The 288,358-nt window shown below is 47.5% G+C and overlaps 2 protein-coding genes across 11 annotated transcripts in view; both read left to right on the top strand.

Annotated features, from left to right (window-relative positions):
* Positions 1 to 46,304: 46,304 nt before the first annotated feature.
* PTPN3 (protein tyrosine phosphatase non-receptor type 3) lies at positions 46,305 to 200,625 on the top strand. Of its 6 annotated transcripts, none has more exons than XM_084776069.1 (26): positions 46,305 to 46,516; positions 120,795 to 120,949; positions 125,883 to 125,990; positions 126,066 to 126,108; positions 128,567 to 128,645; positions 133,857 to 133,901; positions 137,527 to 137,579; positions 141,983 to 142,103; positions 143,271 to 143,358; positions 146,898 to 146,986; positions 151,407 to 151,470; positions 152,628 to 152,800; positions 155,991 to 156,125; positions 158,977 to 159,153; positions 166,556 to 166,742; positions 166,871 to 166,948; positions 168,505 to 168,561; positions 170,283 to 170,439; positions 174,130 to 174,290; positions 182,975 to 183,065; positions 183,333 to 183,394; positions 184,294 to 184,440; positions 192,055 to 192,183; positions 193,276 to 193,421; positions 193,897 to 194,032; positions 196,945 to 200,625. In XM_084776069.1, the coding sequence occupies exons 1-26, from the start codon at positions 46,468 to 46,470 to the stop codon at positions 197,020 to 197,022; spliced, it is 2,808 nt and encodes a 935-aa protein (XP_084632195.1). In that variant the 5' UTR covers positions 46,305 to 46,467; the 3' UTR covers positions 197,023 to 200,625. The 6 variants fall into 6 exon arrangements, with proteins under 6 accessions (XP_084632195.1, XP_084632198.1, XP_084632196.1 ...); XM_084776072.1 differs by lacking the exon at positions 46,305 to 46,516 and adding an exon at positions 84,872 to 85,150; XM_084776070.1 differs by lacking the exon at positions 46,305 to 46,516 and adding an exon at positions 85,212 to 85,647.
* Positions 200,626 to 255,264: 54,639 nt separating this feature from the next.
* The window catches only part of EPB41L4B (erythrocyte membrane protein band 4.1 like 4B), a 149,143-nt gene continuing 116,049 nt past the window's right edge, over positions 255,265 to 288,358 (top strand). For all 5 annotated transcript variants that reach the window (XM_084776109.1, XM_084776107.1, XM_084776108.1 and 2 more), the window contains exon 1: positions 255,265 to 255,646. In XM_084776109.1, the coding sequence (XP_084632235.1) occupies positions 255,341 to 255,646 (306 nt within the window). In that variant the 5' untranslated portion in view covers positions 255,265 to 255,340. The remainder of the gene's footprint in view (positions 255,647 to 288,358) is intronic.

Here is a 288,358-nt window from a genome sequence, read left to right as displayed (position 1 = left end):
AAGACAGAGGGAAGAAGAAGGCTGGACAGTGAAGGTAGAGAAGGGAGTGGTACAGCCATGAGCCAAGAAATTTCTGGAGTCACCAAAACTGCAAGAGGCAAGGCAAGCGCTGAGCAGTGGTGCTACACTCCTTTAATCCCAGAACTCAGGAAGCAGAGGCAGGCAGATCTCTGTGAGTGGGTGTGAAGCCAGCCTGGTCTACAGACCTAGTTACAGTACATCCAAAACAAAACAAACAAACAAGGCAAGATGGGATTCTACCTGCAAACATTCAGAGAGTGCCTGGCCCTGCTGATACCACAGTATCAGACCCAGGCCCATAAGAAAATAAATTTATATTTTCTTCAGCCACTATCAATCTGCCTAACATAATATGTGGAACTAGAGGATTGGGTACTTAGCTCAGTGGTAGAGCTCTTCCCTAGCAAGCACCCAGGTTTGGTCCTCAGCTCTTAGGAAAAAAAAAAAAAAAGGAACTGGGTAATTATAAAGAAAACAGATTTGCCCATTATGTTTTTGTTGTGGTTGAATAAAAATGGCCCCTATAGCTCCACAGGAAGTGTCACTATTAGGAGGTGTAGCCTTGTTGGAGCAGGTGTGGCCTTATTGAAGGAAGTGTGTCAAGAATGTCTCCTTTCTCTTTCTTCTGCCATCGAATCCAGATGCAGGGCTCTCAGCTCCTTCTTTAGCACCATGTCCACCGCATCAGCACCACATCCACCACCGCTTCAGCACCATGTCCACCAGTACGCCACCGTGCTTCCCAGCATCGCTGTAATGGGCTAACCCTCTGAAACTTTAAGCCAGCCCCAACTAACTGTTGTCCTTTGTAAGCATTACCATGGTCACGGTGTCTCTACACAGCTATAAAAACCCTTACTAAGACAGTTTTAAAGATTGGGAATTCTGGGGGCTAGAGAGATGGCTCAGAGGTTAAGAGCACTGACTGCTCTTCCGAAGGTCCTGAGTTCAGTTCCCAGCAACCACATGGTGGCTCACAACCATCTATAAGGTGATCTGATGCCCTCTTCTGGTATGCAGGTGCACATGTAGACAGGGCACTGTATACATAATAATAAATAAATCTTTTTTAAAAAATAAGATTGAGAATTCTGAAGTGGGGGCTGGGGTTGTTGGGTTAAGACTTTCCTTCTATGTGGGTTCATAAGCCCTTCATCACTATGATCAAACGTAAGATATAAACACCTTAAAGAAGTAAAAGTTTATTGGGCTCAGGGTTTCCAAATGTGACTGAGCTCCTCCACCACCCTGGGCCTGAGGTGAGTCAGGACCCTCATGATAGATGATGCATGGCAGAAGAGGGCTGCTCACTTTGCATGGACAGGAAACAGAGACAGACAGAAAAAGGGGTAGACATGCTCACAGTGGCCTTCTTCCTACAACTATGTGGGCCTCCACCTATTTGATGTTTCTACCACCTCCCCAAATAGTTCCACCAGCTGGGGACCAAGCCTTTGATGCGTGACCTGTAGAGACGCTTCCTAGTAAAAATCATAAACTACATTCCAACACCGCTGTCTTAGGTACTGTTATATAGCTGTGATTTGACACCATGACCAAGGCAACTCTTAGAAAAGAAAGCATCTAATTGGGGAACTTTCTCACAGTGTCAGAGAATTAGTGCATGACCAACATGGTGGGAAACAGACAGGCATAGTGATGGAGCAGTCGCTGAGAGCTTTGCTTCAGATCTGCAAGCAGCAGGCAGAAAAGACACATAGTGCCTGGCCCAGGCTTCTGAAACCCCAAAGCCCACACCCAGTGACACACTTCTTCCAACAAGGTTACATTTTCTAATCTTTCCCAAACAGTTCCACTAGCTGGGGACCAAGTGTTCAAATATATGAGCATATGGGGAAAGACATGGCAAGGCAGAGTAAATGTGCTAGCTCTCATCTCACTTTCTCTCTCTGTAAAGCCATTAACCCCATCACCAGGTCCTCATCCCTTGACCTAAATCCCAATTACTTCTTATATTAGTCAGTATTCTCTAGAGTAACCAGATGTATAGCATGAATATATATGGATTTATTAGAATGACTTACAGGCTGTGTGGTCCAGCTAATCTAACAATGACTATCTGTGAACGGAAATCCACGAATCCAGAAGTAGCTCCGTCCGTAAGGCTGGATGTCTCAGCTGGTCATCACTAGACTCTGGGATCTGAAAGAAGTAGGCTCTGATGCCAGTGAAGGGATGGGCTTGCTAGTACAGCGACAGCAAGCGGGCAAACAGCAAACACTTCCTTCTTCCATGTCCTTACATAGGCTGCCAGCAAAAGGCGTGGCCCAGATTAACCTGGATTAAAGATCTGAATTAAAGACATGACGTTCTGAGAATGACATTCTGAGAGACAGACACAAAGATGCGGGGGAGTGGAAAGTAGGTGACAATGGAGGTAGAGACAGGTGTCTTCTTACCTCAAATATCTAGATTAGAGGCAGAGCCTCTGACTTCAAAGTAAACAGAAGGTCCCTCACAAGTGTGCTCTCCATTTTAGGGTTTTAATCAATTCCATATGTAGTCAAGTTGACAGCCAAGCCTAGCCATCACATCTCTCAAACACAGATCTTCAGACAACATCAACATTTGACTTTGGAGAATAACTTTCTAATGCGTGGGCTTTGGTGACACATCCAAATTGGGGCACCTCAGGACCCCAATTTGTCATCCAAAATTAACTAAGCAGTCATACAAGGGAATGAAAAGAATTCCCACCCTTCTTATTTTTAAGGCATCAAAAGCCAATACAGTACACAAACGGATTTATCTAGGGCTTTAAATTTTAATGTGATGGGGAGACTAGAAAACAAACGTTAGAGTAAATTCCTTATTGAGTGATGGAAGGTTAAACAGGGCCCTGGGCTGTGAAGATCTTGAGAGAGGCTAGAGACAGAGAGAATGCCTTCGATGAAGGCTGTTTTCTTCAGTTATGAGGACTGCTTGTATTTTGTTCTTGGCATGTAGAATAAATGTCCCCAATTATTTCTTTTTTACTCTGGCCCAGACAATTACCATGAGTTCCCGAAAATTGTTTTCCTGTCCATGTGGAATGGACTCATCCCCAAATGAGGCAGGATAATCACCTGTGGCGTGCCAGTTTTCAGTCTTGTGTCTCTGCATCATCTATTTTCTTGCTTCCTGGGAGTTGCAGAAGGCAGTGCCAGCACTTTCTAGAGTCTGCATTTGGTCCCATATTGCTGGCTTTATGATACAGCTGTAATATCTGCAGGAAGGCTGATTCAAAGTAGGCGGCCATTTCACCATTAAGTTGCTTTTCCCCACGACAGTTAAAATTGTGTGTGGCTGAGGTCTCTAGTGGGTTGAACAGACTCCCCTGAAGTTCGTGTCTATCTGAAGCCTCAGAATGTGTCTTTATTTACAGATGTCATTAAAGGAAAGAGAAAGGTGAGATCATGCAGAGAGTGGGCTGTACAAGTAATGAGAGTGACATTCTAAATGACAGACCCAGATACACAAAAACAGGAGGGAATGCAGGTGACGATGGAGGCAGAGATGGGTGTGATGCTGCCATAAGCCAAGGAATTCTTGGAGCCAGGAGAACTGTGGAGGGAGGTTGTCGGCCTACAAAGGACATTCAGTGAACACCTGTTCAGTCCTGTTGTGAGTCTCAGGTAGATGGCTGAAACAACTCTACTTTGGTCTAAGACAGTGACAGAGACTCTTTGGAACTCAGGGCACTGTAGAGGCTCCAGGGAGTTCCAAGAGCGAGGTGGCTACCAGATGGCTGCATGGGTTTAAGTTTCCGGATTCTTCACAGTGAATCACAGCAAATGTGCTGGTGCCAGCCTGGTAGATTTTTGACAGGCATCACTGCCCACTTCCTTTGTAGTAGAATGTTAATCACCCTGACTTCTCTGGAATGTTTCCTTTTGAATAGCACTGCCTCCACATATGTGGTGGGGTTAGGGTGACGGGGTATCAACTGTGCAGGTCCCTTCACACGGGAGACTTTCAGCTAGAAAAACAGTGAGGTCACTTAGGTAACATGGGAAGCCTTTGCTTGGTACATGAAGACAAGCTAAGGATTTGTCCCAGAGACTGGGAGGTAAAGTGAGGTTCTTTAGAGAAGTCTCAATGTGTGGTGGCCTTATCCTTTGTGTGACATTAGGGGATGGGAAACAAGTGGGAAGGTTTTTTTGTTTTGCTTTGTTTTGTTTGTTTTTTGCTCTTTGTGGGGTTTTTGGTGTTTTTTTCTTTTTCTTTTTTTTTTGAATTTTTTAATTAATTTATTCATATTATATCTCAATGGTTATCCCATCCCTTGTATCCTCCCATTCCTCCCTCTCTCCCATTTTCCCCTTACTCCCCTCCCCTATGACTGTGACTGAGGGGGACTTCCTTACCCTTTATATGCTCATAAGGTGTCAAGTCTCTCTCTCTCTCTCTCTTTTTTTTTTTTTTTTTTTTTTTTTTTTTGGTTTTTCAAGACAAGGTTTCTCTGTGTAACAGCTCCGGATGTCCTGGAACTCTCTTTGTAGACCAGGCTGTCCTGGAACTCACAGAGATCTACCTGTATCTGCCTCCCGAGTGCTGGGATTAAAGGCGTGAGCCACCACCACCTGGCAGTTATTCTTGTTTTAAGCCAAATGTGTGAGGATGGGTTTTAGGTACCAGGTCCTAACTCTGGAGAATAAACAACAGAAGCTAGAGTTGGCACGTCCTTGCCAAATGGGAGAAGTTTCCTGAATAGCAAAGGAGTCACGGACAGAGAAGGAAGGGCCACATCGGAAATAGGGGTACCTGAAAAATGAGCAGGGACGAGGGCGAATATGCAGGGATAGATGTGTAGCCAAGTGGTTGCCTTAGGTTCAGTCCACATTGCCAAGTATTAGTAGAAATAGATCTTTCTACTCCCTGGGCAGGGGGCGGGCGGTGCTGTTTGCCATCAGCCCACAAAGGCAGGAAGAGCTGAAGGTAAAGCGCAGGGCTCAGAAGGACGTGAGCACAACAGGAGAACGACCACTTCAGGAACCACTTCAGGGAGATAGTTCAACTTTGCTCAGGGAGAACAAAGGCTACATAGTCCTTAGGGAAAGGGTGGGGTGCTTCCAGAATAGGTGTATATAATTGGTTGGAATTAGGCACTTTAATAATGCTGTGCAGAGCCGTTGGCTGCATGTTCCTATCATATGAGCAGGAACACAGTACCTAATTATCCTATAGGTGCAGGGAGTGGAGAGCTATTAGGGAGCTGTGTCAAGGGCCATATATTAAATGTGGTTAGGGGCATCTATGCCTAAAAACACTCCCCAGATGAAGTCAGGCAGAGAATAGACGGCCCTGATGGAGAGAGGGAGTCCTTCATCTAACAATGAGCTCAGAATGACTATCCATACTAGGAGGACTGCAGCCTCAAACAACAGGGTCCTTCCAACAATTAATAACACTCAGGGATGAAGCAATCCCACCAGAGGGCATGGAGGAAACCAGTGAGCCAGAGACCAGCCTAGGGACTTGCTACATCAGGATACTGTACTCTGCAGCCTCAAGGAGAGATCTTTGAGGAGCCCAAGAAGAGCCCTGGGAAGGAGAAATTAGCATGTGTTCTTGCATCACCAGAGGTCAAGAACTTAATTACAACCATAAGCACTCAGGAGGTATTCTGCCCCTGACCTCCCACCCCCACCCCACCCCCCTGGCCTTACCTACTTTAGGTTGCAGCCTAACTCTAGAAAAGCCTTCTGGACCGAGCAGAGGAGAACTGGAAAAGCCAGGAAGAAGTGAACAACTCAATGCCAGTGCCTTTCCTCACTGCTGCTCCCCTGCCTGAGGCTGGTCCACAGAATGTTAACAGAAACTTACGTGGCTGAAAGACTGACATTTTCAACTCAACCAGACCACACTTAACACCTGGAACATCAGACTATGTGTTATCTGAGAGTGACTGCAGAAGCTTTAGGAGCATCCAGGGTGAGGAAGGACCTGCCAGCGGGGACATTTAGAGGAGCGATGGAGAGAAGCCCAGTTATGCTCGCTCTCACGTGATGGCTTTTAGGTAGAAATGCATCTAAAAGGTTGGCCAGGATAAATGGCCCATGAGATGGGTCTTCAAACATAGACTGCATTATTCAGCTGCCTCGATAGCTTCAGGTGGAAAAGTTGACAGAATCTGAGCAGAGACTACACAAGTATGATTTCATCGTCTATGCTTATTAGTGGGCCGAAAGACAACAGACAACACTGAGAAATCCCAGGCCACCTGTGCATGCAACTTCCTTCAGCCAGCCAAGTTGCCTGCCCACTTCCTCTCAGTAGGCACTGAGGCCTCTGATTGGATGATGTTTAACCCTGACTGCCAATTTTATTGGATCTGGAATCAAGCAAAGAAATCTGATGAGCAGATGGAGACAATGAACTTGAAATGTCTGGTAAGCTTCTCCTACGCCTTGTTATCAGGTTTCTTTTATTATTACCATTATTATTATTATTATTATTATTATTATTATTATTATAGTATTATAAATGTTTGTGTGCATTGATGTTTTGCCTGTATGTGTGTCTGTGTGAGGGTATCAGATCCCTTGGAACTGGAGCTACAGAGAGCTGTGAGACACTATGTGGGTGCTGAGAATTGAACTTCGGTCCTCTGTTAGAGCAACAGGGCTCTTAACCACTGAGCCATCTCTCCATCCCATCAGGTTTCTTTAAATCACATCTCATACCAAACTCTGTCACCTGTACAGGTATCAATCACACAAATGTGTACTAGTAAAGTGCTCTAGGCATCAAGCAGCACAACTGTTTTTATTTCTAGAAGCTCTGACTCTAGATTAACCAGAGACGGTGCCACAATGGGTTCTGTCACCCTTGCTGTTCACAGAAAGCAGTCAGAATTGCATCCCTCTGTGGCACAACTCAGAACCACTTGGGGATAAAGTTTCGAGTGCCACCCCGAAAGCATAGCTATAGGACTTGCTACAGTGGTAAGTGTCCCTAAAACATGACAGTCTTAGTCTATCTAAACACCTGTGTGGTGGTTTGAGTGAAAATGGTCCCCATAGGTGCATAGGGAGTGGCACTAATTAGCAGGTTTGGCCATGTAGGAGGAAGTGTGTCACTGTAGGTGGGCTTTGAGGTCTCAGATGCTCAAGCCATGCCAGTGTGGCATTCTTTTCCTGCTGTCTGCGGATCCAGATACAGAAATCTCAATTCCTTCTCCAGCACCACGTCTGCCTGCACACCACCATGCTTCCTGCCATGACAATAATGGATGAAATCTCTGAACCTGTAAGCCAGCCACCATTAAATGTTTTCCTTTATAAGGAAGAAAGAAAGAAAGAGGACCTGTGACAGATGTAGAGGCCTAAGAGAACAGCTGCTTCATAGGAATGTGGCATCCTTTGGGAGTGATGAAAAAGTCCTGGAATTCAAGGCAGAAATTGTACATCACTGTAAAAATATTAAATGCCGGTGAGTTTTTCACGTTAAAATGATTGATGCTGTAATGTGAATTCGACTTCAGTAAAAAGAAACTTAAGAAATACGGTCAAGGAACTAGGAATATAATTCAGAACCAGAGTGCTTACTTAGCATGTGTGAAGTCCTAGACTCAACTCATAGCACAAGATCAAAGAGATAAAAGAAAAGAAACATGGCCGTCAAATGCCAAGTCTGTTTGGGTGTTGCTTGATACGTCTAAATGAAGAAGACCAATCAGTGAAAACAGACGTTGCGTCAGCCAAATTACAACCACAATTTATGCTGGTCTCAAATTAGAATAACCAGTGTGTTAATCAGTGTTCTATTGCTGTGAAGAGGCACCATGGCCGTCACAACGGCTCTTTCATTGGGGCTGGCTTACAGTTTCAGAGGTTCAGGCCATTACTGTCACAGCGGGAAGCAAGCAGGCAGCCATGGTGCTGGAGAAAGAGCTGAGAGTTCCACATCTTGATCCACACAGGCAGCAGGATGGAGAAAGAGCCATTGGGCCTGGCTTGGGCTTCTGAAACTTCAAAGCCCACCCTTGGCCCCCCGCCAGTGACACACTTTCTCCAACAAGGCCACACCTCCTAACAGTGCCACTTTCCAGTGACCAAGCATTCAAATCCATGAGCGTACAGGGGCCAATTCTTATTAAAACCACCGCAAACCAGTTCCAACTTTTGAAATATTTATTGACTTTATATGTATGGTTGTTTTGCCTGCATCTATGTCTGTTCACCCTATGAGCATAGCACCCATGGAGGCCAAAAGAGTGTGTCCAATCCTCTGAAACTACAGTTACGGATGACTGTGAGCCATCAGGAAGATGTTAGGAATCAAACCCGGGGCCTCTGCAAGAGCAGTAGGTGTTTTTAACCACTGAGCCATCTCTCCACGCCCCAACTTTTTAAAACTGAAAATGAATGTTGAGAATTTAAATTACAGTATAGTATATCCCTTTCTGGGGTCAAATACTTCTTTTTTTTCCCCCCCTCTCCTGAAAAACAATTAAAAAAACAAAAACCCATGTATCCTGACTGTAGCCCTCAGCAGCTCACAACCTTTCTAAGCTATCCACGCCCTCCTCCCCACAACAACTCTGACAGCTGCGGCTTCTGTTCACCAAGTGGCCGCAGGGAACGCCTTCCACCAAGCAAGAACACCACACAAAGCGAACACCACAAAGGATTTTGCGGTGCTGCTCTGAGAATCGCCCTATGACAGAGCCTTTCTCCTCTATAAGTCTCCTGTCAGCTGCCCACTCTTGGCTCTCCAGCTTTCTCCTCAAATTCTAGAACGCCAGGGACCATTCATTAATCCAAGAATGACCTCGCTTTCTGAAGTGTGTTCAACCATGAAAATTCAGTGGAAAAGCCAGAAGTCCTGTTTCACCATCATTTTCTATGGAGTAGCCTAACTCTCCAGTTCCCCACACTGAAGCTACACAACATAAGTTAGGCGTCTCTCCCTTTTCCACACATTTGAAAATAGTTTAGTTAGATCTGTCTCGAAGTATACGTGAATACACACTCTAAGACGGCTAATGTAGAGTAGAGCTCTAGCCTCTATCATTCTGATACATTGGGTTTTTTTTTATTTTATTTTTTATTTTATGTCAATGAGTGTTTGTCTGCATGTCTGTTTGTGTACTGTGTGCATGTGGCACTCCCAGAGGCCATAAGAGGACACTGGAGCCTCTGGAACCAGCACAGATGATTGTAAGGTGCCATGTGGGTCCTGGGACTTGAACCCAGGTCCTCTGAAAGAGTAGCTAGTGCTCTTAGCTGCTAAGCCATTTCTCATGCCCTTTCTAATAGTCTTATTTCCAATGACACAGTTGAAACCCCCCCCAAAATTGTAAGCATCACTCTTCACCATTTATTAGTATTCAGACCCCTGACAACAGAAAGTCTCTTTTCCACACCATCTAACTTTTCCATCGCCCTATATTTGGGGGTTTATTTTTAAACTCAAGAGTTGATAGCAACAAAATCCTCTAGTAAATGTGGCTTGAATGAGTGTGTCCCTCACTGTCAACATCTGTATACCCCAGTACTGCTCCCCAAGATCTTAGTATTTCTACATGCTCCTAAGATGATATATGAGAAGTTAAGGCAAAGCTCACCCAGAAACCTGTACAGGCCAGAACTGATCACAGAATACTCTTGAGTGACCTAGAAATTTCTAAGTAAACATTTCTTCATTAGTAAATGTTCTTGATAAATTCTTATGAACAAATTATTTTTCCGAATGTCCCCATGTACAAAAGGAATTGGTTGAGTGCTTAATCTTTTACAAGGATTACTACTACATCTCTAGTCTATCATTCTGTAATCCACCCTTGTCCTGCCCTGAAATTCAGAGACACTCATAAGTCAGGAGAGGCCATGTGAGTGTCTGATACTTGTAGAATCAAGTTCTGCATATTGCAAAATGGCTCTAGCAGAAGACCAGGAAGTGCTCTATTCTTTAAAGATGAATATAATTTTTCAACAGATGGAGGCATGTTTCCATGGTGCTTCCAAAGCCACTCATACTGACAATGAAGATTAACCATCACACCAGTGTGGTCCAGTGATCTCACACCAGCTTCAGTGTCACCTGTCCTCAGCAATGTCACATGACTATCAGACTCTTCCTCTTTCTTGAACCAAGATCCTTCTTTTCTTCTTTGTGAGTCAGCTTCTCTGTTCAGTCTATGGGGAATGAGTGAAGCTGCCTTTCCTGTCTCAATGAAAACATTCCCTTAGGCAAGCTTGTCATTATAACTGGGAGGCAGTGCACGTGGGGAAACCAAGAATTCCCCTCCTTTTCACTCTTAAGTTTTTACTGATTTTTCCTTCTCTATGGTGACAGTGAAGGGTTTTTGTTTGTTTGTTTTTTGCCTTCCATTTGACATTTCCTTAGAGGAATGCTTTCTGTTCAAGCTTCCCACAATATTGTAGATTTCTCATACGCCCCCCTCTCCTAGGAATGCCAGTTTATTTATCTCCAAGTCAATCCTGCCCCTCCTCAAGTCATCAGAACTCTGAAACCATCATAGCTTTAACTGTCAACATGACACAGCCCATAATCATATCAGAAGAAACTCTTAGAGAGGAATTGTCTAGACCCGGTTAGTCTATGGGCACATCTTTGGAGTGTTGATTGTTAATAGATGTAGGGCTGCCCAGCCCACTGTGGGCAGCACCATTCCCTGCCCAGGGGGTCCTGAGTGGTATGAGAGAGGAGAAAGCTAGCTAACAGCAAGCAGGTGGCATAGGTGCATTCATATCTCTTTGCTCTTGACCATGGATATGATAAGACCAGTTGTCTCACTCTTCTACTTCTGTGACTGCCCTGCAATGAACCTAGAACCTGGAACTGTAAACCTTTAACCCTTTCCTCCCTGTGTTGCTTTCTGTCAGGGTGTTATATCACAACAACAGCAATGACACTAGAATAGATGGAAAGCTCCAATTATGAGGTTTTGCCCTACCGAATCATTCATTCTTGCACACATGTGTTGATGAGTTTGTTTCACAACTACATACAGAGACACAACTATATGGCACTTATTGACTCAAATAACTCATGACTTCCACCACCAGGTGCCTACTGTTATATTTCATACATACCTGGTGCTCTATGTGACTCTGTTTTGTGTAAAATTGTATTAAAATAAACAAAGTCAGTAAAGACAATTCAAACTGTTCTCTGTGGAAGGCAGAAGACCACATTTTCAACACCAGCAAAACATCTGCAAGTCTCCTTTCTGTACCTCTCTTAACCTTCCCCAGGGATGCAAGTGTAGGTTAGAGAGTAATGTGCTTGCCTAGCATGCTCAAAGTCCTAGGTTCTACCCAATTGCTATGTAAACCAGATATGATAATACAAACTTATAATCCCAGCATTCAAGGGACAGAGGCAGGAGGACCCAAAGCTCTGTCAATTTAACTTTTTTTTAAATGTCTTTTCTGGGGTACTTTGGTTCACCATGACAAGTGTACCTGGCCTGTCAGGGAAGAAACTCCCACTTCTGTCTGAGGAGTAAAGTGGGTAGGAAAGGAAGGAAGGAAGGAAGAGAAAAGAAAGAAGGAGCCTATACACCTTTAGTATGAACTGTGACAAGCTTCCATGGGCACCAGACAGAGGCCAGAAAGTGTTACACACTGAAATGGGGAAAAGGAGGAGGAAGAAGATACCATGACATTGATCTCTTTCCTCTCGAGTATGTTCCTATATTTTATCACAGTGAAAGATACAGGGTGGCTTCTCAGTTTATATCTATTTACCAAGTAAATGAAAGAAGGATGAAGTGAGTAATTCAGAAAATAATCACACACAAAATAAAAAAGGGAAAGGACTCAATGCAACCTAGTCTTTAAAGTATTTATACAAAAGTCTGGGATTGGGAGGTGGGGGAAAGAAAGAAAGATGACTCAGTGGTTAAAAGCACCAGCTACTCTTCCAGAGAACCAAAGTTCAATTCCAAGCACCCACATGGAGACTCACAATCCTCTGTAACTCCAGTCTGGCCTGCACAGGCACAGCTTGCACATGATGCATAGACATGCATGCAGGCAAAACACCCATACGCATAAAACAATAGTAATTTAAAAGTATACATACTTAGTTATTAAAAGAACTAAATTGTCTTGTTATATGGATAAGTGTGTTTTATATATATATATATATATATATATATATATATATATATATATATATATGTCTATGTGCACATGGATGTCTATAGATGTATTTGTATCCAGAGAAAATAACTAGAGCAGCGGTTCTCAACTTGTGGTTCTCAACCCCCATAGGGGTCACATATCAATATCCTGTATATTAGATATTTACATTATGATTCACAAAAGTATCAAAATTATAGTTATAAAGTAGCAATGAAATCATTTTATGGCTGGGGGGTCAAGACAACATGAGGAACTGTATTAAAGGGATATTAGGAAGGCTAGAAGAATACATAAAAATCTTTGAACAAAGGACCAGAGCTAAGAAAGACTTCTTTTTATTTTTTTTTTTTTTTTATCTTCTGGTACCATGTGATATTTTTCCATGTATTTATCTAGCTTTTCACACACATGCAAAACACACTTCAAATAAGTCTCTATCTGCTTAGGCACATGAAGAAACAATGTTCTGTCAACCTCACACTGCTGTGCTGATTTTGAACGAGACAAAAACACATGGGATGCTCTCTACACAGTGAGTTCTATGCAAACACAGACTGCTAATACAACAATTCCTTCTGTTCAAGTAACAACCACGAGTCCTGTCTCCTCATCACATCTTGATTGGCAGGTGCTGGCAACGAAATGAGTATCCTGAGCCAGGAGCTCAGGACCTTTGGGGGAGGTCCAGCTAGAGGTTCAGAGGGCCAGGCTAGGTGAGTAAACTTCATGCAGGCTCAGTTTCCTCTTAAGACTGGGAAATCTACAGGCCTAAACAATCTCCACAATCCTGAGGGACTTTTTTTTTTCCTAACTGAAACATAGTAATTAGCTAAGCCAGAAGCAGAAATTTCTTCTTAAAAAAGAGAAAATGTCATTTAGAGTCACTCTCTGATTCCTCCCAAAAGTACATGACCTTCTTTCTGTTCAGTGGATTCTTTCTGCACGATTTCAGCTTGTCCAGTCTGGACCACTGCTTTCTGCAAGGCTCACCTGTAGATATACCTACCTGTTCCAGAATCTTCTTCCCAGGTAACAGGGAAAAGATGCAGAGCAAGTTTCTGTTCTGAGAACACAATTGACCAGTCCAATTTGGTCTGCAGTTTGTTTGTTTGTTTGTTTTTAAATATTTACTCAACAGCCACCAGGCGACTGGCACCATTTAGTCTGTGTATCAGATGGGCACAAGTAATGGTTTCTGCCTTGTGTCAGGAAAAGCAAATACCTTGTACACTATCTCTTTTGTGATGAGACGAACAGACACTGATGGAGCCATCGCTCTGTCGTCTCAGCCTCTTTTCTGTCACAGGATTACATAGCCAGAGCTCCAGGCTCTAACTTGAAGCCACCATTCTATTGAGTGTGGCTGTGGCTGAGCTATTCCAGAACATATTTTCTAGGTGAATGAAGCCTGAATTAGAAATCTGCGCAGAGACCATGTCAGGCATAACCTAGAAAGGAACCTTTCCAACAGGACCAGAACTCTGCCAGGCAGTTGCAGCAACAACACCAGCGCAGTCATCTCACCAGCTGGCAATAGCAGTAGCCATGGGAGACACTGACACCTTTCCACTGACCTCAGCATCCTGCCACGGTGTGCACAGTAGCAGATGGGTAGAGGCGTTGCCTTATGGGGTCCCAGAGGCAAAGAAATCAAGAAATCCCTCCCAAGCCTGGATGTAAGCTTCTAGGAAGAAGATTAGAGGTGGCAGGAAGGACTGAGGACGCCCTAAGACGTACCCCGGGGTTCCCAGGAGTGCCTCTATCCACCTCCAGACGAACGCTAAGATGTTTGATCTTAAATATGCAACTTGGGACTGAGTTTATTTTGTTTTGTTTCTATGGTTACCTCGTGTTGGGTCCCAAGAATGGAGTGGTATCTCTCATCTCTCAGCTTAAAGAGAGGGATGTTCGGGGAATGAGACGTTGAGAAGAAACACTCCTGAATGTCAAATGCACAATAGCAAGCCTGGAAGATGAGAGACAGACTCCTGATCCTGTTTCTGCTCTGCTAGGCTGGCCTCCCATCATCCTGCTTTGAGCATTCGCTTGAGGTGCTGCGGGAGAGCCTCCGATCACATCTTTGCACCAGAGTCCAGTGCATACGCAGTCTGAGGGATGACAGCAGCACTAGAGCATCAGACAGACGTCAACTACATCAGCCTAGAGAACTGGCACACAGACAACTCCTCGGCTACAAAGACTCACAAGACCGATTGTGCATGCTCACTACCCACGCACCTACTCTGCCACCCCCTGCCCCCCTCCCCCGCCCCCAAGCATCTGAGAGCACAGCCCCTTCACAAAGTGGCTCTGCCTGTGGGTCACTCTCCCTCCAAGTCCTGGGTTTTCTGTTGCAGTCATGTTCTTGCTTTAAAAATTGAACCAACCAAAGTTTGACAAAAATAACGCTTAAAATTAATCCGTGTTTTTTGTAGTGTTTGCTATAGGGGAAGAGCTCAGATCTCACAACAACCTAAGCCACCCTTGCCTGGCACGAGAAGCCACAGAGATACAGGAAAGCCAGCCCTACTTGGAAACCCTCCTAATAACTATGGAAATGTGTCAGATGCCCTAAAGCGGGGATGAGGGTTTAATTAACTACAGTGTCTGATGGTTCTGATTAGGGAACTGAAGACTCAGGAACTGGGTGCCATTCAAACCACGGCTTCTCCTCTTTCGAAGACTCAAGTGAGGGTCTCTTAGCTACAACAAACCAAAGGCTGTAATTACACAATGTCAGGACACAGCTAGGAGAGCTATTTTGGATTTCATATTTTCCTAGAGCTTTCTACAGCCTAGTAGATGAAGAGCCTCCCCACTTGAGTAGCGGCTGTGTATTTAAGGTATTGAGTCCCTGTAACACTCTATAACCATAATTACACTTTTCTAGGCAAACAGAGTCACCAGCCAAAATCCGCGGGGAGAGGGGGCAAAGGGGGCGGGTGCCTCATGCAGCTGTGTATTTTGTTGGAAACTGATAGCAGCTCCTAGCACGGACTGTGTGGTTTAAACAGCAGAAATTTATTCTTTCACAGAATCGAGGAGCTAGAAGTTCAAGATCAAAGCTGTGGCAATATTGGTTCCTTCTGAGCCCTGTGAGGGAAATCTGCCCCCATGTCCCTCTCCCAGCTCCTTGTGGATTCTTTTGGCTGTAGATACGTCACCCCTATCTCTGTGTTCACCTTTACAAGTTTTCTCCATATGTACTCATTTAAATGGCTCCTTCTTGCGGGCACGGTAATCTATGATTGAGGCTTACTCTAATGACCTCATCTTGACTTTACCATCTACAAAGATAGTGTTTCTAAGGTCATGGTCCCAGGGACTGAGAGTTAAAACTTCAATGTCATTTGAAGTAATGAGATTCAACCCACACTGCATTGGTCCTGATTAAATCTTAGGTGGATATTTCCTGTTGGAACTAGATGCTGAGGTAAGCCCTCCGTCAGTCCTCCCCTTGCTCCCATCTCGGTGAGCCTGCAAAGAGATGCTCAGCTTCCCCTGGCTTTAAAAGAACTAAACTGGGGGGGAAATTAACCTTAATTCATGCCCCACCACACCATGAGGATGTGTCAGAGATTTATTTAATTCATTAATAAAAGAAGCAGCAAGATATTATAAGCAGATCAAAGGAGACCCTCTTGAGCATGCATATCAGGAGACTCTGGAACGCTGAAGTGAATTCACAAATAAATGCCGAATAGTCAGAGCCACAATAACCAGCCTTATCCCCACTCGTCAAAATTCATTTATATTTCTATGAGCCAGGGTCATTTGCATTACTATCAGTTTCCAACAAAATACAGTTATTTTATTAAGATGTATTTTTTTTATTATGTATACAGTGTTCTGCTTGCATTTACACCTGCACACCAGAAGAGGGCACCAGATCTCATTATAGATGGTTGTGAGTCACCATGTGGTTGCTGGAAATTGAACTCAGGACCTTTGGAAGAACAGACAGTGCTCTTAACCTCTGAGCCATCTCTCCAGCCCCAAATTACCATTATTTAAAAAAAAAAGTGGGGATAAGCCAGGAGGGGACTCTGCATGGGCTTCCCAGATGCTTGGACTGCCTCCTCAGAGGCCGCTGACCAGAGAGGGGCTGGCCTCTCTGGTTTCAGAAACTATCAAGATGGTGCCTATGGGGCCTGTGGTGTTGCTCAGTATGTAAAAGTGCTTGCTACTTAGCCTGAGTTCAATCTCTATAATCCACAAGGTGGAAGAAGAAACTGACTCCTATAAGTTGTCATTTAGCCTCCACATATCTGCCACAGTGCACAGTGTGTGTGTGTGTGTGTGTGTGTGTGTGTGTGTGAGAGAGAGAGAAAGAGAGAGAGAGAGAGAGAGAGAGAGAGAGAGAGAAAGAGAGAGAGAGACAGAGACAGAGAGACAGAGACAGAGAGAGAGAGAGAGAGAGAGAGAGAGAGAGAGAGAGAGGAAGGAGAGGGAAAAACAAAGAAAGAGACTAAATAAGTAAACAAATTTTTAGAGAATAATCCCTCTGAGCTGGGTGTGCTGATATTTACCAGTAATCAAATTCTTTTTTTTTGGGGGGGGGGGCGGTTTCAAAGTTTGACTGTGTAGCCTTAGCTGTCTTGGACTCACTTTGTAGACCAGGCTGACCTCGAACTCACAGCCATCTGCCTGCCTCTGCTGGGATTAAAGTCATGCCCCACCACAATCGGGCTGTAATCAAATTCTTGAAAGGCTAAGGTCTAAGACCAGTGCTGTGGACCAACAAAGCAAGTTTCCATCTCAAGCAATAGTAGCAACGCAAAAGTGGTCCCTTCTGCACTCCACCCTGGCTGCTTCCAAGGCCCCAGATCTGGCTACTGCTTTCCTCCAGGGCTGTGAGGCTTTTCTTGTCACCCCTCTGAGGCCAGGCTTTCCTACCCTCTGCCCTACTGGTCTGCTGTTTAGTCTCTCTCTCTCTCTCTCTCTCTCTCTCTCTCTCCTCCCCATTCCCCGACTCCAGAGTCCACTCTTTTCTGTCCTTTGGGACATGTTTAGGACTTGGCTCAGTCCCAGCTGGGCATGTTACTAGGGCTATTTTGGGCCTAGAAGTTCACCAGCCTCAACAGCTACTTTTTTTTTCCCTGTCCTCTCTGGTGTGTCCACCACTGACTTTGATCCCTAAGCTCAAGACTGAGATCAGTGTCCTGGATTGTTCTCTTAGCGCCACTTATAGCTATCTGCTTCATTTTCTTAACCGCAAACCTCAGCGTGACCGGAAGGGTAAAGGACCATGATGACAACAGGACCTTCCACCTATGACATGTAACCGCCATCCCCTCCCTGCCCCCCCCCCCAGCATAAGACAATCCCTCCTTGGAAACTGCCCTCTCCCAATAGGCAATGACTAGTCTCTGTGGGAAAGTACCATTTCTTTCTTTCTTCACCCTCCCCCATTTATTTCTTTAATTTAAAACATGTTGAAGGGCTCAGGAATCCTGTGGGATGAGAAATGTCTGTGGCAACTACCTGACAGTGTAGCTTCTCCTGTCCCTCCCTGTCTCCTTGGCTCCTTGGCAGTTCCCTTTAGGAACTCAATCCTGCAAGGATAAGAAAATCAGAGAATATAATAAGGGCTCAAGTGTATTCACCAAGTTATACGGCCTTCATCTCTCAATGTCCCTCTGGCCTTGGTTTTTTTTCTAAACCCTACGAGGAGTGTGTTGGCCACAAATAGTCATGGCCTTTCTTTTAAGCGGCAACATTCTCAGGATTTCTGAACAAAGAGCAGAAGAATAGGTGCGTGGAGAAGCAGAAACCGGTCCATCGCTGTCCCCATCACTGTCCCCATCACTGTCCCCATCACCGGCCAGGCTTCACAAATGTGCGCTCACTCGGTGCAGATACAACAGAAAAATGAACCAGCTTTACAACTCAGCTGCAAAGGGCAGGAGAGGGCCAGAGAGGGTGGCTCTTTCTCTGCTGGGCTCTAGCACAAGTTCCAATGACATGGTAGGCAGGGACATACCCTGAGTGACCTGAGATTGCTTTCCCTCTGCATGCTGCCAGACTCCCGACATTGATAGCCCTGGGAAAGGCTGAAAACCCTGTTACTTTCTCTCCCAGGTCAGCATCATCCTTGGCTAGCCCTCTACATCTCACATAAGAGCCAGGATCTTATGTTCAGCAACTTGACAGCACCTAGCCCAGACAAGGTGCTCCCGACACTGCCCAGGCCATTGGTCAGCAAGGCACAGAAGCAGGGTCTTCTATCTCTTGACTAGATTACAATGTAGGACCCGTTTGATGTTGCTCAGTCCCTGGTTAAAGGGCAGAGCATCTCAGGGTCGTAGAGACCAGAAATACTGATGGAATGGTAACACCATACACACACACACACACACACACACACACACACACACACACACACACACACACACCACTTCCCACTGACACTCTTGCCCCTTCAATCCAAAGAAGACACAAACAATTCAAGCTTATATAGAATGCATTCATTGTGAGAGTTTGGGTAAATTAAATACTCCTAGACTCAACTTTTTCACCTGTAAAATGGGAATGAATGTTATTTAGAGGCCATAGTTGTTCTAAATATCCCCCAAATAACCCCAAATATCTCAGTTCCTTAGCACAATAGGAGCTAGTGATGCTCCCACTAAGTGGAAGTTGTCCCTTAGGTTTGCAGCTTCTATTATCCCACGCCTGTCTGCCAAGACCCAGGAGGAGAAAAGAGCATAGAGGGTCTCACACGGAAGGGTTGAGTTAGCCAGTACTCCACAGCTGTAGTCAACATAATAGCAACAATAATAGCACTGTGCTGAACTGCAAAGTAGCCCAGTAAAGAGAGTTCTGCTATGTGCCCAGAAAGAGGACCAAGTTTGTAAGAAGGTAGCCTGGCCCTTCCCATTATAGCATTGTTGGACAGAACAGGATGGGAAGTGTCCTTCGGCTCTCAGTTTTTGGCAGGCCGGAAAGTGGGCTTTGGCTCTGAGGAAGGAGAAGGAGGAAGAGGGTGGGTTCTTCAGCAGTACATGCCTAGAGATGGTACCACCCATAGTGATCTGGACCCTCATTAATCATTACTCAAGAAAATGTTCCTCGGGCCAGGCTTGGTGGAACATCCCTTTAATCCTAATACTTGAGAAGCAGAGGTGGATCTCTGGGAGTGTGAGGCCTGGATCTACTTACCAGGTTCCAGGACAGCCATGGCTACATAGTGAAACCTTGTCTCAAAAAAATTAAAAAGGAGTCGGCATCTTTAATCCCAGCACTTGAGAAGCAGAGGCTGGTGGATTGCTGTGAGTTCTAGGCCAGCCAGGTCTACAGAGTGAGTCCAGGACATCCAAAGCTATGCAGAGAAACCCTGTCTAGAATATCCAAAAGAAAGAAAGGAAGGAAGGAAAAAGAAGGAAGGAAGCCTCACAGACATTCCTACATTCCTGATCTAATGGAGGTATTTTTTAATTGAGGTTTTCTCTTTCCAGATGACCAGCTGTGTCTAGTTCATCAAAAACAAAAAACAAACAACAATAAAAAAAAAACAAAAACCTACTCACACCTACCCAGCGCACTTGCCTTAACTTGATCACCTCCTGAAAAACTTATCACGTTCTGAGATACTATGGGTAGTTTTTCCACATGTGACTATAGAAGGACCCACAGCCAGGTCCATAATAGTAATCTTGCGTTAAGTAAACAATTTTAAGAGTTGAAAATGCAGAAAAACAAAGGGAATGCAATGAAGCTGTAAGGAGGACCGGTAGATACTGTGGATAATTCTGGTCCCCGAGCTCTGCAGCTCCTCCAACTGTTGTGTCACTTGATTGATTACACAGCATCAGAAATTCCACTTGTTCATCCCTGACCACGCTCATCAGGAAAGTCTGTGTGGATTTCAGCATCGTCATTGTCAAGATTTTCGTGGCAGGAACGAATTTTCCAAACTTCTTACTAATGCTTGAAAACATCGGTTTGATCACAAATACTGTTGGTTGGTTTCCTTGAAACAGTGAGCTCATTTTGTTCATTTTAAGGAACATATTTGCCAAAGCCCTTCATCTGAGTAACCACAGTTGTCCTGTCAGCCAGCCATTCAACCAGAAATGGCTTCCACAAGAACAGCTCTCCACTTAAGACAGTAACTGCCAAACTGGTATAACCACTTTGGAACAATCTGGTGCTTTCTCAGAAAATTGGAAATAGCTCTACCTCAAGATCCAACTATACCACTTCTGGACATAGACCCAAAAGATGCATACATACAACAAGGACACTTGTTCAACAGTGTTCATAGCAGCTTTATTCATAGAGCCAGAACATGGAAACAACCTTGATGTCCCTCAGTAGAAGAATGGATAAAGAAATTGTGGCACATTTATGCAATGGAATACTACCCAGCTATTAAAAACAAGGAATCCTGAAATTTGCAGGCTAGTGATAGAACTAGAAAAAATTATTCTGAGTGAGGTAACCCAGACCCAGAAAGACACACATGCTATGTATACAGTCATAATTGGATTTCAGCCATATAGTACAGGATAAACATACTACAATTCACAGACCCATGGCCAAACATTAGGCAGAGCTCAGGGAATCTTGTGGAAGAGGCATAGGAAGGATTAAAGGAGCCAGAGGGGTCAAGAACACCAGAAGAAAACCTACAGAATCACCTAACCTGGGCCCATAGGGGTTCACAGAGACTGAACCGCCAAAGAACATCCATGGGATTGACCAAGGCTCACTACACATGTGTAACAGATGTGCAGCTAACCACTGGAGCAGCGTCTGACTCTGTTGGCTGCCTTGAGATCCCTTTCCTCTCACTGGGCTGCCTTGTCCAGCCTCTATAGAAGATGCACCTAGTCCTACTGCAACTTGATATGCTAAAGCGAGTTGATATCCTTAGGAGGCCTCCCCTTCTCTGAGGAGAAAAGGGGGGCTGGGGGGAGGAGAAGTGAGAGGAAGGGACTTGGAGGAGAGGAGGAACGGGAAGCTTCGATCAGGGTGTAAAATTAATTAATGAATTAATGAAATAAAATAAGAAAAAGAAATTTATTTTTCATCAGTGCCCACAGCACAGTGATGTATGTATTCAGCCTTTAACAGTTCTGAGGAAAAACAAACAAACAAACAGTTCTGAGGTGCAGCTTTGCTATGCCCAATAAACAAAAGCCTTCCTTTTCGAGTCACAAGATGATCATTTTGGTCACAATGGTCATATGCACTAGAGTATTGCATTTCTTTTTTTAGGTACTTATTAACGACGATCTGCACTCTTTAAGCTGTCAGTAAAGTGTTTCCCTTGCAAGTACAAAGACCTGAGTTCAATCACCAGAATCCACATAAAAAAATGACAAGCATAGAGACACAGTCTTATAATCCCACCACTGGCAATGCAGAGAGAGTTCCAAGCCTATGAGAGACCTGTCTCAAAAAATAAAACAAAAACTAAGCAAACAAGCAAACAGATAGCACCTTGGGAAACAACACCCAAGGTTGTCCTCTGGCCTCCTCGTGCCCGCATGCATACATGTTTGCACACTCCTGCATTATATGCACAGTCACATACACAAACATGTACACATACACATGCACACCCACAAAAACAACAGGAGGGTGTTTCCAGGCCAGGTTGCCACTGAAGTTCAGAGACATGAGCACGGACTTTGGGGTAGCTCCGAGATAGACGGGACATACTTGTACTGCCACTCAACAATGGTATGACAGTGAGCAGGTGCTAGGTCCATGAACACTGATTTGCCTCTATTTTTTTTTTTTTTGGTAAGTTCCTGATACAGAGCCTGTGAGCACCACCCCAGGTGATCTATGCAAAGTGTTACTATAGTGTGAACACACTAAAGGACAGCTATGGATACTGGTATGTCCATTTAAAGACCTTTGCCATCAAGTCCTAGTGGATTATTTTATCAGAATTCTGGACCTGGTTTGACTCTACATTATTATAAGAAGTTTTATCAAGACCCCTTCACTCTTCCATTTCTCCTCAACTTCCATTCAAGCTGAACTGTTCACAGCCCACACCCACTTCACGAGGCAAGGCACGCGGCCATTCTTTCTGAAGTATTAAGGTCATGTACTTCATTCCACTTAAATGCAATGCCAAGAAGAAGAAAAGCCCATAGAGACAGATTAGTAGTTCTGGGTGTCTGGGAGGAGGAGAATGAACAGTGACTGCTAATGGATATATAGGGAGGTTGTTTGTTTGTTGCTTGGTTGGTTGGTTGGTTGGTTGGTTGGTTGGTTGGTTTTGTGGTGGGGTGGGAATGTTGAAACATTCTGGATCTAGGTTAGATAGTAGTGGTGATTAAACAACCATGTGGAGATGCTAAACGTCACTCGGCTGTCCTCTCTGGATGGTGAGTTTTATAGCATGTCACTCAGTTTTAAAGGAGTGTTACAGGGCTGGGGGTAGCTCAGCTGATAAAGGCAAAGACTCAGAACCAAATGCCAAAAGTTTGATTCCCAGCACCCACATCAAAGCCAATGTCTCCAGCTTCCCTCCTGGGGCTGAGAAGATGGCTCAGTAGTTAAGAGAAACACTCTTAAGAAGAGAAAAGAGCAGTTAAGCTCTTGCAGAGAACCTGGGTTTGTTTCCTGGCATGCACATTGTGGTTGATGACCATCTATCCTCTGATTCCACAAGGTGGATGATGCCTTCTTCTGGCCTCTCTGGGCACCAGGCAAGCTCAAGGTGCCCAGACAAACATGCAAGCACAACACGCATACACATAAGATAACATAAATAAATCACTTTTTAAAACAAAATTTAAGAGTATGACAAACAAGCTGGGCATAGTGGCTCATGCAGGTGGATCTCTAAGTTTGAGACCAGTCTGGTTTACAGAACAAGTTTCAGGACAGCCAGGGCTTACCTAAAGAAACCCTGTCTCAAAAAAAAAATAATAATAATAATAATAATAATAATAATAACAAACAAAACAAGAGTATGGCAAACTGAGAATCACAGATGGCCATTTCAAACGCAGGGGAAACTTAAGAGAACGCAACAACCACACCAAAGAGTGTGTTTTTGGAAAAATGGAAAACTTATTTCAAAGTGCGCTTTACAACTTATAACTTGCAGCATGTAAACATCTTATTTACATCTCTAAAACTTGTCTGGCTTTTCTGTAACATGAGGAGAACATTGTAACAGTAGTGGGACTGTTTGGGGATTAAATGAAACCATAGGAGCAAACTAGTGTGCCCTTTTAATAGGTCCCACTTTCTAATTGACGTTACCATTCTATTATTATTGTTGTTGTTGTTGTTGTTGTTGTTGTTGTTGTTATTTTCCTATCTATTCCTTTTCTTATTTGATATTTATAGTACAGAGATGTTGAATGTCTTCTTGTTTTCATGAAGATAATCTTAGAGAACTCTCTAGAAGTACGGCTTGATGGAAAGTCTGCTTTTAGAGTACTGAGATGTCTACTATGCTTCCGCCATGAAACACACAAGGGGTACAATAACTGTAGAAAAGCTTGTGCTTGGAATTTGATCATCCTATCAGGCCAACTAGCTCCAGAAGCATTTGCTCAGGGCACCCTCTTGTGGTATCTTGAAGTAAGTGCTTCTGTTCTGCCAGCACCAGACATTACAGATCAAGGTGTGACTGATGCTCAGAGAGACTTGGAGTTCCGCCATCAGAATCTTCATCTTCTCTGCTCCCAGGAGGCTTATATGTGTGCTAAGCTGGAGAAATGCTTGATGAGCATACATAGGAGGCATCGCCACTGATTCCAGAACCATCTCTTGGGTGTCTGTCCTGAGAACTGTAAACCCTGCTATAAACTTTTCCACAAGTTGTTTACTTAAGACTTTATATAAACTACAATGAATCCCACACTTTCAAGAGATTTCTCTTATGCTCCTTACATTGTGAGTATTAGCTTTGCTAAAACGGGTGTGTCTGCTGTGATCCTAATATGAGTTTGTGCTTTGATGGACAGAAAGATGTCATAGTAACCAAGAGACAACAACCTCAGGCTCATTTTCCACTGGTAATGGAAAAGATCAAGAGTTTAGCTTGGCTGAGCATGGTGGCATGCACCTGTAATCTCAGCACTCAGGGAGACAGAGGCAGGTGGATTGCTGTGAGTTCGAGGCTAGCCTGGTCTACAAAGAGAGCCCAGGACAGTCAAAGCTACACAGAGAAACCCTATCTCAAAAATAAATAAATAAATAACAAAAAGCAAGCAAACAAACAAACAAACAAAAAACCTCCAGTAAACATCATACTGGGAGGAAAGGCTAGACATTTCAAAATTTTAGTCCATGGGTCTTGGTCCTGTGGCACCACAATTCAGCAAGACAAGAGGCCGTGGCAGGTGACAGGAAAGGCCTAGTCAGTACATCACACCCAGGAAGTGAAAAGAGAGACAGAGGCTGCTGAAATGGCTCAGCCAGGGAAAGGCCCTGTTGCTAAGTATGATGATCCAAATTTAACCCTCACAGCTACATGATGAAAGGAAAGAACTGATTCCTGAAAATTGTTCTCTGACCCAGACACACACACACACAGAGAGAGAGAGAGAGAGAGAGAGAGAGAGACAGACAGACAGACAGACAGACAGACAGACAGAGATAGAGACACAGAGACACACACAGAGAGAGACAGAGACAGAGAGAGTCAATCAATTGATGTAATAATTCTTCTGGAGAAAAAGAGAGACAAGCTCATCTCTCCATTTTTATAAAAGTGTAACAACAGAAGTTCAGCCCTGCAACACCCCAAATGTACAGAAATAAACCTAGATTGTACTACGAGCAATCCCAGCTGTGCCCACACAACAGCTACGGTCCAAAACAGAACCCAGAGTAACTGCCATCCCTGACAGTGCATGCCTGATTGCAGTGTTCGGGGGAAATCCAGTTGTCTCACAGCTGTCATTCCTCAGGGGAAAGACAGAGGCCTTTATTAAAACTGACACACCCCATAGGCTGGGGAGCTCACAGAGAGCTCCCCAGAACAGAGCTCCTCAGAGGAGTTCAGCAACCCCGAGAGCCAGGTAGAGAGGAGCAGTTGGGAGTCTGTGGGCCAAACGTCCCCGGGGTCAGCCAGCGACTCCTGCAACAGAGTGCGGCAATGTTTTTGGTCACTGCCCTGAAAAACCAAAGGCGGTGCACAAAACCAGAGACCAGCCAGACGTTATCCTTCTGGGGACCAGACAGAAGAAGAGATAAGATTATCCATTGCTATATATGTCCCTCCCCCAAAAGTGTACATGCTGTGTATTAGAAAACACATGTGTGAAGTCCTAAAACTAAGTGTGGGGAGAAAAGAAATGAAGGACACAGAGAATATTTTAGGATGCTGAAAACAGTCCTTAATCATACAGATTACATATAGAAGGTACGCAGGTCTATCAAAACCCACCAAATGCATCTGTAAATGGATGTGCTTTCATGTATACTTCAATTATTAGTTAGTTAGTTATCACCAAAGTATATCCATAGGGGTTTTTAATAAGAAAAAATTCCTTTGGAGGGCCATACGGTTGCTGCCAGTTGGCACTGCACCCTAGAATGTTTTGGCATCACCAGTGATGTCAGAGAAGCCTGTTGGTTGGGCTCTGGTGACAGTTTGAATCCTCAACAGTCATACTGGTGGCAGGGGCACAGAGCAGAGCCTCTGGGAATGCTGATTGAGAGGATATGCCTCTGAGCATCTGAAGAGAGGAGAGGCTGTAGTTGGCTCTTTTCCTGACCCTCAGAAAAGTCAGATGTGCCTTACAAAAAAACAAAAACAAAAACAAAAAGTAAAGGAGTTCTTCTAGAAGCTGTCAGAGATGAAAAGGAGAAACCTTTGGTAAGAGCTTAGCCTCTAGGGGTGGTGGGGGAGGGGCAGGGGCTCTGTGCTGGTGGCTAAAGTCTGCTAGAAGTGAGAACTCAGGCCTCACAGGCAGCAAAGGGCCTGGGACACAGGAGAGGTTCGTGGGTTTAGCATCCCTCTTGCAGAAACCAAATGGACTGGAGAACACCCTAAGTGTCCCCATCTCTGCTTTGTAAGAGCCTCCCTCTGGCCCTTTTTCTCTCCTGGCCATCCTCCAATACCTATGGCCAGGGGAGATTGGAAACATGGCCTCAGGATCAGTTTCCCTCTCCCTACACTCCCTTTAACAAGAAGGAAAGGGAGTCAGGAGAATTGAAATCTAGACGGTAACAAATTCCAAATGACATCCGAGTTCAAATTTCTCTCTCCTACTGTTTAGCCAGATCAAGGCCAACAAGTGCCTTACACTTGTTAGGCCTCCAATTCTTCAGCTGTTAAATGGGTACAGTGGCCCCTGGCTTGCAGGTTTGGATGGAGGGTTACGTAAGACAGTTCTACCACCTGAGGGATGCTCCAGAGGGAGTGAGCACTGCACCCTGTCAGGCAGAGCCTCGCTCTGGCCTTTGCTTTTGAGAAAGTGCACTTCTGGCACCCTGTTACTCTTTTTCTTGTCTGTGACTTAAGGAGCATGCAGAGTCAGCAATGATTTTATAGCTCCACAGCTGGAGGAGGCAGTGGGGCAGCTCACTATGGTAATGGTGCTCTCGACTTTCTAACCCACGTGTGTGTGTGTGTGTGTGTGTGTGTGTGTGTGTCTGTAAATTTGTGCAGATGTGCATGTGTGAGCGCCAGTCTGTATATACGCCAGAGGCTAACCTTAGGTGCTGTTCCTCAGGACTCTTTTTTTATTTGTTTGAGACGGGGGGGGGGGGGGGGGGGGGGCCGGGGGGCCCGCAGGATGCGGAAGGGGGTGTCTCTCTCCTGTTTGACCCTCACCAAATAAGCTAGGGACCTGCCCATCTCTGTCTCCCAGGCCTCAGAATTACAAGTGTGTACCACTATACCAGGCTTTTGTTGTTTGTTCACCAGCTGAGCCATTCCCCCCAGTCTCTCTACCACCCTCTTCGGGAGCGGTAACTATAGCAGGAACACAAGGCAACAGACTGCAATTCTCCCCACAACCAACACCCACCAGGTAACACTAGAGCAGTGACTGGCGCCACTTCCCCACCCAGAACCTTCTCACTGGGTAGCATGGTGAGGAGGGAAGATAAAAGATGGAGATTATCTCCCTAGATCCCAGCCAGTGGGCAGAGTACAGGTGAGGCGGGTCATTAGCCTGAGGCTTCCTCACGTGACCTCTCACCACCTAGCACTTCCGCTCCCATACCAGTTCCGCTCCACCCAAGGGCGGAGTTCATGAGCCAGATGGAGCTAAGTCTCTGGTTGCTACTTACTTCCTCTATGATTGGCTTTGTACTTAAAAAGCAGCTCAAGGGAGCTAGAGAGGGAACTCTGCGGTTGAGCAGTGGCTGTTCTTGAGGAGTTCAACTCCTAGAACCCGCTTGAGGGAAGGGAGTACCGACCTCTGAATACCAGCTTCGGGGGATCCAGTCCTCTCTCCTGAGCGCCTCGGGCACTGCACACAAGTGCTGCGCTTGCACACCACACACACGCGGCCAAAAGCCGCTCATATACATAGAATAGAAGTAACTGTAAAAGGCAGCCCCCATCTTCACCAAATGCCCTGAGATTCTGCGGGATCCCTGGCTGACCCCATCAGCTAACGCCATGGGAGAACTTGTCGAGAGCTGCTGCCAGGGAAAAGAGGGAAAGAGTCACCCAGGTGATAACTGCAGTCGCCACTTTTGTCTCTTAATGCAGGCATGACTGCGTGCCAGACCTCACAGTAGGCTGGACCTAGATCCTGCTGGCATCTCCCCTGGACTTGTTGCCCTGAAGATGCACTTTCTGGTCCCTACGGGTACTGCAATTGTTCTGCTTCATGGATGGATGGTGGGGCCTCACCAGACAGTTTCTATGAGCATGAGGGCAAGACCCTGAAGCCTAAGAAGAGCATCCTGCCCCAGGGTCTTCAGCCTCCCAGGTCAGGGTACAATTTTATGACAGTAGGACTGATGGATAGGCTCTTCTTGTTTGGAAGCAGATGCTTGTGCAGGGTCAAACTGCAGGTGCAGAAGGGGATGTGGCCAGGTGGTGGGACCGGCCACAAAGGCACAGTGATTACTACACAACGCAAATGCAGCAGAGTGCGGATTGGGAGGCCCCCTCTTAGCTGGTAGTGAATGCCGTGGGCCAAGAAGAAAGAGGAGAATCTGGGGCCTGAGATAGCCCAGGTCCTCGCAGGGTACACACATCAAATCAGTGGACAGGGAAGAGGAAAGAAAAAGAGCAGGCAGCCAGGCAGCGTGCCCAGGGAAATGGCTTAGGGAACACTGCACAGCTGGGCCTGGGGCTGGGGCATCCCTGAGGTCCAATCCAGGTCAATATAGCTGCCAGGCACTGGGGAACTCCTGGGCCGACAGACAATGCTGTCTGACAATGGGCTGCTGACAATGCTGACAATGCTGACAATGCTCAGCTGAGCAATTTTGCCCTCATGGTGCCTTTCCTTAGTTCACCACCAGAGGCCGGACAGTGGACCCAGCCTTGGCCTTTGGTTTCTCTGTGCTCACCCCATTCCTAGCAGCCAGGGGGACACAGGCGTCCTGCCTGTATACACTTTAGGTAAGTTAGGCACTAGCATCATGGCCCCAGTGCTTGTCCAGGGAAATAGAGACATTCCCCCAGCCTGTGACTTCCGCTTGGAGTCACATTAGAATTTGCCAAAGGCTTTTATGGAATATGTACCTTGACCTTAGAGACACCCAAGAACTGAGCAAGCCACAATCATTGCCTGCAGGAACACCTGGGCATCTCTTCCTGTCATCGGATTCATGCACCCTTTAAGTTAGCTGTCTCCTGGCAGTAGCCCCTTTTCTCTGGCAGCACCCTTGCCCCTCCCATCTTGAGCTCCATAGGCTTCCTAGGTAACCTAAAATATTCCTGGCATCTCCACCTGGCCTACGGCTGCGGCTGCGGCGGCTGCTGCTGCTGCTGCTGCGGGTTCTTGGGATCGCAACAGGATTATACAGACTGTTTGCTTAGTAGCCCCACACTTGGATGAGCCTCTGGGGGGGAGTAAGAGCTGATCTTCTATTGGACACTGCCACCTTCAGGGTAAAGAACAGCAGACAGGCTGAGGTATTGTTCCCAGAGTAAATAAGAAAGATGATCTAGCACAGAGAAGCATGGGGCCGCTGCTTAAGTGGTCACACAGAGATCATGCCCCTTGCTGTTGATTGACTAGCCACTAGCTACGGTGGTAACCCTTTACATTTCAATTGAAATGCATTAAAATTAAGTAAAATGTAGAGAGATGGCTCAACAGTTCAGCACACTTACTGTCTTGCAGAGAACCCAGTTTTGGTTCCCAGAATTCACATCAAACTCTGAACTGCTTATGGCTTCAGTCCTGGGAATCTACCACCCTCTTTTGGCCTCTGAAATTACCTCCATACATGTGTGGTGCATTTAAACTCCAGGCACACGCTTGAGACACACACTGTAATTTTTTTAATTTAAAAAAGTTACCACTTAAAAGTCTACAATTTAAATTCTACTTCCTAGTTGCAATGGCCCTGTTTTAAATACTCAGTGGCTACTATACAACTAGTAGACACCCTGTCTAGGTGCTCAAGTGCCATCTCCAGCAACCTCTCCCAAAGAGCCTTGAAGTCTGGTGATGGCCGTTCACGGTGCCTAGATAAGGAGTCAAGCCAATGTTTGGCTTAGAGGTCCACTCTGACCCTAACCTGTCCTTCATTTTCTGCCACCAGCTTGTTTTAGTCCCAGGAGTGCTGGAACCCTTCCCACTGAGATGCAAGTAAAGAATGACATAAGTACTAAGAGCGCGGTCCTTCGGGCTTACCACAAACACTGGATGCCCAGCAGGACACTTTCCACACTGAACCTTCCCAGTGTGGTACCCACAACAAAAGGACATTGCTGACTGGGACCAGAGCGTTTCGTCGCCTCCCCCCCATGCCGTCACCAACTTATCACCCGACACAGGTCTCTAGAAGCTTCTGGCATTTCAGAAATCAAGGAAAAAGGTCACGTTTGCTGAAAGCCCTAACCTCCTCTGGCTTCTCTACACTCAGAGCTTATATTAGAAGACCCCTCCTCCTCTAGTGAGCTCCCACGCGGCCCCTTGCTCTGCTTACCTTCTGCGAAAGCAGTCTGGCCGTCCCGGCCTGCTAACTGGTCTTCCGTGGAGGGACCGAGGCTTCAGTCACATCGACTTTCGGAGCCATACCCCACAGGGCTTTCCAGATGTGCCCTCCGTCTTCCCTATACATCTCTTGCCTTCAGTCTTCAGCCCAGAGGCCACACCCCGTTGCCTTGGTCTCTGCCGTCCTACACGTAGCTCCCGGACAGCCTGTTCTTTCTTCTGGCTGTGGGTAGGTCCTGCTCAGCCACTGCTTCTGCGACCCACAACCGAAGGCGGCGACGAAGAGGACCCATCACGTTCTCCACTCCTGGGCTGCTTCTGCCACAGCTGACCCATGATGATGTAGGAGTCAAGATGTCATATTGAGTACCCGGTCCCAGGTCCAGGCTGCAGAGGGTCCAAACCAGCATCTTCTCCTTCCCTTGCATGAAGTCAAGAAGCCAGGACCCTTTTTGTAGGTTTGCCTCCTCCATGTCAGACAGGATGTTTCTAATGGGCACACACTTCCTTCAGTAAACCCCTCAAAGGCATTTGAGGCCCTTCCCCTCCAATAGGGAAGTTGATGCTATCTTTTCCATTGGATCTACAAAGAGTGGGGACCAAGGACCTTCTTGCTGTTTGGTAACAATAAAAAAATAAATAAATAAATAAATAAATAAATAAATAAAAGGCTGAGACCTTGTGGGAAGAGGAGAATGAAAAAATGTGGAAGAAAAGTAGATGGGGAGAAAGAGAATTAAGACCATTTTTCTTGGATGTCACTCCATGTGGTCTATATTTGTAGCTATTGTGCTGCGGTTTTGTTTAACAAAGAGCCCATGTGACTTCTTGATTAAAAACAGGAAATGAAAGGCAAAGCTCACAAGAAGTCAAGCAAGAATACGGAAGTGTCTAAAATGGGCCTGTGTTCGATTTCACGGACAGCCAAGAAAATGAAGCCTGTCGCTCTAGAAGACTACCTCACAACAGTTCCACGGGCCAGAGTTGAAAAGGATGGTCACTTCCGGTAGTGGAAGCCTGCTATGTCAAGGAAATGAAAGGCTTGTGAATTTTCCCTCCTTTTGCCAATTGACAACATTTCACGTTTATAAGTGTCGTCAAAATATGAGGGACTGGAGTAACAGATGAGGGTCTCCCTCGCGGATAAAAAACAGACACAGGACACACAGCCTGCACTGCCTCCTCCATCCAGTTCCACAGGCCACAAGCGGGCAAGTCACTCCACAGCCATAACAGAGAAAAGATTTCTCTGTTATATCCAGGAGAGAAGCAGCTGTCCTTCCGTGTGCCCCCTCGCATCCCATCTCTCTCTAGAAAAGGCCAGAGAAAAGCCTTTGCTCCTTGGGAGAGGATCCTGGATTCTCACCCTAGCCTTTTGGAATATAAGAAGCCTCTGTCCAAGAGACCAACTCCGTCATAGGTTTTTGGAACCCGAGAGAGGTCTCCAAGGCATAGAGTGTAAATACTTGGGGTGAGTGGGAAATGAACAATCCCCTCCTCTTGATTTCTTAAGAGTTTCACCAGAGGTGTTAGTCTGGGTTTTAACTACTTGGTCCTCTTAGGGAGTTAACTGAAAGTTCTATTATCCTTAATGGGCCAAAGGAATAAGAAAAATGGGTAGGATGAAAAGCAACCTAAGCTTCAGGGGAAATCAAGGCAAACTGCCATCTGCTGGCCACGCAGGTCTGTGTCCCAGGAGTGTTAAGACACTAGATAAAATGAAAACCATCATATCAAAGTTGGCTAGGGAAAACAGAAGGAAAAGAGGCCAAGAAGAAGCACTAGAGCCAGATACCCACTGGTTTCCACCCTCTGGAGTCTCATGAAAACATTAAAAACTGAAACCTCTAATTTATACACAGAGGATCTAGCTCAGAACCAAGGTTTTCACTAAGTTGCAGAGAGTGTATAGCGACGCTTTTGCAGATGGAAATGCACATCCTAAACGATTCTCGGTGGGGAGGAAGAAAAGCCAGGAAAGTCAGCTCTGGCCACACAACTTTGACTCCAGAAATTCCACTTTGTGGAATCATGACAAAGATGAGGCATGAAGTCAAGAAAGGGACACAAGAGTCACATTAGCAGGACGGCTGAGATTGACAGACCCAAAAGCAAGATGCAAAGCAAGCAAGGCAGCGAAAATGGCAGAGCTGGAGTGACAGGCCTCTGGAACTGAGAATGAAGACCCTCGGAGGGGCAAGTGGGACCCTTCCCCACACTGAAGACTATGACCTTTGTTTCCTAGCTTTTTTTCTTTTCTCTGCAAGTTATAAAGCTGGAAACGGTGACAGTTTTTTTTTTTTCCTCTTCCCCAATTTTGCCAATTTGTGTCAATGTTTTGGCCTTGCAGTTTTCCTCTGACAGGGCATCCAATAGTGCACCTGGGAGAACAGGTGTGACTACACCTAAGCTCATGGGGCACTGTTGTATCGCACTAGATTGTTTTTAAGTGATCCTTCTATACCCTGATCTGGAATACTTTTCATTGTCCACTTAAAACTGCAAAACACAAGTCTTGCTCCAAAAGGAATAAGAGAATTTGGTTTGAGCCAAATATGAGTGGCCAGTGCCCAGAGACTCACGTGACAGTGAATGGAGAGCCTCTGTGGAAGAGGCTGCATCAGTGGTTGTACATATAGAGCCAAAAGTCATATATAAATGTGTTTTCCCAATACATTGGTGGGGACATTAGGGACACGGTCACAGAAGAGAAAGGCAACCTCTCTAACAGGACTGAGGTTTGGGGTTGGGGTTGAGGTTGGGGTTGGTAAGAGTTAGTGGTCAGACTCAGTGAAGACAGTCCAAACTTTTTCCCTAACAGTAACTAACAGTAACAGTGGTATTAGATCAGATAACACAGCCTGGTCACTAATGGCTCTGGGGGGACTGAAGTTAGCTAGAGGTCACTTTAGCACTTGAGCCACAACACTCACAGCATGGATTCCTTGGTTGGTCAATTGCTACAGAAACTTCTATCCAGGTGTAGTCTTTTCAGGAAAACATAGCTCACAGCATAGGGAAAGGTGTGGAGTCTGGGCAGTATTGTTGAGAAGAGCTTAAATTCAGCCAAGAAAAGCGCACACCCAGCTCAGGGGCAATGGGAGTATAAGGTACCATGGGGTTATGCTCAGGTACAGACAGCATCCGCTTGTGGTCAAGGGCTGAGCTGTCATAGGAACAAATGGAAGTATTTTCTTAGGGCCTCAGATTTTTTCACTCACCAAATATAATGAGTGTGGACTCTGTGTCAGGCACTGTGTGTGCTCTCCCGAACATTCGGTGCTGAGCAGAAATTGTTCTCCTGTGGGAGAGGGGTGAGGTGTTCCAGTCAGGCAGAAATACCTCGTTGAAAAACCAAGCTGGGTGTCCCAGAGACAGGGCTGCTGTTTTAAATGGGGTAATGAGGGAAGGCTTCTCTCTTAAGGGACAATGACTGAGCAGAGACCCAAAGGAAGAGGAGTGCCAATCAAGTGCTTTCGTGGCAAGCACCATTTTGTGTTCCATTTCCAATCTCTCTCCAGAGTCTCTATCACTTCATAGCACCCCAAACCCAACCCTAGCGCATTTTGAGTGATCTAGAGTAAGAAGACACCTTCGTAGCCTGCCACCTCAGTTTCTCTGCATTCCAAAACATATTGGGAAACAGAAATTGGTAAAGGAAAATGGATTTATTTACAGTTTGGTTACAAAATAGAAAGAGGCCAAGGCTTTCTCTCCTGCAGCGCCCTCTAGTGTGCATCACCTTTTAGACGTGCATAGAGGCGCATGTACACAGGCAGAGTGAGACTCAGAGGACCCTGCCAGATGCAAGGTTCTGGTGCCCAGTGCGTGCTCTCCACCAATTCCTGTTTATTTCCTCGGGGTTTGAGGGTACAGTGTTGCACCACCACAGAGCAGAGGTGTGGCTACCATCTCCCCTTCTCTACTGTAAACATACTGGCTGCTGTTTATTACATAGGACAGCCCAGTTCTGGGAATGTATCAGAGTGAAAAGTAGCCATCTGGAGAGGCATATTCCAGGCTCAACTCCTGCTTTTCTATTGCATGACCCCTCTGTAATGCTATCACTAAAGCAAGGAATAATTTAACCTATCCCACAGAAACAATGCATTTTAAAGATGTCATTGGTGTCTATATAGAAGTGTTAAATCTATATCTTATTCCTTTGATTTTTTTGAGACAAGAGTTTCTCTGTATAGCAATAACCCTGGCTGCCCTGGACACTCTTTGTAGACCAGGCTGGCCTTGAACTCACAGAGATCTGCCTGCCTCTGTGTCCCAAGTGCTGGGATTAAAGGCGTGCGCCAACACCACCCGGACCTCTTACTGTTATTATTGATTGCTACCGACTTGACAGTCAGCTCTTGTTTCTTGTTGAACTTGGAAAACTCTTTTCCTGCAAGTGTACTGAGTATAATGAATAAAGCTTTCATGTATTGAAGCTAGTGTAATGTTTTGATATAGGGACCGTGAAGTGATTGCCAAAACCAAGCTCATTGATATCAGGACCACGCCTTCCCTTGTGTGTCGGGGTGTGGGGGAGGGATAGCTCAGATCTTAGCACATTGCAAGTGTCCAGTAATTATCCCTAGCTGCAGTCATTCTCGGTACATTATCAGGTGTCTAGAGTTAATTCATCTTGCGACTGCTACTTATTGCCTGTGACCGGGATCTCTTTCTCACCCTGACTGAGTGTTATGTATCCTTCTACCACGTGTTCCTATGAATTGAACTTTTTTAGATTACACACATAACCACGTGTCCTAGTTTCCAGTTTCGGTGATGAAACATCCTGACAAAAATCAACTTGGAAAGAGTTTGTTTCTGCTCACAGCTCCAAGTTACCATCTGTTACTGCAGAGAATGTATATATTCATCCATCTATCCACCCATCCATCCAATAATCCATTTGATTAGTTAGCCACCCCGCCTACCACATGTTCATCCGTCCATGCATCTATCCGAATAGTCAATAGTCTATTCATTCAATAAATATTTGCTACTTTGTGCTAAGTGCTGTGCCTCTAAAGACAGAAGGACTTGGGCCTTGTTTTTAACCTCAATGAATTAGAGGTTTTAAAAAAAAAAGGTAAAGATGTGATGGCACACACACCTTTAATCCCAGTACTCAGGAGGCAGAGGCAGGCGGATCGCTGTGAGTTCAAGGCCAGCCTGGTCTACAATGGGAGTCCAGGACAGGAAGGAATATTACACAGAAAAACCCTGTCTTGAAAAAAGCAAAATAAAAATAAAAATAGAGAGAGAAACATCCAAACAATACCATTAAGTGTTAGAAGTGTCAGGGCAAATGTGTGATTCATTTAACAAGTCCCACAGAAAATAAAATAAAAATAGTGGTAGAGTGAGAGTGGGGTTCATAAATAAAGCTCTGAAGTAGAGGAATGACATGCACTGTGTAGAAAGTGCTGATAAGACAGTATCGGTGAGGCGTTAGGTCAAGGAGTAGCAAGGCATGGCACCATTGTCTTGTAGAGAACGGTAGGTCTTAGGTATTGCTAAGCAGAGTGGTAAGACTGAGGTCAGGAGTCAGCAAAACTCCAGACAACTCTGGTCAGAACAAGTGTTTGATAAAGGATTGTAATCAAAGAAATAGGAGCTAGCGAAGTGTGGCGGTGCACACCCTTTAATCTCAGAACTTGGGATGCAGAAGTAGCCAGATTTCTGTGAGTTCGAGGCCAGTCTGGTGTCCACAGAGGCAGAAGAAAGAGACAACCAGAGATCCAAGTTTGAAACCACAGGACAGACCTCCAGGATAGGAGGCCTAGGAAGACCCGCACAGCTGGGAAAATAAAGACCCCTACAAAGGTCTGTTCCCTCAACAGACATATGGTGAGTACCAGGTATTTTTGAGGTCTGGGGGATCCCAACTCAAGATAAGAAACCAGTGAAGACAGAGAAATGCAGTAACTTTAATATAGCGCATGAGCAGAGGGAAATTCAGAGTGGCCAGAGTCCACAGGAGAGGAGCTAACCAGGCACATATCATAGACAATCCAATGAAGGAAGGCTATGACAGAGTGGAGTCTTAAAGGCTGAGTCAGAGCCGGCTGGGTGAGCCCAGATGCTCTAAGGAGTGTCCGCATGTGTCCGGAAGCTGGCGCATCATGAGCAGTGGCAAGGAAGCAAGCAGCCAGGAGCATAAGAAGTTCTGTATTTCTGGGCTTCTGGTCAGGGATGAGGGAGAAGATTGGCTGCAGGTGATGGTGGGGCAGGGGGCAGGAGGGGGGTTACAAGAAAGCTACTGGGAAGCCTAGGGAAGCAAGGGCTTCACCCTGAGGGCCAACGAGAGCCACTGAAGTATTTGAAAAATGCGTGGCTGACAGGGAAGTGCCTTTAACTGAGAATCAAGTTGCTATGACTATGGAGACAAAACAAGGGGTTGGGCACCAAGTACGTGGTGGAACAGAATGAGGAAGAATAAGAAAAATAGGAGGAAGGCTCTGCCCGGAGAAGAGTAGGAAGTCAGAGGGAGCAGCAGCACGGTGATAAATGGTGACGAAGGCTAGAGCGAGGGCTCATCAGTTAGAAGCACTGGTTGCTCTTTAAAGAACACCTGGATTCGGGACCCAGCACCCATATGATACCTCATAGCCATCCTCAACTCCAGTTCTAGAGGATCCAGTGCATCTTCTGTCCTTGTGGTCTCCAGGCACACATGTGGGGCCGGTGCATACATGCAGACAAAGCATTCAAACACTAAATAAGTCAAGAAATCATGACTAGAGTATAAATCCACATTTATGAATGGGATAAGCGTTCTTCAGGGGCTTGAGAGATACATCAAGTGGTAAGGAGCACTTAGGGCCTGGATTTGGTTCCCAGCACCCACCTATCAGTTCACAACCATCTGTAGGTCCAATCCCAAGGAATCCAATGGCCTTTTCTGGCCTGCGTGGGCACCAAAGTGTGTGTGGTACACAGGGCATATAGGCAGATGAAATAGCCATACACATATAATTAAATAGATGAATAAGTAGTGGACTTAAGTCCACTAAAAATTGTCAAGAAACTAGAGAGATGGCTCAGTGGTTAAGAGCGCTTACTATTCTGGCAGAGGACCTAGATTCAGTTCTCAGCACCCACATAGCTGCTCGCAAACACCTGTAACTCCACTCCAAGAGGATCTGATGCCCTCTTCCGGCCACCTTGGGAACTGTACACACATACTGCATGTACATACAGCGAGGCAAAACACTCACACACAGAAAATAAAAGTATTTCTACAAAATCGTCAAGAGAACTTGGCTATAGTGGCACATAGCTTTAGTCCCCGCACTCAGGAGGGAGAGGCAGGAGGATATCTATGAGCTTAAGGATATCCTGGTCTACAGAGAGAATTCCAGGCCATCCTGGTCTAAGTAGTGTGTTTCAAGCCATCCTGGTTTAAATAGAGAGCTCCAGGGCAGCCTGGAACTACAACCACCTACATAGTAAGATAAATTTTTCAAGTAAAGAAGATGTAGGTTCAGTTTTCTTAGCCAATATATTTTATTATAAACTTATTAACCAAGCGTACATCACTTATAACCCAACTAACCTAAACAATAGGAAAAGAGGATTAAAGAATACAGTAACAAAACCGTAAGGATATCAGTTCCGAGGAACGATTCTCCTGGCGTAATCAGCAGGATTTCTTCTGCTAAAACCTGGAGTAACCAGAACCCAGAACCTCAGCAGGAGCCCAGAGCTCCGAAGCCTTCCCTCGAGCGGTTCTCTCTAGAAGTGTCTCGAAGTGGGAGCGATGAACAGCCAAAACTATCTCAAGTCTCTAAAAGGCCCTCCTCCAGTTCTAGGTTCATTTATATATCTCCTCCCAGAGTCTGTTCACGGATCTTTTCAGCTGGCAACAATCAAGTACCTGCATGAGGTGGTTTGTCTTCTAATGGATTAACCTCACCTGTTTTCTCGCAAGACCATTCCGATTCCGCACTTAGGACCATAACAAAAACAGATGTATCTCTCCTTCAAGAAGGGTCGAGAAGAACTATTTTACAATACATGTTACAGTTTAAAATGTGCTGTGCACACATGTGCATGGCTGCCCATACACTTAGAGAAGTCTAAAAGGAAAATGAAGATAAGCCCGAGGCAGCTTTTCCCCAATGTCGGGATCCCAGGCAGCATTTACTTTATTCTACACCTTTCTGCATTGCCTTTTTATTCTTCAGTTGGCATGCCCTATCTTCACAATCAGAAAAAAATCCGTAAAGCTATTTTCATTATGAAAAAAGGAAATCTAAGTCACAATGTAACTTGGTTGGTAAAATGCTTGCTTTTCCAAAGTAAGGACCTGACCTCAGTCCACAGAGCCCTAGTAAACAAAGCAGGCGTGGTGGCGCTGGGTTATAAGCCCCTCTTTTCTCGTGCTATTTTGTCTTCTTCTTCTTCTTCTTCTTCTTCTTCTTCTTCTTCTTCTTCTTCTTCTTCTTCTTCTTCTCCTTCTTCCTCTCATCCCTACATCCATGACCTCTCATTTCTTTCTAAGGACATATTTCTCAAAGTTTGCTGAATGTGTGCATTACTGGGAAACTCTGTTTCCTGCCTATTCTCAGGCCCCACTCACAGTTCTGGTTTCTTAGGTCAGTAGTGGGTTTCAAGAATGTGTATCCTCAGGGTGCTAGGTGATGTTTATCCTGCCCTGAAAATCATTGTCTCAGCCGACGTAAAAGTCTCTCATCATTCCTGCCACTGACGTGAGCTGAGGGAGATGTGAATATTGTCACACCCAACAGTCTCCTTTTCTCAAAGTCGCTAACCCCCAAAACTCAAAGCAGTCGTGTCAGTTCAGACCTCACACTCACGGTGGGATACAGAGAAGCTGTCTGTGCAGTTCAAGGTATAGACTACGGCTGAGGGACAGCCTCCCAAGCCTTTTACATTTGACTCACAAGTGCGGTGACTTTGTCTCACTATATATCATAACAATAATTACCACTATCAGCACATCGGTAACTGCCATGTGTTAAGGCCCTAAGTTTCAAACACCGTGCAAAATCGTTTATTAGCATTGTCTTCCTTAATGCAGTAATTCTCTGCAGCAAGTACTATCATTAGCTCCACTGTCTCACTGAGGAAACTGAGATTAAAGGAGGCTAAGTTCGGGGTCATGACCTTTGTAAACAATGAAGGCACTTGAAGCTAAACTGCTCTATGAATCCCATGTGTTTTCCCCCATTCATCTTCCTGATGCATCCTCCTCCTAAATGGCCCCTGTAACAATAATGACATGAAAATGGTAATAAATTATGAAAATATCAAAGATGGAAAATGAAAACGTGGGAGCAGCAAGATGGCTGCGCAGGTAAAGTCACCTGCTGCCAAGCCTGACAACTTGAGTCAGCTCCTGGGACCTACACACAAGTTGTCCTTTGACCTCTGACAGTTGGAAGCGGAAACATTTAGTACTCTCTGGTGGGATCTGGCACCATATAGATGTAGTAAATGCAAGCTGGCTCTGTAGGGGAAGCAGCTGCACTCTTCTAAGGTTGCCACATTTTACCTGCTTTTGTAAAATGTTAACTCAAGGTGGATTATGAACTTGTAGGTGTGGAGCTCGGGGCTAAAGTACTTGCTGCACTTCTTGGCACTCTATATTTAGACCTCAGCTCTGTAAAAAATAAAATAAAACAAAATGGTAGGTATGTAGGCTGTACTGAGGAAGCAATAAAAAACGCATGCACAAAAAAAATTACAAAATCATAGACAAAAGTTGATTAAAACAGGATATTAAGTTTATCTAATCTGAGGAAGACAGGAAAGAAAGAAAACCAAGGTCAACAGAAAGTAATAAAATAGTGGAATTAATTCAAATATATCAATAATTGCATTAAATGTAAAAAGTCTGAGGAGAGGGACCAGATGGGGGGAATTGCTTGCCACACAAACCTAATGACCTGAGTTCAATCCACAAGACACACATAAAAAGCCCTAAAAAGTGGTATACAGCAGTGTGCATCTGGAATCCCAGCAGTCCTCTGGGAAGATGGGAAGCAAAAATGGGAGAGACAGTCAGAAGTCCCCAGGCCAGATGGCCTGGAGCACACTGCTTAGCAAAAACAGCAAGAGACTCTGCCTCAAGAAGTGGAAAATGAGAATCAACTCCCAAAAGCTGCCCTTAGACTTCCATAAGGACCATGGGACATGTGCACACATATACACATATCCAAGTATACATAAAAACCCTTCTCAAGTTATATATAAGTGATGAATAAAAATATTTGGGTTTTTTCTCTCCTACCCCACCCTCCTCCATGTATTTGTTTTGTTGCTTTTTGTTTGTTTGTTTTTAGGCTCCAACTACATATTGTCTACAAGAACCATACTTTGAGGCTGGGGACTTGGCTCAGTGAATACAGGTGCTTGCTGTGTGTGTTAGTTACTCTTCTGTTGTTATGATAAAATGCCATTACCAAAAGCAGCATTTTAGAAGAAAGAGTTTATTTTGGCTTATAGTTCCAGAGAGAGAGAGTTCACAGTGGCAGGGACGGCATGGCAGCAGGCAGCACAAGCAGGAAGCTCGTGTGTGTGTGTGTGTGTGTGCGCGCGCGCGCGCGCGCACGCGCGCGCCTGGTATCCTTGGAAACCAGGAGACATCTGATCCCCTACTTCAGGAGTCACAGATGCTTGTGAGCTGCCATGTGGATGCTGGGAATTGAATCTGGGTCCTCTCCAAGAGCAGCCAGTGAGCCCAGCCATCTCACCAGCCCCTGGCTGATCACATTCTTATCCACACAGAGGAGAGCAAGAGAAGTGGGTCAAGGCTACACGCCTTCAAAGCTGCCTCCCAGTGACTGTACTTCCTCTAGCAAGGCTGCATCTCTTAAGGGCTCTATAACCAGACACCTGGAGACCAAACAACAAATACATGAGTCTGTGGGGGACATTTCTCATCCAAACCACCACACTGTGCAAGCCTAGTGACCCAAGTTCAGGTCCCCAGAACCAGGATAAGAGCCAGAAACAATACTGCAAGTTGCAGAGTCCCAGAACCCCCTACAGAGACACTGGAGGCAGAGACAGAAGGATAGTACTTGAAGGCTAGGGAGTCCGACTCAGAAAACAGCGAAGAGGCTGCCTCAGGAAAGGCAAGGACCAACACCCAAAAGTTGTCCTCTAACCTCCATACGAGCTCCGTGATGGACAGTTTTGTATCAGCTTGATACCAGCTGAAGTCATCAGAGAAGAGGGAGCCTCAGGTGAGAAAATGCAGTAGGCAATCCTGTAGGGCATTTTCTTAGTTAAATGCATTGTGGGAAGTCCTGTCCCTGGGCTGATGGCAGTGATTTCTATAAGAAAGCAGGCTGAGCAAGCCATGGGGAGCAAGCCAGTAAGCACTCCTCCATGGCCTCTCCATCAGCCCCTGCCTCCAGCTACCTGGACTATTTGAGTTCCTGTCCTGATGTGTGGACATATAAGCTAAACAAGCCCTTTCCTCCCTAACTGTTGGTCATGGTGTTTCATCACAGCCATAGAAACCCTAAGTAAGACAGGCACCATGACACATGCATGCCTATATCTACACACAAGAACATGGGCATGCATGTGTGCATGCGTGTGTGTGTGTGTGTGTGTGTGTGTGTGCGCGCGCGCGCGCGCGTGCTCACACACACACACACACACACTCCTCACTTTAAGCAGATATAATAAAACTAAGATAAGGAAATATACACCACAACAACCACTAATTAAAAGTTGACAAAGTAGACACCACAGCAAGGAATATTTATTGCCAGGTATAAAGACATTTATTATGTAGTAACAAAAAGTTCATTTGTATGGCTACACTAAGAAGACATTGTGGTTACATAAAACAAACTTTTAAAATATACGACACACACCAAAAAAAGAAAACCACAACCACGGTTGGAGTATTCAGGGTTTCCAGCTATTGGTAGAGGAAGTACCCAGAAAATTGAGAAGATACAATCAACCTTGTGCTGCGGAGAAAGCTGTTAGCAAAGTACTGTCATGCAAGCACAGGGACCTGAGTTCTATGCCCAGAACCCTTGTCAAAAGCCAAGCGTGCTGGTATGCTCTTTAACCCTAGCACTCAGGAGACAGAGGCAAGTCATCTCTGAGTTTGAGTCCAGCCTGGTCTACAGGATCACACAGAGAATTCCTGTCTTTAAAACCCAGAAAGAAAAAGAAAAGGGGGAGAGAGAGAGAGAGAGAGAGAGAGAGAGAGAGAGAGAGAGAGAGAAGAAAAAGAAGAAGAAGGAGGAGGAGGAGAAGGAGGAGGAGGAGAAGGAGGAGGAGGAGAGAGAGAGAAATAGGAGGTTAGACAAATGGCTCATCGTTGAGAACACCCACCGCCCTTGCAGAGAACCTGAGTTCAGTTCCCAGCATCCACATCCGCTCACAATAGCCTGAAACTCCAGCTTCAAAGGGATCCAGTGACCTCTGCAGGCACTTGAACCCAGTCACATACTTACATGGACAACACAACACATATTAAAAATAGAATAATCTTTAGAAAGAAAGAGAAAGCATGGAAGTAGTGGTGCAATCCTTTAATCCCAGCACTGGACAGACAGAGGCAGGGGGATATCTGAATTCAGTGCTAGTCTGTTCTACAGAGAAAGGTTCAGGACAGCTATAGCTGCATAAAGAAACTCTGTCTCTAAAAGTGAAGAAAGGAAGGGAAAGAAAGGGAAAGGAAGGGAAGGGAAGGGAAGGGAAGGGAAGGGAAGGGAAGGGAAGGGAAGGGAAGGGAAGGGAAGGGAAGGGAAAGAGGCAGACAGACAGATAACTCCTGGGAAACAGTACTCAGAAGTAAACAAGCAGCCTTGTATTCCTGCTGCCACAGCTGAGAGCCGCTCTCACCACTGCCCGCTTGGCCATGATGGTTCACCCTCAAATTGTGAACCAAAGTAATTCCTCCTCCCTTAAATTCCTTCTCATCACATGACTGATCAAAACAATGAGAAAAGTAAGTAATACACTTCTCGTTGGTGTTATACAGAAGCCAGACATTTCCCTACTTGTTAATAGGATAAGCACAGCCTTTAGTCTCAGCTTTTAGAAGGCAGAGGCAGACAGGTCTCTCAGTTCAAAGCCAGCTTAGTCTACATTGTGAATTTCAAGACAACTAAGTATACATAGAAAGATCTTGTCTCAAAAATTAAAAAAATCAACATAGCACTCGTGTCACTAATACAGACTTAACACACAGCTAGCTGTGTGACTTCAGGAAGCTGCTGTTCCCCTCCTTTGTAAAACCGTTTGATAAGGAACAACAACAACAAAAAAATACTATCAAATAGTTATATGCCTTTACCTTCTTTTTCATTAAGGAAAATACCACCTGTTTCTCTGGTTCTGCCTTTTCCTACCCATCACCCTTCACCCCAGCACACTATTGGACACTCTGTCTTCACCAGCTGTGCTATACAGATGAAGGAATAGTTCTAGTCATGTTGAAAGGGAAAGAGTATTACCAGGTTTGAAAATTTCAGAAAAGGATAAATAGAAAGGAAGAGGAGGAGGAAGGGGAGAACAGGGGAAAAAAGAGAAATAGAAAATAAAATGGGAAGGAATTGAGAATATTTATTTTTTAAACACTATACTATGTCAGTTTGAGAGATTTAGGATTTTAGTTAGACTAAGGGAAGAGTAAATGTGAGAAAGGCAAGTGAGGAGATGGATGATAAATATGTGAAAGATGGATAAACAGATAAGAATGGATGGGTAGCTAGATTAGATAAGAGAGATATACATACATACATACATACATACATACATACATACATACATACACAGGTAGATGGATGAATGGGTGGGTGGATGGATGGAAGAATGGATAGATGTGTAGATGGGTAGGTAGATGGATGGATAGATGGATGGATGGATGGATGGATGGATGGATGGGTAGGTAGGTGGATGGATGGATGGCTAGGTGAGCAGGTGGGTGGATGGATGGATGGGCAGGTGGGTAGGTGGGTGGACAGGTGGATGGATGGATGGGTAGCTGGGTAGGTGGGTGGACAGGTGGATGGATGGGTAGCTGGGTAGGTGGGTGGACAGGTGGATGGATGGATGGGTAGGTGGGTAGGTGAGTGGGCAGGTGGATGGATGGATGGTTGGTAGGTAGGTGAGAAGATGGATAGATGGATGGATAGAACAAATGGGAAGAAAGGGGGACAGGACATGACAGCATCCTGAAAGAAGGATCTGCTCTATCACGGATATATTTCTTTCAGGACTTTTCTTAGTTACAGGAATAAAAATTCAGATTATTTTTCATTGCTTACCACATAACAATGCCTAGGCAAGGCCACCGACTCAGGATTGTTTTATAAGTCACATGGGGATAGCCCATTTAGCCCTTATAAAGGGGAGAAGGTCTAGTGAGGTCCTGGGTACAAAATTGTAAATTTTTTAGTATGATGCTGCCCATTTAAAAGTTAGTTTGCATCATTTACTCAACATTCCAAATGACCAGTTCAATTCCTAGCATCTTCATGGTGGCTCATGTCTATTTGTAACTTCAATTCAAGGGGGTCTTATGCCCTCTTCTGGCCTCCTAGGGCACTGTAGGCACATGGTCCATGTACATACACACAGACAAAAAACAACAACAAAAAACACACCCATACACATAAAATGTTTAAAGTCTCTAAAATGTATGAAACGTGAGAAATAGATAAATGCTCAGTCGGTGTTTCTTTCTCAGCAATTGGTAGAGGAAATACACAGGAAATTAGAAAGGTTGCAATAGACCTTTAGCTGCAGAGAAAGTAAGTGGGAGGCCACAGCCCCACCCCCAACACCCATGTGAAAAGCCAGGACTTATGGCATAATCTTAGTTACTGGCCAAGGACTGTGGTGATTACTAACTAGAGCATCTGCTATTTAGCCTTACTGGCCACTTACTAGCTGTGTTTCCTTGAACAAGGCATGAACCTCTTTGGGTGTCAGTATTCTTACTTCTAAAATGGGCCATCCTCCAAACTCTGCCAAGACAGGGTAAACAAGTCCTCACTAGTTCCTGCCTCACAAATATGTCTGTCAGATATATTGGGCCAGAAGGCTGAAGAAGATGCTCCAATGTTATAGAGAGTTTTGGGTGACTATTCAGGTAGAAAACTGTCTCTGCCATTTTTTCATTTGGAAAGCTACTATCCTGCACTCCCAGCATACTCAGATAATCAAGTTTACTCCTTCTCAAGTCTCTGAGGGAGTTGAAGACCAGGTAGCTTAGTTTTACAATGAAGCTTAACTGTTTAGGGATTAAGATGCTTTTAGGTCTAGATAGCTGTTCTAAGTTGATAATGACAATATGTGATGGAGATTGATTTACATTCAGAAATTTAGATGCACCAAGATAGGAAAGATGTCTTGCTGTCAAATACAAATAGCCAAAACACTAAGGATGTAACAGTTACATAATTCCTGATTGTGTCCCGGTTCTTCTTGCCATAGGTAATCTATTGTATATATGTGTAATAATATAAATGTATATATACAAAAATAAAATAATTTTTAAAAATTAAAAAATAAAATAAAATAAATGGGCCATTCTGCCCTCTTTACAATGTTCTCAGGAAGCCAGGTGTGGTAATACATGTCTGTAACCCCAGCACTTGGGGAGGCAGAAGCAAGTGGATCCCTGTGAGTTCAAGGGGGTCTACAAAGAGTCCAGGACAGCATAGGCTACACAGAGAAACTCTGTCTCGAAAAGCAAACAAACAGATGTTATCAGGAAGATTAAACAAGAGAGCATATATGGTGCTTTATGTTAGATCACCCCTGTCTGGTGGCCTAGACCCCTAGCACTGCTCTTTTCTACTGAACTGTTCTTTCCTCAGGACTGGCAAGAAGCAGAGGTCACATGGCGCCGACCTCACTGGCTGCACTTAGCTCAGTAAAGCGCTCTCCCTCGAGCACAATCATCAGGGCGCAAGACAAATTTATTTGCATTGTGAAACAGTCTGTCTGCTATGCGACAACAAATTAAGCTCCGGGTGACTATTCCTGTAAAACATGTCCTACGCACAGCACTACTATTATGGGGTGGATAGACCTGGTGAAGAATCAATTAAAAACTCTGACACACAAGCTGGAGCCCTGAGACCTGTTTCACAGGTTTACCCAGAAGAAAATAATCCTTTAACATTTGGTGCTTGGAAGCCGATGGAGGCGAGACTTCTGAGCCGGCTCCCGGGGTTTGCAGGACGGACGGGAGCTTTTCTGAGGTGCCAGTTAAAGGATTACAGCTTTCTAATCATCAGCGGGCCAACAGCAGCATGGTGGAGCAAGAGGGGTTGCCGCCACGTGGGCCGCCTGAGGACAACCGTGAGTCCCCTTGAGAAGTGAAGGGAATGGGGGTAGTGTGTGTTCTTCGTTTGTTCCCATTTTGAAGGGGAAAGCCAATGCTGAGGAAGTAAAATCTAAGGGATATTAATTAATCTTGGAATCTCTGTTTTCATCATCGGGCGCTCTTGTGAAAAGGCAGAGCCAGGGCTCAAGAGCTGACTTTTAAAAAATAAAAGTTGCAGGACTGCATCCTGGAAGAGCCCCCACAAAAATTTTAAAAAGGAAGGCTAACAGTGGACTAGGAACTGTGTTCACTCTGTAACCACCAGCGCTATTTGCCACGTTGGTGGTAATTCAGACATCTGTGTGTCTGCGACGGCTCCTGTTTCTAAAGCTGAATAAACAGAGGAGAGTTTGAGGTTCAGGCAGGATCATTCCAGAAATGGCCTCGTCCATGCCCATCAGTGGGAGTCAAGAAGCCAATCAGGCCAGGGGAAGTGAAAGGTCAGCAGCGGCCACTGCGGAGGGTCAGAGACTACTGGGGTGGATTAGGGTAGAGTGGGGACTCTGCTAAGCCCTTACTCAGGAGCAGAGAGACAATGTCAGGAGAGACAGAGACAGCAAAGGAACCAGGCACAGGACAAGACAGGGCCTGCCCACTCCTGTGCTGAGCCGTGGTACAGTCGGGTATTTTCACAGGAAATGCTCTCATGGGTCAGGAATCCATTCAGTTCTTAGTAAAAGATGTTTTGTAGTTCTTTCCATTTTTAATATAAAAAGTTGAAGAAGGGGTAGAGAACTCCCTTCCTAGCCAAGAACAATTATTTCTCGCTATATTTCAAGACAGCTTTCTGATTCTGCTCTGCACGCACACGCACACACACATATATACAATATTATATATACATATATAAATTTTATATATATATAATTTATTTACTCCTCAGTGTTGGGATGGAACTTGGGGCCTCACGCATGCAAGGCCAGCCCTACATGTGCCACTGAGCCACACTCTCAGCTCTTTATTTGCTATTTAAATCTTTTTTAATATATATATATATTTGTTTTATGTGCATGAATGTGTTGCCTGCACGTATGTATGTGTACCTGTGTGCTTGATGCTTAAAGAAGCCAGAAGAAGGCGATAGATTGCCCTGGACCTGGAGTCATAGATGATTGTAAGCCTCCATGTGGGTGCTGGGAACTGAACTCGGGTCCTTTGGAAGAACAGCCAGTATTGTCAACCGCTGAGCCATCTCTCCATCCCTGCTATTTCAATCTTAAAGAGCCCTGTACTGCTTCAAAAATGTATTCCTGAAGAACAATATAAACCTGTGTCTATTAGCTTTCTTCATCTTTGAAAGGCTCAGAATACACAGGGGACTCAAAGTCTCAGAGTTTTGGTGAAGTTCGCAGGATGCAAAGAATCAGGCCAAGCTCACGCCCCTGCCCTGCCTCCCCTCTCCCCTCACCTCCCCTCTCTCCCCATCAAGTACACTTTGCAGCCTCGCAAGGCTTTCACCTAAGACTTCGTGTTTTCTTGAATTTTTTATTTATTTCTATTATTTTATATATATGAGTGTTTTGCCTACATGTGTGTATATGCCCCACACGCGTGCCCTGTGCCCTTGGAGTTCCAAAGAACGTTATCAGTGCCCTGGAACCAGAGCTACAGAGAGTCATGAACCAGCCCGATGTCTCTGCAAGAGCAACAACTGCTCCTGGTCCCTGAGCCATCTCTTTAGCCTCAGTTCATATTTCTCCAGTCATGTTTCTACTGTATAAAGCAACAAAAAGGAGCAATGTGTCACTGAAATATCTCATCTTTTCATTTGACAGAAGAATGTGACTCCCCAGAGAATTATGAGCTAAAGGCAAACCAATAGTAAAAGCTTAGGAGCATGGTAACTAACGCGTCCACAAAGGTCTTGCTTTCTCTTTGTTCAAAGGAGTAGGAGAGGTTGTCTCGGACAAACTTGCTCCCTCTTCCTACCTGGGTTATCTCTCAAATTCTAAAGCCTCCCCACAAAGGCTCCCCACCTCTTCCTCAAAGATCAAACTGTTGGTGAGCTGGGGAGATAGCCCCACTATTGAAGTGCTCGCCATGTAAGTAGTGAAGAACAGACCAGGTCTCCACAAAACACATTTTCTGTAAATTCTCATGGCAGTGCATGTTTTTAATCCCAGGGACGGCAAGGCTGAGACAGGCAGATTCCTGGGCTCAATGGGCAGCCAACGTAGCCTAAGTCCTGGCCAGTGAGAGACCTTGTCTCCAAAACAGAAAAGGAGATGGCTCCTGAGTTTGAACTATGGATTACACACACACACACACACACACACACACACACACACACACACACCTAGAGCCAATCCAATCCCACAAGCAATTATTGAACATCTTGTTTGTGAAGCCCCTTGTACCAGGTACTAGAGGTTGACACATGAATTCCCGATTCAATCCCAGTCCCCAAATATCTATACAATCTGTTACTACTAAAGACATCTCCTTAGTTTACTACGACATACATTCTCTTGAATATACTGTTGTGGGAACAGGGAAGAGAAGCAAATAGTCTGGTAGGTCTTTCATGACGTGGCTAGAGAATTACCCTCTGAGCCAGCAAGGCCAGGGATAGATATACATTATATCTCAAAGAATATAACATGGATGCTCAAACACACGTGGATGTACATGCACTCAAACTAGCCAAAAGATAAGGATAACCCAAATACCCACTGGTGGGTCGATGGATAAGTCAGATGTGAACTGTCGATGCAGAGGTACATCACTCGACCATTGAGAGAACAGGGCTCTGCGACCTGCAACCAAGTGGATGAACTTTGAAAACCTTAGGCTAAGCAACAGAGCCCAGACTCAAAAGTCTGAACAGCACATATGATTCCATGTATACGCAGTGTCCAGAACAGGTAAACTCATAGGCCGAACATAAATTACTTACTGCTGGGAGACAGACTGGGGGGCGGGGGAGGGGTGTTTCTTAGAACATGATTTCTTTTGAGGGTGATGAAACTCTCCAGAAACTAGACTGCAGTTATATTAACACTTTTTGCTGTGACAAAATAGTACTTGAGGGAGGAAAGGGTTTGCTGCCTTGGCTCACAGCTCTGGGGTCTAGCGCGTCATGGCTTGAAGGACATGGCGGCAAGACGGAGAACAATGGATGTTGACACGTAACTCAATTCTTTTTTATTCAGCCCTAGCCCCCAACCCACATTGAGGAGGGGTCTTCACAGCTCAGTTAGCTCAGACTAAAACTCCGTCACAAACAGATGCTGGTCCCCTAATGGATTCTAGACCCTCTCAGGGTGACAGAAAAGTACTGCAAATGAACTAAATGCCAGAGAATGGATTCATCTGACACTATGCTACCCACTTTAATGTCAACTTGGCACAAGCTAGAGTCATTGGAGAGGAGAAGGCCTCAACTGAAAAAAAAAATACCTCCCTAAGGCAAGCCTGGGGGTCATTTTTCTCATTGGTGATATGGTGGGCTGGTGGTCCTGGGTTCTATAAGAAAGTAGGTGGACGAAGCCATGAAGAGCAAGCCAGTTACTACTGTACTCTATGGCCTCTGCATCAGCACCAGCCTCCAGGTTGCTGCCTTTGTTGAAGTTCCTGTCCTGACTTCCTTTGATGATGAACAGAGAAGTGGAAGCCATAGCCAAGTAAACCTTTTCCTCCCTAAGTTGCTTTGGTCATGGTGTTTCATCACAGCAGCAGGAACCCTAAGACACATGGTTAGTTCTAGGATATATGAATTTTTATTCCAATTGGAAAGAAAAAAAGAAAAAAATGGGCAAAAGAGAGAGGGGTTCTAAAGAAGCTGTGGGGAGTGTGGATGCTAACTGCTAGCATCAAAAGAGGATCAGTTCTTTTCAAGCCAGAAAGACTTTGGGTTTGATCTTAGGGGCAGAGGAACAGCCAATAAAGTCCTTCAAGTAAGAGGATGACTTGGTCAGATCTGTGGTTTGCCCTGAACATTTGAGTAGAGGGCTGACAAGTAAGAAGACAGATTCATGGAAGCAATACATGAAGGCCGCTGGCCCAGTGACAGATCACAAAGAACACTCTAGATATAAAACCCCTGCCAGATCATTTTTCAGCTAAGTAACTAGAAACACCCTCTGCCAAATTCAAATTCAGAGATACTAGCTAGGGCGGAGGGGAAAAGAACTTTCCAAACTGATTTTTAAAACAGCATAAGCCCATCGTTTTGCACATCCTACCAGCTTTGGCATCCAAATTAACCTACTTCCTCTTCCTGTGTAGATTACTCATAAAAAAAAAAAAAAAAAAAAAAAAAAAAAAAAAAAAAAAAAAAGCGTGTCCCGGCACAAACACCTCACCAAAACAGCAAACCTATTTTTGATGAGAACAAACTGCAGTCAGAAAATAGGCTTGGCAGAAGAGCTCAGATGCAAAGTTAACATGTCAAGTTGGGTCGCATTTGCATATTGAAAATCATACACACTGGCTTTGTTAAAAATCACCAGTTAGAACTGAGCACCTATAATCCCAGCAGTCAGGAAAGCATAGGCAGGCAGATCTCTGTGAGTTCAAGGCCAGATTGGTCTGCAAAGTGAATCCAGGACAGCCAAAGCTACACAATAAATCCTGTCACAAAAGAAAAAAAAAATCACCAGTTAGAATAGTTGTTTATACAGAGTCAAAACTGAACAAGAGGCTGGAGAGAGGCTACAACTGTTAAGAGCCCTTGCTCCTTTCAGAAGACTGGGTTCCTGGCACCCACACTGAGCTACTCACAACTGCCTATAATTCCAGCCGTAGGGAATCTGACGCCCTCTTCTGGCCTCCGTGGTTACCTGCACACATATGTGCATACACACAGCAAAAGAGGTGCACATATAAATAAGTAAAATAATTTCTTTTATAATTTTCTGGATGAAGAGAGAGTAAAACTTTGATCTGCCCTCAATATGTCCTAATAGAATCAACTGAGTCAATGTGCAGGTGGAATCCAGACCCTAGTCTCATAATGGTGGTTTTGTCTACCAGCTTCCCCATATTGTGTGAGAAAAATCAACCACTCAAAGAGAAAACCAAGGCCCAATGGGTTTTTATGCATACTCAGTGACAAAACCTGAACTTCTAGGCACCTGGCTTCCAGTACCACAAAAATCTTTGCCAAAGCACATCCTCAGGCACAGACTCAGCCTCATTTGGAAAGTGAAAAGATGACAGAGCCATGAAGAGGAGGGAAGAGCATCTGCCACCCATGACATAGAGGAAAACACAGGGACCCGCCGTAACCACAGCTTACTGGCCACAGGTTTCCCATTAGCAGGGTCCTAAGGCTCCGTCTGTGTCTGCAGACTCAACGACCAGTCAAAAGTATTCAGGAAAAGTATGCAACTATACTGGCCACTAACAGACTTCCCCCTTGTATTAGTTTTGAAGCCACACCTCAGGGTGTTAACACAGCACTGGCCGTGTGTTAGGTATTCTATCTATGTGGTTGGAGTACAGAGGAGCACCGCATATGTCACATGCATGTACTAAAGCACTGTGTGTGAGGGACTTGAACACTCAGGAGCTGGGTGTCTGGACGGGTCCTGGAACCAATGCCCTGTCAATATGGAAGGTTGCCTGTGTGCTTAAAGAGCAAAAATGCAAGTGAGTTCTTGAACCCTTCTGACTGTGAATGTGCACTGTGAGCACATTCTGCCATCCTGTCAGCCCCAGGGCTCCTTTCAGGATGACCAGAGTGACGTTCCTAGTTCCCCTACCCCCCACCCCCCACCCCACCCCCACTCTGTCCTTTCTTCCTTGTAATTTTCAGTCAGGCCGTAGGAGGATTTTTTTTTTTCCTTTTCTTTTTCAAACCATTCAATAAACGAACCCTCCTGGGGTCCTCCATGTCCTAGGCTAGGGTTTGGGATACAGGGAGGAAGGTGGTCCAGGCTGGTCTCTAAAGATGCTCACAAGCTCCAGGCTGAACAGAGGATGTGGTGGGAGATAACCTGTCATGCACAATGGAACTAACAATTACAGGTCCCAACTTCTAAGGGCGAGAGGCTTACATGCATTATCTTTCGTTCTTACAAGAAAAAAAAAACCCGAGAGCATTATTGTTCCCATTTTAAAGATAAGGAAAAGTGAACGCTAAGCATAAGGAAGCTGTAGCATCCAGCCAAGCCCACCCAGCTAGGACTAGCAGAACAAAATACAAACCAAGGCTTTGAACAAGGTCACTGGGTTCCAGGGCCTCTGCCATTCTGTCAGGTCCAGGGCCCCTTTCAATATGACCAGAGTGAAGTTCCTGGTTCCCCTGCCCACCCACCCGTGTCCTTTCTTCCTTCCCTTCTTTTTAAACTGTAGTTTATTTTTAATCATGTGTATGGGTGGCGGTGGCAGGTGGAGGTTCTGCACACACGGCATGTATTTGCAGAGTCCAGAAGAGGCACTGGGTCGCTCCGAGCCTGAGTTCTCGGTGTTTGGGAGCCACTGGGCATGAGCGCTGGGAACTGGAGTCCTCTGAAAAAGAAGCATGCGCTGTTAACCACTAAGCTGTCACTCTAGCCTGTCATGGTCACTTTTCTCACCTTCCTCATTTGTCTTAGCCTTTTACTATACAGCAGAATCTAAAGTCTGGATTCATAACAAAATAGCCAGGTTTTAAACATACATGCCCAGTGGCAGGGTAGGGAACTGGGTAGTTACTTATAAGTAGCAGATATTCAGATACTAGTAGGGGTTGTATAGAGGAAGTATACAGAGTAGAAAATACCAGGTTTCATGACTTGACTTTGGCTTTCTTATATAAGACATAAAAAACAAAAGGTGGGGGGGGGGCGGATATTCATTCAACTTCATCACAATGGAAAACCTTTGTGTGTGCGTGTGAAAGAATGCTACAACACAGTAAAGAGTAAATCTACGGAGTCCAGAGGCACAACAGCCTACATTCATTAAAACAGTGGCTGGTGGGGAAACGGCTCAGAGGGAAAGTGTTTGCTATGCAAGTAGGAAGTTCTGGGTTCAGATGTCCCTAACCCATATAAAAAGCCAGCTATACTGGCACGTAGCTGTAACCCCAGGCATGGGGTGACAGAGATAGGATGATGCCTGGAGTTCGCTGGCCAGCCAATCTAGCTGAAGAGGTAAGCTCAAGAGAGACCCTGTTTGGAAAACTTAAGTGGAGGAGTTGAAGTGATGGCTGAGCAGTGATGAGCTCTTGCTACTCTCCCAAAAGTCCCAAGTTCTATTCCTAATTGCCACCCTGAGTGCCTCACATCTGCCTCTAACTCTAGCTCCAGGGGATCTGACACCCTCTTCTGTCTTCCATGGGTACCAATACTCACATAGCGTATACACTGAGAGACCCATACAGGAACAAGCAAAAAAAAAAAAAAATGTTAAGTAATAAAGTGGAGACCAACTAAGAAAGACTTAATATCAACCACATGCGCCCTCTCACCACAAACAAGTACACATACCCACACACATGGCAACTGTTCCATTAAAACAAACAGAAAATAACAACTGGTGCCAAAAGACATTAAAAAAATTGGAATCCTTGTACACCACATGTGAGAATATTAAATGATGCTGCTTCAATAAAACCCAGCACAGCAGTTCCTTTAAAAAGCCTTAACCAGGTAGCCAGGGATAATAAAGCACGCCTTGACTCCCAGCACTCGGGAGGCAGAGGTAAGTGGGTCTCCAAGATGGAGGCCAGCCTGGACTACATAAGGAGTTTAAGGACAGCCAGGCCTACACCTAGAAATTCTGTCTCAAAAAGCCAAACAAACAAACAAAACAAAACAAAAAACACCTAAAACTGGAATCACCATATGATCTAGTGACTACTTTTATCCCCCTAAAAATTTGCAAATGGAGACATGAAAGCACATTTGTGTTCCCCTGTTCTTAGCAGCATTGTTCACAATGGCGAAAACACATGAGCAACTCAGATGTGCAAGAGCAGCTAACCCAAGAAAGGATACTGGGTACACTCAACTGTCAGGTCCAAAGGACAGGAGGTTTATACAATGGAATAACCTTCAGACTCTCAAAGAAGGTGTACACACACACACACACACACACACACACACACACACACACACACACACACGATTGGGCATCTGGAGTAGAGGTTGGAGATGTGTTGGACAAGCACAGAATCTCAAAATTCAGGCTGAGGAGGGGAGAAGCAGGAAACAGGAAGTCTGAGGAGGGGAGACCGGAAGCCTGGTTTGTGTTGCCGGTTGCACAGCGCCTTGGGTGCACAGAACTGTGCATATAAACTGCTTATAAATGGCTGGAGTTGTACATTTCGTACAGTTTATGTTATGTTTCATATATTTTATCATAATGAAGTTTTTAAAATGTCACACAAACACATGCATCTACCAATCTTGAATTCCCTCCACCCCCGAAAAAAGGTGCTTTTAAAAACCCATCAAAGGGCCAGGCAGCGGTGGCACAAGCCTTTAATCCTAGCACTTGGGAGGCAGAGGCAGGCAGATCTCTGAGTTCCATGACACCCTGGTCTTCAGAGTGAGTTTCAGGAAAGCCAAGGCTACACAGAGAAACCCTGCCTCAGGAAAAAATAAAAAAAAAAACTCACTAAAGGGCTGGTGAGATGGCTCGGTAGGTCACCTTCTGCGGGGCTTACCCCACAAGCCTGGCAACCGAAGCTCAATCCCCGGACCTATGTAAAAGGCGGAAGGACAGAAGCAACGCCTCACAGTTGCCCTCTGACCTCCGCGTGCACACCTGTGCACACTCACAATAGCAAGTTAAACAAAAATGAATGTAAATAAATAATAAGTTAAACAAAAATAAAATAAGAACAGGCATGGCGGGACACACCTGTGATCCTACCGCGCCGCACATGAGCTGAAGGTAGAAGGATTGGAGTTCAAGGCCAACCTAAACTACGTCTCAAAAGAAAATGTTTTTAAACCTGACTTGAAGTTGTTTCATGAGTACAGAGCTTCAGCTGTGCAAAATGAAGAGCTTTACAGCCGGGTGTGTAATAATGAACTTTACAGGCTGGGTGTGTACTAATGAATTTAGACACAACTGACCTGCATAGTCACAGATGGTTAGGATGGCAGATTCTTTGCTCTGTGTTTTACAATTAAAACATTTTAAAGGCAAGGCTGGGTGTGGTGGCACATGCCTATAAATCCCAGCAACACTCAGGACACCGAGGCAACAGGATCATGAGCTCCAAACCAGACTGGGCTACGTTTTAAAAAAAAAAAAAATAAAGTGTGCCAGCAGCCTACCTGAAACTGGGGAAATGCCGACTGACAGCCAACAGGGATGAAGAAATCTCAGTGGTTGTCCAGGAAGTTAACTGGGGCATTCTCTGGGACGGTCACTCTCAGTCTCTAGCCACAAGGAACTAGAAGACAGGCAAAAGCAGACTGATGGCCCGCCCAGACTTTCTGATTTTGATGACCTGGGTAGGAGGAGCACTTTGGATTTCTAAGAAGCACAAGCTTCGGAACCCAGGGCTGCCGGCACGGCCAAGCTTGCCTGCCCTCCGGCCTCTTTACCCACTCAGAAAAATGCAATATCTATCCCAGGTAGGGTGCAGGGTACAGGTACAGGGCACTCAGGGAGCTAGGACTCTCCATACTAACAGACACCTACTAGAACCTACACGTCCTCCCCACAGTGAAGGAAGGCGGTGACTGACTGCGTCACCATCATTGTAAGCTTGACAGAGTTCTTTTTTTTTAATTAATTTATTCATATTACATCTTGATTGTTAGCCCTTCCCCTGTTTCCTCCCATTCCTCCCTCCCTCCCTCTTCCCCCCTTCTCCTCTCCCCTATGTCTGTGATTGAAGGAAACTTCCTCTCCCTATATATGCTCTTAGAATATCGAGTCTCTTCTTGGTAACTCCCTCTGAGTGCTGCCAGGCCTCCCTGTCCAGGGGACGTGGTCAGAAAAGGGGCACCAGAGTTCATGTGAGAGTCAGGTCTCACTCTCCACTCAACGGTGGAGAATATCCTGTTCGTCAGCTAGGTCTTGGTAGGGGTTTGAAGTTTACTGCCTATATTCTCCTTGGCTGGTACCTTAGTTTGAGGAGGACCCCAGGACCCAGATCTGCCTGTCATAAAGTTCTTCTTGTAGGTTTCCAGGACCATGTGGATCCTACTATTTCCCCATTCTTCCATGCTACTCTCGCCTAAAGTCTCAATAGGATGTCCTCTCCTCTGACCCACTTTCTTGGTAAGTAAAGTTTTTCATGGGACGTATCCCTTGGACTAGTGTTTTGATATAAGTGAGTATATACCATTTGTCTCTTTTTGCCCTACCACACAACAGGGACATATGCTCACCCATGTTCATAGCTGCTTTATACATAATAGCCAGAACATGGAAACAGCCTAAGTGTCCCTCAGTAGAAGAATGGACTAAGAAATTGTGGTACATTTACACTATGGAATACTACTCAGCTATTAAAAACAAGGAATTCCCGAAATTTGTGGACAAATGGATTGAACTAGAAATTATCATAATGAGTGAGTTAACCCAGAAGCTTGACAGATTTCTAAAGTCCAAAAGATCCTCAGCCAAAGGTGACTTAGAGAATTAATACATGAGGAAGTGGAACCAATCAGACCAACAGGATCAGAAAATATATCCTCTATTCTCACACTTAAGAGGAGAAGAAAGAGACTAGAAGGAAATCGTAGAGACTAACAAACACAACATGCACCAATCCTGAGCTCAGTTGCAACTGGAATTCACTCTAACACCTGGAGATCACATGTAAACTGTGGGCACCTGAATCCAAATGATGACTAAACCCAGCCCCAGACATGGTAGCCCACACCCATCAACTCAGCGTTCTAGAGGGAAGAGGGGCATGAGTTTGAGTGTTCTACTACACAAAGATACCCTGTCTCTAAAGAAAATAAAATAAAAAGAAATTTAGAATAGATCAGATCCATTCTTGCAGACGGCTCCTTCCCCAGCCAATGGCCCCCATAACTCTCCCTCCAAGCCCAGATGCCTAGTTCAAAGCCTCATATAAATGGAAGCACAGACTGAGTAGTCTGTGGCATGCACCCTCCTTGTTGTGATAGCAGTGGCTTGTCTTTCTTTGTCATCAAGTGTGGTATTCCACAGATAAGTGTCACACTGCTGTTGACAAACATCTGGGTTGTTCCCACTTAGCTTTTGTAAGTGATGCAAATATTTCTGTACGTACAGGCAGAAGAACATGTCTCGTGTCCATGCTGATTGGCATGGTTTGGACTTGATTTTAGTTAAGACCATCCAGTGCCTGAGAATTCAGGTCGTTCTATATACTTGCCAACACCTGACGGCATCATTGTTTGAATTACTGTAAATGACTTTAACGACATTGCTTAGCAAGCTTTTTGTTAGTTTGTACTTCTTTGCATCTTTAGATTCTGTTTTGAAAGCTGATGCTGACCCTCAAGTACGTGAATATTTTAGAATATTTTTAAAGATTCGTTTTATTTTTAATTGTGGGGGGCAGGGTATGTTCACTTGAGTGCAGGTCAGAAGGAAGCATGTGACCCCTCAAGTTGAGATTAAGGGTGATTTGTGACCCAAAGGTATGGGTTCTGGGAATGGCGCTCAGACATTCTGCAAGAGCAGCAAGTGTTCTTAACTGATGAGCCGTCTGTCCAGCCCCTCCCCTCAGAATCTTCATTACAGCAATCGCTTTTGTCTTTATCCCTATAATCTGACATGTAGTCTGTATATGTTCTGAAGGATCCAGTTCTTTCCTCCCTTCCCACCTCTCTCTTTTCCTGGAACCCCAATTGACTCAACCTCATTTAATGACATTCGACATTTTACTGATGAGCACTGCCACTGGCTTGCTATTAGAACATGTGGCTCATGAGTGAGACTGTGGCTGGACCCTCCAGTCGATTTCAGTGGTCTACCTGCTTTAATTACTTTAGGGTGTTTGCAGGGATGGGGACAGGGATTTTCTGGTGGTGACTCTTTAGGCTGGGTCTCAGTTTGCAGCTCTGTCTAGCCTGGAACTCACTATGCATACCAGATGTCCTCAAACTCACAGAGAGCCACCTGACTCTACCTCCCAAGTCCTGGGATTAAAGGCAGGCACCACGATAATCAGTTAGTTTGCTTTGCTTTGCTTTGCTTTGTTGGTTTTTGTTTGTTTGTTTGTTTGTTTCTTGTTTGTGTTTGGTTTGGTTTGGTTTGGTTTGGTTTGGTTTGGTTTGGTTTGGTTTGGTTTGAGACAGGGTCTTACTATGTAGCCAATGCTGTTCTGGAATTCTCTTTGTAGACCAAACTGGCCTCAAACTCACAGAGATCCACCGGCCTCGGCCTTCCAAGTTCTAGGATTAAAGGTATGCACCACCACACTCAGGTTTAGTTTGTTTGCTTTTAAAAACAAGTTTCTAACTGGTGGTGGTGCTCTTAACTACCCATCTTTAGCTTTTGTTGTCCTAAGTCTTTGCAGTCATATAAATTTTAGACTAAACACTTTTGGAGTTGCAGACGGTTGTGAGCTGTGTGATATGGCTGTTCAGAATCAAACTCAGGTCCTCTGGAAGATTAGTATATGCTCATAAGCACTGAGCCATCTCTCCAGCAGAGGGTAATTTTTTAGAACTAAAACTGTGGTACTCATGCAAAAAACATGGCCAAAAGCAACTATATAAGAATAAACTAGGTAGTTTTCTCACTTTGCACAGCAAATTGTCTCAAGGCTTTGCACCAACAGACATCATCCTCAATAAGGATTCTGACAATGGTGGTACAAGCTCACTTTTGCCTTTGAAGTATAGCCATTTAGTATAACATCTTGCTTGTATCCCTACCTGGGAAGGCAAGTGAAAGCCACAATTCAGGTGTGGACTTAGAGATGGACAAACCTGGTTAAAATATGAACTTGTTCTGATGCATGGGGAATGTGTCTCAATCAGACTCCTTAACATGTAAGACTTTCAGGGCTGGAGATGGCACGGTGGTTAAGAGCTCTGGATGCTCTTCCAGGGGACCCAAGTTCAATACTTAGCACCCATCTGGCAGTTCAGCACCATCTATAACTCCAGTTTCAGGGGGATCTGATGTCCTTTGAGGGCACTGTGCTTGCATGTAGGAAAATAACCACCCACATAAATAAACAAAGCTGTATATGTATACAGAGTGTGTGTGTGTGTGTGTGTGTGTGTGTGTGTGTGTCTTTCACAGGCTCTGGCTCCAGTAAGAATGGTGGTACCTACATCAAAGGTACATTGTGATGAGAACTGTTTGGAAAGCCAAAGTAGTGAAATACCTGGTGAGCATCAGGCTTTCAAGGGATGCTGTCTGTTATCATTGGACCAGGTAGGGTTGTCCCCTGAAAGAGTGGCTATGTAAGGCAGTAGATGCAGAGTGGAGAGGGATGCTTAGCTAAAGGTGGCTGGGCATGTGTGTGCCTACGTGTATGCACTCATATGTATACTAAGAGCTGTCAGTCCAGGCGCATGTACGGTGAAGTTACCATAAAAGAGCACAAGCTAGTGATGACAGTGGGGATTCCAGAATGACTCTGGGGACCGGCAAGATGGCTGCTCCAGTAAAAGTTCTTGCTGCCAAGTCTGACAACCTGAGTTTTATCCTCAGAACATCATATGATGGAAGGGAAGAACTTACCCCTGTGCCACGTAAGCACTGTGGTCACATGCAACAGAGAGAGAGAGAGAGAGAGAGAGAGAGAGAGAGAGAGAGAGAGAGAAGGAGAGACAGAGACAGAGAGTGACTAACAGACAGGGATGGAGAGTAAAATTAAAAGAAGAAAAGAAAGAGGAGGGTAGCGGCGCCTGGACCACCTGTCCCAATCCCAACCACAAGGGCACGCTGAATGGGCAGTGCTGTGCAGCACACACTTGTTCTCTCCCTTAAACCTGGGGGAAATTACACTGACTGCTATCTGTTAGGGCTGGAGCAATGTCCTGAGGGTCTTGGATCTATCTCTGGACACGAAGCCCTGAGGAGGGAAGGACAGCCTTACATCAGATGAGGTAGGAGTAACAGACCGTTTCATTTGCGAATTGAAAATAGTGACGTAAATCTATGGATAGACATTACCACAAGCCCTTTAATGAATGTAATTAAGTCATTTGATTTTCCCGGCAACCCCACGAGTAGATCCTCTTGTCAGCTCCATCCCTCCAGAGCCACACAGTCAACAGAGAGAACCCAAGAACCTTGCTCATTTTTGTGCTCTTTTTCATTCATCCTGGTCATAGCCCCATCCCTCCCCTCCTCTCGGTCCCACCCTTCCTCCCTCATCCTCTTCCCCTCCCCTTCCTCAGAAAAGAGGAGCCCTCGCCCTTCCCATCCGCCCCAGCTCCTCAAGTCACGTGAGGACTGAGTATGTCCTCTTCACCTGTGGCCTGGCAAGGAAGTCCCGCTAGGGGGAAGTAATCAGAAAACTGGCATCAGAGTCCATATCAGTATTGTGGGGTAGGGAGGCAGAGACTCCTAGTAACAGGGACCATATTGACTGCAGAGGACGCCCTCTAACTAGATGAGGAAGGAGAACACTAACCCACCCACAGAAACTTTGATTCAAAATTTACCCTGATTACACGAACTATGTACCATGTTCTTAACCCCTGGACCCCAAGGGGTGAATTTGAGCATGTAAGTATAGAAATGTCTTCATAAAGACACCGTGGCACCATGTCCACTTGGTGCTTTCAATATTTTCCACTTTCAGCCATAATAGACACTTCCGTGCATGTAATTTTTCTCTTCTGTTGAATCACTTCTTCACAACGACCTCCTGCAAGTGACACGACTCCGTCCCGGGTGATAAAACGCGTTACAGTCATTGCTACAGGTTGTGTTTGCCAAACAGGCGGCGCCGGTTTATAATGTCGTTACCAGGGTATGCGTTCGCCACTTTCACCACCACCATAAGGAGCAAATGAAGAATCATCTGTAGAAATAAACACCCAAGTCTCCAGTATTTAAATCTAATAGATGCACAGCTGGCAATCTGTTGCCTCTGGCGCAGTAATAGCCTTCCTGCTGACACTCTGAAAGTCTTTCTTTGTTCACGGCCTTTTAGTTCACCATATCTGCGTAGCTGGAGCTGAACTTTCATCCTCCGTCGTTCTAACCCCGGGCTTCAGTCTGTCTGGAACACGAGACAGGAGGGGCCCGGGCTTCTGACTTTGTAGCTACAGTGTGCGCTAAATGTGCAAGAAGCTGGCCATGGTGTTATTTTGTTTTCTTTTTCTGTTTTCACAAACTCAGAGGGACTTTAAAGATGGGCTAGCCATCCTCTTGGTCACTAAAAGAGACTGTCATATCTTTGTCTACAAAGTCCATGGGATTTCATTATAATGAAAACTCTAAATCAGCTGCTCTGGGGCAGGGGTGGGAGATCAGCCGCTCCAGGGTGGGGGCAGGGAGTCAAAGGGAGGGCCCAAGAATCTAGTAACTCCCTCTGGGGTGTTGCTGAGGGCAAAGTATCCTCTAGTCTTAGATAAGCCAGGCTGCAAACAGTGACCCTAGAACTCACTATTTCCAGATCTGCCATAGACAACCTCCAGGACCTCAATCTCAACTAGCTCTGTGCCTCAGTTTCTCCATCTGAGTTCCTCGATTTTCATTTCCATCTTGAAATTATTGAACCCATTCATTATTATCTCCACAAAACTCATTTAACAAGTCGTTCTTGGGTTCAGAGAGTGACTGCGGCCCCCATTTGACTGCTTCCCAGGCTAGATAGCATGCCTGCTTTGGTGGAAGTCTGATGGGAAAGACGGACGAAGCAAAGGTCTGCAAGCGAATGGAAAATGAATGTCACCCAGACCATGGGAAGTGATGGGGAACTTCCTCGAGAGAACTGTATTTCAGGTCAACACCTGAGAGATGATATGGGAGAGAGATGACTCTGGCCAGGGCAAGTAGAGAGTGAAAGACACGGCAGAAGGACCTGAGCACGAAAGAGACTGAGGCTCAGAAAGGACCAAAAGTGGTTCAAGAACACAGAGAAGAGCAGTGATGAGAAAAGCATGGAGATCTAGAGCTTTCCAAAGCACTGAGGACCTTGTGGGCCACAACGGTGTGTGTGTGTGTGTGTGTGTGTGTGTGTGTGTGTGTGTGTGTGTGTGTGTGAACTGGAACGTAGGAAGATCACTTCTGCTAGCATGCAGATTAGGCTGGAGAGCAGGAGACTGAACATGGCAGCATCAGGGGCAAGCCTTGCTAGAGGCAGAGCAAGAGACGGTGAAAAGGCTGGTCACAGATGGCAAGGATGGGAACGGGAAGAACCAAGACAGATGTGGGAGGCGAAATGGGCAGATCGGGCAAGGCAAGTGAAGAGCAACAACCAACAGAAGTCCTAGCGACTTACATCACGTGCACTCATGTCCTATTCATGTGCCTGTGGGCCCACTAGGCTCGCTCAGCTGGACTTGGTTCCAGGCTAGAGGTCAAGATCAGGCCTGCTCCAGGATTCCCCCATCCAGGGATTCAGGCAGCAGGCCAACAGCTACTTATAACATCTCTAGCTTGCTCGTCTTACCTCGGATGGCAGGAATGCAAGGCAGACACAGTGAGAGACCCTAGCAGTGTCATGAGAGCCTACTAGGAGACGTCGTCATGCGGCCATCCCCTTGCTCAAAGCAAGACCCATAGAGGAAGCGAGTCCAAGCAATGCAGACAGAAATAGGCTGAGTTGAAATGGCGGGGGACTGTCGGTACTGCATTGCAACAATCTGTTCTAGAACAGGAAGCCAGGCCAGCTCCAGGGAGGCACCACTGAAGTAAAGAACGCAGAAGAGAAAAGCCTTTCTAAAGGGAGGGTGGGGGAAATGAAGAGAACCTTCTAGAGCATTTGAGTGTACCGCCACTGAGATGTTCCAGTCGAGGTATCAAAAAGTCATCTGGAGAGATGGTCCCCAGGGCTCGGTAATGATGGGTTGAGATAGCCTTGGTGAGTCACCAGCATGAGGTTGGTCAGGAGAGGGGATGAGGTCACCCAGGGAGAATCTGCAGACTTAGAAATGAAACAGCCCTAGCACAGCACAGTCGACATTTCAAACTAAGGATCTTTCCAGGGGGTAGCGGGGAGGGAGTACCTGCCAAGGAGTCCAGGAATATTGTTCCTAGAAACTAAGGTTGGAGTATTTTAAGGGAGAGTAGTCAAGAGATTCAAGCACCAAAGCAAAGTCTGATGGTTCTGACAGAGACCAGTTTCAGAGGCTTGGGGTGATCAAAGGCTGGCTCCTGCCTGGGGGTGTGGACGTAACTCAGTGGTGGAGCACTGGCCAGGCATGTGCAATGAAGCTAGACTTTCAGACGACAAATGATAGGGGCCAGAGACATGGCTCAGCACCTACGAGCACGTAATGCTCTCTAGGAGATCCAAGTTTGATTCCCAGATCTAGTATCTTACATCCACCTGCAGGGAGAGCTTACAGGACACCTCTGACCAGTACCAAAGACACACACACACACACACACACACACACACAAACACACACACACACCTACCTTTTTCTTAAGATAGCAAATGTGGGAAACACCTTCAAAGAAACTGAACAGCCTGGCCCTGCCCTTGTAAGTAAGTTTCAGGGATGAAGGATGGATCTGTAATCCAGGATGATCACGTCTGCCATGGTGCAGATTAACCTTGATAGAATCTGAGGACACCAGGAAAAAAATGCTTGACCAAGCTATGGATGGCCAAATGCCTCTGGAGCTCCATTCAAGTACACATTTATTGGAGAGCAACACGTAAACCCCAAGTGCACTTCTGAGTGCAGCATCTTTGCAAGGTGGGCACACCTGTGTGAGAAGCTGCATACCCAAAAGTCCTCCATCTGCCCCCTGTGATCCCCTGAACCTCAAAAGTTTGGATCCAGAAAATTTCCTCTATAGGAAGTGTCCACACTCAGAACACACCCCACCCTTCACCCCTCACAGCTCCATTCACCCCCCAAGCCTGCTTCAGCTCACTAAGTCTTCTCTGGTTCATCTGTTCTTCCATCTGGTCATCGTCCTTTGAGTTAACTTGCTTGGAGGGTTGCTGTCCTCTGCTGTACACGGTGACAGGGGGAGAATGCAAAGGCAAGCGACACCAGGCTTTGAGCTTAAAAGACTAGACATGTCCAAGGGCAGTTGGCACACAGCGTGGTGACTGTAGTGACGGTGTGGTGCCGGGCTGGGGTGGAGAGGGTGTGTTCTGCCACAGTCAGGAGGCAACACTTAGGAAAATAATTGAAATTGTGTGGGCGAGAACAACAGGACTTCCAAGTCTGGTGGGATGGAAGAGAACTGGCCTTCTTTTTGTTACAGTATGGACTTCCGTGGACGAACTTGGTAGCTCACAGCTTATTTTAGGCATTTTTAAAAGAATTAAAAAATAAATAGAAAGCTGTAGCCCCTGCTTTTGAGAGAGGCCAACAAATCAGACCGACTGTGCTGCAGTTGAACAGCAGAGGGCGCCAAAGACTTGTGCTTGGAGTTAATATTACGTACCCCATCACTACCACCACCCCCACCTTAAAAAAAAAAAATTCCATTTCATGAAAAGTTCTCTGGAAAGAGGTAAGGAAGCACATGAAGCCCAAACAGGCTAAGGACATGGTGACAGTCATGCGGCTCTTCAGGAGCAGAGAGCTCCCGGTGCACCAGGCTCATTCAATCTACTCTGCACTGCTCTCAATTTTCCAAAAACCTCAATTCCTAAAATCCAGATGTTTCACACATATCTTTTTACATTTTCTTTCCCCCCCCCCCCCTTTTCTTGAAGAGGTGATGTAGAGAAAATGAGCCATGGTATAGAGGCATATTTAAGTATAAATATCTTATAAATAAAATAGGACTGGCCTTTCCTCCTGCCACTGAGTGAAGCTGATGGCTCAAAGCACGGGTGTCTCGGTTTGAATGTAAGTTCTGCCTCTCCCTGGTGTGATCACAGACACATTCTTTTCAAGTCTGTGGGTGCCTGACTGTAACATCTGGTAATGGTCACGTGGATACCTCCAAGACTGTCAGCAGAGCTGGGAGAACCGATGAAAACTTGTTCCAAACAGTCCCTGGCAAGGAGCATGGGGTCCATCAAGCTGTGTTCTTGCTGACAGCTCAGCCCCCATGGTCCTTGGTACCAAGTCCTAGCTAGCTCTGTCGTAAATGACACAAGTCCCTTCTCTGTTCCAACCCAGTCACCTCATTCTTCAAACAAGGCTCATGACATCATTGTTATCCCTACTACTTCTACTGCTGAAATGCATTGTTTCAGTTCAGCAAAACAGACATTTTCTGCTGTCTTAGTACATGCTTCAGGAACGGTGCTGGGTCCCAGAAAGAAATGGACAAGTGGAGCAGACTCAAATGCCCAGGAGTCTAGCAACTAAGGGCGCTGGATCAGCTCAAAGTCGTAACAAATTATCAAGGGCCATATTAGAAAGAAGCGCTTGTGCAGCAGACATGTCATTCCGGCTACTCTAGGGGCTGAGTCAGAGGGATCACATGTTCTAGGCCAGCCTCAACTGCTTAGTGAAACCTTATCTCAAAAAGGAGGGTGGGGATGGGGACGGGATGTTGCTCCGTGGTATTTACCTGGCATGCTCAGATCTCTGGGTTCAACCCCCAGGTCTGTAAATAAGATAGAAAAAGAAAGTGCTGGTAAGAACACAACTCAGAGGGTATTTTCTTTTTCACTGGAGTATGGGAAATCTGTGTTAAGGGACACAGAATTTGCCAGGTTTACCCTCCCTATGTCAGCAGAGGTAACACCTAGAATCAGAAATCCCAGAGGACCATGCAGGGCACATATCAGATAGAACTTTTACCTTAGGGCTCCCAGGCCCATGATGCCAGGCCCTTCTCTGTTTTCTCCCAGATGCCCCCTTACTGGGAGCCAGTGGGGTCTAGCTAAGTAGGCCAGTGGATTTAGGGCTCCTTGAAAAGAAAAGAAGCCAAAATTATGAAAGCTGGAAGGGGGGTGGGGGGGGCGTTACCCAACCGACACTGGTGGCTTAGAGGAGGAAGTACCCTACAGCTCCAGACCCGGTTTCACCCTACCTTGCCCACCAAGGGAGAGAAAATGGTACCCTAGTTCTTCCACTGCTCGGCTGAGTGCCCCTCCCCCATGCTCTCCCAGTATCCAGCCTCCCAGGAAGCCGTAGCTGGGTCCCTGCAAGTGGGTTCTGTGTCTGTGTTTTCTCTGTCTCCAGTTCCTGGCACTGAGCCTGGTGGTGAGGACCTCACTCAGTCAATGTTTGCTCAATTGAATTGAACTGAGCTGCTCTGTGCCCAGAGTTATTGACCTTTCCAGGCACTGTTTTTGTTTTCCTGTCTTTGCAGAAAGCACAGGGCACACTCAAAGTGGGTAATTGGAGAGTGTGTCATGGAGAGATTGCTGAGAGAAGGCCGGACAGGTTAAAGGAAATAAAGATGAGAAAGTATGCAGACATCTGCAGGCACGGGGAGCAGTTACCGCTCCCAGACTTAAAGGGGCAAAGGAAGGGGGCCCAGGGAAAAACCTGGCAGGCTGCAGACTTTGGGAGGAGTTGAGGACAGGATGCAGCCACCTGCCAAAAGACAGCCAGTGGGCGGGGCAAAGCAAAATCCATCCCCCACTCTCCCTTCTCCACTCTCCTGTATCTTGATGTTGCCTCTCAGTGGTTGGACCCAAACGTAAGCCAAAGAAACCCAGGGTAGAAGCCATAAGAGGGTTCAGAGCAAAGGCTCGGGCCACATGTGGATGGGTTCCTGTCCCATCTGCCTCTCCATCCTGATGCATACAGTATCATCTAAACACCATAAGTAAGTGAGTGGTAAGAGGACAGATAAACCAAATTAATTGTCAACTTTTTATATGGGAAGGCATTGTCCCAGAGAAGATGCAGGACAAACTGTCTCATTAAACTCATTAATTTAACAGGAGTGAAGTCAGGTTTTTACAACTAAAAGAGTTTACCAGTTAGTGCTGCCCCCGCTCCGTTCTGTACCCGTGTATCGATCAAGAACAACGTTATGCTGGAGAGAGGGGCAATGGCTGAGTGAGTACCCTCTTGCAGAGAACCGGAGTTCAGTTCCCATCCATCCATGGAGTAAATGCTCCATGGTTGCTCATGGAGGTGCAGGGGATCCACTCACTAGCCTCTGAGGACACCCACACTCATGTGTGTATACATAATAAAATAATAATAATAATAATAATAATAATAATAATAATAATAATAATAATAATAATAATAAACACTCAGGACTCCTGGGTGCTGTCCTTCCAAATCAGGGCTGTCATGTAGGTCTCTCAGAAGAGAGAATTACTCCCCTTTGTATCAGTCACCCCGTGTGTTAATGCTGAATAAGAAACCACTCCCCAAATTCAACATCACGAAACAACCATTTGTTTGCAGTTTAGTTGTGCTTCGTATCTTTCACCTTCCCCTGGGGCCTAGCGTCACCTGGGGTAATCTTTCTGCCATGGAAGTGAAACTACACATGATGAACACAACCACAGAAGACCATCCCAGTCCCCACTGGCACTCAGTCTTCTAACATGCCCACACTAGTCTCAAGGCCAAGCCCAAAGTCAAGCAGAAGGATGTCCACATGGCACAGAGCATGGTTATAGAGGACACAGGACAACGGACCCTTCCCTCATTCTTAAGGCTGAGCTCTAGTGGCATGGTCCTCTTAAGAGCAGATACCAATGCCTTCATTCTTCTCCTCCCCTCACATATAAACTCCATGAAGCCAAGGTCTTCCATGGATTCCCCGGGACCTAGAACAGCACATGGCATATTGCTATTTTCTTTTCTTTTTTTTTTTTTATTTTTTAAAATTTATGTACCTTGGCATAGGGGTGTCAGATCTTGGAGTTACAGACAGTTGTGAGCTGCCATGTGGGTGCTGGGAATTGAACCCGGGTCCTTTGGATGATCAGGCAGTGCTCTTAACCACTGAGCTATCTTTCCTGCCCCAACATATTGCTATTTTCTAATCAGTACTTGTTGAGTGAACAAATAAGTACATTCTTCATTGCCTCTTATTTCTTCCTTCCTCTTCCTTCTCTAAGATGACGTCTTAAATTAGGTGGCCCCTATGACTGTGAAATATGACAGCTTGGGCTCCATCCGGTGTGGAGGCCACTGCACAGTGCCAGGTAGAAGCGTGACCATTTCAAAAGTGTGCTTTCACATGTTGCGGCATGTTGAAGAGGAGTGGGGGAGGGGCGCGAGTAGGAGGAACTGGTAGATGAATTGGGAGGTCGTTTTCAAGAGGCCAAGGGTGAGACACACAGGTCTGAGAGCAGAAAGCAGGGTTCTAAAGGGGGCGAACAGTACTGTGTGATTTAAATGGGGAGAATGGCATCTTCCGGGGTGCAGAGGGGACAGTATTAGCACGTGGGGTTCGGAGTCTGGGCAAGTGGGGAAACAGCCAACAGGTAAAGGAACAACTTACATGGGACACCGGGCATGGTGGCACACGCCTTTAATCCCAGCACTTAGGAGGCAGAGGCAAGCGGATCGCTGTAAGTTCGAGGCCAGCCTGGACTACAAAGTTAGTCCAGGACAGCCAAGGCTATGCAGAGAAACACTGTCTTGAAAAACCAAAACAAACAAAACAAAACAAAAACAAAGACAACTTACATGGGACAAAATTTACCCATCGGTTTGAGACTTGTTGAGTTTGGGGTACACATGGGACATTCAGGCAGAGGGTCTTCTAGCAGACACCAAAACTTTACGTGTCCCTCAAAAGCAATTCTTCATCAACGTGGCCACAGACTTCATATCCACGAGCCTCACATGGAACACTCCTGTAGACAAACTCTCCCACAGCTGATAGATGGCAAGCAGGAACAGAAGCCAGGAACAGAAAATCAGAATGAGAGGCCGCCTCTGAAGGGGAATGCACCCCTGGCTTCCACACATTCAACCAACACGTGTGTGTAAATCTCTGCTCTGAGTGTAGACAGTGTGCTCGGGGCCAGAGGCTTGTAAGAGACCAAGAAAGGAGTCCTGTCCTCAAGGAGCTGGGTCTCAGTGGGAAAGGGGGTGAAATTTAAGTATTTCCCCCAAGAGCATCCAAGCTAGGGACCCTGGGTAAACATTGGGGGCAGGTGTCGAAAGTAGATCAGCCAATTATATCTGGAGAGAGTGTGGTAACATTAACAGGTATTAAAGAGTCAAGAGCTAAGAAAGTGTGGAGGGACAGTGAAAGACATTCTGGATATGGCACCTGGCTTGAGCCAGGACTAAGGAAAGTGGTGAATATATATTACGTTGGTATATGACAACAGTTCTCTTATATTTTTGGCTGTGAGCCATCTCTCTAGCCCGATGACAGCAGTTCTCAACCTGTGGGTCACGACCCTTCAGAGTCATACTAAAGATATCCTGCATATCAGATATTTATACTGCAATTTATAACAGTATCAAAATTAGTAATAGGAAATAATTTATGGTTAGAGAGTCACCACAACACAAGGAACTGCATTAAAGGGTTGCATTTTTAGGAAGGCTAAGAACCACTGGTATATGTGGAGGCCTGGTCCACAAGGACACGAAGATAGCCAAGGAAAGGAGATAGCAAGTGACACTCACCAAGAGAAAGATCCAGGCGTGTCTAGAGTCAGGTGTAGTCTCCCACACCTTTAATGCCAGCACTCAGGAGGCAGAGACACATGGATCTGTGTGAACTGAAGGCCAGCCTGGACTATATGGATCCCAAGACAGCCAGAGCTACATAGTAAGATCCTCTCTCGAAAATAAATAAATAAATAAATAAATAAAACAAACAAAACCACCAGACAGGTGTCAAGGATCCCCTTCCCTGAGGCATTTTTTTGGCAGAGATCTCAAAGATTTGGTTCTTGTAATGAATGCTAATTGGCTTCCTTAAATTAGCAAAATGGGGCCAGAGAGAAAGGCTTAATGGGTTAAGAGTTGCTCTGTTCTTGCCGAGCACCTGAGTTCAGTTCCCAGCACCCACTTCAGGTAGCTCACGACCACCTGTAACTCAGTTCCAGTGGGTCTGCTGCCCTCTTCTGGCCTCTGAGGGCAATTGCATTCGCATGCATATACCCTACATAGACCCATATACATAATTAAACATAAATACATAACTTAGGTGAGCTGTTTTCATTCTCTCCATAACATACTCACAGTGAAAGCATTTCTGATTCTGTGTGTGGCATTTGTAGTTCTACCAAAGGATCACATGCCTTAGTTTTTCCATCCTCACAGCACACAGGACACAGCTGCTTACTCACATCTATTTGGAAAATGAACCATCGGGACGCACAGGGAATCCCCAACAAACACCTATAGTGAAAGCCTTTCTTCAGAGAGCAGAGAGATCCGTGTAGCAATGTTTACTAAGCAGGGGTGTGCACCCTGCCCTCAGGAGTGAGATGAACAGGGCTGACTGCCACGCACCTTTCAGAGGTCTGTGGTGACTGGGCCGGTGCTTTCCAGATGCTCTCACTGATGGACCAGTTTCACCCAGGAGCTGCTTAGTAATCTAGTTTGTTACTCTCCTCCGGCCTGGGTGAAGATCAGGAGCTACCATGGCGAAGAGGTTTTCTGGGCGGCTCAAATGCAGTTTCTGGGAAATTGATTTCGTGCGGTGCTTACACTGTCTGCCTCGGCATTGCCCAGATGTCTTCATGGCAATGCAGCTGCCTGGGCCCACTGAGACCTTCCAAACCAGCCTCAGCCTCCTGTGGTCCATACTTTAAACAAGCCTCCAAGGTCCATTGGCTCATTTACTTAACAAACATTTCTTTGGGTCTAGCTACATGATGGATACCAACCCAGGCGAGGGGATGTACTAGTGACTACAACCAATACCGTATCTCCATTAAAGAAACATGGTTTGTCTCAGCTCTTTCAGGTGGAGTTTGAGAACCATTGCTTTAAGATAATAAGGGGAAGCACTTGGGAGGCAGAGGCAGGTGGATCGCTGTGAGTTTGAGGCCAGCCTGGTCTACAAAGTGAGTCCAGGGCAGGCAAAGCTACACAGAGAAACCCTGTCTCAAAAAACCAAAAAAACAAAACAAAATAAAAAAATAAAAAATAAAAAAAACCCAAGCCAGGGTTAGGGTTAGGGTTAGGGTTAGGGCATCTGTGTAGCAGCTCACAGCTGTCTGTAACTCTGGGATCTGCTACCTTCACACAGACATACATGCAGGCAAAATACCAATACACATAAAATTAATTAATTATTAAAAGTTTTTGTTTTTGTTTTTGTTTTAAATAATAAGGGGTGTCACCAAAGAAGGGCGGCAGAGGTGAGGGAGTTAATGGAAGAGAGAACCACAAAACACAATTTGGTTGAAAGTTTTATAATGGTATCTAATACATTGTATGCCTATTTTAAACATTAAATTAATAACAAGGGGCTATCGTAGGGCTATAGGAGGCAGTGCTGAGGTGGGGTTAGGTGAGCAGTTTGCCTGTGGAAGAAGTCAGGGATTGGGTAAAGCCACAGGGATTCCCCTGCCCCGACTGCCTGAGTTATATGTTGCTGGCAACAAAAGCCCTTCAAAATACAGTGCCTGGAAGCGCCGCTGACTTCTTTTTCATTTCTTATGGTTCAGTGTGTAGGCAGGCAGCTCTAGAAATCTGCTTTAGGCTGCATGACTGGGCCCCTCCTGACAGAGAAGTTAATCCTGGCATTCTTTTGGTGTTGAGGGTGGGTGGAGCTCAGGGCTCATACACATTGGCTAAGCACATGAGCAGCCACGCAGGCGCTGTCAGCTCCATTCTAGGCTTCTTCCGTGGGTAATGGTCTCAAACAAGCAGACATCCTTGAGTCTCTACCTGCTGAAAAGACTGGTGTCCCACTGGTCAAATCAAGATGGGAGCTACGGAAACGCGACACTGGAAGGGAGTCACAGCGGTGTGGAACACCAGGGAGTCACTTCTTTGGCTGTCACCGCAGTGTGTCAGTTACTCTGGCAGGCTCCTGATTCAGGGATTCTCCCTTATGCCCCCTGCCTGTCCTATTTGGGATCGAGTATAAATTACCACAAGAAGGAATCCATTTGATGTGCTAAGCCTCCCCTGGCTCCTGGGGATGTAAGATTCACCACTGGGCTGTTGTCAAGGAGCCATTAAAGCTCCCATAGGGCCATCAGGAAATCCTGCAGTGCTATAGGCACCCTGAGTTAAGACAGGCTCCCGTGTCTTCTGTGCGTTTGCTATGTGCTGGTGCCCTTATGGAGATGTCTTTGTGCTGCTGGTCTGGAACCGGAAATAAGGTCTCAGGGTTGGCAAGAAGCAACGCTTTACCTGCTGAGCCACCTCTCTGCTCCTCTTCTAGACATCTGTATGTGCCCAAGTGTCTTTATTTACTATGCAATGCTGTGAATGCAGCTTTGTGTCCTCTGATGTTCGCCTCAACTGTACCACCAGAAATGTCCCATGCAGTTACAACCCCTGCCAAGTCCCCAAGGTACACACTTGGTTCCTATCTCCAGCTATTATTATCAGCCAGGCTATCATGACTCATTTCAGTATAGAGGTCTTGACCTGCACTTGGATTTTGTTTTCTTTTAGTTTGGTTTTTTGTTTTTTGTTTTGTTTGTTTTGGTTTGTTTTGGTTTGGTTTTTCAAGACAGGGTCTCTCTGTGTTAGCCTTGGCTGTCCTGGACTCACTTTGTAGACCAGGCTGGCCTCGAACCCACAGCGATCCGCCTGCCTCTGCCTCCCGAGTGCTGGGATTAAAGGCACGTGCCACCACGCTCGGCCCACTTGGATTTTTTTTAAAATCCCTTTAAATGCATTGAGTCCATGGTTTTTTCCCCCCTTACATGCCAAGATGTTCAAGATGGCTTCAATGTTTCTCAGTGACTAGCTGAGGAGACAGTTGTCTCCCACACAGATGAGTACTTCCCTCTGCCCCAGTGCAAACGCTGGCCAGCCAGAGCCAAGCCTTTCAGAATGAGCCTGTTTCCTCTTGTTTGGTTTCCTCTTAGTTGACAGTCCTCATCTGTCCCCGCTTCCCATACGGGTCCACAGGACAGCCTGGCTGGCTTGGCTTTTCCCAGATTTTACCACAACTGGAGAAAGCTGTACATGTTCCCACGGTCACCTCTTCATCCAAACTATGGAAACTGGCCTTTTCTTTTCTCATAAATGGCATGGGCTGTGTTAGGGTCAGGAACTCAACATAAACTACAAAGAGTGACCTCAACCCAGGGAACTTGAGAAACATCTAGATAACACTGTTAGGAAATCATTCCCTCACATGAACTGGCATTTGAAATATGTACTGGTTTTATGTATATTTTTAATAGCACTCAAGCTAGTGTAATGGGAAATACTGTACTAGCTTTCATAAGCCAACAGAACTAGCTTAGGGATGAAGACGTAGCACAGTTGGGAAAATACCGTCCTGCATTGGGCAGGTCCCTAACACTGCATAAATCAAGCATGGTGTGGCATACCTGTGATGCCAGAATGTGGAAAGTGGGGGCAGGAATATAAGAACTCCAAGATCTTCCTTAGCTACATGTGTTTGAGAACTGCCTGAAAGTTATGATATTCCATCTCAAAAACAAACACACAAACAAGCTTGGTTTGGCTCAAGTATGTCAATATTGGTATTCTGGAGCTGTGAGCATAGTGGCTGTGAGTTCAGTGGCTGTGTGTGTGTGTAGTTCACTGACTGTGACATAGTTCAGTGACAGTGAGAATAGTCCAGTGGCTGTGAGCACACTCCAGTGGCTGTGAGCATGGTCCAGTGATTGTGACATAGTCCAGTGGCTGTGAGCATATCTCAGTGACAGTAAGAATAGTCCAGTGGCTGTGAACATGGTCCAGTGATTGTGACATAGTCCAGTGGCTGTGAGCATATAGTTCAGTGGTTATGGACACAGTTCATTGGCTGTGGGCCCACTTTTTTTGGCTACAGACACAGTTCAGTGGCTGTGGACATAGTTCAGTGGCTATAGACATAGTTCAGTGGCTGTGGACATAGTTTACTGGCTGTGGACATAGTTCAGTGGCTGTGGGCATGCTTCAGTGGCTGTGCGCATGCTTCAGTGGCTGTGGGCATAGTTCAGTAGCAGAGAACTTATTTAATATGCCAAGACCAATCATTTAGTCTCCAGCATCAAACAAAGTAAGGTAAATAGGCTGCAGAGAGACGGCCCAGTGGTTAAGAGCAAGAACTGCTCTTCCAGGGAACCTAACATTCATGTCAGATAGCTCATAACCACTTGTAACTCCTTAGTTCTTCTGGCCTTCAAAGGTGCCTGCACTTATTTATACACACACACACACACACACACACACACACACACACACACACACACAGTTAAAATAAAAGAGAGAGCTCACAGTTGGGATGACAGATTGGCACCGTGGTACATAATGTGTTAATGTGTGACTCTGGGGAATATAAATGCAAGAGGAGGGGGTCCTTCCACCTGCCTGTGCAAAGAAAGCTGAGTACTACAGACTGTGTAAGAGCTGAGAGAGACCTAAGGTTGCCCAAATGTGTTTATTCAATGGTGTGAAGATGAAACACTGTCACAGGAGCTGACAGAGTTGGGCAGCTTCCTGTGGTTGAGACTGTAGTTGATTCTAGATTGCAATGAAATTGAAGCCATGAGACACGAAAAGATTTTACCCTCTCATTATTGCCTGGTAATTTCGATGGGGATTTTTACCAGCTGTGTTATTGTCTGTCCTTCTGCCTAAATGTGGAGGTTAGGGGCCCCAGAGCTGGTTTGAAAACGGCTCACTCAGCAAAACAGGGAGACGAAAGGGTGTGGCCTTCACCTGCAGGTGACTCTGTTGTGGAGAAGTGGGTGGGGACGGTAAAGTTCTGACTCTTTTGGCTGTTTCAAGAAGGCAAGGTGTTGAGAGCGCATCCCGGACACCCAATCTGTATTTATGCTGTCTTTCAGGGGACAATACCAGATGTATTTCATCCTATTTTCTCTACATCACTTCAATCTAGCCAATGATTGCTCATTTATCAAGCTGGCAAGCCAAGTTCTAAAAGAATTTAGACACAACAGAACTCTTTTTGTTCATGGGGGACAAGCAAACATGAGTTGCCATGTGGGTGCTGGGAACCAAACCTGGTTTCTCTGCAAAAGCAGTAAGCACTCTTAATGGCAAATCCATCTCTGCAGCCTCAAGGAAGGAAGGGTTTATTTCGGTACAGTCCACCACGGCAGGGAAGGCATATGGAGCACCTGGTGACACTGCATCTGCAGCCAGGAGACAGAGAGTGGGGAATACGGGTGCTCAACTTGCTTCTTTTTTTTTTTTTTGCTCTGAAATCCCAGACCACTGGATTGTGACGCCCACACTGAGGGAGGGTCTTCCTGCTTAATTAACCCAGTCTAGAAATTTTCCTACAGGCATGCCCAAGGTGTGTGTGTGTCCTGGGTGATTCTACACAATCAGGACCACATCACAGAGGCAAGCAGGGCTCTGTGAGTTCAAGGCCAGCCTGGTCTATACACACATAGAAACCCTGTCTCAAAAAACAAAACAAAACAAAACAAATGAAAGACCACATCACAAAGTATGGACCCTTCTGGAAAAACAAAACTAAAGTGAAGAACAGCCATATTGGGGAGAACTTTCAGGGGCCTTTCCAGAAGTCTTCCAAAGGGCAAATGTGCATTAATAGTAAAATGAAGATCAATGTGTGATGTGAAGCAGAAAAAAAAGCATCCTGAACACCTTATGTGGCACGAGGTTAGTGGACTCCTGGCAAGTGGTGGCCATCCGGGAGGAAGGCCGCTTGGAGACAAGCTTAAAATCCAGTGTGATTCCGGCAGGCAGGCTTCAGGGTCTGAGTCCTTTCAGAAGGATGCTGTGGTTGCCTTTCATTCCACAAAGGGAAGCAACCAATACGCATGTGCCACTGCTTTGGGCTGGTGTGGCCAAGGCTGACCAACGTGGTGGCATCAGGGACCTGAGAGAAGCTCAAGAAGGGTGCGATGGTTTAAGTTTGGTTTGTTCCCTCCAAAACTTGTGTTGAGACTTGATTCACTATGTGGTGATGCTGAGAAGGGGTGGGGTCTAAAAACGGACACCTTTCTCACAGGATTGGGTTAGTCATTGCCCAATTAGGACAGATTATTCATTAGTGCTATGTGCCTGTAGTCCTAGATGGCACCCAGAAGCCTGAGGCAAGAGATCGAGAACATTCTAGGCTGTTCCAGAGGCAGTACCAGGCTAGTTTGAGACTTTGTTACAAAACAAAAGGAAACAAGAACTGGGCTGTGGTGGCACAGACCTTTAGTCCCAGCACTCGGCAGGCAGAAGCAGGTGGATCTCTGAGTTCGGGGCCAGCCTGGTCTACAGAGTGAGTTGCAGGACAGCCTCTCCTAGTTTGTCTCTTTCTCTTAAGTGCCCACTTCTCACTTTCACCTGGAGCAATGCGAAGCCTTCACAGGATGATCAGATGCGGCTGCCCAGTCTAGGTTTTGCCAGCCTCTAGAACCATAAGCCCAAACCAAGTATCGCTTTATAAATTATTCAGACTTAAGTTTTCTGTGGCAGCAACAGAAGACAAAGATAAAGAAACGGGATGGTGACTTTTTTTTTTTTTTTTAATGTGGCTGCTGGAGAACTGCATTATGGGAGGCAGGCAAAGTTAGGAGTGAAGAGGGGCAGTGTGTGTGCATTGTGCAAGCCCTCTGTGGCTTCTGCACTGCCTGGACGTCTTGGCAGGGAATCCCAGAAGCCTTGTCAAGCTGCATCCCTTAAGTGAAGATGATGTACCCTGAGAGCCCTGCTGTCCCCCCCCACGGAACGCGAGCCCTTTAACTTCACATGTGACTCGTGTTTACAAAGGCATGGCTCGACTGCCTGTTTGTACCATGATGCAATGGATGTGTGTCCCATGGAAAAAATGAAAAAGCCATCGCAGCAGGACGCCAGGGCGCAGTTGAGGAAATCCTGTGATGTGTCATCCGTGCAACGCTAGAAGGTCACCAGAGCACTGGGAGGCCCAGCAGCAACTCTGTTCTTGAAATGTCATCAGGAGGTGGAGCGCAATGTCCCGGCACAGATCAAGTTTCTGGTGTCTCGGGGATGAACTGGAAACCCAAGCAAGCTGAGTTCCCAGGCAATGTCTTTGCCTAGATGTGAGTTCCCACAGAGGCCTGGGCACGGAAGCTCTCCCACTGGTTTCTCCCGTGACGGTGCTGCACCAGCTATGTGAGGAAAGCCTCATCCCTGACCCCGGGGTGACTGTGGCCATTTTTCTTTCTCTTTTATCCTCATCCAAAGCTCTGTTTCCTGTTCCACCCTTCAACCATGTGAGTTTCCAATGGGAGTTAAGAGTGCTTGAGGCAGGGCACCCTTCCAGCACCCTCTCGATTACTGTGCCCTGATGTAGCCAGGGCCTTAATGTGTCAAATACCCAGCGCTTTCTCTTGGGCAGTGGAAACAAAAAGCAAAATATTTTTTGGGGAAAAAAAAAAGTAGGCATTCATCCATGACTGCTTTCCCTGGAGATACAATGCCTCTGTTGTTAAATAGACTAGCATTCACATGGTACAAAATTCATAAGACACCAACATGTTTAGGGGAAAAGGGTAACTAGCCACGCCTCCTTCACTGACTCATTTGGTTTCCCCTAGGAAGGCAATGACCTCTCTGGGTTCAGTTTTCTGTGTATCCTACACACTAATACGTTGGTTGTAAGGTCTACTCCCCTTAACAAACATCATCCCTGTGATTACTACCCTCCTTACTCCCTCCTCTCCTGTCACAGGATTAGCTGCTATTGGCCTCAGGAGAGGGAGTCAAGGCCAAGGCCAGAGGACCTGACATCTGGAAGTCTTTGTCTGTAGGGGATACCCTCCCTCCATCTCCCCTTCTTTCCCCTCTGCCCTTCTGTCTGGTAAGGACAGGAACCTCAGAGTATCGCTGGGACACCTGAGAAACCATTCTTTCTGGAAGGTTCTAGAAGGGCATAGTACCCATTGCAGGAGAGGTCTTTGCTTAAACATGGCAACCGTAGCTCAGGATCAGAGCTTCCTTCCTCTGGCTTCTCGTTGTCTCTGTTTCCAGTGCCTCAATGCATTGGGTTTCCAGAGCAGGACCCCAAAGTCCTTCGACTTACACTTTTGCTCTCCCAAACAGTGGCAAATTCTATTATGGTGTGGTTCTGTCAGCTCTAAGGTGCATCCCTGAGGGCCTGCTCAGGGATACTTGAAGGTTCAAGCATTCTGAGAGACATGGTCAATGGTGTCTTTCTGTATATAAACAGTTTAGCTGACCTTCCAGTCAGGGACAGGTGCTGCATGGTTTTTCATCCCCTTACTTGAATCTGCCAGCCCTGTCAAGTAGACTGGGAACAGCATTTACCTTTGCATGTGTCGACAGGTACATTTAGCAGCCAGGAAGGTGGCCATCTCTGACAGGAGGGCCGAGCCCTTCCTCGGGCTGGTGGAGAAGGCTCTGGTGTCAGCCCCCCAATGCCCTCTTAACTTGTTTTCTGCCCCTTTCGCCAAGGCCTCCTTCTTGTATATCTGCTCCCCCAAGGGCCTTAGTTTTGTTTTTCTTTGTTTTTGTTTTGAGACAGAGTTTCTCTGTGTAGCCCTGGCTGTCCTGGACTCACTTTGTAGACCAGGCTAGCCTCGAACTCACAGCAATCCGCCTGCCTCTGCCTCCCGAGTGCTGGTATTAAAGCCGTGCGCCATCACGCCCAGCTTCCCCAAGGGCCTTAGGACTGGCTGTGTCCCCTGTCAGAGACTCTGTTCTAAAGTCTTTGTGGCTAGCTCCTCCTCTCCTTTGGGTCTTGGCTTAAGTGATTTAGCTTCTCGGTTCTGTATGAGTTTGCTGTCTCCAGAAAAGCCTTAAACCACAGGGAGGCAGAAGATGACTTCAGATTTTTGTTTTCATTTTGGTTTTTGACACAGAGTCTCGCTGTGCATTCCTGTTGGCCTAGAACTCACTGTGTAGACCAGGATGGCCTCGAGCTCACACAGATTGCCCGGCTTCTGCCTTCTGAGGGCAGGGATTAACAGGATGTACCGCTGTGCCGGACAGTTTGACTTCCCAGTCTCCTACCTCTCCCTTCAAGTGCTGGGATTACAGGCCCGTATCAGGTTGTTGCCATGCCTACTTTTGTGCAGTGCTGAGAAAACAGTGGTTCTCACCCTTCCTAAGGCTGAGGTCCTTTAATACAGTTCCTTATGTTGTAGTGACCCCACCGCCACCAGAAAATTATTTTGATTGTTCCTTACTTCATAACTGCTATTTTGCTACTGCCATGAATCGTAACAGAAATATTTGAGATGCCCTCCCCTCTGTCCCACTTTCTTGGTAATTGGGCATATCCAGGGGAAGGAGGTTCCCCCCTCAGTCACAGTCATAGGGGAGGGGAGTAAGGGGAAAATGGGAGGGAGGGAGGAATGGGAGGATACAAGGGATGGGATAACAATTGAGATGTAATATGAGTAAATTAGTAAAATATATTAAAATAAATAAATAAATATTTGAGATGCAGGATATCTGATACTTGACCCTGTGACCCACAGGTTGAGACTCACTGGAATACAGGCTCCTGCATGGTAAGCAAGCCCTCTATTGGCTGAGCCACACCAAGGCTTGCTTCCTACTTATGCTACATCCCTGAATTAGAGTAGTCTCCCACAAGAGAGGGAGGGCTGTATGTTCTGCCTACTGCTGCTGGTGCTTCCCAGACACATAGAGCAGTGCCTGACACACAGTTGGTGCCTAATTCATAGCTGACAAAAATGCTCTAGGCTTGAGGGACCCTGGACTTAATTAACATTTCTTAACTGTTAACTGGCCACATCCTCCTCTCTCTTTTCTTGGGTCAGGGACCTGCCACCCACTGCCACCACAGGGGAAAGGCCTGCTTGGTCCTCCAGGAAAACAGTTTCTTCTCACATTCTGTAATCTCTCTTTCCAGCATTTCTCTCTTGCCAGCTTTAACACTTGCTACATCTTTTTAACCCCTGACAATCGAAGAAACCAGGCTTACTGTAAAAACGAGAGCCTGTGAACCCTGAGGACACCCTCACACACCTAAGATACCTTCTGTAGCTGTGCTTCTGCTCCTAAACACAATGGTACGACCTAGCCACCATCCCCAGGCTTGTGCGGCTCGTGTTCAATCACTCTGACCCACGCAGTGGCAGCCTTCCATGGTTCAACCCGGGTGATTTTAGTCTCTGTGGAGGCCGTCCTATGCACAATGCTCTCAGCCTCACTCTTTCCACGTGCTCCATCAGCGCCACTTACCCGTCGTGCCCTCTCTGTTCTGGAACCCCTCGTGAGCTTGCATTAACAGCACAAATAATTCATAAGCATTAGCAAGTCAGCGGGGAGCCCTGCCACTCAATCACTGTCCAGATTTCCCGATGCGAATGACTGATGGTCTGCGGGGCTTTTTCCAGGAAACGCTTCCCACTAATCCTCCCAAGCAATTGCTGCCACGCAGTATTGAGCACTGGACACTCGACATAAACGCTGTCTTCCTGGGGCTGCTCCTACTGTGCTCCTCATCCATCGATCTGGTCCTTTATTAGTGGTGAGCATTTAGCCCGCTGCATCTCTTCCTTTGTCATGTTTGGAGGCTTTTTGATTTCTGGGCCAGCACCACTAAGACAAAGAGCAAAGTAATTTTTTTTTTTTTTTGCCCAATAGTAAAAGGGCTGCTCCTGGGACCAGCAGGATTGTTAACTCTACATTTCCTCACGGATGACGCCTGAGGGGATCTATGGACCATGTGTCTCCACTGAATTGTGACCCTGCGCCCCATATGTCTGTCCAGGGACACCATCTATCTACATAAATCTCCTTGGGCCTGGATGCATTCTCCAGGGCTCAGTGCAGCCCTATTCACTCATAAGCGGGGCCTCATCTGCTTTAGAGCTGGCTAAATCCAACCATGAAGATTACGTGTCCATCCAAAAGCCCCATTCACACAAGATTGGGCGTGTAGACTATAAGATCACCTGTCATCGCGGCTAATAGCGTCAGAACAATTGAGCTGCGCCAGATTAAAAGGCTGGACTTGAATGTTTTGGCCCCAAGAACAAAACAGTAACAGGAGACTAGACCGTTAAAAGTAATCTGCAGTCCACAGAACACATCAAAGGAGAGGGAAAGCCTGGTACACAAAAGATAGAATAAAATGACAGCCCCCTCTGCTCGTCAATCAATGCCCAGCTCCTTTACACCGGGGCAGCAGACCATAAAACCTGAGACCCAGCCACGAGGTCAATGGGCTTGGCTTCAAATCCTCCCCAGTGTGTCACCAGCTGTGAACCCACCCGTCACCAGCTGTTTCTGTGAAGCCAAACAAGCTGGGCAGAGCACTGTATGCATAATAAGTAAATAAATCTTAAAACAAAATGCAAACAAAAACCACCTACTGTGAGGATTAAAAGAAAGAAGCCATGGAAAACATTGGCTACATGTGAACTTAATCCCAGCTGTTTAGATATACAGGAGGCAATTTTAATTTGATGTTTTGTGTATTTACTTATTTATTTATTTACTTGAGGGCAGATTTTTCTTTGGTGTTGTTGTTGATTTTGTTTTTGTTTTTTGAGACAGGGTCTCTCCACATAGCCCTGGCAGTCCTAAACTTGCTTTGTAGACTAAGCTGGCCTAAGACTCACAGAGATCCGCCTGCCTCTGCTTACAGTGCTAGGATTAAAGATGTGTGTCAGATCGGGCGTTGTGCCTCACGCCTTTAATCCCAGCACTTGGGAGGCAGAGGCAGGCGGATCACTGTGAGTTCGAGGCCAGCCTGGTCTACAAAGTGAGTCCAGGACAGCCAAGGCTACACAGAGAAACCCTGTCTCAAAAAACCAAAACAACAACAATAACAACAACAAAATAAAACCAATACCTAAAGATGTGTGTCAGTATACGCAGGCCTTTATGTCTTTGCTATCACAAACACAGCTTCAAGACACTGACTTTATTTATCTTGGTGCTTCGAGACAGGGTTTCTCTGTGTAGCCCTGGCTGTCCTGGATTCACTTTGTAGACCAGGCTGGCCTCGAACTCACAGCCATCCTCTTGCCTCTGCCTCCGAGTGTTGGATTAATTGACTTTGAAAACTAAAGCATAGAGAAGCTGGGCATGGTGACTGCCTGTCTTTAACCCCAGGAGGTGGAGTCAGGCAGATCCCAGAGTTCAAGGCCAGCCTGGTCTACAGAGTGAGTTCTACAGAGTGGCTACAGAGTAGCCAAAGCTACACAGAGAAAGTTTGTCTCAAAAAACCACAAAACAACACCACTAGGAGTTAGACGATAAACTGGGGGTGGGGGGGTGGTAGAGGGGATCACCTCCAACACTCCCAAAACATTGTTGGTTTTGTTATTATTATATTGTTTGTTTTGTTTTTCAATGTAAGGTTTCTCTGTTTAACAGCTCTGGCTGTCCTGGAACTAGCTTTGTAGCCCAGGCTGGCCTCTGGCTCACAGAGATCTGCCTGCTTCTGCCTTCCAGGGACTAACGGCCTCCGCTGCTATGTCTGGCTTCAAAACTCTATTGTTTACATTCTTGGTGAGTGTGCCCATATCACCTTCTCACAACATATTGTTTTTAGCTTTTTCATTCACTATTGTTTTTCTGTTGCATCATACTTTTAAAAATGCTTAAATTATATTTATTTAGTGTGTGTAGGTGTGTGCGCGCACATGTGGAGGTCGGAGGACAACTTGCAGCAATCAGTTCTCTTCCACCCTGTGGGGCTTGGTGATTGACTGAACCCAGGTCATAAAGCTTGGCTGCAAGTGCCCTTACCCACTGAACCATATCAAGGACCAGGAGAAATTTAACTGGAATAATTATTTTATCCAATGTATCGGAACACAACCAATGATTACCCTCTCCCTCTGAACATCCACTTTGTTTCCAGTTGAGGAAGTATGTGTTCTTTTATTATGTTCCTGGTTCTATTACAGTCATTTGAAATACACAATTAAAAAATAATCTTCTCGGGCTTTGGGGGAAAGCGCCTTTAATCCCAGCACTCAAGAGGCAGAGGCAGGCAGGTCTCTGAGTTTGAGGCCAGCCCAGTCTTCAGAGAGAGAGAGTTCCAGGACAACCAGGGTTACACAGAGAAACTCTGTCTCAAAAACCAAAAAATCTTTAGGGCTTTTCACTGAGGTGCATAGCTATTTCCTAGCTCAAATCTGAGACCACTGGTTTGTTTTTTTGTTTTGTTTTGTTTTGTTTTGAGACAGGGTTTCTCTGTGTAGCCCTGGCTGTCCTGGACTACCCTTTGTAGATCAGACTGGCCTCGAACTCACATCGATTCACCTGCCTCTGCCTCCCAAGTGCTGGGAGTAAAGGCGTGCATCACCACGCCCGGCTAGCTGAGACCACTGTTAAACAACGATGAGCAGAGAAAAGGTAACGGTTTATTCCAGCAGACTTCAAACTGTACAGATCTAAGAGTTCCCAAGTCTCTCATCTTAGCAGTCCAAAAGTGTTAAGAGGATGAAGGAAAACTGAGATAGGCACTTCAGAAATGAATTCTGGGGCAGGGCTTTTAATTCACCGGTAGATTCGTGCTTACTGTGTGCAATGCCCTGGATTCAAGCCTCAACAAGGGGGGAAAATGTTTAAAGTGGACTGAATAAATTCACGTTCTTTTTTTTTTTTTTCTCCAATCCCCACACTCCCCCGGATCCAAGCGTAGGCATTTGTATTATTTAGGGCACAGAGAGCGCAAGGCTCCGGTAGCAGATCACACAGCAGCTGGTAGAGGACAGTGTGTGCCGTCAGCTGACTCTGAATTCCAGGTCTTCCCACCATGCTTGGGGGAGGAAGGTTACTCAGCACTCCCTGCCGGGAAGAAGAAGGCTGAGTCTGGCATGGCCAGGTGGGACTCAGTGGGCAGCCTCGCCAACCACTCCAGGGGGCTCTTCCTTCCGGACGCTGGGCTCCCCAGGCTCCGAGCATGCCCAGTGCTCTCCCTGCCCGTCCGAACAGTGCTGCCCTGGCGCCGTAGCTCCAGGTTTTGCGTGCGATCCTAGGCGGGGCCAGGACAGTGCAACCCTTGGGACTCCGAGTTCTGTCGGAATTCCCCGGACGCAGAGCTCTGGCGGCGCCCTCAGCGGTCCACCACCTGGGGACCCAGGTCGGGATCTGAGCTAGATCTCTTGGTGGCATGGGAACAAAAGGTTCTCGGTACATCTGGCACCCAGGTCCGATCACAGGATCCTAACTGTCTCTCCATTCTTTTGTTAATATATTCATCCAACAAAACGTTTTTAGTTCTTACTGGGTGCCAAGAGTTGTTTAGAGGTTGGGTCTCGAGAGGCGGAGCTACCGAGCTGACACTGAAGGGAGGTGCTCCTTAAGGGGGGGGGGATCTAGGTCAAGAGAGACAGACTGTAACGGACCCCCATCTGCCCCCTCCGCTTTCCTTCCCGTTTCATAGGCACAAAGCTAGTACTCGTTTCTTGCTCCTGCTTTTCCGTCCCAGGAAAGCTTCCTCGTTTAGCTGCGTGACTGAATGGTATTTGTCACCTGATCTGGCCGTTCCACCAGCTCTCACTCGGCCACCCCCTAGCCTTCTTGCCTGGCTCCTTTCTCCTGTTCTTAAGAATTTATCACCTCATGCACTGCGTTGTTTGCGGACCTGTTGTTTATTGCGAGAGCCTCCTTTCCCAAGTCCCAACAAGAGACAGAATTTTTGTCTATATATTAAGTGTGAAGAACGTAAGTAACTGTTGAATGGATAAGTGACACATATTTGGAACGAGAGGAGTAGACTAGAGGTCAGGGCTAGTTCAGATAGGTAGCCAAAAGAGTCTCTCCTACGAAAGGTACAGGTACAGGTGTACGGTGAGAGGGCGCAGGGTACCAGCAAAACTGAGGGAAAAAAAGAACGCCCTACCCAGAGGGAAAGGCAGTGGAAACGTCCCGAGGCGGGTCAAGTTCAGAGGGTGTGATGGAAAGGAAGGTGCAGTTGGAGCGCAGGAAGGCAGGTGTGGGAGGAGGCGGAAGAGGCCGGCAGGAACGCCCGCCAGTTAGGGGCCATGCAAGCTTTGGGAAGGACTAACCAGCCTGGCTTCCCGGGACCAGCAAAGGAGCACCGAGACTCCCAACTCAGCCACGAAGCCGCCGTGCAAGGCTCGTCGTGATCTCAAAGATTCGCTGAGCGCCCAGGTCCTTTGCCATTCCTAGGCATGCAATCCCGGAAAGCCAAGCACACAGTAGGTGTTCAATAAATGTTTAAGGCTTGAAGGGCTGCGTACGTGAGCCAGGGGACTCGGAGGTCTGCGAGAGTTCGGCAGGTGGCCCACGGAGGCGCCCCCCAAGGCCTGCCCCTGGCCCCGGTCCCCCCGCCCCGCGCGCGGGCCCGTCGCGGCCACAGCCCGGCCGGCGGGAGCCGCCCGCGGGCTGCACTGGGCATGCTCAGACGGCGGCCAGGTCGCGGCGCGAGCGAGCTTCCGCGCCGCCCGCCCGCGCGACCTACCTGGGCGCCCCGCGCCCCCGGATGCTGCAGGTATGGGCGGTCGTGACCTCTGCGGGGCGGACCGGGGTGCGGGCTGCCGCGATCGCGGACACGCGGGGCGGCACCCCACCCCCCACCCGACCGGTGGCGCGGCGGACACGCGGGAGGACTAGCGGGAGGTCTAGCAGTCCAAAGGTCCCCGCGCCACGTCGGGCATGGGGGCGCTCAGGCCCGAATCACCTGGCGGGGCGGGGGCGGGGCGGGGGCGGCGCAGGGCTGGGCGTTCAGGACGAGGCAGCGCGGGCGTGGGCGTGCGCTCCAGTCTGGCGGAGTCTTGGGCCCCGCGCCGCGGTGTCCGCAGCTCAGCCGAGGGGGCGCACGGTTGCCGGGATCCAGCCCTCCGCGGCCCCAGAGGCTTACCGCGCACCCCCCACCCCAGGGCGAATTCGCCTCCAGATTGCAAAGATGGCATTTCTTGGGCCTGGCACGAACTCCGGGGCCAAACCAATCCGCCCCGTTCCGTAAGCGACCGGGGTGGTTTCTCTGTTAACTTGCGGAGACACTGCTGCGCAGTACGAGGAGAGAGAGCGCCCGGAAACCCCCGCCCCTGCTTGCTGCCACCCAAACTTATTATGAACTTGAGAGTTGCCTTTAAAAAATTCATAGGAAGTTAAGACAACTTGACACCTGGTTGTTCCGTGAAGGTGTAGGGAGCTTGTGGTTGAGAAACGCGAGACCTAGGTTCAAATTGGTCACCTGGTTGGCCAACTGATGACCCTGGCCGAGTCTTTTAGCCTCTCTGATTCTCCACTTCCTCCCCTGCACGCAGGCAGTAATAATGCCCACCTCGCCTGGTTGGTGGTTGGATTAAGTAGGATAAATGATGTGGAGGTGTTTGGCTCCATGCCCAGCACAAAGCAAGCGAGCAGTTGGCGTGATGTGATTTTAATTCAGTTAGAGACCCTCGTGGTTCCCATTTCGTCAGGAAGTTAGAATTAGGCAAGCATTTTCTAGGCCTGTGTTTGTGCCCAGGAGGATGTCTGCTGAGACTTTGAGAAAGCAACTCAACAGAGCGGTGGTGAGCAGAGAGCCTCTTGTTTAAGGGCAGTATGTGAGTTCAGAAACCCCAGAAGTTGACACTTGGGCCCCACATACAGAAAGAACTGTTTTTGCAGGATGATCCGTCTTGTGAATGAAAGCCTGGTTGGGAAAAAGATGCCTATGCTACGAAGCTCCCGGGTCTAAGCTAACGTTCTTGGGTAGGGTCTGTCGGCTTCTCACAGTGGGTTGCTCATTCTTTGTGGTGGGTGCTCCTTGTGCGTTATGGAGACTGCAGAACACCCCCCAGCTGCTGCCCCCTCCCAACTGTGCCAACGAGGACCGCCTCCATGTATTGTCTGGGCTGAAGTGCCCCCTACCTCCCTCTTTGAGGAGAATCAACTGAGATAACCCCTGCTTTCTGTCTAGCCTGGGCTATCTGAGAACCTAATCTGGGGCTTTTTATTATAATACCGAATCTTTGCAGTCACCTTGTACAGCTGTACAGGGTATACGGGGCATCTCGTTTGGGTTCTCCTAGAGGCCGGTGCCGCTCCCATTTTATAGAGGAGGAAACTAAAGCTCTGAGCCGGCAACTGTACAGTCCCGGGCATGACTGAGATGGTGGAGACCAAGGGTTCTGGTTCTTGGGGAAGGGCTTTTTCTCCTGGATAAGACTGGCATGTGTGGTGTACAAAGACCTCTTCATCGATGTCTTTCCTGATGATTAAGTTAAGGTCTAGACAATACGTATTAGAAACTGGAAGCCTTCCTGAGAGTGACTAGTTGAAAATTAACAACGGTAAGCTATTATCTGACAGAGAGCAGGCTATTCTCGTTACAGATTCGAGCATATGAGCACGCCCATAAATCCCGGCATACAGTTAATGGAATATCAATCTGCCGCCAAGAATTAGAATAGAGTAAAATGTGCCTAATACTCTATATTGATCTGGGTTGTCTCTGGTGATTTGTCCCCTCTATAAAGACTAGCGTATGCAGATTAGGCATGCGTGGCAGGCTGGAGGGTACCTAGGCACTTGGAGTAGCTGATGCGTGCCCTCGAGCTAATGTTTCCCGTGTGGCGGGTGCAGGCCTGTGGGAAGACAAGCATGGTGAATAAGTCAAGGGATGCCCCCCACCCTCACCCCAACCTGGAATCCAGGGTGTCTGGAATCACTTGCCTGCAGCTCAGGCCAGATCTGTGATGATGGGCCGTAGTGTGGCTCTGGATTCCCAGCGGAACTAGGAGAGAAATCCACGATCTCAGCTTGAAGCCCTCATTTTTTTTACCTGGTCTCATAGCAAAGGCTTTTATTATGCTTGTTGAGGTCTCAACTCAGTCATAGCCACATCTTATCGCAGGAAGACATTGAGGTTCTAGGCTGGTCAATGGTCTCAGTCCTAGGATGGTAATTGCTCTCAGTTTTTGTTGGCTGCCACCTGGAAGTTTAATTGCGGTGCTGTGCCTGACTCCCTACCCACAACACACACACACACATATGTGAGCTAGCAAAGATGGAGCAAGACCAGAAGCAAGAGGGACTCACTGTGGCCTTCTAAGCTGCATACAGGTCTGTGAGTGCAAGGGTCACTGTTTCTAGAATAGGTATAGCCTGCAGGAGGGAGCCAGAGGAACGGCACACCCTCTTTCATTCCAATTCCCAGGGAAGGGACCGGGGATTTGCGGTCCCCGCTCTTGACCATAATCGCAGGGCTTACCTTCCTGTACTACACAGTTCTTGGAAAGCAAAGCTTAGCCCCTTTCCTCTCCTCCGGCCCTGAGAGACAGGGCTAGCTAGAGAGTGCTGGTGGTATTCTGCATACCCTACCCTGGCTGACCTGGTGGGTGTGTGGGCCAGTCCTCAGATTGCAGGTAAGAGGGGACTGGGCCACGTCCTCATAGCCTTTGCCTGGGCCTAGTGACCGCAGGCTCTGATCTTACAGAGGTCTCCTGTCTTTTGGCAGAGCAGACTCTGTGAAGCTCTTCATAGGCCCCTGGCTGAAATCTGGTCTGGCCATGACTTTTTTTTTTTTAAACATCTATGTATTTATTATATATACAGTGCTCTGCCCACATGTATGCCTGGACAATAGATCTCATTACAGATGCTTATAATCCACCATGTGGTTGCTGGGAATTGAACTCAGGACCTTTGGAAGAACAGACAGTGCTCTTAACCTTTAAGCCATCTCTCTGGCCCCTGGCCATGACTTTTTAAGATCCAGAAGTCTTGCATCTGTAAGAGTTTTTTTCTCCTTGAGCCAGCACCTGAAGCCATCTCTACCTCTAAGTTACTTGCTTATCCCAAGGCCCTTCTAAGTGCAGATCAATAGCAAATGCAGATTCTTTTTTTCTTTTCTTTTCTTTTTTCTTTTTTTTTTTTTAAGTCTATACTTTGTGTCACGTCCTAATACCCCAGAGTTGAAAGATGAACTGGACTGCAAAAGTGCAGAGTGGAGACTCAACATACATGTATGCATGTCTCCAGCTACCTACCTATCTCATAACTTTTTTAAAAGAGGAGCAAGTTAGACGTAGGTGTTGCTAAGGGTACCGGCCATGCATCACCCAAAGTGTGCTTTCTCGTCTCTGTGACCAGCTAACTGACAAAAGCAGCTTAAGGACAAAGGGTTTATTTTGGCTCCTGGAGTATAGTTCATTGTGTCAGGAAAGTCAAGACTTTGGTTATCAGGTCACGTTGGGTCCACAGTAAGAAAACAGAGTGGTGACAGATGGCCGCTGATGCTCTGCTCACTTCCTCCCTTTTTTTTTTCTTTCTTCTTCCTGGTTTTTTGAGACAGGGTTTCCCTGTGTAGCCTTGGCTGTCCTAGACTCACTTTGTAGACCAGCCTGGCCTCGAACTCACAGCGAGGTCTGGAGTTCTGCCTGCCTCTGCCTCCCGAGTGCTGGAATCAAAGGCGTGCACCACCACCACCACCTGGTCCTGGCCGCCAGGCAATGCACAGGGAAGGGTATGCCTTAGCACTTGCATTCAGCCTCCAGGAAGGCTGGCATTCAGAATAACTAGGATGCTCTCTATTTGCTGAGCAAGGCAGACCTCAGCTAAATGTTGGAGTACCTTGTACCACAGATGCCTCTGGGTGTCCCTTATCCCAAATTAATATGGTCTTTACTGGCCCCCCAGGTGTGACAGCTCCAGTGCTTAATCCTCACAGCCACCCTCTGGCCATTCTGTCTCCCCAAGAGTGCTACTTGGAAGGCAGGTGGGCGCTGAGCTACCCTGCATGAGTCCCACAGTGGGTGATAACCTCCCACTGCCCTAGTCAATAGAAAGCACCTGCTGGGCAGCTGTCAAATCAGAGATTGCAGGGAGGAGGAGTCCTGGTGGCCCTGGGCTTTTCTCCCTGAAGCTGTTTCCTTTTGGGGTCCTTTTGGAGTCAACAGGTATCTGCTGACAAGATTTTCTGAACCAAAGGCTGGGCTGCGTCCTGTGAAAAGAATGTAGGCACAGGCACTCCGTAAGAGGAGGCCCCAGAGGTGTTTGGCTATTGAGAGAGTGGAATTTCCGAGGCAGTTTGATGGTTTATGTGGAAAGTTAGGACACAGGCTGTGGAACTGGCCTAGTGCTGGACACCGCAAGCCCTGATAAACTGTTGCTATGCACATGCTTTAAGGAACATGCACGCAGCTTGGCTGTCGTAAGGGATCTTCAATGCTGAGTCTCTGGTCTGAAGCACGGGGTCCCTCCCTGCCTCTAAGACTCAGTAACTCCTTCCACCAGGTGCATTTCATAGACGCCTTGAACACACAAGCCTCAGAGGCAGCTGTCACTTTCCCCAAAGGTCCTCCTCGCAGCAGGGTGAAGACTTGAACCCGCGTCTGTCTCTAGACTGATGACTCGTCTGTAAAAGTGAAGACCATCACAGAACTTAACTTCTCTCAAATGAGCTTGTGATCCTCTTAAAGTTTGGGACAGGAGAAGTCCCTTCCCTCTGGTACTGCAGTCCTGGAGCCACTGGTGAGTGGCTGCCTTGAGGAGGCCTGCTCCCAAGTTTAAGGCTATGGTGGGTTTCTTTCCTCAGGACTGAAGGAAGGCAGGATTCAGGCTTTTGCTGGCCGGGTGCGATGTTTATGAGTGGAGAAGACGTGGGCGTGGGGTGGAGTCCTGGCCTCTGTCCCCGCCTCCCTTAGATGAGTCAGCTTTGAGGGCCAGACTAGAGAGGCAACAGCTCCCTGGCAGCCGTCCCTTGCCCACTGTAGGCACGTGGCGTGACTCTTCTTCTTACCCGCCACATGCCCTCCCTGTGTCTGGTGGGCACATGCTTGCACGTGGTGGTAGAACGTCACGGGGGCAGGAGAACACACACAGATGGTGCTTCTCCAAGAGGCAGCTGTCACCACCGCCACGGTGGCCTCCACATGGCCTGTCACCTGTCCAGTCTATTGCTCCTAGAGTAAGGACAGATCCAAGCTCAGCTCCTCCTTTGGCCCCATCCACCTACTCTGGCCCTGAGCTTCCAGCCCTGCCTTGTGGTCCTGCAACCTGTCACTTACAGATTTGCAAATGGCTTCCTTCTGCCCAGGACTGAGCTGACCTGGGGCTTAAGCTTGGAATGCTCAGGCCACCACAGCCTTGCCTTAATAGCCTTTTTTTTTTTTTTTAAACAGATGGTTATGAGCCACCATGTGGTTGCTGGGAATTGAACTCAGGACCTCTGGAAGAGCAGGCGGCACTCTTAACCACTGAGCCATTTCTCCAGCCCCTTAATAGCCCTTTTTACACTGGCGATTTTGTGGCGATCAGCCCAGTTTGTATTAGTACCTGTCTCCACATCTGTGTGGGGAACGCTGCTGCAAAACAGGCTAAGCTCGCTATCCTTCCCTCTTTCTCTTCCTCCCTTTCCCCTCCCCCCCCCTTTTCTCTAAGTTGCTTTTAACATTATTCTGACCTAGTCGGACATCCAGAAAAGCTTCAAGAACACCACGAGGAACTCCTATGTTCTCTTAACCCAGATCTCCCAGCCCCCACTACCATTGTAACCCACTTACCATATCCTTCAGTGCGTATTGTTTTTCCTCAAGTCATTTGAGGATCATTGATAGGTTCTTCCCCCTAATGTTTCCTGAAAGCAACCACATCCTTTGACATAACTGTAGTACACAATTGATTTTACTTTTTAGCTAGAGCACAAAACAAAACAAAACAAAACAAAAACCCACAGGTTCACAGCCTTTCCTTTCCATACCCTTGCACTTTGCTCGTGTTACCCCTACCCTGCTGCCACCTTCCCGGTGCCCTGTCCCTTCTTCCGGTGGAGCCTTCCCTTTCTACAGATAGTGCCTCTTTGCTTTCATATTTTCAAATGTGTGTGCATGCACGCTTGTGAGTGTGCGTGTGTGTGGAGAAAGACTTACATACGAGAAAAGAAGACTATTCACTTGTACAAATTTTACTTTTTTGCTTCTGAGATGGGGTCTTTTGGAGGCCCAACTAACCTCAGTCTTTTTTTTGAGGGGTTATTTATTTATTTATTTTTATTTTATTATTATTATTTTTTTTTTTTTTGGTTTTTTTTTTTTTTTCCGAGACAGGATCTCTTTGTGTTAGTCTTGGCTGTGCAGGACTCGCTTTGTAGACCAGGCTGGCCTCGAACTCACAGCGATCCGCCTGCCTCTGCCTCCTGAGAGCTGGGATTAAAGGCGTGGCCCAGCTCTAACCTCAGTCTTACACACAGTTGAGCATTACATGTGTGAGCCACCACGTACAGTTTTTTGTGCTGTTAAAACCTAGAGCTTCACTCTTGCTAGACAAGCATTCTACCAAGGGGTCCTCAACCCTATGCCCCTGGAACTTGTAGACTCACAAAATTAATGGGTGTGGTGCTGCTGCCACTTGCCTCAGTAATGGCCTTTGTGGAGCGAGCAAAGCCTGTGCTTGAGTGCGACATGTTCCTGTTATCACGTCTCCCTGTCAGAGTGCTCTAAAGGAGAACAGCCCTCTAGCTTGCCCGTGACCTTGGCATTTTTGCTGTGCTTGGGTCAGTCATTTGGTCACAGGTCCTTCCACTTGGGCCTTTCTATTTTGACTCACGATTGCGTCCCTAGAGCCCGGCACAGTGCCTGGACAGTCCCGGGTGCTCAGTAAACACTTGATGAGTGCGGAGGGCAGTTACACAGTGGTGGAAAGCGAAGCGAGTTTCCTGGCTTTCTGCATCCCCAACCCTTGCCTTGCCGAGGGATGTTCGCGTTATTTGTTGCAATCTTGCTATAAATAGGTTTGAATCCTGCTATTTTTATCATAGCCTTACCCCCCAAAAGGATGCAGTGGTGATCCTGCTGTTGTTGGCACGGATACACAAGCAACCTCAATGATGGCTTGTTGACGGGTATATTGGAGAGACCAGGGAAGAGTTGATGAGGAAGGAGACTTACTCTTGAGGTTCCCCTACCCCCAAAGAGTCCTCTCCAACTGCACCTTTGACTTCCTGGTCTCGGGGCTCAAGCATCTCATCCAGAAAGAACATTTTGAGAGTGAAAGGGCATATTGTTAGCAATTACAGCGGATTGGCAGGCCTCAGCTGGAGCTACTGTAGGTACCTAAGTGTATGTGTGCAGTTTGCCCAGGCGTGACTTTGAGGTTGAAGTCAGCCCAGCCCAGCAAACCTCCCTGCACTAGAATTCCTCCATCTGGCCAAAGACAAACCCATCAATGCCCTTGGCATTGCTCAGGGGCCTTACGTGTCCCCTTTGGTCCTACACCTCTGTGCTCACTCTATTCCTGGATGTGCCCTAACCTTGCCTTTGCTCTTTCCTGCCTGGAGCCTCACTGCAGGCTCAGGTTGGATGGAGGAGCAGGGCAGGTGTATGACACAAATGCCTCCCCACCTACCCTAAGCGAATTCCAAAGGCATTCCAAGGCTAGATGTGTAAGCGTGGCAGAGCGGGGGGCCACACTCTCCCTAGATCAGGGTTTGTCCCCCCAACCACTCACAGGGTTCCCCTATGTACCCCTCCTCCCCCACCCCCTGGCTTCAGCTCTGTGATCAGATCCATGGGTAGAACCATGCAAGCAGGTGGCATTGCGGGCCTAGTCACAAGCGACTGGGTATTTCATGTCCAGTAGGTACAAGGCAGAGGCATTTCTCTTACTCCGCAAATACATACGTTGCCTTTGGGGCAGTTTTCTTGTTCTTTTATACAGAAGCTGTTAGGCTGTGTTTGTTTTTTGGTGTGTGTGTGTGTGTGTGTGTGTGTGTTTAAGATTTTATTTATTTATTTTAAGTATATGAGTGCTCTATCTGCATGTAAACCTGCATCCCAGAAGAGGACATTAGAGGGTACAGATGGTTGTGAGCCACCATGTGGTTGCTGGGAATTGAAGTCAGGCCCTCTGGAAGAGCAAACATATATGGCTATACAAATGTTCCATTGACTTTCCATAGTCAGTGGTTGTGTTTCTGAGACCCAGAAGCCCCTGGGTCGGGCCACATTCTCTGAGCTGTATTTGTCTGCCTCAGATCTTCGGTGGGCCGGAAGATTTTCCTTGCTACCGGCAATGGGAACCACAGATTCAGAGACTGTCCTTTGATGAGGTAGGCGAGGAGGTGGTTGAAGATAGTAGCTCTGTCCTGATAGCCAGCTGACTCTCCCTTGTGGTCCTTCTCTGCTCTGATTGGTTCACACCCCAGCCTTGACCTCTGCATTCGTTCTCTGCAGGACTCCCTCCCTTCTCCAGTCACCCCATCACCTCTGCCTGTGATCCTGTACTGCTGGAGGCATTTGTAGGAACCTCCTCAACGTTCCCTGCTTTTCCTCATCTTCCGGCTCTTCTCTCCTGCTTTCCGTCCTCCAGTCTGAGGAAAATGAATGTTTCTGGTGTGGACTTAGGCCTTTTTTCACTCGGATTACCACCTGAAGGAGAAAAGACCCCCACCCTCTTCCTGCCAGGTCTCTGCCCAACTTCTCTCCTTACCACCAAGCACCCCAGAGGGACAGACAACAGACACTGCGAAAGAGTGGCACTCACCACTCATGACCCAGATTTGCCATTCAAATCCAGTTCAGGTTTGTGGTGTTTTTCGTTTTGTTTGTGCATACGTGCGTGCGTGTGTTGTCACTATAATGAAGGAAAGGCCTCATTAAAAAAAAAAAAAAGGTGTGTAAAATAGTAGAACTTAAAATTCACCCTTGAGGAGCTGGAGAGATGGCTCAGTGGTTAAGAGCACTGTCGGGTTCTTCCAGAGGTCCTGAGTTCAATTCCCAGCAACCACATGGTGGCTCACAACCATCTGTAATGGGATTTGATGCTCTCTTCTGTGATACACGCAAAGAGAACAGTCATATAAATAAAAATATTTTTTTAAAAATTCACCCTTGAAGCATTTGTGTCCTGGTCAGGGGCATTAAATGACTATGTGCGCTTGCACTGTTGCACAGTGGTCACTGCCCTCCACAGGACTACACATTTCACATTTGGGAATAGACAACCGTAAAAATGGCAGCCCCCTGTCTTCCTCCCTTTGCAGCTCCTACAACTGCCGCCCTAACTTCTGTCTCTGGATTTGACTGCTCGGAAGTACTTCAGCACTGTTTCTTTAATGCTGAGTGGCTGATGACACTTAGCATCAGTGAAGTCAAGCCAGGCATGATGACATGCGTCTTTGATTTTAACACTGCAAAGGCAGAGGCAGGTTGTTTTGCTAGTTCAAAGCCAGCCTGCTCTATATAGTGAGTCACAGACCAAGAAAGGCTACCTGATGAGATTCTATCTCAAAAATAAATAAATACAAAGTTTCCCAGTGTTTAAGAGCTCCAAAGTCACTTCTCCCTGGTCCCCATATGTGCCCTGGGCAGGTCCTGCCTATTACACCTCAGAGATTCTTTCTCCACCCCACTCTTCATCCACGCCTTTCTCACACCAGCTTTCCCCCAACGCTTCCCCTTTGTTTTCTCCCTTTGCCAACAGTCCCCTAGACGACTCCTTACTCCCCAAAAAAAGCATGTGGGCCAAGCTCATTCTCTGGCTGTGTATGAACTGGTGACATCTGTCCTTGCCTTCTGCCATTTTCCCTCAGGACCTTAAACCATGGCTCCTGGCTGGGTTTCCCCAGGTTCTGTGTTTTAGTGGAGATGCCCATTCTTTTGGGCTCTTTGTTTCCAGAAGGTTCCCAGAACATGCTGAGATGTGGTCTACAGACCACCAGCAGTGGACAAGTGGACGCCAGGACACACCTGTGCTCGTACGGTGTTGTAGGCCTATTTTCAGGCTATTTGCAAAAGTTCGTGTGTTGGTGGGGGTGTGTGGTGTTGATGTCAAGTGTCTTTCTCAATCACTTCCTACTTTATTGAGTTGTTGAAGTTGTGATGATGTAACTGTTTTTTTCTCTTAGCTTATGTCTTAAACCTGCCTATAACACAAATAATTGAGACGTTTTTACATTTGTTTAAAAATATGCTTCACAAAACAATCTTGAGCAGCTTAAGTCTGTTCTTGACCATCTATGTTATTTTGTCTTACTCCCAGCAAACATCCCAGCGATTCTTTGACTCTGTAGCTTTCCTCAGCTCCAGCTCTTTCCTTTTGATCTTCCTTGGACCTCTACCTATGGCTCAATCCCCTCCTTCCTCCTCTAACTCCTCCTCTGGCTGGTAGGAAGTCCAACCCTTTTCTCCCCCCTGCTCAGCTACTGACTGTCAGCTGCTTTATTCGCTTATCAGGGAACAATTGGGGAGCAGTGTTTACACAACATTGAGACAGAAATCAGAATTTAAACTACATAATAACCTTATGCCCACATAGCCTGCTCATTGAATCCTGAAATTGACCTCTTATGGCTAGGCTGGGGTGGTAGTTTGCATGAAAACGACCCTCATGGACTCATTTACTTGATTGCTTGGTTCCCAGTTGGTGGACTTGTTTGGGAAAGATTAAGGATTGTTACAGAAGTGTGTCTTTGGGCAGGCTTTGAGGCTCTCAAGGACTCCTAAGATTTCTAGTTGCGCATGCGCACTCTCTCTACCTGGTGGTTGTGGATCAAGATGTGAGCTTTTAGCTGTTACTCTATTTCCATATCATGGACTCTAGCCCTCTGAATCATAAGCTAAATGAAGTGTTTTCTTTTATAATTGGCCTTGGTGGTGATGTTTTATCACAATAATAGAAGCCAGCTGGTGCTAAGGATGCCTGTCTCTGCTTCCTGTGTGCTGGAGTTACAAGTGTTCACTCTGCCTGTCTAGATCTTTATATGAGTGTAGGGATTTAATTCCAGTCCTTATAAGACAAGCGCTTTAACCTCTGGGCCTTCTCCCCAGCCCTTGCAAGGATCCTTAAGTTTTATGTTGTAATCTTAATCTTTCCATCTTTTATAAAGTTGGTTTTAAATTGCTGTAATCAGGAAGGCAGATTCCTTGCCATGTGTGATAAATAAAAGAAAAATTTCAAAGACTTAATTTTTTAAGTTATAGGTCTCAGGCATGCAAGGTGTGCTGATGGAGACTTTTGTTTGTTTGTTTGCTTGTTTGGGTTTGGTTTGGTTTTTGAGACAGGGTTTCTCTGTGTAGCCTTGGCTGTCCTGGACTCTCTTTGTAGACCTGTGAGTTCAGGGTGACCTTGAAGTCACAGCTATCTGGGAGCCTCTGCCTCCCGAGTGCTGGGGTTATAGGCATGTACCACCTCGACCTTCCTCCTCCCCTAGTGGAGCCTCTTTGAAAGGGGATCCCTCTGTGGTGATTTCTGGACCTAAGCACCCTCTTACTCATCCATCCACACACCTTGCATGCTTCTAAGGCTATTGGTGGAAGGAGCAGGAGTGCCCCAATGCCTCCTGGGAAGAGATGAATGTGGGAACCAAATTCCAGGTGGGAAGAGTGCTTGGCAGGAGTGCCCTTCTGGGGAAGATGATGTCACTTGTGGAAGAGAGAGAGAGAGAGACCTGACACTAGGTCTTCTGGGGGGCCCTTCAGACTTGTCTTCCAAGCTTCAAAAGTCTGTCTATTTGAGAAGCCAGCTGTGGGGAGCCAGATGTTCTGGCAGTTTGTGGGAGCCAGGGAGTGGGGGGCTTCTGGAGGGCTGCAGGTTGTGGGAGGTTGAGCTGGCAGCAGATGGGGATCTGTGCACCCTTAGAGTCAGACAGGGCCTTTGGGAGAGTGGAAAGTTCCAAGTAGGGACCTTGGGGTTGTTGGATGGGGAAATGAAATGAATAACAGAGAGAGGGGTTCCCCAAACTTCACTACGTTCCTGACCCCCCCCCCCCCCCCCCCGTCCTTGAAGGGTTTTGTCACCTGGCCTCCTTAGCTTGCTGAACAACGCTCGCTCTCCTCTTCCAAGTTGATTGCCCCCGCTGAAATGCATGTGTCTGTCCTCAGTGCCAGCTTTCACTCAGCAGAGTAGGATGTGCTCAGGTGCACTGCTCAGCACTGTGCCAGTTGTGAGCCTGGGATGGCAGGCTCTTCCCTTGACCCCAGCCGAGTCCCTAACAGTTGTTCACTGTTCTGAACCCCTACCTCATGAGGTCATACGAAGGCCCCTGATGGCACAGTGGGACATGTTGACTACTCTGGCATTGCTACTGGTTGTCAGTTTCTGCTTGTTGTGTGAAATTTGTCTCTGGTTTGAGCTGGTGGCCTTAAGGATGGAGGAAGCTGAGCAAGTCTGTGCTTGCTGCCTGAGGAGAGGGTGGTGACAACGGCAGAGATGGCAGCTGGCAAACAGAAAGGAGGGAGCTGGCATCAATCACAGCAGCGCCTCTTCCACTGCAGCAAGAGTGCGGCAGGGGTGGATTTGCCAGGCATGGGGAGATGGACCCAAACGCCTTTTGTTTTGTTTTGTTTTTTGTGTTTTCCAGATGGGCTTTCTCTGGGTAGCTGGTCTTGAACTCACAGAGATCCACCTGCCTCTGCCTCCTGAGTGCTGGGATTAAAGGCGTGCGCCACCACTGCCCAGCTAAGCCTTCATTTCTAACAGGCACCTTCTGATCCTAAGCTGTTGGTGAGAGACCACACTTACTTGATGGTAGTGAGAATCGTTGAGAAAGTACAGTAGCTCCTAGTGTGCTGTGGATGTTTGTGACTGATTACACCTAGGTGTGCTAGCCTGTAAATTAAGCACAGTAAGGAATTAAGAACTAAGCTGGGCAGTGGTGGCCCACACCTTTAATCCCAGCACTCGGGAGGCAGAGGCAGGTGGATGTCTATGAATTCGAGGCCAGCCTATGTAATGAGACATTGTCTCAAAATAAACAAATTAAAATAGAGAGCTATGCTAGGGTTGGGGAGGTGGTAGTTCAGTTGGTAGAGTAAGTTTGCATGTCCAAAGCTCTGCATTCTAGCACCAAGAATCCAGCATAAATGGAGGATGGGGCCACAGACAGTAAGGTCAAGGTCAAGGTCACTGTCAGTTTTGCAGCCAGTTTGAGGCCAGTCCCTCCCTCCTGCACCCCCCCCCCCAAAACCCCACTGAAGAGTTATATAAAACTTATGAATTGAGAGTTTAAGGTATCTAGCTTGGCAGTGGCCCTGGGGTACCGGGTTCCTATGATCTCTGGCACAGCATACCCACCAAAACAACCCTTATGACTTGTTTACTTCTAGAACTTTCCATGTTGTGTTTTCAAAGCTCCTTAATTCTGGGTAACCGGAACTATAGAAAGCCATATCCATCCATGCTGTACACTCAGCCTTGCCCTCAGCTCCTTAGTGGGGCAGATGGACCCGGAGATCTGTTGTGTGTGGCAGGTACCATAGCAGTAGGATTGTAAATGATGTTGGCTCAGTGCAGTTAGAGCCCTAGGGAGCTTTTGAGATTTCGGGATAGCGATGTTGTTGGTCGCCTCACAGTTAAATTTTCCTTAGAAGGTGCTGCTGTCTGCCCCACTGAGCTGTGGTCAGTGGTAAAGATGCTTGAGGCACCAAAACGAGCTAATTCAATACAAGTTAAAGTATATAATTGCAGGCCTATTGACATCCGCTCTGAGAGGGTTCATTGGCTGGGTTTCCTTGGGACCAGTGGATCCGCCATGGGGGGTGGGGGTGGGGCACAGGGAAGTGCGCTCGCTGAGAGTGGAGAAAGGAAAGGGGGCGGGGCAGGGGGGAGGCGACTAAAATGTCTGAATAATATAGTGAAGAGCTTCTTTGGGAGAGGAAGCTCCCCACCTCACCCCAGGCCAGAGAGTTCAGAGTAGAGGGCAGGGTAAGCCAGCCACGCTCTACAGCAAGTAGGGACTGAGGGATGCTGTGAGAACCTGGAGGGCAGGCTCTGTTGTGGTTTAAAAAAGAACCCCAGCCTCTTGTCCTAGCTCTGAAACCCAACAGCCAGCCCCCGTAGGGGGGAGAGGGGGCGCACACGACACGACAGCCCAGAAGCCAGTGGCACAGTTCCCTCTCTTTTAGCACTCAGTGATCATCCTGTCCTTGACTAGCGGGGCCTGAGGTAGCCCAGTATTCACTTCCCTAAGCACCTTCCAGAAAACCCTCACAGAGGAGAGCCTCATTAATGTCTGAGGCATTGTAGAGCAGGCCACGTGCAGAGTTCGTGAGGGAAGGATGTATCTGTGCAGTGCGGATGTCAGACCATCAGCAGGTCTAAGAAACTGGGGTGTGGCATCAGTAGGCTCTCCAGTGAAAGCACTGGGAATATCAAATACTAGAGGCCTCCAAGGGATCAGGGCTGGGACTGTGGGACCAGACCAGGGCCAGGAATTCTCTGGCGCAGGCAGAGGGTCTACAGAGGGGGTGGAATTACTGTGGTGAAGCCGGAAGTGCATGACAGAGCCCAAAGCGAATTTTCTTTTCTGCTGCTTGGAAGACAGGACCCAAGCTTAGGATCAAGTCTTCCATGTCTGGGCCTTAGGATGCTGCCCTCAGCAGCTCTCCCCCAGACTTCAGGAGTGGCTGCTGGTACCAGAACCACCTCTGCAGTTGCTGTCCCTGAGGAGGAAGGGAATCTCTGCAGGGCTCCAGCATCTGCTGCAGGCCTAGGGCTGGCTGTGCGCGAGGGGGCCTGGCTGAAGCGGAGCCAGCTCTGGTCTGCAGGAGGCCTGGAACAGGCCAGAGCCACCCCTCCTGAAGAGGAAGTTAGGCAGGTTGCAGAATGGGAGGGAGGTGGGAGGTGTCAGGCAGGGGGAAGAGGATTAAGGTTTTAATCCCTGGGACCCGTAAAGCCTCAGGTGGCTGCATTTCTTTCAAAATTCTCTCTGCTTGATTTTCCTTAAATTCGTCTTAGCTTCTTACAGAAAATCACCATAGATGTGGCTTTTGAAAACCTAATACTTTCATTGTTTTTCATGCTATAAAATTTCTCTTCCTGGTTTCCCAGCAGTCATTTCGAGACAGGGTCTCACGTAGCCCAGGATAACCCAAAATTCACTGTGTAGCCGGAGATGACTTTGAACTCTGGACCCTTGTGCCTCTCTGTTTGCTGAATGCTGGGATTACTGGCTTGTGCCCTGGCCACCATTACTACCATCATGCCTGGTTCATACTGTGACATTTTCATGACTGTCTTGTGGCTATTTGTACCACACCTTAAGCGGTCCCAAAAGTTGGCAGTTAGCCTCTTCATCTTTAATTTTCAGTGTGCTCAATGTCACCAGGAGGAAGAACTTGGAAGCTATAACCTTTCCCGTGTCTGATTGTTTCCTGGCAGTAGGTTCCTGGGACTCATTTCCTGTAACCACCTTCTGCCTTCAGTGGAATGTGTTAAGTCTGACCGCCCTCTCACAGTGTGGGCACAAGCCCCGCGTGGGTGAGATGGCCGCTTACTCATTCACACGTGTGTCTCACAAACATCTATTACGGGTGGAGATTCCGTCTCCCCGGCCTAAGTCAGTTGCCACAACATCTTGAGCCTGACTGACAGAGATAGGAGTGTTGGACTACATGTGATGGGAGTCTCTGCCCTCCTTGTCCTTGTCACACCTCGGGTCCCAGACAGCCTGAAGGTCCAAAAGTAAGTGTGGGTGCCTCTGTGGCCACACCTGTACACATGGGGCCGTCTAGATAGCCTCTGATGTTTAGTGGGATCGGATAGATGTGAATACGCTGTCCTCTCTTTCATCCACTTATGTGCTCAGGAGAAAAATTAAGCAGGGTTCTGGGCTTAAGGAATGATGTGAAAAGCCAAATTAATAAGGACAATTTGAGTAGACACCTGAAGGAAGAGAGAGAGAGACAAGTGAAAACGTAAAGATGGGTGTCACAAGGAGAGAGAGCAGCAAGTACGAACCCCTAAGGTCGAATAAGCTTGGCTGGCACAAGCTGGGAACAGTCAAGGGACCTGTGGATAGGCAGGACAAACATGGTGGAGGTGAACAGAAGTGGCCTTAGCCAGATCATGCAAGGCCCTTGGGTAGCTAAGGGAGATCTGGAAGCTGGGGTGCCCACCCCCAACCCTTTGAAATGAGTCAGAGCAATAACATGGTTCTTCCCTGCATATCTGTGGGTGAACACCTGGAGACACACTATGCTTGCTACTGGGAAAGGCCCTGGGAGTTGAAGCCCAGGCTGGGGATGGGGTGGGGTAGAGGGGTGTTCAGTTCCTCATTCGTGTGATGGGTCCCCAAGACAGGTAGCTGGTAAGAGTATGCTGAGCTTCCCAGGGCTGGGACCCTCCATCCTGTCATTGCTTAGGGGTGTTTATTTGATAATAGTGTCATTTTAGGCTTGCCAGTGGGTGTGTGCAAACACCATGATCTGTTCATACATATTTAGTCTTTAGTCTGTGTAGTCGATCAGGTTTAACTTCCTTGCCAGGAAGCAGCCCACTGCCTGCTGTGAGTGGTCCCGCAGCAGTCGGGAGCAGCAGGTGGAGGGAGGGGCTATGCATGCCCTGGGATGGTTTTTCTACTCACCAATGGCTTATCCACAATGAATTGCTGATTGGGGGCTGGGCTGGTTGCCTGTGCCACAAGGCTGATCTTTTACAGGCCCATGTCTTAATTCTGCTTCATATCCTATCCAAAAAAAAAAAAAAAAAAAATCAACTCAGAGTATGTTGATGACCTAAGTACAAAAGCTGAAGCCGCAAAACCTCTTAGGGAAAGCTGTAGGGATCATCATCTTCAGTGCCTTGGACTTAGCACTGGGTTCTTGGCATGTGGTGATACCAAAAGCCCAAACCACAAAGGAAAAAGAAGCGCATTGAGTTGCACCAGAGCTAAAATTTTGGTGCATCAAGTAAGTGATAGCAGCCTCTAGAGCGGGAGAAAATGTTTCAGAATCATAAGCTTGTAAGTTTAATAATGGGAACTTATTCCTAAAATGGAGGCTAGAGAGATGAAGGCTCAGTGGTCAAGAGCACTTACTGCTCTTCCAGAGGACCCGGGAGTTCTGTTCTCAATGCCCATATTAGAAGCAGCTCAGGACAGCCAGGGGCATACCCTCCTTGGCTTCTATGAGCACTGCAATCATAAACTCACAGAAGAAAAATAAATAAATAAATAAACTCACAGAAGATATATACGTTTAAAAATAAAGCCTTAGCCAGGCGTGGTGGCCCACACATTTAATCCCAGCACTCAGGAGGCAGAGGCAGTTGGATCTCTGCGAGTACAAGGCCAGCCTGGTCTACAAAGTGAGTCTAGGGCAGCCAAGACTGTGTTATACAGAGGAACCCTGTCTTGAAAAACAACAACAACAATAATAACAATAATACCTGTCTTGAAAACATGAATAATAATAATAATAATAATAATAATAATAATAATATAATAACAACTATCTCTAAAGTTCATCACCCCAGATCTTGACAAATTCATCTTAGTAATGGGTGGAGGACTTGAATGGACAGTTCTTTAAAGATGGATGACCAATAAGCATGCATGACGGGACTCACTCACTGTTGTTAGTTATTATGGCTGGGAAAATCCAGGCCATGAAATACCACTGTAGGAGAGAATGGTCATAAGCAGGAGAAAATGGCGGAGCCCCCACGTGTTAGCAGGAAGATAGCCACATCGCTGGTGGAAATGTGGAGTGGGTTAGCCTCTGTAGGGAAGAGAATTCAGCAGGTCTTGTCTCTTATGGTTACCATTACTATGATAAACACCATGAGCAAAAAGCAACTTGGGAAGGAAAGGGCTTATTACATTTCCACACTGTAACCGATCCTTGAAGGAAGCCAGGACAAGAACTCAAAACAGGACAGGAACCTAGAGGCAGGAACTGATGCAGAGGCCAGTAAGGGTTGCTACTTACTGCCTTGCTCCCCAAGGCTTACTCAGCCTGATTGATTAATCAGTTGATTGGTTGGTTGGTTGATTGATTACTTTTTTTCTCTTTCAAGTTTCAAGGGTTTCTCTGTGTAGCCTTGGCTGTCCTGGACTCAACTTTGTAGACCAGGCTGGCCTCCAACTTGGAGAGATCCGCCAGCCTCTGCCTCCAGAGTGCTGGGATTAAAGGTGTGCTCCATCACCACTATTATTCCTTAATAGACCCCAACCCAGAGATGGCAATACCCACAATGGGCTGGGCCCTCCTCCTTCAATCACTAATTATGAAAATGCCCTACAGACTTACCTACAACAAGATCTATGCAGGCACTTTCTCAATTGAGGCTTGCTTTCTCCTCTCTGATTACTCTAGCTTGTATAAAGTTGACATAAAACTAGCCAGTACATCTTGGGAAGGGTAGTGGGTGTGTGTAAACACCATGGTCTGTTCATACATATTAGTCTTTAGTTCCCATACGACGCAGCAGTCTGTCCTTAGGCATTGACAGAGCAAAACAACCATGGGATTTGTTGTTGTTGTTTTAAGACAGGGTTTCTCTGGGTAGCCCTGGCTGTCCTGGAACTCTCTCTATAGACCAGGCTGCTGCCCTTGAACTCAGAGGTCCACCTGCCTCTGCCTCCCAAGTGCTGGGATTAAAGGCACGCGCCACCATGCCCGGTTTCAAATGGATTCGTGCATACTCAAGTTGATTGCATCACTAGGCACAACTGGCAGAAACTGAACCCAAATGAATGAATGCCTGTGGAAAAATGCACTGAGCTAAAGAAACTGAATGTTGGGTAGTCGTGACAGGGAGAGAAGTTGTGACGCACGTTAAAACATAGAAGACCTCAAAAGAACATGCTGAAGGGTATTAAGCCAGACTCAAAAGGAGGCATTTCATGATTCCGTTGTGGCCAGGTTAGCTTTTTTGTAAGCGTCGCACAAAGTCAAGTGGAAGAGGCTTCTCAGTTCAGAAACTGTCTCCATCAGACTGGCCGTTAAGCCAATCAGTGGGGCATTTTCTTGACTGCTAGAGGGCCCAGCCCACCTTGGGATATACCATATCTGGGCAGGTCTTCCTGGTGTGTGTAAAAGTGGGCTGAGCACGCGGTGAGGAACAAGCCAGAGAGCAGCACATTCCTCCATGGTCTCCTTCCCTTGCCTTGGCTTCCTTTGCATTGACTGTAACTTGTAAGCCTAATAAGTGCTTTCCTCCTCAAGGTGATTTCAGTCAGGGTTTTTATCACATTAGAAAGCAAGTTAGAACACACTTAGATAAAAGATCAAACCTCAGTAAATTCACAGAGACTGAAGGTAGAGAGGTTGCTCGGAGAGGGGTATTACTTAATGGGTACAGAGTTTCTGTTGGGATTGATGGAATTTTCTGGAAATAGTTGATGGTTCTACATTGTGTATGAATATAATTAATGTCACAGAATTGTACTTAAAAAGTGATTAAAATACTCAGTTCTAGACCATTTATATTTTGAAGAGCACTGTTTATTTATTTATTTATTTATTTATTTATTTAGGTTTTTTGAGACAGGGTTTCTCTATGTATCCTTGGCTGTCCTGGATTCCCTTTGTAGACCAGGCTGGCCTTGAACTCACAGCGATCCACCTGCCTCTGCCTCCCAAGTGCTGGGATTAAAGGCTTGCGCTACTACGCCCAGCCTAAGAGCACTATTTAAAAATAAGGTCAATGTTAACATCTCGTGCCTAGGGAAAGCTTGGTTCTGTCAGGAGCCCCTGGGATGGACTGTGATGGGAGATACCGCAGAGAAACAGGGGCTACGTCTGTGTCTGGGATGGACCTGGGATGTGCTGTGAGGTGGAGATACCTCAGAGACACACAGGCTCGCCAGTTCTTCTGATACAGATCATCAGTAAGATATTATATCTCACTGGCATGCGTGGCATTCAGGATGTCTCCCTACCTCCCTGTGTCCATCTAGTCCACTGGAACCATCGCTCAGCCTGGTAAAAAGACAGAAATCGGTCAACTTGGGTGGTTTTTCCCAAATTGCCCTCAATAGCCTGTTCACCGGTCTTGCTGGTGGTGTTTTGTTTGTGTTGTTTTGTTTTTTAGTTTTTCGAGACAGAGCTTCTCTGTGTAGCCTTGGTTGTTTGTTTTTCTTCCTGGTGTTTTGCCTGAGCTTTGGTCTAGCCTCTTCCTGGTCAGCTTACACCTACTCAACTTTTATGGTTTCACTCTAAAACACATCTCTTCTGGGCCCTGCGGCCAGGAAGTTAGTTAGCGCGCCTGTCCTGGTCACCTGCTCCTTCTCTCCGGTTTTCTGTGTTTCCTTTTGAAATCTGAGCTCCACCAATGAGGAGTCAGTTGAGTGTCCAGCCTTGGTCATGCACACCCACTGGGAGTGCTGGAGGCCAGTGGTGTGTTGGGAAGTAGCTGAACACACGTAGGCCGGTGATCTTGAGTGCAAACTGGCATCCTGTAAAGTGCACGTTACAGCTTCGTGAACCCCAGGAATACAAGCTGGCTGGTTGCTTTGCTTCAGGCATGCTCCCCAGAGGGTGTCCTTGGAGATCGCCTGTATTATTGCCTTCTTCCCCTCCAGGGTCAGCTGTCACCCAATGCTCAGAGCCATCTTCCTTTGGCACAACCCAGTAGATTCTGCTTGGGGCTGACACTCACCCACTGTGTTTTAGATTCTGAGGATCTAGGTCCCTAACATACTCATGGTGTCTCCCTTGGGTATAGACCCCACAAAGACTATCTTTATTAGAGTCTCTGTTTGGAATCGTTAGGTGTACCTGCAGATGTGATGAGAGAGCTAAGGTCTGGCTGAGTTCAAGTTTACAGAGTTCAGGCTGCTGTGAGAACCTCCCTGGGATCATAGGATAGGAGGGGCCCAAGGTCAAACCCAGGATCTGGCCTGAGGCACTAGGCGGCTTATTCCTGCTCTGAGGAAGCTAATAATTAACCCTGGGGTGGCCCACACCTTTTACAAAACCAAGGAAATCATTTGCTGTGTTTTCTTAATTCCAAAAAGGCACTGACATGGCCTTACCTTCACAGAAAAAGGACTGTGCGTTGGATGTTGTTTCTTTACGTTTTCTGGCACACCTGTTAAAAAGCACTGTGCCTGTCACCTTACAGTAGAAGAACACGGGTAGTAAACAGCCATATCATTCCCCGAGTTTCTAATGTTGCAGAGTTAATTGGGGAGAAAGGCAGCTTTTCTGGACCATTTCCTTCATAAGAGGAAATTCACCTACATGTGAGCCTTGGGGAGTGCTTATACAGATTATCTCCAAAGAGGAAGAATGGACCTGTAGTTGGTAAATTACAGAGACGGGGTGATTAAGTACGGGGCCTTGTTTTACCCGCAGTGAATCACCTGTAATTCACCTCCTGCCCAGTGGCATGGGTCAGGAGACTGGGAGCTGGCGAGTGTAATGCTGGAGCTGAGCCGGGGAGCCATATGACTGTGGGAGCTGACCGTGATGGGACATGCTTTCCTGATCTAATCTACTGGCCTGTGCAACGGATCAGTGCCTTCCAAAGCCGAGATGATAATGGAAAAGTGCTTGGAAACGTCCGATGCCCTGTGGGACCTTCTCTTGTTCCTCCCTCCCACAGCAATCCCAGCTGTGGATTACAGGGGAGGCAGCTGAGACCAAGGAAGTGCGCCGTCGGCCCAGGATGCTGTTAAGTCTTCTAGAATGGGCTGTTATTCAGGACACCAGGCGCTCCTGGCCATTAACGCATGTTGGGGCTCAGTCCAAATAAATGCAGCAATACCAGCAAAATATATTTTTGCGTGTATTTTGTTTTTGTTTTTTGTTTTTTGTTTTATTGAGACAAGGTTTCTCTGTGTAATAGCCCCTGGCTGTCCTGGAACTCTCTTTATAGACCAGGCTGGCCTTGAACTCAGAGATCCACCTGCCTCTGCCTCCTGAGTGCTGGGTTTAAAGGTGTGTGCCACCACATCTGGCTACATTTTTTTTTTCTTAAGAGTTTTTAAACGTTTGTTTTTATTAGTACTAGGAACAGGGGCACATTTCTGCATTTTGTGCATGTTTAGTTTGTAGAACATGGTGTTTTGAATGTTCATATACATTTCTTTCAGTTAGTCCCAAATACCAGCATTCTGCACACTAACACTACATTTTAAGTCCTTTTTTAAAAAAGAAGGATTTTATTTATTTATTTATTTATTTTTAAGAAGGATTTTATTAATCTGCCCTCATTTTATCATGAGACAAAACCCCAGGAAGCTGGATAGGCGCCATGAAAGTTACATCTCTTTCTCAGTGTCTAGAGGCACTGGCAGCTGACATGGTAACGGTGCCTAGTCTAACCCAAGATGACCTGTAGGATTGAACCTCCCAAGCAGAGGGCTTTAGGGCTGGACTGAACCTCTGAGGGCTCTTGCCTAGGAAACCCATGAAAGAAAAGATAGCTGGTGAAAAGCCCCTCAGCCTGATACTCACAAATGGAAGGATGCTGGGCAGTAGGGGCGGAGGTAGCAAGCAAGGATAGGGTGGGAGCATTTTCCTGCATTTCCTTGAGATAAACCCGTGGTGAAGGCTGCTCATGGGAGTGAGTATTGGTTTTCTCTGGCCAGGCTGTCCCTGGCTTCAGACTTCTTGGCAGGGACAGAGGCTGGCAGGACAGTCCACTGTGAGATTCCAGCCTCTTGGCTGGGATGCACCACGATTAGCACATCTCAAACCTTTCAAAGTGACTTTAGCTGTTTTCTTTAGTGAAGGCTTCTGTTGCTTGTTTGGCTGTAAAGGGGTGGGGGCCGGAGCCGAAGACAGAAACATCAGAGGCTAACACCCAACCGGGTGTGGCCATGGCTGAGGGCAAATATTAACACAGTATTTTTGTAAAGTTGATGCAACTTGATTCATGTCCCTGTAGAGTAAATTTATTCCATCCTGTTTTTTCCAGTCTGTTCCGAGCTTGGTGGGACTATCCACAAGCAGGCTTGAGGAGAGAGGTTGGTCGCTTAATTTTAGGTAGAAAGTGCTAAGAATTGAACGCACCTCACTGTCAATTTTTATGCCTTACATAATGCTTTGCTCCTTCCTCGTACTGTCTCCCCCCCCCCCCCCCCCCCGCAGCTCTTGATCTGATGGACTCTTTAAAATTTCCAAGAATGAAGTCTCTGTTTAGAATAATTTCCATGGAAATCTGTGTAAGGAGACAAACTCTGAACAGTGGTACAGTTGAGTATGGCTTCCATAAACAGAAGTCATGATAGAATTTTGGTCCCCAAAGCTTAAAGCTCATTTATCAACCCCCTGCCCCTCGCCCCAGCAACTTTCTCAACACGAGTGTCAGTGAGTTTCTCTACTTGATTACCTCTAGTGATGGGTGTTGGTCAACTAAGAGTTGCCCACACTCCGGACCCAGGTTCCTCGGAGCTCCCCCAACCTTTCATGGGGAGCTCAGGGTTGTCCACGTTTTTTTTTGCGCAGCCTTCTCCTTAAACTCTGTTTCCTTCTCTGTCTTTTGTTGTTTGTTGCTGTGTGGATGCGGGCCCACTGCGTGTTTGTGGGAGTCGGAGGATAAACATGGGTGTCGATACTTGCATTCTCCTGAGTTTGAGATCATGGTCTCTGTATTTCACGTTCATGCACTGTATTCCAGGTTAACTGGCCTGTGAACCTCTGGGAATCCTCCTGTCTCTTCCTCGTGTCTTGCACAGGAGCTCTGGGAGCTTACACAGAAGGTGCCAGCTCGCCTTAGCACGGCATCTGAACACAAGGTCTCACACTTCCGTAGGAGGAGATTTGCCCACTGAGCTGTTTCCTGGGCCCTGAAACCTGTGTATTTCACCAGTTTAACCATTGGGTTAAAAAGAATCAGTCCACAAAAGTCACTAATTTGGATACATAATTCTCTGTAAGGCTCAAAACTTGCCCTGGAAAGCAGGAAAATGTGCTTTTTTCTAGAGAAACCTTAGAAAAAAGTAAGCTGTTGCTGAGGTTACTCTGTCCAGTAGTAAGGGATTAAACTGGAGTTCCCACCGTCCTACTGCCCAATGCTATACCTCTCACTAAATCCTGATTCCTCTTTTGTGTTACTGCCTGTAAAAGAACCTGGCCTCATCTTCCACTAAGATACCAGATCTCCCTCAGGCTCCTCCCTCGCCTCAGAGCGCCTAAACCTCCCAGAACTTCCCCTCCTTAGACCTTTCACTTTGCTCCTGCCACTGTGGAGTCTTTGCTGGTCCTACCACCCTAGAAGGTTCCTATCTCCAAGGCTTGTGTCCTGCCCTCTAGGGCTCCAAATCCCATGGAAGCTAGGCTCCCAGCACCTCTCTGCCTTTCCCTCACCGGACTGCCACTTCCTGGCTTGGCCTGGGGCCCGAGTAAATGAATATTGAGTGAGTAAATGGTCCGGAACTCCTTTGCTAAAGTAATAACAAAGGAAGCCAAAAGTAATTATAAACAAGATCTACAGGTCTTGGGGAAGGGAGCAGGGGGACAACACTGTGATTACTTGAAGTTACTTAAAGGCTGTTAGGAGACACCCTGTCTCAAACTTGAGCGAGTTCTAGAAGAATCTCTTTCCACAGCAAGTCCTGGTCAGAATCAGCCATGCCTGGAGCTTGTGCTTGTCTTACTTGTCCTGTTTGTCCCAGCAGAAAGGTTTGTGGCTCTTAGGATTCACTGAGGTGACAGCGAACAGGGCAAATTCACCAGTGACTGTTGGGTGACCTGCTGCGTGGGCAAGGCCCAGCCCAGCCTTCACCATGTGTGCCTCCAAGGGCGGCTGTGTCTCCCAAGAAACAACCCTGAGAGGAGAGATGGGTCCTGTGAACTGTCAAGATGTGGCTTCAACAGGATGACATCTTCCCAAACATTAAAAGAACGAATAAAATCTTCTTTTCAACAGTCTCTCCAACAGATAGTGTCAGTCTGGGAGAAGAATCTCCTAAGGAAGTTTTAGGGCCTAGGGAGTTTTGGCTGCCTTTGCCCGTTATGGTACCTCAGGGAAAAAGGGGAGTGACCATGCTCCCATGCTGGGCCTGGCTTCCTCTTGCTTGAGGCAGACCTGTGGGGAGGTAGCTAAGGCCCTCAGGGCTGGGGACCTGTTTCTCTTTACACTAATAAAGTTTATAGGCAACCAGCCTCTCCAGTAGCTTGCTTTCTGACCTGCGCTCTGAGGAGCTGAAGCGACTTCCTACCTCCCAGTATCCAGGATAACGTTTTTTTGTTTGTTTGTTTATTTGTTTTTGTTTTTTTCTGAGACAGGGTTTCTCTATGTAACCTTGACTGTCCTGGACTCACTTATGTAGACCAGGCTGGCCTTGAACTCACAGCAATCCACCTGCCTCTGCCTTCCAAGTGCTGGGATTAAAGTGCGCCACCACCACCAGGCCTGGATAACGTTTTTTTGTTGTTGTTGTTGTTTGTTTTGTTTTGTTTTTTAAATTTTGTTAGTTTTGAAAGTGTCATGATGCCTGACCTATAAATAAAACCTAAAAATAGACCCGAGGCTCTAGAATCAGAAAACTATTTTGACATTTTGAAGCTGTCTGAGATCAAGGATGCTAATTACGGGCCTTGGTTTGAATCGAACTACGTTTTTTCTAGCACAGCTTTGGGGAGGAGGTCTTCTGTGGGAGGTCCCCTCTCTGAACAAATGAAAGGATTTAGGGAACACAGTGAGTTGAGTCTACAGTTATGCTGGGAGCATGAGGATTGTTGGTGCAAGATAAGTTGAGTAGAGAATTGTGTGGAAGTCAAGACTTAACTGCCAACGCTTAAGTATACTTCCAAAGAACAAAAGCTATTGATTAAGTGCTTTTGTAAATGCATATATAAAACGTTTTAGGTTCCCCCCCCCCCACCATTTGTGATTATCATATTGGTTAAGCAGATTTGAAAGCTTTAAAAGTATTATTTTAAAAGTTATCCTTTCTTGGTTTATAAGCTTAAGAGAGTTTTTGGAAAATTAATTTAGCAAGAAATATGAAGATGCCTTGTTTTAATGAGCAGACTTGTTTTCCTAATTTAGTAGGTTTGAGTATGTGTGTGTGGGGTGTGTGTACCTGTGGTGCGGGTATGTGTGCCCGTGTAGGCTCTAGGTTGGTGTTGGGAGGCTTTCCCAATCACTCTCCCTCATCTCTGCCTCCTGAATGCTGGGGTTACTCACGGCCCGCCATGCCTGCCCAGCATGTATGTACATGGCGCTTGGGAACCAGATTCCTACCCTCACCCTCTGGCTGTGAGCAGTTTACAAACTGAGACATGCCCACCCACCCCCCACCCCCCACCCCCAGTTTACAGCCCCCAGTACTGACTTTGTACATTGACAACTAAAGTTAACGGCAAATTAGTATATTAACCATTGCATTGTTATGCAGTGTCGTATTTAAGGAATCAGGAAAGCCAAGAAAATGAAAGGACAGTGCATAATATTGATCAGTTTACAAAAATCACAGCCATGAGAAAAAAGGTTAGATTCTGTGTGCTGCTTTATAATTGTGCTACCAGCTGCACATAATTGAAATTGATCAAACGAAACCGTGTTGATGGATGTGTTTTCCCACGTATGCAGGCATTTCACAAGCAAAAGTGAAACCACTCATTTTTAATTCATTTGGCTGGATTGAACTTCAAAACATTTGGCAAGCCTAATAAATCATACTCGGTGTAGGCATCTCTGTCTCTTTGCTCCCTTCTTAGGGAAATGCGGGCTGCCTCTTGCACACCCTGCGCATGTGTCCTGGTCTTTATTCTCAGGTGTTATGGAGTGATAAGAATTTGGGGTCTGGACGATGCCAGCTACTTTGAGGGAACAAGCCAAGACATGTGGTTACCTGATAGCAAAGTGACGGAGGACTTTTTTTCTGTCTGTTTTTATGTCGGTGCTAATGCTAGCACTGATGTATAGACTGGAGAGTCTGTCACTCCATCAACAATGATTTATGTAGCTCTGGGAAGCAACTTGTAGCATAGGCTTGGAAACTGACGTAGCACTCTGGCCCCCAAGACCCTGGATATAGGCACAGATGGGCAGAACCAGAACCACTCGTGGAAATGGCGGTTGACAGTGTTCCAGTGTGTGGCTCTTCGGTTGCCTGTTTTTGGGTAGGGGGTCTTCTCTGTGACATTAAAATAAGGCGTGGTTTCAGATTACGTACTGGGGGAAAGACAGAATTGGAATAGCCCGTAAAATTTTAATACAAGCTGTAAGATACATGTTTGATCGGGGTTTGCTTTCTTGAGTGCAGTAGTTTCACTGTGCTTATGAAATACTCCTTGGTCTTAGGGGACTCATGCTAAAATATTTAGAAGTAAAGTGATAATCAAACCTGTAGCATGTGCTTGAAAACACACCTTGGGTTCTGTACACGTGTACATGTGTGTGCATGCACAGAGGGGGTGTGTGTGTCACACGCATGTGCAGGTGACCACCTGCCTCTGCTTTAGGAGTATTGGGACTAAGGGACACATCATCACGCTGTTTTCCTCTTAGTTTTTAAGGTGTGTGTGTGTGTGTGTGTGTGTGTGTGTGTGTGTGTAAATGTACATGTGAGTATGGATGCCCACAGAGGCCGGAGTTTGATGGTAGATGTTTTCCATCATCAAGCTCCATTTTATTTACTGATACCTTCTCTCACTCAACCAGGAGTTGGTGGAATCTGTTAGTCCAGAAACCCAGCTTGCCCCAGGGACGCCCCATTTCCTCCCTCTCTGAGCACTGAGATTTGCCTAGTTTTTATCTGGGTGCTGGGATCTGAACTCTCAAACTTCAGTCCTCGCACTAGATAATGTGTGTGGATAAAATGCCTTATCTACAGGATCATCTCCCAACCCCTGTAAAGTTTTATTTGTAGAAAGGCTTTCCCACTTCCTTTAGAATTTAAGGGCACCTTAGCCTGGTTCCCAAAACAGAGGGCCTGGGGGCATTGTACCTCAGGTGGAGGCAGTGGTTGAAGAACTGGTTTGTTTTCTTGTGGAAGAACCATTAAAGCATGTGAGTGAGTGACGTGATTGTTAAGGACCCGACTGAGTATTCTGTGTAAGTAATCATGGATGGGCCTTGCCACTAGAACCAACCCAGATAATCCAGGGGGAGCGCGCATGTGCGCTCGCGCGCTCTCTCTCCCTCTGTGTCTCTCTGTCTCTCTGTCTCTCTCTCTCTCTCTCTCTCTCTCTCTCTCTCTCTCTCTCTCTCTCTCTCTCTCTCTCTCTCTCTCTCTCTCTCTCCACCCCACCCCAGGACTACATAAATACAAAAGGTAGCCCAACTTCCCTGTATTAAAAGAAAAGAAAGGCGGAGGGGGGGAAGGAGGGGAGACAATACTGATACTCTCTCAGCAGTCAAATAAAGCATCTTCATTCCATCTGTTAAATATTGGTGATTGATAAGAATTGCTATTGATTTGGTGCACCATTGCGTCACGTGACTGATGGTACGTTGTGTTCCTTTCTGTGCTAGAAACTCTCCAGCAGATCCATCATCTGTTGATACTCAAAATTAGAAAGAAGGAAGGAAGAGGGAGGAAGAAAGCTTTCCTCAGCCCAGTAGGGAAGAAGGGCCAGGAAAAAAGAAGCTGAGCTGCAGAGAGGTTCTTATGTACCCTGAGAGTGATTGCACGGTAAACAAGAGCAGAGCCAACTATGTCATCCTGAGTCACAGGCTTGGAGGGTAGGTGCTTTCCTCGGTGGCCACTAGATGGCACTATTGGCAAGGTCAGCCTGAATGTGATTACCTGACTATGTTATACTAGCACGGCCCACCCAGAATATTCACATTTGTTTATAAATCCAGACTGTTTTCTTTAAAAAGATCTGGGTGTGGTGGGGGTATGCCTGTAATCTTGGCATCTGGTAGGTGGAGGTAGGGGCACCAAGACTTTCAAGTCTATCTTCCACTACGCAGCAGCTTCTAGGCCAGCCTAGGCTGCAGAAGACTCTGGCTCAATGAAATTGAATTAATATTTGTTTATCTTTTTCTGAAAGTCTGAAGACCTTAAGCTTCTGCTCTCCTTGCCTCCAAGGTGGATCTTGTGTGTTTATGGGGCCCCATGCAATCTACACAGGCATTCTGCCCACTGAGCGACATCCCTAGGCCCTGAAACATTCATTCTTGAATCAAAGGCCTAATTCCCTTGTTTTTTTTAACCCAGAGGCATATAACATCTGTAGTAGCGATTGCCTTTGAACACCAGTGAATTGCTTTAAAAGGGGATAACGTTGCGGAAATGAAACCTTTTCACGTCTGTAAGAGGTTTGACATCAAGGTAGCCCTACAAAATCTGGACTCTCAGCACCAAGTTTACATCAGAAACTTATCTTTACTAAAAAGCCTTGGATCCTGGCATGGTGGCATATACCTGTAATTCTAGCATTTGGGAGGCGGAGGCAGGAGGATCACACCCAACTGCAGCTGTGTAGTAAATTGAACGCCAGCTTTGACTACATGACACTCCATCTCAGTGGCAATAAGCAAACAATGCCCTTTGCCGACTGTCTAGTCTGTCCCCTGCAGTGTGCGAGGCACCTTATGTATTCCATCTCTAACTTTGCAGTACTTGCTGAGCCCCAGCTGGGTGCATAATGAGATCATGCTTTGTCTGTTGTGCGTTTCCCGAATATCGTCTCTGATTAAGAGCGGAATCGGAGTGGAAGCTGTAGCCAGTGTTCCAGCTACCCCACAGCTCTCTGATTGGAAACACTGTACAAACAGGCGGCTCGCCTCCCATGATGTCAGTGGTAACACCTGCAGCAGTGATGTCTGTGGTTGCTGAGGCCAGTGTGTTCCTGTTTGGGTTTTGGCTTTGTTTAGAATTAAGAGGCTTATAAAGGAAGCCATAGAAACCCCCGAGTTCCCCAATTGCTGCGGTACAGGAAACAGGGCAATTAGTCAGCATCCACTGTCCAGCCAGATTGCTTAAGATACAATTTCAAGACAGTCTGGAAACACCTCCCGGCTTGATAATATGTAGTTTAGCGCCAGCATCAAGTAAACACTTATCGAGAGGTTTGCTTTAGGGACAATCTCAGGAAGAACATTCTGCAGTTTTCATAAAATATCTTTTAATGACACTGCCCCTAGGTCCCAAGGCCTTCATGTGACAATCAGGGAGGAGGGGAAAGTCTCTCTGAGTATACTCTATGAGCATGCTTGGAAGCGTCATCAACCATGGTTCAATTTTCAGTGCTAGGATCCCCATAAGGGGTTGCCTGGGAGAAACAGCACTTTGTAAAACCTTGCCTGTGGTTGGCATATTGGCTCATGTTGCTTTTATTCCCTGTTGGTTTTCTGTCCAGGGTCTGTGTGGGGGATAGCTTATCTGTTCTGCAGACCTAGCTGTGTTCTAAGGCCAGCTGCGTGAAAAGCCACTGTCTGGGATGTGAGGGCGATCTAGCTGCCACATCTGTCACCTCATTGGTCAACAGGGTTGATCTGGCTGATCTGGCTAGCCAGGCAGATGTCCTCTTCCTCCCTCACTGCTCCTGTCTGTCCCTCCTGAAGCGCTGGGCACTTGGTGGAATAGGAGACCTTCCCCGAATAGAGGAGGACCTGTCTTCAGTCAAGAACCTGCTAGAAACTCCAAACCAGCTCTCAGGGTCCATTTGTAGGAGAACATAAGGTAGCCAAGCTTCTAAGACCCCAGACAGATCCAAATGAGGTGCTGCATGTGGCAGCCTGCCTTCCTAAATAAAATTAAATTTTAAAAATGAAGAAGAAAAGCCCTTGGCCCCCAGTCTGCCCTTTGAGGGGCTCCCAGAGGACCAGGGAGCTGAGCTCCCATGGGCAGTAGGACCAACGAAAGCAACATTTTCAAGAAGCAAGCAACAGAATTGACATTTTTAGTTGCATATGTGATAAAGCATTCAGGAACACATTTGTTGTCTTTTGATAACTTTTGTATTACTCAGAAAATGCATCCCTGATTCCAGTGACATTTTTATTGAAAAGGGCATGGTGGAGGTGGCAGGTGGGTGGAAATTTCTGTGATTGAATAGCTTTTTTTTTCACTGCCAGTCCCAGGAATTTATTATTATTATTATTATTATTATTATTATTATTATTATTATTATTATTATTATTATTATTATTATTTGAGATTTCTTGTCCCTAACTAGCTACAGAACTTGACCTAGAGGACCTTAAACTTATTGATATGGACTCGATGCATACCTTCTGTCATCTTCCAGAACTTGGTCTGTGGTCACTGCTGTCCTAGAGGTGTGATTTTTTAGTGTCTGGTCTGCTCTGCCCTCCTTTCGACGGCTGAGTGACACACATCTGTCTTCCTACTTCCCAGGCTTTTGCCTGGCCCTGCCCTGGTATTTAGTGTTATCTTTCTGCGTGTCTGTGCCTTTTTCCTCCAGACAGGCCCTGGATGGATAACTTGATCCTCACATGGAAGACTTAGACACACAGACAGGTGCTCAGATCCCACTGCACTTTGGTCCAGTCCTGGACTGACAGACGTCTCCGCTCTACCCACCCTCCCTCACCCACCCTTCTGTCCTGCCTGTTCTAGTCAGCCCCGGTTTGCCTGTCACATTCTAATATTGTTCTGGTTTGGTTTGGTTTTTCAAGACAGGGTTTCTCTGTGTAGCCCTGGCTGTCCTGGAACACTCTTTGTAGTGTGAGGCTGGCCTGGAACAAACAGAGATCCACCTGCCTCTGCCTCCCAAAGGCTGGGATTAAAGGCGTACACCACCACCTGGCTCTAATATTGTTGGGTTTTTTTCCCCCCCAGACCTCTCTGACATCATTTTCTGTTTCATTCTTCCACGCATTTATTGGTTTACTCGAGAACTTCATGGATTGCCCATCAGGCCATCAGAAGTGCCCATCAGAAGTACAGTGAGCAAGAGCAGACCTTATTCCTACCCACTTGGAGTTTGGTGCATAGTAGGACATGTGGCTAGAAACACACACTGTGAGTTCTAAGTGCAGGCTTAGAGTGAGCACAATTGAGTGTATCAAACTCTGTAAGGCTGCCTGGGAGACCCAGGAAGGCTTCCCAGAGGGGTGGTACTTGTGCAGAGCACCAAGAGTGAGGAGGAGAACAGAAGGAGAGCAGGAAGCACAGCATAAGCCAGGGTGGGGGTGGGTGGGGGGCTGGGGGGCGGCATGCACTCACAACCTTCATCTGTGTTTGCTCTTACCCTCCTTAGTCCCATCTTCTCCCTTCTCCTGTGGAGTTACGCTGCCTACAGTCTCTGTTAAGGCTGACACCCTCAGCATAGCCACAGAGATGCTGTGGTCATATGCTCGGTTGCAAATCTCTCAGTTCTTTTTTATTCTGCCATTCCACTGTTGAGCTCGCTAGCAAAAGCCAGTTTCCTTACTCTTCCAAAACTCAGTGTCCAGATCTTAAATTGTCCTCTATTACAGTAGATCTGACTGCCTTAGAAGGCACTTTGTGGACCAGGCTGGCTTCAAACTCACAGAAACCCAGGTGTCTCTGTGGGCACCACCACCGCCGCCTGTCCTGATGCTTCCTTATAAAGCATCTCAAGGGCCTGGGGAGGTGTGAGGACCAGAGTCTGGATCCCCTGCACCTATATGGAAAGCCAGACGCAGCAGCGCACATCTGTAATCCCAGCAGTGGGGAAGCTGACACAGGAGGATCATGGGACATCAGCTGGGCCAGCTGGTCTACCTGAATCAACAATGTCTGGCTTCAATGAGAGACCCTCCTCAAAGTTAATTAACTAATTTAAAGATAGAGGGCTGGTGTTGATGAGACACCAACAGCACAGCAGGTAAAGGCATCTGCCCTCAAGCCTGACAACCTTAGTTCAACCCCTGGGACCTCCGTGTTAGAAAGAGAGACCTGTCTCCTGCAAGTTGTCCTCTGGTCTCCAAGTGCTCCCTATGGCGCGCGCGCACACACACACACACACACACACACACACACACACACACACACTTTTAAAATGTAAAAAACAAAATGGAGAGTGACTAAGGAAGTCACTTAGCATCAGTCTCTGTTGACCTCTGGCTCCCACTTGCAGGCATCAGCACACACATACATACATCCAGAAGCATTCTGGACCACCTAGAACATCCACTAGTCATCTTCTCCCAGCGTTATTAGTTTTGCCCATTTTTAAACTTTCCATACCCGCAATTGTGCTATAGGTAATGTGTTGTGTCTGGCCTATTTTACACAAAGTACCATTAAAGAAAACCCTGTGTTGCACACGGCAGGAATTCATCTTTCCGCTTGGGTTTGTACAGGCACATGGCCTGAGCGTGTGATAGTTTATCTGTCCTACAGCAGATGGAAATTTAGGGTCTCTTCCCATTTGGCTGTATTAGGAGGGACCCTGTGCAAATATTTCTGTGAATAAAATGTGCCATTGTTGTTTTGTTAGGAGCATACCTAGGAATCAGATTGTCACAATCACAGAGCTTGTGTGTGTTCAGCTGGGTGGAGATAGTCCCCAACCGTTTCCCAAAGTCGTCGTTTAATTTATGGTCCCTGCAGCAGCTCAGAGAGTTTGGACAGCTGCGAGACTTCACTCTCACATCATAGTCCTGCAGCAGGCATGTGGGACTTTGTTTTGTGACTTTACTTTGCATTTCCTTGACAAGTGATTCATTTCGTCCCATTTTTCTCAAAAGATAATATTTTACTTTTTTAAAAAAATTATTGGTATACACTTGTGTCTGAGTATGGGTATATATGCAATGCCCTCAGAGGCCAGAACAGGGCAGGGCGTTGGATCCTCTGGAGCTAGGGTTAACAAGCAGGTGTGAGCTGCCTCATGGGCATGCTGGGAATAAAACTTTGTTCATCTATGAGAGCTGAATGTGTTCTAAACTGCTGAACTATCTCTCAGCAAAATGCAATAAATCTGTTTTTTTAAAAAAGGTTTTTTACAAAGAAGTAGTTCTCTCTCTCTCTCTCTCTCTCTCTCTCTCTCTCTCTCTCTCTCTCTCTCTTTTAAGATTTATTTGTATTTTATGTATACGAGTACTTTATCTCCATGTATGCCAGAAGAGGGCATCAGATCATACTATAGATGGTTGTGAGTTACCATGTGGCTGCCGGGAATTGAACTCAGGCCCTCTGGAAGAGCAACCAGTGCTGTTAACCACAGAGCCATCTCTCCAGCCCTGATGTAGAAGCCCTTAACGTTAATATAATAAACTTATGACCAGCTTTCTCTAGTTTTATATCGTATTTATTTCATGCTTAGTTTTGCAAAACATACAGATACCTAAGGTAGGAATTATGCTCTGGGGAATTAGAAGGTACAGCCTTGGAGATAATAGGAAAAAGAGATAAATGTATTTCCTTGACCTAACACGGCATTCCATCTTGGAGCCATAGACGTTGCTTAGCAGTGGTTCTCAGCCTTTCTCGTGCTGCGACCCTTTAATACAGCGTCTCATGGCATGACGCCCAACCAACTACTTCATACTATAATTTTGTTACTCTTATGAATCATAACGTAAATATGTGTTTTCCGGTGGTCTTAGGCGACCCCTGCGAAGGGGTCGTTTGATCCCCAAAGGGGCCTCGACCCACAGGTAGAGATGATTAGACCAACCACTGGATTGGAGCGTGTTAGAAGCCGGAAGTGAAGTGCAAAGATTGTTACCCTCTCTCCTCCCACCTGCAGGTCCCGCAGCTGATGCTGTGCAGATCCAAGCCGACCCATGTGGGGAGCTGGTAGGACCTGATCTCGTGCTTTTGAAAGCACTGACATGTTATCTTTCATTACAGGCTACTCAGCGGTCGTTATGACCTCCCGGTTACGTGCGTTGGGTGGAAGAATCAATAATATACGGACCTCCGAGTTACCCAAAGAGAAAACGCGATCCGAGCTCATCTGCAGCATACGCTTTTTAGATGGCTTGGTACAGACCTTTAAAGTTAATGTAAGTTCTTCTTCTTCTTTTTTTTTTTTCCCCCTAAATCCTCTTAAACAGTTTTGAGCTCTTGGTTTACAAAATGGGGGGGGGGGGGGAGGATTAGCTGAACAATGAAAGCTTGAGATGTGAACCTGCTGGTATCTTCCAATGTTGATGTGTTTGGGATGTTGTCCCTTTACCATCCCACCTCTACCGCCCATTTACTTACCCAGGCAGAGCTGGTCCTTGGATGACTGTGTTCTGTACATGATTTATTCGAGCCCATGTGACTTTGTGTTTATAAAAATAGTAAAAATTACTAGGATAAAAGCGTCCTACTAAAAACTGTGAACCCCTTGAGGACAGGACGGGTGTCCTGGCCCAGGGCTGGGCACACAGCTGTGCTCTGTGCGATAGCCAGCCTTGTGGATGGCAGGACTCCTAAAGGCCCTGGCTCCTGCTCAGAGCCCTTGATCTCAGCTCCTCACGTAAGCAGCTATGAGAGGCAAGTACAGCAGCTGCCTCAGCTGGCTCCGTACCCAGCCGCTACCTATGCCCAGGACTTCTCTGTGTGACTCTCAGTCCTAATGGCATCCACTCCAGCCCCAAGTCACCTGTGCCCCAGTTTTTAAAGTGTGTGCAGAGGAGAAAAGTGGTAGAAGAAATGGGACTGGATACAGTGGTAAATGCCTGTGATTCAGCACTTGGGAGGTGCTCTCAGGAGGAGCACAAGTTCGAGGCTAACCTGGGCCTCAAACAAGCAAACAAAGGGAATGGGGGGAGAGAGGTGACCAGAAAAGGCCATAACAGGTAAACCTGAATGACAACCCACGGACCCCTGCGGTATCTGTCACTGGTCCCCCACCCCTCATTTTCTTCTCCTTTGACAAGGACTCACTCTGTAGTCCGGCCTGGCCTGAGCTCCCTATGCAGACTAGGCTGGCCTAGAAATCAGAGAGATCTGTCTGCTTCTGCTCCCTAAAAGCTGGGCTTAAAGACTTACACTACCACCCTTGCGAGTTTTACTCAATCACACACTCATACTCCCCGCCCTCCCGCCCTTACTACCACTAAGTGATTTTGGTGCAGGCAAACGGCAATTTTCAGCACTTCCAATCCAGAGCCAGGGGAGCCGCCCCATACTGTAGATGTGAGAATGTCCTCATCAGTACACAGGACTCAGGTCCTGCAAATAATGGCGGTGACCAGTGGAGACTTATTTCCGGCCTTCCTTCCCGCTGCCCTGGTCTCTTCTTCAGCCATGCTTTGCTCGTCTGAAGATGGGAAGCATTACTTATTGTATCAGAAAAGCTCAAAAAGCCAGGCATGGTGTTGCACGCCTTTAATCCCAGTACTCAGGGAGGCAGAAGCAGGCGGATCTCTGTGAGTTCGAGGCCAGCCTGGTCTATAAAGCGAGTCTAGGATAGCCAAGGCTACACAAGAGAAACCCTGTCTCAAACAACAACAATAAAGAAAGCTCAAAAAAGGACAAGTGAATAAAGGTGCTTGCCACCAAGCCTGACAAGCCTTGGGACCCATGTGGCAGAACACTGGTCCATCTGTTACAGCGTGAGGCCTGAAGGAGAAGAAAGAGCCAGAGATAAGTGAGGTCAGAGAACTCCCAAGGCAGGGATGGGGTGGGAGGCCAGCTCGAGCCTCCTAGGTCATCCTGGGCAAGCTGGGTTCTACACTGGGCCATGTAGCGAGCACTGGGATAGAGGCCTGACGCAGCCTGACTGGAGGGTCGCTTTGTCTTCAGCAGCCAGGGAGGCAACGGGCTGAGAGAATACAACAGCAGTCCCTGGGGGAGGTGCTGGTGGTGGGCAGAGCAATCTTGGGAGCTTGGCTAGAAAAGGAGGCATCTGGAAGATGGAGCCAGCAGGAAGTGCAGGCAGGGCTCTCTGCTGTGCTTTGCTGCTCTGGGTTCCAATCTTTGTAGTTCCAATCTTGCACTTTGTGTTTGTTTGTTTGTTTGTTTGTTTGTTTGTTTGTTTGTTTTGGAGATACAGTCTCATTGTATATCTATCCCTTCTGGCCTGGCACCCAATATGTAGTCCAGGCTGCTCTCAAACGCACAGAGATCCACCTGCCTCTACCTTTGGTGTGTTGGGACAAAAGGTGTGTGCCACCATACCTGGCCTTGGTGCTGTTTTAATTCTTTTGGGAACTAGAAGAATAGAGCAGAACTGACACCCAACTGTTCGGATTCTGCAGTTCAGAGGTGAGAGACTCAGTCCAGCAAGAGCGCAGGGCTTTGGTGTTGTGCAGCTGCACAGCTACCGGTTGATGGTGTAGGTGTGCCAGGCATGGCGTCTCTCAGTGCCTGGTTCTCAGTGGCAAGGCAGATGCTGAGCAGCAGCAAAGTGAGTGTGGTAGTGTATCTTTGCAAGTGTTCGATAAATTCGTTACTGATGATGTAATAAAATCAAAGTTACATAGATGATAGCTCAAAGCGTATAAGTAAGGTGAGACGATAGCTCTGGAGCGTTGGGAGACCGTCTAGTGGGGAGATGGTCAGTGGGTAAAGAGCTTGCTGTGCAAGCCTGAGGGGTTCAGATCTCAGCTCTAATGCTACATGGTGGCTGTAACCTTGCACTAGAGTTTGGCGTAGGAGGCAGAGATAGCACCCCTGGGGTTCACTGACCAGCCAGTATGGCTGAAACTGTAAGCTTCAGGTTTGGTGAGCAACCCTTTCCCCCGAAATGAGGTAAGAAGTGATTGAAGATATTTCAGCATCAACCTTTAGCCTACACAGACACTTCCAGGGTGAGTGTATTCATAATTGTGCAACACACACACACACACACACACACACACACACACACACACACACGAGTATCTTGGGGGAGTGGGGGAGCTGAACTATGGAGGATGGTGACAGGTCCAGAGGCCTTCAGGATAGACAGGTGGTGCATTCTGGAAGTAGGCAAGGCCCATAACAACAGACCAAATCCCACGAAGTCACGTGGAGGAAGTTGCTGCAGGAGTGTCCCCACATTACCTTATCCTCCCCGCCCTGGTCTCTGCGACCCACTTTCCACACTTTACCTGCCCTCAGAAGCTCACAGGAGGAGCCTCTTCTATACCTGTCTATTTTTGACTTGCATTGTCCTGAGTTAAACGGGTTGGCCTCAAAGCATTCCTGGGAGGTCGACCTCTTAAAACAGAATCTGAAGTCTCCCGGGTGCTCCATTGCCGCTTTTGTGTGTACGTCTCGCCCCACCCGCGGCCACCTTCTGTTCGTGCCATCAGCTTCAAACTGGGTGGGCCCACTAGATAGATGGGAGGGGGGCGGTGACACTCCACCTAAACACAGAGGGGTTCCTCATCCCTGTCCCCAGGTGGACCCCACTGTTCATACTGTCCTCGAAGAAATCTGTCCCCTGTGGCTTGACCAGTTCAAAGCACTTGACAGCGTTTGACACTCCATGTTAGTCACCACCTCTACAGCCACACAAGGGAAGAGGTGCTTGCTGTGGCGCCGTCCCAGGGCCCACATCAGGCTGTCCCATAAACACCGGTGGGGGCCGCCCAGTCCCACTCTGGAGAGAAGTGTGGTTGAGTGTCCCCGCCGGCTTCTCACTTCAGATGACGGGAAGCAACAGGGCAGATAATCCCACAGGGGGACTCAGGCCAAGTCACTTTAAGGGTGTTTTGGATGGCATTGAAGTATTTTTAGCTGTTAGTGGAGAGTTTTCCTCCCTGCACACCCCTTGGGTTCCTCCAGGGAAAGGAGCTGCCGCCGGGGCCCCCAGCAGCCAACAGGAGCTGACCTGGGATTAGCGTTTGCTGGGGGTAATCCGCGGCAGGTCATGGCGTGTTTGCTGGGTAATGTGTGAGTTTTCCAACTTAGAAGTCACCGGAGAACCTCAGCTGAGGGATGGAAGCAATTTAAGAAAGCTAAGTTAGTTAGGTTCACAGTGCAATGCGTGTGTGTTTGTGTGTGTGTGTGTGTGTGTGTGTGTGTGTGTGTGTGTGTGTGTCTGTGTCTGTGTGTCTGTGTGTGTGTGTGTGTTTTCATGCATGTGGAGGCCGGAAGACAACCTGGCCATCATAGAGTCTTTCATGTGTTGTCCAGGTGGCTGACAGGTGAAACAGAGTCCTATATTGGGTGTCTTCCTTCATTACTCTTTACCTTATTTTTATTTTTTCAACGTTCTGTCTGTCTATCTGTCTATCTATCTATCATCTATTTATTTATTTATCCATCTATCACTTATCTATATAATCCTTTTTTTTTTTTTTAGACAGCATCTCACTGTGTAGCCCTGGCTGGTCTGGAACTGGCTATGTGGGCCAGGCTGGCCTTGAATTCACAGAGATCCAGAGTGCAGGGATTGAAAATGTTAACCACCACTAAGATTTTTTTTCTTTAATATGTCTCTGTGTTAATAGTGAACATGCAATCAGAGGCCAGAAGAGGGCTTAAACCACCCTCCCGTCCCCCCATAGCTGCTGCTATAGGTGCTGTGGGCTGCTTAGCTTGGGTACTAGGATACCACTGAGTCCTCTCTCCAGCCCCTGCCTTAGTGTTTTAAGACATGATCTCACTAAACCTGGGCCTTCCATATTTGGCTAGACTGCTTGGCCAGCAAGTTTCAGGGATATGTCTTCCCTCCCCTGCCCCCTCCCACATGGGCTGTGGAGATTCGAACTCAGATCTTCACCTTTGCATGGCAAGCACACTACTGACTTATTTTTTTTCCTCTAAATTCCTACACTTTCCTTAAATTCAGAGTGTCTCAAATTGTACTTACATAGTTTGCCTTCACCCTACTTCTGTATCCCTCCTTGCAGCCTTGTAACTTGAAATTTATTAATGCTTTTTGTCACTGTGGGAAGTGTATATTCATAACATCTCCGATGATTTTAGTTTCTCTTTGCCCACTGTTAAAAAAAAAAATCACTTCTAGTTCTTGGTTCATGTTAACACTTTCTCCACTTGATATTTGTCATCTAGAAACAAGATTTGGGCCAGTCGCTTCTGGATATGGCATATGGCCACCTGGGAGTGACGGAGAAGGAATACTTCGGCTTGCAACATGGCGATGACCCAGTGGACTCCCCTGTAAGTTTCCACACTTAAGATGTGCTGCTTGCCTGCTTGGCTTGGTTTCATAGCTTGTGTTTTCTCACTCAACAGAGATGGCTTGAAGCAAGCAAACCCCTCAGGAAGCAGCTGAAAGGTGGGTATGTTCTCACTTCGGGTGCTCACTGGGTGTGTGGCAAACTGTCTTCTCCTCATGGGTGGGGGAGGGGCAGTGTCAGGAAGAGATGCTTCAGAGCACCCTTAGGGATCCCAGGTATGCAGAAGGGAGAGAGGAGAGAAAGGAGGCAGCTCAGAACTGTAAGGGAGCAAGTAGATAAAGGATGCTCTAAGCCCAGAATAATACTTAGTTGGTAAAAGTGCTGTCTGTACAAGCTTTAGGACCCTAGTTCAGATCCCAGCACCGATAAAAAAAAAGCTGGGCACTGTGATGCATGCCTGTAATCCCAGTGCTGGAGAGGCTAACTGAGGCAGAGGAATTCCTAGACTTTGCTGCCCAGAGCGTCTAGCCAAATGATGAGCTCCAGGTTCAGTAAGAGACACAGGAGCAGTGGAGAACAACACCTGACGTCAACCTGTGGCCTCCACTTGTACACGTGCACACCTTCACAGACACACACAAGCACACACCTGAAGGGAGACAGACATAAACCCCTGCTCTTTCCAATGGCATAAATACCAGCTCATCCATCGTGAGCAGCCCCCTGGGTCGCTCTCAGCTTTCAGTAGACAGCTACTGCAGCCATGCTCAGCCTACCTTCTGGCCAGCCCTTCTCAGCCTGGCTTCCCTCGTGCCTCTCTTTGGCCCTGACAGGTACTGGTGGCCTGGATTAACTTTCGGTCTCCTCTCTCTGTAGCAGATGCTTTTCTCCTTGTCCCTGAGTTCAATTCCTGCCATTCCTCAGGGTATCTCCTGTTAGCTGAAGGGAAGTGCTAACTCTCCCCTTCCCTCTCAGTTCTGTCCCTTTGTGGCTGAGCGTTCTTGCTGTCATCTCACAGTCAGGCTCTCAGGACTGCAAGGTAGGGGACCCTCACTGAATTCCTCTCTGTACCCTTCATGATTCTTGACACACAGGAGGTGGCCAGTCACGTGAGGTATAAGTCGCTGTTGTCTCTCATTCTCTCTCTGGCTCGTTCCTGCAGCAAACACATTCCCACTGTGCTGAGCCTGGGAAATGCAGTTCAAACCAGATTTGAATCCTGCTCTCCTGGTCAAGTGTAGAAGTAGAAAAGAAGAATTCTATGATAGTGTGTACACACACACACACACACACACACACACACACACACACACACACACGTGTGCCCTGAGTCCACAGAAGAAATGAGAAAGACAAAGCGACCAGCAAATGATGAAAGAGAAACAGTGAACGGAAAAACTGTCCTAATTGCCAGCCACTGGCGGCAGCTAGGTGTGTTTACAGAGGCACCCACCCACCCACCATCACAGACTCTTTTAGAACCAGCCCCCCAGGTGACAAAGGAAGGAACTAAGGGATTGGGGGGAGGGGCTGCAATTTGGAGCGGTAGGACCAAGGCAGAAGGCGAGATGAGAAGAAGGATCAGCCGGCTTGGCAGACAGACCACAGACGGACTTGGATTTCAGAGAGCCCGAAAGTACTACGCGAGCCAGTGGACAGGACCTGGGCATATTTACCAAGTGCTGGACACAGGGTGACATCAACAATTTCTCCCCATGTCCTGGCAACACGGTCTGACCTAACCCTAACCCATCTGATCTTCTCGCAGACACACGGCTCGTTTGTGGTTTGGGTTTTTTTTTTTTTTTTAATCCACACAAGCAAACTGGCCCTCGGTGTTGATGCGTACGTTGCATCTGAGTGTCATGTAGCATAGCACTCAAGACCACATGCTCTGCGCTGAAGCTGTAAAAATACAGTTTTGCAGTTTAAAAATAAAAAAAATCAAGTAAAAAACGTTAGTGCTTACCGAGAATGTTCTGGTCTTGTTGGCTGCCTCGTCCCCAGGGCCGTCTGCAGCCCTGTACCTGTAAGAACCGTTAGCCCGCAGGTCACCATGTGGTGTGTTTAGGATCTAGGTGCTACCTGGAGATGCTGAGAAACCATAAGTCACCGCGTAAATGTGAGCTGCTGAAGTGCTTTGTGAATTTTATTTGTAGATGATGGTTTAAGGCTTAAAACTTTTTTTTTTCTTCAAGGCAGGGTTTCTCTGTGTAGTCCTGGCTGTCCTGGACTCACTTAGTAGACCAGGCTGGCCTCGAACTCATGGAGATCTGCCTGCCTCTGCCTTTCTGAATACTGGGATTAAAGGTGTGGGCCACCACGCCCGACTCAAGACTTAAACATTCTTAATAGAGATATCATTGTTTGAGCAGGGCCCTAAGGCAAACGTACAGCCGGAAGTAGGTGGTACCACAGTCGAGGCTGATGCTATGTAAATACCTCTGGTGTGTGTGGAGACTTCTAAGCAGTTATCTTTAAGCACTCTGGATTTGAACCTGGGGCTTTTAATAATGGAAGGCACTCCCTTAACAGGAGAGTAGCAACTGTTATGCATTGACCTTTTTTTTTTTTAAATAAGGGAAAAACCTAATTTGTTTTTGAAAAATGTTGTAGGCGGTTTCCCCTGTACCCTGCATTTTCGAGTAAGATATTTTATACCTGATCCCAACACACTGCAGCAGGAACAAACCAGGTAACAATCTTTTCCTCTTGTTCTTTGACTAGTATTTACGAATTAGTTGCCGCCAAAAACAAACAAACAAAAAAAAATGGGCTCTCTGTTTTCAGGCTATGAACAAGTAACTGATTTGGGTATGAATTCCCCAACCATCACATCCAAGTGAAAACGGGGGGTGCAGAAATTGAAATTTTGATCGGCAGGTTTGTTTTTAGTTTGTGGCATCTATCCCTCAGCCCCAGTCTGGTCTAATTTCTAGCACGTGCGCAGGCACTCTCTCTCTCTCTCTCTCTCCCTGCCTCTATCTGGTAAGCACTGTGAACAGTATGCAGTCTGAGGGGCTGCGATGAAGTCTCCAGAGGGTGAGGCTGAGTTCTGGCTGGACCCAGCTTGCTGCCTGGGTGAGTCAGCAGGTGCAGGAAGTTTGTGAGGCAGATAAGGGAAGGAGGGGACAGGACGCGAGCTGTTTACCCCGAAGGGCAGCACAGGCTGCGCTGGCTCTGGTTGGTCCTGAAAAGTGGGTTTTCTAAGTGGGGAGATGGGTGTGGGTGTGTAGGATGGGGAGGGTGCAGTGAGAAAGCACCTTCGGGATGGGAGGCTGGGCCAGCCCCTCCCCCTGCCTTATGGCCATGCTGAGCCTTTGGTTATGTGTCTCTTTGTTGTCCTTAAGCAGGGAAACTCTTCCCTGGGAAGAAGCAGAAGCTGTTCTGCATTATTGAATCCCACTTTATGACAGAAAGTGCCACCAAAGAGATACCATTAGCTCAGAGAATCCTCTCTCAGTTCTTCTTTCTTCTTTTTTAATGCCAATTACACAGTCATGTTTTAGCTTTTAATCTGTTTAAGGGCCAGTGGTTGGTTCATTACTCTGACTTTCCTTCTTGTGTGTGTGTGTGTGTGTGTGTGTGTGTGTGTGTGTGTGTGTGCGCGCTGCTGTCCCCCACAGAGACAGGCCTTGGGGCTGGACTGTGCTTATCGCTGTGGTAAATGTGAAGTCTGTGTAAAGGAGGCCTGGGTGGCTCATTGGGGAACCGCAGTGAGGCAACATGCTGCTTAGAATCAGTGTGGCTCTTCCTCTACCCCCTCCCCAATCCCCACCCCGCCCCTCACCGCACCCCACATTAATCTTTACTCTGGTGGACTAGGGGGACACTGGTGAGATGCTCAACCCAGCACTCCATGTCACAAGATAACTGACACCAAACTGGTGACATCGTCTGTAAGGATGTGTTTTAAACTGCCTTACCAAGAGCAGAACAATATGGAATAGCTGATTCTGACTGAGGAGTGGGAGCCAGACACACTGGGACACACCTCTGACTGTTACTGGGGAGGCAGAGGTAAGAGAATCTCTTGAGCGCAGGAGTTTGAGACCAGCTTAGGCAACATAACAGGCCCCCATTTAAAAAAAAAAAACCCTTGAAGAATTTATAAGTGTACATGTCGAGATTTCCTTTTTTAAGTGACCATTGTGGCCCAATGAGTTGGTTTTACTCAGCTTGAAAAGTTGCAGCTCATGCACTGTGAACTGTCACCGTCCACTTTATCTCATCCCTGGGATGCTGGAACTCCAGGTGTGTGACACCCTGTGCGCATGCTCAAGCTTCCAAGTGGAAAGGCTTGAAGGTCAGCTAATCTCATGGTCCCCTTCAGTGCCCTCCATGGCTGTCAGCTTCTACACTCCCTCAGAAAGAAGCCTTGGGCTTGTGGAGTGAGGCTTCCTGCCTCCAAGGAGCATCCAGGGAAACGTAGGGTGGAGAGATGCCTAGTGGAGAAGTGAGGCCATCTTCAAATTCCCAGAGTGGCTGCAGGGATGGAGAGCAAACAGGGCTACAATGGGGAGCAGACTTTAGCTGGATGTGAGTAATAGACCAGCATTTGTCTTACCTAAGTAACAAGTCTGCCTCTCTTACTCTACTAAGTCACTGGTTCTGACCTGACATCCACGCCCACTCCTATTCCTGGTGCCCACGTCCCACCTTAGGGTGCACAGTGTACAACCCACACCGCTGTTTGCTCCTGAACGGCGGGGTACTAGCAGGAACCAGGACAGCATGGCACTCAATAGCTGCTGAGCTTTGGGGACTGTGCAATCTATTGCTTAGCGCTGGGCTTGGATTTCTCCATTGATTGACACATGGGGTTGATTTCTGTTTGTTTGTTTGTTTGCTTGCTTGCTTTTTTAAAAAAGATTTATTTATTAATTTTTATGTACACAGTGCTCTGCCTGCATGTACATCTGCACAGGCAGAGGAGGCCATCAGATCACATTACAGATGGTTGTGAGCCACCACGTGGTTGCTGGGAATTGAACTCATGACCTCTGGAAGAGCAGACAGTGCTCTTAACCGCTGAGCCATCTCTCCAGCCCCCTTGCTTGCTTTTTATATATGAAGTCTTTACCTATATTCCTGGCACACACGATCGTCTCATGATCTAGGATTGCGACTTGTCCAAAGAGGACTTTCCTTTTCAGGAAATTTGGCTCCCAAGAATCAAAGAAGGAATGTAGCGATGATGCTATTGATTGTCTTGTTTCTTATCTAGGAAAGGGGACAAGTCATTTTTCCCCCCAAAAGCTGAGGTCTGTTCCACTTTAACCTACATTACTGTGATAGAGTAACCTGACTAAAAGTGAGAGGTGCGAGGGGGGGGGGGGAAGGTCTCTCTCAGCTCACAGATCCAGGTTAAAGTCCATCACTGTGAGAAACTGAAGGGAAAAATGTGAGGCAGTTGGTCACGGTCACATCCACAGTCAGGAACATACATACTTGCATGTGGTCAGCTCAGTTTCCTCACTCTTACGCAGTTTCTGAGCCTCTGCCTAGGAAATGGTGTCACCCACCACGGGCTGGGGCCTCTCATGTCAGTTTGACTTAGTTAAGGCTATCCCCATAGACTTGCCCATAGGCCAACCCGATATAGACAATACCTCATTGAGCCTTTCTTCCTAGATGATTCTGGCTGTGTTCATCTTGACAGCTAGCCATCACAGGATCTAGTGGGATACACACATCCTCAAAGGGGGGGGGTCAAACGTTTCTAAAGTTAGATGTGCCAAGTTTCTCCCATTGATGCTTTTCCTTTATTCTCAAGGGTACTTAAATGTCTGTTTATTGTGAGCCTCCACAACTGCTGTTCCTGATAAATTTAGATCATTCTAAGCAGCGTCCCACTTGCTGACAATCTCTAATTACAATTAGAGCTCCCTGAAGAAAATGACAAAGCCTCCCTAAGTTTGGGGTGCACCCTGTGACTCTTATTTCCACGCATGTGGGGTTGATTCGGATTTGCTCGCCAAAGGACCAGGTGGCATTTGGTGAAGGACCTCTGCATGTGTGTGCTCTCACTCATGCCCTTCAGTGGAAGCCCAGGTTTTATCAGTAGATCATCTATAACTCCGCCCCCTCTCCTTCCTCCCAGTATTCTTCCAGGAGGAGAGAACACTTAATTCTGGTTGAATGTTAGCTTGGATAAACATAGAAACCAACTGAAAGAATTGGTTATGTTCTCTTGGGTGGAAAAAAAAAAAACTATCTCGCTACTGAATGGCCATGAGTTAGCACAAGTGTTTTTTATTGCTTCTTTATTGCTGTGACCAAATACTTAAACAAGAAGCCACTTAAGGGAGGAAAGGCTTGTGTTGGCTCACAGTTCTGGAGGCTACAGTCCATTGCGGTAGAAGGCATGGCTGTGGGGGTGTGAGGCATCTCATCACATTGTACCCACGGTCGGGAGGCACAGATGCGTACTGGTATTCAGCTCACTTCCTCCTTTTACTCAGTCTGGGATCTCAGTCCGTGGGCTTGTGCCTCCCAGATTCAGGATGGGTCTTCCATCTTCAGTTAAACTTTCTGGAAATGCCATCAGATACACCCAAGAGGTCTTGTTGCCACGGCGATTCTAAATCTGGTCAAGTGGACAGAAAGGTTAGCCACTCGTACGCCTTTGTGATTAATAACATCTCTCAGTGCCCAGTGTTCCACACAACACAGAGTAGTGATGGTTGTATCAGAGTTATAACGTAGGTCCTCAGCTTAGCAATGAGGGATGTGTAGCCCACGGAGACTGTTCTCGTAGCATCTATGCCCAGGGTAAAGGAAGACAAGATGATCCATATAACCTCAGAGCCTCGTTTTCCCAGATTGGCAATTCTGACTCGAGAGAGTTCGTTGAGACGTACAATCTCTTAGGCCTGCCTAATTTTGTAGTGTGACTTTTTTTTTTTTAATTTGCAAGTTCCTTCTCATAAAAATTTTAATAGGTTAAAATAGAGATGGCGGACCAACCTCACAGATTCACTTGGAGGCTGAAATGAGGAAGAAAGTGTTAGAGCATCAGGCACCCAGCCCCAGCCTGCAGAGAGAGCTTGCAGTTGCATCCAGGTCTAAACCCAGCCAGCTCCCTGACCTTTCTCAGCCCCGAGGAATATGAGACTGGTTTGTCTAAATCGCCAGAGCGAGCTCTCTCCCGCCCCCTGGCACTTCTGCGCTGTCTGTATTAGCTTTCAAGAGGTCTCCCTTTGTCATCTTTGGCCAGACCCTGGAATGTCAATCCCGCTTGAATCTGGGTTTTAAAAAAAGAGTGGGAGGTAAGAGCCAAGCGTCACATGTATGCCGCGTCCCTAAATATAAATGCCTCCACGGTGCTTCCTGGCCTTAGCCAGAGCTGTTGACGGTGGCCTCCTTTTCCCACAGCGAAGATGCAGCTTGCAGGGCAGAGGGGCCTGCATGCTTTGCCCTGGGGACAGCTCTGGGCTTTCAGAGCTAACTCGGCTGCTTGCAGGTCCTGGCAGCTGGGCTTCTAAGACTTTTTTGCTCCAGCACCCATAGTTTTTAGGCTATAGCAAAAAGCCCAGCTGGGTGTGTTGCCAAGGTGTGATCTTCACAGGCCTACCTCCTCTTAGCAGTTTCACACACACAAATGGGGCTGTGAGGTGCCCGTGAGGGGTTTAGAACAGTGGCCCGTGAGTGTGCGTGAGTGGCTTGTACAGAAAGAACGCTGTGGGTCCCCGGGCCTAGTTGAAGGCTCATGCAGCAGGCAGCTGGGGCACCCTTGGCTCCTACCTCATCCATCCCATCAGCCCTCCCTAGCACAGGGTATCTAGGCAGTTTGCAAATAGGTAAAATGGTGTTTGCATATATTCTATTTTTCAAATGTGCGTTTTTGCTGTTGCTTGCTTATTGCGTTTTCGAGCATTTGTTAACGAACACCTTTGTCTCCTAGGCATTTGTATTTCTTACAACTGAAGATGGATGTTTGTGAAGGAAGGTAATAAGAATTCTGTATTCTTCTTTTCCTGTCAGTCTAGCGAGATTCCTGGTTTAATCTAATGAGCATGCATTCCTGACACCAGTGCTCAGTTTAGACAAGGCCTGTACGTTAGGCTGTTTTCAACTCCCATCTTGGTTTGCAGAGGCTAACGGTGAAGGAATTTCACTCCACTTTACTACAGTTGTCTTACAAAGCACACAGCAATCTTTCTGGTAAAGACCTGGGGGATTCTCAAGGGGAAAGGAAGAGTCTGAGTGTAAAATAGGCTCAGTTCAAATAGACATAGGTGCAAGTAAGAGTGCAAGTAAGAGCCCCTTCTGAGCCCGCGGTCCTTGTGGGTGATGACTCTTCTCTGTGGTAGGAGTTGTATTCACACTGGAGCATCTGCTTGGGAGCCATCATTCTGGGTGTGACCAGACCACTCAGTGCTTGGAAGGTGTCTGAGAGCGGCCAGAGAGGGAATTAAAATTCCAAGCCCACAGAACCCTGCCTTCCAAATCCTAATAGTATCTTTCTTTAAAAAAAAAAAAAGTTTGCTCATTATTAGATATAGAATGAGTTTGTGTGTGCATGTGTACATGTATGCACAACAGTACATGTGTGGGGAGTTGGCTCTCCTTCCACTTTTACTTGGATTGTAAGGATTGAACTTGGGTCACCAGGCATGCAAGTGCTCTTACCTGCTGAGCCATTTTGTCTGCCGACCCCTTAACATTCTCTTGACTTATGGAAAAACAAAAACAAACAAACAACAACCACCAAAAAAAAAAAAAAAGGGCAGCAGGAAAAGAGCGCCATCCACTTCAATTCTCCCCATCCCCGCTTCCTGCTGTGAGTTTGGTTCTACTGCAGAGGTCTACTGGCCTGCTGCATCACAAGGAGGCTGGCATGACGCGTGGCATGAGACAGGAGCCCATGAAGCAAGTGAGACCCATATGGGCAGTGGGGAATACCCAGTTGGCCCAGGATTTCAGGAGCTCTGCTGCAGCCGCCCATGGCCTAGAAAAGTCTCTGTGGGGTTCTGGGGTAAGCCAAATTTAGGGTTGGTGGAGACAAGAGAAATCGGATTTCCCTGGACAGTGAGAAGGTCTTCCCATCCCCCACCCCAGCTGGAAGCCATATGTGGTTGACTTGTAGGAAAACAGAGAGAGAGAGAGAGAGAGAGAGAGAAAGAGAGAGAGAGAGAGTGAGAGTGTGTCTTTTCATGCCCAGTGGAGGCATGTCTTTCATGCCCACCAGATGGAAGAGAGCAGCTGCAGGGCCTTAAAGCAGGCCACAGGCTGCTATAAGAGCTATGTCTGCAGAGATGGTGGCCGTGTGCACTAGGAGAGCTTGGAAGAGACCAGGGCTTCCATCTGCTGCAAGCTTGCCAGCCAGAGACAGGAGCCTCCTTGAAGGGGCCAGCAGACCGTTGACTGTCAGTGGTCACAGATATGGGATCTTCCTGAATTCTCTGCATCCTTTCCCCAATCCCTCCTCCAGCACAGGCTATGAACAGTGCTCGAGGCTCCTCTTTTCTGAGGTAGCCTCATTACTTCAGGAGAGGTCCATGTTGCAATGCCCGCCTCCCCTCTTGGGCTGTTCTTGGCAGTCATGGAATTCTGTTCCGTGGCACCCTTACATGCAGACATCTTGTTTTTCATTAATACTGCTCTAGCACCCATTATAGGCAGCCTGTGCTGGCCACCAGGCCGGGGTCTCCCCTTCAGCCTTTCCATACGTCAAGCACCAGTGCTACATTGGCCTCCTTATTTTGTTTTTCCAAACAAGATACCCTTTGGAATTTCCAGATAAGTTAGTAGGAATCTACACCTTGGAGTAGACACCCAGAGTGCCTTGTTGGGTCTCCAGGTGGGTCTCCAGGTGGTTCTCCAGGTGGGTCTCCAGGTGGATCTCCAGGTGGGTCTCCAGGTGGGTCTCCAGGTGGATCTCCAGGTGGGTCTCCAGGGGGATCTCCAGGGGGATCTCCAGGTGGATCTCCAGGTGGGTCTCCAGGTGGGTCTCCAGGTGGCCCTCACCACCTGCTCTCAAGCTCATCGCAGGTGTGGATCAAACCATCTGTGGCCAAAGATGTTGTCGTGCGGTTAGCAGTTTCCTTGCTGTGTCAAGTCTTCTGACTTGTTTGAATAGTCACTGGTAGCCAGCACTGCGGGACCATCCCTTCTCTGCAGAGACAGCTCATCCAGAGCATTCCCTTCCCTTCACACATAGAGGCCCGAACCGCGGAGAAAAAGAAATAAGCCCAGGAGCACGTGGCATGCCAAGAGGAGAATGCAGGCCACCATAGTTCTACACTGTGTATTTTGAACACCAGTCATTCTTTGGAAAGTGTCTTCAGTCTCCATAGGCTCTTTCCATCCAGTCTGAGCCTCCATGGTCCCTTCAGCTAGCTGTCCGTCTTCTAGCAAAGGCACAGACCAGATGTTAAGTGAAGTTCATTACTAGGAGAGTGACGTCAGGCACTTATCACGTGTCTGTCCCTCTGCTCTCCTGAAAATGCTGGGGCTCAAAATGTATCCATGCCGAGCAAACCCTAGGACACATCCATAGACGCGGAGAGACACGCATGCATCTGCGGGGACACACAGTTACCCGTGGGGTCAGGGCCCTTCAGATAGGGAGTGCTGCCTCCATGTGCACCTTCAGAAGCAGAGGGGGCCCAGCAGACAGACAGGGAGACTGCTGGGGGAACAACTAGATTAGACTGGCAAATGGGATGACTCACACGTGGGAACTGCACGGGCTGCCATGGAAACTGCATGTTCTCTCAACTTGCCTCGGGGCTGGAAGACACTTTTAAAATCTCCCCAGTGTTAAAATCTCCCAGTGTGGCTGGGAAGGCTGGCTCCCTTTCCCAGTCACTGGCCCTAGCTTTTCCCAGCCCATCCTTCTTTCTGTTCAGCAGGGGTCCTTGTTCCATACCTGTTCAGGCAGAACAGTCAGGTTTGAATGGGAAGAAGAGAGCAATAAAGACAGGTAGCGTCACTGAGAACAGGCGTTTGCCAGGACAGTGGGGTGAGCTGGAAGCGAGGACAGTTGCGTGCCAAGTCTGGCTTTCTAGTGGGTGGCAGACGGCAGAGAGGCAGGCAGATGTTTGAACCCTGCCAGCCTCAGCAAGGCTTAGGAACAGTCAGTAGTTAGTGCCCTAAGCAATTTAACTACGAAATTGCAAATGTTAAAATACACAATACCTGGCTTTCCCCTCTTCTGTTTTTCCATTTGATAAGGTGTCACGATTCCAGGAAGGAGGTACCTAAGAATCCTAGAGTCTCTCGGGACTCGAGGAGGTAGTCAGAGCCCTACGAAAAGTCTCAGGTCTGCATATTTATCTCAGATTCCCTTTTCTCAGTTTTCCTTTTACAATATGAGTGTGCTGTCCTCTTGCTTCCTGGTATTTGTGATGGTTATAATTTTAAACCAAAAATTAAATTTTTTTTTTAATCTTCAAAAAACTCTAATGTTTTCCATGTGCCATTCGAGATCGGTTTGTGTTGTGGTTGCCTTAAAGATTCGAGTTGTTGGTCGTTTAACATTTAATGGAGAACAGGGAGCCATGGGTTATCTGTGATTTGTGAGTGTCTGCAGTTCATCTGACTCAGCTAATCCTTATTTCTCCTGACAGGTTAACCTGCCCTCTCAACTCAGCGGTGGTTCTAGCATCCTATGCAGTACAATGTAAGTCCTGAGGGAAGTTGGTGGCCGGCTCATTCCAGCTAGCATATGGAGAAAGCCACTGGCTGCTTTCTTTGAGGAAGTCTCTTAGACCCCAGGATGCCTGGCACGGAGCACATCTCTTGCTGTCCTAATGGTAGAACTTTTAACCTGAGCTACACTCTCTCTTGCTTGGGGTATCAGATGGACAGTGCTGCTGGGGGAGGGAGTGCTGTGGCATTTCCCTCCCAGGGAGCTATGAAATAGTAGGCAGCTACAACCGGCTTTTTCCAGAGCCTCTGCCCAGGTATTTGGATCTGGTCTCCATACAAACCCCAGTGGAACAATATTCATAGCCCTCACCTCCTCTGCAAATGAAACCAAGACCTGGCCAGGTTCAGGAATTTGCTGGAAGGTGCTCCTGCTGCTGGTTTGATGCCTGTCTAAAATGCTACTGAGAGCCTCTGAATTTGTATTCGGAGCTTCAGTGTAGCTCGTGGTTTATATAGTGGTCTATATATCATGAGTTCAAAGTCATCCTCAGCTCCACCAGCCTAGACTACATGAGACCCTCCTTTAAAAAAATGTGTGTGTAAGATAATTTGAATATTTTATTTAGCCCATTTAAAAATATTATTTTAATATATAGTCAGCATAAAAAAATGAATGAGCTATTCTTGTCGGGACTGTTTTGTTTTGTTTTGCTTTGCTTTCTATCTAAGTCTTGGAAATCCAGTCTTGGTTGAACAAGCCATACTTAACTACAGGTGCCACAGTGGATAGAAAGTCCAGGTAGGTAGAGTTTTCCACCAAGGCTGTCCTAAACAACAGAAGGAATCTCTTCGTTTTGTCGGCAAAACTTCATTAAGTATATTCAATGTCAGATCCCATGAATGGTGAAATATCACATTGCCATTCGTTAGCTGGGTGGTGGCAGCACAGAACACCGTGTGGCGCTTGTGTGTAGTCACATGGTATAGCATGAAACTGAGGAGAGACCCCATCCCCCAACACACTCACACACACACACACACACACACACACACACACACACACACACACACACACCTTTCCAGAAGCCCCAGCCGACAGCATGGCAGGTAGCTAAGAAAGCAAGAAGGTCAGGCCTCAGAGCAGGTGCAGGCCAAATTATCCATCTTACTAGGATCACAGAAACATAATGGCAAGGGAGGAAAGAAGGAAGGAAGGAAGGAAGGAAGGAAGGAGGGAGGGAGGGAAGGAAGGAAGGAAGGAAGGAAAACAGACTACTGAGGAACCCCTTAGCGACAAGGACAGGAATAGGGAGGTGAAAAACAAGGCTTGCTCCTGCCTGCTGCATGGAACCAGACAGAGGGGGAAAGCAGATATTGGGTGACCCGATGGTGTTGAGCATACAGTAAGCCTCCTCACTGTAAGGTACATACAGCATCAGCTCCGTCTCACCAGCCTCCTCATGACAGGAAGCTCGAAAGAGGCTGCCCTCTCCGTGTTACCTCTAGGACAGACCAGCATGGGGAATGTCAGTGTATGCCTTTCCCTGAGAAGCCATGACCAGGAAACGATACCAACAACAGACCAAAAACACTTTACCCAAGTCCAGCTTAGTGGACCCCGGGGCCTATACATAAAAAGAGTGGTGGCTGACTCAGAAAGCGCTGCATCACCAGAGCCCCACCGTACATGGAGGATGCCTTCTCCAAAGCTGCATGGATGGAGCCGCCCTTCAGCTAACATTTCACCTACTGTGTACTATAGCAGCTTCTGAGACCAGGAAGAGCTGGGGCGGGAGAGAACGAGTGCAAGCAAAGGGCTGATGACCCCTCCTCACTCCATCTGGGAGGGGAGGTTAATAGGCCCTGTCTTGTGAGGCTCTGGACCATCGTCATGGCTGCTGTGATTAAGGTGGTGTCAACCGTGTGGTGACCCACAGCCAGACTCAGCATGTCCTCATCAATCTCTAGACCTGTGGCTCCCATTTCTTCTGGGCTGATCAGTAACAGGCAGGGACTTATCTCACACTGAAGCCAAGGGCTAGCTGTTCACAGCTAGAGAGAACATCAGGGCTGAGGGAGAGGAGAGAACTGCGCTCAGTTTAACCTCACCCTGTTCATTTGTCCCTGGGACGTCACCTGGCTGAACCTCAGCTTTCCCACCTGCAAATGGGAAGCGTCCCCGGGGCTTGTGCGATATGGCCGCTTCAGATTAAACAGTGTGCTCGAAGGTGGCCCTTAGCCAGAAATTCCTTAAAGCCGAGCCAACACCAACTGAGTCAGTGAGAACAGGGATGGCAGTCATGTTGTCTGGGTCTTGGCTTCTCCTCTTGTCTGCATGACTTGACCTTCCAGGCCTCACACGGCAAGCAGGACTGGAAGTGTCTGTTCCACGTTGCAGGACTGTAGGGAAGAGAGCATGAAGCACCGCATGAAGACCTTCTAGCGTAGTCTTAACTCTTAGTGTCGTTTCAAGATGGTCCAGAAGAAAGCTGTGACTATTGGGTGGGCAAGATGACTCCTTGCATAAAAGCTCTGGCGGCCAAGCCCGCCGGCCTGAGCTCCGGCAAGGAACCAACAGTGGAAGCAGAGACCCGACTCCCGAAAGGTGTCGTCTGAACTCCACGTATACCATAGAAAATAAAAACTTAAGTTTAAAAGTTGTGCCCATGAAAAACAATATGGTAGAGTTAGAGAAAAATTAAAGACCTACGTTTAAGACATCCTGTGGAGCTGGGCGTGGTGGCGCACACCTTTAATCACAGCACTCAAGAGGCAGAGGCAGGCAGATCAGTGTGAGTTGGAGGCCATCCTGGTCTACACAGTGGGTTGTCAGACCCGGTTTGAGGTATAAGCTCTTTGCTTTCCTCTAGTCTTGATAAATAAATACACGTGTATTTGCATCCTCTGCATACATTTCTTATAGGATTAACTCAGGTTGTTCCAAGACGGCTGTCAAGTATTTAAGTCCTATCTGTTTTTGCTAACCGGAGCAATTTCTTACTAAAGACTTCGAGCCCAGTGGCTGAAGGTTGCTGCTGGCCAGTCAAGGGTCTTTGAGGCACAGGGAAAGGTGTGGGAAGGACGTAGTCTGTGATGCTTTCTGAGCCGCCGCCACAAGTAGGCTCTGTACTAGCCTTGGGATGAAGGAAGCAATCTTGTCCTACTGGGGATGCTGGCTTTAGGAGAAGAGCGCACAGTGTGCCCTGACCTGCTTGGGGAGGGGAAGGGAGCCTAGAAAAGTATCAGAGGACTGAATCCCAAGAAGAGGCTCCAAGGTCAAGTTAGAAAAATAGGAGGTGGAAGACTTGCCTGTTGGGCCAGATTGGTCACTTGACACATGAGTACCTGGCTGGGAGTTTGGGGCATGTGCTCAGCAGGTAGATGAGACAGTCCCTGGGGCGTGAGTGTACGCATGCAAGCCTTTGGTTCTTTCTTCTTGTCTGTTTAATAAGAGTCACCCGTGGATTTTTTTTTTCTGGGCCAGGGTGGGGTGGGGCAGGGCGGGGAATAGGGGGCATTTGTTCAAGCCCTTTGGTGACATGATGTCATTGGCGCCACTTTCAGCCCAGTCCCCCCAGGGCTTTTTGCAAATGTGTATGCATGTGGCTGTTAACTGTTTCCCCCTAGTGGTTATCCCAGAGCTCTGCACGGGGTAGCAGCGTTTGTTAGATTTCCAGTGGAAAAACTACCCTGCAAGGAAGGTTCGCTGGTCCTATGTTGGTCAAAAAGTTTGGCTATGGCTTTGATAAAGCGAGAAGCTTATAGTTTGGTCCTGTCGAATGGAAGCTGGGTTAGGGCGACTAGGTAACAAGACAGATGAGCAAATAGATGCTTCAGATGGCCTTATATGAGTCAACGAAACCAACAGGAAAATTAAAGAGGTCTCTGCCTTTAGGCTTGGGGAAAGCATCTGCAGCACCTTGTGGGCCTTTCAGGACATCAAGAGAAGACTTGGCAGCTCACTGGATGGACAGGCAGGGGTAATAGGTGCTAGCATAGATCCCTAACCTCCTAGGTCTTTACTCTGCTAAAAGTAGCCTGTGTTGGGGGCGGGGTCCCTTTTCCCTGCGTCTCAGCTTCTTCCTCTTTAATGTTAACTGCAATGCAGCTGTGTTAGTGCTCCCTCGCTGGGTGCCCTGTAAGAACATCCCAGCAGTATCTTTCTCAGCACACCGTTGTGAGCTGAGCCACCTCCTCCCTTCACCTGCCACCCTTGCACTTACATGGAATTTAGCCCTAAGCAGGAGAGAGAGAGAGGTTCAGATTAGAAGCGTGGAATTGGAAACTAATGAGGCATTGATTCACCTGGCTGGAAGCTTATCAGAAATCGTTCTCACAGAAGGTGTTTCCTGGGATGTTATCGACGGGTTGTTGATGCAGACCACACTGAAGAGGCAGGGCTAATTATGGTTTTCCCTCATTGTGTCTTAATAGCTCATTTTGGAGACTTTAATCCTTCCATACATCATCCAGGCTATCTTGCCGACAGCCAGTTCATACCAGATCAGAACGACGACTTTTTAAGCAAGGTGGAGTCGCTCCATGAACAGCACAGGTGCGGGGACTGGCAGGGCCAGTTGTGTGGGGGGGGAGCAGGGTAGGATGGAGGGGCTATGGAACTCAGGCTGGGTATTTATCATCACTTTGTGTTTAATGCTTCCTTGTCTTCCAATGTTTTTTGTTTTTGTTTGTTTGTTTGTTTTGAACCTTTAAGATGGAATGGTGGCAAGTACATGTTTAGCATTGCTTGCGGGGGGTTTTTTGTGCAGCATAAAAAAATGTGAGGGCGATAGCTGGCACATTCCTCCTTCGAAATGTCATGGACATTAGTTAATTCCTCAAGGAAATGCCCATTCTCAGTTTGGTTGGTTGGCCTACAAGCTGACTGAGCCAGGCATAGCTTTTAGCTATCTACCCTCTTTAATAAAACAAGCCCTTCCCTCAGGTGTTGTTGAGTGGAGAGGCAGGTACACTGGAGAGCTGATGGGATGGGTGGTCCTGGGTCCTGGGCCCTGGGCCCTGGGCCCTAACTGCCGCTTGTCCTCCACATTGGGAGTCGCCCTGGCACCAGCTTTGCCTCTAACAGATACTTCCCACTCATCACTGTGGCAGCTGTTCTGTTCCCATTAACTGGGGACCATGCTGACCCAGACCAGCTCCCCAGAGACCATCTCATTTCTTAGGAAGGCCATAAAAACAAAGGGCAAGCTACCAGCGTACCTTCTTAGAGGGAGCTGCCAGCCCTCTCTCCCGGAATTGCTCCTGGGACAGAAGTCAGCATCCTAAAATAGCACAAGGGCCACTGGCGTCTGAAGCATGAGGCCACTGTTGAGAGAATAGGGAGGCAAAAAAACGATGAAAGATCACCTATTAATTGAGCGACCTGGCACAGTGAGGGCAGGCGTTTTGAGAGGCGAGAGATAGTTTCCACTGTCTGAAGACCTCTCTGAGAGCGCACTAAGTGGGGGAGTGTTTCTTCGTAAAAGCCTAAGGGGTCTAGAGGAGGTCAGGTTCCATGGACAAGAAGGAAAACCTGCTTCATTAGAATTTAAAGTTGGAGTGCTTAGGGAGACTGGGCCAAAGCATTTAGTAGCTTTTAATAATTGTTACAGAGAGCTATTCCAACACTTTCCAGGTAGTTTTAATTTTTTTTTTTTAAAAAGCTCGAGTGAATCTCCTCCACCTATTGGGTGAGCTTTGCATTTTCTCTTTTCTTCTGCAGTGGGCTAAAGCAGTCAGAAGCTGAATCTTGCTACATCAACATAGCTCGGACCCTTGAATTCTACGGAGTGGAGCTTCATGGCGGCAGAGTATGTACCCTTTAGCTCAGAAAACTACTGTCTAGTTTTACTTATGTAAGCTTGAAAAGGTCCTTGGGGGATTGTTTCTCTCCCAGTGTAACAAATAAGACCCTTTAAAAGAAACTTGGGGGCTGGAGAACTGGCTCAGCGTTTAAGAGCACTTGTGCTTGCAGAGGACCTGGGTTCGATTCCCAGAACACACATGGCAGCTCACAACCTAGTCGGGAACCAGGCACGCATGGGGTACGCAGACATACATGCAGGCACAACATTCATGCACACAAAATAATTAATAAAACAAATCTAAAATAAATTAGTTTTAAAAAAAGAGAGAGAGAGATACTTGGAAAGTTTTTTTGAGTGTCTGAGTCCTAGCTGTCATTCAGTTGATTGCTTTGTTCACACTTGTGAGGGATCAGGGCACAGGAGACTTACAAGCTTTCCAACACCATTCCATGTTATGGCTTAATCTAAATGGGCAAAATCCATTTTTTTCTGTCTTTTAAAATGATGGTTTGGGGCTGAGGGTGTCTCTTGTCCAGCATTCATAAAGCCCTGGGTTCAATTCCCAGCCCCACCTAAGCTGGGGTTGCTGGTGTCTACCCATGATCCCTGCATTCGAGAGGGAGAGGCAAGAGGGTCAAAAGTTCAAGGTCATCCTCAGCTATATAGTCATATTGAGGCAGCCGGGGCCTCCAGCTTAACAGTGCAGGGGAGGTGTTCATTGCCCTGTATGCATAGCATTGTATTTTGCTCATGTTTAATCACTCATCACCCTCTCTAGACTCTCCTCTGGACCCCCTTCTTCCCCACAAATGCCCCCCTCCTTCTGCAGTCACATGATTTTATGACTCCATTTTAAAGTGGCAATTTACTGAGCCAAGCTCCCTGCTGCATCTTAAGCATTATTCGAGCTGCTTACTCAAACACGGTAACATGTGTATGTTTGTGTATGGTGTGTGTAAGTTATGTGTATGTATGTTTGTGTGTGTGCATATGTAGGAGTACGTAGGCATAGCTAGATGCAAGATGTATGCACGCCTATGGAAGCCAGAAGTTGGTGTTGGGGTCTTCTTAGTCACTCTCCACCTTTATCTTTTAAAAGAGCATCGGTCGCTGAACCCGATATCCACTGTCTGGCTGCCCAGTGAGCATCAGGGATCCACCGTCCCCACTCCTCAGTGCTGGGGTTACCATCGTACACGACCAGGCCTGGGTGCCAGGGAGGTTGAGGCAAGGAGAATATAATTTTGAGGCCAGCCTGGGCTACATAGTGAGTTCTAAGACAGCCTGGTATACATATGGAGACCGTATCTCAAAAGAGAAAGAATTCACTTGGTGGTTAAAAGTACACATTGCTCTCGTAGAGGGTCAGTGTTTGATTCCCAACACCCGTATGTTGCCTCACAGCCATGCACAGCTCTAGTTCCTGGGGATCCGATACCCTTTTCTGACCTCTGCAGGCCTCAAGAACAAACAGGATGCTTCACACGTGTGCAGGTAAAACCCTGGCACATAATATAAAATGAATAAATCAATTACACACACACACACACATACACACACACACAGGACCATTCTGGGTTTTGAGGCAGATCAGCTGAGATCCAACCTCAGTTCCTCCAGGTATTAGAGGGATTGCTGATAGATGCCTGCATCCCCGACACTGAGGAGGCGGTACTGAGTGGACACTCCCATATCAGAGCAGCTTGGTACCACACAGAGCAGTTTTCAGTAGAGTTCTACCACTCAGTAACTCCCCAGTCTCGGCTCCTTCACAACGTCATGGTCTTCCCATGGGGCTCCCTGGTATCAGACGCCTGAGGGTGGCACATAGCTTTTCAGTGCCTCCAACCAGGAAAGTCACATCACTTATGCCCAGAGCGTAGGGCAGGGGACCAGAACTGGTCACGTGATCTGCTCTTCTGCGAAGGAAGCTGAGATGTGGGAATTTATTAAATGGCTAACTAGGATAAACTATAATTGTCTTGGTAAATGTGTACACCGAAAGACAATAGATCCGGCGTGATCCGGTTTTTAGCCCACCGAGCCATTCATTCAGTGTCATTTATCAATGTAATTCCTTTTCCTGTTACCGTGGTGGGTGTCACACCTGCAGCAGCCTTGTTCTTCGCCACTCCGTATGGCTTTGCCTACATGTGTGATTTTAGCCTGGCGTCTGGTGTGGATACTCAGGACTTCCTCTGTACCCACACCATTTCCTGTCCAGCTCTTGTACCTCCCCTTGTCCCTTTGATACTCGCAAACGGCGAGCCTACCTCATCATTTGTTACACAGGCCATGTACCAGTTCCTGAGCCCGCGTGCTGTACACAGCTCTGTTCTGGGTGCTTCCCGTTTTCGGTACTACGAGCCTGATGTCAGCCTTTGAGGTGGATCCCATAATTTTTAGGATGCAAAGAGAGGAATGAAGGCCCTCCTGAGCTCCAGCCAACACAGCCACCCTGTGAGTGGCAGGGCAGAGGTTCACCCTCACTTGTAACTGGCTCTGCCCCATATCTGACTAAAAAACAGAAATACGTGTCCCTTTGAATGTAATTTGCTTATGCTCAAATGGATTTAAAACCGCTTTAATTCTTTGTGCTTTCCTTCTGTGTCTGTATAATAGATGGCAGTGCCAAGCACACAAGCCCTCAGCCAGTGTAGTTGCACTGGATTTATAAGCAACATTTATTTCTTAATTGGATTTAGAATCGTGTCTACATGTGTAATTTTTCTTTTATCATTTCATAATAGCTAAAGCCTCTTCAGTAATTGAAGTTGAGATTTGTACAGGGCTGTTCAGGGAAGAGGTCTGTTTGAGTCTCATGTGGCTCTCAAACGCTGATGGTTGGAAATTCAGAAGTGTTTATATAGGACTCTGTGGAGTGTGTAATCTTATCTGGTAACCTCCTAAACCAGGGGCCAGGAATCATGACATGCTGTGGGGTGTGCGTGTGCATGTGTGTCTGTGCTTATGACAGGCTGTGTGTTGTGTGTTCATGCTGTGTGTGCTTGTTTATGACATGTTCTGTGTTCATGGTATGCTGTGTGTGCTTATGACATGTATGTTTGTTTATAACATGCTGTGTGTGTGCTTATGACAGGCTATGTTGTGTGTTCATGCTGTGTGTTTGTTTATTACATGTTCTGTGTTCATGGTATGCTGTGTGTGTGCTTATGACATGTTGTATGTTTATGACATGTTGTGTGTGTGTGTGCTTATGACATGCTGTGTGTGTGCTTATGACATGCTGTGTGTGTGCTTATGACATGCTGTGTGTGTGCTTATGACATGCTGTGTGTGTGCGCTCATGATATGTGTGTTTGTTTATGGGGTGTGTGTGTGTGTTTTCACTTTAGAGCTAGGTACCAACTACTTGCTCTTAACTGGCTGCCAAGTGGGGACGTTTCCGTGCTTGGAGGCGCTTCCCCCTCCTGAGCGGATATATACCGCTATTTATAAAAGCGTGGGTGCTTTAAAGTTAGCAGAGTATAAGCATGGCTGTAGCACACGGTGAACCTGGACTCTTCCTTTTCCCTCACCAGGATCTGCACAATTTAGATCTAATGATCGGAATTGCTTCTGCGGGCATTGCAGTGTACCGAAAATACATTTGCACAAGTTTCTACCCTTGGTAAGTGCAAACACTTGAAATTGTCTGAATCATGCTTTTAAAATATGCCAAGCAAAAGTAATGCTAGCTCTAATTTTAAACTTTTATTTCTGAAGAATGGCTAGAGCTCCCCCACCCCCAAGTTGTAAACCCTGAACTCTGAATTTGATCCAGATTTGGCACGTGGGAAGGTTAACCTAGGTTTTCATTAACTTCCCTCCTCTAGTCGTCTTGTGGTTGGGGTAGTTGGTGGATATTGATACAAGGCTGATCTTGGCATCGAGAAATCCCTTGTATGTGTGTGCGATCAGTTCTAGACTCTGGAAACCCTGAACCTGTAAATAGTAGCAAGGGGTGTGTGTGTGTGTGTGTGTGTGTGTGTGTGTGTGTGTTTTCCCTTCAGCATACATACCTGTGGAAAAGTATAATCTACAAATTAAGTCCTCTAAAAGATTTAAAACAGTACATAATAAAATCAAACAATTATCCCAGTATTCTATAATGAAAATTACCTGGCTGTGGCCTCTGCCTCTCGAAAGAGGCCAGATGGTAGTATTTTTAAACTGTGGTTGACTCCAGGCCTTTGACTCTATAGGAAACAAGAGCAGAGATGGGGAAGGGAGAGTGGGCTGTCTTTTCTAGATGACTTTGAGTTTACCGTACCAGGCAACAGGGAGCTTTCTTAAGGGAAATATTATGCTACCTAAGTGATACCCTGTCATAAATGACAGCATGAGTGTGTGCAAGGCAGGGGTGGGGGCATGTTTTCTTAGTTTTTAAAAGATTTATTTATTTATTATTTACACAATATTCTGCCCACATGTATGCCTTCATGCCAGAAAAGGGCACCAGATCCCATTATAGATGGTTGTGAGCCACCATGTGGTTGCTGGGAATTGAACTCAAGACCTTTGGAAGAACAGACAGTGCTCTTAACCTCTGAGCCATCTTTCCATGCCAGCACGCCAGATTTGACATTAGGTTTATACATGTTCCTCAGTTTGACTGCCTAGAACCTTCGCAAACTGAGATGCGAGGATGGTCATCACAGCATTGTTTATGATGGGAGGTAGTGGGGGACCCTATAAATAAAAGTCTAAGGGCATTAACCGTGAGTAGCGGCTGTCATATGACTGAGTGTTGGCGGTATCCACGTCGTGTTGCTGTGTATTTCACTTACCGCGTTTAAGCCTTGAGTAAGACATTCTTATCCCTGGCTTCACAGCAGAGGCAGCCGTAGAACAAGGGCCTTTGTAAAAGCTGTCAGTCTCATGCTGCTAATAATGGTGCAGTTGAAATTCGCATCCAGTTTGTCACTCCAGGACCTGTGTTTCATCCTACCACTAATAGTTGTATTTGTGGGGAAATGCTTAAATGGCGTACACATTTAGAGACACTGGTTTCTCAGCTGATTTTAAGTGCATTTAATTTTCAACCAAGTGTGCCATGGTCCTCAGTTTTGTCATAGGGTCAGTGTGACAGGTGATAAGAGCGTCTTGAGCTCCCCACTGGAAGCAGGAAACCCGAGCCATGGCTTAGCTAGCTGGGGTGTGGCCTGCTAGGGACAAAGGACCAGGCAGTGGGCATGGGCCTGGCTCTCCTCCAGTACTGCAGGCCAGATGCCACCGGAGTCCAGCTCCGTCTGTGGCTGAATCTGCGAAGGTCCGTGAGCAGGGTCTACATATCTCACTTAGAGGCAGATTTGGCTCCTTTAAGGATACTTCAGCTTGGAAGCCAAAAACTTAGCACAGCCCATCTGTAAACGGAAGCATTTGGGGCAGGACCCACCCACAGGGACTTTTGACAGCCATCCAGTTCCCCGGGAGCTCGCTCTGCTAACCTCGGTTACCCTTCAGCTTCACACCAGCTCCCTGTTGCCAGTGCTATATTAATTTTCATAACACTACAACACAAAAAGTGATAGAAACAACTTGAGGGAAGCAAAGTTGGCTCATCATTCAGAGGATCCAGCATGCCATGCAGGTAAAGTACTTGAGTGGCTCCGTGCTGGGCAGTAGGAGCTTGCCAGGAATGGCCTTTCTACCTCTTGGTGGGTCAAAAAAACCAAAAGAGCCCAGGTTGAGGCCCACAGGGCCCACTGCCACTGACCCACTCCTGATAGCTAGGCCTTATTTCCCAAAGGCTCCACAACTTCCTAAAACCGTATCATCAGCTAGGGGGTGAATTGTTCAAACACACGAGCACTTCAGACTAACTACAACCAGTGGGGCAGTCATCACTGGAGAGTAACCAGGTCACAGAGCAGGTGCAGAAGGACCCAGAGCCTACAGGAATGACTCTAAAGAGGATAGGCTTTGGCCTCGGGGAGTACATTCTAGAAAGAAGGTACAGAGTGTGCATATCTCCAGGAAGAACACAGTGGTCAGTCCAGGGTAGATGGTTGATTAAGGCTAGAGCACGCACAGTGTGCCTTGGCCAGTCACTAGAGTGACCTGACCATGGAGAGCCTCACAGAACACTGGAGTAGACTTAATCCTTGATGAGCTGATGAGAACTAGTTTCTCCTGCGTGCAGTGGTCACCAGGATGTGGCTGTGTGCATCATCTGGTGCCTGTCTCCTTTGGTAGATTATGAATGTCCCGATGGCAGTACCCACTGTCTTGTTCTCTCTGTCCCTGGGACCTGGCCCAGGACTTGGTCCCTCTAGACAGACACTCAGTGCATTTCCTATTTCCTTGTGACTGCCACTGAAGGGCCTTCAGCCTGGAAATGGTGTCTCCCTTCTTCAGGTTTGCACTAGCAACTAATACAGGCTAGGAGAGAGTTGGCAGCACCGAGGCAGAACACTGACCCAGCGGGCCTAGTGGGGGATACCCCACCCCCAGGAAGCAATTAGCACGCAAGCAGTCTGTGCCCAACAAGACCAGGGTGGGAACTCATAAACTTATGAGTGTGTTCCCAGACTCCTGAGAAATGGGGATTCCTGTGTCTGTCCCTCAATACAGACTGTATGGAGGAGACCTGCCTGGCTCAGGGTGTAACCTGTTCCAGGATGGCCACCTCAAAGAACTGAACCTTACAGAGTAGCCTGTAGTCACTCCCAGAATTCACTTGTCAAGTAGGCTTATCTGCCAGCAGATTATTTATAATAGGTTTTAATATATAATGCAAGTGTTTTCTCTGTCTGTCTGTCTGTCTGTCTGTCTGTCTGTCTGTCTGTCTGTCTCTCTCTCTCTCTCTCTCTCTCTCTCTCTCTCTGTGTGTGTGTGTGTGTGTGTGTGTGTGGTGTACATGCGTGTGGCTGATCCCCTGAGGACATGCCGGATGACTGCCCTTTCACTTTACTTGTTCTACCTTTCTGTTCTAGAACTATGTCAAAGTCTTGATATGGTCCTAGAGAACAGTAGACTTCCTTTCTTCCTCCAAATACTGTGTGGATTATAGACACTTGTCATAGTGAATAGAGTCTGTTTAAATGGTGAGCTAGTACTGAGCTTGTGGGTACACATCTGCGGTCCCAACACTGGGGGGGGGGGGCAGCGAGGTTAGTCTCTGAGGTCACTGGCCAGCCTCACTTCATGTACTTGGTGAGCTCCAAGTCAAACCAGAGACCTTGTCTCAAAGAATAAGCTGGACAGCACCCGAGGAAGGGCACCCAAGGTTGACCTGTGGCCTCTACATATGCCCCCACATGAACACACACACACACACACACACACACACACACACGTGTCATTTATTTACCAGTTTTAATGAAGTGAACCAACACTGAGAGCCCGTGGTGTTTCAAGAATCATGTAAGAATTTGACACGCTTACTCCATCTAAATTGTCATAGGACCGTGCTGAGAGAGGCTGTGACAGGCCACCACTCAGCAGATAACATAGGGTCCAAGATTATGGGCTCTGAAGGCCGAGCCCCAAGCACAGAGCCTGGCTTCCAGCAGCGACTCCTCTTCTGGGTACTGGGTGCAGGATAACTACGCAGTGTTTGGGACTGTTGCAAGACTCAGTAGAAGCCGAGCTTGTAAAGCCCATGGCAGTGGCCTGGCATATGAAAATATACTTGGTGATGGCTGGTGACTTTCTTCCTGTATTATGCACATGTGGCTGGCTGTTAAGTAACAGAGCTGGGGTATAACCCAGATCTGTCCTCCCTCTGCTCCACACTGCCCTCCGCTGGCTGTCTTTGCCCCCGCGTAGGCATCAGCTCCTGCAGGGAGGGCTTCAGTGTCACAAAGAGACTTAACAGCAAAGAGTGCGCATGGCCCATGCTCCTAGTTATTTAAAAGCTGCCTCACAATCCAGAGGCCCCGTGGAGCTCCTTGAGTTTGGCCGAGGCACACTCCCAGCAGCTCGCGTCCAGTCGGATCACAAAATAGAGGACCCATGTCCGGCTGAGCCCCGATGTCTTTGTTCGCTTTGCATCCTGTTTTATTTTTTGTGCTATGTGTGGTTTTGTTTTGCTTTGCTTTTTACAGGGTGAACATACTCAAAATTTCTTTCAAAAGGAAAAAGTTCTTCCTACACCAGCGGCAAAAACAGGTGAGTTCTACCCACGCTTGCTGTGTTGGCTGCATTTGTTGAGGCTTCCCCCCGTGCTCGGTTCCTCAGAGATTGCTTCCTGTGTCTTAGGATGGAAAGACCGTGACCATTAGGTCTTCAGACCCTGTGGTCCTCTCCGTGGGTCAGTCTCTGTAGGTCCAGCTCCTAACTCCTCTGCTGAGCCGCTGGGCAGTTAATTTCACCTCCTCTAGCCCCCACTTTACTTTGTTTCTAGAAGCTCAAGTAATGGCCGCTTGTCAGGGAGCTGTATGAGTAAAGGTCCAAGCGCCCGGCAGCGCCTACTGCCGCGTAGCAGGAAGCATCCATGCGGCTTGAGCTCTGAGAGTGACCGCTTGTTAGGGGTGAGCAGAGTCCTAGACGACTCTGTTTGTTTGGACACTCAGTGAGAAAGCCAAGGCTCTCACAGCCTCAGAGTGAGGGAGCTGGAATTGGAACCGAGGCGCCTGCCCTTTCCACACCACGCCCTGTCTTGTTATGCCGCATAGTTGTCACTGGCTGTCACTGTGTCCACTTCCCAACTGTGCAAAGAGGATTTGCCCTCAGACTGGCCCCGCACTGAGAGTGGACCCTTAGAAACGGGATCACTAAAGCTCTGAGTACCAAGGCCTGGAATCCTGGATGCCTGCCTGCCCCCAGCCCCCACCCCTAGTACAAGGAGATCAGGGTGTGTATTCCAAAATGCGTGTGGAATCAGAAAACCTAAAGAAAAACAGGTCGCCCGAAGGCGAAGCCAAGGGTGAGGATTTGAATTCACCCTGCAGCAAGAGAAGGAGAATCCATCCCCAGGATTTTTAACATCTCTGCTATCTGCTTGGTGGAAGAGCTGTCCCTAAGGCTGGGCTTTAATTTTATCAGCTGGGAGCTCTAGATAAGCCCCCTCTTGAACTATAAGCAGCTTTGAAACAAGAGTGTTTGTGAAGGACCCCACATGGCGAGGAGACCTAGATTCAGGCCGTTTTTATTTTCACACCTACGGTGGGTTGACAGTCCTGCTCCAAAATAGCCCTGGGACACTGGGGTGTGTCGAGGGAGGTTTCTGGAAGCCTGCTCCCTCCCTCCTTCACATCTTCCCTGGTTACTGTGCCTTTTATCATCCTCTATCTTTAAAGTGAAATTTCTGCTGTTCTTCCCCCTAGGCGGAATCCAGGGAACATATTGTGGCCTTCAACATGCTAAATTACCGATCTTGCAAAAACTTGTGGAAATCCTGTGTTGAGCACCATTCATTCTTTCAGGCAAAAAAATTACTACCTCAGGAAAAGACTGTTCTGTCTCAGTACTGGACTCTAGGGTCCAGGAACCCCAAAAAGTGAGTATACTTCACGGGGCCCATCTATGCTGAACTGAGATATTAATGTGTGCTGGTCACTACCTGGTCATGGCAGAGAGGGAAGTCCCAGGCTGGACCCCGGGTTTTAGATTCCTGAATGGTGGCTGAGTCTCTCCAGGGGAAGCTGAGCCCTTTGTACACCTTCTCAGGTATGCCTCATATTCCCAGCATTAGTTTCTGCTCTCTACGACCCTGTCTGAGTTCTCAGACAGCCAGAATTGGCAACTGCCACCACAACCTGTCCAATAAAGGACACTGAGTGTCATTCGGCTTTTCACAGCCAGAGGCCACTAAGCCAGCCCCTCCCCCACAACATTAGTTCATAAAGCCCCCCATAAAAATGAACAAAGGGTTCCAGAGTCAGGTGGCATTGGAATATATTACCAGTAATAGCTATAAAACAATAATTATAATCGATAATTACCTAGTATTTGTAAAAGGAACATAATTATATTTAATTCTTACAATGAACCTAAGAGGAATGCTGTCCTCTTAGGTTCTCCCATGCTACCTGCAGGAATAATATTCAAAATATTACTGATAAGAACAGTAAAATTAACTTGCACCTGTGTGTGTCACGTATACATTAGGTCTCTAAATAAAGGAACTGTGGGACTTACATTTTTGTTTCATTTATTCTAAGCCAGCTTTGTGTAAGCGGCGGCAGAAACTTTTTATCAAGTTGTTAGAATTTCTAAATCATTTGCTGGTTTTTTTCAGAACTGTGATTGATTGATTGTCCTTAATGTGGCCTTTTCTGAATGAGGCTCAAGTATGAGCTATTATTTGATGTGAAATTTGATAAGAATGTTCTATGGCTTTCCCATTACATGTTGTCTTTAGGTAACATCATGATTTAGTCAGGGGCAAATTGCCTCTGGTGGGGTGGTATTGTTTCTTATGAGCCAAGAGCAAGCGTATCTTTAAGGTGTTTAGCTCTTAAATCCTGTCTAGTATTTGTATGCATTCCATATTCTACTACGAGTAGGCCACAAGAATACTATACTGGGGGCACTTGGGGAGCTGCCTTGCCGCATGACGTCACATGGAAACTGAATCCTCTTCCTCCATGGTGGCCCCTCTAGGCAGCCAGAGACCCAAGTGTAGTGCAACTTAGCTACCAGCAATAGTGGCGCTGTCTACAGAGGGCTCACCCAGCTGCTGTCAGGACTGACAGCCCACATAGCTACAGTTGGTGAGGCCATGCCTCTTTGCTGGACACTCACTGGGTCATGCCATTCCGGGGGACTTCCCTGATGGGAGTAATGCTGAGCACTCTAGGCCTGGCCTGGCCTCCCTCACCAGGCACCTCAGGAACCTAGGCAGCAGCAGCCATAGCAGATCAGTGGCCCCTGCAGTGAGAGTTCTAGGAGTGTGCTTAGAGCCGGGATGGAGTCACCTTAGGTGTGGAAGGCAGTAGGGGGTGCAAGTCATCAGTTTCGTATTGGTACCATCTTTCAGTATACTGTTAATTTTGATATTAATATGTATGTGTGTGTGTGTATACACACATATATACATATATAAATTTATTTTCTTTCGAAATTTGACTCTTAAATTGTTCTTTTTTTGTTGTCTGTGTGTTTTTTTACATTAACTTATTTATGTGTAGGGGTGGGGTGGGGAAAACACATGAATGCTGTGGTGCACATGTGGAGGTCCAAGGACAGCTCCTGGGAGTCAGTTCCTTTCTTCTGTCGTCTGGGTCTCAGAGGTTGAGTTCAAGTCCTCAGACATGGTAGCAAGCACCTTTACCTGCTGAGCCATGTCACCAGCCCTTGCCCCAGCCATTCATTTCACAGATGAGGAAACCACGGTCCAGCCCAGCCCTAGAGAGACATCAGTGGGTCTGCGGGTTGGGCCCTCTGGTAGGTTCCATAAAAGATGAATGCGTTCATTATCTTCCAGGGACAATGGAACAGTTTCAAATTCTATAAATAACCAACCTGTGACACGTGCTCTAGGGATCTGCCATATTAAGCCTTGGAGTCATGCTGCCTGCTTCTCTTACTTTAATTTACAGTGGTCATGTGGCTTCTGATACAAGTGACCTGGAAGAGAAAAGGTCCCCTAATGATGCTGCAGTGAACACCAGACCAGAGTGTCAGTGGCATTCATTACTGTAAACTAGTACCTGAATTTCATTTTAGTGTCTTCTCACTCTTCTTTCTCAGGTACTGCCCAGTGCCCTCAAAATCGGTGGGGACAGCAGGGAGACCCTGGCTGTTCTGTCACAGAAGCCAGCAGACCACCAGGCACATGTCTTTGTTCTGTTGTTTCTGTCAGTTGGGCTTAGGCCATAAGGAGATACATGGAATATTGAAGACATTAGAGCATGGTGTTCATGGAAAGGCCAGGACTATTACTGCTAACCAGACTTCAAACAGCTTACTAAGTCCACCTATTCCTCAGGACTTCAGTTCCCTGACTATAAATAAAACCCAGAAATATCCCTCAGATAGCACATTCAAAGACTATGACTTGAAGCTGTTCTAAGTACGCCCTCAGCTTTGCTGTCACAGAGTTCCCAGTGGTGTACAGCCATCGCATCTGCTGCCCAGGGTGACAGAGAACATCTTGAAGGATGGCTGTTCTTTTGCTCATGCCAGTGGGAGGGAGGCTGGTCTGTGCTATCCTGGCATTCCTTCTAACCTTGTAGCTTTGGTGATAGGCTAGAGACAGTTCAGCTATTTAAAGCAGTAGAAACGCAGAAGCATTTTCACCAAAGTGTTGTACCCTAAGCTATAGCCATAGCCTAAAGAAAACCCAGACCAAGAAAGGAAGTGCAGGGCCAACGGGATGGTTCAGTGGTTCAAGGCACTTGCTGCCAAGCCTGACGACCTGAGTTCGATCCCCAGCCCGACATGGTGAAAAGACAAAACTGATTCCTGCACGACGTTTACTGAACTCTACAAATAGACCATGGCGCGCACCCACACCCACACCCACACACATACACACACAAAATAAGTAAATCTAATCTTTAAAACTTCTAAAGGGCACTCTGGGAGCTGATTGCCTCCATTCCTCGTAGTCCAGCCACTGCCATTGTGCTGCTAAGTAACCGCCTTCAGAGAAGGCACTGGGGAGGCCGTATTTCACGGAGGCTGCGCTTGCTTTCTTCTTGGACGCTTCAGTGTGGAAAGTGACCGTGCATCTGCTTTTTCAGGTCTATAAATAACCAATATTGCAAAAAGGTGATTGGAGGGATGGTGTGGAACCCAGCCATGAGGAGGTCCTTATCAGTGGAGCGGCTAGAAACCAAGAGCCTGCCTTCCCGGTCCCCGCCCATCACTCCCAACTGGTAAGTCTCCTGTTATGCCATACACCAGCAGGTGCCTTCTCTCACTTAAAAACACAAAGTCAGCTTTAAGTTCTTCAACAGAGATGGCCTACAGTCAGACTTCCCTTGTGTGTCCCACATGTCGCCCAAGGAACCAGTCCCCTGATAATGCTAAGGTGACCTAAAAATAAATAAATAAATTCACTTAGATAATTGTATCTCTTTGTGGAATACATTGTGCTAGTCTAATACATGTATAGTATTCAAGTCAAGGTAGCTGGCATTTCCATCAGACAAATAGCATTTCTTTGTGTTGAGAACTTAAAAACCCTCCGAGTAGCTGGGCGTGATGGTAGATACAGGTAAGCTTAGCATTCAGGAGCCTGAGGCAAGAGAATCAAGAGTTCAAGGCCAGCCTGGACTACGTGGACCTGATCCTAATGACTAAATAAATAGTCCTTTCTACTGGCAGTTTTGAAATATTTAAGTGATTATTGTATATCCTAGTTACCCTTCTGTGCTAGAATATCAGATCCCTCCTATCTAACTACACTCTTGAAGTGCCCCTTTTTAAAAATTAATTAATTTGGGGCTGAAGAGATGGCTCAGAGGTTAAGAGCACTGGCTGGTCTTCCAAAGGGCCTGAGTTCAATTCCCAGCAACCACATGGTGGCTCACTTCCATCTATAATGAGTTCTGGTGCCCTCTTCTGGCCAGCAGGAGTACATGCAGACAGAACAGTGTATACAAAATAAATAAATCTTTAAAACCAACTAACTAACTAAATAAATAAAATAATAATAATCAGGCCAGGGCCTGAGGGCAAAGCACAGTGGTAAAGCACAAATACAACACGTGCAAGCGCTGGTTTCATTCTACAACACTGCAAAATAAATAAATAATAGCATCTGGAAGCTGAGGCTGCTAAAATACCCGCCTTAGAACCGTAGCATATGGTAGCGCCTTTAAGCTCTGAGAAGTCCCCACGGTAAAGAAGTTAAAAGGATGAAGGATGAAAAGAGGCGAGACCCTCAGGGTTCTAAGTTTCCCACCAATGGAATAATGTGTGAATGCTTCTTCATAAGCAGATTTCAGAAAATGCTCGAGTGAAATTTTCTATTGGTCACTTTAATAGTCCACAAAAGATAGCAGCCATTCTGGTGAATGTCTCCTAATGGCTGAGCACCAGCAAGAGGAGAAGTGACGTCGGGGAAGATTGTGTCCTGCCTCCGTAGGCTTAGCATTGCAGCTTCCAAGACAGGTGGACCCAGACATTCCCAGCTAGGATCTATGGGATTGTGGGATATAGGGAGAGAGACCTGCTAGGAAAGAACCTTCCACAGGGGGCCACATGTCCTGCGATGATGATAATGACATGTGTGAGGTAAAGCACCACCTTAATGCGCATCAACTCTGCCAAGCAGAGAGAGCCCTGGTGAGCTCCAGGAAATGGCAAGGTTGGATGTCACCCCATCGCCACTGGCTTGGCTCTCTTGATGCTAATTGTAGGTCTTCTCCCAGGAGTCACAGGAGCCATCTTTCTTCCACAGTGGACACACACTATTGATTGTGCAGCAGCAGGGGCATTGCAAGTCCCTGAGAGTCCCAAAGAGAAGTAGCTGACAAAAGGAAGCTGGGAATGCTGTAGGAGCAGAGAGCCTGACTAAGGTCATGTGATACAGGACCTGACAGCCAGGCGCAGTCCTGTCTCATTTGACTCATTCTCAGGGGCTGTGAGCACACTGAGGTCCAGAGAGGTGATGGGACTTATCCACGATCACCTGACTACTGCTAATTATGGAAAGCAGGGCAGCATGCCAATGCCCATCACAGTACAGGCATGGGATAAGCATCCCTGGTCTGTACATGTCTGTGTAAAGTGTCTGCTGTGCAAATAGGAGGACCTGAGTGTAGATGCTAGCACACACAATTAAAAAGTAAGGCATGGACTTGGATGCCTGTAATCCCTGGGCTGGGAGGCAGAGATTGGAGGATCCCAGGGGCTGACTAGCCAGCTTGGCTGGGTTGATAAGCCTGCACACACACACACACACACACACACACACGCACACGCACACGCACACGCACACACATACTCACAATCACACACACGCCGCACAGGCCCACGATTTGTTTGGTTGGTTTGGTGTTTTGTTTTTGTTTTTGAGACAGGGTTTCTCTGTGTAGCAGCCCTGGCTGTCCTAGAACTCACTCTGTAGACCAGGCTGGCTCAAATTCACAGATATACAGCTGTCTCTCCTTCCTGAGTGCTGGGATTAAAGGCATGCACCCTACTTTTTAAAGTCATGTATTCCTCTCGGATCAAGAGAAATTCAGTGAGAAGTAACACACTTTGCCTGCTAAACCTGTTAGGGTACATTGTTGAAACACTGAGGAAAAACCAGGAGGGTTTGTTATGCCTTGAGCCTTCTAGAAGAGTAACTCACCCTTAACCAATATTCACTGACAAACGGCATGAGGCAGTTTAGTTCTTCCTATTTCTAATGGGGAGACTATGGTTCTGGCGGCCAATCCACCTCCCCGAATGTGTCAGAGACCTGAGTCGACCCAGCTGAATTCTACTGAGTAAGAACGACCTTACTGGCTGTGACTTATATTTGGTTTTATATTTTTTGTTTTCATTTTGTTGTGGTGTTGTGTTGTGTTTGAGACAGGATCTCATTAATTCCCCCAACTGGCCCTTAACACTGAATCCTCCCTCCTGCTGGAGTTACAGGTGTGTACCCCCATTCCTGGCTCCAGTCAGGGCATCCATGGGGAGTCCCCATCACAAGGTCACACAGCCACCACTGAGTCAAACCTCTGTGTGAAAATTGGTATCAGCACTCTGCCGCTCTTCTCCCCTTTGTAGGCGAAGTCCTCGGCTCCGGCACGAAATCCGCAAGCCCCGCCATTCCTCCGTGGACAACCTGGCCAACGAGATGACGTACATCACGGAAACCGAAGATGTCTTCTATACCTACAAGGGATCCCTGTCCCCCAAAGACAGTGACTCCGAAGTCTCCCAGAACCACAGCCCACACCAAGAGTAAGCATCACATATTCTCCCATCTTTCTGTCTGCTTTGGGCTCTTGAGGAATTTGCTCAGTCTGGGGTGTCAGTTGAGAGGCGAGAGGAGCTGGTACCTGCAGCAGGCTCTCGAAGGTGCTCTCTGGAGATGGGAACACAAATCCAAATGCCCGTGTATACAGGAGACCACCTGTGTGCTGGAGCTGTGCTGTAGGTCTTGTACAGCCCTGCCCAGGGCACAAGCAGAGCCCGGTGTAGGCTATTTCTGTGTTGCCCAAGTAACAGACTCGAGGGCACGCTTGCCGTGACTCCTCTGCGTCACTTAAGCTCGACATCCCTGTGACCTTAGTCATCAGGACCACACCAGCAACTGGGAGCCTTCTCAGAACAACACTGCCTTTGGATTTTGTTTCCTTTTCATTTTAAATTAATAATGTAAAGCAGGAAACCAAACAAAACAGTGCTCTACCAAAATGGCTCCACAGGTAAAGGCACTTATTGGCAAGTCGGTTGTTGACCTGCATCTGATACCCATATGGTGGAAAGGCAGAACCAGCTTCTCCCAGTGCATTCCACGTGTGCCCCCACATGCACACACTAATTAAAAATTTTTAAGTATGCTTTTTTTTTTTTTTGTCAAATGTTTGTCGAGGACAGTTTCTTCTCAAAGTGGCAGTCTTTCGATGCTGCTTGAGACGGGTGAAGCGGTGTGCTTCTTCCTACTGTGGCTTGCAGTCTGGGAACATTGATCATCTGGTCTTTCACTGTCCCGTGAAGCACTCACTTGCAGCAGGCTGCCTGGGGCCTGGGCTTGCCTCTGACATGCTGTGTGGCTGAAGATGATCGTGAACTCTTGATCTTCCTGTCTTCACCTCCCAAATGCCAGGATCACGGACATGTGTCACCACACCCAGTTTACATCCACTCTTCCTAGAGTGACGTTCCCCTCATTGGTCAAAGGTGGGGGCGGGGGAAGTACGTTTGGTCTGAATGGCAGACCTGAGACTTTTGGTTAGTTACTCAGTAACAGCTGGTTATCAAAGAGCTTAGAGCTCTCAACTGTTAGACTCAAATGCATTTGCTTACCCCAACCCAAGCATCTCGTCCTGTCTCTTCTCCTCATTCCTCGCCTTTAGTATACAATTCTATCATATCTGTGTGTTTGGGGATAAACTGTCTCAAGTCATATTTTGAAGCAGATAAGACATAGATCATAAACTGATGCCTTTAAGTTAAATCATGATAGGAAGGATTAGGCATTAAGAGGTCAATCTTAGCCATTGGATGTTCAAACGTTAAGACCCAAATAACGGCCAAAACCAAGAAAGGTGATGTCTCCCTAGTGGAGGATCAGCAAGCAGGCACTTCAGTCTCTCTGTACATGTTTACTGTCGACACTTTGAGACTTCAGGCATTGAGTATACTCTGCGTGTATGTTAGGCATTCACAGGTGAACTACTGGTCTCCCCACTTCCATGCAGGAGGTCCCTGCTCACAACAAACGTCTTCAGATGATCAGCACTTTTGTTTTGTTGGTTTTTTTGAGACAGGGTTTCCCTGCGTAGCCTTGCCTGTCCTGTGCTCACTTTGTAGACGAGGCTGACCTCGAACTCACAGAGAACTGCCTGCCTCTGCCTCCCTAAGTGGTGGGATTACAGTTGTGTGCCACTGCACCTAGCTAAGGTTTTATTTTATTTTATCTTATTTATGATGATCTGCATTTTTAACATCTCGGCTTAAGCGATCCCTGTGATTATTTCTTTGTGACCTGCACTCCAGGATCCTTTTGTGGACGCAATCACTGCCGATCCATGCAGCTTTCAGCCTGCCTCAGTGTTGTGGAGGCCACAGTGTTGTGGAGGCTGCAGTGTTGTGGGGGCCGCAGTAGACATGTGTGGGTTTCACTGCGTGAACCTGTGGTTTTACATACTTTGAGCAGATGTAGAAAAGCAAATCGGGAGTACAGAAGAGGAACTGGTCTGAGTCCTCCAGGGCCCCCAGACTCTGTTACTTTGACACGAGGAGAAAAGAGGCCTTAGGGAACCCCATCCCAGCACTTGGGGGAGCCCACACATGTTCTCACTATGGAGGGGAACTCAAGATCTTCTAGATCTTCGCCCGCCAGGACAGAAGCCACCCACCACAGGCAGCTGCTTAGATTTAAGCCAACTGAAATAAGATGTGTGTCCCACAACTAGGATGTGCACACGCAGTTCCATGGGTACTGCCCGTTCCTGTCATGCTAGCTTGCTGTTGGGATGGCTCTGCCATTCACTGAAAATAGAGCAAACCCCCAGGAGTCAAGTTTAGGCTACTCAGCTGGCTCACCAGTGAAGTACCTGCCACCTGTCACCTGTACAGAGGTAGGGGAGGTAGGGAGCCTCTGGGAGCCTTTGTGTTTCTGTACTTCTTGTGACTAAGGTCATGACCAAGTACAAGACCGTTGTATATTATCCGGTGACATGGGGACATTTAAAAGAGCTTTATTCCTCCTGAGTTCACCATTGTACTTTAGACATCCTTCCTGGTTGTAGAGAAGGAACTACAAAACGGAATTTGATAAGGCTTCCTTTTTTAGGTGCCTCCAGGCCTGCTGGGTCAGTACTGTGTCATCAGCCTTTACTGTCACAGTCAGGTTCTGTGGCTTTTGAGAACAGTCACTGTTGGGAAAGGCATGACCCCGCTGTCCTACAGCCACAAGGGGTGTTAGCATGCTAGGCTTCCTGGTTAGGTCTGCATGCCACCACCCACAACGGGCTGCTAACATTTGAACTCTTGAGAATGAAGTACAGTTTAAAATCTGCTTTGTTGATTTATGTGATTTTTCTGCCCTGTTCATTTCTTCACCTTGCGCACTGATTCTCCGAAATGCCTTCATGAGACCTTCCTTTTAAAGGGACTGCCCAGGGCACTTCTCCATTTGGAGCCCAAGATTAGGAGAAACGGACGATGGTATCGCAAGAGTGCTCTTGACAGTGCAGAGTGTCCTGTGGCTAGGCTTTGCAAGTGATGGATGGTTGGAAAACCAAAACCCGGGTCCCCTCCATGGCGTCAAGGACCCCTCCTCACTGGAGGGAAACCACTCTCTCCTTGTCTTTCTGAAGCCTTAACACCCAGGTGTGGAGCTGGCTTTATTCCCCAAGCAAGAGATACATACAGGCTGGTCTGAACTTAATTGAGAAGAAACTCTGCCGGTAACGTTGTATTTACAAAATGTTTAAGAAGAGTTTGATATGTTTTCTACAGCAGATTTGTGCTAAGACTCTAAAAGAAGCCTTCTGTCAAAGAATGAGAGGAGCGAGCTCACAGACAGCGAGGAGGGCTCTTTTGAAAAAGAATTAAGTGTTCTTCTGTGCTCATTCAAAAAAGAGAAGAAAGAGAAAGAGAGAAAAGAAAGCATAGCCCCCTCCCTCACCCCACCCCGCCCACCCCCAGTAGCACAGGGAAGGAACATCGTCCCGGCAGATGAGTCACTTGCTGGTTTGTTCCATATTTATAGCAGAGCCACAGTTTATGATTATAGTTTTGAAGCCTTGGCAGTGTGCTTTGTGCCAGGCAGGCTGTGCGCTTTTGTTATTCCCAGCACTGTTCTCTCCCCCTCCTCGCTTCCAGGGGAAGTTCACATTCTTGCGGAGAAGTAGCTTTCCTTCACAGCAAAAACAAAAACCCAAATTCCCCAACCCTTTGCACCCGGATAAAAGGGAGGAGGTGTGTGCTAAGGAAGAGCTCGCCTTCAGAGCCGACGCTGGGGGAAAGCAAAGGTAGTGGCGGCCCAGGCTTGGATCCTATAGACTGTTTGGTGTTTCTCTGTCATAGTTGTTTTGGTGGGTCACCAGTATGGTGCCCCAGAGCCTCACTTCCTGTCATAGTGACTTACTGGCTGTACTTTGCCTCTTTCCTGAAGGCCTGCCCTCTTCTGTAGGACATATGGCAGCTCTCACATCCATTTTAAAGCATATGCTTCGGAAGGGACCTTGGGCAGGTCTTCTCCATCTAAAACCACAATGGAAGAATTCCTGTGGTCCATCTTCTGCCACCCTGGGGTCTGCGAACCCTGCCAGCAACAGGGATCCGTGCTGTGTGGCAGTCTGTTATGCTGTTACACACTCAAGTTGTTGGTACAGTTGACCCTCTCTGCCCACATGTTCTGCATCCACAGCCTTAATCAGCTACACATCCAGTGTCATGAAGCCTGTCCTGGTCACTGGGTCGGAACTAAACGTGTGCCGATTGTAGTTTTTTCTCATAAGGACATTTGTTTGTGCGACATCGGCACTGAATTAGGTATTGTAAGTAAGCTAAAGATGACTTTTAAAAACACAGGAGAGTGGGCATAAATAAAATGAGCATATTAGAATATTTTCTATAAAAGACTTAAACATCTGCAATGGATGGTGTCCTGGAACTGTTCCTCAAGGGACACTGAAGGACATTCGTGGTTTTCTCAAATTGTACTATACGTTTATTTTATTTTTATTTTATTTTCATTTTGAGGTAGGGTTTTTCTGTGTAGCCTTGACTCTCCTGGACTCACTTTGTCATACATTGTGATGCTGGCCTGGCATGCAGGCTCCAGGCTCCGCCTCTTAGAACACGTGCCACGTTGTCTTCCAGTTCTCCTGGTGTCCCTGCCTGCTTTTCTTTAAGTTAAGCAGTCTGGTTCTTCTTGCCACCTTCTGCCGTTTTCCTCCTCTGCCACTGCTCTCTGGCAACACGCGAGCCCCTTACCAGAGGACAGTGCAATACCGGATGTGGGAGAGGATCTGCTACCATCCAACGTTCTCTTCAGGGCCAGCCATGGACAGGGTCTTATTACGTATAGGTGGGGTGGTGGTGATAGCCATATCCCTGAGCCACAGGCTCTTGAACACCCACAAGAGCCTGGAACCTTCCAACCTAGTCTGTGCTCTGGATCTTTGTATTGGTGACCTGGCTCTCATGTGCCTTGGGGAAGGGCCGGTGTCTCAGAGCCACCCAGTTTGCACCTGCTGGGAACCTCAGTCTTCCTGGGTCCTATTTTTCCTTCTGCGTTCTCATTCATGTAGTTGGTCCTGATGTGCACCCCACCCCCAGGCATCTCTTGAATCCGAGAAAACATCGCACACGAGTCTTACATGGGAAATGGTGCTGTTTCTCATCTCTCCAGCACTGCAGCTCTTTGGAAAATTTGCTTCTCTCATAACCTTGGTTACTGATGCATGTTATATCCATAATCCTCAAATGCCCGACAGTCTGTCTCTGTCCCCCAGGGACTGGGGTGTCCCTATCCCACTCTGCCTGCTGTTTCCCAGAGGATAGAGACAAGTCTCTTGTGTTGCCTGCCTCCTGTTCAGAGATGGCTTATCGCTTCTTTCCCCACACCCCTTCCTCAGTAGGCTCTGTAAATCCCTCAACCCATGGGGCCGGGCCTCTCCTCCCTACATCTTGGATCCCCGGCAGTTCCACAGGGAGCCCTGACCAGACCAGAGAGGAAGCTGTGCCGTTCTGACACCTTCTGTCTTGGCATCCTAGCACTCTGCCCGGCCAACTCTTGCAGTTCTTCCTTGAGTCTCTCCCTCCATCCACCTTGAACACCAAGCAGAGTGGCTCTGTGCACCGCAGGAATGAGCCTTCTGTGTGGAGTTTAGCTGTTCAAAACACCGGCCACTTGTTCATTAAACTACTAATAATCTCTCCACCTCTACTTAGAAGATTGGTTGGGGTGTGGGCTGTCTTAAGATATGTCAGTGTTTGTAGCAGCTACTGCTTACTCTTTTAAAATAGAACTAAAAGGTTTTTAGACTTATTATATCTTATGCATATGAGTGTTTCACCTGCATCTATCTGTGTGCACCGTGCATGTGCCGGATGCTCATGGAGTACATAATAGAGCATCGGATCCCTTGGAGCTGAAGCTGTGGGTGGCTGTGGACCACCATGTGGGTGCTGAGAACCAAAGCAAGTCCCTTGCAGGGGCAGCAGGTGCTCTTATCTGCGGAGCGTCTCTCGAGCTCTGTGTTCCCTAGATCAGAGGATTTGGTTTGGTTTTGTGTTTTGTGTTTTGTGTTTGTTTTGGTTTTGGTTTTGGGGGGTTTTGATTTTGCTTTGTTTTGTTTTGTCGAGACAGGGTTTCTCTGTATGTAGCCCTGGCTGTCCTGTACTTGCTTTGTAGACCAGGCTGGCCTCAAACTCATAAAAGATCTGCATGCCTCTTGTTTTGTTTTGGGTTTTTTGTTTGTTTGTTTGTTTGTTTGTTTGTTTTTGGTCTTAGTTTGGGGGTTTTTTGTGGGGGTTTTTTTTTGGTTGTTTGTTTTGTTTTGTTTTTTTGAGGCAGAGTCTCTCTGCATAGCTGTGGCTCTCCTAGTACTTACTTATGTAGATCTGTCTGGCTCTTAGACCAGAGTTTTGTGTTTAGAAGAGAAAAACACATTGAAATCTTGTGAAATAAAACTCAGAAACTAAAATTTTAAAACCTACATAAACAGGATACTCATTGATACCGTTTCGTTGAAAGTAGTTTTTATTCACTAGGGAGATGAGAACCAGTAAACCTCCAGCCAGATGCAGCCCTTACTCGGATCTGTTTCCACATTGGTCTCCCGCTGAATAGTTTGTTCAAATAAATTAAGACTCTGAATCATTGTGTGTGAATAGGTGCCGATTTTATATTTAGAGCAGGCTAATTTAGGCTGGGGGTGTAGCTCAGTGCTTGCCTACCCTATGAGAGGCCCTGGGCTCTCAACACTGAGGAAAAAAAAAGAAAAAGAAAAAGAAAACAATTCAACCAACCCCCAAGTTTAACTTGCTAGGAAACAGAAGTATCACTTAAAGAGCCCTCTATAGGCAAGGGCGTGGAATAGAGGCTTAGTGAAAGGCAGCAGCGGAGGTGGGGATGTTAGCAATATCATCCAGGTGGAGAAGCCATCATGGGGGCGGAGGGCGGGGGGCCCTTTGCAGGCTGCAGTACCAGGTACAACACTTACTAATATACGACCCCTGCCTGTAGATTACTCTTTAATGATGCTCTGTTCCCTGGCAAGATCAAATGACTGGGTTCCTAGCTGAGTCCCAGTTACTTAAGGAGCTGAGGCAGAAAAATCTCTTGAGTCAGCCTAGGCAGTGGCTCCCATGTTAAAAAGTAAGATGTTAAACCAGAGTAGTCCTGCACATTTCCCCAGCGGCCTTCAAAGCAGCTGCAGGGAGAGCTGGTCTCGAGGGTCATCGGTGGCCATCGGTCCTCGCTGCCCTTGACCCCTAAGGCAGATGTGATTATATTTAGCCTAGTCCATGGGTAGCCCGAGGACTTTTGCAGAAGTGCTAGGTTCCAGGACGCCGTGGAAATCTCAAGATGCAGCCAGCCTCCCCAACAGGCAGTGATATTTATTCTGATAGTATTGATCGACTCATTAAAACATCTCCCCCTTCCCCTCCCACAATGAAGGAGTTTGTCCGAAAACAACCCAGCCCAGAGCTGCCTGACCCAGAAGTCATCCAGTTCTGTGTCTCCGTCTTCAAACGCTCCAGGCTCCTGCTCCCCAGATGGAGTGGACCAGCAGTTCTTAGAAGACTACCATAAGGTGACCAAAGGGGGCTCCATCGAGGATGCCAGCCAGTACTACTGTGATAAGGTGAGGGCCTTTCCGGCTCCTGCCACGCTTGCTTGTGTGGCTCGGTGACCCACTCTCATGGGCAGGCAAATGAGTCACTGTGACTGCTGAGGGAAGTGGCGTGAACGACACTGTCACTTGTCTTCCAGAATGATGATGGTGACGGCTACCTAGTCCTGATCCGCATCACACCGGATGAAGACGGGAGATTTGGATTTAATCTTAAGGTATGCCGTGAGTATGTTACTACTTCCTTAGGTTATATGCAGTCTTTAGGTGGCTTTTGAATTTCAGTCAGAAATCTGCTGCGTACCTACCTACACTGCATTAGCAAAACAAAACAGCAAAAGTTGCTTGAGGCTAGAGAGGTAGCTCAGCCAATGAGGTTGTTGCCATGTAAACATGAGGCCCTGCTTTCAGGCCCCAGAGTCTGCCTAACATCAGTGGGGGGGGGGGGACTGGGGTTGAGGGGGGAGGCGCTCCTTAATCCCAGTGCTGCTGCGGAGCCAGAAGCAGATAGACCCCTGGGTTTACTGGCCTACCTAGCAGAATCAGCTAGTCTGGGCAGGTAAAAGACCCTCTCTCAAGAGTATGAGACCCCGAGGTTGACCTGTGGCCTCCAATCATACACACACATGTGTGCATGCATACACCTGTACACACATGTGTGCACACTCACTCAAAACTACTCGGGCCAAAGAGCTGGGTCTTTTCTATGGTTGCACAACTAACTGCCTTATAGTAAGTGTCTGCTGTGGGCCTGACATTTGCGACACTGTGCTCCGGTCATGCCATCTTAGTGAGGCCTGGGGACAAATGTCTGTAGCTCCACCACTTCAGGGGCTGACAGAGGAGGACTGTGAGTTTGAAGCCAGCCTAGACTGCAGATCAAGTCCATGGCAATGGAGACCTTATCTCAAAAGAAATGAAGAAATAAAGAAAGCGTCCGACAGTTGTCAGACGCATCTTTCAAATGGACCCTGAGGCTCAGAAAGTTGAGTGTGTAGGTTGGTGATCTAATGCAGCCCACAGCCTACCCAGGAGGACTTATTTAGAGAACCCTACAGCCCTGCTAAGCTGATAAGCGTAGGCAGCTAGCTCTTCGGGTTGCTGGGCCTCTGTGTCTAATGGGTTCCTCTAGGCCGTGGCAGCAAGCTGCCACCACAGACCAGCACCCATCTGTCTGTGTACATAGCATTATTGAGACAGGTGCTACACCCATTCTATTACAGCTTTAGGGAGTCAGTGGTGACGTCATGGGCCTGCCTCAGGGCCCTCTTTCCCACACAGCTTAAATAGCTATTGAGGAAACATCTCCCTCACCCCCACTTTCACCTCCTCACTCCCTCACCCACCCCCCGACTCCTGGTCTAGAATGTATCAGGAACATCACCCTTGCCGGCACATCATACCTGCCCCGTTCCGCCCTGCAGCCCTCTCAGGCTTTCTCTGCTCACATGGGGACCATTTACAGTGCGCATGGCGCTTCCTTTGTGTCTCTTTTGGAGAAGCAAACAGTTCTTTTCCAGGAAACGTTGGGTCCTCCCTGGTTATCCTCAGTTCATGTGATGCTTCTCAGCAGAGTTCCAGCCAACCTCCTGGGTAAAGAGGGGTCAGCAGTGTGCTCTGTAGTTCCAAAAGGGGTCCCCAGCCCCGTGATTGGTCCCCCTATAAAACCTTCCTGAACTATAAGACTCACATTCATTGTGCCTACCTATCTTTGTTGGCAAAACTACTCAAGTGCTTTATTTTTAATTTGGTTCGCTTTAAAAAACATTTACAGGGAGGAGTGGATCAGAAGATGCCTCTTGTGGTCTCAAGGATAAACCCAGAGTCACCTGTAAGTAAGCATGTCCATGTTACTCGCCGTGTTTTCATTCCACTACGTCAAACACGTTTGTTTCTACGCCCCGTTCCTGGGTGTCGTTGGGATTTGGTTTTGGTTTGATGAGTTGGATGGTTGGCTGATAGGCGGCTTGCTTGGTTAGATCAGGAGCAACTTGTGTTTGGTAACACAGACACTGACAGATGGAGACAAAGAGTGGGGGACACCCCCCACCCATTAACTGCCACCGTGCTGTGCAGTATTGTCCCTGTAGCTGCAGCACTGTCTCACTCGGGGCCTTATTCTGTATGCAGAACCTCAGGCCCAGCCCAGACCTGTAGTCCTACACACCCTGGATCTGTTTGTAATAGCATCCTTGGATGGTCTGTGTGCACACTTAACTTTGGGAAGTGTACTACTCAAGTGAAGGAAGCTGAGGCAGGGTTTGTGTTCTGCATTCTACCAGTAGAGATCCTTTGCCTTTTTCTGAGGGTTTTTTTTAACCATTTTCTTTCTTTCTTTTTTTTTTGGCATGGGGGGAGCGGGGGACATGGGTGTTGGGATAGGGTTTCTCTGTGTAGCCCTGGCTGTCCTGGAACTCACTCTGTAAGCCAGATTGGCCTGAAACTCACAGAGATCTGCCTGAGTACTGAGTACTAGGATTAAAGGTGTGTGTGCTACCACCGCCCAGCTTTTCTGTTTTTTCTTGCTGTGTATGTATTTAAAGAGTAGCGTGATGCACTGGGAAGCCTATACAGAAGGGCCAGGTGAATGTGCCCCGCCATCTTCCCCGGTTTCTGTGTGGTGGTTTGCTTTCCGCAAAACACTGCAACATGAACAAGTCACTGTGCCTTCTCAGAGAGGACCGCGTGGGCAGAGGGCTCACTCCTCAGTCCTTCTCAGACAGCTTACCACTGGGGCCTGACAAGATGACTCCATGGACAACACTCATGCCGCTCAGGCGTGAGGACTAGAGTTCGCCTCCCCAACACCCACATAAAAAAGTCAGGGGACAGGTGTGACGGCCACCTGTATTCCTACTGTGTGGGAGGCAGATGGGATTCCCCAATGTAAGGTGGATAGCTAGACTAGGTTTATGGGCAAGCTTCAGGCTGAGTGTGAGACCCTGCCTTTGTAGATACGCTAGAAAACAATCGTAGAAGACATGACCACACACACAGACATGCTCACACACACATACACAAGTGTGCGCACACAGATACACAGGGGGGTTTTGTTTTGTTTTTAAATGCTGTTTACCAGTTGTTTTTTGTTTATGGTTTCTGGGGGTGAGGGAGACTAGCTTTCCCACAACAGTTTGTTCATCACCTTGCTGTGCAGAGGCTTCTGCCCGTGCTATTGGGCTGACAGTGATATATTTCTCCTTTATAAGAGAGATAAATGCTCATTCATAGCTAGCTAAGCATTTCCAGACAGTATATCCAATAAAAAGGTTGGCATCATCAAGAGAGTCATTCTAATCAGCAAGGTGGGCTCCTGTGGAGAACGGGCCTCAGTAAAGGTAGCTTGCCTGTTCTGAAGTGCCTCATAGCTTACGTTCTGAGCAGCTACTGTGGCCACCTAGCAGCAGCTCTACAGATGATGACAGTGATGCCCAGGGGAGAGGAGGTAAATTTGATCGCAGTCTCAGGTGTCTGGGATCAGGGAGAGGCGGCCTTCTTCGTCCCCTTGAGGCCGGTGCTATGGTAACTGAGAAAGTCGCTTGCCTCCACCAGGCGGATACCTGCATGCCCAAGTTGAATGAAGGGGATCAGATCGTGCTGATCAATGGCCGGGACATCTCAGAGCACACTCATGACCAGGTGGTGATGTTCATCAAAGCAAGCCGGGAGTCCCACTCGAGAGAACTGGCCCTGGTGATCAGGAGGAAAGGTAACAGGCTCCTGGGGGCGGAGCCACGGGGGACACCAGAGAGGAGCAACAACGTCTTGTCTACCAGTTGCTTTGTGTTTTGGTTTTCTGGGACAGCTCCCACACTGTAGCCGAGGCTGTACTTCAGCGTGCAGCAATCACTTCTGTTTCGGCTTCCCAGATGCTCCGGTTATAAGCTTGAGATCCTGTCCTGGGCTGCTTGCTGTGTTTTCTACAGTGGTAGTCAGCATGTGAAAATGAAGGATTAAAAAAAAATTTTTTTTTTTTTAACGACTAGGATGTCTGGCTTGTCACTGCCAGAAACCAAAAGAATATGAAGGTCTGTCTGCAAGGGCCCTGACTGCTCCTGGCTAGGCCTCTGTGGAGAGGCAGCCCCAGAACCCCCTAATTCTCCCAGCCGCAGCCCAACTAGCTCACATTCCACTGTTAGCTTGCGTAGCTCAGAGACAACTGCTTAGGTCCTACCTTACTTTGTCAGGGAGGCAGTTAGGATCAAAGGGCAGGGGCCTGACCCCACCCCCTACACTGAGAGGAAGTTCCCTGTTAACCAGTGTTCCTCCCAGATAATGTAACATGAGCATAGGTTGCCTGCTCTCTTCCTCAGGGGCTCTTGTGCAGATTAAATGACGTACTTAGAGCACTGGGCATAACTGTAGATAGGTGAAGAAAGGGCTGTTCAGTACCATTACTATGACTATTACTGTTTTAATATTCTGAGCCAAACGCCTCCCAGTAGGGACAGTGAGAGAATGGAGAAAAGACAGACACACAGACACATGTACACTGGGAAGCTGGGGTCAGGTGGGCTGTGTGCATTCTGATGGATAGCACCCACTACTTCCACAGCCTAGAAGCTGGGTATGTTTATTGTGCGCAGCAAGATGGGAGCAGTTGGCTAGTCTCTGGGAGGTCTCTGAGGCCAGCAGTCTCTGGTTGTAAGCTTCTGGGAGGAAGAAGCTGCAGTTGCTCGTTTTTGCACACACTGGCCAGTCATCCACAAATACTCAGACTTGAACCGCGGGAAGGCTTTGTCATTTCTGATGTCCCATGGGTCCAAGGAACTGGTCCATGATGTGCCGGTGCCCGTGAGAATCGCATCACTCAAGACTTCATCTGCTCTTTAGAAATTCACTTGAGGCTTCCTCAGCTCTCCACGCTTTGTTGTTGTTGCTGTTGTTACATTTTTCCATCCACTTTATTTTTGTATGTTTGTGTGTGTGAGTACTGTGTGTGCGTGCACTTTGAGGCCAGAGGACGAGCAAGGAGTCAGTTCTCTCCTTCTACCATGCGGGTCCTTGAACTCAAACTCCGGTTGTCAGGCTTGGTGGCAAGCATGCCTACCCATTGAGCCATCTTGCTGGTCCTGACGTAGCTTTAAGTACTAACCTGAATGGAGATCTGGCTTTAGTGTAGGCACAGTGCCCTGATCTCTCTTCTGATTAGGACTCCTTTCCTGAGCCAGCCAGCTCAACCTCACCTTTTTTGGGAGACCTTAGGACAGCTCTCCAGCTCCTGTCCATCCCTGTCCTGACACCCCATCCTACAAATCGCCCCAGCCTGCTAGAACAATACGAGGACTCAGCGGGGAAGCATGTGTTGTGCCGACTGCTTTTATGGCGGCATCCGTTTAGCCCTCGTGATTGTCCAGAGTATCGGGATCCTTGACCCCATGTAGAAAAATCAGGAAACAAAGCCACAGAGTGGGCAAAGCAGTTTCATCTCTGCCATGTGGCTGTTGCAGCCACACATCAGTAAGGAGCCAAAGGTCCGGTCCACCCTCTATGACACCCTGGATGTCCAGGCCCACAGGGAAGGCCACCTCTGTTGGCCACAAGGGACTGGTACCTGCTGGAGGGAAGGAAAACCTCGCATGGACTGTTAGGGACCACCTGCTCTCAAGCAACTATAATAATGATGTTTTCATAGCATAAACATCTGAGAAGTATGAATTGATTTAAGGAAAAATAAGTCAGCTAATTTAACACGAAGGGTTGCAAATAGGACAGATAGACACCATATAACACAAGAAAAACTGATTTCCTGTGGCCAGTGACTGTCAGGCAAAGATGTGGACTGCATTCCCATGAACTACCCAGACAGGCTGGGTGACTTTTGGACACGCTGGAATGGAAGGCTCAACAGCTGATTCAGAAGTCTGAGGATTCAGTTCAACTATACAGGGAAATTCGAAGCTTTGTAGTTACTTTCTCCTTTCTTTCCTCTTGTCCTGAAAGTAGGGAGCCATTGAAAGTCAATGAGGGTGTCATTTCCCTTCCTAAGTTACACGAGAAATTGAGAAATGATCCTAATGTTTCAAATTTAGGAAGAGGAAGTAAGGGTTGGTAGTGGCATCTGGGGTGCAGTATTGTATAAGGCAGAGAAGGGGAGGGGTGCCTGGAAAGATGGCAGAGTGGGAACTGGAATTCAGATCTCTAGCACCAGTGTGAAAAACAGGGTGCATTATCCCAGTGTATGGGAGGCAGAGACGGGTCCCCTAGAACAAGCAGCTAACTTGACTAGCCAGTTAGTCCTAGAATCTAGGACCAGGTGACAGACTGCCTCAGCAGTATATAAGACGGAAAATGATAGAGAAAGGCACCTGGCGTCAAGCTTTGGACTCTATGCACACATGTGTGTGTTACACACACACACACACACACACACACACACACACACACACACACACACACACACGGGACCATGGGCCTCTGTTTTTCCCCATAGAGTTTGGCATGAAGGGAGGAGTTGAACTTGAAGTGGCGGGGGCTGGTGTACAGGGAAGTTAGCCTAATCACTTGGCAGAATTGATCTCAATTTTAAAACTAAGCTGAGGGGAAGCAGCAGCACAGTGGGACAGTGAGCTACAGCTCAGCTGGGAAAGGCTCCCACCACCAAGCCCTGACGATCTCAGTTCAAGCCCCAGGACTGACATAGGCAGGAGAGAAGCAACTCTGTTGTCCCTGACGTCCACACATGCACTCACGCACATAAACAAATGCACACGAAATGATAAACAGAAATGTAATTTAAAATTTTTTGTAGAAAGAGCCAGACAGTGGTGTGCACACCTTTAATTCCAGGACTTAGGAGGCAGAGGCAGGTGGATCTCTGAGTTTGAGGCCAGCCGGGTCTACAGAATGAGTTCCAGGACAGCCAAAGCTACACAAAGAAACCCCGTCTCAAAAAAGATAGATGATAAACAGGCAGACAAGCAGAGAGACAGGAAGGAAGGAAGGAAGGAAGGAAGCAAGGAAGGAAGGAAGGAAGAATTTTTGTACAAAGAAACTAAACTCTAGGGAATAGCAGTATCACAGGACAGCTTGGCTTCTCCCCATGTACCTAGAAGACCGCCCATGTTAAAGATGCCAGGTGTGATCCAGAGAACAAACTGTCTATATGTCTGTCTTTCTTCCTTTGAGGCTCCAGGAACTGAACTTCAAGCCTCACACATGCTAAGCAATCTCTCTACCACTAAGCTGTATTCCCAGCCCATCAACTCTTTCTTCAACAGCGTTCACTCCCATGCCTCACCTGTAGCCTCCCAGGGTCACTCACCTAGAAGTGGCATTGGGTACAAGTGATGCCCATGTACTTGACCACTTAATGAGCCAAGTGGACCATCACATGCGGTGCCCTGGGCTGATAATCAAAGGGCTCGGCCCAATGCCCTGTCTATTCTGTCTGTTCCAGCTGTGCGCTCACTGGCGGAGATCAGGTCAGAAGATGAGCTGAGTCAGCTTTTCCCAGAAGCCATGTTTCCTGCATATCCTGAGGGTGGGGACAGTCTGGAGGGATCCATGGAGCTACTAAAGAAAGGTCTGGAAAGCGGTACAGTGCTGATCCAGTTTGAGGTAAGGGGCTCCCAGGGCCTGAGTCTCCTCCATCCAGCTCCTCTCACTCACCATGTTCCTCGGCTGCAGCTGAGCAGCAGGCAGCAGAGTTGGAACATGGTCCTGTCTCTTTGGCCAAGGTGGCTCTGGCTCACAGGCCTCAGACAGCAGAGTCTCAGTGAGGAGGACCATAGCAAAACTTCAAGGACTAGTGGGGCTGCCTCTCAGGCTCAGAGTGATGAAACATCAGGTGAAGGATCAGGACTTCTTCCAGGCGTTCAGCTCTCCCACTCTCTTCCAGCGATGGTCTGTAGGCAGGGACTGCCTGAGGATGGGGGACGCTGAACCTGAGGGGCTGCCAGCCGGAGCTCAGAACTCCACAAGGGGAAAAGAAATGGTGCCATCCGCAGTGTCAGCACTCCACTGCCAACTAGGGAATTTAGAGAGTCGGGATCATCTGACAAGGACACAGTGTCTGGCCTCCAGAGGCTACCAGGCCATAGGAATGTAAAGTCTGTCCTGTTTTCTCCGGAAGGACAGATCTATGGTACAGGGGGTAATACCTCTGTCTGCTACAGCACCCCAAGAGGCCTTTCACACCACCCCTAAAGCAGAAGAGACCCTGCTTTTAAGTCAGTTTATCGGCCACTAACCAGATGAAAATAGAATGTGTTCCTCTTCTGTGCACATTTGAAGGTAGAAGAAAGCAGTTGTGCGTGCTATGAACAGATAAAGGTATGGTGCCTCGGTATGTTGGGCCCTTAGGCAGAGGGGTCGCAAGTTCGATCCCAGCCTCCAACATACAGAGTAAGACCTTGTCTTTGAAAGGGGCACGAGTCAGAGAGAATAAAAGAAAGAATAAGGAAGAATCTAGTGAAAAGTAACTGGGTCACGGTTTTAACAATGTCATGCGTGGTCTAGGCTCACAGTGTAAGCGTAAGAGCTCCAGTGGGAACCAGAAAGAGATCAACCTCACATCTGTTTATTAGAAAAGCGCTGGAAAGGAAAGGTGGGCATTTGTCAAACGCGTTTGACTGCAGAGTGACTCAGGATGAAAAGGAATGCAAAGCAGAAAGCCTCAAGCAAAAGGCTTACCTTGTGGTAGGCTAGGACCCAGAATGTAAAATACGCTGGAACAGTGTGAACGCAACAGAAACTCCATGAGAGAAAAGGCAGAGGAGGTTGGATTCTCCCCTTTTACCCGCCACCAATAGAAGAAGATTCTCAATTTTTCAATTAACTGGTTGTCTGGACAGATAACATAAATGTTTGCATCTTGGGGCAGCGATATTTGGATAAGAAACAGTCTCACGAACACTCCAGAATAATTGAAACAAGGATTCAAATCCAGGCTCAGACTGCACAGTTTTCTCCTTTTGGTGCTGGGGATGCTGTGAACTGGGCAAGGCATGGGCGGATTATTTGTTGATTCTGCCAGTGTGTCTGAGGTACCTTGGGAGCATGAGGAGAGATGGAGAAGGAAACGTCTAGCCATGAGGAGCGTGTTCTCTAATTTTGGTATATTTAGGGGGCCCTATCGTAAGACCAAACAAAAGAGGGTAAGATTTTGTAAGAGTATGTGTTCAGCTGGGAAGCCACAAGGAGGCACTGTGGGCCCTCCTTGGGAGCTCTTGAACCGTGCTCTTTCCCTGAAGCCACCTCTCTGCGCTCTTGGCTCAACTTTGGTCTGCTTTTTACATATGGGGAGGGGGGCCTCCATCAGATTCTCCTTGCAATGATTTCATTGGCTTCTAAAAGTCTTCTAAGAGTATTTCTTAAAGGATGAGCCTGTAGCCACTTGTATGGAAATCACTTGGGGAGCCGTGGGGCTAGGCCACAGCTACTAGACATTGGTTCTTTAACAAGGTCGCCTAAGGGTTAGTATATTGGGGATGTTAGTTTATTATTATTATTATTATTGGTGCATGATGTTGGAAGTGGGCTTGTGCCATGGCATGCGTGGAGAGGTCAGAGCTCAGCCTTCTAAAGTCATTTCTTTTCTTATATGTGAGTTTGGGAGATTGAGCTCACGTTGCCAAACTTTCACATCAAGCACTCGAACCAATGAGCTGCCTCTCCAGCCCTCACTCGAGGCTTTGATGCATCAGTTGATCCCAGAAATGGCATCAGGTCCACTGTGCCTCTCCCAGCCCTCTGTCAATTGGATGGTACCTATAGAACTTATACATTTGGGGCTTACACGCCAGTCTGGCACATTTGTTTCATGGTCTAGGAGGCTCCTGGTGTAAATAATGACTTTCTGGGTTCTAAGGTACTGACTACGTAAAGTCAGGTCTTGCTCTCCTGGTGTCCCTCACTGGACCTCAAGGAGCCCTAGGCTCCCAAGAGCATCTTGGGAAACCACCGTCCCAGGATGGGAGGGTTCCCTTTAACACTACATGAGCAGAGAGACCCAAGGGAAACCAGACCAGCAAGAAGCTACCAGGATAGAGCTTTGGTGAGCCCTGCTGTGCCAAGGGCATCACCTTCTATAATTCTCACAAAGCCCTTGTTAGGTGTCGTTTCATCCATTAGCACACAGGACGGAGGAGTCGGGCAGACTGTGTATGTGTTCCAAGGGCTCATAGCAGAAGTCGCAGAGCCTGACTGTAGCCCAGGCAAGGCACCAATACCCCAGCTTGTTCTTCTAGCCACCCCATAGACAGGCTTAAGAAACTGAGATGTTCGTGGCCTGTGAAGATGTTATTACAGACATACACATCAATGCTATCTGGGATGCAATCTAGCCACATGGAGCCAGACAGACTTTAAATTCTGGCTCTGCCCCTCACCCCCATCTCTTAACCTCTGTGGCTCTTGTCTCCTCCCCATGTGTAAATTGGATGTCTCCTGAATTGATTGTAAGGAATGGATGAGATAAATGCTTAATGCGTTATCTGGCCTGTGATAAGAACACTATAAAAATTAATAGCTGTTATTATCTATAAACCAAGAGAGGCTTCAAGAGCATGCCCCGCCTGCATAAGGTATCATCACTTGGCACTGAGCTTGGAGCCCTAGGCTGTCAATTCCAGAGTCGTCTGGGGCCTCCCATCCTCCTCTACTGTGACAAGTGGGCTGCTCACCTAGTGGACAGGTGCAGATTAAAGATCCTGGTCCCCAGCAGGCATCCACGCTGCCTCCTCCATAACACAGAACACCTGCCCTGGGGTTGTGGTCTGTACACAGATCCCTGCCCCCCACCCTCACTCTTGTAAGGCTTATTCTAAACATTTTTTTTTCCACTAGGGCAATTCCTTCCTCCTTTTCTGTGTCTTTCAGTAAACAGAAGACATTTGGTCCTCCGATGTGACAGAATAACAGTGCGTTTGTAAAGCGCTTCACAGTCTACTGAGTGTGTCTCACGTGTTGCCTGTATTAACTCTCACAGTTTCTGTGAACTAGATGTGGCAGCAGTTATTAGAATCAGTCTTTATATTCTCTCAGTACCAAATACTGAGCCTGGGATGCCTGCCACACTCAGCATGCACTCTGCCGCTGAGCCACAACCGCAGCCCCAGATCGCTCTTAGAAATGGATACAAGGAGGCTCAGTGACATTAAGTAACTCATCCAGTGCCCACACTTTGCCAGGGATAGACCTAGAGTTAGAACCACAGTGAAAAGGAAAAGCCCGAGCTAGAGAGATGGCTCAGCTGTTAGGAGTTCATACTGCTCTTCCGGAAGACCCAAGTGCACTTCCGGCACCCATATTGGGTGGCTTAGAACTTCCTGTAACTCTAGTTCCAAGGGATCTGACTCTCCCTCTTCTAGCCTCTGCATGTATGCAGAACACACACACACACACACACACACATACACACACACACACACACACACACACACACACACACACACACACACACTAAAATGAATCTAAAAGCAAATAAAACCCTAAAAAACTGAAATATACCTGGGTGGGTATTGGACACCTATAGTCCAAAATACTCGGGATGCTGAGGCAAGAGGGTCATCACTTAAACCCACGAACTTTAAGACCACCCTGGGCAAGTGTAGCAAGACCTTCACACACACACACACACACACACACACACACACACACACACACACACACACACATCCAGTCACTGTCAGTGGCTCACACTCTTCTTGGGCGTTAATCAACTCTTTCTCACCCTGCGTCTTTCCTGCCTACTGTGCGTTACAGCCTCTTGAAGACTTGTGGAGTTGAGTTGATTTAAAACAAACATTGCAAGGGAATAGCTTCTTCCCTGGATGAATGGACAGGGGATGGGTGGGTGGACAAATGGTGGAGGTAAATGGATGGATGGACAGATGGGTGGGCGGATGGATAGGGGGTGACAGGGGATAGAGAGCAGTATTCACAAAAGACCACTGAGGGTCTTTTCTGCTGCACCTAACTTGATATATCACCTCACATTATCCATCTTTACCAAACCCAGAAGTCATCTCTTTCTGGGCCCTGTTTCTTAATTGATGCCTACATTGACACTCAAGAAACTGCCCATCAGGGTCAAAACAAGTGACGCACCGGCTCCTGTGATAATTCAGAATTTGCATCTGGAAGGATAGAGGTAGCCGAACAATAAATGCTTCAACAGATTGAGATCAGTGCATGTGGCAATTAGTAAGGACAATTGTACCTTCAAATTTAGATCTGATTTCTGGAAAGAGCGCATTTTTAAAAATTAGTTCCTGTCAGGTGTGGTGGCACGTACCTATAATTAGGAGGCTGAAGCAGGATGGAGAATTCTAGGCCAGTCTAAGTTACATACCTAATGCTTATAATCGCAGGCCTCAGGAAGCTGAGGCAGGAGGATTGCCGTGAGTTCAAAGACAACCTTTGGAAAAACAAAAAACCAAAAAACAAAACAAAGACAACCTTTGGCCACAGAGTAAGACCTTACCTCAAAAAAGAAAACAAAAAAACTACTAAGTATTTTTTTCTTTTAAAAATGTATTATTGGGGCCGGGCATAGTGGTGCACGCCTTTAATCCCAGCACTCAGGAGCAGAGGCAGGCAGATCACTGTGAGTTCGAAGCCAGCCTGGTCTACAAATCGAGTCCAGGATGGCCAAGATAATATAGAGAAACCCTGTCTTGGGGGAAGAACAAAAAAACAAAACAAACAAACAAAACACAAGATGTCAGCCACATATGCCTGGGAACATGCATTCATGGCCCCATTAAGGATCCCAGAGTCACGGGCACCTGTTCCTTTGCAGCACACCTGCATGGAAAGGTCAGCAGAAGCCCCGGCGGTGCCTTCTAGACAGTGCGTTTTGACCTCTGGCTGGGTCAGGTACAGAGGAAAAGGGATGTCCTCACTGTGGGTGAGCTGCCCCTGCAGGGTGAACCAGATCATACCAGGACAACCCTGTCTTGGCACCATTCTGAGAATAGGCTCTCCTTAGCTTAATTATATGGCACCATGTCCAAGAAAGTTTGACTTGTCATGCTTTAGTCATGTGGCCGACACCTTTGGTTTTATTTGTTTTTGTGCAGTACTGGGGATTAAGCCTGAGGTGTTGTAAATACTAGGCAAATGCTCTGCCATGGAGCTACATCCCCAACCCATTCATTCATTCATTCATTCATTCATTCATCTATTCATTCATATTTTTCTTTCAGATTTATCTTGTATTATTGAGTGTTTTTCTGTATGATGTCTGTGCATCACATACATGCCTGGTACCTGTGGAGGTCAGAAGAGGCCCAGGAGTCAGATGCCCTGGAACTGGAGTTACAAATGATTATGACCTAGGAATGGAACCCCGATCCTCTGCAGGAGCAACAAGTGCTCCAACCACTGAGCCATCTCTCTAGCCCCCACTTATTTGTTCTTTGAGAAAGGATCTCACTAAGTTTTGTGGTCTGGCCTTGAGCTCACTGTGTAACCCAGGCCTTGAACTTGGCATGGTCTTCTTGCCTTAGCCTTCCAGCCAACAAGGGTTGCAGCCCATGACCCCAGGCTTGGCATTAGCTTCTGCCCTTTTGTAACATACCAGCTCCTAACACTGCAGCAGTTGGTTTGGTTGTTTTAAGTTGTTTTTCCCCCAAGACAGGGTTTCTCTGTGTAGACTTGGCTGTCCTGGACTTGCTTTGTAGACCAAGGTGGCCTCGAACTCACAGGAGATCCGCCTGCCTTTGCCTCCCGCATGCTGGGATTACAGGCGTGCGCCACCGTGCCTGGCTCTGTTCAGCTCTTCTGAAGCATCGTAGGTCAATAGTTGAGTTCTTGGAGAGTTGGTGAATTCAAAACATCCAGTAGATGTGTAAGGTACCCATACAGTACCATTCTTACAATCCTGACTCTCCGTGTTAACTCTCCTCTGATATGTTCTGTGTCTAATAAAAAGACAGATCGAACAGATGCCAGTTTATAAAACAGCACAGTACACAGCAATACAGCTGGTGGTGGGCGTCCAGCCTCCCCACTCAAAATGCAAAGAAATCTTAAGTGAGGGTGCTGGCTGCAGCTTTGTGACCTAACCGGGCTCCATTCCTGCAGGATAGTTCGGCTATATGCAAATATGCTCGGCTGCTGTAATTCTGTTCTCAGATGTTTGTCAGAGGGGGAATATAGAACGGGCTAATAGCAAAGTAGACTGAAAATTAAAATAAATTATAATAATTAAATTACTGAGCCGTTGAAAATCATCGGTGTGGAGAATATCTTACAATATGGGAAACAGACACCGTTTGATAATGAGGATGGAACAGGCTTCAGAATTGCAGCAGTGTTTCCCAGAGAACTGGCTGTGAGATGCCGACATCTTTTGCTTTACATTAACTTAAGAGATGTTTGGCTGGTCAGAAGAAAAGAGGTGTGTGATGCGTCATAGGCCTTGTCTTGTTAAGAGATTTGTAGAACACAGAGTTAGAGAAATTTGATACTGAAATATCTTTCTGAGGAATATTGTGTTCTTTTTGTTGCTGTGTCAAATGCTCAAGAGAAACCATTGAAAGGAGGATGGATTTGTTTGAGCTCATGGTTTCAGTTGCCTGGCTCCATGGCTTGTAGACCTATGGTGAGGCAGGGCATGTGAAGCAGAGATGCTCTGCTCACAGCAGCCGGGAAGCAGAAAGGAGATCCCACAATAGACAGCCTCCTTTTTGCCTTCCATTCCATCCTGGTCCTGTGGGGGTGGTGGCACCTATACTCAGTGTCGCTCTATCCCCAAGGTAGTCATCCCTGCAAAGAGCATCCCATATTCAGAGGTTCCCTTATCTAATCTAAGTGTCTCTCGGCCCAGTTGACATTCAAGACTAACTCTCACAAATACCTGTTGTTTTAAGATACATTATTTCTATTGACTGTAACATGAGAAATACCAGCATGTACCTTGGTCTCATTTTTTGATGTTAAGAAAGTAATATTGGAGCCAGGCAGTAGTGGCGCACGCCTTTAATCCCAGCACTCGGGAGGCAGAGGCAGGCTCATCTCTGGTCTACAGAGTGAGTTCTAGGACAGCCAAGGCTACACAGAAGAAACAAACAAACAAACAAAAAAGAAAGAAAGAAGTAACAGTGGGGCTAGAGAAATGGCTCAGTGGATAAGAGCACTTGCTGCTCTTCTAGAAGATTCAGTTTGATACCCAGCACATCTACGTTAAGGATCAGAACTGTCTGTCACTCTAGTTCCAGGGGACCCTGGACCCTCTTCCAGTTTCTGTGGACACCAGACAGGCATGGTGCCCAAACACACATCCAGGCTGTATATATGTGCATTGTCTATGTTTACATATATACTTATGTATTTTACATGAAGGCAAATAATAAGCTTGGGAAAATATGTGGAAAGACCACTTTAGAGTTGTAAAATGACTAGTGGTTGTTGTTGGTTTTCCTTAATACCAGTCTGAATTTCCCAAATTTGCGGTAATACCCCCTTCCAACATTGAGAAGGGGGAGAAAGGTTTACATTTCTGGAGAGTTAATAAGAAGCCCTTGTGCGAAGGCCTTGGTGACAACTGTGAAACTGTGGAAACAGCTGTGTAGAAATGAGAAGGGGGGTGTGGCCAGCTCCTGCAGATCCGAGCCCGGCTTCTTACTTTCCATCTTGGGCCAAGCAATCAACCCCCAGCTGCCACTTACAAAATCCTACTAGGACCTCCAGTTCAGTGAAAAAACCGCGTCAGCTACTCTATCAGCGTATCCTGTCTGTGCATAGAAGGCGTTATTTTAATCCCCAGTGGTAAATGTATGTGCAGAGAAATGTCTCTTTAAATAAAGTTCCTGTACCCGGATCAGTGAGTGGCTGTGGGAGTGTATTCCCGAAATGATGAATGAAGTATTCTTGCTCTTAAGCAATAGGTGTGTTTCATTCCATTGTACTGGGGGGAAATGTAGTTTAGACTAATTCAGGTGAGCCGGACTTTCCCTCTATCCCCCACACCTGTCAAGGAGTTGTCATAAAAATTAGGTTTTAGTTACCTGAATCCATTGTCTGTGACTCAGCCCCTGCCTGACTTCCTTCCCCTGCAGATCCCCAAGTTCGATTATAGATAAGAATTTAGTTGTTTTGTTCTACCAAGATGGAGTTTGTAGCTGAGGTTTTCTTTTGCAGTGTAACACAGAGTCTCTTCACAATGTTAAGGTTGGGAGAGTCTTGTATGAGGACCATTGCCATTAAGATATCCTCTCAGGGATTTGGGGATTTTTTTTAAAAATAGCAACGGGGTTTTGGTTGTTGTTGTTTTAATTTCTTTATTTGTCTAATAGCAACTTTACAGAAAGAAGCCAGGCTTAGCCGTCACATTTGCAAAGCTGCCTCAGAATTTGGATAAAAACCGATACAAAGATGTGTTGCCTTGTGAGTATCCAGCCCGATGCCTCCTTCCCCCTACATGAGATAATGCTTCCCTTTTAAAACAGATTGCCTGGGATTCTGGACTGGTTTCTAGTGTCTGTAAACACCACTGTCTTTATTGCTGCCGTCTCATACTCAGAACGGTGGGGGAATAGTGTTTATGCTAATGAGGCAAGAGCTACAGACTGGGGCTGGGAACTGAACCCTTGTTTACTTGGGAATGATAAAAATAGCATTCAGAATAACGGTACATTTTTCTCTCTCCCACAGATGACACCACCCGGGTATTATTGCAGGGAAATGAAGATTATATTAATGCGAGTTATGTGAATGTAAGCCGGGGGTAAAAAAAAAAAAAAAAGAAAGAACACATTTTAATTCTAGTAATGAGAGTGGGGACAGCATGAGGGACTTTTTTCCATGACAAAGCATGCTCACATTTGCCCCATAATTCCAGTACAGTGGCTTTGTGAGAAAGTGAGTGGTCTCACTGTACAGAGGTACAAAGTCAGGTTGACTGAATACCTTGAAAAGCCGCAAAACTTTGAAAGATGGATGCAGGCACATTCTAATTCTACCATCCACCTGCCAATGGACTGGGCTATTGTCATTTTGATATTTATATCTACCGGTGGTGTGTTTGTAACTTTCTGTGTTTTGCCCACATGTGTTGAGAATCCCTCTGCCTACAAGTAAGAGAAACAGACTTCCTCCATATATATAACCCAAAAGAGAAAAAGAAAAGAAAAGGAACACACTCATTACGGGCAACTTAGCCAAACTTAGATTTCTCCATTTAAAGCCAGGGTCAGCTAACTTTAGTAGACCACATTGAAAACTACTCTTAGCTAGCCAGGTGGCAGAACTGATCCTTGGGCCATCACCTGCTGAACCGTGACTTTGCAGAACTGCCCCTGTAAAAATTAGTCTTGTCAGCAGCCCCACTACTCCAGTCACATTATTGTCAAATCTGGAAGTGGCTTTTTTGCTGCACTTTTTCTCCTCCTCCTCCTCCTCCTCCTCCTCCTCCTCCTCGTCCTCCTCCTCCTCCTCTTCCTTCTCTTCCTCCTTCTCCTCCTCCTCCTTTTCCTCCTCCTCCTCCTCCTTTTCGAGAGTGGACTGGTCTTTTTCTGGTATGACTCAGCTAGCTATCAGGAAAGTGTGAGATGGAGACTCCCGCTGACGCGTCAGCTGACCGTCTGTCTGTAATGCCTTTCCACTCCCACAATAGATGGAGATTCCCGCTGTCAACCTTGTGAACAAGTACATCGCCACTCAGGGACCGCTGCCGCACACCTGTGCACAGTTCTGGCAAATCGTCTGGGATCAGAAGCTTTCTCTGGTTGTCATGCTGACAACTCTAACGGAGCGAGGGAGGGTAAGTGGCTTGGTTTCCAGTGCCAGTGTGTACAGACTGTGCTGTGTGCGACATGAGTCTCAAGGGCTGGAAAGGGCATCCTGGTGACCTGCAAGTCTCCAAATTCCCAGCACTCCCGTGGCAGCTCACACCCATCTGTTACCCCAGTTCCAGGGGATCTGACACCCTCTCCTGAACTCCGTGGACACTATCACATACCTGGTACACAGACACGTAAGCAGGCCAAACACTCATACACATAAGATAAATAGATCTAAAAATAAGTTTTTAAAGGACAAACTGGAACTGGGTGCGGTGGCGCACGCCTTTGATCCCAGCACTAGGGAGGCAGAGGCAGGTGGATCTCTGTGAGTTTGAAGCCAGCCTGGTCTACAAAGCAAGTTCAGGGCAGTCAGGGCTACACAGAGAAAGCCTGTCTCAAAGAAAGAGAGAAGCTTGCAAGTAGTACTTACACACACAAATCCCTGCCCCAGAACTCCTGTGTTGCCTGTGGTTCTGCCTACCTGGGATCAGGGTGTCACCTCACTACAATAAGATTGTAGTCTGCAGAGGCAATTGTCACTTCCCTCTGCTGTGTGTGCCCTTGACTCTTGGCATCATTATCCAGTGCGAGGCTGGACTGGGCTGAAATCATAGGTCCTCCTAAGTAAGTGGTTAGCCTGTCTGACCTGGGCTTCCCTGAATGTGCAGTGCCCACCACACCGGGGATTGGGGAAGACTGAACAGTGCATGTGAAGAGCTCAGAGGACTACATGCTCCCACAGTCTCCCCAGCACCACCATCATCATGTGCACTTAGCTCCTTCAGCTGCCTCACTTCTGAACTACCGTAGTCTTGACTCGGAGCTTCTTGTCACTCACAGATTGGTCAGAATCTCTTCTTACCCATGAATTAGAACTTAGAGGTGTGAAGTCCCCAAGGACACACTTTGAGGCAACTCTGTTCTTCCGTCTTGCCTACCCCGTCACTGTGAGAGAGACTGTCTGCACCTCAAGCCTCAATCCTGTCTGGTTTTGTTTTAATATGAGACGGAGTTGCTCGACCCTTTTTTGAACTCAGAGCTTCCTAAGCTAGCTCAAAATGCTGCGCCCTCTGTTTTCCTAAAGTACCTCCATCTGTATGGTTGTGTGGCATAGTGGGTCAGAAGGCAGACCCACAGCCAGACAGGATCGGTTCCTGCTGTCACTTCCTACCTGGGTAGGAAAGTATCACCCATTCCGTGGGGCTGTGGGGGAACTGAGCTAGCTGCTACAGGAAGCCTCTCCGAGGAGTGCTTGGTACATGGTGATATTTTTGTTACTGTTATTTTTGTGGGCTTTGTTTTGTTTTGGGGGCAGTGGATTTTACTCTGTGTACCAAGCTGGTGGCATTCCTCCTGCCTTAGCCCCCCCCCCTTCGGCTAGGAGGAAACATACGTGACATCACACCCACGTGATCACCATTAGTGCTATACACATGTTAACCCCAGTAACAATAACATTAATTTGTATTTACCTTAATGACTATTACCAGAATTGCACTAGATATCAGGGAAGTGGTGGTGGCAGCAATACTCGCCTTTAATCCCAGCACTCAGGGAGGCAGAGGCAGGCAGATCTCTGTGAGTTCAAGGCCAGCCTGGTCTACACAGTGAGTTCCAGGACAGCCAAGACTACACAAAGAAACACTGTCTCAAAGAAATGAAATAAATAAATAGAAACCAGAATTGTACTATATTTGTTTTATATTTATATTTTATTATGTATGTATGTATTTATTTATTTATTTACTTATTCGTTTATTGTTTTGTTTTGTTTTCAAGATAGGATTTCTCTGTGTATCCTTGGCTGTCCTGGATTCACTTTGTAGACCAGGCTGGCCTTGAACTCACAGCGATCTGCTTGCCTCTGCCTCCCGAGTGCTGGGATTAAAGGCATGCGCCACTACTCTTGGCTTATTTTCTTAATTTTTTTAAACATTTATTTACTATGTATACAATGTATACACACAATATATCTGTGTGTATAACTGCACACCAAAAGAGGGCACCAGATCTCATTATAGATGATTGTGAGACACCATGTGGTTGCTGAGAATTGAACTCAAGACCTTTGGAAGAACAAACAGTTCTCTTAACGTCTGAGCCATCTCTCCAGCCCCTCTCAGTGTTTCTTAAGTATAAACCTAGTATTATTAGCCAAAGGAAGGATTGTGCATAAACAATTTCAAAAAGCGTAACAATTTAGATGTAATGTGAATAAATTAATAAAATATATTTTAAAATTTTTTTTCAAAAAGTGACAAGCAGAGTCAAGCATGGTGACAACACCTGTAATCCAGCACTCAAGGGGCAGAAGTCCAAGGGTCAGGGTTCAAGGACACACACCCTGCTACATAATGAGTTCAGGCCAACACTGGTCTCAAAGCAAACAAACAAAACAAATATAAACCACTGATATTAGCTTCCAAATATTCTCTCCCAAGCCCTGCGCCTGAGGCCAGCAACATTCTCTACTAGGTATTGTGAAAATAAAACTAAAATATTAGGGATGGAATGTTCAAGTGGCCCTTGACCCAGGCGCAGGCTTTCTTGGTGGCACAGTGAGTCACTAGACTCCCACAAAAAAGAATCTTCCTCCATCCTTGGCCTGGCAGCCTCCAGTTCTGGTATGATATTGATAGCCGATATTCTGCACACTGTCTGCCTTTATTTGGCCTTCTATTCGAGTGCTTTGGGTGCCCAGGACTTCATGTTTCCTCCAGACCAGTTTATGGAGCTGGCACTCTGCTGGCTGCTGAGGTCTTTGAGTTCCTGATGCAGTTCCTCAGAGCTGACACCTGACTCCTCCCCTGCGACTCAGCGCGGACACTGGGTGGCTGATGGCACACTTCTTGCTGTTTGACAGTTCACTCTTCCCTTTCCAGCAAGACAGTCATTCTTCTCCTCAGAACAGAGGAACAGAGTAGGCCCTGAAGGAATGGCAGGTGACAGACGGTCTGCCCTGGTGGCAGCCCCTCCTTCCCTTGATATGCTTGTTCTGTCTCAGGGTGGGGGGGGGGGGGGGGGGGGGAGGCTTCCTATGATCCGAGGAACCTCCCTGTCATCCATCCACTCTTCCAGGGCCTGTCCTCCGGCTCCAAGCTGCTGCCGCCCTCCCTTGTCATGCTAGGTCTCCTTGTGACCCAGCATGTTTCTTTGTCTGCCAGCCTTTTCTTGTTAGTGTAACTCACAGCCCTGCTTCCCATGTATTCAAGTCTCCCATGAGGCCCAGCATCTCTGGCGCTGCCAGCTTACTCTGTCGTTTGTCAAGTTAGAAACCTGTTCTTTCAAAATCCCAAGGTGCCTGCTTCCCTCTCCCGTTACAGATTGTCTGCGCTCTTTGTCCACGAATCCCAGTCCACCCCCACTTAGTCCCAATCAGTCATTCCAGGGGGGGGACTTCCCAGGACATCCTGCTGCTGTCCCTTTGTTGCGCCTGTAGGAAAGTGGGTCTTTCGGCAGGCATGCACTAGAGTCCCATGTCCTTCCTGTGCTGCGCTGACTGTGTGGCATCTCTGTGCTCAGGGAAGCTCCCTGCTGAGTCTCCTGTCACCTGAGCACACAGAAGCCTGCAGGGTCACTGACCTCTGTCCTTATTGTAGATGCTTGGGATTTCTTCTTAGGGGGACCACTTTTCAGCTCGGGAAATTGGTCTCTCATATGGTTCTTTCCTTGTTGGGGAAGCTGTAGTTTATATCTACTTATGACTAGTGTGGCCAATCTTCCTTCGTAGCACACCAGTCCCTTACAGCACAGGTTTTGAACAGGGCTGTAAGGCTCCACTTCCCACGTCACCACACAGCACAGTGCCTAGCTTTTGGGTGGTCCTGAGCATAGAGAGTGAATTTCTAATGGCTAGACCCCAGGGTCCCTTTGTCGCACTGGATTTGCTCTGAGTAGCAGTAAAGCCCGTGACTGCCTTGAGGCTGACAAGAAGAGGTTTGGGGTGGCACAGGCCTCTTGCACATGGAGGTTACATGGCTCCCACCATATAGAACTTACTTCTGAGTCTGGTTAAGTCTCCTGGTGCCCTCGGGTGGTCTCAACAAAGCTAAGACTGACCTTCCCATCTCCTGCTGGAAGGTTCAACCCTGAGCCCAACTGCTTACCTTCTGGTGGGACACAAACACCTAGAGTCATTATGTTAGGTGATCCGAAAGCCACCAGCCAGCCCCTTGTGTGTACACACATATGCAGCCCATCTCCATGAGCCTACCGTCTGAGCCAGAGGCTCACGTCTTAATCCTTAATCCTTAAGCCAGCCCTCGGGAGCAGGTCTCTGCTCTCCTCTTTACTTCATCCTTACATGAGTCCCTCCCACCCACCCATGTACCTATTGCCCCGTCTGTCCCCAGAACCTTCCTATGTCTCCCCCACAGCAGAGACAGTAGCTCCTGGCCCAGAGTTTCTATAGGCTAGTCCATCTATCCTAGCTTCAGCTGGACCCACACTTGCCAGATGGTCTGGGTCAGCATTTCCTGCCTGTGCCCTATAGAGGCTCATAGACTCACACAATATGCATGCCCCAGACCAACTTGAACCCTTTGTTCAGCCTTGCTGAGTGGTCTGTTGTTCCCTAGCTACCCAGGTGACATTTATATTCAGCCTCCTTTTCCTTTAGCCTGAATGACCTGTCCTTGCCTCGTCCATCATAGGCTGAGCTCCCTGCCTGACCTGCCTGTCCTTTCTCCTTGCATTACTTTGACTGGATTGGAGAGCACCCAGAGGATAATGCCATCGTAGCACCTCTGACTCATCAGACCCTCCCCAGGGATGCTTGTTGACCAACTAAGTTAGCAAGAAATCAAGTGCTGATGATACAGCCTTCTTAATTGGGCCCACGGCTCTCCCACAACTCCATCTGGCCCGACTTCCTGAGACAGCACTCTGCCAGGAGCTCAGCCTTCAGCATGTTCCTCTGGTCCCCTAAAGCACTTCCTCTCCAGAGCCATTTCAGTGTCAACCTTTCCTTCCCCAGTCCTCTTCTCAGAGTTACTGGATGGCTAGAAAAGAGAAGTCTCATCAGCCTGTAACGGACTCCTTGTGGAGACAGTGTTCTGAGTCCTTCTGGAAGCATCTGCCAGTAGCCTCTGGCCCACCAGCCAGCTGCAGTGGCCATTTTCCTTCCGCAACCCGATTCCCTGTGGTGGCAGACTTCCTCTCATGTCATCACAGCATTGCTGATGTGCACTTACTCTTCCCATCAGAGGGCATAGTTCCTGTGACCTGACAGGGTGTGAGTCTTCTGAGCCTTAGGTAATTCACGGCCAGATAGTGACCGTCCCTACCTCAGGGAGTGGTCTTGGGGTCAAAATATGACACGTGCATAAAAGCACCCCTAAGCTTAACAGATAACTATTCGGAAGACTTGGGGCATCTGCACCCCTCCCCCAGCAGGCATGAGAAACAACCCTTCCCCCAACTCAGACACACATTAGGTTCTAGAGGACATTGGCAGGATGGAGAGGCAGACAGGACCTTCACAGATGACTCTGGTTCTTGTGCTGCACCCCCAGGGCGTCCAGATTCAGACTGACCTAAAGTGAGTCCAGCTCCCGGCAGATTCCTTATGAGTAGAGACACTGGGGGAGCACAGGCCTGTGTAACTGTGCCTTGCACAGAGGGATCGCTCTGGATAGTATCTTCCCCAGCTATCGAAGGTAGGGCCTGTGGGTGCTCAGGGAAGTTTTCTCCTTCTGTACCGATGAGATAGATGCAGGTTCAGATGGACAGACAAGCAAGCGTACTGTCTGCCTGGCTGCTCTTCCTCTAGTCAAGCTGATAGGAGCCCTCTGAATCTTGGGGAGTCTGAGAGTGACCCCTCACCAGGATTGGGGTCCCATCTAAACTGTTTCCATGAGCCTTTGACTCCAGCACCCACAGCACACTTTAATTTCAGATATTCACTGTGACATTTGAACAGAAGGCTAGGAAAGCTGTTTCCCGGTAATTCCATGCATGTGTTGGTTATATCACCTTTCTGTTATAAACAAATGTCATTTTTACTTATATGGGGACCAGTCTAGATTTGAGGGAATTTTTTTTCTTTCTTTCTTTAAGCTACATGTGAAGGTACACACTTACAGTGCAAGCTACTCAAGTGGCTGAGGCAAGAAGGTAGCCTGAGCCAGCTAGGCCAACACAGAGAAAGCTGTAACAACTACAATCATAATAAATGTTATTGTCAAATGAGTCAAAATTTGGCAGAGTGACCGTGGACAGCTTAGACTTGGCACTTGGTGTGAAAGCCAGAAGTGGGAGCTATGGTGGCTTACGGAAGAGGCTGCAGGGTTCGGAAGGGGAAATAGAACATGGGAAGGTGGTAAAATTAGAAAGGCTCAGCCGCCATATTGGGAGACACAGTGACATACCACAGGGTGAGTGCTAGACTTTGTCACAGCAGCTCAGTGGCCATGGCAGGTCACTTAGAACACAGGGCTCTGGGTTCCACCTTAGCTGTGTGGGAAGTCTTGGCTTCATTGAGAATTTCCTTTTTTTTTTTTTTAAGGTTTTGTTGTTGTTGTTGTTTTTAATTGTTTTAATTTTATTATAGATATATATATATGAATGTTTTGCTTGTATGTGTGGCTGTTTACTAGTGTGTGCCTGGAGGCCAGGAGAAGGGATCGGATCCCTGGGGCTAGAATTACGGATGGTTGTGAGCTGCCATGTAGATGGTAGGAATTGAACCCAAGGCCTCCTCTGAAGGAACAACCAGTTCTCTTAACCTTTGGCCCATCTCCATTGTATTTTTACAATTTTTTTTTTTTAGTGTGTGTGTGTATGTGTGTATGTTTGTACTCAACATGTTAGAGCATGCACATGGAAATAAGCATGTACAGGAGTCAGCTTACTCCTTCCACCATGGATGTGGGGGACTGAGCAAGTGCGTTTACCCACTGGGCCGTTCACCACCCTCAGAGAGGCAAGTACAGCCTCTGTGTTCCCAGACCCTATTTTCTATAAAGGCATTTGAGCGTGTAGGAGGCACTGTTCACCTGAAAAAGCATAGTTGTCTGAGCTTGCCAGTTGTTTAAATCAGGACTTTTGAGGATCCTGACCAACCTCATTAAGTTGCTGCAGCTCCCGTAACAATGGTATTGATGACTACCATTGCCCTCACCGACAAGTGCCCCCATGCTGCACCCTCTCCATCCTCTGTCAGTGCGTGAAACCCTGAGATTCAAGAGAAGTCAAGTGGCCAGTGAGTGGAGAGGGAAATCCTTCCAGTAGAGACCTGTCTGACACCCAGATGAGCCCTTAACTGTGGCGTCCTGAGGCTCCTGTCTGAGAGATAGGGTGGAAGCTGAGGCTGAACTGGAAGGGGCTGATAAGAGCAGAAACCCAAGGAACCTGGCTCAGCTTGGACAGAGTGTAGGCAGCACCTAAACCCAGACCCTATTGCTCTCCCAGTGAGAAAGCCACAGAAGGTAAGTGGACTCCCTTTTTCAGATCATGGGCACAAGGGGGTCTCATCTGAGTTTCTCCCCTCCTGTCACTTCTCTTTGAATAGGTGTGATCAGATGCCATGCATGTAACTACCTCTGGTTATGCCCTACAGAAGAGCCTGACTTGTATTCTCTGGTTTCTTCCAGACCAAATGTCACCAGTACTGGCCGGATCCCCCTGACGTCATGGACCATGGCGTCTTCCACATCCAGTGTCAGGCAGAAGACTGCACCATTGCTTATGTGTCCCGAGAAATGCTAGTTACAAACACTGAGGTGAGCACAGATCTGGGGGGGGGGGGCATGGTGGAGTGGCAGGTGGTAGTCCCTGTGGGGTCTCGTGCTCCTCAGCTCTGCTGCAGTGACAGCAAAGTCTTCCTGGAAGAGAGCCAGTGCCGCATGTGGCTAGCTCCATCATTCACAATAGCCAAGAGGGAGAGGCAGCCGTGAGACCTGCCCATCAAGACTGTGTGGATAAGCGAAATAGGCATAGCTACATAATATAGTATTCGTCAACCTCAAAGAAGGAGGGAGGGCTGTGGATGAGTCTGAAAGACATTGTACTAAATGAACGAGGCCAGTCAGAAGAAAAAAAAATACTAAGGTGATGTTTATCTGACTACTAGGCACCGAGAGGAGAGTGGCGTTTTCCCTGATTAGAAGAAGGGGGTAGAGGTAATGCAGAGCTGTATTCTAATGGCTACAGACTTCATATTTGTGTGATTAAAAATGAAAGTTCTGTGAGAAGATAGCAATGCTAGGTACCCAGCATTGTAACTATACTTAATGCCAGCAAGCCTGCCTCTCAAATTAGTTAAAATGGCAAACTTCATTTTATGTGTATGTGTATTGAGGTAGAGGTCAGCAGTAGAAGGTGTGTTTAGCCACATGATAGTAGGCCCCTTGACTGTCGTGAGCAAGCGTAGGTTTGATCCACCCTGCACCAGACAGATGTATGCACCTGTATACAGAGGCAGTGTGGGCGTTGAGGGCAAAAGAGGGCAAGAAGACAGTGTCAGCCGGGCAGTGGTGGTGCACGCCTTTAGTCCCAGCACTCAGGAGGCAGAGGCAGGTGGATCTCTGTGAATTCGAGGCCAGCTTGGTCTACAAAGCAAATCCAGGATAGTCAAGTCTACACAGAGAAACCCTGTCTCAAAAAAACAAAAAACAAAAAGGCAAAAGAAGGCAGTGTCTTGGGGTCAAGAGTGCTGTTTTGGGAGGGTAAGAGTTTGACAAGAGTTGACAGAAACCATAGCAGGGCTAGGGGCAGAGGGACAAGAGGACACTGAGGACAAGGCCACCATGGCTGGTACCCAAGGAAGGGCTCATTGCCTTGCTGACTCACCAAGGCCACCACATCCTCCACAGACCGGGGAAGAGCACTCAGTGACCCATCTCCAGTATGTGGCATGGCCTGACCACGGTGTCCCTGATGACTCCTCAGACTTCTTGGAGTTTGTGAAATACGTGAGGTCCCTGAGGGTAGACGGTGAGCCTGCCCTCGTTCACTGCAGGTACTGTGCTTTACTGCATTCTGTTTTTAATGGTTCTACCCCTTGAGAAAGGCCAAAAGGAATGGGCAGGCACCAAACCCACCCTATCCCACAGAGTCACGTGCTCCTGTAAAACCGCCTATTCCGTAACCTAACGAAATCATCAGCATGTAAGCACAGCTGGCTGCTAAAAAGGAAAAACCCCCACCACACCTCCCTGTCCTGAAGTTTCTGACCTTGACAGCAGGCATGACTCAGAGACGGGGTGGAATTTGTACTCCCTGGACGGGTTTCTTGCTAAGTCTCAGCCTTAGGACCTATGCGGATGGGTTTGGTTTGGGTTTTGTTTTTTGCTTTTGAGGAGCCTACGATCACACCTGAAGGTGTGCTTTCTATTCGTGAACCCAACGTCCAGGCCTTGATTAGAGGTTCAACTCTGCCTTACAGAAATGATGCCCAGCCGTATCCTGAGTCTTTGCTTCTCTCTCCTCCCTAGTGCTGGAATAGGTAGAACAGGTGTGTTGGTCACTATGGAAACAGCCATGTGCTTAATTGAGAGGAACCTGCCCATTTACCCACTGGATATTGTCCGGAAAATGAGAGACCAGCGTGCCATGATGGTGCAGACATCAGTAAGTAGAAACTCAGTAATAAAAAATGGTAGCAATGAAAAAAAAAAGGTAGAGGTTGGCTAGGTATAGTGGTGCACGGCTTTATTCCCTCCTCACCCCCCTCACACACACCCCCAACCCCGCACAAGAGACAGAGGCAGGTAGATCTCTGAGTTGGAGGCCAGCTTGGTCTATATAAAACATTCCAGGCTAGTCAGGGCTACATACTGAGACCTGGTCTAAACAGCCACAACAAAAAAGGCAGAGAGCCACATCTCCTGAGCCCCTTCACGGCAGCATCCATAAGCCAGGGACCCTGTAAAGACAATGAAGTTGAAGGGAACTGAGTCAGGTGCCCAGCATCACACAGCTTGTCAGAGGCACAGTGACCAGAAAGTCCAGGCCCGCTCCAAGTAAGCATGCATTCTGCTTACCTCTGGAGTATCACTCGGGTTCCTCCAGCCATGGGGTGTCTCCTACTGTCTCATGCCATGGTGCTTGATATGCCTCAGGAGGAAATACCTGCTTGTCATTTGGAGCTTCAAGAAGAGCAGGGTAGGGGTTGGAGAGATGGCTCAGTGGTTAAGAACACTGACTACTCTTCCAGAGGTCCTGAGTTCAATTCCCAGCAACCACATGGTGGCTCACAACCATCTGTAAAGAGTCTGGATCCTTCTTCTAGTATGCATGAAGACATAACACTCATATACATAAAATAAATAAATCTTAAAAAAAAAAAGAAGAAGAAGAGGGTATGGTTGGCCTCCTCACATGCTGACAACCTTTGGGTAACTCCTGAGCCCCTCTACAGGCCTCAGTTTCCCCACCTTACAGATAGGAGCTGTCCTTCCTTTGATCATTCGCTCAGCAGAGAGATGTCTAAATAGAAGACCCCCAAGCTCAGGTTGAGTAGAACTGGATTCATTTGTAATCTCAGTCATGACTGGCAAAGTCCCACGAGTATCAAAGAGTGTTCTAGAAGAAAATTTAAGGAGGAGTTGACAAAGATAGAGAAGGAGCCTCCTGGCAAAACCTCCAGGGTTTTTGGAGGGGTGCAGGAGTGAGAGAGGTTGGCAAAGCAAGGAGCAGGACCTCTGTGTTCTAAGGAGCTCTGAACAGTCCCAGGCTGGTAGGCAGAGCTTGCAGATTGCCCTAATGCAGCGTGAGCCCTTAGTTGTACCTGGGAAAGATAGTTGAGAAAAACAACGCAGACCTTAGAGATAACTTAGTAGGTTAGGACGCTTGTTACCAGTCTGAGTTGGATCTCCAGAAGGACAAGCTGTCCTGCCACCACCACACAAATAACTAAGGAAAAGAAAAAGCAACCCGCCTCGTTAAGGCCATTGTCTGCCCTGTCTTGCAGTATGGAAGACTAAATGCATGCTGGTTTAAAAAAAAAAAATCAGAACCCAGGCAGACAGTGTGGTGCATGCCTTTAATCCCAGCACTCAGGAGGCAGAGGCAGGTGGATCATTGTGAGTTCGAGGCCAGCCTAGTCTACAAAAGCCAGTCCAGGACAGCCAGGACTACACAGAGAAAACCCTGTCTCAAAAAACCTAAAATTAAAAATAAATAAAAATCAGAACCACCCCTCCCCCAGCCAGACCTGGTGATACAAGACTAATCCCAGCTAGTCTAAAGGTTGAGGCAGGAGGATTGCAGTTTTAAGGCCTACCTGGGGAACTTAGCAAGACCTTGACAACCCTGTGTATCTGTGGCTACAAATCTGAAGATTCAAGTGATCACAGATCTAAAGCTCGGGGGAAATCTTTCTGTATAAACATATAAAGACTTTTCTCTATTATTCCCCACAAAATTCAGTATAACTGCACATGTTTTATTAGATATTAGAAATATATAGAGGTCATTTTTGTTTTGCTTTTGTGGTTTGGTGGTATTTGTGGTGGGGGTTGTTTTCAGAGAGAGTCTTATTCTGAAACCCAATCTGCCGTAGAACTCAAGGCAATCCTCCTGCCTCAATCTCCTGGGTGCTGGGATTACAGATCAGATGTGAGCCTTTGCACCCAGCTTCTCAAGGTGATTTTCCCTCCTGAGACAGAACTCTGTGTCCCTGGCTGGTCTGGAACTCACTATGTAGGCCAGGCTAGCCTAGAACTCAGACACCTGCCTGTCTCTGCCTCCCATATGCCAGGGTGTACCACCATGCCCTGCCGAAAAGGTGATTTTTTTTAAAGTACGCAGGATGCTGTGGGAAGGGTGCTCCTACACTATAAGCAAATACTGTGCCAATTTATATGAAAGATCGGAGCAGCTGAGGGTTGTTGGCCATGGTGAGTTCTAGAAGCAGTCCTCCATGGATGCTGAAAGACTCTAAATAGCCAGTGTCTTTCCCTAACTCTCATAAGAAAAAGGGGACCCCAGACTCCTTGTCCCACACCAAACCCCAGTCTACCTGCATCCGTAATCTGTCACCGCACCTCGCAGCCCCTGCACATGCCCAGTTGTTCCAGGCCAGGACACTGGGGTCCTAACATACACACTCCTCAGAACATATACTCCTTGACACCGGGCCCTCCATATCAGTGCCTTAACTTAGTTACATTTCTCATTATGGTAGCCAAGTACCTAAAAGGAAGCAAGAGAGGGTTTATTTGTGCTCACAGTTTGAGGGATAGGAAGGCATGGCAGCAGGAGCTACCGCGGCAGCTGCATTCAGTAATCAAGCAGAGAAAGATGAGCTCTGATGCTTCACTCGTACACGTCACTGCTCTCCTCAAGCGGCCAGCTCCCCCTCTGCCCACACTTTTGAGGGTAACCCACCCCATACACCCCAGCCTGTTCACCAGCTCAAGGCCCAGAGTTGGCACATGGGGAGTAAGTATAATATAAATGCTACAGAGACACCCTAAAGCAGGGCGTGAGGCAAACACACCTGGGGCTCTGGACCTGACGGCTTTCTTTTCTCTTCCCAGAGCCAATACAAGTTCGTGTGTGAAGCAATTCTTCGAGTGTATGAAGAAGGTTTAGTCAAGAGGCTGGATCCCAGTTAGGACAACTGTGAAGTGTTCATCCCTCCTCCTTCCCTAGGGCAACTTCCTGAAGAAGGGGACACACACACATGCCCCCTGGAGGCCCCCAGAGATGCCCGTCACTGTGGGGAAGGGATGAGCATTTTTGAACCCAGGCACTTTAATTTTCTGTGGAAAAGACACCCTGTACATAGGAACTGAGGATATAGATATGCATGCAGCTATGACTTCTTTGGGCCCGGAGAGATAAAGCAACAGGGGATTCTCCATGTGGGAGCTGTGCTTTCTCCCAGCGTATCACCTTGGGCAATGAGAGGGGACACTTAACAGTGCTGTTAACGCCCCTCCCACCACAAACCGGACAACATGGTTGCTCAGAGGTTTTGTGTGTTGATCTGTGTAGGACTCCAAGGTCTGAACTTCCTTGGCAATTGGTGTCCATTACCCCTGACACCAGGGGAAACTCAGATGAATGTACCACAGGTAGGGCACAGGGGACTTCCGGCTGGGGGATGAACAGGCTCTATTCTGCCCTCTTTCCCTCCCTCCCTCTGCCTCACCCCTACCCTTTCTGTGCTCACGTGTGTTCCAAAGCACCCCATTCCCCCACCCTCGCATTCCTTCAGGGTCACACCCAGTGCCTGAACCAGTTTCATAATGTATGTTCAGGTGATTTCTCAGCCGAGACGGGGAACTAGACCCTCTGCGTATTGCTGAGTCTTAGCTTTAGAAGCAGGCGAGCCTCTGCTTAACCCCTTACTGTATACTCAGACGCCATGACTGGCATCGCTGACTACTGAATCTCTTAATGGGGATCGCTGCTACTTCAAGCTCTCACACTTGAAACAAGACGATTTTCCTGGGGGTGGAGGGATGAGAGCATCCAAATATTCAGAATTTAGGACCCTTCTGAGAAATGACCTTCTAGTGACGATAAGAAACACTGCTTCTCAAGGGTATGTATGTGTGTCTGTGTGTGATGTGTGTCTGGGTGTGTAGTGGGTGTGGTGGGTGTGGTGGATGGCTTTCTCAGGATTCCTAACGATTCAGATTACAGTCGAGTTCATGTAAAGAATGAGTCTCTGTACAGAAGCACACACGTGTTCATTCGCCCTTAGCTACAGTGGTCTCCGTTTCATTTCAGAGGGGAGAATCAGACTATCTGAAGATAGACGCAATTTGATGTTAATTTATTCTACATACTCTGGGATCTTGATTGTCCTAACGAACTCTGATTGTCCTAAAGAATTCTTCTCTGTGAATACCATGTTTAAAAAAAATTTTTTTTTTTAATTTGTGGCAGGATTGTAGCGAATTATTATTTAAGGAAAATAAATTACATGAATGCTTCAAGGTGGTATTTTTAAATAGCCGTTTTATGCATCCAGAAGAGTGTCAGCAAGTTTCTTAATGTTATTATGGGAAAAGAATACTCTCATGTTACCATGTATGTAGATGAAGCTACATAGATACTTAGCAGGTACTGGACCAATTAAAGAGCTTCCAAGTCGCAACATGATTTAAGGACCCATGCAGAGGAGCTCAGGTTCCTGAAGGTTCTTTATCTGCAGGCCCCGATTATCTGTCTACTTCCCTCCTGCCTGTCTTTTGCCCACACACACATCTTACTACTCAGTGACTGAGTGGGAAGACGCAATGCCCAGTGCCCTGTCTAGTGAGAAACCGGAATTTGCTTCTCCATACCACACAGCACCAAGTAGGCCTACAGCGTAGGAACCTGGAATCTGTGCCTCTCTGTTTCCTTCTATGGAAAACAAAGAGAAACAGCACTTGGAACTTGAGGACAAAATTGGAATCACACTAGGGAAACTAATTTCTGGCTACTGGAATATATAAATGAATGCCAATGAAAGAAGACCGAGGAAGGTTGCCTTTTGTGGTTGGCTCCATGTGCATCAGACAAATGGAACCCACTGGGTTTTCATAGAACAGTGTTCTAGAGGGAAAAAGCACAGAAGATAGAGGACTGATATTTTATTCAACCTGAATTCTGAGAACGCTGTCAGCAGAGCACCAAAAAGATGAGGAGGAGAGGCTGCTGGGCACATTTCATCGGTACCAGGCTGCTTAACAAATCACCGTCTAATAGGAGTGTTTATCACCCCCCTGTGCACAGAATCTAAATGTCCTTGGAGATTGTGTCACTTTCCAGAAGCAAGTTGTTGCGTGTTGTCATGAAAATGCTGCCGTTACACTTGCATAATATTCTGTGCCGCTTGGAAAGGCTGCAGCTGGCCTCTCTCCGCCATTGTTTGGGGCCAACAGCTCAGATACAGCAGATGTTGCCAGAAATGAAGTCCATGGGATCCTGGGAAGGACAAGACAAGGAAATGACCTCAAGGAGCAGAATGCCCAAGGGAAGTAGATCAATACTGCCAGCTAAAAACTAAAGCTCGGAGCACCGGCTTTCCTGCATCCCACACTCCCCAGTGCTCTTACGAAACGGTTTCATCCTAAGAATGGCACAGAATCAGGCTAAATATTTCTCCTGGGAAGTTCGGCTGGATGTGAATGGAGAGGATATTTATATCCTACACTCTCTAGCACTTTCCATATCAGATCAGACACCCCAATGTGCTGGCTTCATGCAAGTGGGTTCTCTGCTGGTAACCACTCTCTAGGACCCATGCATAGTGGTTTGATTTTTGGGGGAAGAAAGGTTAAGGGAAGTTTGTTTAAGGGTAGGGAGCCGAGGTGGTATTTTCAGCTTCCTCCCAGGGTCCCATTGGTATTTGAATGTGCTTTGAGCTTGTGTAGATACTGTCACCACTGTGTTCCAGATACACACACACACACACATCTTTTTCCTTAAAAATTATCATTTGAGGAGCAATAAATAGCCTCTTCATCCTCCCAAGGCAACAAAGAGGCAGCATCACCAAGTGAAAATTGTAAGAGGTAGGACTTAGCCCAGACCTGGGTATTACCCTCAGCCCTCAGTTTATTTCTTTGTCTATTTTGAGTTTGTTTGTTTGTTTGTTTGTTTCCAAGACAGGGTTTCTCTGTGCAGCCATGGCTGCCTTGGACTTGCTTTGTAGACTTGGTTTGGCCTCGAACTCACAAAGATCCACTTGCCTCTGCCTCCCCGAGTGCTGGGGTTACAGACATGCGCCTGGTTTTCTCTGTGTTTCTTATGTGAAGGACTGGTGATCAGGTGGATTAATGAGCTCACAGGTAAATTTCAGGGAAACCGACTTTAACCTGAGCCACATCTGAAGAGCTGACAGAGAGAAGCAGACCCCATTTCTGTGACTTGACTCCAAGGGGTTGCGCAGCCCTTGTCACTGCGGATAAAGATTACTGCCCTCCTGGTTCGTGCCTGTCATCCTGGAGCAGACGTAGTAAAAATGGCCAAGCCCTCGTGACCTCAGCCTGGGGAATCAAACCTCGGAGACGGCTGATAGCTCTGTTGCTATCTTGATAGCTCCTGTACCACTGGAACAACCAAAGGATTGTGCTAAGCCATATTTTGTATAGTAGCGTAGTCACTCAGCAATATGTTTTTCTGTAAATTGGGAATGTTACTCATTCTGACTTGTTGTCAGGGACTCTACTGCAAAAACAGTTTGATCAACATAAAGGCATTCAAGCTGTGCAACACTATTACTGTCTGTCAACGTTTTTATTTGTATGTCTGATTTCTGCAGTTACCCCTTTCGACTCCAGTGCTGTTTTTTAATCTCACCCACCCTCGGGTTATGGTTTCTCATGCAGTCTTTGGCCTTAGCATGCACTTTGGGGTGGCAAATTTTAGACCAAAATTGGGTTCTACCACATTGTGAAAGTAGTAGCTTGAAACAGCCCTACCCTTCATCCTGCCGGGTTGCTGAGTGGCTCTGTGATCAGTGGGGTGCCAGGTTCCCCCCAACTCCAACTCACTCTTCCATCCTCAGAATGCAGCTTCTACCTTGATGCCCAGACATATTCAGGTGCCAGACAGCATAACAGGAAAAGGAAAAGAAAAAGCAAGACCTGCGTCCTTAATTCCAGGACCATATCGCCTTCAAAGGGGGTAGTTTTATGACAGGAAACCACATGGGGCACTAGGAATGTAGCTCAGGCGGTAAAGTGCTGGCATACCATGCACAACGCCTACTATTCCTAGCTGAAATTCAGGTAGTCTAATTTCTGAAAAAGAATTTGAGAGATGATGAAGCCTTTGCCCCTTTGTGGTTTCTCTTTCTTTCCCCATGAGAACAACACAAACAGAATGTCATGTCATATGACTAAAAGAAAATTACTTTGCGCAGTTTTCAGGCTTCTCCATCTATTTTTTTTTTTTTTGATGCCTGTGAATTATTGTTTCTTTATGCCCTGATGATGTGAAAGCTACTGATAAGTTCTTACATAATTTGTAAGTAGCAGTGAAGTAGACACTGAAAGCAGCTAATGGAATAAACAGGTGAACAGGCAGCCTGGAGATACCATCCCATATTGTGAGCAAGCCCAGCACCTCACAGGAGCAGTAGAGATCTCTCTGGTAGTGGTCAGTCCCTTGAGCAGCACCTGACAGTCCAACACTGCCCTCTGGACAGATTCCTGTCCTTCCAGGGTCACATTCATAATGAGACTCCTAAAGCATGACCTTGGGCCCCAGCATGGCTTGTCTGCTCTTGGGGAGGGTTTGGGGGTTCGTTCAACTGCCGTCATAGTTCTGGGAGATGAGGCTTTGGAATTATTCATAGTCTTAAGTCCTGATCTTAATTTCACCCCAGGTTCTCCAGCTGTTCCTCTCCCATTTAAAGGTGGTGGCCTCCTGAAAGCTTAGGTTGACAGGCTGCCCCCAGACCTGGCTTGGGTGCTGCAAGGCTCACACATTTTGACCTTGCTTGATGCCCTGGTCTGGTGTCTTCACACGTCAAGGCCATTGCTGTTGATAGCTGCACTTGGGAGGACAAAAGACTTGGCACTTTTCAATGCTTGAAGATGTTCATCAAGTCCCAAGTGCAACCGACCAACCAACCGCCTGCTCTAGAGGAGAGCACGATTCCTTCCTGTCACTGACTGGCTTTAGTTCATGTCACTTTGATATAACCTTCTGAAAAGCGACAAGGCCCAGCATTCACACTTCTGCACCCTGCCACCATTATGTCTCTTGCTGTGGTCTGAATATAGAGCCTAGCTTCCAGGGTAGCACAGGAACCAAGTTCATCCTATGTGTGTTTTTCCCAATGCTGACCCACCGAGCCCGTTAAGCCCTTGTCATGTTGTGGATGTGATTTATAATGTAGTTGTTTACATATCCAATTCTGAATCCAAAAACCAAAGCAAAGGTGGCTGGAGTGAAGTAGTTTACTTCTTACAAACATGAGCAGCCCAGAGCCCAGTACAATGGCTCCTCTATTGACAGTGGTTACTGTTGATGTATAGCCTCCAGAACATGGTCTAAAAATGGCCCCGGTAATGCCAATTGTTATAGCCACATTGTGGCCAGAAGAAAATAAAAGGAGGAAAGGAGGGTGAAAGAATGTGCTTTCCTTTCTCTTAAAGATAAGTCTGCACAGCTTATAGCAAGATGGTAGGCAAAAAAAAAAAATGGTAGGCAATACCTATATTCTGGATGGTATTCTCTACAGCCAAAATTCAGGGTTATTTTAGTTTTAATTGTGTGTGTGTTTGCCCGTGCGCTTCTGCCACATAAATGCAGGTACCCTGGGAGGCTTAAAGAGTGTTGGGTCACTGGAGTTAGAGGAGATTGTGAGCCACCTTAAGTATGGTGTTAGGAACCAAACTCAGGGCGTCTGGAAGAGCAAGCTGAGCCAGCCCTAAAATTCAGTTCTGCCTAATAGGGAGATGACAGGGAGGCACAATTGGCAGCCTCCCCCTGGAAAACACCAGTCTTAGCCACCCTCCACATGAGCGTACAAGAGTCAATCTTCATTTCTGACCAGAAATGGCCTTGCTGCCCCAGGCCTCCCAAGACCTTTTAAGAGATGACTGAAGCAGAGGGCATGGAAGTACATTGACTCCGTTGACACCATCTATACCTATTTCTCAGGAAGGAGTGAAGGATGGTCAGCCCCGTGGCTGGCAGGTGCTCAGAGCTAACAGCAGGACTGTGTCTGAATGGCAGCTGGATGGATGTGGATGTGGATGTGGATGGATGTGGATGCATTGTCCTTCTGGAAATGAAGTCTACATTAGGGACATGCCAAGCTGATCTCTGCAGACTCTGGGCAACTGTCTTTACATGTAACTCGCGCTACAGACACGTCTGGGTTGTGTTCACCCCACTTGGCCCCAGTAGATGATCTTTGTGTCATTCTAATTTACATATAAGTCTATTCAAATGGTGTTGGTAGACAGAGATAGTTATTAAAGTGTCCCTCTCACAGGGGCGGAGAGATGATGACTGGATGGCTAAGAACTCTAGCCACCCTTCCAGAGGACCCAATGCAATTCCCAGCACCCGCACCAGGTAGCTCACAACTTCCTTTACCTCAGTCTCCAGAGGTTCTGATGGCCTCTTCCCACAAATGTTTAAAATAGCCTCTCGGGGCTGGAGAGGTGGCCCATGCTGCTCCTTAAGCAGATCCAAGTTCTATTCCCAGCACCCATATTGGGTGGCTTCCAGCCTGTGACTCATGCTCCAGGGGAGCTCTGGGCTTCCATAGGCACTTGCACTTAGATGCACATACACAAAGATCAGTAAGTATTTTAAACTTTAAAGTAGCCTCCTTAGAGGATATATATAGTTATCTAAATTTTCACTGGCTGCTGTAACAGTAAGACCAAGGCTGGGCGGCTTGAACAATAAACACTGATTTCTCATAGTTCGGGAGGTTTTAGGACGTACTAAACCAAGGTGCTGGCTGATTGGTCCCTGGCTGGCGGAGTGCAGCCTTCACATATAACATCCTTACATTTTTGTTTTTCAAGACAGGGTTTCTCTGTGTAGCCTTGGCTGTCCTGGACTCACTTTGTAGACCAGGCTGACCTGGAACTCAACGATCCGAGAACCCATCCTGGTATCTTCCTTTATTTTTCAGGCCCCTCAGATTATCCTGAGGGCCGTAACCTATGACCTCGTCTAACCTGTTCCCTCCCAGAGCCCGCTTGTCTTAGTTACTTTCCTGTTGCTGTGATAAAAAATAGCCTGACAAAAGCATCATCGGGGACAAAGTCTAGCTGGTTCACAGCTTCAGGCGACAGCCGATTGTTGCTGAGAAGTCAGGGCAACCAGAACTGATCCTATTACATCTGCAGTCAGGAAGAAGGAGGGAAAGGAGGAGGAGGAGGAGGAGGAGGAGGAGCAATAAATACATGTGTGCTATGCTCGGCACACACTCCTCATTCAATACAGAACCCTGGACCCAGTTAAGCCAATCCCTCATGTACGTTCACGGGCCAAACTATCTAGACAATTTCCACTGAGACTCCCTTCCCAGCTGATTTCACGTTGTGCCCCATCAAAACTATCACATTATCCACCTAGGAAGATAGCTTCACTTTATGAGTTGGTAAGCATTTTTAGCTTTTCTTACTTATCCTAGTTTTTTCTAGAGGCCCAAGTTTTCTCTGAACTTTCTCTCTCCACCTCCTATCTGGGTACCAGCTCTCTGAGGCCCCACGAGTGCTTAGGAACAGGGCTCACAAGCAGACAGTAGGTTGGATGCTTAGCCTGGGTCCAGATGGCCTACAGTCTCGGCACAGGCACTCTGTAGCTTCTCTGATGATGTTCAGCATCCAGTGTGGAGATGACCATATCTCCTCCCTCTGTCGAGGTGTAGCTGCATACTCTCCTGCCCCACCCCTGCCTGGTCCAAGTTACAGACTCTGCCCCATGGCCAGCCTCATGCTCTCGCCATCTCTATTTCTCCTAGACAACACTGTGAATGTTGTCCCCTGGAGCTCTGCAAGGCGACAGCTTCCTCACATAGACCATAAAAGGCACTAGGTAATAATCTGAACTATCCCGGGACCCACAGATGACTCAACAGTGATAAAGGACCCTCTGGCCTAAACTTAGACCTCTTTGCCCTATCCATAGCCAAGCAGTGGTCGCACACGCCTTTAATCCCAGCACTTGGGAGGCAGAGGCAGGTGAATCTCTGTGAGTTCGAGGCCAGCCTGGTCTACAACGGGAGTCCTGGACAGCCAAGCTTACACAGAGAAACCTGTCTCGAGGGGCGAGTAGGGTGGGGGGGGGAAGAATGCTATTTATTTTGTTACTAAAAGTCTACTTTTCCCCACTGTTATTTTTTTTGCCTATATTTTTGCATGCATGTATGTGGGTATATCCATGTGAGCAAATACACATGTGTGTGTATATGTGGAGGCCTGAGCTTGAAATTGGTAGCAGGAGTCTCTCTCAGTCACTCTCCACCTCATTGATTGAGGCCGGATCTCTCTACAGAATCAGCTAAGCTAGCGAGTCAGCTTGCCCTGGAAAGCCCTTGTCTTTTGCCTTCCCAGCACTGGAATTACAGACAGGCCACCATGCCAACCTGACATTATGTGGGTTCTAATGAGCCTTTGCATGGTGCGCTTTCCCCACAGAGCAGTCTTCCCAGCCCCTCAGTTGTTTGTTTACTTGCATCAGACCTCTTGGATCTGCAGTTACAGACTGTTGTGAGTCACCATATGGGTGCCAGGTCCTCTGCAAGAGCAGCCAGTGCTCCGGACTGCTGAGCCATCTCCTGCTCCGCTTTCCGATGTTTCTGTAGCTCAAGCTGCTCTTGAATTAGTGTTGATTCTCCGGCTTCCAGCCTTCCGAGTGCTATTGTGTGTGCCACCACGGCCAGCCTCAGTGGAAGGAGCGTCAAGGAGACTTGATTGGCACCTGTCAATCTTTCAGAACTGGCAGTTGACCACTGCCAGTCCACAGTCCCAGAAGGTGTCTGCAGGAGATTAGATCACTCCTGGCAACTTTAGCTTGCATCCATGCCATCATTCGGTGCCAGACAATGCCAATAACAGGAGGAACTTGTCTCCCCTCCCCTCTGCCACCTCCACATATTAAGTGGACAGCCCATTAAGGGACTTCTAGAGTGGTGTGGCTAGGAAGAATGTCAGATCTGTTTCTGAGGAGCCCATGGCACTCTCCCTAGCTCAGGAGTAGAGGGTGGGCCACAGACACCTCCGGGCCGACCCTGCTGTAGACACACTGAACCTGCCCGACATCTTCCCTGTCACCTATAAACAGCTGCTCCTGCTTCTTGTGGCCTCTGAGTTCTGTTCATTGTTCAGAGCTTGGGGACAGACATTTGTCCTCAGCACATGCACATCTGCAAGGGATGCTGAAAATGCAGGCACTCACATTTCAGCATCTGTAATCTGAGGTATGGAAGGTGCTCTCTGTCCTCAGGATGGAAGTGTCTCCAGATTCAGAAGCTAGACCACCCAAACCCAATGTCCCCAGAGTTCACCCCCCACCCCTTGCTTTATTCAATAGGAAACTGGCTCTGAATTATAGAAATGATTCTGCCTGATAGAACATTATATGACTGGAAATCCATTTCCCCCAAAGACCCAATGAAACCTAATCGATTACAATGTCTGTCAACCCCCATTTCTATTCTTCTATTTATTCATAACACCGTCTCATTGTCTTGTGCTTTCTAAACTAAATTGTACGGCTGATAAAACAGTGAAAAAGAGAAGAAACATGAGATAAAATATGTGTGATGTTGCTGGGAGAAAAATGTAATAGGACAAGCCTAGTGCGGAGGGCAGTGGCGGGAGCAGGGCAGCTGCTGGGCTGTGTCCCCAGGATGACATCACTCCGGCCTAGACCCTGACACTCTGGGAAGGAGCTGTGGTCTTAGATTTCGTTAGGACTGTAGAGAGAGGCCTGCCTGACAAGCTGTGGAGGTGTGCAAACGAGAAGGCACTTGATAGAGATCAAGGCCAGAAGTCAGGTTTCTAAACAACACACACCATAAAAACCACCGTAACATGAGCACAAAAGTCTAGGGAAAACACATTCTAAAGAAAAGCCCTCACCAAGAAGAGACTTGATACCCTATGAGCATATACAGGGGGCGGTAATCCCCCTCAGGAACAGTCATAGGGGAGGGGAATAAGGGGAAAATGGGAGGGAGGGAAGAATGGGAGGATACAAGGGATGGGATAACCATTGAGATGTAACAAGAATAAATTAATTTTAAAAAAAGGGGGGTCAGGCAAAAAAATAAAAAGATAAAATAAAATAATTTAAAAAAAAAAAAAGGAAAGAAAAGCCCTCGGCCTTTCACAGACTGGAGCTGGCACTCAGTCTGTGTTGTGCTTAATTACAAAGAGCTTGTAGGAATTCCCCCCCTTCTGACCTGGGTCAACATTATCCAGAAGCATAGGTACTCAGAGGCCAATGAGCTGGCCATTCCTTCATAAGTCCCGCCCCCAAGTTAAGCACATCTTAAAAGCATCCGTCTGTCTGTCTGTCTGTCTGTCATCTTTCTGTCCCACAGACTTTCTGTCTGACTGTGTGTGTGTGTGTGTTCTTTAAGTCGTTCTCATCCAGGAGGAAACTCACCCTTCTACTTTCTTCATACCATCAAGAGCTAAGAATGATGTTCAGAGCAAGATGTTTGGTAATTTCCATGACAGAAACAACCTACCCATCCCTCAGTTGGTGAGTTAGTAAATAAGATGCAGTGAGTCTACTCTTAGGAATGTTATTATCTGGTCGTTAAGAGCAATGGTGGCGCACTCCTTTAATCCCAGCACTTGGGAGGCAGAGGCAGGTGGATCACTGTGATATCAAGGCCAGCCTGGTCTACAAAGTGAGTCCAGGACAGCCAAGGCTAACACAGAGAGACCCTGTCTCGAAAAAACCAAAAAAAAAAAAAAAAAGAGCAATGAAATACTGATATATGCTACCTAGACTGACCTTAAAAACATTATCAGGGGTTTGGGAGATGGCTTAGTGGGTAGAGTGCTTGCTACCCAAGCATGTGGACCTGAGTTCTAATCCCTAGCACCCATGTTAGAAGCTGGGTATGCTAACATGTGCCTGTATCCCCAGCTCTGTGTGGGTGCAGAGACAGGAGGATTATTGGATTTGCTGGCGGCCAGCCTAGCCCTAGGTTCAGTAGTTCAGTAAAAAGACCTTGTCTCTAGACTTGTCTGACTAAAGCAAAGACAAAACACTTCACATCCACCCCAGACCTCCACTCATGTATGCAGATGCATGTACACCACACACACATAAGTCAAAATCAATTAACTAATTTTTAAAAACACATTAAAAGCTGGGAGGTGGTGGTATACACCTTTAATCCCAGCACTCGGAAGGCAGAGGCAGGTGGATCTCTGTGATTTCAAGGCCAAGCTGATCTACAAAGGGACTTCTGGACAGCCAGAGTTACACAGAGAAACCCTGTCTCAAAAAAACAAACAAACAAACAAAACAAACAAAAAAGCAAAAATAATTTTTAAGAATATTAACAAAAAAAAAAATCATAGGGATAGAGAGTGGCCGAGTGGTTGCAAAGGGCACCGGAATGCAGACCCAGAACCAACAACCCCATATCTGAAGAGCTGACCCGAGGGAACAACTGTAGTGGGCATCCTATAACTCTCTGACAATTCTTGTTTATTTTATTTTAATTGTGTATTTGTGTGTGGACACATGTGTGGGTTCCACAGGGGCCAGAAGTAGGCATGAGCTCTGAGACAGGTTTTAGGCCAGCCCACACAGAATATGAGCCAGATGGACACAGAGAGCCGATATTCAGAAGGACGGAGGACTCTTCTAGATTCTTCTAGACAGGCCTAAGTTCTAAAGGCCTGACATTTGCTCCATCCTCCAGTGAGCCTGACACTGGCCAAAACCTTCTGGCTTGCTTCCTCCTTGCATACGGCCCTGGGGAGCGTCAGAAGCCTCTTCTCCAGTTGCAGGAGCTACCCTGGTCCTGGCCCTTATGTTATTTGAATGCAAATTCTATTACCCCAAGGACAAGCCTTCCAAAGGGACAGGTTTCTTCATTCTGTGCCCCCTTTGATTTATAGTCCTATCACAAATGGGATAATGAATTAAATGAGCACTTGCGTTTGGAGACTGAAGGTCAGACCTTCAAATGGCCTCTTTTAACCCTGCTCTCTCTGCAAGGCGGAGAAAGCTTATCTGTGCCAATACTTTAAGGGTAAGTATTCTGGCCAGCACCCCACAATGTCTCCTTGCCCTGTCCTGCAAAGCATGTGACAGGGAGTGTCCTGAGGGTGCTCTCCACTGTCTCTTCTTTCCTCATGTCCACATGTCTTGTGCCAGCCTGATTGCCCAGGTCCAGCTCAGTGGCCCCTTCCTCCAGGAAGCCTTCCCTGCCTGCACTTTCTTTTTCTTTTCTTTCTTTCTTTCTTTTTTTTTTTCTTTTTCTTTTGTTTTTTTTGAGACAGGGTTTCTCTGTGTAGCCTTGGCTGTCCTGGACTCACTTTGTAGACCAGGCTGGCCTCGAACTCACAGTGATCCACCAGCCTCTGCCTCCGGAGTGCTGGGATTAAAGGCGTGCGCCACCACGACCAGCGCCTGTACTTTCTTCAGCTGAAGCTCTCTGAGTATCTACATCAGCTCATGTTCAACCTCATCCCCTCCCAGGGAGAAAATCATCTGTAGTTCATCTCTATCACATGCACACACATATACACAATACAAATATGAACGCAGGCACACACAGACACATAGACACAACACACAAACATATATGTAATACAAATATGCACACACAGACACATAGACACAACACACACACAAACACACACACATATATAATACAAATACACACACATGCACACAGACACATAGACACAACACACACACAAACACATTCATACAAACACACACACACTAAGCAGATGTCAATAAATTTCTACCAGATGCATGGAGGTTGCTATGGAGCAGAGGATGACCTTGAACTTCTGCTGCTGCTGCCTCCACTAATGGCTTGCCCCACGTCTTGTTTGTGCAGTACTGGGAATTGAACATGAGGTTCATACTAAGCTCTAATTAACTGAGGCACAGCAATAGCCCCATGATCTTCATGTGCAATGTCATTTACACTCTTGTCCCCAGAAGACATCTTTAAGACCTATGATAAGGTGAGAGAACAAGGTTTCCAGATCTAACCACCTCATCCTTCTGAACACCACAAACACACAGAAAAGTCATCAAGAGACTGAGAAAAATATTTGCAGCCAATATGACAAATTATAATGAGATGCCTTTTTTTTTTTTTAGCTTAGACTTGGCAGAAACCGAAACTCGTGTTTTTGAAGCATAGTCAATGACAATTTTATGGAAAATATTTGGATTTTTGAAAGCTGGAAAGTAAAGATATTAAACCAAAAGTCTGCGGTGAGGGAGGGGCTTGTACTTTCTGTTTTGTTTTGTAGATCTGGTCTCTGTACACTGCCCAGGATAGCCTCAAACTCTGGAGGCAGGGGAGGGCGTTGCTGCTGTTTTGGAGACAGGGTTTCTCTGTGTAGCCTTGGCTGTTCTGGACTCGTTTTGTAGACCAGACTGGCCTAGACCTCACAGAGATCCACCTGTCTCTGCGAGCTCCGGAGCCCCACCCCCAGCCCCCCACCCCCCACCCCCCCACCCCCCCACCCCACCCCACCCCCCGCACCGAGTACTGGATTACACACTTGCACCACTGTGCCCTGCTCTCCTCAAATCTAGATCCCCCGCAAGCGCTAGGATTCGGCTCATGTCCTACCTGAGGGTTTGCGATTTGTTTTTAAAGTTTGTTATTTTACAATTGGCTTTCATAAGAAGCAAGTATTATGTGTAAAACCAGAGGCAGAACTCAGTAGAGCCAGACTTAGTGGGGTGGGATATGGCTGTAGTCCCAGCTACTTGGCAAGTTGAGGCAGGAGGATCACTTGAGCTTAGAGTCGAGACCACCTTGGGCCACATAGACTCCATCTACACACAAAGCACATTTTACTGATAAAACTCAGCACTGTAGGGGAGTGAGGGGGCAGGCTGATTGGAACCTAAGTGGACACAACCTTCTAGGAGAGCAATCTGCACTTTATATTTAAGTTGTTTGTTTCTGAGACAGACTCTCCCAGCACTAATCAATATGGTCTCAGAATTGAGGCTATCCACCTGCCTTTGCTTCCTCAATTATTAAGCACTTTTAAGATATTTACGTTGCCTAGTCCAACTTGTCATTGATCCTAATAGCCAGAACATTTTCTAGTGACTTATTCTAATTATAAGAACAAAAATGACTGAGGAATAAAGCAAATTTGAGCAGTGACATGTGCACACTGACACTTAAAGCAGAGGCTCCTAAAGTATTGAGAAAACAATGCAAGTGATTAATGAATGAAAGGTTGTTATTTATTTATTTATTATTATTAAGGATGTGGGTTGATCGAGTATGATGTGGTCAGGTATCAGAAGATTATTGAAATCCTGAAAATGCTACCTAGGAAGATCATTTAAGTAAAAAGAAGTGGCAATGACGTAACATTAGAGTAACAGTCTGGATTTCTAAAAGCAGGAAACTAGTGGGGGGTCTCTAGGTTTGTCCGTGTGTGTGTGTGTGTGTGTGTGTGTGTGTGTGTGTGTGTGTGTGTGTACTCAGAAGATTATAGCAGTGTGTAACAGTGAATACATCTATGTTTATTCATAACTCTGGAAGGAGATGTGGGTGTTTTTACACAATTGCCAGGTGTTTGCGAGTGTTGTACATATTCATTAAGGGAATACATATGTACCTCTAGGGCAAAGGACAATCTTATTCCTCAGGCACTGGCATTTTTGTTGTTGTTGTTGTTTTGAGACAGGGCTTCTCTGGCTATCTTTAGACCAGGCTGGCTCCAACTCAGAGATCCTCCTACCTCTGTCTCTGGGGTGCTGGGATTAAAGGCGTGCACCACCGCCTGGCTTTATCTTTTTTTTTTTTTTTTTTTTTTTGAGTCAGGATCTATGTTGGTTTGAATGAAGATGGCTCCCATAAGCCGGGCATGGTGGCGCACGCCTTCAATCCTAGCATTTAAGGAGGCAGAGGCAAGCAGATCGAGACCAGAGTGATCTACCAATTGAGTTCAGGACAGCTAAGGCTACACAGAGAAACCCTATATCAGGGGGGAAAATGACTGAAAAGGAAGGAAGAAAGGAAGAAAATGGCTCCCATACAGACATAGGGAGTCTAGTCATAGGCACTATTAGGAGGTGTGGCTTTGTTGGAGTAGATAAGGCCTTGTTGAAGAAAGTGTGTCACTGGGGGTGGGCCTTGAGTTCTCAGAAGTTAATTGCAGGCCGAGAGGCTCGCTTGCTCTTCCTGCTGCCTGCAGACCCGCATATAGAACTGGCAGCTACCTCTCCAGCAGCAAGCTGCCTTTGTGCCACCATTCTTTCTGCTATGATAACAATGGACTAAGCCCTGAGCTGTAAGCCGGTCCCAGTTAAATGTTCTTCTTCAGAAGAGTTGCTGTGATCGCGGTGTTTCTTCACAGCAATAGAACCTCTAACAAAGACAGGGTCTCTCTTTGGCCTCTAACTCAACGGTAGGCTAGGCCAGGTATCCTCCAAGCCTCAGGGATCTGCCTGTCTCCATCTCTGCAGCATGAGGGGTTACAATAGGGCACCACTCCACCTGGCTCTTTTCTTTTCTTTCCTTCCTTCCTTCCTTCATTTCTTTTCTGTTTTCTTTTCTTTTTTTTTTTTTTAACATGGCCTCTAGGAATCCAATCCAGGTCTTTAAACTTCCATGACAAACGCTTTACCAACTGAACCATCTCCCTAGTTTCTTGCCAAGTTTGTTCTTGTTTGTTTTGTCAGCATGAGAAAAATATTTTTTGAACAATCTTCATGCTGCTGGGCTAAGTGGTGCACACCTGTAATCCCAGCACTTGCACAGGCAGCGGCAGGTGGATCGTTGTGAGTTGGAGGCCAGCCTGGTCTACAAAGGGAGTCCAATACAGCTAAGGATACCCAGAGAAATCTTATCTTAAAAAAACAAAAAAAACAAAAACAAAAAAAAAACTTCATGCCATTTGAGTGGTGACAGGTTCAGCTGACATCATTAACACACTTGACTTTGACCCAGCAAATGCCACCACTGGGAATGCATGTGTCACCTTGTGAGGTAGATCCAGAGGTTCACGGAAGCACTGGGTTGTCAGAAGACTGGAAACAACCAAAGGCTCATCACCCAGATCTAAAACCAATTTTTATGGTTGTGGGTTTTTGTGTGTGTGTGTGAGAGATTAAACCCAGGACCTCAAATATGCTCAGGACTCATCCTACCACTGAGTGCCTGTCCCAGCCTCAGTCAAAGGACTGAGACCGTAAGGACTCAGACCCTTTTTTGGACCTTTACTAGAATATTCTGTAATCACAAACAAGCCAGAGAAAACCGCTTCAGATTTCATCATTATTATAATTATTATTTATGGTTACCAATTACTGATTAGTAATCGTAAATATCCTGGGAGGGCTAGTCACAGCTATCAAAAGTTCTCCAAGACAGTAATAAATGAAACACCCAAACATTACACTAAGGGTAGAGGAAGTTTATGTGTTGTGAGAAAATATCTGTGCAGGCAGATGTCTGTAGCTACAGCTGTGGACACTTAATGAACTCTAGAAGGTCACATGAGACCAAATAGGAGAGGGAGAGTTTTGAATCAGTCTATGGCTGTACTCAGTGATCCTTAATGGTAGACATTGGTCACAATGGCCAACTCCAGCATTGGTCTGAAAAGCTTGGACAATTTATTCAACCTGCCTCATCTCCATTTAACCCCTAACTAAACTACTTGACAATTTTCTAGACACTAGAGAAAAAAGGACTGTAAGCTCAGTATTCTCGTCCACACAACGGAGATGATGATGACACAGCGACAGAATGCCTGTGGAACCAGCCACATAGAATTCTTCAGGTTCTGCATAGCAGCGCTAACAGCATTATTATTCCACGACTATCCGGAAAATGGCTGCTCCTCACTTCCATCAAAAAAATGCCTTGCCTGTGCATTCCAGGGAAGTCTTAGCTATACAGTAAGAAACTCTGTCTCAAAAAAAAAAAACAAAAAACAACAACAACAACAACAAAAACCAAAGTACCTGGGCACTTGGTAGGCAGAGGCAGGGGGATCTCTGTGAGCTTAAGGACAGCGAGGTCTACAAAGTGAGTCCAGGACAGTCAGGACTACACAGAGAAACTCTGTCTCAAAAAAAGCAAAACAAACAAAACAAACAAACAAACAAACAAAGTAAATGAGTACATAAGTTTAAAAGAATACAGAACTTTGGAGAGCCACTGTCCTTATGGGCTCCTTTTATTTCAATTGCTTATATCTTTCCTAGAATTTCTATGTAAATGGCTCTTTTTTTTTTTTTTTTGGTAGATGTTTTCAAGCTTGTCTGTCCTCATGCTGTTTGGCTCTTGCCTTAAGGAACTGTTTATCTCCTCAAAGATTCCTAACACGCTTGTTTCTGGCCTTCCAGATACTACATCTAATTGCTGCAGCTGCCAACAGTATGTGGCCTATTTCTTTGCGTGGTCATGTAAAACGCATTGCAAACCCGTCTTTGCAGGCTTTCTTTTACTTATTAATTGTTTTTGTTGTTGTTTTGTGTTTTGGGAGGGGTTGTTGTTGTTGTTGTTTTGTGGGGTTTTGTTTTTGTTTTGAGATAGGGTTTCTCTGTGTGTCCTAGACTCACTTTGTAGATCAGGCTGGCCTCGAACTCACAGCGATCCTCCTGAGTGCTAGGTTTACAAGCGCATGTCACTGCACTTGGCTGGATGAGCACTTTCAGTTGTCAGTTTTCTCTGTCCACTATGTGGCTTCTGGAGATGAAAGTCAGGCTGTCAGCTTTGGCAGCAGGTACTCTTACTGCTTGAGCCATGTCAACAGCCCTCTTCGTCAGGTTTCTATGAGGACCTAAAGCCTGACAGGGGAAGAAGCCTGAGCCACTTGTCCAACTGTGAAAGGATCCTCCCAGATGGGCTTGCTGATAGTTTACAACCACTTGACAGAGGGGTGGGGAGAATCACGAGCCCTCACCTGAGGAGCAGCCACTCCCTACATTTCACCTGTTCTATGCATCTCTGCCTTACTGTTTTTGGCCTCACGTCTATAGCCCATGGGGAGAGGCAGACCTCTATCTATGTAGCTAACAGGAAGCCCTCATGCCTGCTGGGTTAAAGCTTTCCAGGTTTGGCCTTTTGTTGGAGGAGCACCCCCACCACTGTAAGTGACCCCTCACTGTAAGGCGATGAAGTAGACACTGCTTACATCTCCCCCCACACCGGGCCCTCCCCAAAGGATTTCCACCCCTCCTTCCCCCCTCCCCCCGCCCCCTGCCGCCAAGGCAGAATTTCTCTGTATAGCCCTGGCTGTCCTGGACTCCCTTTGTAGACTCAGGTTGGCCTCAGACTCACAGAGATCCACCTGCCTCTGCCTCCTGAGTGCTGGATTAAAGATGTGCACCACCCCTGAAGAAAATGCAGGCAAACAACGCAAAGGCAATGAGTGCCCGTGCAGAGGCCATTAAGGCCCTTGTGAAGCCTAAGGCCGTTAAGCCCAAGACTCCAAAGGGCCCTTAGGCGTAAACTCAGCTGGCTTGCTTTCGAGGCTCATCCCAAGCTTGGGAAAAAGATTCAAAGCTTCATGGCCAAGGGTCTAGGCTCTGCCAAGCAAAGCCCAAGGTTCAAACCAAGGCGAAAGCCACCCCAGCTCAGGCACTCAAAGGTGCCCAGGCCCCTGTGAAGGGCCCATAGAAAAGGCTTCTGCCAATGTGAAGACAGATGGACTGGTGTGACACACCCACCTACACACTATTTACAGATGACCAGGGTCCTATGCTGTTTTTACAAATAAACCTGAGGCAAGCTCTGTTTAAAAAAAAAAAAAAAAAGATGTGCACCGCCACAGCTCTGGGAAGGAATTTTAACAACCATCCTTATGTTGTGACTTCACCAACCCTCACGTCCCCTTAGTTTTATCAGCTCTGATCAAGTTTTTACACAAAATTTTTCTGCTTAAAATTCTCATGTCACACAGCAAAAATGACTGCAGACTCTATATCCACACATGGTCTGAAGTAACTATGTGGATTTCTTATTCTTGTCCCTCCTTATTTTTTCCCCCTAGACAATTCCCAACTCCCATCTTCCCAGGCAAACACAGAGCCTGTGGCTGGACTTCTCTTACACACAGATAGAAACTTTCTACTTACAACCACTCAGCTTTCATAGCCTCCCTGGTCCATCGATGCCTATTTTTTTCAGTCTTTGCCTAGTAGAAGGGAGGAAGTCGGCACTAATCCTGTTGATGTCGGCCCCACCCTCCTGATCTAATCCCCTCCCAAAGCCCCAGTGAGGAGGCATCTATGCAAGGCTGTGTGGAGAACATAACCTTCAGACTGCACTTCCTCTGCACGTCTGCACTTCCTGAGGGTGTGCCCATGGACCGAAGACTGTCCTGCTGTTTGCAGAGCTAAAGGTGTTCAGATAAGACTAGGAAAAGAAAGCAGAAAGCCTCAGCCCTGAGCCAGTTCCTGGGAAATCAGTTTTCCAAAGCAAGTCTTACAAGCCTTCAGAAAAAGAAAAACACTGAGAACAAACTGCGCTGGCTTTCACGTTGAGGAACGACTGTCTTTGTCTTTCCGCTTTTCATTTTATTTAACAATTTCTATTCCTTTTATCTCGAGGAGAAAATTCATAAGCCACTCCAGCGTGTTCTTCCAATCAGCTGGAAGATGAGTGGGGAGGACTTCCTGTCAGAGGTTGGTAGCACATAGTGACAGCTATGGGAGGGGGCTGGGTACGTACGGCCTGTGTTTGGAATTCTTGGCATTTGTTGGCTCGCCCAGGAAAGTAACTCACTCTTAGAACGTCCTTCTCTTCTCCTAACGTGCCACTCTTCTCATGATTACTGAATATGCTCTGCCCTGCTGTGGCACTGGTGGCTAAACAGAGAAAGACAGAGCTTTACCAAGATGGATGGGCATGTCCTTATCTGCTCTTTCTGAGGTATTAACTTCTGCTGGGCCTGGTCACTGAGCACTTGAAATGTCGCCTGAATGACCCATAGATTATTATTTTTTTTAATATTATTAAATTTAAACGGCCACATAAGACCTCTGCCCTTGTCTCATAGGAGTGAGAAGTTTCTTGTGAGAACATTAAAGCCTGTGGAAACAGGACCGTGGGTGTGTGGCTATTTCATGCCTCTTGAGCAAATACAACCACAGGACACCACTCAGCCAGAGGATTTGGAAGGTCTGCGGCTGTAATGAGTGGGCACGGAGCACGAAGGAAGCACCAAGCAGACACGGGCTGGCTGGGCACAGGAGCTGTGGTAACTAAGTCTTGAAAGCTATCTGGTTTCTTAAGTCTCCTTCCTTATAGGTGGCATCAGCATGGCCAGAGGTCGTGAAAGCTGGACCTGCAGAGGTGAAACAGAGAAGAGGGGAAGCAGCTCACCCTAATGAATTTTCCTATTCTGGTTCCCAGTCCTAGTAACTGAAAGCACGGAGACATCACTTGCAAAGAAACTGGTCCATATGGACTGGACTGTAGTTCAGTGTAGACCAGCAGGCCTTGAAAGGCCCTGGGCCTCATGCTAAAGCACTAAATGGGGGCAAGTGCTTCATACCACATACTAAATGGGTGAGGGGGCTACCATACATCTTACATTGTGTCCTCCTCCTCCTCCTCCTCCTCCTCCTCTTCCTCCTCCTCCTTACTCCTTCTTCCCTCTCTCTCTCTTCTTATAAAAGTACCATGAGTTAATCATGGCAGCACGATCTAATGACCTAGGCTAACTTAGCACTAAAGTCCCCAGCTCTAAGCAGCCTAGTTGGAATAACCAACTTTAAATACCTCACAAAGAGGTTAAATTTCTATACAAGAAGCTTTGGGGGACCCTCATCCAAACCATAGCACAGTCCAAAGGAAGTAACAAAGGGACAGGTATGTAGACTTAAAGATAGATCATTGGGAGGCAGAAGCTGGCAGATCTCTGTGAGTTCGAGGCCAGCCTGGTCTACAAAGTGAGTCCAAGGCTACACAGAGAAAACCTGTCTCGAAAAAACAAACAAACAAACAAACAAACAAAAGATAGATCATAATGATATACTATAGGGAAGAAAGGATTTTGGGGTTTTTTTTTTAAGACTTATTTATTTATTATGTATACTGTGTTCTGCCTGCATGTTTGCCTGCCTACCAGAAGAGGGCAGCAGATCTCATTATACATGGTTATGAACCACTGTGTGGTTATTGGGAATTGAGCTCAGGACCTCTGGAAGAGCAGACAGTGATCTTAACTTCTGAGCCATCTCTCCAGGCCAGGGAGGAAAGTTAAACAAACAAAAAACACCAGAAAATCAGGGATATGTTAGATAATATCAATACATGTCTATATACATACATGTAACTATAATATCAAATTATAATGGGTGAAGAATTTGGAACTGAAGCCAGGAAAGAGGAAAGAAAGAGAATAGAGTTGAAAACAAAATGTTAAGAGAATTTCATAAACTTCTAAATTCAAGTTGCTGGATGAACTAGAAGTCAGACGAACCTGAGCTGGGCCTGATGCTCCACGTGAAGCAGGTACAGGGTGTGATGTGAAAAGCAGCAAGCAAACCCTGACAGGACTGGAAGGACAGCCACAGGTACACTCGGGGATATTATTTGTTACTGTTTGTTTGTTTGTTTGTTTTGTTTTGTTTGGGTTCCCACCCCTAGACAGAGTTTCTGTGTGTAGCCTTGGGCTGTCCTAGACTCACTTTGTAGACCAGGCTGGCCTCGAACTCACAGCGATCTGCCTGCCTCTGCCTCCTGAGTGCTGGGATTAAAGGAGTGCGCCACCACCGCCCGTCTATTGTTACTGTTTAATTTATCTAATGTTCGTAGTGGTGCACACCTTTAATCCCAGCACTCAAAAGGCAGAGGCAGGTGGGATCTCTGTGAGTTCAAGGCCAGCCTGGTCTACTATTGGAGTCCAGGACAGCCAAGGCTGCACGGAGAAACCCTGTCTCAACAAACCAAAACCAAACAAACCAAACAAAAAAACTTATATGTTTCTACCAGTGAAGACAAGTGAGGCTGGGCATGGTGGTACACCCCTTCAGTCCCAGAACTCGGGAGGCAGAGGTAGGTAGATCTCTATGACTGGTTTACAAAGTGAGTCCAGGACAGTCAGGACTGTTACCCAGAGAAACCCTGTCTCAAAAATGGAAAAAAAAAAGGGGGTGGGGTGGGAAATGAGGCTTAAACTGATGTGGAATATACAAAATAGCTATTTACAAGTTTGATATTCTACAGCTAAACTGCTAACTCTTTAGAAATCTCTTCTTACCTGTGTCATTTTACCTAGCTAGTTTGTCTTTCTCTTGTCCTAAGCCAAGAGGGATCCTTAGGTCTCTTTCCTAGAATTCTGTTCTACCTAGGTCTTGCCAGCTGCTTCTCTCTTGTTCCTGTAAGCCCAAAAAGAAGATCTTTCTCTCTTACCCGGAGCTCCTCAAAAAGGCTCTCCCAAGTCTTAAAAAAAAAGAGCTCTATCAAAAGTCCAATTGTGCCGAGGGGTGGTGGCGCAAGCCTTTAACCCCAGCACTGGGGAGGCAGAGGTAGGTAGATCTCTGTGAGTTCGAGGATAGCCAGGGTTACAAATAGAAACCCTGTCTCGAACAAACCAAACTAAAGCAAGCCTTGAGGCCACCCAGCAGACTTTGCTCCCTGTCGTAGAGCAAAGACTAAAAGACCTCTCCCAAGCAATTTGCCTTAAAATAGGTAGGAATTTTACATTCTTTTATTTTTTTTTAATATTTATTTATTTATTTATTTATTTATTTATTTATTTATTTTTGGTTTTTGAGACAGGGTTTCTCTGTGTAGACCTGGATGTCCTGGACTCACTCTGTAGACCAGGCTGGCCTTGAACTCACAGAAATTCACCTGCCTCTGCCTCCCGAGTACTGGGATTAAAGGCATAAGCCACCACGCCCGGCGGAACTTTACGTTCTTGAGCATCCTTATCTATGGAGGCGTTTAGAGGCACACTGTTAAAGCTATTTTTAGAAAATTGTGTTTGTTTCTCAGTTTATCTCTTAGCCTGGCTAACATCCAAATAATTGAGACTCTATTATTGTTAAGCAACCTTCACAACACAAAAGCTGAGCAATTATTACTCTTTTTCTTCTTCCTTTTCCTCCTCCCCCTCCCTCTTCCCCTACCCCCCCCTCCTCCTCCTCCTCCTCCTCCTCCTCCTCCTCCTCCTCCTCCTCTTCTTCTTCTTCTTCTTCTTCTTCTTCTTCTTCTTTCTCTTTTTTGAGATAGAGTTTCTCTGGCTATCCTTGGCAGTCCTAGACTTGCTTTGTAGACCATGATGGCCTCAAATTCACAGAGATCCACCTGCCTCTGCCTCCTGAGTGCCAGTATTACAGGAGTATGCTACTAAGCCCAACCTTTTATTACTCTGTTCTTAACTCCATAAAATAATCTGGCTTCCTCCCAGCGTAAATCCCAGAGACACTTGCCCTTTGTGGATTTCCTGCTCTACCTCTTCCCAGTTGATCTCTTCTGGACCTCTGCCCTCGGCCGGATCCTCTCCTTCCTCTCCTAGCCCCTCCTTCCCTGGCTGGGGAGGATTCTGTTGTATTCTTTCTCCTGCTCAGTGATTGGCTGTAAACTGCTTTATTGGCATAACAGGGGATAATTGGGTAGCAGTATTTACACAACATTGAGACAAGAGATTCTCAAAATAAGGACTGTGAGCAGATAATGGGGGGCAGCAGGTAACAGAAATCAGCAATCGAATTACACAATAAGCTTATGCCTACAGCACATCCAAAGTGCATCTTTTCAGGACACACCTAATTGCATCTGACAAATGCACTATCTACTTAGGATCTTCTGTTTTGCTAACAATTAAGTTTTCTATGTACAGTAATCAAATGTCTTATAACACATTATGGCTGAAGAGGTGGCAGGCTTCGCATGCAAAGTGTGGTGGCCATCGCAAGAGAAAACGTCATCACAGTCACTGCAAGAAAAACAACTCTCCTGAGGTTGAGGCAGGAGGATCAAACCTAGGGCCAGCCTGGGATACTTTAAAAACCCTGTTCCAAACAAAACAAAAGGCGTTTCTTATATTTTGAAAGATGACTTAGCCAGGCGTGGTGGCTCATGCCTTTAATCCCAGCACTCTTGTAGGCAGAGGCAGGTGGATCTTCGTGAGTTCGAGGCCAGCCTGGTCTACAAAGTGACTCCAGGACAGCCAGAGTTCCATAGAGAAACCCTGTCTCAAAGAAAACAAACAAACAAACAAAAAAAAAAAAAGAAAAGAAAAAAAAAAGAAAAGAAAAAGAAAGAAAGAAAAAAACTCAGACCTAAATGAAAGATGAAAACTCAAATCCTAGGAGAAAAAAAAAAAATCCTGGGGTAAGGAATAGTAGAAGGAGGAGCAGAGTTACAAACTGAAAGAAAAGATGTAAACTCTAGAAGGAACATTTTCTTCCCTAGTACTGCAGATCAAACCGGGGGACTTAAGACTCAAGCACAGCAGGCAAACACTCTATACTGAGCCACAAAGCAAAGATACACAAAGCTTATCTTTGCATCTGAAATGGCCATGGCATGTGTGTGTGTGTGTGTGTGTGTGTGTGTGTGTGCGCGTGCACGCGCACGCGTGCAGTTTTAAATGTATGTGCCTGAGTATAAGGGTGTGCACCATATGTGTAAAGGAGCTAGGAATTGATTATTAAAAATATCCCCGAACAGACTGACTATCACACGAACTCTGGTGCCCCATATTTGACCATGTCCCCTGGATGGGGAGGCCAGGTGGCACTCAGAGGAAGGATAGCAGGCTACCAAGATGAGACTTGATACCCTATGAGCATATACAGGAGGAGAAGGTCCCCCTCAGTCACAGTCATAGGGGAAGGGAATAGGGTGAAAGTGGGAGGGAGGGAGGAATGGAAGGATACAATGGATGGGATAATAATTGAGTTGTAATATGAATGAATTAATTTTTTAAAAATTTTTAAAGATACCCCCGAACAGGCTATTAACATGGCTCAGAGGTAAAGGTGCTGGCTGTCAAGTCTCATAACCTGAGTTAGGTCCCCAAGTCCCACTTGGTGGAAGGAAACAACTGACTCTGGCAGAAGCCATACGACCTCCACATGTACAGTTGCAAGCATGTGCCTCCCTCACCAAACAAATAAACCCTAGAAGACAACCCCAAACCCTTGGAATCTTATCATTCCTTGTTGTACTTACCTGAACTCAAACCTGTTACTTTCATCCAGAGAGTCGTAAGGAGCGCACTGGCCTTGCTCACCAAGGCCGCAGCTTGCCCTGCAAGGGCAAAAACAGCCAATGAGCGCCAGTGCCCATGAGCATTTATTTCTCAGCCTCTATCAAGGTCCGTTCAGGGCTGGTCATGGAGCGTGAGTGGAAGTGATGTGTTACTCCTGGGCCTCGTTCTGAGCCAAAGTGCCTCCCCTACCTCTCTTTACCTATTGCAGCAATGACGCGTTCACTCTACACAGTATGGTTGGGAGAAGGAAAAAGACTTCCTAACCTACACTGCTCTTGGCATGAACAAAAACACACAATAAGCCCCGCCCCCAGCCCACTTTTTGTGAGAAGCCACTGAGACCTGGAGGGAGGGGATACTTGTTGCAGCACCTACCACTACACTAGCTACTACACACGGTAAATTACAGGTAAGTTACTAATCCCTTTCATTAGGATCTGCTGAGGTCAGGAGCAGGTGTGTGCCTCGTAACTCCACACCTCCCCCCCCCCCCAGCCGCCATCGGGCCTGCAACATGAAGCAGGCTCATTAAATACACGTTGATTGAATTACAAGTCAATGAATCATTCTGCTTGCTGTTTCCATACCTCCCTCAAACGTAGACTAAAACCCAAGAGGGAATCTAGAAACTTCTAGAGCTGGACCTTGAGCCCAGAATCTTCTAATTCCAAGCTGGGGGTGGGGTGGGGGGTAAGAGCCCCCCCCCCCCCCCCCCCCGTCGCATATCACTGAGATGCATGAGTGAAGGAAACTGTGAAGTAACCCCAGTGTGTGGCCATTCAGCAGACAGACGGCCTGTGTGCAGCTTTCTATGACAAGTATTCTGGAAAGTCATTTCTGGGAAACAGCCCAAGAACTTACAGACAGCGGGGAGAAAAGACTTATTTAGAAGGACTGTTACTACTGCCCTGGCCATGAAACGCTGAAAAAAACACAAGTCAGAAGCATCCTTGGGGACAGGAGAGCAACTGTCTGTTCACAAATGTCAACATTCCTACTAAACAATCCCTCAGGAATTAGCAAGGGGAGGGGAGTGGGTTGAGGAGGCAAATGCTTACAATCCCACACCGGGCCTAAAAAGTCAGTGCAAGTTCTCCGTGTTTTGTGACAGCTTGTATGAATATATGAATTAGCTGTACACTCAGAAATAATAAAGATTTGTCTGTTTTGTGCTTGTCAGTGGGCACAGAACTAAATGTTACATGCATTATCCTTTGTTGGTCTTGAACTAACGCGGAGAGGTGTATAATGCCATCCACGTTTTACAAGTACAGTAACTGGGCTCATGGTAATGAAATTACTTACACAAGGCTGAATTCCAACCCAGATGCTCTCTGTTTTCCGATGTGGCCAATGTAATTGTCTCATTTGGGAGTCTCAGAAACCCGTTGGGACACTGGATTAGACAATGAGACTTTATTGACTCCCAGGTTCCAGGAAGGACTGAATGACAGACAGTCCCTTGGAAGGACAGAGGTGGCACTGGCCTTCCACTGCAGTGGAAACCAGATACCTGAAATCTGCCCTCAGGCCTCACTCTGCACTCTCCTGCTCCTCCCATATTACCTTCATTCACCGTCCTGTGCAGTGTCTTTCTGCTACCCAGGAGAAGACGTGGCTGCCCGTGTTTCCCCTTTTTCAGAGCCCTCAGCGCCTGCCATGGTGGAAGAGCAGCTGGCATGCTTCGAGGCACCAGCCCAGTTGTCCAGCTTTGGTCAAATGTGTTCTGTGTGGTGCTGCACTGTAGCCACGGACATGGGTCACCGCAGAACATGTGTGATCCTTGTTTGGAGGAGAGTGAAACACCTTAACAAACAGAAATGGCCAGAGGAAAAGTAAGTGCTTAGCAGAGAATACATGGGGTGGTGTTTACATTCTTTCAAATCACCATGAGGAAGAGTAGCCTAGAACAGACAGAGGGTGTTCTCTAGGTTACTATGGACCCAATACACAGAAGCTTCTAGAAAAGCCAGATGTGATGGCTTGTATCTAAAAATCTCAGTATTCCATAGGCTGAGGCAGGAGGATGTGTAGTTTAAGGCTAATCTAGTGCTAAGTGAAATCCTGTCTTGAAAAAAAAAAATTTAAGACTTTGGGAGATCAATTTTGGGTTCGGGTTCAAATGCATTGCCCAGAGTGCCTCTTGTGCCAACCTACTTGCCAAGTTTCTTCCCCTAAACCATGTCTCCGAAATGTCAACACAAGTCTGTTGTATGAGAAATTTCCATGTAAGAAAACAGACAAAAATTTAAAAAAAATAATTTTTAAGAATTATTTTATTGGCCAAGTGGTGGTGGTATAGCACTCTAGAGGCTGAGGCAGATGGATCTCTGTGTTCAAGGTCAGCCTGGTCTACAGAGTGTTCCAGGCCAGCGAGGGCTACACAAAGAAACCCTGTCTCAAAAAATCAAATAAGCAAAAGAAATTTTATTTATAGATGTATAAAGTTTGATCTCCATGAATGTATGTATACCTTGTGTGTGCCTAGAAGCCTATGGAGACCAGAAGGAGGTGTCAGACCCTGTGAAACTGGAGTGACAGATGACTGTGAGCCACCATGTGGGTGCTGGGAACCGAACCTGGGTCCTCCGTAAGAGCAGCAAGTGCTTTTACCCACTGAGCATCTCTCCAGCCCCATGAACAATCATTTCTATGTGAAGAGTTTGGCACATCCAGAGCTGCTCATGAAGTCAAATGGCTGTTCTCCCAGGACTTGACAACAATATAGTCAAATGTTTCTTGGGTTTTTTTCTTTGTAGCTCTGGCTGACCTAGAACTCAGTATGTAAACCTAGGAAGGGCAAGAATTGTATAGATAGTCATAGTGAGTGACCTTCAGATGGGAACCAGCCGGCCATAGGTGATGCCCAGAGCCAGTGGCCTTCCAACTCTCATCTCTCTCTGGGAACCCCTACTGGAAGCCAGCAGGGAGACTGTGATGCCTGTGCACTGTGTGGTCCAGAGAAGAGCATAAAAAGAGAAATGCAGGGAGAGGGAGACACACAAAAGCTATCCAGAGGGCCAGTGTGTGTGTGGGGGGGGGGGGAGACAGAGACAGAGACAGAGAGGCAGAGAGACAGAGAAACAGAGAGAGAGAGAGAGAGACAGAGAGGCAGAGAGACAGAGAAACAGAGAGAGAGAGAGAGAGACAGAGACAGAGACAGAGACAGAGACAGAGAGAGAGACAGAGAGAGAGACAGAGAGAGAGTAAAATTTCTGGTTATAGTCACTGTTCTGGCATAGTTTAATTATGTTATACATGTATTACTGTTGTTGTGTATATGGTGTGTGTGTGTGTGTGTGTGTGTGTGTGTGTGTGTGTGTGTGTGTGTGCACCAAGGTGAGTAAGTAGAGAGAAGTTGGTTCTCTTCTTTTGCCTTTACAGACGTTCTGGAGATTGAGCTCAGTTATGAGGTTCGCAAAGCAAGCGCCCTTCTACTAAGTCACCTTGCCTGCCCAGTGACACACTTCAAAATGGGACATAGGGTTAGGATAGAACTCCCTCAAGAGGCATTACAATGCAGACTTAACTTCTCCAAGCACTCACAAATTCTTCTCAACATCTTGTTTATTGGGCTGGGGAGATGACTCGGTGCAGATAGTCACTTGCTGCACGAGGACCTGAGTTGAGATTCTCAGGGCCCACACTTTTAAAAACAGACATGATGGCACAGACGCCTGTAACTTCAGCACTGTGGCAATGAGCAGAGGAGGGAGGCAGGGATGGGGGGATCTCTGGGGCTCCCTAGTTACCAGTCCCGCTCTAGGTTTGGGAAGAGACCCCATCTCAGGGGAACAAGGCAGAGCGTGACACCTGGGTTCCTTTTCTGGTCTTTAGACTTGGGCACTGCCCTGAGAACCTGCACGTATACATGTGTGTCACACCATACACACACACACACACACACACACACACACACACACACACACACACACTTCTTCTCTGGATAGCTTTTGTGTGTCTCCCTCTCCCTCTCTCTTTTATGCTCTGCTCTGGACCACACAGTGCAGATCTGTTTGCAGGGCATTGCCGGCTCCCTGCCTGATGGAAGCCAGCAGGGGGTTAGAGTTGGGAGGCCAGTGGCTCTGGGCATCACTGATGGCTGCCTGGTTCCTAAGTGAAAGTCACTCATTATAACTAAGCTATACAGTTCCTGCTCTTCCTAGGCTTAGTTAACCCTTTCCTTGCCTCTTCTCTTCAGTCTTTGGATGGTACTAGCTCTGGTGCTCTTGTAGCAAAGGTCACAGCATCCCTGTGGCTCCACGACACACTCATCTCATTAATTTATCCTTCCCATTGTCACAACCTTCCAAAGACCTTTCTGGTTTGATGGTGTCACTCTTTCCTACTGAAACCCTGAATGATATAAAGTTTTCTTGATTTTAAAGCTGTTCCCTAGCCACGCATGGTGGCGCATGCCTTTAGTCCCAGCACTTAGGAGGCAGGGGCAGGTGGATCGCTGTGAGTTCGAAGCCAGCCTGGTCTACAAAGTGAGTCCAGGACAGCCAAGGCTAACACAGAGAGACCCTGTCTTGAAAAAACAAAAACAAAAAATAAAACAAACAAACAAACAACAACAACAACAACAAAGCTGTTCCCTAGTTGTATTTTTCTATATGATCCATATAGGTCTTTCAGGTATAGACTAAAAATTAAAACCACCCATACCCCATATGCAGAGAGAGCTAACATTTTGGAACATTTCTTTTCAGTGTTTCCTCAGGCATACTTTTACATAAGTTTTTACTGTGTACTTCAAGTTCGACAACATAATTGAGCTACAAGCATTCTCTCATGTCACTAAAAAAGGCTTGATCATCATTACGTTTTATACTTGTATATTATAATGCAATGTAATTATTATTCCATGTCCATACTTATGTATGTGTCAATTACCACTGTTATAATGACCATAACTCCTAAATATTAATTAAATCTCTAATGGTCTTTACATTTTTTGATGCTAGAGCCAGGAGATGGCTCATGCCTATAATCTCAGCATCAGGAGGCAGAGGCAGGCGGAACTCTGTGAGTTCAAGGCCAGCCAGGTCTACAAAGCAAATCCAGGACAGCCAAGGCTACAGAGAGAAACTTTGTCTCAAAAAAACAAAAAACAAAAACAAAAACAAAAACAAAAACAAAACAAAGGAATTTTGATGCTCAAGTGATGCCCAATATAGTGTGTACACTAGAGGGCGCTTTTGGGTTCTCTGAAACAATGGTTTTCTGTGGCCTGGTGAAGAATGAAAAGAACCTGCCAGGACTGGCAGAAATATTAAAGGCATTTAAGGGTTTCCCTCCACCACTGGGAAAGCTACTCTTGATCTCATAAGGAAACAATGTGGGCATTCTCTTCCCAGGTCTGCATCCATCTTGGGCCAGGAACAGAGTTTGTTATTGTGGCTGACACAAGTGTGGTCAGGAATCTTTAGATCTGCAGATGACCAATGGGGAGGCTGCCAAGGCTGCACTGCCTGCTTGAAGAAAGCCCATGTGAGGAGGCCCTGAAAGGAACCCCACCCTAGCCCCAGGCAGCCACAGTCCCCAGCCCAGAGTGAATTCTCAGAGCTGAAGGCCAGACCTTGTTGTGGAACTCGCTGTACAAGTTCTTGGCAGGACTGTAGTGGGTGGGTAATTGTCCTTAGCCAAGCCACAGGGTCACCAGCAAACAAGCGGGTGGACAGTAGTGACCGGGACAGTACTGAGGAGGAGGTGAGCGTAAGGACCTGAGCTCTGAAGCTGGAAGCCCCCTCCCACTCATTTTGAGGTGACTCTTATAGAATGTCCTGGTAAAGAGAATGTCTGCCATAGCCCATGGTCACCTGAGGCCACAGTGGCTGTGCAAGGGCAGAGAAGGAGCAAGAGAAATCCATCAGCAAGTAACATAGGGAGTGAGCTACCGCTGTGTCATTATATATGCCCTAGCGATGGAGATGACACTGTCTATGACCCTTAGACTGAGCATTTTGTCTCTCCCCCTCAATCCATTTTCCCAGGCAGGCACCCTTCCTGGTCTCAGCACTTCATTGCTCATTTGTGTGGGAGATACACTAAATGTGCTTCTTTGAAAACTAGAACCATAGAGAGAGTCTGGGTTATATGCTAGATCATTTTTTCATAGTTGGCAAAATGGTCAGTAGTTAATGCCGAGACTCATAACTCACAAAGTGCTGAGGATAAGCAACTATCGAATACTTAGTCCTAATGATGATGTCTACATCAACCCCAGAGCCCAGGGTTCAGGGAGGAAACAATGAGGAAGAGGGATCAAGAAGAATGTAAGACCCAGAAGGTGGCGAGGAGGGCTATGAAGTGCTGACTTCTGGGAATGGCATGGTCATTACACTCAGGAGCTCATAGCACGGTGCCACACACCCATAATCCGAGCACTCAGGAGGCAGAGGCAGGTGGATGGCTGTGAGTTCGAGGCCAGCCTGGTCTACAAAGTGAGTCTAGGTCAGTCAAGGCTACACAGAGAGACCCTGTCTTAAAAAAGAAAAAAAAAAAAAGACCTGCACAAGATCAAGCCAAGATTAGTAATACTCTAACAGGTAGCACTAACTGGACTCAGTGGATTACTAAGGGAAAAGATGTGAAACCTGAAAGGGGATGTGTTGCAGATCCCAGAGGGAGTAGGAGTGGGTGTTAACGGACAGGTGATTCTGCTAGCTTGCCCTAGGGCCCTAGTGTCATCTTACCTTGGCTGTCCTGAACTCGCCTGTAGACCAGGCTGGCCTGGAACTCACAGAGATCTGCCTGCCTCTGCCTCCCTGAGTGCTGTGATTACGGGTGTGTGCCACCGTGCCCAGGTTCCAGCTCTCTCTTTAGCTTGCAAATACAAGCAGGAAAGTCATCATATCCCAGAGCCTCAAATTCAGTGCTCTATTTTCTGTTTTCCACAGCCATAACTCTCCTCTATAGCTTTAAGAAGGAGGCATCTGAGGTACAGAAAGAGCTTGGGGTTGGGCAGGTGCTAAATCACAGCCTAGCTCCATCACTCACTGGCTATGCCTTGATCACAGGATTTTAAGCGCTTATCAGTTTTTGCCTACACTGCTCATCCAGTGATCTGAGAACACGCAGTACTTCTCTGTTGACTCTGCCTTGTCTGTGAATTAAGATGACACCAGCTATTCTCCTGATTCCATCTTCCCAGGGTTTGACGTCTCCAAGCAACCGTATTTGACTAGTTTATTTATACAAGAGACAAAGTCAGATAAATACTTGGGCTGAGGGAAGAGTAGCCCATCTCCCTGTTCCTAATCACCATCACCATCACCACTACCTCTCCACCACCACCACCACCACCAGCACCCCACCACCATCACCACCACACCACCACCACACGACCACACCACCACACCACTACCACCACCTCTGCCACTCAAGTGCTGGGATTAAAGGCATGTGCCACTCCTGCCTGGCCCAGACTCATCCTCTTAAGGATAGCCTATATTCCTTGCCCTAGACTTGAAGGTGGGGCCATGACTGGAGCAAGGTCACCAGGAGGGAAGTGGACAGAGCACGAACATCCTACATCAGCATACCTGCCCTGTGTTGGTTCAAGATGAACTTAGGATCAAGAAGAGAAGCAGGCGGCTCTCATTGCCTGGACACAGTCCAGCACAGAGCACAGATGAAATCAGTTGAACTTGGAGCGTGGTATGGTGGTGCACACCTGTAGTACCATTGTTTGGAAGATTGAGGCAGGAGAATTGCATAAGTTTGAGGTCAGCTTGGGCTTCAACGTAAGACCCTGTCCAACAGAGTGTATGAATGTGTACCCGGTAGGTGCTCAGTAAGTCAGTCCTACCTTCTGGCTCATCAATATCATTTATTTTCTTCCCCATCCCCCCACCCCCACCCCCCACCCCCGAGACAGGGTTTCTCTGCGTAGCCTTGGCTGTCCTGGACTCACTTTGTAGACCAGGCTGGCCTCGAATTTACGGAGATCCGCCTGCCTCTGTCTTCCAAGTGCTGGGATTAAAGACGTGTGCCACCACTGCCTGGCATCAATATCATTTCTTTTCTTTTTTTTGTTTTTCTTTCCAAGACAGGGTTCCTCTGTGTAGCCTTGGCTGTCCTGGACTAGCTTTGTAGACCAGGCTGGACTCAAACTCAGAGATCTGCCAGCCTCTGCCTCCCGAGAGCTGGGATTACAGGTGTGGACCACCGAGCCCAGCTCAATACCATTTTTTTTTTCTTTTTCACTCATTCATTCCTTCTTTCTTTTTCTTTTTATGTATGTATTTGTATATATTTATTTATTTATTTATTTATTGGTTTTTTTGAGACAGGGTTTCTCTATGTGGCCTTGGCCGTCCTGGACTCACTCTGCCTCTGCCTCCTGAGTGCTGGGATTAAAGGCATGCACCACCATATCCGGCTCAATACCATTTCTTAAAACATGATGTCATGAAAGAGTTTCTTTCTCAGTGGCCCCCCACTTCCTCTGCTCTGCCCAGACAGTAGCTTTCCACTGGGCAGGCTCACTAGGCCTAACTGATGAGCCTGCCAGGCCTTTCCCCTGAGTGATACTGATTACTCAGTTGACTGTGGCCAAATAGCTCCCATACCAACCAGGAAGGTCAAGGCCCCTTCTGAAGTGCCTCTCAGAGAGGCACCCTTAGTGTGGGTGAGGCTTCCAGGCCTTCTAGCAAGACCTGGGGAGAGAAAATGGTGGGTATAAGGGGAATGGGAGGATCTAACCCCCCCTCCCCATTTTTTTGACACTGAAACGTGTCTGCTAAGGCACAGTGACCTGAGCCCAGGAACGGTAAGGTGGAAAATAGGCGATGCTTCCTCAAGCACTAAGAGAGGACGAAGAGGGAGGGAGAGGGAGGGCCCCCGGGAGGGGAGGGCCCCACCCCGGGGAGGGCCCCACCCCCACCCCCACCCCCACCCCAAAGGAGAGACGTGGCCGGTTTAGCTCAGTGGTCTGGTCCCCAGAGAAGCCAGGCTTTCCTGATAAGTTGGAACCAGCCAAACTGGTTCCTTGTCCTGAGCAGTATCTCAGACTTGTTGCCACTCAGAGTCTGAGAGCTTTGAAAGCACGCCTCTAATTTCTGCATTTTACATAGTAGGATTATGCTAAACTCTAGAGAATGGAAGGTAGAGGGGACAGAATTTGCAAAGAGCCTCAGGCACAGAAGAGATCCTGCAGGTCAAAGGACAGTGAGTGATGGACCGGAGGAGACAGAAGGGAAAGCCTGGAAAAGCAAGTGGGCCCCCGCAGAAGTGACCTTCAGCACACTGATGCCGTTTCATCATGACAGATGAAAATGCTCCTTAAACGACTTCTTCATTACATTAAAAAAACCATCTATAAACTTGTGGGAGTTGCAAACTTGTGGTTTCTGAATGTGGAAGTGTGTGTGTGTGTGTGTGTGTGTGTGTGTGTGTGTGTGTGTGTGTGTGATTTCACTTGATTAAAGTTTGAGGTCATCTACTATCTATATTTTTTAAACCACCAGAGATATTTCCTTAAAATAAAGAAAATATTTAGAAAATACTTTATTACATTTATTTATTTATTTGAGGTATGTGTGCATGTTGGACCTCTAGATTAAAATTAAAATTTATCTATTATCTATATTTTTAAGCCACCAAAGATAAAATAAAGATTTGGGGGGGGGGGCTGGAGAGATGGCTCAGCAAGTAAGAGCACTGTCTGCACTGTCTGTTCATCTAAAGATCCTGAGTTCAATTCCCAGCAACCACATGGTGGCTCACAACCATCTATAATAAGATCTGACACCTTCTTCTGGCCTGCAGGTATACATGCAGGTAGAACATACATAAAATAAATCAAATCTTTTTTTAAAAGAAGACTTTTTTTTCCTGTTTTTCTTTTCTTTCTTTCTTTTTTTTCTCTTTTTTTTTTTTTTTTTTTTTTTGTTGTTTGTTTGTTTTTCAAGACAGGGTCTTTCTGTGTAGTCTTGGCTGTCCTGGACTCACTTTGTAGATCAGGCTGGCTTTGAACTCACAGCGATAAGAAAAAAATTTTTCATTAATTACAGTTATGTGTTTTGATGTGTGTGTATGTGCATGCATGAGCACATATGCTAAGACAAGCCTGTGTAAATCAGAGGACAGCCAGTGAGTGTTGGAGTTCTGTTCTTCTCCCTTGGGGATCCTGATGACCAAACTCAGGCTGGCATGTTTTTTTTTTTTCTGGCATGTTTCTATGCCTTTGCCCACTGAACATCTTGCCAGCCCAAGAAAACATTTTTTACAAAGATTTATTTTGTAAAGCCGAGCATGGTGGTACATGCCTGTAATCCCAAAACTCAGAAGGCAGAGGCAGGTAGATCTCTGTAAGTTTGAGGCCAGCCTGGTCTACAAAGCAAGTCCACAGCACCCAGAGTTATGCAGAGAAACCCTGCCTCAAAAATAAAAAACAAACAGATTCATTGTTTTTCGTTCTGTGCATGTGTGAGGTGCTCACAGAGGCCAGAAGGGGGTGTTGGATCCTACGGAACTGGAGTCCTCCGGGAAGAGGAACAAATGCTCTTAACCATCGAGCCATCTCCTCAGCCCCTTTCCCAACCTGGAGATAAGTCCTAAAAGGGCAACGTCTTTTGTGAACTTTGGTAGCCAACTTAGTCTTAAGACAGAGATTGTTGAAAAAAAAAAGCCAAAAAACAAAAAACAAAACAACAACAAAAAAACCACCAGTCAAGGAAGTACAGAAGGAACCTCAGTGAACTGAATAAATAAATCAATACTATCCCAAACACTTTCGCCCCATTGAAATGTTAATGAGTTCTGTACCTCTCGGAAAGGTGATACAAGCAGTTCTGAGCCCAGCCCTATGGGGTGACTTCTTAAAGATCAAAGATTGGCAATCAGTCCCACCCACGGTGCAGGGACATGTTCTCATCTGTTCTCTGACAAATTTTATCCGAAGGGCCCAAGGATTAGCCCTGCAGTAGGTTTACCTTCAAGCTCATCCTCGCCTCACACCAACACACTTGATTTTGATGCTTGATCTTGACTCTGCCTTGCCCCTTGCGAACGAACGCCACCTTGGCTCCTTTCAATGAAGAAACACTGGTTCTTTTATGCTTCGTGTCTGCACAAATGCAACATTGTTTATTTGCCAAATCCCCGAGAGACTCGAAGAACTAATTAATCTATTAAAGCTCCTCTTGGAAAAAAATCAAACCTTTCAGATGGGAAACCTGGGTGGGTATTATCAGGGTGTTTTGCAATGGGGCTGGCCAGATTGCTGCGAACAATTCACATGGCTCTGCTCCTCGTGTCTGGAGGTTCATCGAGCTGGGGTGTAGCAAGCTAGGAGTGCAGATGAAAAAGCGATGTTTGGGGCATAGGAAAGAGGAGTCTCCACCCAGCCAGTGACCATTGTCCTCTGCCTTGGAACTCCACTAGAATACAGGAGGGGTAGCAGCAAGCGGGACCTCAGAACCCCAGAGCCTGTCCCTGTAATCTTTCCAGCAGTACAGATGGAAGTTGGGGCTTAGCTAAGATGAGAGAAGCCCCATACCTGTGACTTTTTCTGGAGGCCAGTGCTGACAGAAAGTCTACCAGGGATGACACTCTGCTGCCTGAGACTGACAGCTGGTCTCGTGGGGTGCACTCAGTTTTGCTTATTTGTTTGCTTATCACTTTTTCCTGGGGGTTTTGTTTTCACTATATAGCTCTGGCTAGCCTGGAACTTGATATATAGACCAGGCTGGCCTGAAACTCATAGAGATCTGCCTGCCTCTGCCTCCCAAATTTTGGCGTTATAGGAACATGTGCCATATCAGGCTTATTTTTCTTAAAGCTGTATTTATTTGTTATTTATACAGTATTCTGTCTGCATGTGTACCTACATGCCAGAAGAAGGCATCAGATCTCATTATAGATGGTTGTGAGCTACCATGTGGTTTCTGGGAATTGAACTCAGGACCTTTGGAAGAACAGCCAGTGCTCTTAACCTCTGAGCCATCTCTCTATCCCCGCCACCCCCAACCCCCTCCCCTCTTTTTTTAAACCAATCTTATTTTTGAGACAGTGTTTATAGCCCAGGCTGGCTTGAATTTGCTATCTAGCCTAGCATGCCCTTGAACTTCTGAGCCTTCTACTCAGCCCTGGGCTTAAGGGCACTGTGAAGGAGAGATAAACATGTCTTTTGTTTAGATCACAAGTGGGGGATGAGAAAAGACTTGTGAGAGAGCAGGTGATGTTTATCCCCTTAGAAGTTGAAACACCTCGTGTGGGAGATTGGTTATTAACCAGCTGAAAAACATCTTTGAACAAATTCTGAGAGGAGGTATAAATGTGAGCCAAAAACAAGGGGCGGGACCTTTGGAGACTTGGGATAGTTTTGGCTGTTCATTGCTCCACTTTGAGACGTTCTTAGAGACAACCGCTCGAGGGAAGGCTTGGGGCTCTGGCTCCTGCTGAGGTTCTGGGTTCTGGTTACTCCAGGTTCCAGCAGAAGAAATCCTGCTGATTATGCCAGGAGAATCATTCCTTGGAACTGATATCCTTACGGTTTTGTTATTGTTATTATATTCTTTAATCCTCTTTTCCTGTTGTTTTGGCTGGTTGGGTTATAAGTGACATACGCTCTGTTAATAAGTTTGTAATAAAATATATTTGTTAAGAAAATTGAGCCTACAGCACTATATCAGCACACTGGGTTTATGCAGTCCTGAGGTTCAAACCCATGCCCCTGCTTGCTACGTAAGCACTCTACCATTTACTTTAAAGCTATAGTCAGTCTTCCTTGTTTTCTCTGAACCTTAAGGGCATGAGAATCCTGAAAGGTCTCTCCCTTTCAAGGCTTGTGAGGGACAGAGAAACAGCCAGTCAGCTCAATCAAAATGATTGATGATGATGGTCATGACGACGATGATGATGACAGAGATGGCTGACGACGATGACGACGACGACGACGACGATGGTGACGACAATGCGACGATGATGACAGCCATGGTGATGATGGTAGTGATGGTGGTGCTGGTGGTCATGATGCTGGAAAAGACAGAAAACAGGGAACTTCTTGCTGTACATGCTGTGTCTGCCGAAGAAGACGTGTCAGGAGAGCTGTGGTCCACAGGACCTCCCAGTGGCAGCTTCTTGGAAAGGTGTAAAGCCCTTCCAAGGTTTGGGTGGTTTATGTGGTTTGGGTCTCTTTGGGCATCCAAGTGCAAATGCAGAATTACCTAGTGATCTCCAGATGTGGGTTTTATCCATAAAATGGGCACAGTTCATATCACATAGCAGGGAGAATGCCACTCAAGATGAGCCCTGCCCAGAGGTTCTTTCCACAGCAATGAAGTGACTGCTCCCTGTCAGCATTGTCTCATACGGCACCCCCTAGACATGAGTGGCAACTGCACACCAGGATGCTGTCTTGGGGAACAGATGAATGGAGGAAATTTACACTTTTGTTCAATTTAAAAGACGGCAATGAGGCTGGAGAGATGGCTCAGGGGTTAAGAGTATTTTCAGAGGCCTCAGGTTTGATTACCAACACCCATACGGTGACTCACAGCTCTCTGTAACTCCAGTTCTAAGGGATCTGACGCCCTCTTCTGGCATCTAAGGGTACCAGGCATGCAAGTGTTGCACAGTGTGTGGGTGTAGGCAAAACACCCATACATATAATAAATAAATGTATATAAAATGTCTTAAGGACAGAATAATGGGTACGGTGAATATGATTGGAGGGCCTTGAGTGACCATGATACTGTGACACAGAAACCCATTACTAACATATGCTACTAATTATAAATAATAAAAACTGTAATAGGCAGTTGCAGAGGTGGCATGTAGCTATAATCCCAGCACTTACGAGGCAGAGGCAAGAGAGTTGTTGCAAGTTAAGGCTAGTTTTGTGAGTTCCAGGCCAGCCAGGACTAGACAGTGAGACTTTGTCCCCCAAAACTTGGCCCTTCCCCCAAGTGCTTCCTAAATTAATCGATGGTCATATATGGTAAGTGAATGTCACTCACAGAGCAAGAAGTCTGTGATACTTCAGACGGGCTAAACAGCCAGCATCTTTATTTCTTCCTGGCTTCTCCTTTTTCTTGCATTCTGGCCATTCTGGCTTCTTTGTGTCTGGCAGCTCTGTTACTGAGGCCTCTCCTCAATTAACCGGACCAAACAGACTCTCCTCAATTAACCAGACCAAACAGTCTCTCTTCAATTAACTAGACTGAACAGATTCTCCTCAATTTACCAGAGTGCACTGGCCAGACTTCAGCAGGAAGACACATTGCGCTAGCTGCATCCAAAAGGCTGCCTCTGAGCAGGATGAGGTTGGCATGGACTCTGCTGAAGTGGAGTGTGAGATTTCGAACTGCTAATTTGCTAAAATAATTTGGGAAAGTGCTACTTAAAACCCTGACAGGAAAGGAGGCAGCACTTTTGAGATTTGTGGAAGGCCAAAGTCCAGGCCCCTGGAGGTTATGTTTGCTAATTGCCTCAGTGGCTGTTGGCCACAGAATATTTATTTCTCTCTTGGCCCAGGAGGGCAGGCTTATTCGCTGAGGAGTTTCCTACCACCACTCAAGCTGAACTTCAGTTTGATCTTTTTTATTAACTATAAATTTGGGGGATCATAATCTGCCCCACCCTAAGGACTCACAGGAGATTTTCATGATTGTCTCTGTAACCCGAGCTGACTTTCTCACACACAGGCTCAAAGGAGAAGAGAGGCCGGCAGGCGATGGGGACTGTATTTTGGGCTACTGCCCAGCCACCTATAGCTGGTAAGGTAAGGGCTGAGCGCTGACCCCCAGAGCAGCCAATTTCATCAGCTCACCATGACCTACGACTTGGCACAAAAGAATGCCTCCTATTTCTTTCACAGGCATCCCCTGTAGACCCTAAGCTGGGAGCTGGCAGAATCTGACATAACAGCTATGGATAAAAGGGGGGGACAGCCAAATAGATCCGTTTAGGGAGATCTGGGCCTATGCTGGCTAGTTTTATTTATTTATTTATTTTTTAATGTCAACTTGACACAAGGCAGGGTCATCTGGAAAAAAGGGACCTTAATCTAGAAAATGCTTCCATAGGACTGGCCTGAAGGCTAGTCTGTAGGGCATTGTCTTGACTGATGCTGCCCCAGGCAGGCGTCCTGTGGTGTACATTGAACAGGCCATAGGAAGCAAGCCAGTAAGCAGCTGCCCTCGGAAGGCCTCAGCTGCAGCTCCTGCCTCTGGGTTCTTGCCTTGAGTCCCCACCCCGACTTCTCTCAGTGGGTGGAGTGTCTGCTGAGAGGTTTTGTTTTGTTTTGTTTTTCATTTTTTGGTGGTTTTGTTTTGTTGTTGTTTTTTCCGAGACAGGGTTCCTCTGTGTAGCCTTGGTTGTCCTAGACTTACTTTGTAGACCAGGCTGGCCTCGAACTCACAGCCATCCATCTGCCTCTGCCTCTGCCTCTGCCTCTGCCCCTGCCCCTGCCCCTGCCCCTGCCCCTGCCCCTGCCCCTGCCCCTGCCCCTGCCCCTGCCCCTGCCCCTGCCCCTGCCTCTGCCTCTGCCTCTGCTTCTGCCCCTGCCCCTGCCCCTGCCCCTGCCTCTGCCCCTGCCCCTGCCCCTGCCCCTGCCCCTGCCCCTGCCCCTGCCCCTGCCCCTGCCCCTGCCCCTGCCCCTGCCCCTGCCCCTGCCCCTGCCTCTGCCTCTGCCTCTGCTTCTGCCTCTGCCTCTGCCCCTGCCTCTGCCCCCTGCCTCTGCCTCTGCCTCTGCCTCTCCAGTGCTGGGATTAAAGGCATGGGCCACCACACCTGGCCTCTCTGAGAGTTTTAAGCTGCAGTAAACTCTTTCCTCCCCAACCTGTTCATGGTCATAGTGTTTTATTACAGCAATAGAAACTCTAACCAAGACAGAGCCAGAGGCTGATTTTATATAAATTGGATAGATCCTGAGAGGTAGTGTTGTTTTAATCCCTCAAGTAAGTCAAACATATCACTACCCACCTACTTTAATTTAGTATATACTTAGTCACTTTGGGCAGGTCACCTCTACCTCATCTCACACCTCCCCCTCTTAACTTTATCATCTGATACGGCCTGTGCTATGCTATTGATTGTACGGTGCTATTGATGGGTGGTACTTGGAACTCCAGAGTCAGCTTCTTCCTGTTCAATACTTTCTTAGGAAGATTGCTAGCCAATTGCGAGCTAGGGATTACTAAACCAAAGAGGTAATTATCTTTCTGTTTATGGCTGCATGTTGCCTTCTATTAGGTTGTATAAACATAGTATCATTGATTAATTGGGCATGTCAGTTTTACCCCTGTGTTATCAGCACTGGGAACCCCCATTTGACTGTTGGGGAGATGGCTCAGTGGAAAAGCATTTGTCTCGAATACATGAGACCCCAAGTTTGACCCCCAGTACCGATTTCAAAAGAAGAAAGAAAAAGGAGTCAGGCTTAGTAGCTGTGCATAGCTGGCCCCGCCCCTCATTGGATGTGGCTTTGGAGAACTAGCCCCACTTCTCATTGCCCGCAGCACTCAGTGTAGGGGGGAGTACCTCACCTGTGTAACTCAGTAGTTCTAGCTCTGGCTGAGGGAAGCAGGTGAGCAGTCCTGAGGACAGAGTGAGGGAGAGCTGGCTCTATCACTTGTGAGGTAATGTGTGTGTGTGTGGGTGGGGGGGTAATGCCCTCCTCTGCCTCACCACTCACCAACTTCGGCAGTTCAGAACTGGCCCTGAGGTCGGGAGAATGGGTACTGTCTCTTACCACCTATAACACTCTCATCTTGCACAAGGCGGGGTGGGGGGCAGGGCAGGGGGGTAATGATTCCTATCCCCACCCTCCTCCTCTGCCAGCCATCTGCAGTAGCCGGGAGAGCAGGCCCTGGGGGTCATGAGAACAGGAGAGCTAGCCCTGTCCCTCACTGTCTGTAGCACTCAGGAGAGTGGGCCCTGCACCTCACCTGGGCAATGCAATGGAGCTGGCCCTGATGGTGAAGGCACAAATGACACAGCACCAAGGGAGTGAGAGTGGGAGAGCTGGCCCAGCCCCTCTCAGGCTTCAGCACTTTTGGAGAGTGAGCCGGCACCTTGACTGGGCAGCACAGTGAAGCTGGCTCTGGGGGCATGGATGCAGGTAAGCCAGGTCTGTGGGCAAGAGAATGGGAGAACTGACCCAGCCTCCTGCAGCTGGTGGTACTGCGTGGCCTAGCTGGAGCAGTGCTAGGGAGCTCATCCTGGTGGTGCCGATAAGGGAGAACTGGCACAAAGACCAGGTCGGCTGCCACCCAGGCCCACATCCAGGGCTCTGAGTTGGCCCACCTTAAAATCATCCGTGAATGGGTGAAGCGGCCAGTCCTGATGATCTCAAGCTGCAGCATCTCCATGACACGGGGCAGCAATGGGATGACCTGGAGGAGTCCCAGTGAGCATACAATATTGATGGTGTCACAGAAGCCAGAGATCTCGGGCCAGACTGATGACTCATTGCAATGAACATTTGCAAGTGAAGATGTGTGGTCAGAGGGATATACCGTGGGACACACTATGACATAATACAGTTTGCACAATGAGATATTTTTCTTTTTTAAAAATATTTTTATTTAATTTTTAAAATTTATGTGTATTGGTGTGAGGGTGTCAGATCTTGGAGTTACAGACAGTTGTGAGATGCCATGTGGGTGTTGGGAATTGAACCCGGGACCTTTGGAAGAGCAGACAGTGCTGTTAAGAGCAGACAGTGCTCTTAACCACTGAGCCAACTTTCCAGCCCCATGAGATTTTTTTTTTAATGCTTTTTGTTTGCTCGTTTATTTGTGTGTGTTTTATTTTGGGGGAGAGGTTGCAAGGGCGAAGGGTGGCTATGAGGGCATGGGGGGATGAGCAGGATTGGCGTGTATGAGTGAAACTCACAATAAATCAATAAAAAAGTTTTTTTAAATGCTATTTTCTTTAAACTATGTATGAATGAAATGTTTGCAAAGAGGTACAGTTGACTCTCATAACCACGGGTTTCCTATCAAAAAATGTAACCAATTTTGGATAAAATATACTCAGAGGGTGCAGCTCAGTGGTAGAGTGCATACTTAGCACAAACTGGACTTTACCTCAGTATCAGGTGTTTTTAATTTTCAGGAAAAAAAATGTGTGTCTTCTTAACATGTGTAAACATTATTTTTTGTCATTATTTGCTAAACAATTCAATATAATAACTATTCACATGGTACCTATATTTTATTAAGTATTGTGTATAATTTAAGAATGATACTTTAGGGGAGGCTGTGTTGATTATATTGTTTTGATTTTTTGTTTGTTTGTTTGTTTTTTGTTTTTTGAGACAGGGTTTCTCTGTGTGGCTCTGGCTGTCCTGGAATTTTTTTTGTAGACCAGGCTGGCCTCGAACTCACAGTGATCTGTCTGGCTCTGTCTCACAAGTGCTAAGATTAAAGGCATGCACCACCATGCCCAGCTTTTTTTTTTTTTAATGTATGTCTTTTGCCTACATGCATCACCTGCATGCCCCACTCCCTTGGAGGCCCAAAAAGGGCATCAGATCTCCTGGCGTAGAGTTACAGACCATTGTGAGCTGCCATGTGTATGCTGGGAATCAAACTCTGGTCCTCTGTAGGCAGGTACATGTTGCTTGACCGCTGAGCCATTTCTCTAACACCTATATACATTCTTCATATACACGCACTGGATATACACGCATATAACATACACTGGATGTTAATTTCTTATGAAGCATATGTTTTCAAATATTTCTCTTCTTCTCCCAGCTGTCTTTTCACTTGCCCAAGACTATCATTTGATACACAAAAATGTATCACTTTATTGAGTCTACTTTCTTTTTCTGTTGTTGCTATTTTTACCACGTGCTTCTGGTATCATGTCCAAGAAGTCGCTGCCAAATCTGGTGTCAAGAACATCTTCGGCTGGTGTGCTTTTTCCTGAGGTCTAGTGTTTACATTTAGACCACTGACTCATTTGGAGTCAGTTTTTTTTTTGTTTTTTTTTTTCCGAGACAGAGTCTCTCTGTGTAGCCTTGGCTGTCCTGGACTCACTTTGTAGACCAGGCTGGCCTCGAACTCACAGCGATCCGCCTGCCTCTGCCTCCCGAGTGCTGGGATTAAGGGCGTGCGCCACCACGCCCGGCTGGAGTCAGTTTTTTAATATGGTGTTATTTAGGTAAGAACAGGACCCTTTTCCCCAGAGTCACTTCCAGAAAGAGACAGACTGTCCCTTTCATGTGGAGCCTGGCACCTTTCTTGGAAAAGGGCTTCAGGTGTGAGTCTGAGGGACTTCAGGTAAAAAGAAAAATCCATAATAGAGTGTGGGCCGTGGTTGTCTCTAAAGCATTCATTGTCTCCTTTCCAGAGCCAGAAGGGTGGGGTGGGACCCCTGACAGCACCTCCCAGGTAGCAGAGGCCTCAGGCAGCACCCAAGGGCTGCTGCTGTGCTGGGCTAAGCTGCTCTGCCTGGATGCCAGCCCAAATAGCCTGGCTTGGGACTGCCCAGACCGGTTTGTAGGCTTCTGTTCCTTGAAGCTGGCTCAGCTAGCCACAGCCTACGACACCCCTCCTCAACCCACTTTCTTTTTTTTTTTTCTGCTCCCCTCTTCTCTCATTATATATTTCTTCCCTTTCTCAATTCTTTTCTCTGAGCCCCTATGTACTCAATTCTTAACACGCCCCCCCCCCAAGGCCCAACGTCTTGAGATGCCAACCTTTGTGCTGGCCTGCCAATGTGTGTGCCCTTCCTCCCCTGGGCCCCCTGCCAGGCTTCTCTGTTGTTAATGGATATAAAATTATCAATAATAACACAACAGGTAACGCTAACAATAACAATTCCCATTTATTGGGTACTTACCAAACATAGTTTACGTGCCTCGCATCGCCAACTACCCACAGAAGACCTGTGAGGTCAATATTATTACCACGCTCCTGTAACAGACAAGACTAAGTCAAAAGAGCTCACATTCCGTGCTCAAGGTCACACAGGCGGTGAGTGGTACAGCCAGGATTCATATATTGCCTGCTCCTATGCTCCTGGCCCGGACTCTGGTGCCCACCCTCACTGCTGACTTTGGAAACAGCTGTGTTTGAGAGCCAGTGTGTGTGTGTGTGTGTGTGTGTGTGTGTGTGTGTGTGTGTGTGTGTGTGTGTGTTAGGGAGGGGAGTTTGGGTGGGAAAGAGCTCTAGCAAAGATAAGTGCCTGAACTTCCTAGTCCCCCCTAGACACTGATGGTCTCTAGAGGAGTCATAAAAGGCCAGGGAACAGACAGACTCAGACAGCCTACAACTGACATTTTTGGAAGACAACACCCCATCACTCACAGACCGGGCTTGATTCCCTGCCCCTGCTGGCTAGACTCACTGATACTGCCTTCGCGGCAGGTTCAAGCCTGCCCATTCTGAAGGCATTCCCTCTGCCTGGCCTGTACACAGCAGGGAATAAAGCCATAACTAAGAGGAGCTTCCCCTTCAGAGCCCGGCTTCTACTTGGCTTTCTATTGTGGTGATAAACACCAAGACCTAAAGCAACTTGGAAAGGAAAGGGTTTATTTCCTCTTACATCTTACCATCCATCATGAAAAGAAGCCTGCAGGAACCTCAGGCAGGGATTTGGAGACAGGAACTAAAGCAGATGCCATGGAGAAATGCCATTTACTGGCTTGCTCTCCATGGTGCGCTCTCTCTCTCTCTCTCTCTCTCTCTCTCTCTCTCTCTCTCCCTCCCTCCCTCCTTTCCTCCCTCTCTCTCTCTCTTGTTGCTGCTGCTGCTGCTGCTGCTGCTGCTGCTGCTGCTGTTGTTGTTGATTTCCATACAGAGTCTCAGAATATGGTCCTGGCTGTCCTGGAACTCACTCACTCACTCTGTAGACCAGGCTGTCGTCGAACTCACAGAGATCCACCTGCCTCTGCCTCTAGAGTGCTAGGATTAAAGATATGCGACACCACACCAAGCATTGGCTTGCTTTCTTATACAGGGCCACACATGCCCAGGGATGGCACCACCTGCAGTAGTCTGGGCCCTCCCACATCAATCGTTAACCAAGAAAATGCCCCACAGACTTCTCTACAGGACAATCTAATGGACACATCTTCTCAATTGAGTTCCCTCTTCCCAGATGACCCTAAGTGTGTCATGTTGACAAACAACAACAACAACAAAAACAACAAAAATCAATTACCTAAGTCCTTTTGATCTGAGTAGAAATAGTTTATGCAGCTACCAAGGAGGAGGACACAGAGTCACCTTACCAGCCTCCCTGACCCCTCACAACCCATGCATCACCACATGGTGGTAGCGGCAGAGGGCTTCTCTTTCCTTCTCTGCATTAGCTCAAGCCTCAGACACTGTGACTGCTGAACACTGCTATCTCGTAGCACAGAATGGCTGCCTAGTCTACGTGCAGAGGGGATCGTGTGTGTATATGGTGCTGACAATGGACAGGGTCAGAAAGGACTCCCCTGGGTCCCCAATGGTGAAGAAGAATTTACTGTGGGAAGAAAAGAAACTGTATTTCAGAGGACCCCGATTCACGTACAATGGCTGGGAAGGCGTCTCAGTGTGACTAAAAAGCAGTAACTTACAGTTTAGGATGGGGGTAAATGACAACAGCAGCAGTATCTGACTGCGAAGGCCTTTCCCTGTCTAAAGGGAAGGGTGAGCCCTGTCTTAAACTGTGTTCGGTCTCCCTGGGGAATTCAGGCCTGCTAAAATTCTCATGTGGCTTTTGTCCAGCAGGCAACATACAGCCCAAGTTCCCCCTTGCAGGCCACTCCGCCATCTTTACTGGAGTCCCTTGTGCTAACCCTGTTGCATGATTGAAAGTAGGAGAATGGCTCCGTCCATTTCCCTGGGGGGAAAGGAAGAGATGATGGACAGTGGGTAAACTGGAGGGGAGAGAAGACAGGGAGGAGGCGGTCCAGGGGTCCAGGGGTCCAGCAAAGGTGTTGGAAATGCTGGGTGCGGGTAGACTGAGGTTGGAGAATGAGGCAAGAAGGGAAGATGAGTGTTTCTAGCTCGGCTTCATCTGTTAACAGAAAGGCTATGCCCAGCTCCCTGCAGGTAGCAAGGACTCCAGCCCACCTCTCAGCTCTTCTTAAGAGGAGAGTGTCAGGCAAGGCATGGTGGCGCACACCTTTAATCCCAGCAAGCAGAAGCAGGTGGATCACTGTGAGTTGGAGGCCAGCCTGGTCTACAAAGGGAGTCCAGGACAGCCAAGTCTACACAGAAAAACCCTGTCTCAAAAAACCAAAAAAAAAAAAAAAAAAAAAAAAGTGGCGAGAGTGTTAATCTGATGGGTTGAGTGCCAGCACCAGGGTGAGACCAAGTTTACCTGTGAGCCAGGTTACTAAGCGTAAAGGAAAAATGGCATTCAAGAATGTGGCCCTCCGTTCCTCACACCCACACCTAAGTACACTCGCTTCTGCTCCAGTAGCAACCACTGTCTGCAGGTGGGTTGGCCCAAAGGAAAGGTCAGAGATGGGGGAAGGGTGCTGGGCGGGCGCAGCCAAACAGCACAGGTGTATCTGGTTGCTTGCAGCCCACAGCGGCTGGCTTTGTCCCTTGCGAATCCCAAGGGCAGAGCAGGGCGGGAGTGACAGGGCAAGGCTGTCTTGCGGTGGCTTCCACTTAGTCGCCCCAGAATGCCTGCTTTTATTTCTATCTGCTTAGACAAAAGAGAAAACAAGGCTGGTAAGATGGAGGGCGGGTGTTTTCAGAGCAGGAGCTGAAAAGCGAGTGTTGCCTTCCAGGCCAGAAACTGGCTCTCAGGGAGCAAAGAACCAGGGCCCCTGTCCCCTCCCAATGAGTCAGTTGGGGAGGAGCTGGGTGTGGCCCCTGGAAGAGCCTGGTTTCAGTACCGAGAGGCCACACGAGGGAGGGAAGGAGGCCCAGACACATGGCTGTGGGACTGAAGAACTCCCAGGCCAGCCTACTGCTGCTTGGTAGTTGTGTGCCCTGGGGCATCCACTGCTGTTCTGAGGCCTGGTTTCCTCAGCATGGGGGAGGGGGTGGGAAAGGTAATTAAGCCTGGCAATAAGTTTCTGTGGCAGCCCTTAATAAGCCATAAATCTCTGCAGGCCTACGGAGGTGTTATCCTTTTTGTTAGTCCCTTGGGAATGAAAAAAACAGGGCACCTCTGATAAGCATTTGTCAGTGCCCAGCCCCACCTACCTCCTTTAGTTTGTCTAAGGCCCAGCCTCCACCCTCACTCACCTCAGACTTTTAGAAACCACCTCTTCCACTTTGCTACTTTCTAAAATGTATCAGATTTGTACATTTTGTTTTGTTTTGTTTTTCCAGGCATGGTTTCTCTGTGTAGCCCTGGCTGTTCCGGAACTTATATAGACCAGGCTGGCCTTGAACTCACAGAAATTCACCTGCCTCTACTTTCCAAATGCTGGGATTAAAGGTGCATGCCACTACCATCAACTTGCTCTGTAAATATTAAAATCAAAACCATGTCCTAAATCTTTGCCGAATCTCTGAGCTCCATCCAGGTGCTGTGGACCCACTTCTCCTGGGCTTGCCTACATATCTAAAGAGCTTTGCAGGTCATAGAAGACATTTTGGGGCTCAGTTAATCTGTTTGGCCATATAGTGATGTCATAAAGAAACATAATAAACTTGGATGGATTAATCCCCTGCTTTGTTTGTTTGTTTGTTTTTTGTTTTGTTTTTTGAGACAGGGTCTCTCTGTGTTAGCCTTGGCTGTCCTGGACTCGCTTTGTAGACCAGGCTGGCCTCAAACTCACAACAATCCACCTGCCTCTGCTCCCAGAGTGCTGGGATTAAAGGTGTGCACCACCACACCCAGCTGTTTGTTTTGTTTTTCAAGACAGGGTTTCTCTGTGTAGCTCCGGCTGTCCTGGACTCACTCTGTAGATCAGGCTGGTCTCAAACTCACAGAGATCTGCCTGCCTCTGCCTCCCAGAGTTCTGGGATTATAGATGTGTGCCATTATGCCTGGCATTTATTTGCCTCTTTTATGGAAGAGAGAAGTGTCTGACCAGAATCATCAGGAAGTTCCTGGTCTTTTTTCAGACCCTTCCCTGCCCTCGTCTGATCCCAAGGTGTCTACACTTCAAGTCTCTAGCATATCTTGGGTCACACTGTGCAGCAGAAGGCCAAGGCTACAGTCTGCTTCTCGGGCTCTTTGCAGACCTGGAGTCAGTCAGTGCATCTAACCCACTTCCTCCTCTTCCTCCAGTTTCTTTCTCTCCTTGGCTTGAAGAAGAACTCAAAACCTATAGTGGAGTCCAATGGGGAAGGTCACTTATGTGTGTGTGCCTCCTACCTACTGGCTGTGTGACGTCAGCTCGGGTCCCTGGAGATGGATACTGCTTCAGTTGGGATCTCTGATTTGTGAGAACAGAGCTAGAGTATCACGCAGCAGCAGCAGCCCAGATGCTCCAGGCCTCCCAGAAAAGCTCACCTTGTTTTGGAGTAAGTTGACAGTATCAAGATATGTGATTAAAAAAAAAAAGTTATGCTCTTTTTCAGTCCTGGGTGTTAAGGCCAGAGCCTTGCAAGTCCTCTTAGCTGTATCCTTAACCCTTTTTCTTTTGAAGTGAAGTCTAAGTTACCCAGACTGGACTAAACATAACAATTTGCTTGCCCCAGCTTTGCACAGAGCTGAGATTAGAGGCCTGTGCCACCACGGCTGAGAGACTGAATAGCAGGATCATTGGGTCTTATGATTTGGTCAGGCATCTGCAGGATAACGTCAGCCTCCAAAGATCCAGTGAAGGGGGTAACTACCTGGATCTAGACCCTTCCAATGAGGGGATCAAAGGCAAGGGCAGTATTTCATCTAAAGGTGATAGGGTGTGGTGCTGTGTAAGCCTGCTTTGGTCAATAGGATAACAAAGTTACTTGTGATTAAATTTAAATGAGATCAAAGTAATATTTAGTATCTTAGTCATATCAGCAACTTCCTAGTGCTCAGTGGTTATTTTAAAATGGCTGGTAGGAACTGGCAAAATGGCTCAGTGGACAAGCTTGATGGCCCAAGGTTAGTCCCTGAGCCCTATAAGGTAGAAGGAGAGAGTCTACTTGCCCCTAAAGCTGTGCTCTGACTTCTACATGTGGCGTATATGCTATTGAAGGTGTGCATGCACTCACGCTCGCACACATGCACATGCTCGCTTGTACACACCCTAAATAAATGTAAGAAAAATAGGTGGGGTTTTTTGTTTGTTTGTTTGTTTGTTTTGCTTAGTTGGGGCAGAGTAGATAGGAGTACTTGAAACTCAAGTGTGAGGACCTGAGTTTGGATCTTAAGGACCCACATGAAAACCCGGGGTTTGGCAGCACACATCTGTAACTCTGTCTTTGGGGATGGGAAAGGGCAGGAGGCAGACAGATGCTGGGGCCTGTTGCTCAGCCATCTAGCTGAAGAACACAAGCTTCCGGGCCAGCGAGAGGCCTCGTCTCCAGGACATAAGATGGAGTAAGAAAACAGGCGGCCCGGTTGTACCTCTCTGGCTTCTACACATACGTGCATGGTGCTTGCACCCACAACATGTGCTCCCCCATGCAAACACCACACACACACACACACACACACAACACCCCACCCACACACCATACACACTACACACACATACCACACACACACACACACATATACCACACACACACACTTCACCACATACCACACACACACACACATATATAAACACCACACACACACACCCCACCCCCACACCAAATACATACCATACACACTACATATACATACCACATACACACACATATACCACACACTGTCACACACATACACACACACACACACACACCACACACACACCATACCACACAAACACCAGACTCTACAGCTGCTGAAAGTTCTATCAGACAGCACTGATTTTAGTCTAACGATGGAAAAGAGCAAAGGCAAAACATAGTCTAAGAAGGAGTAAATGTTGTGTAGCTTTTTTCTGTAGACTAAAACACACCCTCCTGGAGGGAAAAGGGCACCTCATAAGACTCAGAAAGCTAAGGCAATTTTACAAGGCTCAGAAAATTATACGCAGGAAACAGCTGCTGGAGCTGGGGTTGGGTGGGGAGCTCCAGGGACACAGCTTTCATGGGCTGTCACCTGTACTGAGCCGGCCTTCAGTGACGCAGTTGCCTTTGAGTCCCCTGTGAGCAACCCCAATAAACTCACTGGTCTGCCAAGCCAGCCTTGGGTGGAATCATTTCTGCTAGTGTGCCATCAGTATCTTTTCCAGGATGGAAGACATTTGCTCATGTCTCCTCAGCAAAGGGCACACGGCCTTAAGGGGCCCGGAGAGCTCACCAGAGATGCTTAGCGGGAGAGAGCCTGGCTTGGGTGACACAGCAGCAGGGTGTATTGGAGATGGAGGCAGGGAGGGCGCAGCTGGAGCGGGCACTAAAAGAAGTGCCCCTCTCACTCTCTATATACCTTGGGTTTGGCTAGAGGGGCCATCTTATCAGAGCCATGGGTGTTCCCCCAATGTGCCAATAGAGATAACCTTCAGGAAAGAAGGTTCCTCAGTTAGGGAACCCTCACTCAGGCTGCCAGCAGGCAAAGAAAGGGCACCTCTTCCTTCCAGATGTGATGATCTCTTATGTCTAGACCAAGGGCGGCATAGTGGGTGTCTGTAGTGGGATCTAGGGCTTAGATGTTGAGGCAGAGGGTCTCCATTTGATGTGGAGCAAAAGGGAAAAAAATTGGCCAAAAACAGATTTGAGACTCAGTTGCAGACACCTGGGTCCTTTTGTCGCTTCTACTTTTGGATTAAGAGCTTAAATTACTTATAACTGCTCACTCAGTTCTTCACAATGCAGTGACTGGAGTTGCTAATTATTTGCCTGGAGCCAAGCCCTTCCAAGTATGAGCAAACTGAATACATGTTTAAAGTAATGTCAATGTCCCGTGCTCAAGGAAGAGAACAGAGGAGCAAAGGGAAGACCTAGCACGCAGGAAGCCACTCTAATCTTGATTCCGTCCTTAAACTGTGTTATGGGATCTATATATTTGTATATTTATATATTTGTATCTTATTCTACCACCAGTTTCTCCTCTTCCTCCTCTTCCTCCTCCTCCTCCTCCTTCTAAGATGCGCATTGCAGGAGGTGGGTCAAGCTTCAGGCGATGGCCAGATTTAGGTAATTAAAACAGGCAGTCACTAGAAATCTCTGTTTCCTGTGTCTCTTGACTCTGCCTCTCTGGATGTTGGCACCATCCTCCGGCTTTCTCCATATGATGTCAAAGCAGGCCATTAAGAAACTGCAAAAGCCAGGCGTGGTGGCACACACATGTAATCTCAGCCCTTGGATAGGCAGAGGCAGGTGGATTCATTTGAGTTCGAGGCCAGCCTGGTCTATACAGAGAGTCCACAACAACCAAGGCTAAACAGACAAAGCAGGGAGGAGGAGGAGGAGGAAGAAGAGGAGGAGGAAAAGGAGGAGGAGGAGGAGGAGGAGGAGGAGGAGGAGGAAGAAGAAGAAGAAGAAGAAGAAGAAGAAGAAGAAGAAGAAGAAGAAGAAGAAGAAGAAATTCCAATGGAAAGAGATTGCTGCCTGAGCTCTAGAGCTGACTTCTACTGGCTTGCACATTCATGAAACAGTGACAGGGTTCTGGGGTGGGGGGGAACGCCCCCCCTGACTAGTCATGCCTGCTCACATGTCCCATACTTGAGGCAGAAGATGTGTGTGTAGGGGGAGAGGTCAGCTTCTTCTAGACCACTGGTTCTCAACCTGTGGGTCACGACCTCCCCAGAGGTCACATATCAGATATCCTGTGTATCAGATATTTTACATCATGATTCACAACAGTAGCAAAATTACAGTTATGAAGTAGCAATGAAATAATTTTATGCTTGGGGGTCACAACAACACGAGGAACTGTATTAAAGGTTAGCAGCATTAGGAAGGTTGAGAGCCAGTGTTCTAGACTTTTAAGCTTTTGAGTCAGGACAAAATGGCTCTGTATGGTAACTCAAAGAAGGAAAATGGACATTAGCTTGGTATTGAAACCACAGCTGTCCTCTCCATGAAAGAAGAGGCTGGCATGTGGGAGCTGGGGAGAGAGCTCAGTTGGAAAAGGGCTTAGGCATAGTACCTGTGTTTGATTCCCAGAACCCACTTTAAATAGACTTTAAAAAGCTCGTAGCATAGCAAGCACTTGTAACTCCAGTCCTGGGGAGATGGTAAGAGGTAGATCCCTTGGCTTTACTGGCCAAGTCCAATCAAAAAGTTGAAGGATAGGCCGGGTGGTGGTGGTGGTGGCGGCGGCGGCGGCGGCGGCGGCGGCGCACGCCTTTAATCCCAGCACTTGGGAGGCAGAGGTAGGTGGATTGTTGTGAGTTCGAGGCCAGCCTGGTCTACAAAGTGAGTCCAGGACAGCTAAGGCTACACAGAGAAACCCTGTTTCAAACAACAACACCAGCAAATAAAAAGTTGCAGGATGATGAGATAGGTTCAAGTGGGCGTTGTCTCAGGAGTGACATCTAAAGTGCTCACATGTGCACATCCACACATCCTTGAAAGGCCAAGCTGCTATGTATGCAACATTTACATAAAGACTTTGTATCACATAATAATCTCAAAGAATGTTATAGAAAGACTAAAGTTCCAAAGGAGTAAGTAAGAACCAACACTGAAGTGCAGTCTTGGTCTCGGGGGAGGGACAGAAGCCCAGTGGGATTCAGGGACAGTTATATTGAGCCTCAATCCAGGAAACAAAGGATTGGGTCAAATGGTACATTTCTAGAAGTTCTTTAGAAAAAAAGGCTGAAGAGTATTTAATTAATGATGTGATCACACCAGAGGGGGGTAGGTCTATAGGAAATGTCAAGGTTTGTTGACAGCACAGAACCTCTGAGTAGAGACAGGTGCAGTCGCAAGTGCCTGGGAGCTCGGGCAGAGAGGAACGCATGAGCTGTAACATGGAGACGGCAAGGGGGCTGTGGGGCCTGAGCCAGTCCGCAGCAGGGCAGGGGTTGTGCCGGGTCCAACCCTGCAAATCTCATCCTGGGGCTGGGGCCAGTCCGCAGCAGGGCAGGGGTGGTGCCGGGTCCAACCCTGCAAATCTCATCCCAGAGAGTGGTAGGAGTGGGACCACGCCAAGCATGGCAGCACATGCCTGTAATCCAAGTGTTGGGGAAGTTGAGAAGACTGGGTCCCTGGGACTTCTCGGTTGCTTAGGCTATCTGAGTCAGTGAGCTTCAGGCTCAGCCAGACAGGTAGAGGGTGACTGAGGAAAACACCCATCATCAGCCTTTGGCTTCTGCATGCATACACACATGTACACACACCAACACATACACACATGTACACACAAATGCATACACACATGTACACACATATATATGTGTACACACACAAACATATATACATACAAACACATCCACACATGTATACACACAAACACATACACACTTGTACACACAAAGGCATACACACATGTACACACAAACATATACACATGTACATAACCACACACATGTACATACACAAACACACATGTACACACATGCACACACATACACACATGTACATAATCATACACACATGTACACACACAGACACATGCACATACCAACACATGCACACATGTACACACCAACACACACATGTACACACACAAACACATACACACATGTACACCAACACATACACACAAGTAGATAAAAAGGAACGATGCATCCATATGCGGGCAGTTCTGGCTGACTACTCATAAAGGACGCCCAAGGGAAGAGAATTCAAATCTTTAAAGAGCTGGCTATAGATGTTAGGTAAGAGAGCTGGGAACTTCAGGGTCTGAAGACAATGCCTGAGAACGGGCAGCTATAGAGTGTACAGTGCTGCAACTGTAAAACCCAGGTTTGCTCATTAAATGTTGAAATTCTGAGGTTGAAACCTTAGCGACAAGAACCACTGTTAGAGCGATGCCTGCATGTGTGTCTCCCCTCCATGTAGGAGCTAAATGAGCTGAGATCCATTAGGGGACAGAGCCGGACACAACAGCCATGGTGCAACCACATGGTCAGCAGCCGCTGGGTCTGAACAGTGTCACCCGTGTGAGGCTCCACTCACCTTCCTTCTCCTCAAAGAGGAAATCTCGATGTGTGCCCTGGAGAGCCACTAGGAAGAGGAAGTGTTACCTTGTGGACAGTCAGCCAGCATCTGGTGAGCAGCGTGGCCTAGGTGCTTCCTGGGAATGCACAGATGAATAAAAAAAATGTCTTGTATTAATGGGGCCTGAGTTCAACAGGAGAGAGTCTCTGCATAACCACCCACATACCCAGATGATGCTCGTGAGATGGGTGGCTCGGGAAGCTGTGATGCTCCAAAGTGACATCACACGGTGCGCCTGCCTTACTTCCTACTTGGCTGACATAAAGAACCACAGATACAGTGGCTTGAAACAATATGGAGGTGTTATTTTGCCATTCTGGAGGCCGAGGTGGATCTTACAGGCTGAAGTCAGTGTTGCATTCCTTCTGGACTCTAGGGTATAGCCCACTCCTTACCTTTCTTGCTTCTAGAACAGTGGTTCTCAACCTTCCTAATGCTGTGACCCTTTAAATGCAGTTCCTCATGTTGTGGTGACCCCCCAATCAAAATTATTTTCATTACTTCATAACTGTAATTTTACTACTGTTATGAATTGTAATGTAGATAATTATCTGATATGCAACTCCAAGGTATGTGTGCATGCAACTCACAGGTTGAAAACCAATATTCTAGAGTGTGCCTGTATCCCTTAGCTTCGGGACCCTTATTTATTTATTTTTATTTTATGTGCATTGGTGTTTTGCCTGCACATTTGTCTATGTGAGACGGTCAAATCTTGGAATTACAGACAGTTGTGAGCTGCCATGTGGGTGCTGAGATTTGAACCTGGGTCCTCTGGAAGAGCAGTAAGTGCCCTTAGCCACTGAGCCATCTCTCCAGCCCCCAACCCTTATTTTGACAGCTGTTGCCTTTGCCATGGCTCTCTCACTCTGACCCTCCTGTCTCCCAATAAAGTCCCTTTTGATTCCATTGATTATAATAGTGAGTTAACCCCCTTCCCCACTTCAACCTTTTAAAAAATTCAATCATAGAACAAAGCCCCCTTTGACTAAGTATGGTAAAACACAGCAATGCAAATGTAAAATGCGACGGTGGCTGCCTTTGAGTGGGGTTATTCATTCTACTGAAATGCTCCTGGAGATATCTTAGAACCTGGCTGGAGGACCTGGGCTACACCAACGTGTTCATAATGTCTGGTAAATCTTGTGGTGGAGGTGAGAGCAGAGTGGGTGTCCAATGGCTTATTGTAGATGCCTCTCAGAGGACACTGTCACATGGGTGGTCCCTTAATATCCTAGAATGAATGCCGGGCAGCTCTCAGGCCTTCGGCAAGCCTAGCACAAACCTAAGCTCCAAACTCCATTCAGGTGCGCAGGAATGCGTAGACCAATGGGGAGAGCTGGAGTGAGGGTTAGTGAAGATGCAAATGATGAAATCTGAGATAACGGCTGTTTTTCAGGAAATGACTGTTTTTGGAATGTCTCCTACATTCATTCTTTGTCTTCTTTGTCTGTTCTGCTGAGGCCATTTCTCCTCCAGCTCTCTCTGAACTTGTCACTCTCTTGCCATTCATGTTCCGTGTTCCGCCAATAGCTCTGGAGCTCAGTCAGCGAGGTTGTCTGTCTGTCTCTTAAACTCTCTAAAGCTCCGTTTCCTCCTTTGTACAATCGGGATAATAACACATATATATGCAAACAAGCCAAAATTAAGACATATAGGAAGGGCTTAGCATAGTGACTGGCACAAAATTAGGGCCTGATAAACAGTAGTGTTATTCCCCCCAAAGGCTGGGCCTCCTTTCAGCCCCTTTTCCCACATTTCTCACGCAGCAGCCAGGGACAATCGCTTGTCCGTGGGCAAACCCCGAGCCTGTGGGCGTTGCTGCGTTGGTAAATCGCCGTCCCCGGTTTCCTCTCCATGTGCCCTATGCAATTGATTCTCATGGCCCCGGATCTACTTCACTTCCCAGAAGTGTGTCCAACCTTGACCAACCTTCTCAGCAGCAATTGCTTATGCAGACACTTGCCTTAATTCTGGGCATGAGCGAGGTCCTTGAAGCAGGGTGTCTGCCGGGAGTACGGAAAAGTACTTCCCCTCCTCACAGGCCTCAATTTTCTTATTTGGAACGGGTTCATTGGACTGGAAGGTTAAAGCGGCAGCCAGGGCTGAGATGTGTAAACTGACAGAATTTAATTAAGTCGCAGGGGACCTTCTAGGTCGCCTACTCCACCTCTTCTGCAAAAGGGGAAACTGAGTGCTGTTGGTGGTTTGGTTTTTCTTTTAGAAAGAGACTTGTTTTTCTTTGCTCCAGGTGCAAGTTTTTCAAGGAAGGAGGCAGCTTTGTCTTTATCCGACCAAGGAGGGGGAACTCTCGGACTTCTCGGGGGGTCCTGGGAGCCCGGAAACACGTGTGTGCTCACCTACGTGTAAGCACGTGAGCGCACCTACAACAGCAGGGGGCGCTCGGGCCGGCAGGGGGCAGCACAAGCCCGGCGCAGCCCCGGGGGAGGAGGGCGTGCTGCAGTGCCGGCGGCGGCGACTGGAGGTGCAGCCCTCCCAGGTGGGAGGCGGGGGCTGCGGGCGCAAGGAAAAGGCGCCCCGAGAGCGGGCGCTCGGCGGGGGCCTCCTCCGGCCGGGCGCGGCACGAGTGGGAGCGAGCGCGCCGGGAGCACGCAGGCGCTTGGCTCCGGCTGGCCCTCGGCCGGCGCGCGGCGCGGGAGCAGCCCGCAGCCGGGTCCCCCCCGCAGCGCTCTTCGAGAAGCGGGGGGTAGGTGCAGCGGACACGCAGCAGCTGGCACCGAGCGACCTGCCCAAGCGCGCGGCGGCGACAGCAGCGGGACGGTCCCCCGGGCCGCCCGTGCGCGCTCTCTCCCGCGCGGCTACTCGCGCCGGGCGCTGGCCCGGCCGACGCGCCCGGCGGGCGGCCGGAGCGCGGCCTCGGCCTCGGCTGGGGCGGGAGCGAGCCCCGGGCCGCAGCCCGCGGGAGGCGGCGCGGCGCGGCGGGCACTGACGGCGGCGGCGGCGGCGGGCGCTCCCGGGCGGCGGCGCAGCGGCAGCGCAGGGGGCGGAGGCAGGGGGCGCCCCCGGCCAGGATGCTGCGGTTCCTGCGCCGGACCTTTGGCCGCCGCTCCATGCAGCGCTACGCGCGGGGCGCGGCGGGGCGCGGGGCCGCCGGGCTGGGGGACGAGCGCGACGGGGGGCCGCGAGGGGGCCCGGCCGCCGTCACTGGCTCCTCGGTGCTGCCCGCCGCGCCCGGGGGCAGCGTGTTCCCGGCCGGCGGCGGGCCCCTGCTGACCGGCGGCGCGGCTGTGCACATCTCTGCCTCCGGAGCTGCCAAGGCCACCCTCTACTGCCGAGTCTTTCTACTCGACGGAACCGAAGTGAGCGTGGACCTGCCGGTGAGTGTCGCGGCGCGTGCAGGGCACTGACAGCCTGCACCCTTTGGGGGCAGAGCCCCCTGCCCCAGTATTCTCTCTGGGAAGCTTCCCAGGGCGCTCTTTGGGGACCCCTCCCCCATCTCTGTCAGTCCCTCAAGCCCTGAACCCTCCCAGACCACTAGCCGGGGTACGCTCCGGGGCCCAGTCTTTGGCACCTTGCACGGCAGGGTTGGGGCTTCATTGGTGTTCACCTAGGTTTTTTGGGCCTCACCTCTACCCGATGGCTCACTGTCCCCACGTCCCTACGTCCCCTCCCCTTGGCGCAGGTGGCCCGCATTCCCTGCCAATGTTCGCCTTCCGAAGCTGGGTTGAGTAGAATTTTTCAAGCGACGCAGGGCTGCTCGGGGGTATCCCACTTTTGGTGTCAGGCCTTGAGGCACTGGAGAAAAAACCCAGCAGGTGCCCCAAGTTTGGGAAGAGAGCTAGGGAACAGTTTTGCCCTCTCTGCCCTCTGCGGATCCCCTATGGGTGGCCCACACTCCTATCCCAAAGAGCCCCCTGGTTCACAACCTCGCTGGGGGTGTAGCGACTTGGGAGCAAACTCTCAGGTCAGGTCAAATTGGAACGGACAGAGAAGCCTTGGGGTGCTGGAAGTTAGCCCGGGCCCCTCTCTGGACTGCCTTACCGAGTCCCTCCCAAACCGGACAGTGTGCGTGGGGCGTGCAGGAAATCCCAGGGTGGTAGGGCCAAGGGCCTGTGTCCCAGCCACACACCCCACAGGTGGTTGCACCCGGGCCCAGTTCCAGTGACAAGCCAGGCCAGCGCCAGTATCTCCAGCAGCGAGTCCAGCCGCCAAAAGAGCCTTTCTGGCCGAAAGGGCAGTCAGATCGCGGCAAACCGATGCACTCAACGGGTGCCCACTGTACACAAGGCGCTGCGGCAGACGGTGCCTTCGGGAATCCTTGGGCATGACTGAAGACACCGCAGTTAATTGAGCTTTACATGAGTTACAGATTGTCCGGAGCGTTTAGGCCTCCGGACATTCTGTAACCGGGTGGCAGGAATTCTCAGGACTAAAGGAGAGAGCTCTTAACCAGTAAAGGGTCTCCGATGGGAAAATCAGCCTTCCTGGTCTGGGCTCCAATGCTTGCTTCTTCTAGTGGGTTTAATTTGGAGACGGTTTCAATTTATGGTAGTTTCATTTTTGTGGTTCCTGTGCTCCATAGGAGAGCATTTTGTCATGAAAATATCCTTGCGGGGCCTTTTCATAGAGAAGGTGCCAACATTCCCTAACCCAGAGCGGGTTGTCTTTTTAAAAAGCATTCATGGCACTGCTCCGCAAGAGTGAGGGCTCTCCAGCTCTCATGCAGCTAGGAGAGAGAGGCAGCGGCGGCGTGAGAGCAGGGGAGCAGGGACTAGGTGAGTGGGCAGCTTGGGTTGGGAGAGGATGTGGCGCAGTTTGCATCTGGCAGAGGAATGCTATCCTTGGGAACTTTGTTCGTTTTCCTTGCCGGGTGGTTTTCTTGTCTGTTCCCCGGGGATAATTGGCTTATAAAATGTATTGCTACTGTCAGGTTTGTGCGACAGGCTTAAGTGGCGTTTCTGAGATGAAAAATTGCAAACGGAGTAAAGTGCCTGTGTGCTAAAGAGGTCCAAACAGGTACACAAATGAACAGGTTGGGGCGCTGACTTACTGCAGCTGTTGGGGCCGAGTGGGGGAAGGGAACTCTGGCTTCCTAAAAGGTTTCTTCCTTTTTTTTTTTATAAAGGGCACAGATGAATCCCTCCATCTCGGGGTTTCCTACTGATGGCAGATCTTTTTGATTTTTTTTAAAAGATAAGTGATTTAATGAACCTCAGGTTTTATTTATACATACAGACATATGATCGTGCACCATGTCCATCGACAAATAAAAACCAACGCTGGCTTTGTCCTGTGAGCTCTCATGGAAGGAAGATGAAGAAAAATTACCGGTGAACATGGCTCGTTGATTTAAAGATTTATTAGATATTAGAATCACATCACTCACTCTCCACTGATCTTCCCAGATCTGAGTGCTAGTTTCTGTAATTAATTTTCCTAGTTACTAGGTTTAGCGCCAGGCGGCTGGCTCCCCTGTGAATTTGTAGTATTTGTGCTGTTCCTTAGACCCACTTACTTGATTCCCTTTCTGTGCCTACTTTCTAGGCATTTGACCCCTTTTGTGCTTGTTCCTCGGCCTCTGAATGTTTACCGCTTCCTGGGTTCTGGCCTTGCCCGGCTGCTTGTCACATTACCTTTGACCCCTAAGCCACCTTCTGTGCTGCATCGCTTCCGTAGAGACCCAGGGACCAGGCCAGACTAAGTATGGCTCCTTTGTAATTAAAACCCTCTGGTGGCTTTAGCTTCAAGAATTCCTTTGCTCAGCATACAAAAATGGTGTTGTCATAAACCTTTTTATTAGACCCTCTGAGGACAGACACTTGTGTTCTAAAATGGCCTCAAACACAGTAACGCCCTCAATATGACCAGGCTGTGGCACCTCAGTGCAGTTACTCATCGTTTATGGGGTGTCTTGACTGTGCCAAGCCACTTGCTGTAAACACAAAGGTCAGTGAGATATGGCTGGGAGGCTCTTGGAAGACATATTGGAAAGATGGTTTTTGTACTCTTGAGTTACGAGATGCTCCAAGAGGTTGAGGTGGGGCACAGTGGGCTGTGGGGTAGGGAGGAAGTTTTTGATGCTTGAAATGATAGCATCTTAAGTCCACTGTCACTTGGCAAAGCTGTGGTCCAGTTGTCACCATCAATAAAGGAAGATGCCACTGTCATTTTCCTAGTGAGTCCCCTTCCCAACAGACTTGGAGTTGGCTGGTTTGATTGGTTGAATCTGCTGTCATGCCTGTGGAGTCCTTCCTGTTGACAGTCAGTTTTCTCCGTCTTGGGGTGGAAAATGAATGAAGAGGTCTTTTAAGACTCCGTCTATAATGTGCATTCCAAAGTGGGCCTGGTGTATAAGCCCAGCTTCTGGGTGACACCCACAGTGCCACCCAGAGCCATTTCTTTTCAGAAACCTGGCCCTCCCACAGAGGGTACCTCCCTTCTGTTATCCAGCCATGCACAGCCTTCAGGTGTGGTCTGGTCTGAGGGAGCCAGGAGCTTTCCTTCTATGAATGCGCCTGTAGATCCCACTGGATGGTGTGCTTGGCAGTGGCACCCACTGTTGACTCGTATTAGCTCTCTGTTGACTAAATCCCTGGCATCGCTTGTGCTTGGGCGGCTTCTGCTCAGCCCCGCCTCTGTTGCCTTGCGTGAGTGTGTGCGTGCAATCTTTCAGCAGCCCCGTGTGCAAAGAAAGCTGTTGGAGAGAGTGGTTTGCCAGTTAGCACTCCCGCCATGCCTTGCAGGGGAAGGCTGGTTGGCCAGTGTAGCATTTGGCACAGTTGCTCTCACTGTATCTGGGTACTGTGCAAACGTGGAGAGTTTCAGTGTTACCTTAGAGCCCGACTGTGCCATCTTGGGCAACTTCAGTTCTGAGCATTGGTTTCCTTGTTTTTAAAATGGGAAACCAATTTAAGATGAAATGCTTAAGAACAAATTAGAATGCCTCAGTAAACAGCAAGACATTGGGGGTTTGCTAAAAAGTTAAAATTTTATAAGCTTCTCTTTTTCTTTGAAATGTGGGGAAGTTGTTTTTTTTTTTTTAAGATTTATTTATTATGTATACAGTATGCATCAGATCACATTATAGATGGTTGTGAGCCACCGTGGGAATTGAACTCAGGACCTCTGGAAGAGCAGTCAGTGCTCTTAACCGCTGAGCCATCTCTCTAGCCCCAAGGGGAAGTTGTTTTTTGTTTTTTAATTGTAATATGAACTTTAGAAAAAAAAAGTGAGCTGTAGCAGGAGGGCTTCGCATTAATTGGCCCTTTTTAGTGGGCTTGGGAGCAGGATGCTATGTGAGGAATGCCTTCTAAAAAAAAAAGCTTCACTTTGGGCCAGGCGATCCCAGCACTGAGGGAGGCAGAGGCAGGTGGGTCTTTGTGAGTTCGAGGCCAGCCTGGTCTACGAAGAGAGTCCAAGGTAGCCAAGGCTGCACAGAGAAACCCTGTCTCTAAAAATCAAAAAACCAAAAACAAACAAAACAAGCAAACAAAAAAGCTTCCCTTTGCAAGAGAAAAGAAGCCTTGGCACAGGCTTAGAAGGACTGGTAGAACAAACATGGGCCAGCATAAGGAAACATCATATGCCTTATTTAGGAACCGAAAGAGCACATCCCCAGCCATCGTTGCATGGGTGACTGAGGCCAGAGGGCGTAAAGTGGCTTCCCTTTAGTCACTCTCTGAAGAGCGGAGATGGAATGGGTGCTCCAGGAAGGCATGGGGTGAGCTAGCCTGAAGGACTAGGTTGTAGTGTTAGAACCAGTAGTCTTACCTCTGTAGAAACCGGGGAGATGTGTTTCTGACAGGTGGAAGTAAGGCAGGCTTTCTCATTCACTGTCTTCTTTTTTTTTTTTTTAAATTTAAGATGGTCTCACTGTGTTGCTCAGTTTGGAATTCCCGGTGATCCTCTTGCCTCAGCCTTTTTCTGGTGCTGGGACTGCAGGCATGGGTTAAATGTTTTCAGTCCATCTGAAGAAAATTGTGTGTGTGTGTGTGTGTGTGTGTGTGTGTGTGTGTGTATTATTTTTTTCCTCAAACAAATATTTGCAGAGCTGGAGAGGCTTCAGCAATTAAGAACATTGGCTGTTCTTCCAAAGGACCCAGGTTCCATAACCTAGCAGCCCAGAACCATTTGTCACTGTGGTTCCGGAGGACCCATGGCTCTCAACCTGGCACACAGGTGGTGCGCAGACATACGTGCAGGCAAAACACACACACACACACACACACACACACACACAATTTTTAAAAATCCACTGAGTTAACCCCTAGCATTCTGGGTTCAGAATTTCAGGGAACTGAGCTCCTGGTTGTTCATAACCCTGCACTGCAGATGATGCTGGTAACTGTTGTTTATCATACACTGTAGCTCTGGTGACAGTCCAAGGCAACTGCGCTGTGCATTAAACCCTCTATGGGAGTGTGAGTATGTGCGTGTGCGTGTGTGCAGTCTCTGGCCTGTGCTTGAGAGAGCCTGCTTTTGCTGCAGTAGAGTAGAGGCTGGGCTGTGGGAGGGGTTTGGTGCCAGCTGGGCTGTGGAGAGGGGGCAGAGGGCCCCAGGGCAGCTCTGAGGTGGGATCAGGTGAGGGTGGGGGAAAGGCAAGGTGCCAGTGTGGAGCATGCGTGGATGACAGGCCCCCCTCTCCCCTTCCGTTGTGGGGAGAATGAGGGTGCACAAAGAAAACCCCCAAGGTCTGGCTGCCTCAGCTGCTTTGCCTGCTCCAGGTCTTTTCCTATAAATAGATATTGGTAAATGATGACCCTGTGGCATTTGCCCCACCCTTTGCCAGACCTTCCATGGGACCCTGGGGAGCCTTGGGTGTCTGTCCCCATGGGTCATGAGCTTGTGTTGTTTCTGTAAAGGATGCCTTTATTATAAAAGATAAGCTGAGTGAGAGGGGTGAGTGGTAGGCATCCTTTCATGGTAGGACGTGGTAGAGAGTAGGTCCCTGAAGCTGGTGCCACACCAGTCAGTGTGAGAGAGGGAGGGGTGTGGTTGGCGAGTGGGAGCTCCCCTGTAAACATTAGCTAGATAAATACTTCCATGTGCATAATCCCATTGAGTTCTTTCTGCCCCTGGTTTTTAAATGGCAGAAGGCCATGGAGGTGCACTTACTTTTCCTTCTTTTCCTCCTCCTCCTCCTCCTCCTCTTCTTCTTTCTCCTCCCCCCCCACCTCCTTGTTTTTTGAGACAGGGTTTCCCTGTGTAGCTCTAGCTGTCCTAGAACTCGCTCTGTAGACCAGGCTGGCCTTGAACTCACATAGATCCACCTGCCTCTGCCTCCCAAGTGCTGGGATTAAAGGCGTCCGCCACCGTCACCCGGCTTCCCTTATCTCCTTGTGTGGAAATTTAGCAAACTTTTACCGTGGTAACCATAGAGATCCTCCCCCTCCAATGTCTGCCCTTCCCTCTTTGGCTGGCTGTAGAGTCCCATTCTGCTACTCTGTTCTACCCAGAGAAAAACCGTCTTCAGAAGGGGTCGCTACTCCTTTCCCCGAGTCAGCCGTCTACTGCCAGCGTCACCTGCCGATTCCTCAGTGCGTTTCCTCAGGTGGGTGTGTACGTCCCACCCTCTCTTTGATCTCACAGTTAGAACAAGTTGCCAGCAGAAGGATTAGAAAACATGGAGAGGCTGGAGATGTTAAACAGCTTCTCAGATTTCACGAAGAGCTTGGAACCACTGGTGACACTGCGCTCTGTCTCCACCTGGATTTTCCATTTGTATTGATATGGAAATGTGTATTTTGAGCGATGAACTTAAATGAGTCACTTGGAGAGGGTCTTAGGGTGAAGCGGAGGGCCTCCTCTCATCACATTCCAGGACCATATTATGCTGTGGTCGTCTGAGCTCACTGCCTGGGTGAGAAGCACTTCCCTGTCCCCCCCACTCTTCCTCCTGTTGCCAGGTTCCCCAGGGACCCTTAGCTGGAAGAGGGCAGTGGTTAGTCTTAATTGCCAACTTGACACTTGAGAGCTGGGATTTTCTCTCAGTGAGGGGTTGTCTGAATCAGGCCTGACCCTCCCGGGCTGTGTGTGTGTGTGTGTGTGTGTGTGTGTGTGTGTGTGTCTGTCTGTCTGTCTGTCTGTCTGTCTGTCTGTCTGTCTGTGTCATGTTAATTGATATGAGAAGACCAGCCTCCATGTGAACAGCACCAGCCCTCAGGTTTGGCTCCCCTGGGTAGCAAGCGTGCGTGCATTCATTCTCTCTCTGCTCTTGACTGTGGCTGGGGCTGGTTGCTTCAAGCTCCTATAACTTGGAATTGTGAATTCAAATAAACCTTGTCTCTCCTAAGCTGCTTTTTGTTTCTTAACTTGCCAGCTAAACCCATACTCTCTCCTGTAAAACTCAAGGATAACAACAGCCTTTGTGGGTACCCCAGAAGATACCTCCAGGACCCTTGAACACCGATTTGGGCAACAGAAATTAACCTAGGGTAGGGAGGTTGCAGTCCTTATCTAGCCAGAGCTGGAGCCTTGCCTGTGGTCCTTCCACCCCAGAGTCTCTGATCTCTTATCTTTGCCCTCTGTGGTTCCTCTCCAGCTAACCCCTCATCTCACTTGAGTTTCATGTCCATTTACAAAAGTCGTTTTCCAAAGTGTTTTTGCTTGTGTAGGGTCAATTTTCTGTAGTTAACAAAGGCCCGTGGAGCTCTTCCTGTGTGTTGGGGGTGGGGGGCGCATGGCATTTCTTGAGTTATAGTCAATGGTAGTCATGTAACCCCATGGGAAGCAGTACGAGGGAGGAGCCACGGAGCTGTGTGGTGGAGTTGGGAAAGCTTTGATGCCCACAGTGAGTGGGGCTGCCCCAAAGGATGCATAGGAGTGCAGCTGTTGTGTTTTGCTGGGGGGTATCTGGGCAGCAGGTGCAAATGCATGGGGGAATGGGAGCAGGGAGGCGAGAACTCACTGCCTGGGCTCCTGGGCTGGTATGGAGGACTGTAAACTCTGACTGTGTCCCTTGTGAGGGACTTTTGAAGTGCGTGAGCACCTGGATCTGTGCTCAGGGCTCCTGGGATTATCCTTCTGGAAGCTCACGAAGCATGACTGTTTTCCCCAGAGTTTTACAGGTGAGTCTGGCTTAGCTGGCAAGTTAGGAAACTTGCCCAGAGCCACACAGCTAGCAAGGTCCAGCTTCAGGCACAGAGTGTGCAGGACATGGTCTGAGAACTCTGTGAAAGCTCAGCTGGGCATGGGATGGGTGAGTGGCTCTGAGCTTGTCCAGGGCTCACAGGTCCACAGGTGCATGGGGGGCCCAGCGTCTCATGAAAATTTCTTCTGCCGCTTAGTGCGTCCCAGACCCTGAGTTCATGTCTATGGTAGACTGGTTGAGTTCTTAATTTTTTGTTGTGGTTGGTTTTGTTTGTTATTTGTTTTTCAAGATAGGGTTTCTCTGTGTAGCACTAGTTGTCCTGGACCTCACTCTTAACTCACAGAGATCTGCCTGCCTCTGCCTCCTGAGTACTGGGATCAAAGGTGTGAGCCACCACGCCTGGCTCTTCTGACTTGAATGCAATTCTTCAATACCTGGGCCAAAAGTAGTCTTCCTGAAGACGTGCCTAGTAGAGCAACATTGAAACTGTCATCAAGAAAACCACTTTCCAACTCCCCATCCTGCTGGGTTGCCCTTTGTTCCTTTTAGTCTGCCTGCTTTTGTGTACAGGCTGATGAGCATGGCAGGTTTTGTTTTGGTTTGTTTTGTAGCCTGGGAGTTGAACCCGAGGCTCTGTACATGGCCAGGCAAGTCGTCTCCATTGCTGGGCCTGTCCTTTACTTAGCAGAACGTTTTGCAGCTTTGCACGCTTCCTGAGCTTCTCACCATTTGCTTCTCACTGACTTAAGTCTGCCCTGCCTCTCTGTGTGTGGCAAGTGAGTAATACCTGCCTCTGCCTTGTCTGTCTCTGGGGGTTGGAGGTTGACAGGCACAGCATCTGCTCTCCTGCCTGTTAAGCACCCTGCCTCCCAGGCTCACAGAATTTATGTCATTTCTTTAATGGCCTTGCCTGGTGAGGTATTGCCTTCTCCTTCCAGGGGGTTTCCAGAGAGCAGATGGCCACAGGCCACGTGCCCGGTTAATGTGGTCCATCCAGATCCAGTCTGGGTTTCTGGACTCCTTTCCCATTGCTTCCTCCAGCCCTCCTGTTTTACCGTGTGCTCCTGGGAACTCTCAGAGAGGAACGCAAGCTTCCCTAACTCTGCTTCACCACTCTTTCTCTCTGTCTCTGGAGTTTGGGTTCTCTGTGCTGCCTCTGAACCGTTTTTTTGTTTTTGTTTGTTTTGTTTGTTTTGTGTTTTTCTGGATCTTTACCCCAGTCCTAGCTGGCAGTGTGCACAGCCTTTTCTTCTTATAGTTAAGAACTGGAAGCTGGGCAGTGATGGAGCTCAGGAAGCAGAGGCAGGTGGATCTCTGTGCGCTTGAGGCCAGCCTGGTCTACAAAGTGAGTTCCAGGACAGCCAGGGCTAGCTACACAGAGAAATCCTGTCTCAAAAAAACAAACAAAACAAGACAAAACTGGAAGATTCCTCAGGGTTCTGTCCTAGCATGGGACCACTCAGTGATTTTTTTTTTTTTTTTTTTTTTTTTTTTTTTTTTTGGTGCCCAAAGCTGAGCTTGGTCCTAGGACATTCACCTTGCTGGTCTTTCTGAACATACATCCACAAGTGTCTGCAGAAGTGACATCTCTTGGCTCTGTGATGCTCTTCCATGCCCAGGTCCTCTGATTATTATCATCTGCATCATGACCCTAGCTTTTGAGTGGCGTGATAGTGTCGATTCACTGCCTGCTTCCTTGTTCAGCTGTACCTATTATGAAGTACAACTGTTCAAAACTCATAAGGGTAACATAGAATTTACCATTTTGACAATTTTAAGTGTATACTTATTATACCATTCATCTCTAGACAATTTTCTCTTTTGAAATGGAAATTTCAGCCCCATTTGAACACTAACTCTCCATCTCCCTCACCCTGCGTGTGTGCGTCCGCGCACACGTGCTCGCGCTCTCTCTCTCTCTCTCTCTCTCTCTCTCTCTCTCTCTCTCTCTCTCACACACACACACACACACACACCCCTCTTTCTCTACCCCCTGCTTTTATATGTTTGGGGGATGCTCAAAACCAACTTTACTTAGTATTAAAAGGCCCAGCTTACCCGTCCTCGCTTTCAGGTACATATCCCAGCTCCTGGTTCCCACCTTCTTCAGGTCCTGGATTCACTCTGTAGACCACGCTGGCCTCCAACGCACAAAGATCTGCCTGCCTCTGCCTCCTGTGTGCTGGGATTACAGATGCGCGCCACCACCGACTGGTGACCACCAGTTTACTTTTGGTCCCTTTGAGGTTGTCTGCTCTCATCTCATTAAGTAGAATCCTACATCATCAGCCCTTTTGTGTAAGGCCTGTATCATCTAGCAGCGACCCTCCCAGTTGTAGCCTGTACACTTCGTATTGTTTATCCATTTATCCAAGTCAGAGAACTGTATGGGTTTTGGACTGCATCACCTCACTCCTCCCCATTCAACAGTGCTGCTGTCTTTGGAGCTGCAGATGCCCTCAGCCCTTGTTTCTTGCTTTTATCTTATTTAAATTAGTTAATTAAATAATTAGTGTGTGTTTGGGGATGAGAGGGTGTGTGCATGTGCCGTGGTACATGTTCGGCAGGCAGAAGACAACTTGGAGGAGTTTGTGCGTTCCTTCTCCTGCGTGAATTCCCGGGGAATCAAACTCGGATCCTCGGGCTTGGCAGCGGTTATCTTTACCCGCTGTGCCCTTACCCTTCTGGCTGTTGGAGTTGTGGCATCTCCCTCGGGACTTGCTCTGTGCTTGGTATGTTCTCATGCCATCTTAGTGTGGTCATGGGAGGTGAGCTCACTCTGTAGCCCGTGCCGGTCTCACACTCGCATGGCTCCTCCTAACCTCAGCCTCCCCAGAGCTAGCTGTGAGCCACCTTGTCTGGTCAGCTGTTGCAGAACAGGAAGAATTTGAATAGAAACAATACAATGAAGATCCTTGTACTCGGCACAGACCAATCCCCTGTGCAGACATGGCTCTCTCTGCAGTGCTCTGCTGGGCTGCGTTCCTGCTCTTTCCTGAAGCTTGCCTTTCGTCCCTTCTTTTTGCTTAAGGACATTCCCTAAGCAGCGAGTCGATAGTTTCTTGTACTGTGAGCTGAGGTTGTTTTTCATTTAGCCTTGGGAGTGAGAACCATCCGTGATGATGAGGTACCTGGGGTGCTAGCTGCTCATCAGTTACTCTGTTACGTAACTATAATGGATCCTTTGGAGACGTTGGGATGTTTTCAGTTTAGAGCTATTTTGGAGGGGAAAAAAAACCCACCCACTTTGTCAAACCTCCTTGGCTTGGTCCCCAGGTGTGCATTGTGCAAGTGTCTTTTGCAGGATGCATACCCACCAGGGGAGGTGGGGTGGGGGTGAGCTGGGCCTCTTAAAGTTCTGTCAAGTTGTTTCGCAGCATCCCAAAAGCTTGCAAAGGCACCAGGGATCCCTTCTTCAGTAGTGTCAAGCATGCTGCAGCTTTTTTGCTGTGTGACTGTGGACCAGTGGGAGTGCCATATTGCTTGTGGGATTGAACCAGGTCCTCCCGAATGCTGAGCAGGTCCTCCCGAATGCTGGCTCCTGAGCCAGCGCCCTCACACCCCACTCCGCCTTCACCCCCCCACCCTCCATCCCCCCTCCCGCTAGTGGTGGGATTAAGTGGTTGTTAGTCACCTGGACCTCCTTCTGGAACAATGCCCCGCAGTGTGATTTCTACCTGCCTTGTGCTGTCATTGTGAGCTGCCATTGTGTTGTGTTCTCTCACCTTCACACCCACTCCTTCATGAGACCCACTTAGCCCCGCCCTCAGAGAACACCCAGTCCCCAGGCTTCCTTGGCAGCCTCTCTCACTGAGCTGTTAGTGTCCGACTCCACTGTCCCTCAGTGTGAGCTGCTGTCCCTCAGTGTGAGCTGCTGATGTGCGTGCACCATGTGCATGCGCGCACGTGTGTATGTGTGGTGTGTGTGTGTGTGTGTGTGTACTGGTCCATATGTATGGGTGTGTGTGTACATGAGTGCATCTGCTTGTGGAGGCCAGAGGACAGTTTAGGGTGCTATTCCTCAGGTGCTATCCACCTTGGTTTTTGGTTTTTAATGTTTGCTTACCTGTGTGCATGTGTGTGTGCGTGCATGCGTGTGTGCGTGCATGAGTGCATGTATGCCTGTGTGCGGTTACCCAGTGAGCCAGCTCTCAAGCCACATTGGGTTTTTTGTTTGTTTGTTTGTTTGTTTGTGAGACAGAGTCTTTTATTGGCCTGGATACTGCTAATCTGGCTGGCTAGGGAGCCCAAGGATCTGCCAGTTTGCTTTCCCAGCACCAGGGTATTACAAGTGTGTGCCACTGTACTTGGCCTTTATAGGTAGGTTTTAGAGATTGAGCTGGGGCCTCATGCCTTTAAAGAAAGCACCTTACTGACTGTCACCTCAGGACTGTATAATGAACTCTTAAGTTCTAGATCATTAGAATTCGGTATTTACCCAGGCATACTGGCCCTCCCCAGTGACTCTAAAATAAATTTCACGTATGCCATTTCAAACATGTACTTCCTTAGGTGTCTCTGGAAGATAAGGCTACACTTTAAAAGGTACCCATAAAAAAACATTTCAGTGTAATGTAACAGTTGCTTTTTATGTATCATGTATTTAGCTTATGTCAAGACTTTCCTTGGTTTTTTAGCAAAGTCGCTTTATTGCGCCTTCTTGACAGTCTCCATGAGGTAGTTGTCTCGACCTCTCTCCTCTTTCAGTTTAATTTTTTTTTTAAACCATGTGTCTGTTGAAGAAGCCAAGACATCTGTCCTGTATATGTCCCTAGTTTTCTGGATTTTGCGACATTTGGTCGCCCTGGCAACTGGTTGCATTTAAGGCACCTAAATTAGGACATATCCATCACTGGGACAGGCTTCTGGTGCTTAGAAAGCATGGGTGGAGGAAAGTAACTACACCTGATGTAGATGCGCAGCAGGAAGGCCTCAGGTGGGACCACGGGATGAGAAGAAACTCCTGGGTGAATGGACCATACCATGGAGAAGCTTTGCACCCCAAGAGCAACCGGGGGATCAGCTTTCCGTGGCTGGAGCAGCACAAGCAAAGGCGTGGAGGCTTGAAGCAACATGTCCCTGTCCCTGCTCCTTGCTCTCTGCCTGCCAGGAAGCCTAGTCTTTTCCCACTGATCTTGCCTCTTGGAAGAGGTCCGAATCCCTCTCCGTAGATGTGAGGAAGGAATGGCTTCTTTTTTTCTTGTCTGCTCTCCGGTTCATCAGCAGCTCCTAGGTAGACACTTCTTTATCCTGTTCCCTCCTGCCTGGGTACCCCTTACCCTTAAAGGTCCCTCTGCAAGCCTTTTCTGTGTTTCCCAGGTGGGTGTGCCAGGGTGTTTCAGGGAGCGCAGAGCCAGAGGACACTGCAGAGAGCGTGGGGCCAGCTAATTATGGGACAACTAGAATGAGAAGTGTTAGGCTTCCTGGAGCCAGCGATGCTCCCCAAAGCCCACGCCCGGTCCAGAGCCTGGTTCTGGGGTGGATTTGCTTTTCCCCCGCTGCCTGGGAAGGCTCACTGCTCCCTCCAGCCCATGGCAAGATTATCAACCAGGCAGCTTCCGGCAAAGAAGCTCTCTAAGATTTTCTTGGTGACACCCACTCACTTGGCCTGTACGCTCTCCCCGAGGCTTCACTGTCTGCCTCGTCTAAAGCAGGCAGGGGATCTTCCTAGCCATGGTAGGGTTCTCCGGCCTATGATATGCTTCTAGGCACCTGATAGCTGGGAAAGGCCTGGGAGGGTTAGCTATTAACCTGCCATGCACTCTCAGCTGCCCATCCCTGGCTTTCATCAGCCGCAAGCCATTTTTATTGTCCCTGTGGGCTGGGGCTTGAGCCCAAGGCCTGAGCAACCTGTTCTGTGTCTGTTAGTCAGCATCAGTACCTCTTTGATGACAGCGAGGGTGGCTGGTCAGAGGTTCAGGGAGAGGCCCCAGCTGCCTTGGAAATGAAGTCCAGGTGCGGCATCTGGGCCACCAGTGGCAGATCCACTAGGACGAGGAGACTTTTATGTTGGAACTCTTAATGGGCACAGGAGGAAGCTAAAGTTGGCAGTGTTGGCAATGCTTTCCCAGGATACACTACTGTTCTAGATCTAGGGGCTTGTTTAGCTTTGAATCTAGAAAACCACAAAATTGGGGGCTAGGGGGGAGACCCACTCCCCACCCCCATCCCCCTCTATTTTGCTGCTGAGCAAACTAAGCCTGTAGTCTCAGCTCAGTGTGGAGGTACATACCTGTAGTCTCAGTCCTGATGAGGCTGGGACAGGAGGATCGTGACATAGCCTAGGCTACATAGTGAGACCCTGTCTCTAAAAACAATGACACCTAAAGTAAAACCTGTAGTCTCCTCTTAAAGAGACTGCTAAAGAAAAATGGAAAGCTTGTGTGTTGTCTTTGTGCATGAGGCAGGTGTCCATGGAGGTCAGAGGACAGCCCTGGGTGTTGGTCCTTGGCCCTCACCTTGTTTGAGGCAGGGTCTCTTTACCGTTTGCTGTGTGCCCATCAGGCTAGCTGGCCTGTGAGCTCCCAGGGATTCTCCTGTCTCTCTGCCTCCTGTCTCCATTAGAAGTGTTGAGATGGCAGGCACGTGCTCTTCTGCATCTGACGTGGGCTCTGAGCACTTGAACTCAGGCCCTCACACATGTGTGCAGCAAGCACGTTGCCTACTGAGCCCGCTCCCTGCCTGTGTTGATTTCTTTTAAAAGAGAAAGGGTTGTGTGCGCTGGGATTACTGTAATGTGCTGTTTAGTTTATTCACTCACAGAGAGATGAGCCTTCCCCATGCAGGAGTTGCCCAGATGGCTAGTGTATTCCATTTACCAAAGGAGACTAGTTCTATTTTTAGCTATTTCATTTATCAAAAGAAGCAAACCACAGAGCCCCTAGCTTATGCAAGACCCTCAGTGGGGATGGCAGATGTTCGGAAACAGGGCTCCCGCTCTCCAGGAGCTCATGTAGGGCAGGGCGCAGGACTGTCCTTGACATGCTTGCTACGTTCTCTGCTCCTCTTAAAAAGGAGGCAGAGTGACTTGGCTTGATGTCCTAGGTGAACCTAGTGCAGGCTATTCCTTTCCCAGACTCCAGGACTCCACTCCCTCACTGAAAGGACACAAGTCAGTGATGGGTCTCCCTTGCAGTTGTCCCAGACTTCAAATGCTCCGGGCTCTTGGATCATCTATGAACAGTGTGCCAGCCTTCAGAGCACTGTGGCCTGAGTCCTTGCCTTTTCTGGGGCTAATAAGTTATAGTGATGTTGTTTAGTTAACTAATTGGTTGATTTAATGTGTGTGGATATCTTGCTTACATGTCTGTCTGTGTGTCATGGATGTGCCTAGTGCCTGTGGAGGCCAGGTATGGGATCCTCTGGGACTGGAGTTACAGATGATTGTGACCTGCACAGTGGGTGCTGGGAATTGAACCTGGGTTCTCTGGAAGAGCAGCCGATGGCCTTCATTACTGAGCCATTTCTCCAGCCCCTGTAACAGTGATTTTTATTTTAAAAACTTCTTACCTTCTAGAATCTCCTGGGGGGAGCTTGTTAAAGTGTACTTTCTGGGACATACCCAGGGTTCTTGGTAACCTCCAGGGTTACTTGGTATGGGTGGGGCAGGATGCTCTCCTTAGAATGTTTCAAGGTTTCCAGATGATTCCTTGGGCATCATTAAAATGGAGAACCTATGTTTGACAGGTGTGTGTGTGTGTGTGTGTGTGTGTGTGTGTGTGTGTGTATCAGGGTCTTACCTTTCCTAGTTTTATTTTATACTCATAATACCTTTCTGGCAGATTGTAGATGTTCTAATTTTAGGGAGTATTCCACAATAAGAATTTGGCCCCATATCCCATAGCTAGACCTAGCAGAACCAGACTTGAACCATTTTCAGGGGCAAAATTAACAGCCCCATAGTGTCTATGATTGTCCCCTACAGCAAGTCCCCACTTCTCACCCAGCCTTGCTGTTGGCCTGCCTTTTGTTATCTGCCTTTCTTTTCTTTTTTCTTTTGAGGTCTTCGTATGTAGCTTAAGGCTAGCCTGGAATTCACTGTGTATCTCAGACTGGCCGTAAACTCATGGCAGTCCTCCTGCCTCAGTCTCCAGGGTGCTAGGATTGAGGTGTGTATCACTGTACCTCCTACTGATGCATTCTTAGTTGACTCTTCACCTCTTTAGGGCCTGGACGTCTCTCCAGGCTCATCTCGGATGCTGCCAAGTTGATGAAACTTGTCACTTTCTTCCCTCACCCTGATTCCCTTTCCGGCGTGGGAACTTGCAGATGCTTTTGCCATAGGCAGACCTAACACTCCTCACACAATAGTTGCTCTTTATGTAGTACTTAGAATAGTGTATATCTCTAGTGGCCTTTTGTTTTTGCAAATGATTTCTTCTTGTGGTAAAACTGGTGTGACATAAAGTTTACCACGAATGACATCTATTATATTCAGTGTCGTGCACCTTGTACCCATTAAGCAGGCACTCCCCAGTGCTCCTTTGCTCTAGGCAACCTAATCCTTTGTCCTTGTGGATTTGCTGATGCTGGGCACTTAACTAGAATCCTACAAGGGTTCCGGTTTCTGCTTGCCTGCCTTGACTTAGCATAATGTCTTTAGGGTGCACCAGTCATTTTCTTTGTTTAACACCCCGGTTTTATGGCTTAGCGTAGTCCTGTGTCACAGATAGTCCTACTGGCACCCTTGCTATACAAATGAGGAGATGGAAGCACAGGCTAAGTAGCTCCTAGAGTGCACGGAGCGAGCGAGCACACATGGTGTATAAGGGTCCCTGGCTCCTTCAGAGACAGGTGCGGAATGCTGGTGTCTCCTCCTAACTCTGGCCCTTTGAGCCTGTGCCAGCTTTGGTGCTGTGAGCTTGGCCTTTGAAGTTGAAAGGTAAGAATGAAATTTTCAGCGAGACCCTGTAGCCCACCAGCATAGGATACAGCTCTGGGAGCAGAAATCACCTGTGAGGCCCCGCCAGGAGCTGTCGAACAGAACCTCTGGTTCAGGTTCTTGCCCTAACTGGACTGGGTCCGTTTTGCTATGTCCCCAATGTTAAATGGTGAACAGTGTGCTGTGTGCACAGAGTGGCAAGCCAGCTGGTTTTGGAAGAGTACTGTGTGTTGAAAATGAGTGATGAGGGCTCTTGAAAGGTAGAGGTGACCCTAAATAAAAGGTGTCCCCTGAGAGCTGTGTTTGCTCTGTACCAGCAGAGCTCCAGTCTGTGTGCAAAGCCACTCGGGCGTCACTCCATAGCCCTCCAGGGCTGTACAAGGGAGTGTTTCTCTGTTTTCTTGATGAGGCAGCAGAGGTGTCAAACAGTGATGTCTCATCTGGGATCTTGTCTCTAGAACGGGGTGGCCCGGGAAGCCTGGCTCCAGCTTTCTGTTCGTCTTTCCCTATTTCCTTTAAAATTCTGGGGTTGGGGGCTGTTTGGTGAGGGGACTCAGTCCGTAAAGCGTTTGCCAGGCGAGCACGGAGAACCTGGATTTGGGTCCACAGTGCTGTGTGAAAGGCTCAGTGCTAGGAAGCCAGAGACAAGGAGACCCCAGAGCTCCCTGGTCACCAGCCAAGGTGACGTCGTGACCTGTAGGTTTAGTGGGAGTGAGTGTCTCAAAAAATAAGCAGGCAAGCTCTGCGTGGTGGTGCAGGATGCTATATGAAGGGTGTGTTCTAAAAAAGCTTCACTTTGGGCCGGGCACAGTGGCGCACACCTGTAATCCCAGCCCTCTGTGAGGCAGAGGCAGGCGGATCGCTGTGAGTTCCAGGCCAGCCTGCTCTACAAAGTCCAAGTCCAGGACAGCCAAGTCTACACAGAGAAACCCTGTTTCGAAAAACTAAAATAGTAATTAAGTAAATTAAATAAATAAGTAAGTAAGGGGTAGAGGGTGAGTGTGGGTCTAGGCTAGGCAAGAAGGACATATGGGAGATGAAAGAGGAAAAGACTGTACAGGGGCTGTACAGGGAGATTAGCAATAGCATGGTGTGGCAGGGGAGAGATGGGAAAGATGCTCAATCTCCTAAAACCATATATAATTTTTTTTAAAGCTACAGTGATGTGGCTAGAGAGATGGCTGAGTATTTGTTTTTTCCCAGAGGACCCAGGTTCTGTTCCCAGCACCCACATAGTAGCTCAAAACCATCTCTAACTCTAGTTCTAGGGGACCTGATGTCATTTTCTGACCTCAGTGGATGCCAGGCATGTATATGGTACACATACATGCATGTAGGCAAAATGATCACACATAGAATAAGTAAGTCAAAATATTAAAAAAAAAAAAGAAATGCCGTAATGATATCTAATACTTTGTATGCTAATTTTGAAAAATCAAAACAAAAGTGGTGAAGTGATAAAGGAAGACACCTGATGTCACACTCTGGCCTCCCCCCCCCCCCATTTCTCACACACCTACACACACATACATGACTGCCTCCTCCCCTCTTTTGGGCAATAACATACTTTCCTTAGACCATGAGAACAGAGCAGTCTGACTGCTTGAATAGAAAAGGAAGGAAAATACTGTTTCCTATTAAAGAAACGTTTATCCCACCAATGGCAGTTCTGTGCTTTGAAATCAAGAGGGAGAACATTTTCTCCCCTGGACCACAAAACATGCAACCAGTCATCCTGCTCATGCCTTTAAGAAGAAAGCTCAGGCCAGCGCACACCATCAGTCTTCACACTGCACTGCCTCTTGTGTCTTTGGAAAAGCTGAGGGAGTCCGGTCCTTGTCGTGGCGAAGGGGCCCTTTAGCTTCTTTCTAGTGACACAGGAATCCAAAGTGGCCCTGGCAGAAAAGACACTTACTGTGTGCATATGGCGCATAGTAGGAAAGAGGATTGGCCCGCAGGCTGTAAGGTTCTGTGTATCTTCCTGAGCGCCTGCAGCCCTCCTCATGAGCATCCCACAAGGCACAGGGCGTTCACCGTTACTCCCATTTGGCTGAGGAGGTCATTGTCATGAGCTAAATCAAACTCCTTCCCATTCTCTCACATTCATACATTGACATCCTAGTCCCTATTATGGGATGGGGTCTTTAAAGAGGCCATTCAGTTAAAAGGAGAGTGTGGAGACAATGCTCAGTCCAATGTGACTGTTGTCTTCATGTGAAAAGGGGACCAGGATGCAGACACACGGGGACTACTGTGTGAACAACAGAAAGAGGGAAGGCTTCTATAAACCAGGAAGGAAGTCTCCAAGTGGACTAGCCCCGCCTCCACCTTGAATAGGGAGGAAATATATTTCTATAGCTTCAACCATGAGTCCATGGTATTTTGTTTCGAAAGCTTGAGCAAACCAATGCAGCAGCTGAGACCTAGAGAGACGGCTGCTTGCTCTCTTGGCTTTTGAGCTAGCTCCTCGCCACTGTGTCGCTATGCTTTTCCGGCGACCACATTATAAAGCAGAGTGATGATGAGCACTGCCCCAGCTGGACAGATGAAGCATCCGCTGGGAGGAAGGGAGGCTTTGGTTGGGGATGGTTGTGATGGGGAGGTCAGGGAGCAAGGTGGTCCAGGTAGGAATAGCCTCTCTGATGAGGGGCATGCCGCTGTGGCTCCTGGGATGCTGCTGACACTGGGGAGATGGGAAGGAAAGCCATGGCCACTGAATGTTCTAGAGGCCTGGGGTTAGGAGGTGTAGGGTGCTAGACGGCAGGCAGTCACTGGAGAGCTGAGCTGCAGGTGTAAGAGTGGGGACTGGGGAGGTTTATGGTGAATTTGGTGCCGGCGAAGTTGGTGGCTTATGTTAAAATTAAAAGACAGATGTCTTCCCCTATGTTTTGTGCATGGCAAATTGCTGAGACAGAGAGCCCAGAGAGAAGAACAGCTTAAGGGAAGAGTCACTGGATCTTTGTTTTTGTCAAGTTTGATGTATTACTATTTTTTTTGAGGTGCCACAAACTATTTTTTTTTTTGAGGCACCACAAACCCTGGCACTTTTATTCCTGATTGGTTTGCATGAGGCCAACACAGGGGACCAGTAGGTCAGACCCCTAGGGAGAGAGATCTAGGAAGGTTTGGGTGGAACCTATGGCCAGGAGGACCAGTGGAGGAAGTGGAGACCGCACAGCCATAGCTGATGTTGAGACTCCTGCTCCCTGCCAGGCGCCGGCTAGCCGCCTCCGGTGAACTCTGAGCCCAGAGTACCTGAGTGTGGGTGTGGTCTGTCACCAGCTGGTACAGGTGATGACAGAGAGGCAGCTTCTGGTCTCTGCTCTGTTGCCTTAACCACGGAAAGTGTCAGTATTCTCTAGGAGAGAGGAAAAAAAAAACAGGCAGGCACCAGACAGTGTCAAGGCTCACTGAGAGGCTTATCTTTCCCCACGTTACTGGCAATTTAGTGCAGAGAACCTTTTGGGTGGGTTTTTATATGGCTTTGCTGAGACAGAACACTGGAGGGGGACAAAGGGACCACGGCAGTCCACCTTGCTTTTCTGAGGATGGCAGAAGTCATCTCTGCCAGAGCACTGAGACAGACTCTTACGGACACCGTAGGTACCGAAACTGGAGTCTGTGACATAGACACAGGGCAGGCAACCCAGCCCTCGCAGTTCATTAAGAACCATGCCTCTGAGCCCCAGTGGGAGTTATTCCTATCTGAAACGTGGATTTTGAGGCTTTCCAGGTATTTATAAGGTAAGTACAGGAAAGGCGATAGAGAACGTGCTGACACCTGCTTGGCTTGAACGCAGTCTTGTCTTCCATTCTTTCTTTAAAAAAAAAAAAAAAAAAAGGACATGAGGTCTCATTTTGTTGCCCAGGCTGGCTTGGAACTTCTGTGCCCAGGCGGTCATCCTGCCTCAGCCTCCATGCCTGGATACACCCCTGTGCCTAGCTTTAGAGTGAATTGTGAAGACTCCTTTTTTGGCATTCATGCCCGTTATACTGAGTAAAGTTAGCTTTGCTGCAAAGGGTAGCCTGTGATTCCATTTATATGCAGTTCTGATGGGCAGAACCCATCTGTGGAGGAAGCAAATCAGAAAAGCAGTTGCCTCTGGGTGGATGGAGGAGTGGGGGGGGGGGGGAAACAGATGTTTTCATTTGTCACACAGCTCAGATGTGTGCGTTTCTATAGAAACACAACTTAGTGCCTGTCCCAAAAAAGAAATGTTTTTTGTTTTGTTTGGAGGGCCAGGGCATGGAATGGTGACCATGGCCAAAGCCGAGGGGACAGGTGTTTACTATCCCATTGACCTTTTGTCTGAGATTATCCGAGATGTGAATTTTTTAGTGCATACTGTAAACAGAGGCAGCTGACTAAGAAAGGGGATATGCAGTATCTCCAAGGGTGACAAACAGAAAAGCGGGGGGGGGGGGGCGCTGCAAAATAAAGAAATAAAGAGCACACCTAGTCTCCTGTTGACTTCCCCTGGAAACCGCGGGGGACTACCCCAGTCTGCCTGACTGTCTCCTGGGTGCGCCCACTTGCTGCTTTCTTGGGCATGGTGAACTTTGGCTTCTTCCTACTGTCAGCTGTCACTTGCCGGGTCCTTTTCCTGTCCCTTTGATGGGGACACAGCCCCTCCTGTTCCGTTGACTTTGACCCCTGCTCCACCCATCATCTGGCCTTATCTCTTCTCCATGGCTGCATGGCTCCAGACCTTTTCTCTTCTGTGGGCGAGCACACAATAGGTGAATTCACTGGGTCTCATTTCTCTTCCTTCTAGAATTGTAAAGTGCCACCTGCGCCTTTGTTCGCGCATGCAGGCCAGGCTGGGGCTCTGAGGGGGCTCTCCCTGCACTCTGGTGAAAGGTAAACACCCCGTGATGCCATAGATGTGGACTTCAAAACAGATAGAATAAATCTGTGGTGCTGACAGAGTAAAGGAAGAGAGAGGCCTGGGAAGAGGCACAGGGAAGCCTCCAGCAGGTTGAAGTGACACTGGGAAAAGCTTGGTTCCTGTGCGAGAGGGTGACCAACCACCCAGGGTTTCCACACTGGGGAACCCTAAACTGTACCTGTGCATTTTCTATGTATTTCACACTTCAGTTTTTTAGAAAAGTCAGCTAGAGATCTAAGCAATGTTTAAAAAAACATACCCATTTTATATAGAAATTCATATCTCTAGACTTTCTTCAAACACTGGAAAAATGTGAAAAGGATTCTGCATTGCCTCAAAGCGGCGGTTGACTAGGTCTTTGTGATGACCCCTTCCCATCCCTTATGGTCAGTTTTCTGTCTGCAGCATTCATTAGAGGTTGCTCAGAATCTGTGGCAACCCCATGATGTTCCTGGTCCTTTGCATTCTCTAGGTTTCTTAGAAGGCATGGCATTGGGGGTGGCTCAAATCTGGGGCCCTGTGCCATTCCAGGTGTGTTCTGCCCAAACTGGTGCAAGTTGAGGGTAGTTTACGACCAACCTGGGCAGTTACTATATTTGTTCCTAGGTGTTTCATTCTGTAAATAATTTCCTACATGTGCATTCTGTTTTAAAGTAACATTTCACAATAGTCCTGGTTCAAGCTCGTGCCCTGCTCGGCATTCCATTGTCCCTTACAAAAATGCATATATAATTGGGATGTATTTTCTCCCACTTAATGGCTGGGCAGGACTGGCTTCGTGTGGTAAACTTGCAGCCAAGGTTTTAATCACAGTAGCTCAACATTAATTGCACATCGTGTGCCTCAGGGAGACATTTTGATGCCCTCTTTGCAGACGGAGCCTGAGGGGAGCCGGTGAGTCTCATACCCGCGCCCCCCCCCCCCCCCCCCCCGCTTTCTCCATGTGAACGTGTGCTTCTCTGTGCTCCTGCCACTGAGCTGCACTCCTACAGCCAGGCAGTAACTTTTACTTGTCTGTTTGTCTTGGAAACAAGCTGTCCAGTTGTAGCCCTGGCTGCCCTGGAACTTTCTATATAGACTGGATAGGCCTTGAACTAACAAGAGATTAACTTGCCTCTGCCTCCTGAGTGCTGGGATTAAAGGTGCGCACCGCCATACTTTAAAAAAAAAAAAGACTTATTTATTCTTTATGTGTATGCATGTTTGGCTGTTTGTGTGAAGTACAGCACATGTCTGGCCCGTGTCTTCGGAGGCCAGAAGAAGGGATAAGGTGCTCTGGAACTGGAAGCTACAGGTAGTTCTTAGCTGCTCTGTGGGTGCGGGGAACTGAATCTGGGTACTCTGCGAGACTAGCAAGTGCTCTGAACAGCTGAGTCACCTCTTCAGCCCCTGCAATTAAAAAACAAACAAACAAACAAACAAACAAAACCAAGTCAGGTGTGGTGGCACAAGCCTATAATCTCACCACTCCAGGAGGAAGAGGCAGGAGGATTTTTCTAAGTTCCAGGCCAACCTGATCTACAGAGCAGTCCAGGCTAGCCAAGGTTATACAAAGAGACACTGTCTCAAAAAAAAAAAAAAAAAAAACAACAACAACAACCAAAAAAAAAAAAAAACAAAGAAAACAAAAACCAAAAGCAAAACCCAAAACACCCCACCAACCCAGAGATTCACCAAGTTTATACACAAGTTTAAACCTGTCTATAAAAATGACTTCATTTGTATGTGCCTGTACCAGATGAGTGGAGGAAGATGCTTCAGTGACAGGCTCATCACAGACTGTGTTAAAGAAAATACTTCATTGGCTTCTCTATCTGTTAACCACCGATTGTTATCCTCTTTTATAGCATGTCAGGGACCCAAAGAGCACTGTGTGCGCTGTTGTCTGTGGCCCAGGAGGCCACTAGGCTTCCTCCTCAGCCTCAGTGCTGGGGAAGACAAAGCAAAGTGCCTGAGGACTGCCCCACATGGTGACTGCCCTTGCTTAAGGTGGAGGGGGGGGGCAGGGAGACGGGAGAGTTATGGGTCCTGGACACATGTTTCTCCTTCCCCCATGGCAGCAGGGGCCATGTCGAATGCGCTTTCTCGTTTTGCCCTCACAGCCCTTGGCAGCACCGGCTTTCATCCTCACCCTCCAGAGGAGACAAGCTTACCAGGTGAAGGAGCTGGTGAGTCAGACCATGCTGGCTGTGGGCCTTGGGGGCCTAGAGTCCAACCTGGTCCTTAACTGGAAACCCCGGTCCTCTCCTCTCAGCTGAGTAGGGCTGCCGGAGTAGTGTGCCACCTGCTGGGAACCTTAAACCACGGAAGTCTGCTCTCTTAATTCTGGCAGCTGGAGTTGAGCCCACAGTGTTGGTAGCCTTGGTTTTCTTAGGTGGCCCTCCTTGGGTGGGAATGGCTACCCTGCTGCCCTTTCCTGTCTTCCCTTCCGGTGGACTTTCCTCTGGTCATGTAGATCCCATGTGTCTCTGTGAGTGTCCTGTCCTATCTTGTCCTCTCCTCTCTCCTCTTTCTTCCTTTTTTTTCCCACACGTATTTATTAATTTATGTGTTGTGCATGTGCACAGGGGCACCGCAGCATACATGTGGAGGTTAGAGGACAGCTTTGGGAATCAGTCTCGCCTGCCGCCGAGTGGGTTCTGGGGATTGAACTCAGGTCACCAGGCTTGGCAGCAAGCACATTTATTTGTTGAGCCAGCTTACCAACCCCTGTCTGCTCTTTCTATAGACACACATCAGCCAGGTGGATTAGGGATCATCCTGATAGCCTTATTCTAACCTAACTACTTCTTTAAATGCCCTCTTTTCAAACACAGTGACATTCTGTGGTCAAGCCTTCAGTGTAAGGATTTGAAGGGGTCAAAGTGCAACATGTAGTTTAGCTCAGTTACATGAGAAGCGTAGCCCCACCGTCAGTGTATAGGCATGCTGCCTAGAAGGAGGCTACTGCCACCACCAACCACACCACAAGGTGTGTCCTGTGGGTAAACTCGGGGCAAGGCCCTGGGAAATTCATCACCTGCCTTCATGCAATTGTTAGAACATCTTTATTGGTTAAAAATTTTTAGGCTTCAGATCTCACCCAAGCTGAATAAGAGTTAAGACTCAAAACCCAAGCCCGTGTGTTAGTGGGTGTGCAGTCAGCTCTGGAGATCATTCTGTGAACCATAATGCCTGGCCTCATTTTTTCTTTACCTTCAAAAACAAACAAACAAGCTGGGGGCGTGGTGGTGCAAAACCTTTAATCCCAGCAGAGGCAGAGGCAGGCCTATCTCTGTGGTTCGAGCCCAGCCTGTTCTACAAAGAGAGTTCCAGGACCGCCAGGGCTATTACCCCCAACAAAACCTAAACAACAACAAAACATGGATTCTAGCCATCCAAACTCAGGCTCTCCTGCTTTCAGGATGGTGTTTCTCTGGCCGGGTCATCTCCTTAGCCCTGACAGCACTCTTCAGGTTTGGTCCATAAGCTTGAGTTGCAGGACAGCTTGGGGAAACATCCGCATGCACCAAAACTCTGTTCTTTCTGCTCCCCTTTCATGCCTGGCTTCGGTGGGGATGTGCTGCGTGTTTACTGATACAGAGTTACTTAGTTACAGAACTGCTGGGAGGGAGGTGTCTGCAATCTGGCAGTTTCTCTCCCAGTTGCCTGTTTCCAGCTCCACCTCTGACACAGAAGACGTCTATCATTTTAATTGCATGCTACTGTCCCATTGGGCACCCAATTTATTTCATTTTGGTTTTGCTTTTTTTGTGTGGTGATATGTTGGCTGCCTCCCCTTGCCTGGTCCCCTGATTGGCTGGGGGTGAGGGGCCTGGGACAGAGGGACAGTGACAGTTCTTGGGTTCTTAACCTGGTAAGTTGGTTGTTGGACCTAGGCTCAGTTTTCTGGGTCTGTTCTAAGGCTGTCCTCATGGGAGCTTGCCTCACTCTGCTGGATGAAGGATGGTCTCTCGAGTTCAAAGTCAGAAGTCAGTCTTGCATCCTTCAGGACTGTCCTGAGGGAGGAAGGCATTGTTTCCGTTTTCATTGCTCTGCATGCTTCCTGTCTGTGAAATTAGACACCAAGCGTACAGTGGCTCACTCGTGTGGCCTGCACAAGGACAGGCAGGGCAGGAATGTGACTCCAGGTCCATTCTCGGGGGGCTGAGTTGGATCTACCAGAAGTCTTTATCCTGTATTTTGTTATAATGATATGAAGTCAAATTGATTATTTATGGCTTGGAGTAATTTTCCTGTCTGCACCCCACAACCTGTGGAAATGGGGAGTTATTTTCCCAACCAGTGGCACTGGTACTCCAGGGCAGGGCTCAGCCTCATGCTTGCTACCACACTGTCCAATCTCCAGCTCATTTGCACCTGGTGAGGTTTTGTTTAAACTCTTGCTCTGGGAAAATTTGAATATAAATAGAGACTGCAGGGAAGAAACTATAAACTATAACATACAGAATACCCATTTTTTCATTTCCTGGATTGATTGATTGACTGACTGATTTTGTGGTACTGGGAATCCAAACCAGAGCCTCACGCATTCTAGGCAAAGCCCCTGTCCGTCTCATCCACAGCCCTAGCCCAGGTTCTGGGAAAGCAGATCTCATCATTTGCTTAGGCTCTTAGTTCCTAATTGGTCACATCTAACAAATAGATGTATCCTCGTGTCATTATCATGTTCAATACAAAATAGCGACCTTAAAGTTGCACACCCGATACTCAAGCAGTCTTCTGCATTTGTCTACAAGAACCGTCTTACTTTTTTCTTTTCTTTTCTTTTTTTCACTTGATTTGATTAGCTTCTGTAGGTCACATGTTGGGTTTGGTAGGATCTCTATGGCGCAGCCACTTCCCCTATTCAATTTCAGCTCTTTTCCTGGAGCCAGCTAATGTATAGATAAATAGTTAAGCATTTTTCTCCTAAACAGAGTTAATGCCTTTCAAAAAAGTTTCTAGTTTCTCTTTTCTGTCTGTCTTTCTCTTTTTTCTCTTTTTGAGAATATGTTTGTTTATCCTACTCGCCTTTGTTTCCAAGCAGGTAATACTCCTGTTAGCATCGCCGTATGGTAGTTCTTGAGAAACTTGGCTTTAAATTTGGGAAAAGTTGATACGTATGAAATCTTCTGTACACACATATGCCACACACACATGCTGTGTCTGGTTTTTATCCCACTTATCTGTTGTTACATAACAAACTTCCCAGAACGCTTAGGGCCCTAGTAGATGGCCATTTCTTATGGTTTGTGGATTGTGTTGCTCAAGAATTGAAGCAGAGCTCAGTTGGCAACACCGGGCATCTGCCCCGCACAGCCGCCCAGTTGAACGATAGACTAGGATGGATGAGGTGGCGCTCTCATGTGCTTGGATGATTGGAAGGCTGGCCCAGCAGACGTAGTTGACGAGAACATCTGGACGTTGACTGGTGAGCACGGCAGCCGGAGGGAACGCACACTTGCGTGCTGCATGGCTCTTCTTCAGAGTAAGCATCCGGGTGTCGGAGGTGGTGGTGGGGTGGGGGTGGTGGTGGTGGTGGTGGAGGTGGGGGTGGTTATTGCCTCACTTTGGAAAACACAAAACATTCACAATACCATGCTCACTTTGTTTGAAACCAGGCCAAGTTCTTCCAGACTTAAGGGAAGGGTACAAAGGGCCTTTCTTGGAAGGAGTGGTGTTAGAGAATTTGCAGCCAGGTTGTAAGCACTCCCGTTCAGAAAAGGAACATAAAAACTCGTCTCTCCCTGACATTTTATACTTTTCCAGTCTCTGTGTCCTTTGCTCATCTTATTGTGGCTACTGTTGATGTTTTGAGACAGGACCTAACTGTGTTGTCTAGGCTGGTCTCAAACTCTTGCTCTTAGGTCCTTAGCCTCCTGAGCACTTGGGGCTATAGACACACGCTATCCTATCTGCTGCTTGCTCATGTTTTTGTTTTTGTGTATAGCATTGTAGCTGCAAACTAAGGACAGTCTTCTTGCCTCAGCCTTTTGTGTGCTGCAATTACGGGCATGAGCTACCATGTCCTCACTTTTACCTGTCATGTGACAGAAGATGGAAACACCTTGTGTGGGAGGAAACTGCTATAAAGGTTACTCAAAGCATCTCCTGTCCCTGTTCCTGTTTGCTAGGGGGCTGAGAACACTTGGTGAGACAGAGGCGCTGTGGCAGGTGATGTGATAGTAGACCAGCAAATGGAATGGCTCCAGGCCATTGTGTTAGGGAGGCCTCTCTCAGTGGGGGTAGTATATTGGGTAGTGAGGTGCCCATGGGCAGTGTGAAGAGCCTTCTGGAAAGTAGGAAGCATATCTGAAGCGTTTCAAAGCATCCCAAAAAAAAACGAGCTTCGGGAGGCCTTCACCTTTTCCCAAAATCCTGAGGAATAAGGCCCATCCCTCAGACTAACTCAGGAGTTGTGCTCAGCATCTCTGGATAGGACAATGGGCAGACAGACACAGAGCTCACCAGCAGACATTACATATCCTTGTGGGTTGAAAGAAGGCTCAATGGGTCGAACATTTGCTTCGAATATGTGAGACCCTCGGTGTGATCCCTGGCCTACCCCCCCCCACTCCCGCCCCCGCCCCCGCCCCCTCCTCTCACACCAGCCAAGAAAATATCCACAGGATACAAGACAGTGGAGTGCTGTGGTCCTCACTGCATCCTTTGAGGAGGTGTAAAGGGACGAGCCCAGAGCTTTGAACCTCTGCTCAGATCTAAATACAGCTTGGCCTAAAGACGGCTCATCAGCTGGGAACAGGCTGGTCAATAGTTGATCGATGCTACAACATAAAGCCTCGGTGTTCTCTATTGATCCTTCCATCAGTTGATGCTAGCATGGCAGTGGCTCTGTGGTGAGACAGCTTCCAGGCCCAGCCCAGACTCTGTGGCTCATCGAGGGCCTTCACAGTGGTCCCAGAGGGTCCTGTGGACCCTGGTGGCAGCAGCCCTTCCACTGATTGACTAAGCAAGATGAAAGCTTGTTTAAAAGGATTTTTGTACTTCCTTGTCCAAAGTTAAGAGCAGTTGGTGATGTCGTCTCCTCTGATTACTAAGAGGCTGGTAGTCAAGCGAATCAGGAAATTATTAACACGTGCTCTGCTTTACCAGAATTCAATTTCTAGGAGCCACGCAGACTGTTGATGCTCAGCTCCCCGCAGCGTCTTGGCTTCTGTGTCAGTCAGTGCGTGAGCAGATAATGCATTTCCACACTTTCCTGCTGTCCAAAGGGGAGTGTTCTCTCCTACCCTGAGATCCGCCTGGGTCCCAATTATAGCCAGACCCATGTTTGCAGGTAGCATTTGGTATTCATGTGTTGAAATAGTCTCAAGAAATATTTTTGTTTTTCTCCTTTTTCTCTACTTAAAAGAAAATCTTCCCCTCCCTCCCTCCCTCCCTCCCTCCCTCCCTCCCTCCCTCCCTCTCTCCCTCCCTTCCTCTCTTTGTCCTTTTCCTCCTCCTTTTACCTCTTTTTCCTTTCCTAGACCAGGCTGGTCTCAAACTCACAGAGACTCATCTGCCTGTGCCTCCCAGGTGCTGGGATTAAAGGTGTGCACCACCATGCCCACCCAGCCCAGTCTTACTGTTTGGCCCTGACTGGCCTGGGCCATGTGTAGGTGCCCGGTACTGGGATGAAAAGTATGAACTACCATGCCTAGCAATAAATAGCTTGATTGCAGGCCACTTAGTGTGCACTCAGAGCCAAGGCGAGATGGTCAGGGAAGCTGTGGGGTAAGATAAAAAGAACTCTGCTCTTAAAGCCAGGAAGCCTTGGGTTCCAGGGCCTGTTCTGCCAGTTGGAAGCGGAATGACTTGGTCATGTGACTTCTTTGGGGTCCAGTCTCCTTTGTGGGAGGAGGCCCTATTTTGTGACAGGGTGGCCCTGAACTTGGAATCTTTTATGCCTCGGCTTTCTAAGTGCAGTGGTTGTTATAGGTGCATACCCCTCACTGGCTTACAGTTGAGTTTTAAGCCGCTGGGTCTTCCTAATGCCTGAAATAGTATTTTTCTTCTTTTTCTAAAATAAAGATTTTGTTTAATGTGTTTGCTGAGAGGCGCGTGCACGCACACACAACCATGTGCATACTTGGTGCTTGCAGCGGCCAGAAGAAACATAAACCTCATGTCAACACCCTGAAGGTGGACTTGGTGTGGAGGTGGGCTGTGCCATTGGTGCACTCTCAGTTCTTATTAGCAATGTAGCCACAGTGAAGAAATGTCCTTTCTGAGCTGAGCTTGTTAGGGCCACCAGGGCTCAGGCTCTGACCCTAACAGCTCTGTTAGCAGAAGGAAGATAGGAAACAAGAAGGAGAAAAGCAAAGAGGAAAACAAAAACAACAAAAAAGCCGGACAGGTATGCCAGAGGTTGGGAGTAGAAGGGCCAGTGTGTAGCCAGGAAAGTAGCAGTTCCCAGAAACTGGGCTCTGGCCTCGAGGCAGGGACCTTCTGAGAACTACCAGCCGGGACGTCAGCCATGATCCCAGGTAGGGCTCTGTGTAACAGGTTCAACTGGGGATATTAACACACTAGAAGAGGAAATCGATCTTCAGGGATCAAGGTAGGTTTACAGAAATCCCCAAACCAGACTAACCTCAGTCTTTTCTTTTGATGGGATTATTAGACCCCAGCTATCTCGAGTTGTGGTGAACATTTGACAAAAAGCACACGGTATTAGGCCTGCATCCTAGCAGCAGACAGCAGGACTCCGGAAGAAGGCGGAGAGGGCCCCTGTGCTGTTGAGAGTGGGGTACCAGTTGAAATGTACACCCGCTTGCTTTCTTGTTGGTCCAGCCACTGAGCAAGGTTGACAGAGCGGATGAGACTGCTGCCATCACCTCAAGAGTGCCAAAGGTCATGTTTGGTTTGTTGGACGGGGTCACAGAACTGGGTTTGCAATGCAGCATGTGTCCTCACAGAAGCAGCAGACGGCACAGGCCTGTGTAGGGCAACTGTGCTCATTCATAACCGGCCTGGAGGCCCCTCACCACACGGGTGCGCCTAATGAGGCACTGTGGGTCCAGCACTGCCACTCCCCACCTAGGCCTGCCTGTGGCACTGCCACATCTTATAAAGTGAAATGGATGACTGAGAGGTGGAATTACTGACCAGGGCGCTTAATGTGCTGAACACATAATAGATCTCAGGCCAACTTAAGGATGATGAAACTTAATGGGGGCAAAACAAAACCTCAGCTGTTCTTAGGCTCAGAAATCATGGGCATAGGGGACTGGGGTGCAGCTCTGTAGACACTTGCCCATTGCGTTCAGGGCTCTGGGTTTGATCCCCAGCACTGAATGAACCCTTGCATGGGAATCCAAAGTTTATTTAAAAAGAACAAGGTGACACCTGCCTGTATTCTTAGCACTCGGTCCGTGAGTGGAGGCAGGGGCATCATAGTTTCAGCCTGGACTACATAGTGATAACCATTATGATGCTGTGAATAAAAATGGCCCCCAGAGGTCCATAGGGAGTGGCACTGTTAGGAGCGTGGCTGTGTTGGAGGAAATGTGTCACCAGTGGGGTGGGTTTTGAGGTCTCTCAGAAGCTCAAATCCCAGGCTCAGCGGCTCACTGTCACTTCTTGCTCCCCGTGGATCCAGATGTAGAAGTCTCAGCTACCTCTCCAGCACCAGATGTGCCTGTGTGCCACCATGCTTCCCGTCATAATGGATAAACCTCTCAGCTGTCAGCCAGCCCTTTATAAGAGTGGTTTGAAAATGGTGTCTCTTCACAGCAATAGAAATTCTTTAACTAAGACACCTGTTTACATAAAAGAAAGCATTTCCTAGCATTTGTAAGGCCCTAGATTTGATTCCTCAATTCAGCACCAAAACCAAAAAAAACCTGCAAAAAACAAACCAAAACAAGCCAGATAAATAAACAGGAAATGCTAGGCATGGTGGCACATGCCTGTAATCCCAGCACTTGGGAGGCAGAGACAGGTGGATTGCTGAGAGTTCGAGGCCAGCCTGGTCTACAAAGTTAAAGTCCAGGACAGCCCAGGCTACACAGAGAAACCCAGTCTCAAAAAGCCAAAACAAAACAAAACGCCAGGAAATATGTAAATAAGTAGATTTTCATTCCTCTCTTTCTTTGTTTGTTTTTTAAAGCAAGGTTTCTCTGTGTATCCCTGGCTGTCCCGGACTCACTCTGTAGACCAGGCTGGCCTCTAACTCAGAGATCTGCCTGCCTCTGCCTCCTGAGTGCTGGGGTTAAAGGCGTGCGCCACCACCTCCCAGCATGGGATATGATTTCTAAAACATCAGTGTCATTATGTTTGTTAGAGCTGACAAGGGTAGACAGTGATGGTTGTACTAGAGTTTTGCTCTTAGGTCCCAGTCTACTCTAGAGAATTCCTGACTGAATTGGAATCGGAGTGGGCAGACTTCTGAAATAGTGGGCCGTTTGAAGCCTTTTGTGGGGGGACTGCGGATTCGCCCCTTAGTTTACATCAGCACTAATGCTTTTGTCAGCCTCCAAATGGCAGATGGCAGAGGAGCGAAAGGTGACTGGGGAAGGATGCTGGCCCCAGGGTTCGGCTTGCTGCAGGTGAGGATGGGATGGGGGTAGGAGAAGAGCATCTTAGGTAAAGGACACAAGTCAAGCTGTGTGGGAAGGGGCTGCTGTGGAGGTGGCATGGATATTGGTTTTGGAGGGCATTGGGCTTCACTTGACTGGGACTCAGGATGCTTGTAGGGTCCTAGACAGAGGCAGAGCTTGTTAAAGAGTTTGGGTAAGAATGTTTTTGCAAAGTCCTGATCAAGCTGCAGGGTACCCACAAAAGACTTGCTTCCCTGGTGGGTACTTTGGAGCAGAGAAGGATGTTTTGAGTGACAGTTTCTCTCAGAGACACGGAGAAGAGTGGTAGTGGGCAGACACAAAAGAAGAGGCATCAGGACCACTTGGGGGCGTTGTGTTGTCTGGGCGTGAAGTGGCATGCTCGGACCTGTGATGGAGACGGAGCAGAAGGTGGGCATACAGTGCGTACCGTGTGATGGATAATATGGTGATTTGAACAGGTATGGCCCCCTCAGACACATGTGTTTAAATGCTTGGCCCATAGGGCGTGGGATGGCACTATCAGGTGTGATCTTGTTAGCGCAGGCGTGGCCTTGTTGGAGGAAGTGTGGTGTTTTGAGGTCTCTTATGTCCGAGCTATGCTCAGAGTGGCATACAGTCTCCTGCCGCTGCCGCCTGTGGATCAAGGTGTAGAACTTAGATCCTCCCATAGCACCACTTCTGTCTAC

Source organism: Acomys minous (assembly GCF_964271855.1).
Source record: "Acomys minous genome assembly, chromosome: 1".
Classification (NCBI taxonomy): domain Eukaryota; kingdom Metazoa; phylum Chordata; class Mammalia; order Rodentia; family Muridae; genus Acomys; species Acomys minous.
This window is presented reverse-complemented; position numbering and strand designations above follow the sequence as displayed.

Coding starts and splice junctions, on each gene's coding strand:
- PTPN3 (XM_084776068.1), top strand. CDS start 94,755: ATGAATGTTTCTGGTGTGGACTTAGGCCTTTTTTCACTCGGATTACCA. Junction 120,950..125,882: donor TACAGACCTTTAAAGTTAAT/GTAAGTTCTTCT, acceptor TTTGTCATCTAG/AAACAAGATTTGGGCCAGTC. Junction 166,949..168,504: donor GATTTGGATTTAATCTTAAG/GTATGCCGTGAG, acceptor AAACATTTACAG/GGAGGAGTGGATCAGAAGAT.